Below are 225,029 nucleotides of genomic sequence, written 5' to 3'. Positions count from 1 at the left end.
TATCCTAAGAACATGCAAAAATAAAAACCTTAGTGACTAAACAACTTTTAATCTTTGTAACTCTTTAATTTCACGATTATTTATAATTCAATATAACCTATTAAAGTGTTTATCCTCCCTTTAAATTTTACGGCAACTTTTATTTTCAGCACAATTTCTTTATTTCCGAAGTACCCTAAGAATAAAACAGAAATCGAAGTTTCAGTAGTGACTTCACAATACTGTATGATTCAAGACTCTTTTTCTAGTCTAGATTTACTCGGATAAAAATATTTCTATTCTATCAATTATTCATTTATTCTTGAATCTAACGGTTAGGAATTTAATGAATTCAGTTACTCGTTGGATAAACTTTACTTAAAATACACATTTAAAATGTGAATGCGCTATCTTCATCCAACTATTCTAATTTATCAAATGTCAATGCGTGTGTGAATGTAGGAAATTTATTCCATATAGATAAATGAAAAGAAATTACTATACTATTGTTATTGTGTACTTAGACGGAAATAAATGACTATCCGTTTAACAATTATTATTACCAGTAGCCCATCAAGTTTAACAATTATTTTATGTATTTGGTTTGAATTTTTATTTTTTATTTTTATTTTTTAAAAATTATTTTCATTTTTAAAAGATTAGAATTTTAAAAATATGTTTAATTTGATTTTTTATTTTTTGCTCTCATGAACTAGAAAAATACTAAAAATATTTTCAAACTTCTCATCACGTTTTCATTTTAACTAAAATGACATTTTTGATTTTGACTGAAAATAAAATTTTATTATTTTCAACTTTTAATTTATTTTAAAAAAATATTTTCATCAAAAATAAAAATAAAAATTTAATCTGAAACATTTTTATCGTCATTTTCTATTTCAAATGAATATAAAAATAAAAAATAAATCAAATCAAACATCATGTTAATTACTACTTAATTTTCTAAGTCCTCATCCACAGAAAAGATGTATCAGTGTATCCTCTGATTCTGACTCCTCGTACCTGTTGCTATTCCAACCTTCTCTGTGTTACAAATTTACAATTATAACCAGTTAAACAAAGAAAATAGCCTTCAAAATATAAAACTTCTCTTTGGAAATAAGATAAAGACATAAAATAAAACAAACCATACAAAGACCAACGGATAACAAACGAAAAAAATAAAAAGTTCCTAAGAAATATCAAGCTGTCTTACAATTATTCTATTGTTAATCTGTGTGTACGTAGGAGAGAATTGGCCACTTGGCACGGTTGGTCTATGAAGCATGGAACCAAGTCTGTGACACTTGTGACTTGTTTTCACTTTTTTTTTTTCAATCTTTATAAGCCCCAATGAACCCTGACTTTTGTTGTCATGCACTGATGCACATCACATTCATTGATTCATATACCACCATAATGCAGATGCTTCAAATGTTTTTCTTTTCACACTTTGGAAGGGTATGTACACTTTTAAAGAAAAAGATAATATAATAAATAAGCATCCCATTTTTATGTAAAAAACATTATCAATTAAAAACAATTCTTTGTATGATTTTTAGGATAAATATTAGAATGTAATGACTATTTATTTTTAATATAAATTTTTATATTATCAGTCAATTTTAAGAATTATTATTTATTAATATAATTTTTAAATTAATTATTATAAAATAATAATTTATTATATATAATAATTTATGACAAAATAATAATATAAAATTACTTCACATAACTTTATTTTCTTCTCCTAGATATTACAAAAGTCAATAATATCTTATAGAGTACAAATTATTTGTGATTGCATCATAATATAATATAATATATAGCATATTATTTACTCAATAAAATAAAATAAATTAGATTTTTAATATAGGTTTATGAAAAGCCATCAATTAAGAAATATCGGTCTTTTAAATAGATTTTAATATATTAAGAAATTAGTATTTTACTTTCGATCAAATTTATGTAAAAAAGTAAAATATATAAAATTTAAAATAGAAACAAATGAAAATTATTTATATATATTTTTTTACCAAGTAGAAGATAACTTAAAGGAAAGTGAACCACTAGCAGTGGCACCTTCATATACCAATTACCAAGTGGAGTTTATTGTAAATTCCTTTTGGGCTCACCGTCTTGACTTGACCCACAAAACAGGGGTCGCTTTAACCGCCAGTTTCCAAACAATCTATGGGGGCGGGAATGAAATGAAAGTGCACCAACAACACTGGTTTTGCTATTGATTTTTATTTTATTTTATTTTTCCTTTGGTCTAATAACTTACTCCACTGTTACAAACAAAACAGTAGCACAATACCATGCCACATGCCCCTAGTTTTCAAACCATGATATTTTCTCTCTCTCTCTCTCTCTCTCTCTCTTTCTATATATATATATATTAATATAACTATCATCTTTAATTTAATTTTCATCCTAGACTTCTTATCCTCATGCACTTTTGCACTCTTATTTATCGCTAAATATCAATATCAATTATCTTCCTCTTTAAGTCAAACCATAACTATTCCATTTCTTTCCACCCCCACAGTTTTTCTGAATTCTGGGTGTTGAGTTTCCTTTTCTTCATTTTTTTTCCCTCCCTTGGATGTGTTGTTATTTTCAATCCAAAAGGCCATGCAAAACTATTTGGTCTTGTGATAACTTTGTGTTGGTGTGAGGCTTGTTATTGTTCATAGAAGAGAGTTTGTTTTGTTATTGGTGTAAGTGTGTCGGTGGAAATGGAGGCAACAAGTTTGGTGGAGAGGGGTAGAGAGAGAGTTGGACATGTTAACAAGGTTAGTTATGTGAGAAGGGTCATTGCAAAGAAGAAGAAACAACTTTATCGAAGGCTTAGAAGGCCTGAGTTGAGTGTTTCAAAGACTCTTCAGCAGTTATTTGATTCATGCAGAGAAGTTTTCAAAGGCCCTGGCACTGTTCCTTCACCACAAGATGTTCAGAGATTGAGGCACATACTCAGTATGATATTACTGATACTTTTTATATTTTTTATCATCAGCATGATATATACTACTGATACTAATATTTGATGGGGTTGGATAAGAAAATTTGTAGTATCTTTTGATTCTATAAAAGGAGATATAAGAAGGTTGATCCAGTGGTTGGTTGGTTGGGAAAGAGTGAAAGGAGGAAAAGAGTTTGGTTCAAAAACATTTATAACAAAACTAACAAATAAATATTTTTCAATAAAAAAGTTTGATCTTAAAAATTTGTAATCACATGTCTCCAAGTTTTGGAGAGACAGAATTTTGCATTTGTTTTTGGATATATATTTAGGTGATTAGTTAAGAAAATTTATATTTTGACATCTAATTTCCCGAATTACATAAAATTACAAACTAGAATGCCCTCCTCAAATTTTCTTTGGGACATGGCTTCTTTGGTTTTGCACCCCATTAACGGATCAATTCATTTTCTTTTGGCTGCAATTTTTTTCTTTGTTATTATTCATTAATTCAATTTATTTATTGTCTCCTATTTTGTTCATTCCAACTTTGAAGAAATTGATGATATAATTTCAGTTCGTCAGTGCCTATATAGAGAAATAGAAATTAAGTCATTCTAGGACCATCTCGTGGGATGAGTGGTTGCAATGGTTTGAGCGTTTTCCTAAATATGTACAGTTTGAAAACTGTAATATGCATCCAATATTTTCGATGTATATTCTAGTGATGTATTGTGGATTTGCAATTTATTTTCTCTTAAGAATTTAGGCATTTATTTATTAATTCATGGTTGTATTATTGTATATTTAATTTATTTTCTCTTCAGTTAAATCTTTTAATGTCTGACTTCGATTTGATAAAAAAATAGTGGTCTGATTCTTTAATATCTTCAGATAACATGAAGCCAGAAGATGTGGGACTAAGTAGAGATTTGCAGTTCTTCAAGTCTGGGAATATGGTGAAAGAGAAACAAAGGGTCACTTATACAACCGTGTACAAGTGTAACAATTTCTCAGTAAGTGTTTCATTCTCATTGCTCCCTAATCACCAACACTCACCATTATCAAGGGGGTCTAGCTGGTTGAGTAGGTTGTGTGAGTGTTATAAATCCCTCTGATACTGTGTTCAATTTCAACCGATAAGAAAAACCAACACTCACCACTGCAATTGGTCATGGTACTTGCTAGTGTTCCTAGCTAATTAATTTATGGGAACATTTTCTCTATGTGCAGCTCTGCATCTTTTTCATACCTGAAGGAGGAGTCATTCCTCTCCACAACCACCCAGACATGACTGTTTTCAGCAAACTTCTATTAGGACTAATGCACATTAAGTCCTATGATTGGGTTGTCCATGAGGCCTCTGATGACAACTTGTTGCAACCACAATCTCAATGTGGGTTCTCTCTCTCTCTCTCTCTTTTCAATTTTAAATGACCATGAATTAATGGGGTTTGTAATTAGTTCTTGAAAGCTGACCCACACACATGTTTTTTTTTTTTTTTTGCAGTGAGATTGGCAAAGTTAAAAGCTGATAAGGTGTTCACATCTTCATGTGACACTTCTGTGCTGTATCCAACAACTGGAGGCAACATCCATGAATTCACAGCCATAACCCCATGTGCTGTGCTTGATGTCATTGGCCCTCCTTATTCCAAAGAAGATGGCAGGGACTGTTCCTACTACAGGGATCACCCTTATGCTTCTTTTCCTAGTAAGTAACTCACTCTCTCATTGTCCACAATCATTGTATGTGGAACTTTTAGCAAAACATATTTATATTGTTTGCAAGTATGCTATTTTTTTAAAAAAGAAATTGTATGGCACCTTCAGAAATTTGAGTATTTTGGTACTGTTATTGAGAAACTAACTCTGTCTCTCGTGTTTCCAAACTCATTCAACTATTGACTATTTGACTTAAAAACAATTGTATCAAAATTCTTGGATTTCTCTTGGAACCATAATAACTCAATGCTAACCTCATTTACATAACAATTTTTTGCTTTGAGGACAAAACTCATGTAGTTTTTTTTTTTGTTATTTTCCAATTCTAATTGGAGTTCATCTTGCATTAGATATAAACATAGGCTAACTAGGTGAAACTCTAATTGTAATTAGAGATCAACATGCATCTAATTTTTATCCTTCTCTTAAAAAAAAATTTAAGCATGGGATTCAAATGTTTGATGTTTCCATTGGTCATTTTTTCTCCTTATTTTGTCAAACTTTCACCTATGGAGATTCTTACCAACACATTGATTCAATTTTAATATCGAATTTGAAAAAGATAAAAAAAAGGGTAGCAATATATATGCACAAACATTAAACAGTGCTAGATAGTGTTAGCATCAGATCTATGCTTTTTTTGGTGCATCACTATTCCCTACTTGACGAGGTGGCACCTCCACTTGTACACTTCTATTGCACTAGTGTCTGAGGATGCACAATTGTACATTATTGCCATGTCTCTGACCATTTATGATTTTACCCTGCAGACGAAAGGATTATTGGTGAGGCAAAAGAGGAAAATGATAGTTACGCGTGGTTGGAAGAAATTGAGATGCCAGAGAACTCTGAAATGGATGGCATTGAGTACCTGGGTCCAACACCCTTTTAGGTTTTTTCAACAACACAACACATCTTCTTAGTTTGTGTTTGTGAATCAGTTGAATTCAACGCCAACGGACTTTTAGATGAAAGCTACAATATAGTTGCTTTAAAATTTTCGCATTGGAACGTGTAATTTATACGTTCAACGCTAATCCAAAGACAATTAGTAGTAGCATCTTAATACCATGCATTACTAATGATACGGAGCATATAGACAGAATCTCCCTGTGTCAATATTCAAGGAATGAGTGTTGCACGTGTTGGCTTTTGTTCTTTTACGTTGAAAATGTACCTATGATTCGCTCATTTTTGCTATAGTTGGTACATGTATATATAACATTATGGGACCTATTGTCATGTGTAGGAAAACCATGGGCTTGAGGTGGTTCAGATGTCAGTCAGTCTAGGAGTTTATGATTCATCGTTTTTGGCTTTGTTACTTTCAGTTTTTCCCAAAGGGTCCACAGAGGTAACTATGTTGAGAAGGTGGTGAATATGGTTGACTGACTTGTTATGGAAAGAAAGAAAAGCCATGCATGACAGGCAACACTTTTCTGGAGATAGGGTCAAATTTATGCTTTTCGTCTTGAGATATTTGTGGGAAGATAATAAACATAAGCGTAAATTTCAAGGGTAATTCTCGAGATTTTTGTAGATTGCACACACCCTTTCATTTCCAATCTCTAGAATGGCCTCTCGTATAAGTAATAAGTAATTTAATTTATGTCATCTTAATCTTAATTAATTTAATTGTTTTTTCTCCAATATGCTTAAGTAACAAATATTTAATTAATTTTCTCTTCAATTTGGTTAAGTAACAAATATTTTTTCTTTTTTATATTAATTCATGAACAATATTTATTTATAAGTAACTGTTTTTAATTTAGAAAAACTTAAAATTATATGTGGCACATTAAAATAATATTTTAATTTCTTTATAAGCATTCTATCAAGCAATTTTCATTGTAATGCGGTTTGAAAAATATTAGTACACTAAGTTTTCTTATGTATTATATATTAATTTCTTTAATTTTTTTACAGAAATTTCTTTAATTATTTAAAAAATATTATACTTACATAGTGTATTATTACAAAAGAGATACTTACATTGTGCATTATTACAAGAGAGGTTGTTGTAAAAGTTAAAGAAAAAAACAAAGTTATGTACAATCTAAGGATATCATTTTAATTTACTTAAACTATTATTATAACTAAAAGTTAACATATTGGAGTAGAATTGAGGTTAAATTTTTTTGTAAGGTTTTGAATTTGAATTTTGAATTTTGTGAATGAAAGGTAGTTAGTCAGTATTTTTTTATTTTTAAGAAACTTAGTTATAGACAAAGTTAATGATATTTCTATGCACGTAATTCCATATTTTGTAAACATGGACTTTCAGTTTAAAATGGAAGTGCTGTAAATAATTGCCAAGGTTCATATATGATGTTGTTTGAAATGTTGTGCATGCAAATAAGTTTAATTAACTACTTCTGGTCCTTATATAGATTCATATTAGAAGCGTGATTTGATCTTTATTGTAAATTTTAATTTAAAATATTTTCTGGGTGTAAGTTTAAACACACACACCAAATTTCATCTGTTGAGATGAATGAATCTAACGGACAGAACTATTATACAGTTGAAAAAAAATAAAAATATTGAATAAGTGAGGCACGGTCGTTGGTTTGTTCTTTCCCATTGTTGTCTCTCTCTGCTGGTTGTTCAGTTGAAGCCAATCAATGCTTTCCTCACCAGTAACCACTATCGTTGCACGAATAATGAAATCAATTTCCCAGAAATAAAAACATAAACAAACATGGGCACAAGGTTGAAGCCTGAAGGATTGACCCTGATCTATCCTTCTCAAATGACCACCAATTAGCACGAAGGAGGTAGCCTTTGAGGAGGTGGTATATAAAGGGCGATGAGGGTGAGACAAACTGGCCGGCTTCAATAAAAAAAAATACGTAAAAGTGGAAGAGTAATTATTCTAAACACTAATTCTTGAACCCTAGAAACATTTATAAGTTTACCTTAATCAAATTAATTAAGCCTTGCTTCCCTAACTCTTTAAAAACGATGATGCTAACCAATTTTTCAATTGATTTGAGGTGTACGTAACTCAATTGAATAAGAGGAGATGGCAATACTTAAGCCAATTTTTTTACACCAATTCATTTGATTTGAAATGTAATTGAATTGAATCAGCCCAGAGACTAGATAGCTGCAATACTAAGCCAATTTTGGGGTTTTAAGTTAGGTGAGTTTTTTTATTTATTTATTTATCTTAAAGGATTTAGAATCATTGGATTATTTTAATTCAATGGTTAAGATTTGGGGCAAGTCATTGGACTTATAGCTGGTGTCAACAGATCCTATCTCATTTTTTACTATAAAAGTGTTCTTAATTAAAGTTAGTTTCAGAATTGACATATAGAAGTGGAGAGAGTTTTCGAGAACAACCCACCCCCGTAAGATCCACCGGACGGTGGGGGTGGCGGTGGGATTCAACCAATGAGGATGTCCTTTCAGGATAAGGTGTGGGATCAACAAGTACCCTTTCCAAGGAAGGAAAGGGTGAATCTGTTGGTTGAAGAAAAAAATCAAAATTAAGTTAGAGGAGGACGATAGGTTGAGAAGAAGTATGGACTTCTTCACCATGTGAGATAGGCTGAAGGGGTTATGGAGGATTATAGGAGGATACAATGTCATAGACATAGGACACGGTTTCTTCATGGTAAAATTTGAGTTGGCTCAAGATAGGGAGAAGGTGATTCTTGGAGGTCCTTGCATGTTATTGTTAGAATAAAATTTTTAACGCGATGTTACAAAGTACAGAAAGAAACACAGTTTATTAACAAAATACGAAAAAACAAAAATCAAATTATACCTCTAGTTGTCATGAAATAGTTGTCCTTCCAAACTCTCACTTTCTTTTTAAATGGTGTATCAAATTAATTTAAAGAGATAAATTCATGTGCTATATAGACATTTTATTATCAAGAATACATTTAGTAGTCATTAGTGAACATTATTACCCATTAGTGATTATTACCACCCATTCAATTTTGGCTTCTCAATTTCAAAATTGATGGAGCCTTTCATTTTCTGTTCAGACCAAAATTATTACAATTATTTGACCACTACCTGGAAGTGCGACCATGGACGCCAAATTTCATAGCTTGGAAGGTTAAAATTGATAGTATGCTAGTATGGATTAGGTTTCCAACACTGGGCATGGAATATTATGATGAGAATCTGCTTTTGGCTATGGTGGCAGTAGTAAGGACTCCGATAAAGGTGGATATTCGTACAATAGACACAACTAAAGGAAGATTAATTTGTCAGGGTATGTGTAGAGATTGACTTGAGCAAACCAGTGGTGAGGAAGGTCTGGTTCAAAAATCATTGGTTCCATGTTGAGTATGAGGGGTTACATTTGTTATGCAAGACCTGTGGACTATATGGCCACTTGCATAAGGACTGGCCGAAGTTGAAGAAGGGAGACATGCTAGTTGTTGGTCAGCCTATATGACTAGAGGATGAGGGAGGAGAGAATGTTGTTGCAACAAGTGATAATCAAACCCTAACCCTAATTCACAAAATCAGGGAAGTCAAAATGTGGGGGAGATAGAGAGAATCTTTATGGGGATTGGCTAGTAGTTACGAACGGCAGAAGAAATAAGGGAAGCAAATCTTTTGGGACCGAAGTTAAAGGAGGCAATGATAAGAAATAAGTTGGGAAAGGGATTTGGCAGAATAATTGCTTTAATGCATTATATAATGTGAAGGAGGGGCAATAGGGTGTGGGGCACGTGACTATTAACAAAGAGATTATATATTGCTCCTTTAATCACTCAGGTGCATGTGCAGAGTAACAAGAGGAAGAAGGGAGATATTCTCATGGGCGTGCAAGTGTGATAGTGTCTGAACATCACATGGAGTCACAATGGCAGGAAAATGAAGGTCAAGGGAAGATGCACATGGTAGAGGTGACGTCCAACCAGGATGGTAGGTTGAAAAAGGAAAAGCCACTAGATATAACTCAGAATGAAATGATGGTAGAGGGAGTGATTGGGGGTATTGTGAAAATATAAAAGGAGTGATTCATAACATACATTTAAGTATGGTCCGAGACTTATAAAAATTGCTTAACAAATCTAAAATGAGATCTACTAGAATAAAGAATAAGAAATTTTTTTATATTTTATGTGATATAATGTGACTTCAAAAAGTAATTTAAGAATTTAAAATGAATTCTATCACTTAAAATGCTTTAAGATCCTTCTTTTAGTGTTAATTTTTTACCTCAGATCGATTACATGTTAAGGTTATGGCATCAAAGATATTATTCTCTTTAACACTAATCTAAGTCTCATGACTTTGTCCTTAAGAGGTGCCTTAGTGGCAAGGTCAACCTTGAGATTTTTGTGTCTTGAATAAATCAAGAAAATTATGTCTTTATGTTCATTTAAATAATAAATATTATCATTCTTGCAATTTTTTATTTATTGGTAGTGGAGTGTAAATAACACAAGCAATCCAATCTTTCTATTTCAAGGCAGAGGAGCCCAATTGCAAGCAAGAGAAATAAAAAAAGCAACGTTTTTACTGCTGCTGCTTCTTCTCTGTTCGTCCGGTAAGTGCAGCCCCTAAGACGCCACACTACTAAGCCGTGGAAGTGGCGACGACGATGAAGGTGGTGGCACTCGTTAGTGGCGGTTTCACTGAATACGATGGAATGGGATTTCACTCATTTAGGTCCTGTCAATGGCTTGGTGTATAAAAAAAGAGTTGGGAAATTATGTTGATCAGCTGTATGAAAGGTTTTAAGAATTACATAAATTTTAGAGCCACCCTTTTAATTTTAAGAATTACATATTGTACTCTGCATGTATGGAAGGTTTTATGAAGGAAATTTTATCAAACTATAGAGATGTCAATATATCTTAAACAAAGTGTAATTTTGGTTGTTAGCAATTGCTATCTTATTTAACTATTTATTTGTTAATCTTATAATAGATAATGTTATTTATTCACTTTTTCCCCTGCACTTCTGCCCTTTATCCTTTTGTTTGACGGAAAAAGCTTATATCTCACTATCTTTCCCCGTCACTTCTTTCTTTTTCCAATAAATAAAGTATCAAAGTTATGGTATGCCGCTATTTTGTTTGGCTTGGAAGCCTAAATTTAATCGACTCAAATGAGACTTTTTTTAGACACACTTTGGATCAGTCTTGGGTTTAGGTACATTGCATAACAGAAATGAGAACACTTAAATGGTGTAGTTTGTGAGGCTTAAAAAAAATTAAGTAAAGAAGTTTGTGAGAACACTTAAATGGTGTGGTTTGTGAGGCTTAAAAAAAATTAAGTAAAGAAGTTTAACAAACCCCAAATGACAGGTTATGAGTAAATTCTCTAAAATAGTTGTTTATTTGATCTTGAAAAGGGCTGCATTGAAATATTTAAAAAAAAAATAAGGGACTAAGTTGAACATTTAATAAAAAAAAGATACAAATTGAATAAAACAAATAAACAGAGGATCGAATTAGTAATTTAGTCTACATCTAGCTAAAATCAAATAATGTATATATTTTAATCCTTTTTGCTTCAGTGTGAAACCCTGCTTTTCTTATTTATTAATATTTAGGACCCACCTCAACTTATTACGAATGTTCTCAGATTTATGACTCTATCCATCTTTTGGGTCCATAAGATAGTATCAAAATATCTATTTATTCAATTTCCTTCAAAATCACATTGCACCGACTTCCCAATCATGAAAGGTTTGAATTGAACTTTGATCCTCTTAAAATTCCTGAGAAAATGACCCTCTATCTTTTTTGAAAGCAAAAGGTAAAAGGAAGAAAAAGGAAGACAATGGGAAAATGATGTGGGAACAAGTGGGTGTGCAAAATATTCCCACCCTTTTGCATAACCCTCCCTCTTATGCTATACGATAAAGCTCTCAATTACACGGCGAGTTGCCTCTTTGTTGCTTGATTCTGCCGCTTCTATTGGTGGGTCATAACATGGTGAACCATTGAAACCACACTTGCCTATTACAATTTCTAAGCATTCTTTTACCTAAAATGCTTTTTTCTGTTGAACCTCTATTCTGATTGTTGGTACCATATATGTTTGTGTACTGTGACACATTGTTTTGCAACCAACAACACCGACAAAATAATTCGAACATTTTTAATTTAAAAGATGTCATGTATTTTTCTTTCTTTCTGCCTTGTTTTTTGGTAGCTGTTACCGCGAAGTAGTTACTTTGGTCAATTTTAGTTCCACAATAATAATTAGTCTATGAACAATAGTTTATAATAAGGAGTCAAGCTATTATGAGTAAACCCCTTCTTAAAATATAAGTGTAATTATTTGGGTCCTCTAAAAAATTTAATAACAAACACAATCTTTCATGAAATATAATATTAAAAATGTCCTTATGTGTACTTTTTTTTTCTTCTGAAATGTCTTTGTGTGTATTGTGATTATGATTACACAATTTAAGAGTTAAATTGATATTTTTTAATGAATTAAATTGTCATTATTTTTATATGAAAGATGGATTGAAATAATTACAATTATTATTTAATCAAAACAATGTTGCTCTCTATAATGAAAATTTTAATTGGTGTTAATATCATTTGAAGACTGGAGGGAAATAAATAATAGGAAAGTAAAACAATTTTTTTACAATTTATTGACGAAGCACTTTTTGCTGAGTGCTAGAAAGCTGTATTCATTATGCCATCCTTTCCTGACAAATATCCAACTCAAACTTCCAACATGGAAATAAGTAATTCTTTTACGAGGATAACGGAAACTAAAAAAAATTAAATATGCAATTTGGGCATACATGTGTATGGGTGTTGCAATAACAAAATAATACCTTGTTTAATGCATGTGTTAATATTATTTTGTTACAAAATTTTCATCCTTCCTTCTCAATTTTTTTAAACTTTACAATAGACAAACTTTTTTGTTTCTTGAAAAGGATTGTATATAAATAATCCCAACAGAAATATTTTTAATACTCGATCAAGCTGTAACCACTAAAGCCTCTGATACATAACTCAACACAAGTACAATGCAAATGCCAACTCCAGGTAATTGGCAGAAGTATCTCTTGATTTTTAAACTTGGCATCTTTAATTATGAGTTGGGTGGTATTGCATACATGTGATATGTTTACATGTGCAAATTGGCAAATTAAAGTACAACTTTTTGCACTTGATATATAAGCATTATTTGGCTAAATGATGTCAGATTTTGTTTCTTACTCCCACATAAATATCATAGCTATAGATGCATGTGGATCCAATGTCGTACTGAGCCTGGCACCACATTGACCCCTGAGTCAAAGTACATCACCACCTAGATACACACATCAATAATTAATACTATGTTATACACTACGTATTTACCATATGCAATAGCTACCAAATTGGAGACGCTAGCTGGCGACCTAGGTCACCCTTTCAAGTCTTGTTCAATTATGGGTTTGGCAGAGTTTCATTCCTTAAGTAAAATCCTGCACAAGGTACAAAACATTGTGTGTGATGCGATGTCATACGTACCCCCTTATCAAGTTGTAGTGTTGATCTTCATCCACAAATATAAGTCTATATGTCACCAATTATTGTAAAGGTGGGGGGCATGTCTTGCATTCATCAACCCTACTCTCACTTAAAAGTCAAAATTCAAAAACTAATTTCTTGATTGGAATTTATTTAAAAAGTTGACTTTTTCAAACATTCAGTTTTTACTTTATGTTGTGCAATTTAATATATTTTTTTCTTTAAATTTTTTTACAACAAAGTACATTTTAAGTCAAATCATACATAAAAATAAATATTAATAACCTTAATCAAATGTGTCTTGCTATTTAGATTTGTGTTTTTAATTTTCCTTTAAACAAAAGTCCAATTCTTTCTCTTATCAACAAATATTATTTGTTACTTATTAATATTTTATTAACATGAGAATCAAGTCCATAACTTCTTCCTTTTTTTCATTCTCCTTTTATTATCAACTCAATCTTATAACTCTTAAATAGTTGAATTTCACTCTCAAACAAATTCTCATGTTTCATTGAATAATATATCTGAAGCTAGCTCCCAAGCTTGCCGTTTTCTTTGCCATTTAATTTTTTGGGGAATAATTATGTTAATTTAATTTACTTGTACTTTTCTTTTTCATGCTTTAAATATTTTTTTTCAATTCATCACAAATAAAACAATGTTGTTTGAAAATTTTCAAATACACTATTCTATATATCTATTTCTTCTTAATATTAATAAAGTCAAATAGACCCATTAATTCTTAAACATATCTGGTCTATCGTGTGGTTGATTTGAGTAACATAAAGTAAAATTTTAAATTTAAATTGTGTATGGAAAAAATTATATCGAGAGTTAATCCCATTTTATTAGGTGCGTTTAAAAACATCCATTTTAATTATTAGGTATGTTCCTTACTCAAGCTGAATTAGTTTGCATACCTGATGCCTGTGATCCTTAAAAATAATTAAAAAAAAATGCATGACCGATCTGACATACTACCTGTTGCCTGAATCATTGTAAGTATCTACTTAACCTCACACCCAACTAACATATCAACACTGAGAATAGATCTTGTCTTGAACACGTACATAATTATTTGAAATAAAGTCTTTTTCTGATACACAACATTGATTGATGAATATTTGGGAAGTAATTAGGATGATCATTCCAATATTAGACCGAAGACAATTTATCGTAGTTGAGGACTGAATTATATTGGCGAAGATGACATAAATTTACTTTGATTGAGTTTTTTTATTTTTTAAAAGAACTTTGATTGAGTTATTATGCACGAGTAAAACAGTTTTTCTATATTTTGTAAAAGACATTATTATACTTGTAGCATTTCTAAATTGTAAAGCTGCATGTATTTTTTTGTTTTAAAAAAAGCAGCACGGATTTTGCTCATACAAAAATAATTTAATATATAAAAAATATATGAATAAAATGACTGAAAAAGATATATATTGGCTTTCATTTACCAACTCTTTTGCAGGAAAAATAATGAAGGACATACAGTAACAGAATGCTTATTAATGATCTTTAAATAATTGTTTTTAATCACTAAAAAAATAAGTTAATTCAAAACTGTACTATGAATTATCATAACATGTCCATGACAAGAAACTAACTGGGATATATCATTAATGCTTATAATATATGTAGCATGGTTAATTGGGTGAAGTGGAAGGCACAAGAAAATGACATACATATTCTAAAATGTTTAAGTAGGTTGAATTTCACTCTCAAGCAAATTCTCATGTTCTCGTTGGATTAGGAAGTAATTACAATCTAAGATAATCCATTGGCAGTTTATTAGCCAGAAACATGCATGTAGGCCCCAAGGGACTCAAAATAGCTGAAATTTCTACATTTTTTTTTATAAATATTGGTATCGTTAATTTCTTCATAAGTACTGTTAACGAGAAAAAAAAAGAGAACAAATTCTCACAAAGCCAAAATTTATCATCTAAATGTATATTTAATATCCAATAATTTTTTATTGGACTAAATTGCCTTGGTTTCTCATGAGAGATTTTTTTTATACCTAAGAATCAAAGACATGTATCAAAGAATTTATAATAATTTACACATTTAAATTAAGTTTAATCGATTTCTCATGAAAAATATTTAAAATATACATTCATTTATCCTTAAATATGAGTGTCAATTATATTTTAATTTTTTTAATATAAACAAATCTCTTAACAACGATGAATATTTATGAATGCGTCTCTTGACAATATTTTTTTTTTATTATTTACAACTATTGACGGCATCACCAACTAATTTTAAAGATTATTGATTTAATTTTGTAGTTTAGAAGATATTATGGAGTTTTACATACTTTCAAAATTAAGTGTTAATCATATTAAGAATTATAGCGATATTTTTTTAAAAAAACCATTTATATTAAAATGGACTCAAGAAACATATATATTTTAATATAAAAGAAAAGAGGGTGTAATGTATGCACATCTTTTAAGAAAATAAAATATAACTTTTTTTATTAATGACTATTAACTCTATTTTAATATTTAGGTTAAGTTGTGATTTTGATCTTATTTTTTTTAATTAAAAAAAATTATACATTAAATTTTTTTTTATTTATAAATTTTAATAATTTAAAAAATAATAATAACTCTTAACTAATGATATATAAAAAATAATTTTAAGTTAACTAAACAAAATAAATGTATTATTATTTTATTATCTTGTCTATAAATAAATAATCATAAGTTTAATTCCTATTGAAATATATTTTTTTTAATCTTTTCTTTATTTTTCATTTTTTTTTCACATAAATATTATATCAACACTCTATCTAAGTTTCATGTCATCGTTAATATGTCATATCAAAATCAATATTTAACTTTGAATGATTAACTAATAAAAAAATTAAAATTATTTATTTTAAAAAAATAAAAAACTAAATATCTTGATTTACAAATAAAAAAATCAAAATCATAAATTTAAAATTATACTGATATTTATTATCATGCATATATATATATATATATATATATATAAAATACATTTTTTACCCGAGCTATCTTTTTTTAAGTACCAAAAAGAGCTAGCATATCTTTTTACAAAACATTCTTAACAATAAAGTGGTTTGTTAACAAATGACAATCACATACAACATTTAGGTAGAACATTTGTTTAGAACACATCCAACCTAAAATAATGTGTGTGTGGTTCCTTCCTTTTCCTTCAAGATCTTGCATCCTTTGCTGACGTGGATCTGTCAACTTTTCAGATGAAACTCTTCTTTGGAAGGTTCATTGATCCTACCATTGATACATAAATGGAAGATATAGAAGTAGGTAAGAGAGAGAGAGAGACTGGAACCAAAAGGCAAAAGCAACAACAAAGAGAGATATAAATTTGGGGGGACCATGTCATAAAGTTGGAGTGAGAGAAAGCAAAGGCTTACCCCTCCATGAAAGTAACAGCTTATGTTACTGAACTCTGAGCCAAAGCCAATTTCCCACTCATAATTATAAGAAAAGTACAAAACTAGCTCCTTCAACCAAATCCGATGGACACCACATGCTGAGGTTAAAGGTTAAAAGAATCATATCATAGTGAAGAATAAAGGGTTCCCTTATATGCAAGAATCTTTCTTTTGCTTTGGGCCCCATGATCAAAATAGAAGGAGAAAAGAAAAAAAAATCATTTTCCCATGATCAAAATAAGTAGAGGGAAAAAAAAATTGTCAATTCATTTATGACTGAGAAACGATGAAATGCCACCTTGTGAGAGAGCCCTGTGTGAGTTTTGGTCTTTTTGATTTGTTTTCAAGCCTCAATCCTTATCACTTGTACCTTGTCTTGGTTTGAGCAGAGAAAAAAGCTGACCCCCTTGGAAAATGGTTTCCAGGCTTCACTAGGATTTGGAGACTCAATTCTGAAATGTATGGTTGAAAAAGTTTTGGATTTTGTTCAATTAGGTGGCCTGTGCAACTTCTGAAGGCATCAAATTTTTTTTTTCTTCCCATTTTTTTATTTATTTGAAATTTGTTTTATCCTCTCTCCCTCACTTTTCTTCTCTCTCTCACTCATTTTCAAGTATTTTGGTTTTGGTTAGCACTCATTGATTTGTACTATGTCCTATAGCTGGGGAAGCTTTTTCTGTATGTTGAGTTATGGCAAAACTTTTCTCAAGTGGTTATATTTTGTTGAGTTTGCGTGAAACAATGATTTTCGTTGGGAATTTGGCTTTGGATTAACTTCAAATTTAGAGTTCATGCACCCAATAGATAGTAATGTTTGATTATTTTAATTCAGTAGAATCTTGCATTTTTTTTTATTAATTTTTTTTATGTCTGTTTAAATTAACACGCCTTCTTGTAATTGCAGGGCTTCTGCTTGTACTCCCCAAGCTTCAATTTTGAGAGAATTTCAATCCTTTTGAGAATATAACCAAAACTCTCTCATTCACTGCATGAGTTGGTGTCAATGGCATATAAACACCACCCCTCAGTGTTTCTTGTGTTTGTTACTGTTTTACTTTCTATCCATTGCTCAGAGCAATTGCAATCCTCTCACTCTCAGACTCTTCTCAGAATTCAGCAGCTATTGAACTTTCCTGTTTCTTTAAGCAACTGGAACAACAACACAGACTTTTGCAACACAGACTCAAACTCTTCCTCCCTCAATGTAGTGTGCTATGGAGACACCATAACACAGCTTCACATAATAGGTGAAAGAAGAGATACACCACTCCCTCGAAATTTCTCAATAGATTCCTTTGTCACCACACTAGTGAGGCTTCCCAGTTTGAAAGTCCTCACATTGGTTTCTCTTGGTATTTGGGGTCCTCTACCTGGTAAGATAGCTCGTTTGTCATCCCTGGAAATATTTAACATGAGTTCAAATTTTCTCTATGGTTCCATTCCTCAGGAACTTACATTACTGTCAAGTCTTCAAACACTCATTTTTGACAACAACATGTTGGCTGATACGTTTCCTCGATGGATTGATTCACTTCAAGCCTTAACGGTGTTAAGTTTGAAGAATAACAAGTTCAATGGATCTCTGCCGAATTCACTTGGTAATGTGGAAAATTTGAGAACTCTTTCACTTTCTCATAATCACTTTTATGGTGTGGTGCCGGATTTAAGCGGTTTGACAAATCTTCAAGTGATTGAATTGGATGATAATGCTTTCGGACCACAGTTTCCTCAGCTCGGTCACAAGTTGGTTACACTAGTGCTAAGAAACAATAGGTTCAGGTCTGGTATTCCTGCTGAATTGAGTTCATACTATCAGCTCGAACGATTTGATATTTCATTGAATTCATTTGTGGGGCCTTTTCAGCCGGGATTGTTGTCACTTCCTTCCATTACTTATCTGAATATTTCATGGAACAAATTAACCGGGATGCTTTTTGAGAATCTGTCTTGCAATTCTGAGCTTGATGTAGTGGATTTGTCCTCAAATCTTTTGACTGGGAGCTTACCTAGATGTTTAGTGTCAAATTCCAGTGATAGCACTGTCCTGTATGCTAGAAATTGTCTAGACACCGTGAATCAAAATCAGCAGCCGCAGCCCTTTTGCCACACTGAAGCTTTAGCTGTGGGAATATTACCTGAGAGAAAGAAGCACAAACAAGTATCTACGGTAGTTCTTTCCCTTGGCATAGTAGGGGGGACTCTTGGAGGAGTAGCACTTGTTTTGCTAATTTTCTTTATTGTTAGAAGAGGAAATGACAGAAGCAAAACCAAGAATCCTCCAACAAGATTAATATCAGAAAATGCTGCTTCTGGTTACACATCTAAGTTGCTTTCTGATGCAAGTAATTCTCTCTCTCTCCCTCTCTCTCTATCTCTCTCTCTGTCTCTCAAACACACACAGACACACACAGGTGTGTGCATGATCAAACTACCTTGTCCAATTTTATACATTTCTTCATCCACAACATGCAGAACATTCAGAAAATTCTCAGATATCTGCAAGTCTAATTAATATGTAGCCAGTATTATCACTATTAAGAATGAGATTTTTTTTTTGTAGCCAAAGAAAAATTAAATACTGAAGTTAATGATCACTAAAACAAGAAAAGTATTGGTGTTAGCAGTAGGAACTTACCTTCTTGGAATTATAAGTTTGCACTCTATCTCTAGCTTGCTGCAGCAGTTCTGTACCTAATTGATCGACAAAAGTTGCTTTAATATATTAAAATTTAATACCTGAATGGAAACAGTTTCCCATTTCTAAACTGTAGATACAAGGGCATCATATTTGTTTAAATTTGATAAAAGAAACATAAGTTTATTTGCAGCTAAACAATTTATTAGAATCTTTCTTTATTAATGAAGTTCAAAAATGATTGGAAAATATTTCTGGAGAGGATGATATGGAAAGAATAATAAGTCATTCATATATTTCTCTGTATAATTCCGTATTAAATATAGATTGACAAACATGTCTTTTTCCTGTACATAAAAGGGTATATATCTCAAACAAAGAAGTTGGGAGCAGTTGGCCTGCCAACTTATCGAAGTTTCTCATTGGAAGAGATTGAATCAGCTACAAACTATTTTGACAGAGCTTCTTTAATGGGTGAAGATTCTTATGGGAAGGTATGCTACAATGTCTCATATTATCTTGCATATAGAGGAATATTGCTTTAGAACTAAGTTCATACAAAATCAGTGGTTTTATTTCCTCTCATTGACTGGTATAATAGACTGCATCACAAAACTAATTTGATCATGCAGTCACGATTCAATTAGTTCACTATTGAGCATGAAGTTGTTACATTAACTAGCAACTTTTATCTTTTTAGCATTTATGTGATGAGAGTTTCATTTTAAAATAGTGTTTTTTTATGTCTTAGATGTACAGAGGTCAGCTGAAGAATGGCTCACTTGTTGCTATTCGGTGTGTAGAAATGAAAAAGAGATACAGCACTCAAAACTTTGTGCAACACATAGAGCTGATATCAAAACTTAGGCATCGTCATCTAGTCAGCGCTGTTGGACACTGTTTTGAATGTTCTTTAGATGATTCAAGTGTCAGCAAAGTATTTCTTGTCTTCGAATATGTACCAAATGGCACGCTCAGGAATTGGATCTCTGGTAAGTAATTTATAAAAAAAACAGCTTCTTTCTCAGGTTGGAGGTTGTAAAAATGGTATTATTATTCTAACAATAAAAAGAATGGGGAAAGTTCACTAGAGGGAAATCCATTAGTAGTAGTTACAAATTCATTTATCTCCTTCTACCTTAGCGATCGGAAACTTGCATGAAGAAGTTCTAAATTTGAACTTGAGGAGGTGGAAAGATCAATTGAGCTTAACTTAAATGCATTGTCAGGGTAAATATTTACACTGTCAACCAATAAAAATATGGTATGCATGTTTTAATGTCATTATTGTAGAAGTTTACAAACTTACCATATATGACAATCTGTGATTGGATGGCAGTGTAAAAACATTTTACACTGACAATGCATAGACTATTTACACATATCAATAATATTTTCTCCTAAATTAGTCACTTCAGTATTATGTTGTAATGGAATATTGAGACAGTAATGCCATTTTTGTTATCTTCAACCCTGATTATTTATTTTCTGCCCTTCACAATTATGGTATTGATGCCTCATAATTTTGGCAGATGAGCATGCTAGAAAATCCTTGAGTTGGACTCAACACATAGGAGCTGCAATTGGAGTGGCAAAAGGAATCCAGTTTTTGCATACAGGGATTGTCCCTGGTGTATATTCCAATGATCTGAAGATAGAAGATGTTTTATTGGATCAGAATCTTGTTGCAAAAATCAGCAGTTACCACCTGCCTTTGTTATCTAACATGGGAAAGGTATGAAGAAAACATTTGTCATATTAAATTTTCCATAAGGAAAAAATCAATGAGTAAGTTTGTTCTTTTATTTTCCTTCAAGAAAAAAAAAGACCTCAGTTGGTACTGATTGACCTTAGCTTTTCCTTCCAGGTTCGGTGTGGAAATTCTTCCAGTGGATTAAGAAATTCTAGCAATAGTAAAAGGTGAGTGATAGAAAGTTAATCAGGTTGAGTAACACGTACGCATGAAAAATAGAACTCATCTTACTGAAATTTTGCATACCATATGATATAAATGGAAATGTCTCATTTAGAAAAATATTTTGGATCCTGTTTACACACTTTTGTATGTACGTAACTAAGAAAGCTTGGTTTTTAATCATTTTTGCTGTTTTGTAGTGTAAAGCATGAAGATAAGGCTGATATATACGACTTTGGAGTGATACTACTCGAACTCATTCTAGGAAGACAAATAAAAACAGCAAATGATGCAGATGCTTTTAGGGATCTGGTAATAACAGGAACCCTGTTTCATTTCCTATGTGCTATTTTCTTTCCTTGCCATTTTTAAGTCTTTTCAAGTTTGTTCTTTGTTAAATTAATAGAGAATTTTTGTATGATCCACAGCTAGGATATACTTAATGATTCAATCAGAGTGTAACTCTTTCGTTACTAATTTGCTTGAAAATGAAAGTTCATATGAACTGTTATTCTGTTTAGGTTATAAATCTAAAGGCCACCAATGTCCAGATAATGATCTTAGTATTTAAGAAGTGAAACATCAAAGACTCAGTGATCCATTTTATTTGATTAATTATAATAGAAATTATAGTCTCATTTTCTGGTAAGTATAATTAACAAGTAGTAGACTATAGAAACTAGTAGATTTCCTCTTTTTTACCTTTGCTAGCTAGGATTAACAAATCTATACATGCATATTGCATAGATTTTGGTTTTAATTTATTATATATGTACATATTATCACCAAAGAGATTAGTTAACTAATTAAATGTCAAAAAACTTTTCCACACACTCCAAGCAGGAAAATATAAGATAGAATTACAGGAGATATGAATGGATAAGGATATTGGATTAAGCAATCTTCGTATCCATATTTGCATGCTCATGGTATCGAAGTAAATGCCTAAATGATCAAGAAATTATTAGATAGTCTGAGACCATATCTTAGAATTTTGATTTGGGCTTAACTTAACACAACAGAAAAAAGTTGCCCTCAACTTACATACTTTAATTTGACATTATCATAAGTTGATGTAGGATCTCCAACACCATAAATTAATGTTCGTATTGTAAGATAATGTTAGTTTTCATTATCCATATTCAATATAAACCATGTAAAATTTTATGACCCTGCTTCTGTTAATTGCATAATGAGGCAGTTGCAAGCAAGCTTAGGAGCTGATGAAGAGGGTAGGAGGAGCGTTGTTGATCCAGCATTTCGCAAGGCATGCTTGGATCAATCATTGAAGACAATGATGGAGATTTGTGTGAGGTGCCTGGTTAAAGAGCCAGCAGATAGGCCATCTATAGAAGATGTTTTGTGGAACTTGCAGTTTGCATCTCAAGTACAAGATGCATGGAGAGGGGATTCTCAAAGTAGTGAAGGGTCACCAGGCTCAGAATCTCGAGGGCTACCCTTCCATTAGTGTCAAACCACAGGTTTTCACTTTTTCTATTTTGTATATTTCACTATAAGCCTAAAAGATTAAATGGTTGCGGATACTGCAGCCTCAGAATAGTACTAGTTCTTTATGTTGTAACTCCTTTGCTAAAAAAATCTGTGGAGCTTCTAATGAAAAACTATGTTGTCCGAGCTTGCACTATGCAGATTTTGTTTTGTTTTGTCTTTTTGATTTTAAGTACATGCACACGAGCACATACTATGTGAGATTGCTTATATGAATCATACCATGTCATTCAACTCAATTAAAGGTCAAAACTTTTAGAGATGTTTTATATCATAAAATTGGGTATAACTTTGACTAACTATTACACCATATTTAATAACTTTTAATTAAATAATATTTTCTTAAAATTCTCTTAAAACACACACACACACAATCAATGTTATTAGACTTGAACTAATCATTGTACTAGGTCACTAGGTTAGGGTCAATCCATTGAGTCAATAGTTGACTCGCATGACTCAATCCATAGTAAAAGAATTATAAATAATTTATAATCGGTAAACTTCTATACTTAAAAAAAGTCATAATTAAAAAAATAAAGTATACCTTAAAAAATCTAAAAAAAATTGACAACTCATTTTATACTAATCCACTAGGGCATTTGCAAGACATAACTCATAATTCAAGAAATAATAAGGTCTTCATACATAAGAAAGTCACAAATAAAATTTGAAACATAATAAATTCCAAACAACTACAATAGCAAATAATGTATATAAGTCACAAATAAAGTTTCAAACATAATAAATTCCAAACAACTACAATAGCAAATAATGTATATACGTCCAAGGAGTTTAAGTGGCATCGTCAAATTCAGGCCCTCTTATATGCTCTCCATCCATGAAATCAGAACTTTCCCTAACATTGCTTTCATTTTGGTTCACATCCTCCATAGCATTCTCTTGTGCATCACCATGTTCATCATCATCCAAATGTAATCCATCTAAGACAATATTAATGTAAATATAAGTTAGCAACTAACATCTAGTGGTGTCAATTAAAAAAATAATAGTTATAAACCAAAACATACCAATATTGTTTGAAATAGGCTGGATAGACATATTTACAAGGTCATTAGGTAATGCATTGATCTCCTCATTAGTTAAAAATGGTTGTTACTCCTCTAATACTCAATTAGCATGGTCATGGTCATCAACAACTTCAAAATTGATTGGATCATAATTTTGCTTCTTCAACTGATTCCTAAGTTTATTAATTTGGTCATAACCAAGTAATGAACATAAAAAAAATTCAAACATTACATATAAGCAATCAATATAGAATAAAGTAACAAACATAATTATACCTTCTTTACAACCTTAAGTTGTAACGAGCAAACACAAGAAGATAGAGCTTTTGATGCTTCAATCCATAGTAATCAGAGGGGTCGACCCTTTGGCCCGGGACTAGGGTACCCCACCATTGAAGGCACATGTTGAAACGGGTGTGCACATGACCTGGTCAGACTCAATGAGTCTAGCTATTGAACTGCATTTTTTTAAAACGAAAAAAAACATTGTTTCATGCCTTCAGAGGCTGAAATTCAAAATTTTCCCAAATATTAAGGCCATCGTTTCGTTCTACTGACCTCAAAAGTCAGAATCCTCACGAAACCCTTACACAACCGCACGCCACTTCTCACCGCAACCTCCATTGTCGGTGCAATCACCCTTGCCTTTCGTTCTCCTTCGACTCTTGGAGAACCAGAACCCTTCTTTTTCCTTAACTCAAGTTTCCGTCACAAAACCCATACACAACCACCTCTCCTCAACGCAACTTCCATCGTTTGGCAGCCTCACTTCTCTGCCTCTGAAAACTGCAAGACCACAACTCATACAGGTTTGAACTTCTCTGTCTTCTCAAACTCTTTATTATGTTGTTGTTTTATTTTGATTTGCATTATATTTTTGTTACTAAGCCACAGAAAGTTGAAATTATGAATTGTTATGATTGGGTGCAGATTTGTCCTTTTCATCTCACAATAGCATGCACTCTTCTGTTGACTTTTAATTTTTTTGCTAATTGGTCTTTGCCTTTATTTTCTATTGATGTGTGATGTTGAATTGTTGTCAAATTGACTATTCTGCATATTTTTTTCCGACACTTTTCTCGAGAATTTTCTTTTAGATGTTAATAACGATTGATAATGAAGCACTAAAATTTTTAGGGTGTCATACGATAAGAAAAGTTTTATTACCCTAATACTTCGTTATCAATCGTCACCAACATCTAAAAGAAAATTCCTGAGAAAAGTGCATGGGAAAAAATCATGCAAAATTGTCAATTTGTCTACAATTCAACCTTACACATCAACAAATAATAAAGGCAAAAACCAATTAGCAAACAAATTATAAGTCAACAGAAAAGTGAATGTTATCATGAGATGAAAAGGAAGCTAGTTGTTATGCCAAGGCATCAACAACACAAAACTACACCTAATCATAACAATTCATAATTAAGAGGCATACACAGTCACAAATTATAACGATTCATAATTCTAACTTTAAGTGGCTTAATCACAAAAATATAATGGCAAATCAAAACAAAACAACAACATAATAAGAGTTTGAGAAGACATAGAAGTTCAAACAAGAATGAGTTGCGGACCTATATAACTGAAAAAGAGGAGTGTGTATATTAGCGAATGGTCAAGAATATATAAAACTGGAATGTTAAAATACAAATGGTCAAGAATTGGCCAAAGCAGTGAACATGACTCAAATCAGTTTATAAAATCAATTGGTCACTGGTTAGAATGACTTCACAAAATTAAGCACAACGATAGTGTTGTTGAGTGAAAAAATTTCAAAAAATGTTTGGTGTCTCAAGTTCAAAGTTGGAGTACATGATCTAGACAAAGTCTCTTACTACTTACAATAACCTGGAGGCTGGAAACCACTTGGTGGTGTGAAATAACTCCGCACACTTCTCATTTTCTCTGTGTGGATGTTGATCCTCTCTTGGTGTTAGGGTTAAAGTTTCATCTTGGAAGTGGCTTCTGAAGAGATCTAATGGGAAGTTTTGTTTGTTTTCTGACCCATGTATTATGGAATTCATCGTAAAACTATAATTATTAAAAAAAATACCAAAAACACATACAGAACTTCATCATGATAAAAATGTTAAATATATGAAAGCACAACACCAAGTGAATGATGTTCTTCTAACCAAGCTAACCTGTTGATGCAAAGCATAATGGTGGAGACACAACCATGCATAAACAGGATCAGCCAGCCTTGCTTGAACCTCGTACTATATATGGCAATCATAACTTGATGATGGTCCACTATAGAAGAACACAAAGTGAATTGGAAGAGCAACAAGATAATCGTCTATGCACAATGGTTTTCTGGAATGGGAGTGGAGATAAAAGTCGAATTAAATACATATAATTATGTAAGTTTTTAATATTATATATATAAACATTAAATAGTATTGATTACATATATTAATTATTATAGGTGTACATTAAATATTATTAATGTAATATTTATATAAACATTAAATAGTATTTATTTTACTTATTAATTACAATATAGAACTAATATTAAAATTTAATTAAATATACGACTTAATTAAATGCCATTAATTTTGCATCTATATAAATATTAATAATTACACATTATTTATTATATATTAAAAAATATACTTTATTTAAATATTAATAAGTTTCCGAGTAACAATTATTTAATTTAATTAATGTAGTAATTTCAGCATAGAATAAATAAATTTGTATGGTTTTGCTTTTCATTTTGTTACTCAAATAGACAACATGACTAAATGATGTTAAATGCTATCTCACCATTTAAACATCATGGCATCATGCGATTGGAGACATGAACAGTCATGTCAGTGTATAAATGATAGAAATAGAGCACTAAATGTATAGGTGAAAATAAGTTTAAGAAGCTTAACCAATTAATGGAAAAGTTTAATGACAAAAATAAAAATCTTAAAAATTTTAAGGATTAAAAAATATAATAAATCCAAAATTAATGTTTGGGACGTGTATGGTGATCAAGTATATTTTTATCTTTTAATTTAATCATTTTACAATATGTTTTATTAACAATTAACAATTAAAATAAAAATAAAGATTATTTTAATATAATTAAATTTAAAATAATTTCTTATTCAAAGTAATAATTAAGAATAAAAATTAATAGATAAATTTATTTATTACTCCATCCTTTCCTTTTTTTTTAGAGAATTGTTGCTTTTATTTATCTGTCATTTCAAAGTTCAAAAGATTATATTAATTATTTTTTTTATCAATTATACCCTTAGTTATTTTTTTATCTTTAATCAATTCTTACATGTAAATGATGTAATTACCATGGAGTAGAAAGAGAGAGGAATAAAATAAGAAACTCTACAACTATTTTAATTAAAATCAAGAAAATGTATTATACAAAGTTCGAGCAATGTTGTTGTTCTTAATTATGGTTGTGTCTCCACCATTCTTACTTTGTAACAAGAAGTTTGCTTGGTTAGAAGAATTTCTTCACTTGGTATTGTACTTCACTTTGGTATATGTATCAAAAGTACCGGATTTGATACACAAAAAACCCTAATTGCAAATTGCAAATTGTAAAATCATTAGAAACAGAAAAGAAAAATAGGAATTGGGTTCAAAAAAAGAGATAGTACCTTCGACGAGAATGGTGTTTTTGAGATTTCTTGACCGCCCTTCATATCATTTACGTAAGTTGCTTTCCTTTTTAATGTCAACCAAATAAAGTTTACATTTCACCATTGATAATATTGGGAAAGTATTTGGTAGAGGGTGGAAAACGAAACAACTTATGTTAATAATATGAAGGGCAATCAAACAATCTCAAAAACAACATCCTCCTCTAATATACCATCTCTTTTCTAAATCTAATTCTTGTTTTTCTTTTCTGTTATTAATAATTCTGCAATTAGCCTTTTCAGGCATAAATGATTCTTCTGTTGCTCTTCTCTCTTAGGCATTATTTTGTCACTATGAGTGTTTTTTATGTGTTTTCTAGAGAATTGAGTTATAATTTCGTCATGGTTGTCTCAACTTCTTTGTAGCGTATTCAATTTTTTTTCCAATCCACTTTGTTGTCTTCTTCTTTAGTGGACCATCACCAAGCTATGGTTCCCATATCATCCGAGGTTCGAGCAAGGTTGTTGTTCCGGTTTATGGTTGTGTCTCCACCATTGTATCAACAGGCTTGCTTGGTTAGAAGAATATCCTCACTTGGTATTATACTTCACTTTGGTTTATGTATCAACAGTAAGTGATCTGGTGCACAGAAAATCCTAAATGCAAATTGCAAAATCATTAGAAGCAGAAAAGAAAAACAAGAATTGGGTTCAAATTAAAATAGACGGTACGTTAGAGGAGAATGGTGTATTTGAAATTTCTTGACGGCACTTCATATCATTCACATAAGTTGTTCCCCATTCTACTCTACCAAATAAAATTTATATTTCACCATTCATGATATTGGAAGAGAATGAATGGTGAAATGGAAATTTTATTTGGTAAAAAGGGGAGCAACTTAATTATGTGAATGCTATGAATGACAGTCAAGCAATCTCAAAAACACCATTCTCCTCTAATGTACCATCTCTTTTTCTGATTGTTTTTCTCATTCGGTTTTAATAATTTTGCAAGTAGCGTTTTCGAGCATAGGCAATTCTCCTGTTGCTCTTTTCACTCAGGCATTATTTTGTCACTCTGAGTGTTTTTTATGCGCTTTATAGAGAATTGGGATTTTATTTCATCATCGACATCTCAGTTTCTTTGTAGCATATTTAATTTTTCTTCCCATCCACTTTGTTTTCTTCTTCTTTAGTGGACCATCACCAAGCTATGATTCCCATATCATACGAGGTTCAAGCAAGGTTGTTGTTCCTGTTCGTGGTTGTGTCTCCACCATTCTTGCTTTGTAGAAACAGGTTTTCTAGGTTAGAAGAATATCTTCACTTGGTATTATACTTCACTTTGGTATATCTATCAACAGTAAGTGATCTAGTGCACAGAAAATCCTAAATGCAAATTGCAAAATCATTAGAAACAGAAAAGAAAAACAAGAATTGGGTTCAAAAAGAGATGGTACCTTAGAGGAGAATGGTGTGTTTGAGATTTCTTAATTGTCTTTCATATCATCCACATAAGTTGTTTCCCTTTCTACTCTACTAAATAAAGTTTGTATTTCACCATTCATAATATTGACAGAGTATGGATGGTGAAATAGAAATTTTATTTGATAGAGGAGAGAAAGAGGAGCAAGTTTTGTGAATGATACGAAAGGCAGTCAAGCAATCTCAAAAACATTGTCCTCCTCTAATCTACCATCTATTTTTTTAACCCAATTCTTGTTTTTCTTTTATACTTTTAATAATTTTGCAATTAGCGTTTTTTGGGCATAGAAGATTCCCTTGTTGCTCTTCTCACCCAAACATTATTTTGTCACTCTGAGTGTTTTTTTATGCGCATCGTCATCTCAGCTTCTTTGTCGCGTATTCAATTTTCTTCCAGTCCACTTTGTTTTCTTCCTTAGTGGATCACCCCCAAGCTATGGTTCTCATATCACACAAGGTTCAAGCAAGGCTATTGTTTCCGTTTATGGTTGTGTGTCCACCATTCTTTCTTTTTTAGTAACAGAGGTGCTTGGTCAAAAGAATATCTTCCCTTGGACTGTACTTTCCTTTTTATAGTTATAAAGGAGTGTTTCTAACACTTGCAGCAAAATAATAAAATCTATTTTGCATTTAAAATATATTACAACAACAATAAATACAGAAATTTAGAATTTTGTACTCATGTTTTCTTGAAACAACAAAATTTTATTTCAATTGTGTGAAGACTTTACACTATTCACACCGTGACCAATCTATTGTTAAGCTAGCTTTTCTAATTTATGTCTAGTATGATTTCCACTTGAGCAGAGGCTTCTATTTACACTAGTAAAGAGATACGAATCTGAACATTTTCAAAAAAGAGATTTAATTTAAAATAGTCTCATATCCCGTTATTCAGAGAGTTAACGTTTTCCTTGGCTCTTTGCACTCGGATTTAATAGTGTCACTGATATTTAGGATTTTGCTTTTTAAGAAAGTGAAAAAATAACCTTGAATGACAACTTTCCACATTACGAATCAGTTCTTAATTGGAACGCAATCAGTTTAACTAAAGTAGTACGAGAATACTTGTAAATAAATGGGTAGCAAAGGACAGGAGCATAGCCGTAGAAGCTTTGGCATTCAGAGACAGTTCCATTTGCTTATGCTCTACAGACTCAGTAATTATAAATTAGGATAAAATGTCTAACAGCACATCAAAATTCTTATCCAAATAGTGCAGTAGATAATTTCTTTATTTTGGAGAACAATCATGATACGTAAATGGAATCTTGTAAGCGGAATGAAAGACTCCAAAAATATGACCAGTGACACGATTTTAAAATCCACCGAGAGCACATTAACAGTTTGAGCAGAACAGATCAGGAAAAAGTTTGTGACTTCCTAGTTATTACATTTTTGGATTTGGGACAACATGAGTGCACCAGAAATTACCTACCTAATAATTACAATTCATTAACTGTATTTGGGGTAAGTGCGAAGATTTCATAAGCAAAACCTCCAACCAAAATCCCCTACAACAGAAACAAAAGTCCCATCAGTTGTAAGGCTTAATCATAATAAAAAGATGAGGTAGAATATACAAATAATTTTACAACATTCAAAGAAAATTAAAAGTGAATTTCATACCATATCAATGATTATCAGCGAAACTCATTGGGGTTTTCTTTGCTTTGTATGAGAGGAACACCATCTTTCCTCCAAACCACACGCTCTTCACATAAAGCCTCCACCACCTCCACATATAATTGGTGCTCCTAAATTTGGAAATAAAAATAAACAGTGATCAATTCAGTCCATCTTGGCAGTCAGTGAAATTGCTAGCCTTTTGATTGCAAAAAATGTCAAGGTTCATGAATGCTTCATATCACAAATATATTTTTTGAATTTCATTCAGGATTAAAACTATTCAATAGTTTAAAATGCCACCATTTTTTGGAGCTGATAAATGATATAGTCTGTCATTACCTCTTTGAGAACCCTTGCAGCCAACTCTTCAGCAGTATCATTGGCAAGCACAGGGACAACACGCTGTGCAAGGATACGCCCTGTATCATAGTGTTCATCAACAAAATGAATCGTAGGACCTGAAAACCTAACCAACACGGAAAAAAAAAAAGCACAGATAACTAATCAAGAACCAACTACAACAGTGTTTCACTGAAGAAACATGCTCCAGATATTTCAAGAGAAGTAAACCTTGCTCCAGAAGCAATTACTGCTTTATGCACTTTCATGCCATAAAAGCCCTTGCCTCCAAAAGCTGGAAGAAGTGATGGATGAATGTTGAATATAGATCTTTCGTAAGCTCGGATCAATTCCACTGGTATAAGTTTGAGGTATCCAGCTAAAAGAATAAAATCAACCTTGAATTTCCTGATTAAAAAATGTATTCTATGTTAATAATTTAACCACATAAAGTTAAATACGATTGCAGAATATGAAGTAAAGAAGCATCTGACCTTAGTGTCTCAACAAGGTCACTTGGATTGGATTCATCCTTTGCTTTAGGGTACAATATAACTGGGATACCGTTATTTCTTGCATACCCCGCACCTCCACAATCTGGTGTTAAAATAAAAGAAAGAAAGAACAAAGAAGGAATTTTTAGTCAACCAAGGCTCAAAATAAAAAGGTAAATCAAAACATAGACCAAACATCTCATGTCACACAAAGAAGCTTGCTTCTTCTAGCCACGGGAGTAATAAATATTATCCTTGAAGGCATGCAAATCTTAATCAAGTGAGTAATATCAACTAAGCAAGAATTTAGCTAAGCAAAATGATGACACAAAAGGGCAAATATGAAAGTAAAGGGGTAGTAAGACAGAGCATTACCACTTTTATTTGTGACCAACACAAGAACATCTCCATGAAGTGATCCCCTTTTGGAGGCCTCGTGAATGGCTCTGAAGTTGGATCCTCCACCAGACACGAAAACTGCTAGCTTTTTCCTTCCCACCGTGACCTGAGCCGTTACCTCATGGCCCTCCTTTGGTTCTGCAGCACTACTACTACTACTACTACTACTACTACTACTACTACACCATATCCTCCTCCAAGAACTAGAACACACTTCTTTGTGCACAATGCTGATAGGATGGACAGCTCTGCTAGGAACATCGAGATTCTGAGATTGACTAGAAAGATGCGACGATGAAGAAGGTAAAAGAGGGAACTTTAGAGAGTATTGCTGCTTCACAATTGGAATAGATGACACTGAAGATGATTTTGGACAGAATCTGGAAAGAATCTGTCGACCTTCCATGGAGATTTTAATTTGAACAAAAAATCACAAATCTTATTTAATTAGTACAGTTTCGTTGAAGGGGGGGCAAAAGGAACAACACAGCAAGCTCTTCAAGATGTTGATTATATGGTGCGCTTGTGTCAAGTTTGTCTAAAATTCCAAAGCATCACAAAGAAACGAGGATCAATTAGTAAATATTGAAAGGAGAAAAATAGACAAAAGAAACATAAAACTAAAGAAGCAAACCGAAAAAAATAATTCTTCTGAGGCTAAACGCAAAATATTCCCAAACAACAGAATCATAATTCCAAAATCGACAGCAACAATTTGTCAAAAACTGAACAGCAGAAGCACAAACCTTAACAACTGTGCGTGCATATGAAGCGAGTGGTGAATTGGAGAATGAAAAGTTAGCGACTCAAGTGTTGTGAACGAAGAAGAACACTCTGGGGCGGGGTCATAATGTGGGCAATTTTAACGAGAAAAAAGGTTCGAAAGGAGTTATATCTTTTGAGAAAATGATACCGTTAAGTCGTTCGCAGTGTACCAAATTGTCACAGAGACTTTGTATTTAGATTAACAAATTCAATTTAAAAGCAACACATAAAAATTTAAAATAAAAGATAAAGAAAGATAGAAGATAAGGTAAAGAAAAATAAGATATTTAAAAATAAAATTAAAAGAGAAAAGAAAAAACAAGATATTTAAAGATAAAATTAGAAGATAAAAGATAAATTCTAGATAAAATGATATTAGGAACCGATTTGCCTTATCTGCCTAGAACGTTACCCTCTGGACTAACTCTTAAAACTAATGCATGTATAGGCCACCGTTGAAGGGCTTTAGATGGGTGAAAGAAAGGGAGTGAATGAAACCCAAGGAGAGGGGTCTCTTAATGGTGTGACTCTCTATTTATAGCTACATATTGGGTTGGGCCTACTTCAGATTTTCTTATTTTCTTCAATTTTCCTGACTTTTTTGCTTGTTACGCCTCCGGCTTTTATATTTGCAGCCAAAATTCAACAAAACATCATTTTTTTAATATTTAAGCGCAAATAACTGCCAAATAATTATTTTTAAAGACAATTTTGCCTTATTTTCTATTATCAAAATACAATTATTTAACAATTATCAGATACTTAAATTTGCTTACTAAATCAGGAATACTAACCCAAAGCACATTTTTTCTGCTCCCCAGCTTTCTAGTAAAACAAAAAATTTCATCAATTTTATATAATTTAAAAATGTTTGATATTTCGTGAATTAACTTGATTTTAACATATAATTTATTTTTTAAAATATAAACAATATTATATATATTTTTTAAATATATAGTATTTAATATAAAATATTTAATTTTTAGGGTCCATAAGTCCCATGTTATTTTATTGTTAATTTTTCTTTCATTTATACTCTTTTTTCAGTAAAGGACACACACCCTTAATGTAGTAGTTTGTTTGTTTTACTATAAATATTTTCTTTTCCTATACATTTTAGTAGTAGGGAATTTTTTAAAATTTGATAATTATTTTTTTTATTCCTTCAAAAAATAGTTTTTTTATTAGTTCTACAAACTTTTTAAAAGTTATTTTGAGTTTTTCTTATTCTTTGTGTTAATAGTATCATAATTTATTTGAAGTGATTTCTCATCATTAAAAATAATTTTATATAGATTTTTTTGTGTAAATGACATCACAATTTATTTGAAGTGATTTCTCATCATTAAAAATAATTTTATATAAATTTTTTGTGTTAATGGTATCAAAATTTATTTTAAGTGATTTTTCATCATTAAAAATATTTTTTATAATTTAATTTATATAGTAAATATATAAAAGAGTAGGCTAACAAAAACAGCAGTTTAAAAGAGTATATAAATATACAAAAGAATATAGTAGTTTGATGAGATTCAAATATCACCAGACTTTCTAATACTCCTTAAATATAGATAGATCAGTTTTAGTAGTATGAGAAATTTTATATGAAAGTTAATCAAACATTAAAAAAATTTAAATTTAACTTATAACCTTCAAAAAATAATTTGTTTTTATTAGTCCTACAAATTTTTTAAAATATATTTTTAGTTTATGTTATTTTTTGTGTTAATGGTATCACAATTTATTTGAAGTGATTTCTCATCATTAAAAATATTTTTTTATAATTTAATCTATATAGTAAATATATAAAAGTAGGTTAGCAAAAACACCAATTTAAAAGAGTATATAAATATATAAAAGAGTATAGTTTGATAAGACGGTCTAATATCACGGAATAACCTCCTTATTCAAATTCAGAGATATAATAATAGATACAACAATTTTAGTAGTATAAGAAATTTTATATGAAAATTAATTCAAAAGTTTGATTTTTGTAAAAGTTTTTGTATCATTAATCAATCATAATTATAACTTATAAAATAATTATTATATAAATTAATAAATTTATCATATACAATAATTTTATGATTAAATAAAAATATAATTTGTGTACCTATTATTTATTTATTAAATTATAATTAGAGAGAGTAAAACTATCAAAATTTATAAGTTATTTTTATTCATTTTTTAATAAATAAATTGTTGATCCAATTATATGGCTTCAATTATCTTATATTGTTGACAATTTGCTTACACAGGAATAAAGATGAGAATTTTGGAAAACTGAAAAAGAGAAAGAGAACAACACAATAAATAATAAATACATGGGATATGACAGCACCGCCTAAGAGTAACATCCATGTGTTATGTGAAGGAAAATAAAAATAGAGATATCTATATTTTTTAGTAATAGATAGGATCAAACTCTTTTTGTTCATCAAAAAGTAGTTTGAAAAAAAAAATCAAATTATTTTTTATACTTTTTATTACAATCTTTATACTTTTTGGCATATCATTTTTTTTCAAAAACATTTCATTCTAACTTTAATTTAAATATATATATATATATATATATATATATTAAAAATATTACTAATTAATAACAACAATATATCACAATATTAAAAATGGCCGCATTGACGACATGCATTTTAATTTTGTTTCTTATTTGAATTTTAAGGAGACTCAAGAAGCAATTAGGTTTTTAAAAAAACAATGTGTTTAGAAATTGTTCTAGAAAAAAATTTTAGAGAATTAATTTTGCTTGCATAAAAAAGGAAAAATACTTTTAAAGGGGACAATGTAAATTTAATTAGAATTACTTATAATATAAAAAATTACATTTTAATTCAATTATTCAATCATAAATTATCGTTATAATAAAATATTTTTTATTATAATTATTTTAAAAATCATGTCAAAAATATTTTCTAAAAGTTGATAATATAACCATCTTTTTATATTTTTTAATAAGCATAAAAATCTTTATATTAACTATGTATAATTGAATTTTATCCTTAAAATCACTTCATTATTTTAGAGGTTATTTGTCAAATCCTCTTAATGATATGTCATAAGTTTACATCAGGTGCTACAACAATTTCATGATAATATCTTAAACAAGCCAAAATAGGCACATCAACTAATCATGCAAAAATTTAGCCAAACATGAGAAAAAATAGTATCGATGATCATATGTGAAGACAGTGTTACATGTGTTTATCCAGTCGAAAGAAGAGTACATTAAAAGAGATAGAACAAAACATATTTTACCAAACTTCTTTTTTTATTTATGATCTTCAAAAGAATGGTGATATAAATGTTCAATAAGTTTGTTCACATGAGAATCTAGAAGGTTTCTTTACAAAGTCATTATCAAGGAAGCTTTTGAGCAATTGACTCACAAAATTGGATTTTTTCATCTTAATGATGATTATTTGCATGAGGAGAAGAAATAAACATGTTCTTCATTTTTTTCCTTTATCATGATTTTGTCTCATTGGATTTTTTTGATAAAATTTTTAATGAGTCAGGTGATAACATATTGAAGGATGATGTATTCTTTTTTCTTCACTAGGTTTCTATCCCATAGGGTTTTCCTAATAAGGTTTTAATGGGGGACATTCTTAGATACTAAACATCCAAGGGGAAGTGTTATGAATAATAATCTATTTGTGGTTGTTCACTTGTTCATATATTTCTTTATCTTTTATGATTTATCCTTATTTTTATTTATCTCTTGTAACTTCCTAAATATCTTTTGTATCTATAAATAAACTACTCTTCTTGGAAAAAATACACATAACTATCATTGTCTCTTGTCTCTAAACTTTATTTTTCTCTACTTCTCTCTCTATATTATCCCCTTTGAGTTATATTATATTTAACAGAAAGGATATTACTGGATGTTAAGAATGCCTTGTATTAGCTATTGGGTGAGGGAAGGATTGTTCCTTATGATAGGGTTGTATAGGGTTGTATGATTCTAGTCACGGGCAAACCTAGGAGCAGAGATAGTAGGGACAAACTACTTTAAAAATAAATATAATAATAATTATCATATGCAAAGATAAAGACATGAATGCTAAATTTTAATTAAGCTAATCTAATAAATCACATAGCTCACAATTGTCTTCTATTTGATTTCATATTTTGGTATCATTAAAAGATCAATTCATTATCAACGTTATTGAACATATCTCTTAATATAAGTGACGAGATAATTATTCAACAATACATCTCCCATATAACATATCTCTTAAATATAAGTGAGCAGACAATTATTCATCAATACATCTCTCATTCGATTATGCAACCTATTCTTCATAATTTTCATATCAGAAAAGACTATTTCTACTATTGTTGTTACAACAAGTAAAATCAATGCTATCTTCAAAAGATGATAAACTAATGAATAACCTATATATTCCAGCTAAAAGAAACATCTTTTTTTCAAAATTATATTTACTCTTTGAAAGATTACCTTTTAAACTCCAAAGATTATCCAAAACATGAGAAGTAAATATAATGCCAAATGGTACTCTTTTTCGGACACTCCAAGGGTATCGAAACATGCTAGTACTCTACAGCAAGAAGGCCACCATAAAACGACCTTATGCAAACTAAACTACAATTTCCCTAATAAGAATAGACATGGTAATTTTCGATATTTTTTTTTTTTGGGAAAAAGATAATTTTCAATCTTCTTTTCAAAGCAAAGGAGAAAATTGGATGTTTTACGTTTTTCTCCCAAAAATTATTTCTTTTGCCTAATAAAGTAAAGGAAGGTTTTATTACGAGGGATCGCATATATATTGTAATTGAATTGGGCTTCTTTGGTAACGATATTACCTATATATATATATATTTCACTACTCAATTTTAATTAAAAATGGCCTTAGTGTACACATAAATAAACATCAAAATGCAGTTACAAGACCTATACCCAGTTCCTCTGCAAGCTCATCCCCAACAGGAACAAGAGTCAAGACAACAAGAAAAATAGCAATTGCCACAAGTGCCTTTCTCCATGTTCCAACCTCTGTCACATCATTTAAGCATGGTTTCTCCGGTGCCCTCTGAGAAAAGAAGAAGAAGAAGAAGAAGAAAAAAAAAAAACACTCTTCAGAAATAATTGCAAAAACAATTAACTTCATCATTTCCTTTCAAATTCAAGACAAGTATTTGCATACCTGACATAACAAAACATAAAGTCCCCAAGGAAGTGAAAGAGGTCCACCAAGCTGTTGAAAAGAGTAAAAGAAAAAAAAATGCAACTTTAATAATAATAAAAAGAATGGAAAACAATAAATTATAAATTACTGTAATAAATCAAGAAAATGACTAAACAATGAGGAACTAGGGACTCCAACTTTTTTATTAGTGCACGCATGCCCTATTTCCTTTTAGGAAGGGCCTAGAGAGAGTGTTAGTAAATTGGAATATAAACAAAAGACTGGTGATAAATACCCATGATGACTCTGAAACTAAATTATATAATGGTTGAGCTTTAACAATGTTATTGAACAACTATATATATGCTTTGTTTAATCTAAGCAAAGATCAGACATTACCACTCCTAATCCAAGCAATGTATATGTTGTTAAACCAAAGCCCACTAGCGCATTTTTTCCAAAAGCACCCTGCAAAAACATGTAACAGAGTTAGCATTTTCTTTTTACAGCACTAAGGACCTTAATTATAACGCTCACCCCATCAAATTAGATAATTTAGAAAAATTAGAAAAGGGTGATGTTTTTTGCATGCTAGCAATATTAAGATGCCTAATCATATGAATGAGAATATTCATGTGTGCAAATTCAATATATTCACATCTTGTAATAAAAAATTGTATATATCTCCATGTCATAGGTTGTAAATTTTATACCTATGCTCAATATAATATTACATTTTAACATCAAATCATTATCACTAGTCATAAAAAATACATACGAAATATGAATTAAAGCTGGTTTGAATTTTGAACTTGTGTGACCCCTGGGGACACATAGAAGGAGAACCAAAGAGTACAAATTCACATCCTCCAACAAAAACTTATACATGTCCATGTCATACGTTGTAAATTTTATACGTAAGCTCAATATAATATCACCTCATAACATCAAATCATTATTATAATTCATGTCATAAAAAGTATATATGAAATATGAATTAAAGCTGGTTTGAGTTTTGAACTTAGGCAACCCCTGTGGACAGAGGAGGTAAACCAAAATGTACGAAACAGTCATCAATCATCATTAATAACCTAGAAATCATGGCATGAATCTTACATAGAGAGTTTTATTCTTCAAAGTCTTCCCTTTACCTCCTATACCAAACTACCATAACAATGTATATATGTTATTATTCAAGTGCATGTAAAAGGGTCCCTGGATCCCTACTTTACTCATTACAATCTGAAATGGGGAAAGCCATGTCATAATAATGTCCTTCCCTTTTAATATTAAGCATGTTTAAAGGGACAAATACAAATAATTAGGTCCCTTCTATATCCCCAATTTAAAAAAGGTGCCCCACAGTTAGCCTTGAAATAGTTACCTATCAAAAATCAGCTCAGTGGAGCTTTAACTCCTAAGAATGGCATCTACTACAATTTCAAAAATTCTCAAAACATTGTCGTTGAATGAAGCTAAGGCCCTAAATGATCATTGCATTATGTTGCTTTCCTATTACCATAATTGGGATTGATGAATGCTGAGAAGATTTTAGTTTAAAATTGAATATAGACAGACAATATTTTTCCTGTAACTTAAATATTGTCCCAAATAACTTTAAGGGATGAAAAATATAGTAAGCAATGTATATTTCACCACTTAAAGCTTAACAGGTGAAACAAGATACCTGCACTGCTCTTCCACCATCAAGGCACCCCACTGGAAGCATGTTAAAAGCTTGTATGGTTAAGCCACACCTGAAAATTCATAATAATTAAATAAAAAAGGCAGGCATATGTTACGGAAAATGACTGATCAAGAAGAGTCTGTTTGTTGTCAATGAAAGTAAATTAGATTACAGGAGGAAGAGTTGAATTACCAGCCTGCAATCACAAGAGGGTGAATTGGAACTGTTGCAGCATGCATTGCTCTGCACATTGACATTAGGAAATAGCAATCAGAATAAAAAACATACATACATAAGCATCAATTCCAAGTTACATACTAAGTAACTAAGGTAGTGTTTGGCCCAACTTATTTTGAGTTTCTCTTCTGAAAAGGAAAAGTTGGACTGAACAAAGTTTTCAGAAAAAAGAGCTTCTAAAAAAGTAGCTTCTTTAATAAAGAAAAGTTTGAAAAAAAGAGTTTTTATTAAAAAAGCTCGTTTTCGGAGCTTTTGGCTTCTACTTCTCCTTTTCCTTCTTTGGGTTTATTTGGATAAAATTTCTCAAGAAACATTTATAGAAGAAGAAAACCAAAAAGTAAAATGAATTAAGCTTCTGCCATAAGTTAAAATTAACTTTCATACAAGTTAAAAACTTAAAATCAACTTTTGTAGAAGCTAAGAAAGGTTCTATAAAATAGATTATGAGCTAATTTTAACTTATGGGAGAAGTTTAATTCTACTAGATTTCATCTTAAAATCAATTGGTGCTAAGTGAAGTTGTCCAATAGATATATAAACTACACCCTAAGAGTTGAGACAAACGATTGAGACTTCCTAACACCTCCCCCCCTCCACGAATGTCTGCCAAAATAGACGAGCCTACTAGAATAGATGAGAACCAAGATGGCTACAGGCTCTGATACCATGTTTATTGGAAATTTATCCAAACAGGGCATTTATTTCAAATCTCAAGATCCAAGGAAGCACTACCCAACAATTTTCAACTTAAAAGTAACTTTTATAAAATTACCAATCAATTTTATATTAAAATTTAAAGCTCTTATTAAAACTTTAACATTAAATAGCTTTTAAGCTCTAAAAATAGTACCAGGCCAAACACTACCTAAAACCATGGGCTACAATAAGTCATGTCAAACACTTAGAAACAGCTTAGTTTGGAAAATCCCCTAAATGTAATGATCCATTTTTTTCATCCAAGTATTGTATATTAACTAAATTAATGACAGAAAATCACAAGCACTGGACTTATGTTTAGCTAATTATATTCTTAATCATTAAAAAATTGTGGAAGGAAGGGGACATACGCATAACCAAGGGTTGCTCTACTGATCAATCCAAGAAGCAAGGAACCTTGAAACAACAAGCTAGGTACTTGCACCAAATCTCCTGTTGTATCTGGATTTGATGAGAGAAGAAGACCAACAGCAAACATCGAAAATGATAATACAGCACCAGCAAAGGGACCTGCAAGTGATATGTCTACTTGTGTACTTCTATCTGGAAGGATGGATTTAAACTACAATGTCATAGCATTTGTCATATTTAGTAGCAATAGAATAGAATAGATACACAGTTAAAAGATACTATTGATGACTATTTGAATGGTAAATGGATGCATTATATTTACATGATCTGAATAAATGAGTTACTTGTAAATCTATGCAAAAGATCAACAACAACAACAACAACAACAACAACGCCTTATCCCACTAGGTGGGGTCGGCTACATGGATCAACTTCCGCCATAATGTTCTATCAAGTACCATACTTCTATCCAAACCATTAATACTATAAGCATGTTATTATAATAGCTTCAGCCAATAGTCGCAAATTCAATACAGAAGTGACTGGTAAGAAAAAATTGATAATCTCACCTGTGTAATAGCACCAAAGCTGCCAAGTGTGATGTTTGGAATGAAGAAAGGTATGCTTAATTTTACTTGTTTAGGAAATGCTGCTAGAAAGTGTCCAACCTCCTGCATATAGTCATATCCATCAGGTAGAATATATACAAAGAAGCAATAAGGGAAATTTATGGAATTTAGTACAAATACATAGAGAGAAAATTAAACAAATAATGCATCGGGCCATTGGGCATAGTCGCATAGAAAATAAATAAATAAGTGACCTTCAACACAGCACATGTTGCAGGTATTCCTACTTGTACAACATTTGACAGCAAATATATGTATAAAAGTGGATTATATGAATCTGCAAACTAACAGAAACTTCTGACTGCTGTCATACATTGCCAAAAGTGAGTCAATCAACATAGTTGGCAACAATACTAGATAGATAGATAGATTCTTATGGCAGATTGCATAACAGTATTGTGTAAATTATAGAGTTTAGGTAAAAGAAGAGAAAAGGAGAGAATAGAGACTAAAAATTATAGGGTATTAATTTGCTTATAATCCATTATCATAGGTGTCATCTTCATCACAGCACCTCTGCACAAATTACTTTGCACCAAGCCACCAACATAAAGTTTACTTGATGAAGCCAATAGTTTAAACAGTAGTAAGTTTATTAGATCATTCAAATCCCACATTTCTATATTGAAGAAACTAAGTCTAATAAAAGCAAAAGACGAGAATCCCAGACTATTCTTCGAATGAAACTCACTCCAATTTGTTGTAATGCAGAAGATAAATTCAATTTTATTACAATTATATTAAAAAAATGCCAAAAAAAAAATGAAATGCTTACATGAAACAGAAGAACCCCCAAGACACCATATGCTAAAGGTAAAGCCGAGTCAACAAATGGAAATAGAAGCTCCATATCTGGAGCTTCAACAGCATCTGGATCTGTGAAATATTTCACAACTTCTGGAGGAAGTCTGTTGATCTGATTAACCAAAAAGCATGGCATCAACAAAATATCGAGAAATGACAGAAGACAGCAATGCAATTATTGACATTTAGAGAGAGAGACTATAGAAACAGTGTTGCTCACAAACATTTATCAATCATCGTCTGATGTGCAAAGGCTATCAATCACTAGCCTACCTGAGATGCAATTCCTAGCTCCACTGAGGAACCAATAGTTAGGAGAAACAACAGCAATGCAATGACATATTGCCAAAGTGTCGTCGGCCCTGGCTCAGAAACCTCCTTCCGCAGCAAACCAAAGCTAACACGTGGCCCACCACGTGGATCAGGACTGTCCGCATTGGGTTCCTCCACCATAAAAAGGTTGTACTTATCACCCGTGACCTCAACTAGCTGATTCTGGAGTTTGGCAAAAACATCTTCTCTCTTCCCCCTTAAATTCCCAATGAAAAGAATGCCTTCTCCCAAGTCTCCAAAAGGCTCCTCTTTCGTCACCCAGAAGGTCGAATACCCAAAAAGCTTATCCTTGATCAGCTTTACATCAGCAGGATCAACCTTCTCAGGCCCAAGGAGCTCAATAAGTTTGAAAGAATCAACTTGAAAAGTGTTGTATGCTGGTCCAAGCGACGACAAAGACGACTGAAGAAGTAAAATGATGCCAAACATGACAATCAATAATCACAACCGACAATTCACATGCATAAAATGCAACAGAATATGTGTTACTAAATAGAAATTATAGCACTCAAACTCTGCTGTCAACTTCCAATTAGTCCATGCATAGTGCTTTTGGTTTTATTGTCTAATCAAAATTGGAGTCTTCCCTCAATAATCTATGTTGACCTTTAATGCAAACCTTTGTTACGCAAATTACCAAGATGAAATTCCAATTCTCATCGGAGAACAACACCAAAATCACTTAAAGAAGTGCATCAAAGTATTGCCCTTTAAAAAAACTCCCCTCAAAAGTCCTCAAGGAAAGGACTGTGAATTGTGAAGTAAAGTGGCTACTTACTCCACATTTGTCATTAGGTTTTGTCCACATATGATTATTAAATCTCAATTTTCAAACAAACTACAGGAGTTCCATAATTCTACAGTAAATAAATTAAATTAAATTGAGGTTGAGCAGCAGAATGTGAGTAGTTCTAAACTTCTCGGAGTTCAACTCCTTCATATGAATAAAAAAACAACAAATTGAATTGAAGCTACGTAAACATAAATAAACGAATCCTAGCAATGAATTCAAAAATCATTTTTTTTGTTTTTGCAAATAATGACTCACCCTGTGAGAAGTGGAAGGAGGCGTCGATTTCTCCGAAGTGAACCCTCTCTCTTCTTCGGCCATCGTCGTCGTAACATTTGATTTAGAATCGTCGCCGCCACTTTCCTCTCCGGCGGCTCCAACGTGGTTGCTGTTGTCCTTGTCGCCGTCGCTGTTGTCGTTCTTAGTAGCAAAACTCCTAAGGCTATCGAAATTGGGGAGCTTCGACTTGCCCCATTTGGGTACTCGCGCGCGTGAGAAGAAGCAGGAGGTGCCCCTCAAGCGCGTGAGCTTGTGGCACTGAATCCTCTCCCTGAAGGCGCGGCGAAACTCCGAGTTCAGAGGCATGAAACTGCAACTCGTTAGAGTCCCCATTTCGGAACGAAACGACGGTCGTTCAAGCAAAAGAAGAAGCGTTTCAGAATGGCATGGATTGTGTTGTGTGTGACCGTCGTTTGAAGGTTTGAGATTGAACGCTGTAATGTCGTTGGAGGTTTTTTTGGTTTGGATGTGGTTGCTTGCGGCCTTTGGATAAAAATAATATTAAGTATATAAAAATTGTACAAAAAATAAAATTTGATTAAATATCTTTTCCCTTGTCTTGTGTTTATGGTTGCTGTATGAACTATGAAGTATCTTCTTTTTTTTTTTTTTTTTCTTGTATCATACTCATCCATTAACGAACTTGCAGTAACAACTTACCAATTTCTTTTATTTAACTACTAATTAACTAAATAAACTAATAACTATGCCATGGAATGGAAGGGGTAGTTTAATTTTAAAAATAAAATTATAAAAAATACCTTTATTTATTTTAATGAATATCCACTCAAAAAAACTAATAATAGATATGTAAAAATCAATAATATGGATTTAGGTGATAAAGAATAAAGAAAGATAAATATTTGTTTTTAAAAAGAGGATAGTGAATATATTTTTTAAAAATTGAAAAATAATTTAGAAATGTATACACAAAAGATTTCATTGAATCATAATTAATTAATATGAATGTTAAAGTATTTATAATAAGATTCAACAAACTTAATATACATTGTTGGTTATAATAGGATGATATCATGAATTTTTTTAAAAAAATATATGATTTGTTTCAGTTTTTAAACTAGATTTGGAAATCAAACCAAATAAAAAAATATCTAATTTTTTAGATTTTTTGTTTTATGATTTTCAATTTTATTGGGTCGATTTTACAGTTTAGAGATGATTTGATTCAATTTTAAATTCCACTAATTTAATTTTTGTTAATTTGAAAAAACTTTGGATGATTTTAAAGAGTTAGAAGTAAAAAAATAAAAAATAAATAAATATATAAAGACTAAAAATGAAATATTTTAAATAATAAGTATTGAAAGAGGAGATTATTTGGTCAAAAGAGAGAAGAGATTATTGCTCCTATAGAAATTAAATGAAAAATTAAAATTTAATTTAATTTTATCGTCTCAAATATCAGAAAAAAAATATGACACATTCGTTAAGAAAGTTACTTAATCATATTAAATTATATTAATTTTAATTAATTATTTTTAATTTATCTTTCATTAAAACTCATTATCAAATATAAGAAAAAATTATTGAAACTAATATTTTAATAAAATGAAAGAAATTTTAAAAATAATAATATTAAATATAAAATAAAATAAATTAAAATTTCCTTATATTTAAGAAAAGAATGTATTTTTTTATATTTGAGATGGGAAGTAATTACTAATTACTGTAATAATTATCGGCAATAATCTAGCAAGGAGTGAAAAGGGCACGGGCTGTATTTGTAGTTGTACTGGCATTTCCAAAACCAAATTCCCCGCGTAAGAGAAAAACACTGTCGCAACGCACCCAAACCCAAATCAAATGAGATCCTTCTCTTCTTCTTCCCTCTTTCTCCTTTTCTTCTTCTTCTTCTCTTCTTCACTCTCCAATCCCCATAATACCCCTCTCACACTCAAAGGTAAGAACCACACCCTTCTTCTCATCATCACTTATTAATCATTCCTAGGGTTCCTTCCTTCTCCCCTTTTCAAAATGCGTTTTCACTGCATTTATTTATTTTTATTCCTAGGTGTTGATATTCAAAAGCCGGTTTTGGAGTTCTCCCCTTCCGGTGTTTCTTCGGGTTCTCAAGGTGTCAGGGACGCTCTGCGGTGCGAGCGTGTTCTAGTTTCGGGCACCTCGAGACTGAAACTTGGGAGCTACGCTAATTCGTACCGTGTTACTTTGGCTCCCTCCGTTTCGATCCCGGAGAAGTTGCATAGCAAAATTCAGGTTTGTTTCCACAGGTAAGCACGCAACTTGGACTTTGGGGACATTGTTTTTTCTTTATTTATTGGCTGCTTGATTGCACTTTTGATCCCATGGTTTATCAATTTTGCGGATTTATAGCTTGCATTTGATCCCACTGTTTTAATGGTTTAATTTTGGTACATCCATTATGCAATGTTTAATGGAAATACTGACATGACAGTTCATTAGATTAGAGTATCATGCCGGTGTTTCTGCTAACTATTATTATAAGCTAATAGGTATTAGATGAACTAAAATTGCATAATTGTAAATTGTTGAGAGGATCAAATTTGTGAAAAGAAGTTTGGAGTTAAAATTGAGCAAGTGGGGGACCAAAACTGCAATTAAGCCTTATTTGCTGTCATTGCATGTACTTCTTGTGAATTTGAAATTGCCATTTCTTATATGCGACGTTATGTGCAGGAATGATACACTTGGATGGTGTCAGTGTGAGAAGGATGAATGGAGGGGTGTGCAGAAGGGGGTCTGGAATGCTGTTATGTCACCTTATGAAACTAGATATGTTGATGTGAGGATCAATGGAGAAATATCGGGTTCTGTTATAGTTGCTATTGAAGAAGGTTAGTTTCTTCCACTCTTTTGTTGTCTCTTATCTGTGATTTTTTTTTTTTTGTATACTTTTTGGTGCTAATTTTTGTATGTTATAAAAAATGTTGCAGATTTTCAGCAATGGCGCCTTGTTTGTCTTGCAGTAGGATTGATACTGCTGTTGTTGGCTCCAACTGTTAGCAGATGGGTTCCGTTTTATTATAGCACTTCAATGGCCATAGGGATCTTTCTTGTCATCATAATCCTTCTTTTTCAGGTATATAAATTACTCTCATTTCATATATGGGTTTCATTTTTGTTTCCAAGTCTCCCTTGATTGGTTGACAATTGCCATGTTTTCTGACTAATTTCTTCTATATGATGTAGGGCATGAAATTAATGCCGACTGGAAGAAAAAATATCTTCTACCTTACCTTGTATACTTCAGTGGTGAGTTTGATTTAATTTTTGCTATTGTTTGCTTCAGATTTTCATGTTTCATGCATAGATTATTGCTCTTAATATTATTACTTGTGTTGTTTCAGGTTGGAGTTGGGTCATTCCTTTTGCACCAATTTTCTTTGATCTTAAATTCAATTTTTCAGAGTCTTGGGATGAGTGAAGAGATGCACAATCCAGTAAGTATACCAGTCCCTTTCTACTTTAGATAACTCAGTGCATATACATTGCATGATGAATGGCTAACAGCTATTTACACGTCTGGATCTCTAATCCTTTTTGTTAGCTTTTTCTTCAGACCTACATATTTTTTATGTATGATAATTGATAAGCTAACATTTTGGAACTCATTTTATACATTTTGTTTTTGCAGTCAGTGAGTCATTCTTTTAATTTCTTCCTCTTGTTTCCGATCTTCAAAACCTATTGTGCTTGCTTTTTTTTTCATTTATAATAACTTTTGGTACACAATATTTTATTACTCTTTGGGTTGGCAAAAACTATTTTTGGTCAACAGAAATTAGCTGCTATAGAGGTGGAAATCACTTCCTCTTTTCCAGTATAATAATTAAATTTTCTGGAACAATCTCACCCTTTCTATACATACTTGTTACCTTGATGCTTGCTCCATCCATCACTCACCAATGGTTAGTCCCTGATCCATGGTTACCCACTTACCCTCTATCTATCACTTTACACCTCTCTCTTCCCCTTTCTGGGGTCCTCTGTTTAATGCTGCATAATTCTTGAGGATTGCTGGAACCCTGGCCATTTTTGCTTGTCTGTGGGACATATATTATCATCAACTGAGAATTTTTCATCCTATGGGATTTGGCTTGTGTATCAGACATCTTCAATTCTCTCATAAAATAATTTTGCCTGATGCTTTTCAGGTTGCTGTTTTTGTAATACTGGGCATCATCTTGGCTGGAGCTGCTTTAGGCTACTGGATTGTTAGGAGGTTTGTTATTTCTAAAGAAGATGGTTGTGTGGATGCTGGAGTTGCTCAGTTTGTGAAATGGGCAATGCGCATCATTGGAACCACTTTCATTTTGCAGGTTTGTAACAACTATCAATTATTCTAATCTTTGTTTTTAACTGTTGAAAATATATCTTAACTTTAAGGTCATTGTGTCAGTTTGTTATATTAAATTTACGACATAAATTAAACTTGATAAATCAATAAAAAATACAATATTTGGATTTTAGAATTGGAAACATTTGATATAGTCATTCAGGTAAAAAACAATAAAGCTACAGAATATTTTAAACATAAACAGATAAAATATAAAATATAGCTAAAAAAGATGATTGAAAATATGATATACACTGTAAAATGGGTTTGTTCCTTTTGATTTAGAAATGAATGAAATATAGCATAATAGTGAAATGAGTATTTTGAAAACCTAAACGAGTGAAAATGATGTTTATAAATAAGAAAAAATTGTTATAATTTTTTAAAATGTCTAAACGGATAAATTTTAAAAATAAAATAGTTTAGATTGTTAAATTTTGTGAAATTGGTATAGCTTGGTAATTTTATAAGTGGCATGGTTTGGAAATAATGTCATTGCTTTTTTTTTTTTTTCCCTCTCAACCGGATTTTCACGGTGAAGTTTGTTGGATCCTCGAATAGTTGAGTTGGTGCTGAGATGGATATGTTTATCTGTATTTAAAATTAACTCTTTATGTTTATTAAAACCCTTCTGTAGTGATGCCTGATCATTTTGGTCTGTTACATACTACTATTTTTAAGGATACCGCTCACTTCCTTATTTATTCTGATTTTCATTTTTCTGTCAGAGCACTCTTGATCCTCTTCTAGCAATTGGAGCTTTGATCTCTTGTGGTGCTGCATGCAAACTTATTTCTGCCATAAAATGGCTTTGTGGATGGTAAGTATGACTTCTCTTTGTGCTTTATTTTATTTTTTCATGCAGAATCATTTCTATTGGACATGTTTGTCATATTTGCCTGTTTTCATTCAATTTATTCTTCCAGCTAACCTGAATATTTTTTCACCTTTCACTTTTAAGCCAGGCTATATTGGTAGTTTTGTCTGAGGACAATAGATTGGATGATTGTCATGATGCTGACAATTTGTTAATAAGGCATTTTGGATGTTTTCATGCATTGTTATATTTTACTTTTGTAGAATTTAAATGCACAGAATCATATTGTAGGAAATGGTCACTGATTAGATGGTTGAACATTGTAAACAATTTTGTCCAATTTACATTGTACAAGAATCAAGAGAAACCCACTAGGCAAAATCTAGTGGTGGGGAATTTGGGTAGTTTGCACAAGGTCTTTTTTTGTTTCTTCATGTCATTGTCTGTCAGAGAAAATGCATTCATACCTTCAAGATTTTCACATCTAAATATGCCATTATGATTTAATGTAGGTATGAAACTTCAAATGATTACTATTCACCGCAATGGATGAGAGGAAGGCACGGTCGTGCAGAATTCCTTAGCAAGTCAAACCCTAAAGGTAAACATTGGAGTAGCCCTAAAGGAAAATCGTGGAATAGCCCTAGAAGATCGGCATGGTCTGACTCTCCTGTCCGAGGTATTGTTTCATGTTCCGATTTTTTGATATATATGATTACTACATTTGTCCAAGAAAGATTTCATATTTTTTCTGCAAATTGAACAAGATCCTTAAATCTTCCGAATTTTGCTGTCTGCTTCTGAAGTTTTTGGAAATTCTTTGTACTTAGTTGCTTCTACATATATGATGACCTATTGTGAGTCATCATATGCTTGTGTTTTCCAATAGGCCCTCAGTCCAAAGTCCAAACAGCCTTTTTTTGGTGCAATTTTTTTTTTTTTAAATAATGAACTTGGGTGAAGTGTTATAAAATGTTTATTTTCTTCATAGATTAACACATATTCAAACAAATGAAGCTTCTGGAGAAATGTTTTTCTTGCAAAACAAACTATTTTATCTGATTCATTTATCTGTTGCAGGTGTTGTATCACCATTTTCCGGGATTTCGTCACAATCTTCTGGGACTCAAGCAGGGCTGGATTATTATTCAACCTTCCACAAGACCCGGAACAGAAAGAAGTTCACAAAGCAAGAGTGGGATGAGTTCACAAGAGAATCCACTAAGCAGGCTCTAGCAGAATGGGCAGCTTCTCCAGAATTTACTGATTGGATCGTTGAGCATGCAGACCGGATACAAGTCCTTCCAAGTGAGAGTTCGGATGAGACAATGGGAAGTGAATCGGATTCCACAGATCGAGGAAGCAGAAGTGGATTTCGGCTTTTTAATTGGCAGTGACTTGAGTATGAGAATTAGAATGTACTAAACCAGTGGAAATAGTGAGTTAGGGAGCAATGACAATAGTGTTTTAGCCTTTTAGGTAGGAATTTAGGTTTGCATGCTGTAACAAACTCTGTAGATAGTTTTACTAGTTTGCCTGGATTTTTCAAACTGCAAGCCTGGGCAATCTTGCGAAATTTATTGTTATTGGTTAGTTATTTTTTGCCATGTTTTTGTTGCTCTTCTTGTGTTACTTTTAGTTTGTAGTAGTGTGTAATTCTTCTTGCACTCTAAAATCTTTATTAGTTGGATTTCAGATGCCTTTATGAAAGTGTCTTTGGATAGAAATGTTGACATGTTATACCTTGAACCTTTTTTTTTCCCTTAGTCTGTAGTAGTGTAGTGCCTTCGCAAGGGTTGTTATATACTTTTGTATATTATTTAATTATTAATTTATATAAATGTTTTCTTTATAAAGATTTGATAATTTTATACTCCGTGAAAATAATTTAGCAAGTGATATTTTTTCAACCAAGATTAACAATTAATATAAGTTTTAGCTCTTATTAAAAACATAGTGATTTTTAGTTCTCACAAAATCAAAAAGATTGTTCGTTACAACCATACTTAAAAGAGTAAGTTGTACTTTCCTGCATTTATCTCTGTTCTCGGTTCTGTTTGAATCCGACTGTAACCGCTTGGTGCAAGCTTGGAAGGATTGCATTTATCTTGATAGGGACAATCATTTTGTTGGTCTGGTCAAGGATTGCAAAGACCTGATTGGAAATCAGGATGTTAATACTCTTGGTTTTATTCCTAGAACTGTTAATAGAGCTGCAAGATACTCTGCCTAGGCTAGCTTTTGATGTTCAGGAGATTCCTTCGAAGATTATGTCCATTGTGACTGACGATGTAAGGCCTGTGGCCCTTGTTTTGCGAATGGAAATAGTTATTATCAAAAATAAGATTGTAGGTTCCTCCTAAATAGTCATGAGAATAAGAATCCAATATGTACATACACCTTAAATTCTTAAAAATAAATCAATTTAGTTTTTAATTTTTTAAGAATTTGAAAATTAAATTAAATTATTTAAAATAAGTTTTTGGACCAAATTGATTCACTTTTTTAAAATTTAAGGATCAAATTGAATTTTTTAAAAAATTTGAGGACTAAATTAATTCATTTTTTAGAACTTGAAAACTAAATTGAACCTTTTAAAATTTTGGGGATCAAATTGAATAATTTAAAATAATTTGAGGACCAAATTGATAAGTAAGTCAATATTTAAAATTAAATAATTAAATTCATATTTACTAACTTTGATTTTTTTTTACAAAATAATTTTCATTGTTTAAAAATTATTAAAAATGTTTTTCTTGAAAATTGTTTAATCAGATAATGGAGATGATATCTAATCAAATTTAACACAAATTAACATGAATATAAGATTGTGCTGACTTTTAATCGTTTAAATGTGTTATTAAATTTACATTTTTCCATTTATTTGCTTACTTTGGTTTTCAATATTTTTTTACAAGATGTTAAATTAATGATCTCTATAAAACTGATTATAACATAATAATGTATGAGTTATTTCTTATAAAAATATTTTTTTTTTATTATTTTCATTTGGAATTTGTTAGATAGCTTCGTTTGTTTATACAACTTTTTTTTACTTAAAAAAATATTTTTAAAATTAATTTTATAATTGCACCAAAAATTAATCATATTCAATATATATATATATATATATATATATATATATATTTATTGCTCTTATATTATTTTTTATTAATAAATAATTTTTATATTATGGACATTTGTATTAATTTTAATTTTTTCAATATAATTTTTATATAATAAAATTTTTATCCTCCAAATTTACCCATACATCACACGACTATTACTTAATACTATAATATATCATGTTTTGTCATATTATGATTTTTTTAAAAAAATTTATCAGATAACGGGTTCGGGTTCTTTTTGTGATAAAAATGGAAAGGTGATACAAAATAAATATAATAATTTGACCCCATTTTCTGCAAATGCACGAGAAAGAACATGTTGATGTTAGAAGTTCATCTTTTTTCAGTCATATTGCATATACAAGATATTTGTCTTCTAATGTAGGTGTTATACACAATAATTTATGGAAGAACTATTTGATGCTTATTTATAAAGAGTAAATGTTAGAATAATGCTAATATCTGAAAACTCAAATTTAAATTTTCATTTTATTGTGATAACAACCTTTCCTTTTTAGTTGAAAATAGTTTCTTTCCAATGTAACAACTTCTTCTTTTTAATTGAATATTTTATTGTCTTTATATTTCATTTTCAAAATCAGCAAGTACAAGATTGTTGGATTTTGATTCACATTTTATTTCATGACAGACAACTAAATGTAATTCAATTGTTTAAGTATATGTTGTTAAATTTGAACAAAGCATTTATGATACTATAAATAATTAAAATGAGTTTTATTATTTTGGATATTTTAATTGATTTTAATTTTTCTTAATAATATAACAAATTAACAAAATGTTATTTTGATTAACTTTTTATTTATGATATAAGAAACAACTACTTTCTTCGGTATGACATATGATTTAAAACTATGGGCTTGTTTGGATAAATTTTGTTAGTAGAACTTCTAGGCGAAGAGGTTATCCAGAAGCTCTATTATAAAAAATTCTTGTTGGATTAGTTAATTAGGTGTTTGGGTGATACTTATTTAAGTGCTTTCTTAGAAGAACTTATAAAAGTAGTGTTTGGATAATTTATAAAAGTGCTTTTATATTCTTACTAAAAAGGTCATGGAAATTAAATGAAATATTTAAATTAAATATAATTAAAAATAAAAAATATCTTTTATCAATGAAAATATTTTTATTTTAAATTTTTATTTATTTCCTTATATATTTTCTTTATTTTTATTGCAAAAATATTATAATTAAAATGTTTAATTAGATTTCATAATTTTTAAAAATATTTCAATTATGTCCATTACTCTTAAAAGGTTCAAATATACAGCTTTCTATATCAATGATTTGAAAAATAAAAATGTAATTCTTACATTTTCTTATATAACAATAGTTACCTTCCTAATAATAATTTGCTCATTATGTATGCAATTATAGTGTATAACAAAAAAAAAAAAGTCATCCAATATAAAATTGTCCAAATATATCTATTTCACGAATATGTAACCTTCTCTCTTCCAATAAAAATAAAAGATATATAAGTATTGTAGTTAATAAAAAAAATTAAATATGCATTGAAAACATACTTTTAATGGAGTCTTTGTTCTATTTGTAAAGCACTTTGAAGATAAGCTCTTCCCATATATTGTACTAGGACCAACTTCATTTTCTTCTTCACCATTCTCTTCTGCATTATTATCTTCATCTTCGGAGTCTTCATCAAGTGGATCAAAATCCCAATCATTCCTGTGATTTCTTATCAAAGAGAGTTTTTCACTGTTTTGAGATAAACAGGTTGCCCATTAACTTCCGCCCTTTATTAAAGCACTCGGCCAATGTTATAAAAAATAGAAACTTATGGCACAAACAATTCCTATTAAAGGAACTAACTATAAAAAGGTTAAAGAAAGTGTGGCAGAATACTTTTCTAAGATAAAACACGTATTGACTATTGGATGAATAATTAGTTACTAGATTTTAGCATCTAATACATAGAGCTGGAATATTGCCTTTGTTCAAAGTAAAAATTGGGTTTTTAAGTTACACACCAAATTAAATTTTCACTAAACATGAATTTAAAGACTAATATCAACAAGATGTATTTATTTTTCAACAATATATCATTTAAGAACTTGATAGTTAAGTGTGTTTTACTTGGGATAATTATAAGATGAATGATCTCATGAGAAATTTCTTAAAAAATGTGAGTGGAGATAAAACATGTTAAAAAATTTTGTATTATTTTGTGGAGACAATTTATTGATCCTAGAAGCAGCTAGAGCTAATTGTCGAGATCTTGAAAAAAATAAAACTATCTACAGATTTTAACTGGTGGAAAGTTTTGACCAACAAAAAAGTTATATAAAGTATCATTATATAAAATGTTGTAGTATATGAGCTGTCAAGAAATTAACAATTAAAAATGTTACAAACATCAACCTAACTAATTATTCTTGCATCACTACTGCCTGCCCGTGAAACCACTATTTCAACACTCAAGCTATACATAACTTTGCTGAGATTTAACTTTCCAAGTAGAAAACAAAGTATTCCATGCCATGCTAATCAACACTAAACCTCTTAAATGTTGAAAACTAAGACTATGTCCATTTGGATTACTAGCCCCCTGCATATAAGTTTAAGTCCCTGTCCATATATCAACCGTTCAGACAAGCATTTGGATTACTTGCCCATTGACCATAAGAAAAATTAAAACCAGAATGCTTGCTAGATAGCCATGACCAAACCCCAAAGGTAATATCTTGTAATATTCCTTTATGTCTTGGTAAACAAGTCATATATCAGATTTTGAAAAAGAAGAAAGAAACCTTAGTTTTGGTAGCTATTTTAATACTAAAAAATAACACTGAACAGCAAATAAGACAACAATAAGCTATGAAAAAGAATTCTCCAACCAGTGGATGAAGATATTTCTATTCTGGTTTGTACCATTGGGTGGTACAGCTAAGACATGAGAAGGAGAACCCACCCTTATTCCTAGAAACATTCACTATTTCGCAGTGGTGTTCACACTCTTTGTTGTAACTACATGCTTCAAGAACGTAATGAAGAAAGGATATCCTATAATGCAGATAAAATGTGGCAGGTATCCAAAAAGGTATAGGAACAATGAAGACACTCCAAAAGATAGTGTGTTGAAGATTTAAATGTAGCTAATAGAATTGGTTGGCCAACTTTTTCTACATTCTAATTCTAATGCTAGTAAATCAAGCACCACCTGTTACAATTTCCAACAGGTTATGAACTAAAGAATATGAAAGTTATCCTAAATTCCCTATAAAACATTCATAGATCATAATATCAGTTTAGGAAAGCACAAATTATGGAAGGATAAGCATTTAACTATAACCAACCCGAAAACAAAAATGATAGTTGATTGATCCTTTGCATAATTCTAATCAAATTAAGTTGTTCTGGTACTGAAATTATTGTGTTAAACTAAGTTATATGAAACAATGAAAATATGTGAGAGAACAATATTCACATGATAAGATGATTGAATAAGAATGATCTTATACGCATTGAAGAAATATTTACTAATGTCACCATTGGGTAACGAAAAACCCTGCAAAACACATTAATCTGACACAAAGTCAAATTTGGGGCTCAAATTCAATTAATTATACACAATTTTACACTAATTAACCTTAACCATCAACATATATAATTAATTTTACACTTATCAATTACAATAATATACATAAGAAGTTTTCTTCATTCATGTTTTATTTTATTAAAATTGTTAGGCTTAAATATTTGTTAGGTTCTTATAATTTTTTTTCATTTTTGTCCTTATATTTGATTTTTTTCTTATTCTTGTAAGCTTTATACAGTGCTTTGAACAAAAAAAAACACACTTTTTGAATAATGTAAAAAAAAATATTAAATTGCATGGACGAAAACAAATATTTAAACTACCAAATTATTATTACTAGTATGTGTATTGGACTGGAGATCATGCGCATGTCACGTGAAGAACTCCATTTGGCTTAGTTTAGGTGCTAGTGAAGTGAGTGAGCGAGCAAGTGAGGCTCCGCAGCCACTTTCCCAACCCAAAACCTCTCTTCAGCCCATAACCATCATGTATCTCCCCCGCCACCACATCCTCACCAGACTCTCCCCTTACCGCCGTCACTTCTCCCACTCCGCCGCCGCCGTCCTCCGCCCCCCGGAGCCGGAGCCCCTCACCTACCTCGACGGCTTCCCTCGCCCCGATCCCAAGCACGACGAGACCATCCTCGCCGTCCCCCGCGCCGACTCCGGCAAGAACATCTCCGCGAAGGAGCGCCGCGCAGGGCGCCTGCCGAGCATCGTGTTCGAGCAGGAAGACGGCCAGCACGGCGGCAACAAGCGCCTAATCTCCGTTCGCACCGACCAGATCAGAAAACTCGTCAACCACCTCGGCCGCTCCTTCTTCCTCTCCCGCCTCTTCCTCCTCGAAGTTCGCTCCGGCTTCGACTCCGAAAACGACGTCGTCGAGACCGTTCGCGTCTTACCCCGCGCGGTTCGCTCTCTCTCTCTCTCTCTCTCTCTCTCTCTCTCTCTCTCATTACTTATATACTTATATTATATCGGTTGCGGTTTAGTTGCATTTGTTGATATCGCGGACAAATGCGGCCTATGCGGTCCCAATTGCGATTGCGGACAGTTAAAAAACCTTGATGTTGCTGCCCAAATCGCGGACCGTTTTTTAAAACCTTAATTATATGTATCATTTTGGTTTGATAACTGATCCTGTGCCTGTGAATTTGATGATTGTTGTGATGCAATGCACGTGTCGAAATTGATGATTATGGTTAGTAACTTAGTATTGAAGTTTTGAGGATCCTCTCTAATTTCGCAGATTCATTTGAAAGCTGGGACGGATGCGCCGTTGAATGTGACTTTTATTAGGGCTCCGTCGGATGCTTTGTTGAAAGTTGATGTTCCTCTTGTCTTCAGAGGAGAAGATGTATCGCCTGGACTCAAGAAAGGTTAGCACTATTGGAGTCTCACTTTAATTTTCTATGTAATGTAATGTTAAGGCATGTTTGGAGAAAAATGAATTGTGCTCCTTCTATGAGTTAGGACTTGTTTGGATAAATAACTCCATAAGTGCACTTCTAGGAGAAGAAAATAAGAAGGAAAAAGATGAATTGAGTTTCTCCTGCGAGTTAAAATCAGCTCATGCTCTTAATTTTTTATGAGAGTTTTCTCATTTAATTTCTCCAAAAGTTAAGGTGCTTAAGTCAGTTGATTTTTAGCTTATGAAAAAAGTTTGATGCATTTTACATTCTTATTTTCTTCTCTTGAAAGTGATTGTGTAGAAGTTTATCCAAATAGGACCAAAATCAACTTATGCGCTAAGCTTTTATAGAAACTTTCTTATCTAACTTCTTCCTCAAAAGCTGAGATGAATAAGTTGATTTTAACTTATGGGAGAAACTCAGTACATTTGACCTTGTTTTCTTCTATTATAAGTGTTTATGGAGAAGTGCATCCAAACATGGCCTAAATTTATGATATTCACTTACTGCATGATGCCACCTCTTCCTCATTTCTATCAACTTTTTTTGGTGTGAAAATGTATATATAATTGTAAATATTCTGTTTGAATTGCACATATTGTTTTCTATAAATTTTGGAGGCAAGGAGAGAAGTTTAAGCTTAAAGTTTCATAACTCAAATCAATTATCATTGGCAAGGTCTATCCACTTGGCCAGGGAAGTCTTCGGGTCATAGGTTGAACTTGATGCTTGTAGGTTTCATGTGAAGTGGTGAGTGCAATTGCTTTTTTTTTTTGGTGAGAATTTCGAGTTCTGATTTCTGTTTCATTTGGGTGATTACACATACCAAATTGTGGCTCAGTGCTATGGAATATGGATAATCTTTTTGATGATGATAATTGGTAGATAAATAGGTCTAAGGCTTTGGCTTTTGTTAACTGAGTGAAAAGGCTCTATGGAAAGAGGGATGTTCAAGCGCATGAGGCTCCCACCATTGTAAGGTCTGAGTGGAGAGGCCGTGTTTGTGACTGAAACCCATTACCCATGACTACCAGGTTGCTAGGTATCGAGTGACCTTACTATTATTGATGTAATATTGTTTAAGAATGATCTCCTATTAATAAGCTAGTTTCTGAAGTTTATCCCATATAATGTTTATATAAGGTAAAATGGATGATCTTTAAGTCATTTAGTTCTTTGTACTTTGTAGTATGTGCTACTGTTAATCTGATGGCAAATTGTTTACAGTAAAGATATTGTCATTTGGTATTTTAAAATATGTAATTTTTATTTCCTAATAGTTTCAACTAGGGTCAAGTTTGTTTTGAGTAGCACTAGTAGACATCTCCAATATTTCCTTTTTAATAATTTGAGTGATTTGTTTTCTTACTAAATATCTATTAATTATCTGTTGTTTCTAAAGCAAAACTGATCTTCTGTTGTTCTGTTATGTATACTCAGATTAAGAACTATTTGAATCCTCTGGGCAATTACAAGCATTTATTCTAAATTTTAGAAGGCTGATCTACATTTAAAAGACTATGGTTGAGAATATGATTTGGCAACTCACAAGATGCTTGTGTAACTAGTAGATTTATAAAACAAATTAGTGTGTTGTCTTATTTAGGTGCCTGATGCAGGATAGTTACTATTACAAGGATAGAAGACTAGTTCTATAAAATAATTGGAATTTAAGATTACGTTAAAGCTAATATGCAGTGGAGTTATTTTGCTGCAGGCAATATGCTTAATGTTTGGACATGCAAAGTGAATGGCTGTTAACTCATTATTGAACATTTCTCTCTGTTCTGCTTGACACCTACTTCTCTAACTGATTACATCCGTGCTACCTGGATGTATGGATATTAATGCCTTTAACATTATTAAAATAACTTTATGACAAAACATTTTGTTTAGCTCATTGTTTTATGTGTATAATGTTATACTTTGTTGAGTATTATTCAACACTCTACAAATTTGGCAGGTGCTTCTTTGAATACCATCAAAAGGACTGTCAAGTACTTATGCCCTGCTGACATTATTCCTCCATATATTGACGTTGATCTAAGTGAGTTGGATGTGGGCCAGAAGTTGGTCATGGGAGATCTCAAAGTTCATCCTGCTTTAAAACTTCTTCAGCCAAGAGATGAAGCCGTTGTTAAAATTATGGGCCAAAGAGTTTCTGAACTACAAAAGAAAAAGTAACTGCTTTTTGTATCTTTGGGGGTTATTGCTGCTGCACTGAAGCATTTTACAGCTAACATGTATCGTTAATGGTCATTTTATTAGTTGATTCATGGCAGCAGTGAGGGACACAGTTGTAGAATTCCAATGTTAGTCTTTTTGTTAGCTTCCTTTTCTGTGCCTATTCAGTTCCTTCTCATATTTCAATTCTTTGATTCTGCCGTTTCTTTTGGCAAAAATGAATACCTAGGGGATGAGAATAGGAAGTTGATGAGTTGAGTTTATGTATGCAATATCGATTGTTCTGTTTTGGGTCATTGGGTACAAGCAGAGAGGGTTACTACCACTGATGTCCTCATGTCCTTGATAAATAAATACTTCACTCCGCCTTTCTAGGACTCCAGTTTGAATTTAAAGTATCTGACATTTAATTTATGAAGTTATAAATTTATTTACATTTAGTCAATGCTTGCCCTAATATTAGTTTTAGTTTTTTTGTCCATGTAGATAAATAGTTCACAATGATCTGAAATTCAATTGCTGCAAAGTGTCTTGTAGTTTACAAAATTAGTTCTCTTGCATTAAAGTTTGACCTTGGCGTGGAAGTAATTTACCAAGGTAACTCTAGAGGCGCAGAAGCAAATGCAAATGTGTGCTAAAATAGGGGAATGAATCCGCTGCAGTGACATTTTCACTGCAAAGAATTTTTTATCTTTCATAAAATTTTATTAATACAATATTTTTTTATTATAAAATGAAAGTTTTAAAAAATCAATGGTGAAATTTTAACACTGCGATCATGTTTATCATGTTTTGTTTTCCCCATTGCAGAGGATCTACTCCCACTAAACTAGCTATTGGTCCTAAGTATACAAAATCTATGTTTGGTACGGGTTTTATGCTTGCCTTGGATCGTGTTATGGGTATCCTTGTGTGTGCTCATTTAAGGTTGTTGCTTTGGGCACCTAGTGTTTTTGCTAGGACACCCAACAACGAAGGTGAAAGAGTTAAAATGTCCTTCACCTTTTGCTTATAAAAAATAAAAGTGACTCGTCCGTACGAGTCACTATTCATTTGTCGCTTTCGTTTTTCTTCTTTTCTTTGTATTCTTCCTCTTCCTGTGCCGCTTTCGTTCTTCTTCTTCCTTTTGGCTGCGTCGTTTCCCTCCGTTGGTGCTTCTTCTTCTTCCTTCGTGGGTGGTGGTCCTCCGTTCGTGGGTGGTGGTTCTCCGTTCGTGTTTCTTCTTCTTCCTTTCGTCTTCTTCGTTCTCCTTTGAGGTAAGAATTCTTTGTTTCGTCTTCTTCTTATTTGTGCATTGCATTGCTGCTCTGTTTGTGTTGTTCGTGCTAGTATTCATGGTGATTTTATGTTAAAAAGCTATACGGATTACCAATCCATATGACCCATACGGATTGTCAATCCGTATGACTATATGGATTGATGATCCGTATGAGTCATATGGATTAACAATTCGTATGTTTCTAATTTTTTTTTATGTACCTGTTCTTTTTTGGCAACGAATTATCATCTAACTTTACCTTATCCTCGTCAACAACACACGTACACCACCAGAGACAAAAAAACACTTAGAAAAGGAGGCTAACAAAAGCTAACAAAAATAACTGACACTAAAGGTGTGAGATTTTGCAAAAAAAGAAAGGTGCAGCAGAAATGAAAAACAAAATTTCTTATTTATAACTGAAAATATTCATACGACATTTTTAAAAACTGCTGGGTGTCCCAGCAAAAATGTTGGGTGCCCCAAGCAGTTGCCCTTATTTAATAGGCCTTCTGTTAGATTAGTCCAACCCTACACGACAAAGACATGCATATGGTGATTAAGGTAGAGGAAAAAGAAGTGACAACCAAAATTTGGGTAAGTTCAAACAATGTAGTTAAAAGGACTAATAAGGTTGTAAGCATAAAAATCAAAGAATATCAAATTCTCATGTTATGCATAAAAATTTAGGCATGTAGACAAATGGGAGGTACAAGAAGCAATAGCCATAAATTTATTTTTGTAAAAATATGCTCAAAGGCCTTTGTATCCAACAAAATACTGTCAGTGCGAGATAGCTTAATGAATGAGGTAAGAAATATGTTGGTATGAATATATGATTTGAAATTATGATTTCGTTGAATCTAAAATTAGAAAAAAGTTTTTTTCGTGAGTTGTAGGAAAATGAGGGGAAGTCAACAATGTCTTTTGCCTATGTTTGAAAAAGATGCAGGTGGGAAGAGTAAAAAATGCAGTTTGAATAACAACACCTATGAGGTAAGCATGTTGGCGCACAATAACATGTATTGGCCGAGGACATGATTGGTCATTTGCTCGGGCTAGGCTTAGCATATATTTTGGGCCTGATAATACAATCAATGCAGTTAAGCCAATAAATAATTTCTCCCTCTAATCACTTGCAAATTACGACAGAAGATCAAATATTGATAGATCAATGATTGTCAAATCTCCTTAAAAAGGAAAACAAGATCAACCCATTGTATGAGATTTAAATAGCAATTATAGTGACAACATACAATATATAAAGGGATACATTTTCCAGAGGTAAACCTACTTGTAGTTGAGACTCTTTAACCCTAATGTTCTTTCTTAACTTGAGTGCTAGAGAGTTTTTGCAGGTACCACCCTTGTTGTTCCCATGGATGTTGGACGTTCAAAGCAAGGACATCATTACATATCGTCACATCTCTGTGGAGAGTGCCAAATTTTTTTGAAGTTATAACCTTGAATCACACTACTACACGAATCTACATCAGTTGTTGAAAGATCAAGATCAATGTATAAAGTGGCGTAGTCACATTTTTGTAATCCTATGCAAATCTGTTACATCAGTTTCATATGAACCGATGTTAGATTTAAGTTTTAAATATTTATTCTTTAGGAACCGATGTTAGATTTGAGTGTTAAATATTTATTCTTGAACCGATGTTAGATGAGTTTTCTCCATCAGTTCAATGAATAACGGATGTAGAATTTTCCTCTAAAACATTAAACACACATCGCGTTTTACCATATTCACATTTGTTGTTGATTGCTCCCTTTGAAACCCTAACACTGCCACCACTTCGCGTCACCACCTCGTGCCACAACATCGCATCACCACCTCATGCCACCACTTCCCACTCTCTTGAAACCTCTCAATTAGTCTCAAAATCATAACAATGCTACCTCTTTGTACCAGATCGCACCACCGCCATGACGTACCATATCCCATTTCCACATCTTCAACATTGTGCCACCACAACCACGTCAGTACATTTCCCTTCTATCTATTTGCTTGGTTCATTGTTTTCCTGCCACTGTTAGCAAGATTACCTCATGAGAAATTCTTGTTGAATTTTTAATATGTTGATTTTGGTTTCTTGGTTGGCTTCTTGTTATTGTTAGCATGATTAAAGCAGTATATTGCAAATGGAAATGTATGACAGATGTTGTGTTTATTGTAATTGGTCATACCCTTGTTGTGGTAAGTGGGATAGTGCCAAACATAGAGAATATACTCTCTCAAATATTCATGTGGGATTAGGATTTCTTTTTGGGTCTTGCCTGTGGGGTTTGTAAGATTCAATGGTTAATTTGCTTGTTTTTTTTGTCTTGTTTGATGTTGAAACATGTGGGCTTAGTTTCTTTTGAGTCGCGTTAATTTGTATTAAGAAAAATAATGAACTTATTATAAAGTATTTGGAAGAGAGTAAGACACTAAACAATATGCAACAAAAGAAATTTACTGATGAGGAGAAATGACTAAGTTTCTTTTGAATAATCTTTTATTGTTGCATGTTGTATAATGCCTTGCTTTCTTCCACTTATGATAAGCTTGTTGAAGAAAATTGATCATCCTTTAGAAGCTTAAGAAGAGCTAGGAGGAACCATAAAAACAACATTGTAATGCAAGAAATTGCAAAAATGACGCACTAAAAAAACAGCCAATTTTAGCTCTAAAAAGAGTCTAAAAACAATTTTATGGCTTATCATGTTTTACATGTTCACTACATGCCATTTAGTCATCCTGAGTTGCCTTTTATCTAATTGTCAAAGAGGATGGTAATGAAATTAAGATTAAGAACTCGTTTAAGTGATAGAAATCAATGATGTTAGTGACATAAAGGTGGTATGCCTGTCTGCACTTTGACCAGGCGCCTTCATGTACTGGATCTTTTATGGTCACTAATCCCATTTCTACCACTTAATGGATTCACAATGTTGATATCATTCCCATTGTGTTGATCAATTTTTGTGTGCCTTGTGAGTTTTTGTTTTATAATTTTATTGATTAATTTATAATATATGTGATGACATATATATATATATATATATATATATATATATATGAACCTAAAATTTACAACAAGTATATAGGTCAGTGTATAAAAAAAATTAGAAACAGACTTACAATATATAGTTGGGACGATGAACATAAAACGGACTGTGTCACTTTTAAAAAAGAACTACATTCTACATTGGTTCTAATTAAGTGGGATTTGTGGTGGTAGAGAAATTGGATAAGAAAAAGGAACAATTCTAATTGTAAGATATCTAATGAAATTATCGTTGGAATTGAGATCTCGTTCAAAGAAAAAAATATCAAATAATTAGAGTTTCTTTTTGTATAATATATGGATGATTCGATCCGTAAGGACTATGATTGGGAATTTTTTTACAATAATATGGTATTCACTTTAAATCCTTTAGTTTAATTAATATGTTTTTAATTCAAATTGTTTTTTTTTGTTAATGACATAAATTTAAGACATGATTGAGGTATCATTCAACTAAATTTTCTTAATATCTTGCGTCTAATGTAATTAAATCTTGATAAATGTGTTAAACAAATATGCATATTCTTGGTAATTATGATATGATGAAATTTTATTTTCTAGGATTATTATTATTATTATTTTCCTCCAAAAACTACTCTATTATATTTAATTATTATCGACATTGATGAATATAATTTATTTTCTTACTATATTTCGTAAGGGTGAACCATCTAATAGGTGGTGCACTCATTAACTAATAACTACCGTATTATACCATCAGAAATAGGGTGAGTTTGTTTATGTTTATTTTTTATAAAAAAAAGTGTTTGTTTTAATAAAATAAGTAATTTATGTTTTTCTTATATGTTTTTCTAAATTACTTTTACTTAAAATAAGTAGTTTTCTTTATTTACTTTTTTTAAGAAGCAAATCACATTTACTTATTAAAAAACTTTTTTAAAAACGTTTATTTTAAAATTATTTTTTTAAAAAGTTTAAACAAACTCACCCATAATATATTATAATAAATGATTTTGATCTTTAACTTGCAACTGGTTGAGAGATACATAACCAAGTTGATATAAATTGCAATTTCATCCTGGAGTTTCTAATATGCATGCTTCTTACACCTTCCCTCCTTCACATCCTTGCCTCCCTCTCCTCTTCAACATACACTGTTGCCCCTTGATGCCCCCCGTTGCCATATGTACTTCTCCCATGGAAATATTGACACCTATTTCTCCTTCTCTTCACTGCTCAAAAAACTAAAAGAATCCTCTCCACACATTTGTTGAAATCCGCATTTTCATGTCCTCGTATTCCCTGTTGCTTTCAAGTTCAGAATTGGCATTGCCTCGTTGATTGTATTATTTGTGATTGTAGAGGTATCTAATCGATGTTGCCGATTCAAATAACTTGATTTTGCGAATGGAAAGAAGGATGGAGAGGAATAGTCATGCTTAAGCGGGACACTAGTGGGAGAAATACGGTTGGTTAAATGTACCACTTATATATGACCACTGTTTACAATTATTTGTTTACCATGATAAGGAATTGGACCGTTTTTTTTTTCCATTAATTTTTTTAGAATAAGCTTAGGATAATCTTGAAGCATTGAGTTCAATGCACTATGAATGAAGATGTTCAAGATTTTACCTTGTTTCAATATATACCATGTCTTATTTTAAGTTTCATGCTTACAAGGATCTGCCAATGAAAGTTTGAATTGACGTGTTTTGACAGGTATCTTAATTTCTTTTACGAGCAATACTTAAAGGTTTACAAATAGGTGAAAAAGAGCAATTGCCAACTTACCTTAATGGCCAGAACAAATGCCAGCAAAAAGTTTTTGTTTCAGTGGCCAATATATAAAAGGGTATATACCAGCTTTCGGTATATGTGCCATTAATACCTTTACCGACCTATCATTATTTGCTGGCAAAAGATTTAGGGGCTATTTTTATTGCCAGTAAAGGAAATATTAAAGCCACCAAAAGACTTAAACGTACCCCTTATCACTGCCATACATGTGATCTATAATAATATTTTTTGGCTTAACATTTAGAAAACAAATGTTGCTGAAAGCTTTTGGTAACATTAGCAACATTAAAATTTGTTATCAAATATGAATAAATGTTACTAATATATTTTTACGACATTTTATTAAATGTTGTGCATAACTCATATTTTTAAAACCTTTAGCGGCACAAGTTATACATAATATTTAATAAAATGTTGCGAAAACATATTAATATTTATTCATATTTGGGTGACATTCTTTAAATCTTGCAAAAAACCTTTTAGCAACATTTTTACTAAATGTTAGGAAAAAATAATGTTGCTAAATGTCTAATGTGTAGTAGTGTATGACCCTTATCACACGAGACTTGAATTCAAAATGTATCTTATGGTCCTTATCACAAGAGACTTAAATGAGCATTGTTATGTTATACATTTCATAATATATTGAGATGAAAAGCGTCATGTCAAAAAGTATTGCTAAAATGTATTATTTAAATTAGACTTAACAGAAAACTCAAGAGTTATCTCCATAAATTTGATATATATAACTCCTCCATGCTTGCATAGAAGTAAAATTATCTCCAGATTAACCAAATATTTTCAACATGTCTCATCAATTGACGTGATATATATACTGTAGATCTAACTAGAAAGGATTTCTTATATTAGGAGTTGCAAAAATCACTAAACAATTCAGAGTAGCAAAAAGTGAAGCACATTATAATAGCAAAAAACAGAGTAACTTACAACAATGAACACGAATCTTCTTGAACTCAAAGATACAAACACGAAAAGTTAGATGAAATGTGTTAGTTTCTAGATCAAAAAACAAATCAGAACCACAAATCGAAAATTAGATTCAAATTATATTCAAATGAACCACAAAAGAAAAAACTTGATGTGCAAACCTTAGTGAAAATTGATTCAGACCTAAGAGAGATAACCAGTGAAAAGAGATGTGAGATTCAGATCTGAGATCAACAAAGCTTTGGTGACTGAGATGTGAGATTCAGGTCTGAACCACTGAAGAGACAGTAATAAGTTGATTTAGGTCTAAAAATGAATTGGTGAAGAGATTCAGAGATTTGAATTGGTGAGGGAAATGAAAATAAAAAAATGAAAGTGTACAAAGAAAAGTACACACCATTGATTCAGGTCTTGTGAGAAGCTAACAAGAGAGAATTGAGAAGTTCCGATTACAGAGCTAACGAGAGAAATGATGAGAGGGCTAACAAGCAAGAGAATTGAGAAGTTTTGATTACGGAGCTAACAAGAGAGAGAACTGAGAAATGTCGATTACAGACCTAACGAGAGAGAGAACTGAGTAATAGTGGGTTGAAATTAACAATTAGAAGTCATTGCCAATTAAGAACAATGGTGAGTATAAATTTGTTTTTAGTGGCTATAATATATTGGCCATGAATGACCTAAATTAGAAAGTGAATTATCGGTAATAAGTTTATATATGGCCTGTAAATGTGTGTCGGTAAAGATCACTTTTGTGGTAGTGGTTGGCAGTTACGAAAGAAGGAAGTGGGCGAAAGGTCGTGGGTTTGATCCCCCAACTAAGAAAAACTAATAAATTAACAATTAATATTTGTTAATAAAAAAAAAGTGAAATACTAGTGTAGATGGTGCTCACTGAAGCCATCGTTATGGATCTTGACGACCTTGATCAGTTGAATGGATGATTGTGCTTTGTGGTTTTTTATGTTGTTTTCCTTTTTGTCGATTATGGTTTTTCTTTGGTTTGAGTTGTAGCTTTTTAATTACCTTTCTTATTGTTGCTTGCCTTCTGGAAAATGTATAAACTTGAATCTGAACTATAACTTCACTTTTATGAAATGTGTTGCTGTTGCTATTGGATTACTCTTTAGTTTGGTGGGCGGTGGAGTAATATTTTCGGTTGTATGTTGTACTGCACTTGGTGGCGCTACAATGACAGTACTTGGTAATGGGTTCACTTTGGCATGTAATGAATTAAGTCTTGGTGCGAAGTTGATTGGAGGAAAGGACCAGTATACTAATACTTGGTATTTTACTTTTTTCCAAAGCAAGGGGAAGTGGCATTAAATCATAATTGGTTCCGTTTGTGAGGCAGGATCTAAAGCTTCTTATGGGGGAGTGTGGTTCGGGACGAGTATGGAGTGTTCTTGGTTTGTTTTGTAGTAAATTGGGAATAATAAATATGAAATGTATACTACTCTGATGAGGCTTTAGCTACTGTAAAAGTGATTACAGACTAAATAATAAATATGAGATTACATATAACAAGTCAAAACGATCTACTATAACATGTCTTCTAAGGTGGTTCACCATGAACTATTTAGTAGGTGGTTCATCCTCATTAACTTGAACCATATATTTCATAAAATATTTTGCAGCATTCTTCTCAAATTTCATTGCACCATAATATGTTGTGTGGAATAGATTTGTTCCACAAAATAAAATCTATTTATTCACTCTTGTTGTAGCTCTTATTTTCACAAAATGAAAGTAAGATAAGAAATTTAAAAATATTTGAATGGGCCAGATAAAATTCTAATGCATTCCCTATTGATATACTTGAAAGTTGAAATACAAACCCATCATTTAAGATTTAGGATTGACTATTCCCTTTAACTTGCGTAGAATTTTGTCTTGAAATCAATTGACTTTTTCTTGACTATTCAGCATATTTAAAGTAATCCTCAATATATTATTGTTGTTTAACACCATCAGAATAAGTAACCTTTAAGCTTTGACTTCCCTGGTCTCCATTTTCCTGGGTTTGTTGTCTTACACTCCTATAATTGGTGTCATCACCATTAGAAGATTGGGACCTCACAGTTTCATATTTTCGTTTTCCTCTAAATTCCTCCTTGCATCCTACCACAGTCCTTACAAGTTCAAATTGCAACAATGGATAATTTTGCCTAAGATACTTCAAACCATCAGATTGCATCACGGCTGCAATAGACAGAATAATCAAATAAATGATATGAGAATCAAGTCTTATGCATCTTAATTAAGTGAGTTTTTCAAACAACAAATGATGCAGACACCAAAATGATGGGAACATATATTACTTGCCATAATGGGCGAGTTAAGCTAGAAAATTAAACTAACCGCGGAGGTTTTGAACAGAAAACTTTTGACACATGGACTTCAATTCAGCAGCACGATAACAATCAACAATAGGCAAAATATAGGCAACAGAATCTATAGATATGTCTTTGCAAAGTACAAATTCGAGTACATTAATCAAATGATACGGCACACTGAAACTGATTTTTTTTAGCACATATGTTGGTTTTAAATTACGGTTGTGGTTGCGATTGGGCTGTGTCAAAAAATCTTTATGCTGCGGGCTATTGCAGGGAAATGCGGCTGCAAAAACTGTTGCAATGCGGTTACAATGATTCAAAATATCATTATGTTATGGCCACATGCAATTGCAGTTGCGGACTACAATTTAAAACCACTTGCATGTAAATAAAATTACTGCATAATGATAGAGAAAACATGACATGTTTAAGGAATGTGTTACCTTGAAAACCTTAGATTCCATGTCATTAACAATTATGTTACCGTGGTCATCCTTCTCCATCCCATTGAAAAATTCAGTTTGGAACATTGTTGACCGAGCAGCCAAAACAAGGTTATTTGCATGAAACCTTTCTCCACCGACCAAGAAAGTAACATAAAAAAATTCCTCATTCTCTAATAGGATTCCAAACTGTGCCCTAGTATCAGACTCTGGAACCTGTATTGTGTTTAACTTATTAGAATCAATGGACGACACCAGAACACCAACAGTGCAGTTAATCTTCAAGCAATCATCCTTGAGGAAAGTTGACGCCTCAAGTTGTCTCCGTTTGTAAAACCGTTTATACCCCCTAACAAACACAATAAAAGTTGTGCATCATTGATTACTACATAATGCGCACCACAAAAACTAATAAAACAATTAATAACTAAGGATGACATCCTAAGCATACCAGTATATCAAAAAAATCCCAAGGTTTAATTGTACTTTTACCCCCAATTAAAAGTACAACCATATCACTGTTATTTTTAGAACACATGCTTTAGCTCCTGACAACATTGGCATGGATTAAAAGTACAACCATATCACTGTTATTTTTAGATTTAATTGTACTTTTACACCCGATTTATTCTTTTTAGCGAATTTTTATTCCAAAAAATTTTACCTTCAACTTTTAAAAACTTACAAATTTTACCTTCTCTCATTTGTCTGTTAATTGTCCGCAAAAGTTGTGTCAAAGGTAAAAAAAAAAATTATGAGTAAAATTCGCCAAAAGTAAAAAGTTGGAAGGATAAAAAATGTATTTATGTAAGTTCTTTGTTAGCCAATTAAGGGACACATGACTGAAGGTAAAATTCACAAATTTTTTAAAAGTAGGGAATCAAATGTACCAAAATAATTTGTTGGGATAAAATTTGTAAGAAGTAAAAAGTTAGAGTAAAAAATATAATCAAGCCTTATTTTAAATATTTCGAAACTCTCTATCTATATATATAAAATAAATTTTTAGTAAAAATGAAACCAAATTTTAAAATATTAAAAAACTTAATATATGTTTAAGTCTTTATTTTTTAAAATGGGAGAAATGAACTATTGAACAAAAATGAAATGTTGACACTAACCAGTAACCACATGCTGCCACAGCTTTTGAGAGTGTAAGGCCCATTCTCGAGGGAGGGAGTTCAAACAAAGTGGCTATGCACCTTGTGCTTCACTTTCCCACTTTGGTCGAGCAATGTGAGTTCAAACAAAGCGCGAACATCGGTGCCCTATGACAGGAGTGTGATGAAGATGGAGACATAAGAGCCCACTCGTACCCTTCTACGGTGAATGTCTCACTTGCGATGTATTTTCCAACGCCTATTCTCTTTGTCAGAGAGTAACCCTTTATATCAAAATTGTGCCACCGCTCACTGTCCTCGTCATCGATCGCAAACTCGTCGAGATGCCAGAATGCTCCGACTCGCCATCGCTAGGTTGTGCATTGTTATTTTCTCCGAAAATGGAATTTCGGTAAATTTAAACATTCATAAACATAAATAAGAATTATAACAAAGGCCAAAGTTTAATACAATCAACAAAAAATGAAATGCATTAAAATAATTATAGCATATTTAATGCATTTAATGTACCTAAAAAATATTTAATGCGTTTAATTATTTGTTGAATGCATTCAACTTTGGTTATTATTATAATTCTAGTTTATGTTTACGAATGTTTAAATTTTAGGTGATATATACTACAATAATGGTGATGAAGTTTGAATACAATAACTCATGCAAATTGGTTAATTGAGTTTAAATTTGTCAATAATTTGTAATGTTCTTTTAAAATTACTCTTTCTTTTTTTTAAAAAAATAATCATCTTTCTCTTTCCATTTAATTGGTTATCACCTAATTTTTAGTCATATTCTCCAATACTAATAAGAAAGAAAAATAGTTTGTCTCATTAATTTTAGAATTTATTATTTTTTGGATGAAAAATTTAATTAATTAAGGGTACTTTACAAAAAATCATTAATGCAACAGACAATAAAAAAAAGGGTCTCATAACAAGAGAAACAATTTTTTGAAAAGAGTTTTTATAAAAAGAGATGAGGGGAGTACAAGAAAAATTATATGTTGTGTAACTCTTTAATGATATTGAAGATGAAAATCCAGTTGTCTCATGCACACGAAAGAGCCGAGAAGAAAGATAAGATCAGAGTAAAAAACAAAGCCAAAACACAGAAAATCTTCAAATCATTAATTTTTTTTTCTAATTTTGTTTCTTTTCTTTTATTATTTATTTCAGGTCTTGTGCAGATCCTTTTGCCTTCAATTTTCTGGGAAAAATTCAATTTTCTGAGAAAATAACGATGCACAACCTGATGGCGTCAAGTAGGAGCATTCTAGCATTTTTAAGTAAAATCTCAGGTTCGAGTAATACAAAAAAGTATGATTAGATAATAAATGTTTCTCACAAAAAAAATTACAGGTAAATCTTCTATTTTTTTATTCAATAGAAAATGTAGATATAAAAGTCGTAAAAGTTAAACAAAGTAAGAAGTCTTCATAATAAACTTGAAAATATATTAATATCATAAAAATAAATAATATTTAAATAATATCACAAAATGCTTAAAATTTCATTAAAAATTATATTAAGTAAATGATTATATTTAATTTAAACATTTCAATTTTAATAATTTTGGACATCAATTTTTTTCTCATGTTTCATCACTATGAAAGTAGTATGACTTTGAGGGTGCTATAGTATAAAGTGGAGTGCTAAGGATTTGTTACCTGCCCCCTCGATCATTTGTACACATGCTTGCTCGATAAGCCGATCTCCTTATGCAAGGGGATACCTGCAATAATACTCTGATGTTCAAGTTAATTTTGGCTAAGATACACCATTATGTTCTAGTTACTTGCTCAAGTTAGAGTTTAACTTGAGCAAATGGATGGATCAGATCAATCATAATCCGTATCCTAATGGATTGGATCAAAATTATACATAAATCCATTTTGATTCATAAAAAATTATTTAATGGATCCGATCCATTTGAAAAAAAATCCATTGGATCCATCTATTAAACTTTTTTCATGGATGAATATCCATCCAATCCATTCACATAAAAAATATATTTTAAAACTTAATTATTTTTAGTTTAAAACTAGTATATTTTAAAAAAATTCACAATAATTTTTAAAGTAATAATAGTTCCAACAAAAGTCGATTGAGGTTGTGTTCGATGACCTCAATCGAGGCTAATTTTTTACTGATATATACTGAGACTATTTTTAGGCCAATGACTGATGATTTTTTTGCCAACATCAACTAAATTTTTATTAGTTAACGTCGGCCTGGGTTATTTTTCAACTACTGCTTGTCAGGATAATTTTTTAGGTCAAGGTTGGCTAGGTTTTCTAGTCAATGTTGGTTGTGATGTTTTTTAGCCGACATCAACTTGAGATTTTTTAAGTCAACATCGGCCGATACTATTTTTTGGTCGACAACAACTAGATTTTTTGGCCGACATCAACCAAGACTTTTTTTTTTGTTGAAGTCGGCTAGGTTTTTTTTGCCAATACTGATTAGGACTTTTTTCCATGTGTCGGTCGACTAGGGATTTTTAGCCGACGTCAATTGAGGTGATTTCTTGGTTGACGTCAGCCGATGATAGTTTTTGGCTAACATTGATATGACTATTTTTTTTTGCTGATGTCGATTAGATTTTTTTTTTGTTGGTGTTGGTTGAGAAATTTTTTTGTTAGTGTCAACTAGGGTTTTCCAGTCGACACGAGTTGAGGCTTTTTTGTTTGCCGACATTGATTATGGTTTTTTGGTCGACTTCGACAGCTAATATTTTTGACAGACATTGACCATGGTTATTTTTTTGTTGACATTAGTTAGGATTTTTTCGGTTAATATTGACCAAGACTCAGTTTTTCAATGGGATGGAGATAGTTGTTAGTGACATTAAGCCTAAGGTTTTCAAGGTAGCACGTGCTAATTAATTCAGTTCCATTGTGGCATATCAAATCATTAATTTGGTTGGTTATCTAATTTCATGAGTCCTATTGTTGAGCAGGCTTTGCTTCATTTTATTTATAGAGACACTCTTATGGATATTGAAGAGCTCTCTGTGCCGTGTTTGTCATTGTTACCTTTGCTGTCTGAATCACTTCCAACAACGTTGTTAGCTGCTGCAGAAAATTATGGTTTGCCAAGACTTAAACTGTTGGGCAAAGTTGTACTTTATTTGTAAGATATTCTCATGATTTTGTTGTCTGCATGATTCTCATATCATTTCTTTCACTTCTAATTTTGTTTATTGCAGCTGTGATGAAATCTGATAGTTTCGAGTATCTACAGGAAAAATGACAATTGCTATAACCAGAACCGCTGAAGACTACGACAGGATGCGAGGAGAATTATAGGGAAGATGGAAAATAACATTGCATTTAATTTTTCATAGATAAAATCTATTACATTTATTTTTACTTAGATCGCATAGTTCATACTCATAGCATTTACTCCAGTTAAATACAACATTTTTATATTACCTTTTTTCAGTCACATAAGTAAAAAACAGAAAAGCTTCATAATTTATTGCTCAATATTAGTTTTGCCCACATGACTACTTGTAGAACTATAAAGGGATTTCGGATTACCTACAGCTATGCTTGTTGTTGCATTCCCTTTACTCAGTGGTAGTTTATTAGGTCATGACTTCATATTGTCAATGTGGTTTCCTTTTAATTTTTGGAGTTTGTCACACTTAAAAGATATGCTTGTTAATCTTGGGCTAAATGTCCTTAACGCATCTACATCTTGGCAAAGTGATGGAGTCTAACTTTGGGTGCACAAATAAATCCATTTATACACTATCCATCCACAATAAATCCTTCCAATCCATCCATTACAAAAGAAATAAAACAAATTGATGGATTCAAATCTATCCATTTAATTTTAAGGATGGTTAATGATCCACCCACTAATTTTCAAAATCCACTGGATTCTCTATTCAATACTTAATGTTCAAAATAGATCCAACATAATAATAAAAGAATTTGTGGGCAATTTTTGACCAACAATGGCTAGGATTTTTCTAGGATTTTTCTAGTCATCGTCATTATTTTTTGGTCAACATCAGTTTGAGTTTTTTGGCCGACATTGCCAAAGCTATTTTTTGGCCAATGCCAATTGGGTTATTTTTGACAAACGTCAGCTATGATGTTTTTCAAATGACTTCGGCCGATGTTATTTTTTGGAGAATGTCAGCTAAGTTTTTTCGACCGACTTTTAGGGCTATTTTTAGGTCGGTGCCATCTAGAGTATTTTCGGCCGACGACAATTGATGATGTTTTTCAGTTGACATCAACTAGGTTTCAAACGACTTTGGTCAGAGTTATTTTTTACTAATGTTGTCTAGAGTTTTTTTAGCCAATGTCGATAGATGTTATTTTTTGGACGATATTAGTTAGATTTTTTTTCGGTTGACTTTGGTCCGGGGACATATTTTTTATGTGTGACAAAGACAGAGACAAAAGTGGTGTTATCTCCAAGGAGATTGTCACTCGGGTAGAAGTATATGGCCCATTGGTGCCCTTCCACCAAAAAGTAACCCTTTATCACAAACTTGTGCGATTTGTTCACCGTTTCTGTTACCGACCATGAACTTGCCTGTCCTGCCAAAATGCTCCTGCTCGCTGCTGTCGGGTGGTACATCACCATTTTATTTGGAAACGGACTTTTTTCTAAAAAGTGAAACATCAAGTATCTGTGCAAGATAGATAGATAAATGTTGTGTTGTTGGTTAGAATGAAGTCCCCAGTTTAGCTTTCATTCAACTTCTTGAAATAAGTAATAAAGGGGAAAGGAATAAAAGAAGAAAATTTTTAATGAGTTGCAAAACAAATTCAATGAATTGAAGAAAAAAAATAATGTGTTGAAGAAACTTTTGTGTGCATGAGACAATTGGGTTTTCCTCCCGAATATCATTACCAACATACACATCATATAAAAAGAAAAGGAAAATAAAATCTACATACAGAAGAAAAAAAATGTAACATGTAAATTGGTGATGATATACGGGACGAAAATCCAGTTGTATCATGTGCACATAAAATGGGATAAAACAGCTAATAATTGAGCATCACATCAAATAATATAACAAGAACCAGAAGTCTCTCATTAATTAGTGTGTTAGAATAAGCAAACCATCAGTTTGCAACTCAGTTTTTCAATGGAATTGAGGAGCTAGGGGATCGTGGTGACATAGTTATTACTGAATTGGAACTTATGGTTTTCAAGATATACATTCCTTAAAATTCCTGCTTCTTTTACTGTTTCCTTTTACTATAATTTTTTGTTCCATGATGCAACACACATGCTATTTAATGCATTTCAGTGTGGCATATTTTTAGTGTTGTTGATGACCCAAAATCTCGTATCTGTAACTGTCGCGGCAGGCACATCAATGTCCCTTCTGAAACGAGAATGGCCTTTCTCGGGACTGGTGATATGATGTTGTTTGCCAATCTAAGTTTTGACTTCATTTGCTAGCTGTGTAACAGAAACCAAAGCGAAAGTCGAGATGTCAACGGAACATGAACACAGATGAATTGCGAATGCGAGAATCGGAATTGAGAGAAAGAGAAAGCGGAGAATGCGAGAGAGAACATGAGCGTGCGAATGAAATTGTCGTCTGTAAAGTTTACAATTGAAAATGCCCCTTTGGTATAAAGTTATTTACTAAAATAAATAACATAATTTTAAACAGGAAAATAATATTAGTAGCTAATAGATAGTTAATTAGCTTTAAAATAACTACTAAACTTATTAGTAACTAAAATTTCAAAGCAAATCTTAAGAATTCTGGTGGTGAGTTTCTAATTTGCATGTGAAATTTTTATTTAATTCCTAAATATGTGTCTTATTTGAAATGCCTTTTTGCAGTGCATAATACATGTGATGCTCATCATCATTTAATATTTAGGATTGACTATCCCCTATATCTTGAGTATAATTTTGTCTTGAAATCAATTGAGTTTACTTCACCATTTGGCATGTAATCCTCGATATATTATTGTTGGTGAACACTCTCAGAATGGGTATCCTCCCTTAAGCTTGGACTTCCTTCAGTTTTGTTTACACTCCTAGCACCGGTGTCATCACCACCAGAAGATTGGCCCCTCATAGTTGCATATTTTCTTTTTCCACTAAATTTCTCCTCGCACCCTCCCACAGTCTTTAGCAGTTCTACTAGTAGCCATGGACAATTTTGCTTAAGATACTTGAAACCATCAGATTGCATCACAGCTGCAATAGACAAAATAATGAAAAAAATGAAATGAGAATCAACTGTCAAATAACAAATAATGCAGACACAAAAAAGATGAGAATACATTACAAGCTTAAAAAGTAGGTGACTATGAACTGAAATGTAGACTTGGATGGGAGAGACTAATAAGAGTAGTTAAGCAGGAAATTTAAAATTCACCACGAAGGTTTTGAGCAGAGAATTTCAGACAGATGGACTTCAATTCAGTAGCACGATAACGATCAGCCAGAGGGAGAATATAGGCAACAGAATCTATCGATATGTCTTTGCAAAGTACAGATTCGCACATCAGCTTAAGTCTTGGTAACTCATACTTCTCTGCAGCAGCTAACAACTTGGCTGGAAATGATTCAGACAGCGAAGGCAATAATGACGAATGCAGCATAAAGAGCTCTTCATCTTCTATAAGAGTGTCCCTATAAATATAATGAAGCAAAGCCTGCGCAACAATAGGACACAAGAAACATTAGATAACCAAGCAAATGAAAGGCACACTGAAACTGAATTATTTAGTACATATGCTGAATGGAACAAAAAATAACTGCAAAATGATAGAGAGAAAATGGGCATGTTTAAGGAATGTGTTACCTTGAAAACCTTGGGTTCCATATCATTAACAACTATGTCACCACGGTCATCCTTCTCCATCCCTTTGAAAAATTCAGTTTGGAACACTGTTGACCGAGCAACCAAAACAAGTTTATTTGCATGAAACCTTTCTCCACTGACCGTGAAAGTCACATCAGAAAATTGCTCATTCTCTAATAAGATTGCAAAATCTGCCCCCAAATCAGACTCAGGAACTTGGATTGGGTTTAACTTAGTAGAATCAATGGACGACACCAGAACACCGACAGTGCAGTTAATCTTCAAGCAATCATCCTTGAGGAAAGTTGACGCCTCAAGTTTTCTCCGTCTATAAAATCGTTTATACCCCCTAACAAACACAATAAAACTTGTGCATCATTGGTTACTACATAATGCGCACCACAGAATTAAAACTAATAAAACCATTAATAACTTAGGATGCATCCCTAGCATACCAATATATCGAAAAAATCCCAAGGTTCTCATTAGCGTGTTAAAACACATGCTTTTAGCTCCTGACAACCGTCAACCATGACAGGGATTAAAAGTAAAATCATATCACTATTTTTTTAGGTGTAATTGCACTTTTTATTTCCAAATTTTTTCTTTTAAGCAAATTTTGTTCCAAATGAATTAGTTTGGTGCTTTTAACCTTCAACTTTTTAAAACTTGCAAATTTTATGTGTCTGCAAAAGTTGGGGTAAAATTCAAAAAAAAAAGTTTGAGATAATATCACCCAAAAAGTAAAAAAGGTTATAAGTAAAATTCGTCAAAAAAAATAGAAAATTGGGAATAAAAAGTGCATTTATATCATCTCTCCCTAAATCAATTAACAGATAAATGACAAGGTAAAATTCAGAACAAAATAAAGTGGGAAATAAGATACACCAAATTAATTTGTTAGGGATAAAATTCAAAAAAATAGAGTAGAAATGCAACTAAGCCATATTTTAAATATTTAAAAATTCTATAAAGTTGGGCATATATGTACGATAATTTTTTATGATAAATGAAACGGAATTTTAAAATATTAAAAAACTTAATATATGTTTTAGACTTGATTTTTGAAATGGGAAAATGAACTAGAAAAAAAAATAGGAAATGCTGGCACTAACCACATGCTGCCACAACTTTTGAGAGTGTAAGGAGCATTGTGGAGGGAGGGACTAAAGTGAACCTTGTGGTTCCCTTGGCCACTCTGGTCGAGCAACATGAGGTCAAATAGAGCGCGGACATTGGTGCCCTTGGAAAGGAGTGCGATGAAAATGGAGACATAAGTGAATTTATATTCTGGGTATTTTCCGTCAGGGTAGAAGTATATGGCCCACTGGTACCCTCCTACGGTGAATGTCTCACTTCTGATGTATTTCCCAACGCCCATTCCCTTTGTCAGAGAGTAGCCCTTTATCTCAAAATTGTGTGACCCGTTCACTATCTCCATAATTGATGGCAAACTAGTCTGAGATGCCAGAACGCTCCTACTGGCCGCCGCCAGGTTAATTTTCTCAGAAAATGGAATTTTTCCTAGAAAACTCAAGGCAAAAGGCTAGGGTTTGTGCAAGACAGAAACATGTTGTGTTGTTTGTTCTAATCTAGTACTGCTTGTGGCTTTCATTCAGCCTCTTGACATGAAATATATAATAAAGGAAAAAGTACAAAAGTAGAAAAAAATTAAATGATTTAAAGAAAAATTTAATGACTTGAAGACTTTTTTGTTTTGAGCTTTTTTTAAAAAAAACTTTGATCTTATCTTTATTCTTGGATCTTTCGTGTACATGATACAACCGGATTTTCATCTTGAATATCATCAACCAGTTATACAACATATAATTTATTTTCTTGCACTCCTTCCCTCCTTTTTTATTATAAGATTTTTTTTCTGCATGTTACATTAATTATTTTTTTCCTAAAGTACTCTTAATTAATTAGATTTTTTATTCAAAAATAATAATAGCTAAAAAGTAATGAGACAAATTTTTCTCTCTCTCTTATTAAGATAGGAGAAAATGACTAACAATTAGGTGACAACCAATAAGTGGAAAGAAAGATATGATCATTTTCAAAAAATTTAAGGATAATTTTGAAAAAACATTACAAATTATTGATAAATTTAATAAAAAAATTAAATGTTTTATATAAACATATTCAATAAAATATTTAATACATTTAAATTTAAGTTTAATTAATGAATTTAATAATATATTTAATTATTAAAACCTTGAATGCATTTAAATAAAAAAATTAATAATTCATTTAATTGTTTGTTGACTGTATTAAACATTTTTGACAGAAAATAAAAGTTTAATACAATCAACAATTAATTAAATGCATTAACTTTGAGCACTAATATAATTATTAAAACTTTTACGAATGTTAAATTTCTTTGTCGGATGATCATTTTTACTTTTTTAGTCTACAATAATGGTAATGAATTCTGAATATAAGAACTCATGCAAATTATCCAAATTCTTATGACTACTATAGTGAGTTTAGGGAAACTTGAAATAGTACATATTTTAATTGTTGCCATTCTAAAATACGAAAAACCAGGCAATTTATTTTAAAGATTACATATTATATTATTTCATTAAAAATAATGATTACTTATACCAACAAGGTCCAACAGTAGATGGTTGTATAGGAGTTTGTTTCTCTGACCGTGCTTATGGAAAAAAATTTGTTGGAAAATGTAAAATTCACTTTCATCATACTCCTAGAAGGTTAATCCCATAATTTTTGGTTGTGGGGATACCTTGCTTCCAATAAAACAAGCTATGATTTATTTGTTGATTGCATTAAACTTTTTTCTTTAAATATTTTAATTACTAAATATTATTTTTACATTAAATTCATTATTAAACTTTTAATAAACTGCATTAAATATTTTTATTAAATGTTATACATAAATATTTAATGCTTTTAGTTATTTGCTGACTATATTTATTTTGTTTGTATCTAAAAAAGTTTAATGCATTCAACAAATAATTAAATGATTTTTTTTACATTAAATGCATTAAATGTTATTGAGGATTTAATATTAAATAAAATGTACTTCCTTTGCCTCTAAGTGTTTTCTTAAATTATTTTCCATAGACCATAAAAGATGATAAATAAATAAAAGAGAGTGATAATTTTTCAAACTAACCATATTATTAATTTTATATTGAAAAACTAAAGTGGCATTTATTTTCAATATTAATGAATAAAAATAATTAATATTACATTGAAAAATTATATATAATACTTATTTTAATTAGGATATTTTTTTAAATGTGATACTTATTTTGAGACGAAAGAGGGAGTATAATAAAAAAAAAATTGATTTAGATGAAAAAATATATGATGTGTACGTCCGTGATGATATTCAAGATGAAAACACAATTGTTGCATGCAGAAAAAAGAGTCAAGAATAAAGATCAAATCAAAGTAAAAAAGACAAGTAAAAACAAAAGTTACATCTTTAAATCATTATTTTTCCTTCAAATATATTTTATTCAGAATTTTAAATCAGAATAAATATATAATTACCTTAACTGCTAAATTTATGCAATTTTAGGAATTAAAAAATATGGAGGGATCAAGTACACCAAAAAAAGTTACTCTTCATTATTCATTTTTTTAAAATTAGATTCATAAGAAAAGAAAAGATAAATCCAAATGTCACTAATTAATATATTCATAAATTAATGCTTTAAATATGATAATGATATATATGATATCTTTATTAAAAAGGAAAAACATAATATATTAATTTCCTAATTTTCCTACTAAATCTCAAAATAAAACCAATATTAAAAAAATTGAATTTTCAAAAAATCATTTTTAAAAGTTACTTTCCACAATGATTTTTCTCAAAATTATCTTCAAAAATACATATATAATAATGATTTTGGAGAAAATTGTTATGAAAAATCGACTTTCAAATAGTTGTTTTTGAAAACTTTTTTTTTAAAGATTTTTCTAATATATTTTTTAAGATGGTTTTTGAAAATCCTGGTTTCATGCTAGTTTTAAAGCTTTGTTAAAAGCCTTTGACTTTTAATAATAATTGTTTCAATTATGACTAAAACTCATTGTTGAAATCCTTTCAAAATCATCTTAAAAGACTCTAGTGTAGTGAAATATGATATATATATTAAAAAGGAAAAAATACAATAATATTCCTAAATTTCCCACTAAATCTCTATTAATTCTAGAAGGATACCTTCAAGTAATTTTTTTCCTTTTGAACATTATATCGATCTCTTGAGACGTTGGATTTCGATACTCAAGCCCTAACATTCTCTTTCACACATTGGTCTCTTTCACACGTTGCCCCAAACTTCTACATCACATTACCATTAAAAACTTTTATTGAAATCAATTCAAGAACAAAGAGAGAAAGTTTCAGATTTGCATGTGAAACTTTTGTTTAATTCCTAAATATGGTCTTATTTGAAATGTATTTATGTAGTGCATAATACATGTGGTGCTCATCATTTTGGATTGATTATCCCCTATATCTTTATTAGCATATGTTAAACTAGAAATCAATTGAGTTTCCCTTCACCATTCGACATATTTAAAGTAATTCTCAATATATTACATATTGTTGGTTAACATCATCAGCATGGGGGACTCATAAGCTTTAATTGACTTCATTAAGTTCCCTGGACTCCATTTCTCCAGGTTTCTTTACACTCCTATCACCAGTGTCGTCAGCATCATAAGATTGTCCCCACCCAGCTGCATATTTTTGTTTTCTACTAAGTTTCTCTTAGGGTCCATCAGTCTAATGTTAAAGCAACTAAAGTCTATTCTTTAAGCCAAGCTACAACAAGAAAATCTTTGTTATTAGTCTTTATCACATCCTGCCAATCCTGATTAACTTATGCAACAAAAAAATCTCTTAAAATTTGCTTTAGGCCTCCCTCACTGTTAGGCCAACCCTGATTTATCTTCACATCCTGCTACAGTCTTTATTAATTCTCATTGCAGCAATGGACAATTTTGCTTAAGATACTCAAAACCATCAGATTGCATCACAACTGCAAAAGAAAAAGAATGAAACAAATGATACAAGAATCAACTGTCAATAACAAAAATGAAGAAACCAAAATGATGAAAATATATTACAATTAAGCTAAAAAGTAGGCGACTATAAACTGAATCGTAGACTTGGTTGGGAGAGTTAAGCAGGAAACTTTACCACGGAGGTTTTGAGCAGAAAAGTTTAGACAGATGGAAATTCGATTCAACAGCATGATAACGATCAGCCAGAACTAGAATATAGGCAACAGAATCTATTGATATGTCTTTGCAAAGTACAGATTCACACATTAGCTCAAGTCTTGGCAACTCATACATTTCTGCAGGTTCTAACAACTTCACTGGAAATGATTCAGATAGTGAAGGCAAGAATGGTGTACACGGCATAAAGAGCCCTTCATCTTCTATAAGAGTGTCTCTATAAATAAAATGAAGCAAAGCCTGCACAACAATAAGACACAATAAACATTAGATAACCGAGCAAATGATATGATATGACACAGTAGGGCATTTTTAATGAATGTGCTACCTTGAAAACCTTAGGTTCCATGTCATATTAACAACTATGTCACCACGATCATCCTTCTCCATCTTATTGATAAATTCAGTTCCAAACACAGTTGACCGAGCAGCCAAAACAAGCTTATGTGCATGAAACCTTTCTCCACCAACGGAGAAAGTAACATCAGTGAATTCCTCATTCTCTAACAACAATCCAAAATGTGCCCCCATATCAGATTCAGGAACTTGTATTGTGTTTAACTTAGAGGAATCAATGGACGAAACAAGAACAACAACAGTGAAGTTAAACTTCAAGTTGTCATCCTTGAGGAAATTTGACACCTCGAGGTGTCTCCATTTGTAAGGCTGCCTAAACCCCCTAACACACGACAAAACCAGTGCATCATTGATCACCCCATAACATACATCACAAAAAGTATAAAACAGCTAGTAACTTAGGTTGACAACCAAAGCATATCACAAAAATCACAAGGTTCTTATTAGTCTCTTAAAACAAGCAAATCATCAACTAAAAGCATTAAACTCATTATTGCAGTGTAATTTTTTTTATGCTCCTTGAATATATTTCTAAATTCGAATTTAGTCTCTCTGAAAAAAGTGTTTTCCCTACTGTCTTGAAAAAAATGTGTTTTTAATCCCCGACCGACAATGACAAGTGATTAAAAGCAAAACCACATCACTTTCTTAATTTATTTTTTATCTCAAAAACCTAACAAGTTTGGTAAATGTTTGGCATACATATATAATAACTTTTTATAAAAACTAACACATAATTTTGAGATATTTAAAGACTAAAAGTACATTGTAATCTATTTTTTAAAGGAAAAATAGACAATTAAACAAAGAAAACATTGATGCACCAAAAGAAAAATAGAAGAAGAAAACGTAAACACTAACCACATGCTGCCTATTTTTTTGAGAGTGTAAGGCCCATTGTTGAGGTAGCGACCAAAGTGGCTATGAAGCTTGTGTGGTTACAGACTGGAGTGTGACGAAGATGGAAACAAAGAAGGAGTTATCTTGGGGGTCTATTCCGTCGAGGAAGAAGTATATTGCCCACTTGTACCCTCTCACAGTGAAAGTACTTGCTTGCAATGAATTTTCCAACGCCCATTCCCTTTGTCAGAGAGTAACCCTCTATCTCGAACTTGTGTGATCCTTTCACCATTTGGGTCACCAACCTCGAACTCGCCTGAGCCGCTAGAACGCTTCTGCTCGCGGCCACTGGGCTGTACATTGCCATTTTCTCTATAAACAATTTTTTTTCACGAAAACTGAAAGAGAATGGGTCTCCGCTGGATGTTGTATTGTGTTGTTAATTGGTTTGAATCTAGTCACTTTTGGTTTTCATTCAACTTTGCTTGAAATAAATAATAAATGGAAAACAAAGAAAAGAAAGAAAGGAATTAATGAGTTGAAGAAAAAATTTAATAATTTCAAGAAAAAAATTAATGATTTAAAGAAAAGCTTAATGAATTTTGAAGATTTTGTGCGCATGAGATTTTCCATCCTGAATATTATCGCTGACATTATATAAATTTTTCTCCTATAGTAGATGTTAGTTTTCCTTTTTTATGTTTGACGTTTCTCAACAAAAAATTTCTTGTAAATTTTTGGTCCTGAGTAGCATGGCAAATTATACATATGAAAGCTAACATTTTTCGACATAAAATAGCCATCTTTGAGTTTTCTAAACCACACTTTGCTACTGTATTTAAACAATTTTTGCATATACAATAAAAAAATGCCAGAGTATCAAAAACTTCATTTTTAGGTCACCAAAGACCCTAGAAAATACACCAAACATATAAACATATTAGAGCTACCATTTCTACATGTAAAGGATCCATTTTTAAGTGCTTAAACATGAGATAATTCACTTTTTTGTCCAGCACTTATAAACATCAATTTCCACACAAAGTTCAATTCTTTACAACATAGAACAAGCAAAAAAGTAGTCTCAATGACCCATCCTAAGTAGAGTCAAGCAAAGCCTGCGCAACAATAGGACACCAGAAACATTAGATAACCATACAAATGATATGATATGCCACTCTGAAAATGAATTAAATAGCATTTATGTTGCATGGAACAAAAAATAACTGCAAAAGGATAAAGAAAATAGGGGGATTTATAATGAATGTGCTACCTAAAAACCTTAGGTTCCATGTCATTAACAACTATGTCACCAGGATCATCCTTCTCCGTTCCATTGAAAAATTCAGTTTCAAACATATGCAGTTGACCAAGCACCCAAAACAAGCATATGTGCATGGAGCCTTTCTTCACCAACTGAGAAAGTAACATCAGATACTCTTCATTCTCTAACAGCAGTCCAAAATGTGCCCCGATATCAGACTCAGGAACTTTTATGGTGTCTTCGTTTGAAAAACTGCTTAAACCCCCTAAGACAACAAAACCAGTGCATCATTGATCACCTCATAACACACGCAAAAAAGGATAAAAAAGCTAGTAACTCAGCATGACATCCAAAGCATGTTACAAAAATCACGAAGCTTTCATTAGCATGTTAAAACAAGCAAACCATCAACTAATAGCATTAAACTCATTATTCTAGGGTTAATTTTTCTCTGTTCATTCAATATATTTCTTAACTCAATTCTAGTCTCTCTCAAAATTTTTAGTCCGTACATTCTTGCAAGAACGCCTGTTTTTAATACCTGGTGATAGTGACGAGTGATTAAAAGTAAAAGCATATCACTTTTTTTAATTTCTTTGCTATTTCAAACACCTATCCGGTTTGGTAAATTTTGGACAGGTAAATATAACAAGTTTTTATAAAAGGCTTAATTACAAATTTTACCAAAATTTTATTAATTTGTGAATTTTACTACTCAAGTTTTATTTTCAAGAATTTTACCATCCAATTTTCATAATTTTGCGCATTTTACCACTCAATTTTTTTTCTCAAATTTTATCATTCAACTTTCAACATTTCAAAAATTTTACCATCCAATTTTTTTTATTTTTGTGCATTTTACTATCACGTTGATAGTAAAATGATGTAAAAAGTCAATTTTTTTATATTTGTGTATATCAGTTATAATTACAACTAATGTTAAAAGTTAAAACTATCCTTCTTTGTGAGCGATAGTAAAATGCACAAAAATTATAAACTTGAGTGTGGTAAAATTTGCAAAAATAAAACTTGGATGGCAAAATTTGTAAAATAATAAAAGTTGAGTGGTAACATTTACAATTAAACCTTTGTAAAAAGTGAAATCAAATTTTGAAATATTAAAAGACTAAAAGTACATTTTATTCTCTTTTTAAATGGAAAATAAACAATTAAACAAATAAAACATTGTTCAGAAAAAAAGTGAATTCTAACCACATGCTTGTTAGAACTAGACGATCTACTTATCTCTAGGTTTTGATGAAAATAAAGATTAAATTTATGTTGAGTAATGTTTTATACATAAGTGAAGCCGAACTTATCAATTGAAGTAAACATTGTAAGATCTTTCTAATCTTAAAACAATCTTTATGACTGTCCATTCTCACGGTGGAGCTTGTTCATATTAAGTCATACATGGCATCTAATAAACATCAATCACTTAAAATGAACTCGTCATATTATTAAGTGTGATCCAATCATTATGTTTCTAATAAGATCTTGATTATAAGGAGAATATTCTATTAAACGATATCATCTTTCCTTTTACCTATGACTCATGCTTGAAATTAGGATGAGAAGAACAATTTTTGAAATAATAGATTTAGGATCATCCTTGCTGAGGAGAACGCATTGCATAAGCCAATGACTGCACCAATCTCGCTTCTCTTTAGTTGAAACATGAAGACCAGATTGACCATAATCAGAATTTGAATGCACAAGATCTTACAATGATTCGATCATCTATCAGGAATAAAAACCACATCAAAGCTTCACTTTGGATTTACTAACATATACATTTATTGAGAAGAAACGAGAAAGAATTCAAGAGAAATACTACTGAGTGAAACACAATGCTTATTGAGTCTATTCTTTGCTTAGCAAAGATTTTGTTCCGAGTCTTACATCATTGTAAACACATTCCTTGAGTGTTAGGATCTGTAATTCTTTGAACTGGTGGTTTATGAAAATTAGGAGTGTCGTAGTAACAAAACAATATTTGGGTGTTCTTAAATTCAGGGGGAATCTAAGAATTAGGCTAATGGTGGCCTAGAGAGTACTTGTAAAATCAAGAATGTCAGATTAAAATACTAGTTAGAATATTAATTAATAGAACCCTTTACAATTTGAGTGAACTAGTATAAATTAAGTGTTTCTACTATTCTCCTTAAGTTTGTCTAAGTATTTCTTAAAGACATATTATTGACACATTAATTTGTACACAAATTTTACATTAAACTATCCATCAAATCATTGGACGATAATCCATAGTCTTTTGTGAAAGCCTAAGACCTATCACTTGATGACAACTCTCTAAGAACTCATTTTGTTTGTCAAATCCCCTTGCAAAAAAGATTTCTAGGTTTATCTAACACATTATTCAACTCTCTTTTTAGTGTGCTTTATTGTATTTCAATGTTGCCTATGTTCAGTGTCGATTCCTTCGGGGAAGAAGTATATGGCCCATCATACCCTCTCATTGTGAAAGTCTCGCTCATGATGAATTTTCTAATGCCCATTCCCTTCATCAGAGAGTAACCCTCTTTTTCGAACTTGTTCGACCCTTCCACCATCTCCATCACCGACCACTCGAACTCATCTGAGCCGCTAGAATGCTCTTGGTCACTGTCACCGAATTGTACATTGCCATTTTCCATGGAAACAAACTTTCCACGGAAAGTGAAAGAGAATGGGTATACCTGGATGTTGTTTTGTGTTGTTGGTTTGAATCCAATCTAGTTTTGGTTTCTAGTCAACTTCTATGCTTGAAGTAAATAATAAAGGGATCAGAAGAAAAAAAGGCAAAAAAAGTAAATAAGTTTAATAATTTAAAGAAAAATTTAATGATTTAAAGAAAAAAATTAATGATTCAAAGAAATTTTTTAATGATTTAAAGATAAATTTTAATGATTTGAATTTTTTTTATCTAATCTTGAGGTTCTCTCCACATGGGACTTTTCGTCCTGAATATCATCATTGACTTGCATGTTATATGATTTTTCTCCTACTGTAGATTTTATTTTCTTTTTTATGTTTGATTTTCTCAAAACTACTCCTGTACATTTTTATTAAATATTAAAATTTGAATAACACATTAAATGCATTTCATGATTTTTTATTCATAATTAAAATATGTTTTAGATATTGTTTTCGTCCCTCCAATTTAGTGTTTTTTCATTTTTGTCCTTGTAATTTTTTATTTTAGTCTTTACAAAATGTGTTTATTTTATTTTTCATCCTTAAAGCACTTTAAATCTGAAAAAAGTGTTTTAAACAATGTAGAAGCACAATCTAAAGCTTTTAAGGATGAAAAAGAAAACAAACACATATTGAAAGGACTAAAATAAATTATATTTTTGTAATGACGAAAATAAAAAAAATGTTAAATTATAGAAAAATATATATATTTAAACCTTAAAATGTTATGAAGTGTGAACATAAAAACTCATGCAAATGGTATAAATTCTAATTATTAGAATGACCCTACTGAGTTTAGGGAAAATGATAATTAATTTTTATTCATCTAAGAATTATATAATTAAGATAATTCAATAAATAATAGTTATAAGTAATGTAATATTTGTTACAATATGTACTTCTAAAATAAAATGTCTTGTTTTTTGTATTTTAGAATGATATTGTTTTAAATATTGTTAATTTCAGCTTTCTTAATTACTCATTTCTTTTCTATCCTTAATTTATACTCTTGCGAACAGATGCTATGCACTTTATTTTTCATTCTAATTGATCATTACACTTTACTACTTTCGTAGAATGACAACATTGAATTTCATTTCATTCTAATCATTAAAATTTATCTTTTTTACAAATATTATTTGTATCAAATTAGTGTACTTTAAATTATATATCTTAAATATCAATCAGTTAATCATTCATTAATCTTTTTCAATTATGTTCCTATCAAATTTAACCCTGGTATGCTCCTAGGGTTTCTATACCATGTGTAATTTATGGGGGTTTTAAAGCCAAATACAAACCTTGTTAAATCCATTTTTTTCTTGTAGTGATTGTAACGCCTTACAGTTTTATATGTGTGTGTGATAGTGATTCTTATATGCTTTATTTTATTTTATTTGGTTATTAAATAATTTTGGAGAAGGCTTTGGAGCTTCAGAAATATAAAAAAGAGGATTTTCATAATTAAAATGTTTTATATAAAATCCTTAAGAGTTTGTGGCCGGACCCATATGTTGGACTTTTGTCTTCTAAAGCCCAACTTATCTTAGGGTTTCGTTAGGTGTTTTAACCTAAACCTTTCTGCCTCTTTTTCATGTTTTTCTTCATTTAAGATAGTCATGTTGTCAGAGTTGTGGCAGTTGAGGATTGAAGAATAGTACGAACTAAGCCACACCACCTTTCATCTTTCTTGCCATGTAAAAAAGCTTCTTTAGAGGTAAGAGAGAATGATATTATCTTTGTCATTGGTATGACTTTGGTCATGGGTAAAAGGGTTGGCCCACCCTAATTGTTTGTAATTGGTGTTAATTTGTATGAAGTGAAAGGGAGTGCAACCACACCCCTGTGTTACCCTTAGTTACATAATAGACTTCCACTTTTTGCTTGTGTTCTTTAAATTGAGATTTTAATTATTATTGGTGTGAACGATTGCAATTCATGATTGCAGTCAGTTTGTTTTATTCCATGATGATCTAACCAACTTTTGGATCATTCATCTTCTTCAGATAGATGTTGTTGCTGGTTTGAATTTAACTCAAGCTTCTTTGCTGCTCTGGTCGAGCAGCGTGAGTTCAAAGAGCACGCGAACATCAGTGCCATTGAAACAGAATGCAAGCTGAGTTATCTTCTGGCTCCTTGTTATTGGGGTAGATGCATACAGTCCATTGGTGCCTTCCCAGCATGAACATCTCACTTTTGATGTATTTCCCGATGTCCATTCCCTTTATCTCAAAATGTGCAATCCGTTCATTGTTTTCAACACGGATCTTGAACTTCTTGCTGCCACCGGGTTGTACATCTTGCATGTTATTCTCTTTGAAAAGTGAAGGAAAATAGATCTGCAGACGCTAGATAGACAGATGTTGTTGTTGGTTTGAATCTAACCCACTTTTTGATTTCTTTTAGCTTCTTCACTTGAAATAAATAATAAAGGGGAAGGAACAATAAAAGAAAAAAAAATTAATGATTTGATTTTTTTCACTTTGACACTAGATTATAGTAGGATTTTTTTTTAATTTTTTATTTTCTCAACAAATTTTTTCTTGTGCATTTTATTAAGTAATATTTAATGCATTTAATTATTTGTTCCTTTCCCAGTATTATGTTTCAAGTAAAGAAGTTGAATGAAATCCCAAAGTGGGTTACATTTAAACCAACAACAACATCATCTATCTATCTAGTTCCTGCAGATCCATTTTCTTTGATTTTTCCGAGAAAATGGCATGTGAGTTCTACAACCAGCTGGCAGCGGTAGCCACAAATTCATGGTCGGTGATGAAGACAATGAACGAATCTCAAAGTTTTGAGATAAAGGTAATGGGTGTCAGGAAATACATTGCAAGCGAGGTGTTCACGGTGGGAGGGCACCAGTGGCCTATATACATCTTCGTCGATGGAAAGGAGTAGAAAGATAACTTGTCTCATCTTCATTGCACTCATTTTCAACGGCACCGATGTTCGTGTGCTCTTCGAAGTCATGTTGCTCGACCAAATTGTTAAAGAAGTTCAAACCAACAACATCTATCTATCTAGCACCTGAAGATCCATTTTCCTTCACTTTTACGAGAAAATGGCATGTGAGATGTACAATCTGGTGGCAGCGGTGGCCACAACGATCGGTGATGAAGACAACAAATGGATCACACAATTTTGAGATAAAGGGAATGGGCGTTGAGAAATAGATGAGAAGGGAGATATTCATTTTATACTATTCAAAAGATGATTTTGATCATCTTCATTTTATATTATTGAAGGTCTATTTGGTGAAAACTATCTTTAAAATATTTAGCGTATTTATAAAATTTTTATCATACTTCAAATAACATGATTTTTTTTTACAACTGACTTTAAATACGCGTGGTAAAAAAATATTTTTTTTAGTAATGTTTGTAGTATGATTATATTTGAATGATTAAAGAATAATTTTTCAATTTAGTTGTAGCGCACAATTTATTTAATTTGTATTTTTTATATTGATTTAGTACTTAAGTAAAACATGGGTAATGACTAATGAGTTCATGTATGCATATATAGGTATTTACTGTTTGGAGGATGAGAGTTAAAGTTGTTATATGTGCATGTAGAGCTTTGAATGAATTGAAACATATATTTGAGACTCAATTGATTCATTACACAATATAATTTATGAACCAAATGAAATGAACTACTACTTAGCTTGTAAATTGAGCTTGTTAAATATTTTTTTTTGTGAAGTGAGCTTATTAAATAAGCATGTTCTACTTGAATCATGTATAGTTTGTCCCGATGGGTTCATAAACCAACTAAATTATACATGCATACATACAAATAACAATAGATAAAAAGGAATATTATTTCTGATAATCGCTTTTTAGTCTCTCTTTTTACAAGACAATTATGCCCTTAATAAATAAAAACAAATATATAAGTCCAACAATTACTATTATTGTTTTCCACTTTTTTTCTAGGAAACCTTTTCCCTCACTTCTACTGACTCTCACACAAATGGAAGTTATAAAAAAAAACTTTGTACCCCATTGTCCAAAGGCTCTTTGCTATGCAAAGGTATGTGGGAGAGATATTGTACGCAGCCTTACCCTTGTATATGCAAAGAGACTGTTTCCGGATTCGAACCCATGACCAACAAGTCACCAAGGCACAACTTTACCGCTGCACCAAGGCTCGCCCTCACAAATGGAAGTTATGTAAAAAAAAAAAAAAATGAACCTCTACTCCCACAATGCCTCAACCCCTTTCACAGTTTTTTCTTCCTTTGCATTCCAGAAATGAAATGCTTTCAAATATAAGTTGGTGAACCAGCCCTCTACAGCGAGTGATCACTCGTTGAAAGAAACAGTGATTTATTATTTTGCGCTTAATCTATTTCTCTCTCTCATTTGCTGAAAGAAACAGTGATTTTTTATAATAAAAAAAAGTCATTTGTCATTTACAGATTAAAAAAATGTCACATACACGTAAAATGATGTAAGTTGTACGTGAGAATTATTGGATAAGTTAATTTTTTTCACGTAATAAGATGATGTAAGTATTACGCTATTTGTATTTATAGTAAGTTCTGATATATAAATTAGTATGCTTTCAATAAATTTTAGTTCTTACAAAATATTGAATCTGTTAATATTTATTGATAATAGAGTTTAATATTGTTTATTTGTGATAGTTTATTTGAATTTTATTGTATAAAATTTCTCATCTTTTTTCTCGTCTTTCGATCTGTTGCCATCTTATGTCTTCATGCTGCGGAGGTTTCCCTCTTCTTTTAGTTTCTGCTATTCTTCCTTCTCATTTCTAAAGTGATAAATCTAAAATTGGTATACACTATATACGAGCCAGTTGTTTTTTTAATCTTTTCTGGTATTTATGCAGAAGATGGAGTGGGATGGGAACTGTCATAGCATGCTTTCCAGCTTAATAGGATTGTCAAAGTTTTGGGCTAATTGTGTTTTAATTTATTAGAAAATACTCAAGTCACACGTCGTATACAAATAAAGTCAAATTAAAATATAAATAAGGAGCAATTCTCGTCTCTTGAACTAGATTTTAGAATTGATTAGACTTTTTACATGATTCATTCTAAGATGATATCCTCACCATTCATTGTTCACGCATCAAACTCAAGAAGTAATGAGCGTGTCGGAGGTGTATTGGAAAATAGGGAAATATACACTTATTCATTGCCTCATAGAAATCAAAATGTTCACAATATTAAGTTCTGCCAAACAGAAGTGAAATTTTAACTAGCTGATCAACTCTAACTCTGGCTGGATTTTATTGTTACATTATCAGAATTCGAAAATGGATATTAGTGAGTACAAGCTATTTTGATTTGGATACACATCAATGATGCTCCAAAAGCCACACTTGCAGTTTCTGGATCTATTTGTTGATTTTAATTCGGCTATAACATCATTTACAAATATCTATATGAAGAACAATAAGGGAAGGATCATTGACAAAGAAAGTGATAAGAACAATATGTACGTGAAGAACAATAATTTCTGCAGTAGGTAGAGTAAACCTTGGTCAGAGAGCAAAACACCACTAACGCCATCGGGAAGGGAGTTGACGGGAAAAGCACGCCCACGGCGGCGGAGGGGGGGCGTGGGAGAGCAAGAGAAAGAGGTGTGGCGTCGGATGATTGCACACGTGTCGGAGTTCTGAGTGGACAATCATTAGACACATAAATTCGGATATAACCAAATGTATATATGCTCAAGTCAAAATTTTACATGTTATAAATTTATAATGGTATCATGAAAAAAAACAGATTTAAAATATTACCCAGACAAAATTCAAGTTTTACAAATTTTACAAATACAAAATATATTTAAATTCAAAATTTACAATATAATGCATAAGCATAGCCTAAATTTTGATTTTATTCTCTGTAAAAAAATGTCTTTAATTCCTTTAATTTTTTATTTTTAATTCCTTAAAATAATAGGTCCTATAAATTTTTTTGTTTGTAATTCCTGTAGTTTTTTTCAGTCCCTGATGACGTGGCCTTTTGACATGACATTTTTTGTTAATTGCACTTGCTGAATTATTAGCTAAGATGACACTTGTAGACATCACCAACCGTACGAAAATTTCAACAAGAACTAACCACAAAAGAAAACGAATTTCAAAGATCTTTTAAAAAAATTATAGGGAATAAAATAAAAGATGAATAAATTATAAGAAATAAAAGTACATTTAAACCTAAATAAACATTATTTATCATTTTACTTAATAATAAAATAATTTCCATGAGTTTTTATTCAAATTTCATTACCTTACTTTATATTAAAACTTATCATCTCACGTTAAATTTAAGCATTTCAAAAATATAAACGGGAACCATGAGAATGGTCAAAGTTCAAATCAGTCAACAAATAATTAAAAGCATTAAATATGTTATTCAACATTTACTATTTAATAAAATTAACAAGAAATTTTTTGTCTAGAGAAATAAAATCGATTACAAGAGAAAAAATTATATAACATGTAAGTCGTTGATGATTTCAGGACGAAAACCTAGTTATATTATGCACATGGAACCTTCAATATTAATTCAAAGTAAAAAAGAAGAATCTTCAACTCATTAATTTTTTTCTTCAAACCATTAAATTTATTCTTCACGATCAACTCATTAATTTTGTTCTTCTTTTGTTCGTTTTTCCTTTATTATTTATTTTATGCAAAGAAGTTGAACATAAGCAAGAAGTGGACTAGATTTTGGAACCAATAACACAAAATCTATCTCTAGCACCTCTAAATCCATTTTCCTTCAGTTTCCCAAGCAAATGGCATGTGAGATATACAACTCAGCTGTGGCAACGAGTTTGAGGTAAAGGGTTACTCTTTGGTTAAAGGATTAATGGGCATCGCAAGCGAGACGTTCAGAGTGGGAAGGCACCAGTGCGCTCTATACTTCTACCCTTACGGCAAGGACCTCGAAGATAACTCCATTTATGTCTCTGTCTTCATTGCACTTGTTTCTGACGGCACCAATGTCTGTGCTCTGATCAAATTCACATTGCTCGACCTAAGAGAGCAACGAAAACATTTTGTTGCTGTCGAAAACCACTACGGTCTCTACCTCAAGGATGGGCCCCACACTTTCAAAAATCACAACAACATTAGTTTAGTTTCAATGTTTTCATTGTTTAATGTTCATTTCCAATGTTTTAACATTCAAATCAGTAATCGACTCACAAGGACATTAGACCACTGGTCAGACTGATGATTCATCTCAATTGAACGGTACAAACTAGTATAAAATAATATATATATATATATATATATATATATATATATATATTATCAATATATCAACTGGTTAACTTGGCTTAGTGGTGAAACTTGCTTGTGTCTTGTGTAGGGTGAGTTTGACTCCCACGTAGTTTTTTTTTTTTTTTTTTTGTATCTTCATGAGTTATGTGCAGCAATGTGTATGATTTAAAAAAAAAAAATGTGAACTAGGCTGAGACATCGGTTTATCTGAAAAAATCGGTCGTTTAGTACCGGGTCATGCTGAGTCGATGGCATATCTTATCTAACAAGAGGCTTGAAACGATCAAACCACTAGTTTCTAGTATGACTAATCGGTTTGAGCCAATTTTTAAAACTTCGTTCATTTCTCCTTTTAAAGAAATTAAGACTAAAATGTATTGTTATATTTATATCTTAAAATGAATGTGAGAGACTTAATCAAGTCCAAAAATTAACGGAGGGTTGCTCTTCTAATTTGGCTTTATTTAGACGATATGGGACTCGACATTTCTTAGACTTGATGCATGATCAATAAATGGTGGGTGACATTTTTTTTTTATTATTAATATTGAATATGAGACTTAAATATTGAATAGAATTTATTCTTGTATCATCTTAGAATGAATACGAAAGATCTAATTCAATCCTAAAAGTTATCTCAAGAGATAAAGACTGTCCTTCATTTATATATTTTAATTTGATTTTATTTTTAGAGGATATATAATTTGAATTTTTCCCAATATTATATGTCCACAGTTTACAAAAAGAGGTATGGTTTCTGAAATAAAATTAAATAAAATTGATATGATTTTACTTTTATCTCTTGTCACTAAGTTGTCAGGGGTTAAAGTCATGTGTTTTATTGAAATACAGGGATTAAAAAATATTAAACTTTTTAAGGGACTAAAGAACTTTGTGATTTTTGTGATATGATTTGGACATCATCATCATTAGTTGTTTTATCTGATTTTGGTGGTGCCCGTTATGGAGTGATTAGTGATATGGCACTGATTTTGTTGTGTGTGTTAATTATTGGGTATTAACGGTTTTACGTACAAAAGGGGACACCTTGAGAGATTGTCTTACCTCAAGGATGACTGCTTGAAGATTAACTGCACTGTTAGTGTTTTGGTGTCGCCCATTGATTCTTCTATGTTAAACACAATACATGTTCTTGAGTCTGACATAGGAGCAAATTTTGTGATGTTGCTAGAAGATGAAGAGTTATCTGACATTACTTTCTCCTTTGTCTGAGAAAGGTTTCATGCAGATAAGCTTGTTTTGGCAGCTCAGTCAACTGTGTTTGAAACTCGATTTTTCGATGGGATGGAGAAGAATGATCGAGAGATAATAGTTGTTACTGACATGGAGCCTAAGGTTTTCAAGGTAGCATATGTACTAATAATAAATTCGGCCGGTTTCAATGTGGCATATCATATCATTTGATAGGTTATCTAATTGGTTTGTGTCCTATTGTTATGCATCAGGCACTCCTATTGAAGATGAAGAGCTCTATATGTCGCGTTCGTCATTATTGCCTTTGTTGTCTGAATCATTTCCAGCAAAGTTGTTAGCTGCTGCAGAAAATATGATTAGCCAAGACTTAAGCTGATGTGTGAATCTGTACTTTGCAAACACATTTATAGATTCCGTTGCCTATATTCTGGCTCTTGCTGATCGATATCGTGCCACCGAATTGAAGTCTATCTGTCCAATTTTTTCTGCTGAAAACCTTGATGGTGAGTTTTCCAGCTTAACTCTCACCCCCCAATTCTACATTTGAGTTCATACTTTATGATTATATATGATATAAGATTGATTGATTGGATGATTAAGAAAGAAAAAAAGAAATTACAGATTCAACTTCTTCTGTTAACAAAAATTAATAATTAATATTTACTAATAAAAAAAAATACTTCATGGTCATCACATATTTTTTAGCTTGCAATAGATTCACTTCATCTTTGGTGTCTGCATTTGTTTTTATTTGTTGACAATTTATTTTCATATCATTTCTTTCTTCTTTTTTTGTCTATTGTCGCTGTCATGCAATCTGGTAGTTTCGAGTATCTTAAGAACAATTGTCCGTTATTACACTCAGAACTGCAAAAGACTATGACAAGATGGGAGAAAAAATTAATGGAGAAGTAAAATAGGAAAATTGTCCATTTTTTTGTGTGAGCACAATAACAAACCTGGGAAATGGTATTAAATGAACACAATAACCTCAAGTGTTCACCTTTTCTATAGTGTTGACACTAGACAACAACCATATATATATATAAAAGTTATATTCGATAAGATATTTTTATTAATTTTTAATTTGTTTATTAATTAAAAAGTTTGTTTTACAGTTGCATAAATATTTTTTTTTTAATAATTTTTTATTAATTTTTAATATTTTCTGAGACTTGAAATAATATTTTTTTTAAAATTAATTTTTATCTTCTAATTTTTTTTATCCTCCATATATTTATTTATTTATTTTATTATTTTTTTAAAATAAATCATGATTTATTATTTTTTTTATCATTTTACACTTTCAGTTACTAACTACCAATTTTTAATTATTAATTAACTTTTCAATTTTTAGTTAACTTTTTAATTTTGAACTAATTTTTCACCTAATTTTATCAACCATAATCCTAAATCTATATAATGATGATCATCATGTAATGTAATAGTATGTAGTGGTTGGCTCGTGATGTCATTAATGTTTTTTAGATCTCATACTCGTACTGATTACATTTACTTTTTAATCAAGATTAGTTACGATAATAATAGTATTTTGATTTTTCAGACATACGAGAGGAAAATCTTCAATTTGAACAAAAAATTAAATATATATTTAATGTGTTTAATTAAAATTCAAATACTAATAATTTTTTGGTTGATACACACAAAACAAGTGGAGGATCGAGGTATTAATAACCTGTTTTTTCCTTCCTAATATCTTTGTGAACACCTAATTTCGTCTATAACTATAAATAGAATATAAAATAGAAAAGAAACATCAGAGAGAGAGAAACTAACAAATAAGATCAAACCAAAAAAAAAGTCCAATTCTCTCTGCAGGGTTTTAAATTTAGTTTGTTTACCACCCAACTCTTTTTTTTTTCCTTGACGAAAGCAAATTCAAGGCATTTCATTATTAATTAAATGAGCAATGAAATAGGGAGTTTGATAGAAAACTTGAAGACTAGTGAAGGATGGAGATGTCTTAGCCAAAGCATGAGCAACTCCATACTATGTCTCCTCAAAAAACCAACAGCATAAGTTGGATTCAAAGACAAAAGCCTCTTATCTGCCACTTCTTTGTTATCTGTTTCAAAATCCACATTTTGCAATCCCAATAATGATATCGCAAACTTGACAGCCAAGCTAAGACCAAAAGCTTCTCCTTCCATGACAGGCAAACACGTTCTTGAAACAATCACCTGGCCAAGGTTGTCTATAACACACGAACCATAGCCTGTGTAGTTCATCTCATTGAAGAATGCAGCATCCACATTGCTTTTCAGCCTGCTTTGAACCGGTGGAATCCATGAAACCCTCGAATGATGTTGCTGCAGAAATTCATTAGGCTTAGTGTCTTGTAATGCTCGAGCCCAGTCTTGATAATAATTAATAAGCATCTCCTCTTCTAACAACACTTGAATCATATCTACTATCATTCCAAACTGCATCAAATATCTTCTGTTGCTGATGATCGATCTGTTGCATTAATAAGAAAAATAATTCCGAGAATGTTTCAACTAGCAAACATAACTCCTCCAACTTTTGTCTCAACCCCAGCTGCTGCCAACATTCTTGGCTACTTAGACAAGTCACAAAAACGTGAAAAGCATTCTCAATATCAGTATCACAAAGAGAACAAGTTAGGGGACAATGAACACCTTTTTTTTGCAAATGGCTCTAGTTGGAATACAGTCTCTACAAACTTTCCGGCACAACAACTTCACTGTCGGTGGCACTTTCATCGACCAAATAAGAGGCCAGTTACTGCCAAGCATGAGGGGAGTGTGACGTTATGTTTACCACCCAACTTTTAAAAAATGTACTGAAATTAAAATTAAAAACTTATAATAAAATGAATTGCTATAAGACAAAAAGAATTTGTATGAAAGCGTGAAAATATGCCCTTGGAATTTACTCAAGAATAAGCCATCTTTCAAGGGAAATTTTTTTTTTTACCGGCATATATATATATATATAGAAGTCTTCAAAGAAAAAAGCAGATGTGACACGCGAACTTAAACAATTTTTTGAACTTGATCTTCTAAGCTTTTGACTTTAATGTTCGTTGTTAACAAAGTTTTTTTTTAACTACACTTAATATAAGTTTCATATCCTCGTAAATTTGAATTATTGTGCAAACCTAGCTTCGTTTTTTGTGAAACCCTAATAACAAAGAATATTTGGTTGTATAACCTTGTGTTAAGCCTGAAGAGGCATTAATTAAAGATAATTGTGAGTGATTGAAGTTGTTAGTGGAAAAATCTGTTGTTCTCAATGTCCAAAATCATGATTCCTAATCAATTATGAACTCACCAACTAAGAATGATCACTAATCACACGATCAATGACAAGCCCACGAGTATGTATATGTCAGGAACAAGATAGACCTAAAATGTATAAAATTACAATGTCTTCAAGAATTTTTCTATGTAATATGCACAAGTCCCTCGGTATATAATAGGTTATTTCCAATAATAAATTGAGTCAACATAACTAACAAGTATTTTGTGACATAACCCCAAAAATGTGTTGAGAAAAGAAAAACGAAAAGGTACTCAAAATTGTAGGAGAGAGCACTCATTTTATAATTTATAAATACTAGCAAAAACACATACAAACATTATCACGTCTGTGTGTCTTTATTTTTTATTATACTAACTAACTTTAATTATATAATAATATATAAAGAAGATCATTAAAATCAAAATGAAAATTATTCATGAATCATGTATTTCATACAAATACACACACAGAGAATTGAATGTTAAATATGATAAATAATATGATATAATTAATTAAAAAAATAGAAATGTAAAGAAATAAATAATGTGTATATATGGCATGTATTTAAAAATCACACCTCAATCAAAATATAGTACTCTCCCTTCATTTATGTATTCCAAGATTTAATATTGATAACCTTTTGGGAAATTTGTTTTCTTTCTTTGAGCCATGTTTATTGAAGACGAAAAGCTTTGGCTTTCTCTATAAATCAGTCATTTCATTTGAAAATGCATTAAGGAGAACCAACGTAGTGCAACTGATCAAGTACACACTGTATACAAAAGATAAACAACTGGGTATAAAAAATATACTATTATGGCCATGTATAAAAATACATACACTGTATAAAAATCATATACATACAATAAAGAAAAAAATACTAAGAAATATTAGAATAAAAATGGGTGTTGTAGTCTAAATAGTAAGAAACAATTGATTGATAACAAAGCTCGGTCTCTAACAACTCTACCTTGAATTGCATCAAATAACTCGGCAGATAGACTCATGGATGGATGCACAACCACCACGCAATATTTTGTCCTGAAATGTTCAGAAATAACAGCCCAATGTGCCAGTAAAAAAAAAAAACAGCCGAATGTGCAGTTATGAATTTGACCTATCCTTCTCGAAGCTATTAGGCCTCCTATTTATCTCAGATTTCAAAATTCAACCTTTCATGCTGCATGAGTAAAATTGTAAAAAAATGTTTCAGAAACTTAGAATACAAAGTTTAAAGAAACAAATACATTTAGTTCATTTGTAAGAGGATTAGCTATATGAATAGGAAGAGGGGGAAAGACATCTAGATTTAGAGTTTGTTTGGATACAAATCATAATTATTTTTGATATTTTTTTTATTAAAAATATAGATTATTTTTCAGTAAATAAACTCTTAAAAACACTTATAATCTTAGATCCAAACAAACTCTTAATCTTTCTAGTATCCTATTTGTCTTTCTAGTGTTATCTACAGTGTGAAAGAGGATAGATAACTAAAGTTATATTTGATATCATCCAATAGTTGATAGAATATATATATATATATATATATATATATATATATATATATATATATATATATATATATATATATATATCCTCGTAAGAAAAACATCATATGATCAATTTATGAAACAATCTCATAAAAAGTTCACAACAATAACAAAAAATTAATGATTACAATGGTGGTGCATTCGGATTTGGAGTCGTGGCTTTGGTGCTGCTCTACCTTCGTTGTTTATAGTCGAACAACAAACAAGTTCCATGTTGAACAAGAATAGAGACACTGCCACCAACTCGAGACAGAACTTTATCCCAGTGATGAATCATAAATTAGGAAGGAAGGAAGGAAAGAAAAACAAAAAAAAAGTAAAAAGTAAAAAGTAAAAAAAAAAACATCAGTCATTAATTAAAATTTTAAAAAACCTAACGATCTTACTTATTTTCGTATTGTGCCCCCACTCGTATATGTATGCGAGACCTATCAAACTAATAATTGGAAAAAAAAATAGAAAAAAAAAACTTCAAAATTTCAAATCATTACGTGGATTATATAGTTATACTATTATACAGCAGATCCATTTCTCTTCACTTTCCCGAAAAAGAAGAAAAAAAAAGCAAAGAAAATCCTGTTTCCCGATAAAAACCCCGTCCGTACATGGTCTGGTCACGCGGATCGGGTTGATTGAGATGCACACCGCGAGCAGGAGCAACGGCGGCGGCGGCGGCGTGCTGGCGTCGCGGACGAGTTCGCGGTCGGTGACGGAGACGGTGAACGGGTCGCACAAGTTCGTGATAAAGGGATACTCGCTGGCGAAGGGGATCGGAGTCGGAAAACACATCGCGAGCGAGACGTTCACGGTAGGAGGGTACCAGTGGGCGATATACTTCTACCCTGACGGCAAGAACCCAGAGGACAACTCCGCCTACGTCTCCGTCTTCATCGCGCTCGCCTCCGAGGGCACCGACGTCCGCGCCCTGTTTGAGCTCACGCTGCTCGACCAGAGCGGGAATGGGAAGCACAAGGTGCATAGCCACTTCGATCGCTCGCTCGAGAGCGGCCCCTACACTCTCAAATACCGCGGCAGCATGTGGTTAGTTAGTTTCTTTTGTTTCTGGTTTAGGGTTAGGGTTCAATTTAGATGGTAGTGTTTTCAAGGGATGGTGAAATTGAGTGTTGTTGTTGTTGTTGTATGGATTGTTACTCTTTGATTTTAATATTGATGTCTCTGGGGGAGATATAAGTTAAGGGAGAAGGGAAGAGGGGAATGGTCCCAGATTCAATCCACTCTGGGGAGATATAAGGTGGGTTGGATGGTTAAGGAGGAGAAGAGAAGCGAGGAAAGGTTGCGGGTTCGGTCTCATATGCTAACAAAACTAACATTCTAATAAACTAACATTTGTCAATGATAAAAAAAAAAAAAATTGATGTCTCTGGGTAGTTCCTGCATGAGGAAAAATTGGTGCATAAGGAAAGAAAGCAAAAGAGTGTGGTTAAGCTGCACAACTCAACTGCAATTCCAGAATGTCTTGGATAGTTTTAATGATTCCTGCATATTGGTGCTATTGGCTTGGGTGGAGTTTATTGATGGTTTAGCGTAAGCAGAATTGGAAAGAACAACAATCTTTTGATACCCCAACTCCCAAACAGCTGAAAGACTTTTGTAAATTCCCATTAACTCCTTTGTGTATGTAATATCATACTGTCCAATGTGGCCAGCAAAGCCATAAATCCTCTGACCCATATTATCCGAGATAATACGACCAAAGCCAGCGCACTTGGGAGAATACGACAAGTTACCATCAACATTCAGCGTCTGAAAGTCAGAAGAATCTAGATATATGTTCTTTTTTGATAGTTTCTCCTTTTAAAAAAATAAACGGTACAATATGCTTTTGGTCTTTCAAAATATCTCTAAGTTTGGTTCTAGTCCTTATAAAATTTTAACTACATGTTTCGAAAAAGTGATATGGCTGTGTTGTTAAAATATAGGGACTAAAAATGTATAGACTTTTATAAAGGACTAAAGCCAAAATTTGAGATATTTTCACATACCTAAAACGTATTTTACCTTAAAATAATGACTTTAATGCTATTAGTTGATGGTATGCTTTTTCTAACATGTCATTGAGAGCCCTCTGATTTTTTATATGCTTAGGAATTAGGATGTCATCCTGAGTTATTTGCTGTTTTATCTGCTTTTGTGTTGTGTTATGGTTATCATGATGCATTGGTTGTGTATGTTAGGGGGTATAAGAGATTTTTCAAACGGGCTCAACTCGAGGCGTCAACTTTCCTCAAGGATGACTGCTTGAAGATAAACTGCACTGTTGGTGTTGTGGTGTCTTCCATTGATTGTTCCAAGTTAAACACAATACAGGTTCCCGAATCCGATATTGGGGCACATTTCGGGATGCTGTTAGAGAATGAGGAGGGATCAGATGTTACTTTCTCTGTCGGTGGAGAAAGGTTTCATGCACATAAGCTTGTTTTGGCTGCTCGATCAACTGCATTTGAAACCGAGTTTTTTAATGGGATGGAGGAGGATGATCATGATGTAGTTGTTACTGACATGGAACCAAAAGTTTTCAAGGTAAGACATTCATTAAAAATGCCTTTCTTTCTATTCTTTTGCAGTTATTTTTTTGTTTCATGCAACATACTTGCTAAATAATTCAGTTTCAGCGTGGCATATCATTTGCTTGGTTGTCTAATGTTTCTTGTGTCCTATTGTTGAGCAGGCTTTGCTTCATTTTATTTATAGAGACACTCTAATAGATGATGAAGAGCTCTTTATGTCACGTTCATCATTCTTGCCTTCGGTATCTGAATCATTTGCTGCAAAGTTGTTAGCTGCTGCAGAAAAGTATGGTTTGCCAAGACTTAAACTGATGTGCGAGTCTGTACTTTGCAAAGACATCTCCATAGATTCTGTTGCCTATATTCTGGCTCTTGCTGATCGTTATCGTGCTACAGAATTGAAGTCTGTCTGTCTACAATTTTCTGCTGAAAACCTTGTCGGTGAGTTTTTCTGTTCAACTCTCCCACCCAAGTCTACACTCAAATTCATAGTCAGGCACTTTTTAGCTTGTAATATATTCTCATCATTTTGATGACTGCATTACTTGTTATTTGGCAAAACCACTGGATCATACATGCTATACATGAACAAACTCATTTGTTCTGTTGTTGCTGGAAATTCTTACGGCTGGCAGACTTGGTGGTATGGAAATAAGCTTTAATTCTCAGTATTATGAACATGTGAAGCAGTACCCTTTATTTTTAATCTTGATTAAGTCTCTTCCATAAATAAGGATTGTACCCATTGTCTACACGAAAATAAAGACTATCTATCTTCCAAAAATGTAAATGCTTTTACTTTATAGTGTAAAAAAGGAACAACAAAAAAGAAACACACCCTCATCTTTTCCACCTATCCTACATCTTATGTTATCTATTTTACTAATATTTGATAGACAACTGTGATTGAAGTTTTTTTCTTTTTGTTTCTTGCTCTTTTTCTTGTGATGATTGAGGAAGTACCCTTTTTCTGGAAAAGTAAGTTCTACATTGATTAATTGTATTATTCCCATATTTTTTTTTAGCTGAATGAACAGACATATTTTGACCCATTTAGTAGTGAAAAGATTGCAGAGGCACCAAAATTTAGTTTCTATCATCTATGTCTTGCATTTCCTACTTTTCAATGCTCTTCCTTGGGAAGTTTCTGTTGAAAAGGCTATATATAGATTTCTTTGTTATACTTCTCATACTTTTTATTCTGTAGTCCGTAGTTTCTAGTACTATGTACTTCCCTAGTTTGTAATTGCATGCATAATTGCATATCAATTTGTTCTCCCTACATTTTTCAATCACATATTGGCATCTCATCCTGTACACAGTTCTGTTTGTCTTCTAGAACTTTCATTTTCAGTGATAGCCTAGACATCATTAAATGATCAAGCCAAGACCTCAGATGTATAACAGTTGACTCTCATATCATTTCTTACTTTATTCTGGCTTGCAGCTGTGATGCAATCTGATGGTTTTGAGTATCTTAAGGAAAATTGTCCCTTGCTGCAATCAGAACTGCTAAAGACTGTGGCAGGATGCGAGGAGGAATTTAGTGGAGAAGGAAAGTGTCGAAGTGTGTGGGCCCAATTTTCTGATGGTGGTGACACCAATGATAGGAGTGTAAGACAACAAACCTGGGAAAATGGTGTTGAAAGAAGTCAAAGCTTATGGGTTCACCTTTCTGATGGTGTTAACAACAATGATAGGAGTCCAGGGCAAGAAACCTGACAAGGTAAGGTACACCATCATTTGTCTGTTAGGCTTAAATGGTAGATTAAAAGCTACTGCAGGGATAAGATTAACCAATTGTGCGGACTGGCAAAAGGTTAGAAATGCAAACAATGTAAAGAACGAAGGCTGAGATACTGCCTCCATTGTAATAATATTATGTCTTATAAATACTGTTTTTTCTTTGATAATATGATTACAAGGATGCAGTGGTAGCAATAAGTAATTACATTGATCATTGTATGAAAGTTTGTTGAGAACATTTTCATTAAGAACTGGTCTTGTTTACTTGGCGGTTGTATTTCATGAAGAAATTTGTTTTCGAGCTATAAAAATAGCCGTATTTTCTGGTCTTGTCTTGTTTCATCAAAGTTCTATTCAATTCAAAAATGATGAGAACCATAAATCATTCCATGCAGGGATTCTGCTGGGACAAGTTAAACGTGTCATTGGTACAAGACCAACCTGCAGGGATTAATCCATTGCATGCAGTGTTGTTTTTCTTTTCTTTTAACGGGGGATAGTGGTTAACTGGTTGAGAATAGTATATTCATCTTGTAACGTTAGTGATGTATCTATTAACATCAATGAATGCTAGCAAGTTAACAAATGAGATGAAGTGCAAAACAAGTTCTAGTTTGCCTTTGGTTGTGTATCTTTTTCTCTTCATGTATGATTGCTGTAGCTTTACACCGTGGGAATCTTCATCCTTCTGAATCGTGAAACCTATGGATCAAATTAGACTAGTATAGCCGTTATACCATCAATAATTTTATATGTAATGTGGTTTTTATCAACCTAATACTAGTTAAATTATAATTGTATAAGTTTAGTTATTTGTATTAAATTTTATCAAAATTGAAAAATTGTAGGTATATATGATTGATTAGGGGATGTTTGTTTTCCAGAATCTTTTTTCATTCTTGAGAGTGCTATTCCCAGTAATATAACATGGGAATATCATACTTGGGTATTTTTAAAAAAATATTGTTGGTTATATTTTTAATATTTCTAGGAATATGTTTTAAAATTCAAAATGATTTAAATAAAAAAATAAATCAATGGTATTTTAGGAAATAATTTCCTTCATTCCCATGATAATATCTCATTCCCACCTCCTCGTGGAAATACAAATATAAGTGTGGGAAAGTATGATAAACGCGAAAGTTATTAGTTTTTTAAATTTTGTAATAAATATGAGTATATAATATATCTTGAGAATGAATTTTTAATCCGTCAAACAAATTTATTTTAAGTGTTTTTATTTTAAAATATATAATGTGGTTTTTATGAACCTAATAGTTAACTTATAATTGTATTTTAAAAATATATTAACGATAATTTTAAGATATATTAATGAAGTGGTGAACAATTATAGATTAATAAAATTTTGTAAATATCAAAATGCTTCTATTACCTATTAAGTTTCCATCATTTGTTGAGGGTAAAGTAAATGTCCAAGAGTTGTTTTGTAACAATTTAATTATTATTTTTTTAAAACTACTCTTGGAATAGTTATTCATCATTATAAATAGTTAACATGTAATGATTCTAACAAAATTATATGATTGATCGGGATTATTTTGTTGATTTTTCTTACCATAGGTCTCTCGTGAAGACTAATTGTATAAACAACAATTTTAAAACAAATGATATTAATGTGTTGGGAAAAATTAGCTTATAGTCCGTCGTTTCTAAGATAAATTATGTATGTGTTTTATAATACCTTCAATCCTAATATATATATTTATATAATGACAATACAAATGTAAAATTGCATAAAATAGATTTTATTTTTTAAGTATAAAAGAGTTTACATAGATAAAAAGATTCACAATCATCAAAATAAAAACTTACTAAATAAGAGTATGAAAACCTCTCTAGTCCAAAATAAGATTATTCAATTATTTGTTTTACAAAAGGAAAATAAGTTAAACAATGAAACAACATAAAGTAACATGTTTAAAATATTATGCAAATAATATAGAAACTCATGCCCTAATATCACATCTTATTAGTGCGTTGTGTCTCGGTGTCCTCTAGCACGAGATTCTTTAAAGACATCCACCTAATCATCGGGTCTCACGAACACAAGGTTTAAGATCATTACAGGATCCAAATACAAATAATACACAAGAAGTGAGTTATCACATTTTTAAACAGATAGAGATAAACAAAAGCACATATGTATAGTATAAGTATAACAATCTCAACTTAGCACAATTCGCATCATTTTATCACTCATTGGGTAACATCACTTGTCCCAAGGATTTAATCACAAAATCACATTTCACACCTTCACATTAATCACATGTTTAGAACAACATATCACAAGTACAACACAACATCTCACACTCACACAATTCGTTACCCACCATCATGTAACAAGTCATAGTGATCATTACACAAACGTTATGCAACAGATACACTAAGACTCAATCTTATATGCAATGTGGTATCATGTCAATGAAAAACCTCGTTGGATGTCTAGAAGTACATGACAAGACAGATCATACACTGGTAAGTCAGGTCACTCTCACTAGGTAAAATCATAGTAAGATTAGTCAGGGTCACATTATTTTTCAAGAATGATCCAATCATGTGGGATCGACACTAATAATTGATGTACATAACCATATTGTGTAATTAAGACATATAAGAATTATCAATTTTCTCCTTTTTTATCGTTTTTTTGTGTGAATCATTGGAATTTTGGCATCCTTTGAGTTTTTGCGTAGTTGATGCTTAAATTGTTAGATTTATACTATTTTGGTGGTATTTGTTTTGTAGAAACAAAGATGAGGGATTGGAAGAGAAGCTGAGGTATGAAGACTCTCGCTTAGCGCATTAGTCTCGCTCAGCGCGTTGAAGCCGCTTAGCGGATAGATCCCGTTTAGCGTGAAGAAGTTGTTTAGAGAACCTGAAGTCACGTGAAGGTGTGCTTAGCGCGCATCGTGTGCTTTGTGTCTAGTCACTAACTCGCGCTTAGCGTTCAAGATCGCGAAAACTTATAGCAGAGTTGCATTTAAGTGAGAAAGAAAAGGGGGGGAGGGGAAAGAGGCATGAGTTCTGATAAAGGAAAAGAAAACCTAGAGCTAGAGCAAGGAGAAGATAATGCCCATTAGGAGCCATTGCCTACCTCCACACCCATCTTCCTTCCATTCCTCCATACACTTTCATTCCTTTTTGTACAGTTAAGCCTCTCATGACAATGAGAAGCTAAATCACCTCATTGTTGGGAGCTTTCCACCAAACTCTCTTGATGTAATGACTCTTAATATCTATTTAATGTTATTTCTAGATTCATTGTATCTTTCTATGCTTATTTTCATGTAGTTGGCTTGATCACCCACATATATGCCATGTGTAGGGTTTAGACAATGGAAAATGTTTGCAGTCCTTAGAACCGAAAAGAACATCTAAATGCTTCATCGCTAGGGATAGCATGAGGTTATTTAGCATGTGTATGCATCTCCATTAGTAATGCGATTTAACTAATTTAGTTCTTAAGGTATTAAGAAAGAAATTAGTGAAATTAGACTCTTTCATGTGAGAAATCACAATTAGAGTAAATGAATAGGTGGAGGTGGTAACTGGAGTAATGTTAAATAGGGAAAAACCAATCATATTGCATCAAAAGTAGTTTGGTAAGAAAGCTTCAACATATTTGAATTATGCGTTCACGTTCAATCGACATTCCAGTGTTTGTGTTTCTTACCTGATAGTAGTTTAGAATAGTGTAGTTTGCTTCAATTTCCTTTAATGACTTAAATTGCAATTATTAAACCAATTCATTAATTGTACAAAAATTGGATATACATCATTTTAAGTACAAACGAAATCCCTATGGAATCAATATTTGGTCTTACTGTTTTAAAATACTACTTGGATGAATTGGTGCACTTACCAATGAGTTAACAGACAAAAACTTAAAGGAGTACTCAAACGAGGTGTATTTATCCCAAGGCCTAAACTTTGGAGAGTCCGTCAGAGCCTATCCCTCCTCATTCAGGTCCAACCCAAAAAATATTTTAACATGCAGACTCTATCTATGAACTATACAAAACACACAACTCTTTAATTGTTCTCAAAATTATTTTAACTCGTCGCGCCTCAAAGTGATTCAACTTATTGGGTTCCCAAAGTGGATCTCATCAAAATACTCATCGCCCTTAAAGGGTCTTACAGTTGTGTGATTGTACAATTCATAGCTCACAACTCAATGCGTACAAAATCTCAATACACATATATCTTACAATTCAACACATACTCAATTTATCACATATATTTAATCTCGATTATAATGTTATAATCTCAACGCAACATGTTATCACACCTCATGGATTATATAAACATCACACATTATTAATACATGGCACAAAACATGTATAAATTAAATCAAACTATATTATTTTCAATTAAAAAAGTTAATAAATAACTAAACTAAAAATGTATTGAAAGTATTTATCGTTGAATCTTAATATATTAATTTCCTTCAATTTAATTATTTGAACTATTAACTCCTAATTTATTTTAACAATTCATATACATATGTGTGTGTGTTATAATCATCAACAGGTAATAAGCTTATGAGACCAAAACATGACAAAGAACGTTTTCAACAATCTAATTATCATGCTAATCTAGTAAATCTTGTCCAAAACACAAACAAATTATATAGAAATGCTTCTCACAACATGGGGAGTAAAATCCCTCAAACAATTTCACATAATCATATCAAAATCAAATGAATCAAAATCATAAGTTCAAAACACGAAAACACCAAAAGCACTCAATTTTATCAACTAATTCGCATCAGAGTATCAATTGGTCTGTCAAACATAACAATCTTGTGATTATAATAGTGAAGACATAATTGCAATAAAGTAAACATCCCAAAATAAAACCTCAATTTAATCCTGTAAGGATCCTTACACATGTCTATTTTAACCTCAATTGTGATAAACTCATCACTTACCTCTAAACAAGCTCACATGTGTAATCCGACAGCGATAGCGAGACATCTCTAGTGGTTCCTTAATTTTCTTTAAGTTTTTCCTCTGGTTGCTCTGTTAGGGTTTCCAAACGTTAAAAAGAAGGAGAATGGATTGAAGTCTCAATTTTACTCTCTCTGTGCGAGGGACATTTCTCTCTCTACAGACATTATTTTACAAATACAAACGATGGGTATGTGCGAAAAGGGGTTCCGAAGGTGGTGTTCAAATTTTAAGATGATCCAACGGTTCACAAGTCTGGTATCATAATTTTATTGGGATATGTTTGAGTATATACAAAAAAAAAAAAAGAGGATTCTGAGAGAGGAAGAAGAGAAAACAAATTTGGATGGAAGAAAGAACCTAGAAACATATCATAAATGTAAAAAATGATCTAATATGTCTCTATTTGAAGCTAGGGTATTTTGAATCTATTATTTACTTTATTTTTTATTTTATTATTTTATAAAAATGAACTTTATTTTACATCCTATTAAATAAATAAATAAATAAATTCTTTTTATTTTCTAAAAACACATATTTATTTTATTTACTTTAAAATTATTATTTTAATTAGTAAAAATATTTTTTTTATTTATTTAATTACAAAAACCTTATTATTTTTTTTAAATAAAATATTTTTTAATTTATTTTACGAATTAGATACTCAAGATTTAGGATTTTAGATAACCGCTAATCATCGCCATGGAACTGCCCTCTTACTTATTTTATGTTGCCTTTCCTTCTAGATAACCTCTAATCATGGTTGATTAGTCAAAATTTTCAAACTAACAGAGATTTTCTATGATGCATTTTTTCCCACTTTTAATAACATGTAAGTTTAAGGATATTAAATATTTTTGAAAAATAAAATTATTCAGTATTTTTTTCTTTTTTTTATTAAGTTAATTGAATTTAATTATGTTGTATAATCAAAGTAACATAACTTTAATTTTAAACGAAGTCAATATTTGTAATTCTCTTTTTTTTAATTACTATTTATTGATTGGGTATATATTTTGATTTATTATTTTTATATTAAAACACCCTTGAAAAAAATCAAAAACATATGTTTAATAATGTTTTGTTTTCTTTCCCTATTCTGTTTGACATGATTTTTATTTACTTGATATTGATTGAGTGTGATATCATATATGTATTTTGGTTTTAATTTATCTACTTATTGATTTTAATGTAAAATAATTTTACATTATTATTTAATTATAATTTATTATTAATATAATTTTTAAAATAATTATCATAAAAATTAATAATTATATATGATAAATTATAATTAAATGATTATATAAAAAAAATTGTTAGCATAATTCTTTAACATTGTATTATTTATTCATATCTTAGCGTCAACAATCTTTAACTATCTTATCATCAATTTGCATAGTTATCCGAAACAGAATTTAAATGGGACAAAAAATCTATTGCAGCAGTGTTTATTTTATCAATAAGATCAGCAGCCAGCCACAGACAATCATTTATATACTATACAATATTTCGCCGTTCGCACCATTGCAACACGCAAGTGTTGTTGCTGATTCATTTCGCTCCAGTCTTGTCTCTTTCTCTCTGCAGAACCAAACCAAAAGGTTGTTTTTTCCGGGCACAATTTTTTGTGGGGTTCATCAAAGTTCGCTCCTTTTCTGCAAAAGAAATTTCGCCCAAAACTGTAATCAATACAGTACTTTGTATTCCATTTTGGATAATGATTGTGGAGGACGAAAATTGTGGTGTTGGTTCTGGGGAAGGAGGAAGATGGTTGCGGGGTTTCGGAAGCTTGATTAGGAGGAAGCAAGTTGATTCTGTTCATGTCAGGAGACATGGCCAATTGGCTAGGAAGTTGTCTGCTGTTGATCTCGTTGGAATTGGTAACTACTGTTCTATACCACAGCCTCCAAGAAAGAAGGAAAAAAATTATACTAATGATTGTCATTGAATGAATTAAGTAGATGTTTGGTATATATGATGTTGTAGTGTGTGCTTTCTGTCTGTTATGACTTATGAACTAGTGATTTTTGCTTTTATCTTTTATTCTTTGCTATTCTTTGAAGTTAATGTAGCAAGCTCCTATCAAAATTTAATTTTGCCCTTCATGATGATTTTGGTGAATAAACCATCAATTTCATCCTTGAAGTATTATTACTCTCTTATTAATAGCCCATAAGTAATAATAGTATTTAAGAGAAAAAGGGTTATACATTGACAGTGTAAATCCAATCACAACTCATCATGTATGTTAAGTGTGAAATTGATGAATTTTATTAGGGACAAATTTGAAAGGTTTTTTTTTTTATTATTTTGAGGATTTCTTAACATGATTTGTAATTCTTTTCGGACTACTTGAGTATTTTTTTTTTTTAAAAAAAAAATTAGGGACCATTCAGGAGAGAGGGTAGGATAATTAAGGATAAAATTGATGGTTTACTTGATTTTTGTTTATTATCAAGAAACATTGTGCAATTGCCAACTTTTAATTTATGCAGAATGGCATGTATGATCCATGTGACTGACCTTACCTAGTGGGATAAGGCTTTGTTTTTGTAGTGTGTGTTTATTGGCTTTAGCTTCTTTTTGCCAAACATTTCCTTTCCTAAAGGTAATTGACCATTCTTGAAAATCAGGGGTTGGAGCTACCATAGGAGCTGGAGTGTATATTCTCATTGGAACAGTTGCTAGAGAGCAAGCAGGACCAGCACTTGTGATATCTCTTCTCATTGCTGGAATAGCTGCTGGACTGTCAGCTTTTTGCTATGCTGAGCTTGCATGTCGGTGTCCGTCTGCAGGGAGTGCTTATCATTATACATACATATGCATTGGAGAAGGGTAAGATACAATTTTGTCTATTTTGGAACAAAAATTAATGTATAATAATAGTTAATTGAATTGTACTACTCATGAGTGTTGAAGAAATATTTTGTCAAGTTATCAACATTAACAGAACAACTATGTAATGCTTATTCTGCAGCCAACTGATACTGTGAATGGTTATGTTTTGTTTATCTGTTTCTCATCCTTGTTAGTGAATTCATGATTTAAACATTGCTATTGATCTCAGGGTTGCTTGGTTGGTTGGTTGGTCTCTGATTTTAGAATATACTATTGGTGCTTCGGCTGTTGCTCGTGGCATAACCCCAAATCTGGTGTGTTGTACTGTTTTTGCCTTTTTTTTTAACTCTAAACTTTGTATTCTTTTTCATGTTCATTGTTCCTTTGTAATTTGGAATGCATGATAGGAGTAATTAAAAGTTCTGGGTATTGGTTGACACGGGTGTCCTGAATGTATTTTCATTTGGTCTACCTGATTTGCAAACTTAATGTGTGATCTGCTTGGAGTTTTCACCCATGATCTTAGTAACAAGGTAGAATAGGAAATTCTGAGAAAGAACCAACATGGTGCCTACCTCTGTAAATCTCTTGGTTACTCCATTTTTTCTAATTGGTGACATATATACTTTATCCAACAAGCACAACATACTTAATAATTAGGTTTTCTATTAATTCTGTTCTTGATTATTGCAGGCCTTGTTTTTTGGTGGAGAGGACAACCTACCTTCTTTTTTGGCTCGACATACCTTACCAGGTCTTGAAATTGTGGTTGATCCATGTGCAGCTGCATTAATTCTTCTTGTGACCCTACTTCTGTGCCTTGGAATCAAGGAGGTAAGACTTCTCAAATAAAATACAGACTCAAACACCACTTTTTTTTTACTTACCTATTTTGCCTAACATTAATGTTTCAGAGTTCAACGGCCCAATCCATTGTGACAACAGTAAATGTCTGTGTCATGCTTTTCATCATTTTAGGTGGTGGATATCTAGGTTTCAAGTCTGGATGGGTTGGATATGAACTCTCCACCAGGTGATGGGTGTGTTTGTGTCTCTGCATTGTTGAGCTCATGATCTATAGCATATCTTTTGTGATATTGCTGAAATTTCTCTTTTATCTCAGGTATTTTCCTTATGGAGTAAATGGGATGTTTACTGGGTCTGCGATAGTTTTCTTTTCATACATTGGTTTTGATTCAGTGACCAGCACTGCTGAGGAGGTAAATATTCCCTGGGAGAACTGACCTTTTAAGTTATGTCTTATTTCTGTTAGCTGAAACTAAATGCAAAGCATATCAAATAAGAACACATGAATTGTTATTTGCTGAATAATGCATTTAGTATTTTGAATAAAAACCTGACTCTTACTGTGAAACCTTTTTGTTACTCTAGTCAGTGTTAGACTGGAGTATTCCTTTGAAGCTGTTACATTCTAATAACTGGCATTGCTTTCTTTTTTTTGCTCCTTTGCTTCTAAAAGTTATATATATATATATATATATATATATATATATATATATGAGGAGGGATCAAATTACACCAGTGTAATTCTAAAACAGTTACACCAATCTTGAACCGTTAATTTTATTATAATCTGATGGCTCAAATACACTCACTTTAATGAAGCATGTGACTCACTTTTCCGATTTTCCCTCACCTCCTTTGTTGCTCGCTCTAATTCGCTGGGATACAACCTCAGAGGTTAACTGCAGCATAGACGCATATCATCTCGAAGGGTGAATCAACTTTTACTTGCATCCATACATAAAGCACATCGACAAAAAGAGAAAAAATCAGGGGATTCTTTGGGAATAAAATGTCTTTGCATTGAATGTTAATTTTAGCTTAGGTGAGTAATTTTCACCCACGAGAAGGACCAAACCTGTCTTCTCCATTAGAGCAGAGGTAGAGAGAATGCTTAATCAATATTCAACAGTTCCAATATTTGAGTTGGTGGGCAATGACAAACCAATTATGATCTTATAAACCTTCAAATTCGAGATTCGAGAAGACCCTTATCTATTTGTTTGTGAAATTGAATCAACAACATTAGACCCAATATTGAAGCAACGTTGAAGGCCACATAATATATATTTAAATTCTGGGAAATTCTAGCAGTACGATCCTATAATAATTGATTAATTTTAATTAAATGATGTTAGGATACAATCAGGCATTAGAGTTGTTTCACATGAAAGGAAAACCATGAAAGTGAAATATTAAGAATTTGGAGACATGAGTACATGACCGCAGCATTGTAAAGTGAGGTTCTGCTCATAATTAAAAAAAGAAAAAACTGGGGTTTTGTGAGTATTCGTAGGTTAAGTGGCAAGTTTCCGAGAGATAGGTGAACAAAGGTAAGCGCAAAAGGATATTTATCAGTTACGTGCTTCATTAAAGTGAATAATATATTTGAATAAAATTAATGGTTAAGGATTGGTGTAACTGTTTTAGAATTACACTGGTGTAATTTGATCTCTCCTCTCTCTATATATATGTGTGTGTGTGTGTGTGTGTAAACTTGTGAATGGCTACTTGTTGATCTTTCTTTGGAACACAAACTAAATGAGAATAAAATTATTTGTAGAAGATTTTTAGCTAATTCTTTTCATGTGTTATGGATATATCAATATTTCTCTGTCTGGTAGTTTGAGTATCTCAAAGGCGTCGTGGCCTTGAAATTTTTTTATTGTGAATAACATTATTCGCTTGAAGAATCTTTTGCAAAGGTTTTTGTTTTGTCATCATGCAGGTAAAAAATCCTCAACGAGACTTGCCAATTGGCATATCAATAGCGTTAACTATATGTTGCATTCTGTATATGCTTGTAGCAGCAGTTATTGTTGGCTTAGTACCATATTATGAGTTGAACTCTGATACCCCAATCTCCTCAGCATTTTCTAGCTATGGGATGCAATGGGCAGTGTAAGGTTTGCTGTGGCACTTTATTTAATTGTTTAGGCTAAAAATAGATGGATGTCTCTTGAATATTATGCTTCAAGCTCCATTTTACCTGACAGGTATATAATAACAACTGGAGCTGTTACTGCTCTTTTTGCCAGTTTGCTGGGTTCTATTCTTCCTCAGGTACATAAACAAGTGCTTAAGATTTTATTTATTTATTTAGCATCTGTGTTGATCATTTTGCTTAGTTATGGTTGTTACTTGTTAGATTTTGGTTTTGAATTTTCATGACCTCAATAATTACTTTTCAACTTCATTTAAGCCTTGATTTTTTACTCATTTATTTTATTCCATTTTGTTAGTACAATAATGGAAAGCTTCCTATGCCTCTTTTAATCCTCGTGGAGTAATTTTATTCACTTGTTTAGCAATTTGATTTACCTGTTGCCTTTTTTCACATGTTAAAAATATCGGAAATAACTTTTAAAATCATCACTTTGCTATATATAAAACACTGATTATCCATTTACTCTTTTCATTTTTTTCAAAACAATTTTCTGACACTATCTACGTATTGGAAAACAAATTAATCCTCAATAGAGTAATTCAAGGAAGTTGTTTTTACTTTATATCATACTATTCTTTTCATTTTCTCAAAACAAATTTCTCATGCAAATTGCTATTCAAGGATTGGTATAGATGATTTTTTGACTTGCAAAAACATGATTCAATGCATTTCGTCTACCTTGCTGGTAGTTGAAATGTATCTGCCAGTCTTTTTGTGTTGTTTCTCAGATTTAGTCTGTTACAAATTGTATGACTTCCATATGCTTAGTGTGTGCTCCAAAAGTTTAGGAATGACATGGAATCAGTTTATTTTGAAACTCCAAAAGCCACGTCTTCATTTTTATATATAGTTTTTTTTTTCTGCTTTTACTAGAATATGTGTAATTTTGCAATCCTATAGTGTCTGCATGTATAGCAACTAATAGATGTATCTTTTAGTTGACTATTGAATATCATGTATAAATCTGTATATACATGTGTCTGTGAATTAGATATGCTAGATATATAATAGTTATTATAAGTTGTTTCTTGCACATGATAAATATATCTTTCCATTGGATGTGTGTTTTGCAGCCACGTGTCTTTATGGCAATGGCTAGGGATGGTTTATTGCCTCATTTCTTCTCAGACATCCATAAAGGCACACAGATTCCTTTGAAAAGCACTATTGTCACTGGTGTCTTTGCAGCTACTCTTGCATTCTTTATGGATGTTTCCCAATTAGCAGGGATGGTGAGTTAAGTTGTAAAATAATTTGAGACAATAACTAGGGAGATGCATCTTAGAATATTATAAATATAAATTTGTTGTTATATTCATTTCTTTGGGAATACAGGTTAGCGTGGGAACATTGCTTGCATTTACCACTGTTGCAGTTTCAGTTTTGATAATCAGATATGTTCCACCTGACGAGGTACCCGTTCTGTCTTCACTTCTAACATCTGTTGATCCATTATTGAGGCATTCTGGTGGTGATATTGGGGAAGATGGGGCCATAAGTCATGTAGATCCTTCTAGTTATTGTGAGAATAGTCACCTACATGACAAGTCAGAGGCTCTGATTGGGCATCCTTTAATCATAAAAGAAGTGACCAAAGGTAATTATTGTTTGAATCTTCTGCCATTCTTTTGGAATGAATTTTAAAGAAAATGTACAGGGTAGATGTATCTGCATTTCTTTTGTATGTAGATAAAAGACACCCTTTATTGGTTTATGATTTCTGTAAGATATGATTGCCTATCTAGATTAGTTAGACTGACTAGAACATTGACAGAAATAATCTACCGATGCTCCTGAATCATTTGAAACAATGGTGTGGACCACCGAACTTGATGGTCTGGTCCCTTTTGGGATTTTCTCATTGGCTCAAAAGAGTATCTTGAAAAGTCAATGAGGAACAGCCTAATGCTAAATTTTGTCGAAGTTTTTTTCTAACTATCTTCTCTCTCTTTAAACATGTAAATTTTAAAATTTTATTTCACATAGAACATGCCTAGTTTCAGTCTAGGTAATAAATTTTCTGCAAAAAAATTTTGGTATATATTTGGTTTCTTTGTATCAACCTTTGCCTCCATTTTCTATGACGTGTTAATTTAATTAACAAACTTGGGTTTGGAGTTGTTTGAACAGATGAAGAGAATGAGAAAGCTAGGCGGAAACTTGCTTCATGGACCATAGCCCTATTATGTATTGGGATTCTCATAGTTACCAGTGCGGCTTCAGCTGACTGGTGTCCCAGGTCTGTCTACTTTGACAACCCTCACTAGTTTTGATGAAGTTGTGTGGATCGTCAATGGTGTTGTTTTCAGGAATGCTTTTCAACTGAATATGGATCAGCAATTGTTGTTTTAGGTTGATTTCTATACAATAAGTATAAAATCACACTATACATTTTGGAAAAAAAATGGTTCGAGTTGGCAATTTGATTGTGTTTTCAAATTCATCAGTTGTGCTTTATCCTTACTTCAGTTCTCTTTTGGTGATGGTGCATATGCAGGATTTTGCGCTTAACATTGTGTGGAATGGGTGGTATTCTTCTTTTGTGCAGTATAATTGTACTGGCCTGCATAAAGCAAGATGATAATAGGCACAGCTTTGGACACTCGGGAGGTATATGCAGTAGATAAAAATCTAGGGCCTGTTTCGATAAACTTCACCATAAACACTTATAAGAGAAGAAAATAAGAAGGTAAAATGAATTGAGCTTCTCTCATAAATTAAAATTAACTTGTGCACTTTAGCTTTTTGGAGAAGATGAGAGAACTTCTATGAAAGTTAAGTGCATAAGTTTATTTTAACTTATAGGAGAAACTAAATTCATTTTACCTTATTTTCTTCTCCATGTAAGCGCTTATGAAAAAATTTATCCTGGCAAAGCCTAAATATCTAAGCCTGTCACACTTTGATGGATTGGTTAAACTCCTTTTAGAATGAACCACAAATTATGTAGCTAGCTCTTATTTAGAAGTTTCCTCTCTCTGACAGCTTATAATTACCAAAGGTGCAAGGATCAACAAAAGAATGATTAAATTATTTTATTAAGTTTATCATCATTACAAACTTTCTATCCAGTGTATTTGGAATACTAATTCATTGCGTTTCTTCTCTTAATTTCATGCAAGATTTGGTAAACATCTTACACAATGGTTTTGATACCTTGGGTTTCAGGTTTTGCTTGCCCATTTGTTCCATTCTTACCTGCTGCCTGTATTCTTATAAACACCTACTTATTAATTGATCTTGGGTGAGAAATCTCTTGACAACCATGCCTCCTTTTTTGTGTCATGCATGACACATGAGTACCAACACCTAATCACTCATATCATGGTGTTTCAGAGTTGGAACATGGCTGCGAGTTTCGGTATGGATGTTGATAGGAGTACTTGTATACTTGTTCTATGGCCGCAGTCACAGCTCACTGTTGCATGCAATCTATGTTCCTTCAGCATATGCTGATGAAATCCATCGTTCTCAAGCAATTCATCTTGCCTAGTATTTGAATGGCAGCTACTAAAGTTACCACACTTCAGGTCTCTATCCATTTTTTACATAATTGTCACCTTACATTACATTACATGACTTGCACCAATTTGTAAATATCCTAGTCTAAATCGATACTTTGTTTCCGCTATCAGACGGATGATTACTATGATTATTTATTTTTTTATTTAAACAAGTGTTGTCATATATTTCACACAATAAGGTACTAGACTACTAGGTGCATGTTTGGTTTTTCGTTGTAAAATTATGTTTGAGGCAAAAGTCATTTTACTACCAGATAAGGATCCATGCTTTTGCGTTCATTTTGTTTTTATCCGTTGGATTTACATTAGAACGTGCGTTATAACAATTCCAACCGTAAACCAAACATGCACCGGGTAAGTTCATGTAACACATCAAAAGTGCTTTTTTTTTCTTTTTGCCAAAATTGAACACTGGACTGGCTCTTTTTGAAAACGTGTATCTAGAAATTTTTGTATTTTATAGAAAAAGAAATAAGTAAAAGAATCAAATTTATCCAGGATGACAGAGAAATCTATCTGTTCATAATCCATCTATCATCTATGTAAAATACTAAAATTCAATCTAATTTATCTAATTGTTAAAGGAAAATAAAGTATTTGGATCGAATTGAATGGTTTATAACTATATAATTAAGTGGACGGATAATAATTCATCATATTTTCAAACTTATTGAATCATCTAATTAACATTTTATAAATTAAAATCAGTCTAATGTTAATGTTATTTTCATATTTGGATTTCTTTTAAATTTATTAAAAATTATAATATTTTCTTATATATTAATTTGAGAGTATGTTTAGCAAGTCACTTTAAAAGCTTATAAGTTAGTTTTATTAGCCGGTTTGATCAAAATAGTAGTATTTTAGATAATTTATAGTTTGCAGTTTTTTTGTTGACGTAACATTCTTTAAAATGCTAGCTTTTAATTATATCTTTTTATATTTTCTTTTTGTCCTTAAAATAGTTGTTATTTTATTAGAAATCATTTAAGTGTATTTTTTAACTTTATTTTAAACTTGATTAAAAATATTTAAAATATAAGATTAATAGTAGAATTCATAATATAAAAAATATGATAATTGAAACTAAAAATATAATAAAATAATTTATCTGTAAATAAAAAATTATAAGAGTTTAAAATTAATTAAAAAACTAGAAGAAAAAAAATACTTCATTTTTGTGTGTATCTCTCTCCTATTGGAATTGTCAAACACTGGAGAGGATAAAAATTCGTTAATAATATCTTGTTATATCGAGTTCTACTACAGTTGCACTAGCTTAATTTTATGAGCTCCAAAGTCCCTATTACCAAGTTTTCATTAGACTGAAAAAATATTAGCAGATGATAGCAATTAGCATTCATAACAGGGATTCAGAAAGCAACAAGTAACGTCAGGTTACATTCCTGGTAGTTAAGCCGTACACACATGGTGGACTAACTGGATTTCTTTACCATGTTTATCGATCTAGACATCACAAAACAAATTGTATTCATCATTAGGATTGACTCTAAACATCATTGATCCCATGCAAATTACTCTTTGACCCCTATTAAGAGGCTGAAATTTTTTTATTCCAGAATTATCTTTCACATAATCATGATTTTCTTGAATAAAATGTATTATACAATTTTTGCATTTCTCTTACTATAATAAAATAATGATAATGTTCTATATATATACAACAAAATTACAATTTCGTTATATATATTTTTGTCCGGCATAGACATCACAACAGAACATGTTTTATTGTACAAAGACGGTGTGGGAAAATGTTTCCTCATACAAAATCTCAAAAACAAGATTCCATTATGTAATTTTTCTCATACTCCCTCTTTATAACAGAATTTCCATTGGATAACAATTATTGTAAAATTAAATTATCTTTTATTTGAATTAATTTTGATGCAAATTATATTAATTACAAAACACATTATCTTTTCTTTAACAGTGATGAAATTAAATGTTACCTAAATTACCATTTTTAGTTAAAATTAAATTAATGATGACATAATTTATTCTTTTTAATTATAATCAAAATAATATCTTAAATAATCAAAATAGTATCTTAAATTAATTTGATTATGATTAATAAAGGTAATTATTATAATAATTATTTCAATTATCTTTATAAAAATAACTTATATCCAATTAATTTAATTTAATTTAAATAATAAATTATATCAATTAATTTGATTACTTTAAAAAATAACTTACATTTATAATTATTAAAAAAAATCATAACAAAAATTTAATTCTGTTGGATATTTTAAAAAACAAAAAAAAACACTATAAAAATACAAGTCTATTGTATATTTCTACAAAGATTATAATGAAATCATATTTTTATTATATATTTTTTATTATATATTTTTTATTTTAAAAATATAATATAAAAATATGATTTGATCATGTATCTCAACAAAAACCACAATAAAATCATATATGTTTTCAATGTGTATTTAAAAGGAGATGAAGAAAAAGAGCGGGTGAGGAAAGAGAAGTGGAATGTTTGAACAAAGGGATAAAGTAATATTTTTCAAAGAATTTTAATCTTTTTATTTTATCAACAAATATTAATTATTAATTTTTTGATTGAGGAAAATCGAACAAACACTCCTTCCCTCCCTTTACCTTTTACCACCCACCCAACCTTATAACTCCCAATTTTGTTCTTCAAATATATTCAGATAATATCACTATCACATTCCACCATTCCACCTAGTAAAAGAATTTCATCCATGACAAAATATATTGAGAATTCAAGGATTCAAGCCCCACAGCACACCATGCCCGTCCCTTTCTTCTCCACCCCGCTCCCTTCCAATGCCTAATGGAATTCAATAAGTAAATGAAGACTGTAAAGATAAATACACACTAAAACTCTACTATAACAAGAACATGTAGCAATGTTTCTCTCGGTAATAAATTGGTTTCTTGAAAAATCAGATATTGCACCTAGGATCATCCAACGAACATAGTAATCATCAAAATTTTGATACTACAAAAGCCACTAATTCATTTTATTGATCAGTTCGTTGATGAGATCCTCACGGTTCCCTGTGTCTCCATCTTCTTTGAATGAGGTTTTTGATCCTTTCAATCCTTCAGCTGGCTTGTTGAGCTCAAAGGGCCACATAAATCTAACAACTTCCTTAAAGTGTGGACCAGCATTATAAATCTGATGAACCATGTCTTCTATGCATACAATACCGAACTTTCCTAATTCCTGCACATAGCAAAAAGTGGAACCATCATAATGCAATAAAGGGAAATAATCAAGGGAAAACAAGAAATCCAGCGACACCATATTAGCACCTGCTCAATAATGTTATTATCAGTCAAGGGAACTTTTCGCTGTTCCATCCTTGCATGTCCTTTTTTGTAAATTAGCTCCTTTATGCTTTTAAGATTAGGATATCTACAAAAGAAATATATATTCACAAAATTAAGAACAATCCCTAGCAAGTGACATGATCTCTATTTCTTTTGTAAGAAACACTATATACTGCTTTTCCACCGAATGCATTGAAAGCATTCAACACTGGGTGAAACACAGTTGATGTGTGTGAGCAGCAAATAAACAGTGTTATTTATTGGGATGGTACACATAATCAGCGTGCTTAGCATTTTCCTTTCCTAAATAACTTGCAGGCATGAACTATAAGCTCCTTTAACTTCAAGTAGAAAAAGTTCCGTTTGGGTAAACAACTTAATTAAAGGCAAATAAGAAGGTAAAGTGAATTAAGATTCTAGCATAAGCTAAAATCAACTTATGCGCTCCATTCTTTTTATAGAAAACCTTTTCATTTAACTATTGCAAAAGCTAGCATGCACAAGTTAATTTTAACTTACAAAAAAAGCTCAATGCATTTTACCATTTATTTTCTTCCCCTACCATAAGTGCTTTTGAATTAGTTAAAGTTGTTTCTATAATTAAAGGGGAAATTGGGTTAATAAAGCGGTTTTCATAAGTTATCCTGGAAAACCTATTGAAATAAACTGAAATACGCTTATGGCATATCATAAGCTATTTTCATAAGCTCTTTCAAATACTTGCTCAAGTGTTTATATGATAAGACGAATGCAAATAAGCTATAAATAATAAGCTCTTCCAAACCGACCCCAAATGCCAATGAACTTTCCCATTCCCATTCCCAATCAAAATAAATAGAAGAACTCTTCAGCCTGAAAAGTTCTACAAACCCACTTAGTCCCTCACTAACACCAAACAGATAAAGCACAAAATGAAGAACGACATAATTTAATAACAACATACATACCCATAGGTGACATATGGTTCCACCCTCTGCAGCTTGGCCATTATTCCCTCACTTGGCTTCACAAACACAGCACTGAATCTTCTCCTCAACCCCAAGCTGTACAACACCTTCCTCGTCCTCGGATGCATGTCCTTTTTCCTAATCCAACATAAAGAGCCACGTCATCACTTATCAAATTCACAATCCCAATTAATCAAATCACAATAAAGATTACTTTACACACCCCTGAATCCGAATGATTATTAGAGTGTTGGAGTTAGCTTCAGGCACTTTCCTCTTCACCCTCCGCTTCATTCTTATAAGGTCCACTTCCTATAAACACACATCAAACGCATTATTAGGTTTTCGCAATTCACATATCAAACACTGTATATGCATCCAACGCCTTTTAGGGTTTAGTGATATATTGTAAACAATTAGTTAGTTAGTTAGTTACCTTGTTGCGATACTCGTGGATGAAATCCTCCGGCTTCTTGATGGATTGGTATTTCTTTTGCTGGAACTGTTCTTTTTTCCTTAAAGCCCATGCTTCGGTGTTCTTCCTCTTCTTGAGAATGACCTCGGAGATGTAGTTCAGAGGCTTTGAATCCTCTTCTGCCATCTCTGCACACACACACACGATGAGTGGGGTAGGTTTCAAGTTTAGGGTTTCGTAGAGAGAGAGAGAGTTGGAAAGACTGGTTGCGGAGTGAGAGAGAACCTGGCGGAGACGGCGGGGAAGACGGTGGCAGTGTAGCGGCGGCGGGAAAGCACGAAACTGCAGCCCTAAAGTATGTATTGATGTTCGATTTGATGATATACACTGCTACCTTTTTATATTCTCCTGTTTTTTTTTTTTAATTGTGGTTGTGTTTTTCGTTGGGCTTGTCTTTTAGATTCATTGGGCCAATCAGTGTTCTTAAACTTGGCTATTGTTAATTACAGTCAACTTGTTTGCTAAGTACACTACCTTTCCTTTTCTTAAAAAAATCAACTTACTTAAATAACCTTTCCTTTTAAAATATTTTCCTCTCCCTTGTAGATTCCCTCTTTCATGGAAACAACACATTCCTCTCTTTTTTCATTTCAACACATTCCTTGCTCCAGTCTCCCTTTATTCTTCTCTTGCTTAGTCTATTGATCCAGCATTAAGATTTTTCCATCCTTCAAACTTCAATGTTGTATGTTTACACTTTCAAATACTTTTCTTCTTTGTTTTATTTTTTTCACCCACACAAGACCATTAATGTCTCTCATTTTATATATGTATCAATGTATGGTTAGATCTTAAATTTGCTCAAGTTGTTGGAGCGAAGAACCTCTTAGAGCCATTTAGATTCAAGGATTGATATCAATTATATGTTTTCTCTACTTCAATTGTTTCACTATTCTACGCATTTTCCTTTATATAGGTTTTTTTTAATGGTTCTAGTGTTCTACTTGAATTTGTTATTAAAAAATTTAATAAAATTTCTTCCCTCTCCAAATATACAAGAGAACAACTATATTAAATTAGAATATTTTTTTAATAAGAACATTTAGAAAAATATTTAACAAAAATATTTTTGGATATTCTTTGTTAATTTTTTTGTTATATAAATAAGGATTTATCTTGTGCATGACACATGCTAATATATTATAAAAATTAATAATTTTTAATTAAATATGGGTTGACACCCGTGCTCGTGTGAATGTGTGTAAATTTAAGTTTTAGTGAGCATCAATTTAATATTAATATTAGTAGTATAGACATTTTTTTTCTAAATTAAAGTTAGTAAAATAATCAATAACAAAAAGAATTAGTGTTTATTGTTACTTCTTGTAATTATTGTAAATGATTGTTGAAAAGATTTTTTTAAGATTACATTTTTTAAGATTTAATTTGAGATAAAGTATGTTATAAAATAGTGATCAAATAAGTTATTAAAGAATGAAATGTTAAAATTGTTTCATTATTAAATTTTAGTTAGCAAATGTAATTCACAGAATTAGAAGAATAAAATAAAAATTGCTGAGATGTATTAAAGTGGAATTCAAATAAAAGATTTGCCTAAGGTTTCAAAACTTGTAGACATGATTCTCATACTTTCTAAAACACAAAATAGCATTTCAGAAAGTATTTTTCAGAACATTTTTATTTTTAGCATTAAAATAAAAATGTTCTAAAATGTTAAAAACAAAAAAAAATGTTCTAAAAAATCACATTCTGAAATAATGATCATGTATTAAGACTATGGATATAAAAGGATATATATGAATAAAAAATAGAAAGAAAAAAAGAAGGAGTGTACTTAGCGAAAAAAGAGTGAATATTGCAAAAGCCTTTTAATCTTATCTCTATCTAGACTAAAATCAATTGTTTTTTATTTTATTAAAATCAATTATTATGTGTTAAAAAACGACTTCTACACTACTAGTAAATTACTAATTTCTACTATGAAGTAATCTTTTGTGTAGTATTTTCTTTTTTAAAAACAAAAGTTGGTAAAAAAAAAAAGGAGACATCCATATATAGTTAAATAGTCTATTAAAAAAGAAATTAGAAATTTCCCAAGTATTGAAAAATAGCTTAAATTCATCCTTGAATTTTATACAAATACATTAACTTAGGAATTAAAGTGATCAGTATTCAAAGTTCATACCTAATTTTAGTGATCTTGTAGTATAACATAATTTATAATAAAAAAAATTAGTAAGTCAAATGCGAAATCAAATTTGTTGTATTTAGAATTTAAAATACATCTTGAAGAATTGAAATTACAGAAGAAAAAAAAAGCATTTTTTTCTTTCTAAAATTTTAGACTAAACATGCCTTAAGTATGGCATATAATCTGACAGCCTATTAAGGATGAAAAGAAAGAACTACATTTCTAGTTCAAAGTCGTATACTAATCTTAGAAGGTATCAAATGTCACGATATAACAGTAGTATTAGCAACTAGCGAGTCTAATGACCAATGAGGTTACACAACAAAACTTGCAATTTGGAGTATCGAAAATATCATAATTTTAACTGTTAAAAAAGACAACAAATTACAATGCGAAGTATACAAGATTCACGCCTCTCCCATGTACTGTTGTACTAAGATTTACACTTGATACCTCCAAAATAGGAGCTCCACAAAAGGGAAGCATCTCAGAAAATAATAGTAGAAAAAAACTATGAAATAAATAACAACAGATTGAAGATATAGAGGTGCCATCGGGAGAACAAGCACACAAAATTCCCATGATGTATTCATCATCACAAACATCCGAAGCATTACAGTGAGATGTACGGACTATACAAAGATTCTCTTTTTTCACCTTTCCAGCTTAAGCAAGGTTATCTGCCTAAGGAATAAGCTAGAGTCACAGGGGTTCTTATATTCCAGTTTAGGCACCAGCATGTTCCAAAAAATTTCACTGCAATGATCAGTATCATCAATGGGAAAGTAAAATAACTCCGTAATAGAAAACATGCCACCAAAACCTGAATCATGCTTATAGAAAACAAAAACTTTGGATCAGATACTTATAATCATACTAGTTAGTCATTAGTTCTTAGAGAAACATAAAGTTCAACTGTCATCCAGGTTTAGAAATCATCATTGTAAATAACCTCAGTTCTAAGAAAGGAGTGAGGCATGGAAAGAATAGATGTACACAGCCTTATCCCCATAAGCATAGAGACTGTTTCTAGGATTTGAACTCATGACCTCTCAGTATCATGGAAAGAATAGATGTTCTAAGAAAGGCTGCAACCTTATCGTTGCGCCAGCCAACAACTTGCCCACTAAATAGCCTCTATTTTGTGGCTCCTGAATTAAAAGTGGGGGACAACCCTCACTCTATGAGCTAGCTTTGGGGGTTGAATTAGGCCAAAATCCATATATTAAAATGGTATTAAAGTCTATCCTAAATCCATTAAAAGAGTCAACCACTATGTCATCCACGCACCAAGCCCAAAAGTGTTGGGCATGAGGTGTATAGGGAAAAGTCCAAGTCTCAAATCGGCTAGAGATACGGCCAGGATAGAGTATATAAGTGGGGAGCAACCCTTACCCTATGCGGTAACTTTTAGGGTTGAATTATGACCAAACCCACATTCTAAGAGCTAGTCACCGAACAGGGCTGAGCAGTTTGAGTTTTGACAATTTTCTCTTATTTACTATTTATAGTGTTACCAATATAGAATTTCCTTATGGCAAGATTTGAGAGTTTGGGTATTTGTAGATAGGTACATGAATACAACAAATCAGGCAGAAAATAGATATAGGTTGCTCATACCATTCATATGTTAGTTTGTAAGAGCTTGCAACCTCAGCCTTCTTGTGCATATGAAACCAATTTTTTTCTAGCAAGCATCATTTGTCTCTGCTTTATTTGCAAATATATTGGTCGTCAGTTTTAGGCTTCTCCACTAACCAAACTGCTTTCATCTTCGCCAGACACACTACCAACTGCTTTGTTGCTACTCTTCTTTCTCTTGTCTTTGTTAGTGAAAGGCTTATCCTGGGAAGAGCTTACCAATCTCCTGACAAACTTTTTAGAAGGAAGTACAGAATCATCCTCTGAACTTCTTTTAGAAGAGGCTGTGACATTGGGAGTGCTAGACTTATCCTTAGACTGTTCAGTCTTTTCTTCCACTAAACCATCTTTTGGTGAAGCTTCTGTATCAGGAAGCAGTGCTCGGTGACTAAGGCGCAGCTGCCCCTTTTCATTTACCTGCAGTGCATCATTAAAATCATAAGACTGAATGCCTACCACACAATATCATAAAATTGGATATTTTGAAACAACAAAAACAAGAATCATATCCTTCATATATAATAAAATTTTACATTGTTCATACTTCATAACATGAGTCGGGAACTAATGAAAATAAGGTGGCTGACTTGACCGTGAGTACAATTTCACCAATTTCAGAAAGAAAGAAAAAGTTCAAATTATAAAAAGAAGAATCTCGAAAAATAAAAATATAAGAAATTTCAGTTAGAGAAAATTTCTCTCACGTGTAATAGCTGAATTAGGCCCAGTCCATTTCTAATGGGTATGATGAAGGCTAAACATGTATTGCTGGATAAATATTTTTGGGATAAAAACCCATGTTCTGGTACTGGGGTTAAAAATCCCAAGTTCTGATCATTCATATAAAGAAAATAACATAAAATATAGTGAAATTAATCACTGCTCTAAGCTCAACAGAAGCAACCCCCTTTCTCTCCCAGGTCCTCCCTTCACCCTCTAGTCATGGGGGCAGATCGAGCAATAGAAGACAGCAGAGCAGAAAAGACAGACAATTGGTACTCATTACACTCAAATGGTATATAATTTAATCTGGTAATTATTGTAATTAAGATAGATTTACGGTTACCTATTATTTATTGTATTTTAGGAAAGCAATCGTGCAGCCTTGTATACACTGTAAAACCTTGTACAGTTTGATTATCAACAATAATATTCAGAAATTTCAACATTTTCCTTTCAAGTCCCTAATTATCCAATTATACTACCACAATTACATGAAGATAATAATACTGTTACCTTATGTTCCTTTAAGCAAATAAAACACAAATCATGTAGTCAACAGTCTATAGAATATTGAGTTCTTGCTTACAAACACCTTCAAGTGAGAACAAGTGAGTTATGTAACTCACTAAAATAACCCAGCAAATAGGACAAACATCGAATAAAGGAATAGCTTGGCTATGTTGAATCGCCATTAAGAAAAAAACACGAGTTACTACAACATTGTGTATAGAGCCAATGGTAAAGCATAACATGCTTCAAAGATTGAGTAAAATGACATGCCTCTATAAGCTTTACATCAATGCGATCTCCCACTTTAAAAACCTGGAGGAATGCAAGTCAAAGATTATCCCGGCATTATTTGCATATGCTGTTAATTTACTTCGGAATATAGAATCAAAAGAAAATGCTTACATCTTCTGCCTTGGGTAGCCAACCTGAACTCAGTTCACTGATATGACATAGTCCCTACATAAAATGAGAAGTGTTGGATATCAAATTGGGCCACTGATTCAGTCAATTAATTAATGATTAGAGAATCAGTCAATTTAATGCCTGGCTATTGAGTATGGACTGATAACTGACTGCAATGTAACTTTAACTGTAGTAATTTATATTTACTGAAACTATAGATATCCTACAGCTATAATCATGGGATATTCTATAGTAGTACAGATTTGTTCCTTTTTAGTATATTATTTTATTTTTCTTTCCTTTATTAGGATTCTGATTGACGTAAATATTTCTCTCTAGTTTAAACCTGCTTTGTATCCATTCTGATTCAAGGAATGAAGTCACTAACAAGTGATAGTGTATTTTACACTATCACTTGTTTCTTATAAAAAGGATTGGAGGTAGTATCTCACAAGAAGAAATATCCAAATAGTGGTTATAAAGTTCGGAATTTCCGTCATTCTATGGAACCATGCTCCTTTTTCTTTTAAATTTTCAGGGTTTACTATCTTTTTAGTCCCTAAGCTTTCTAGGTTTTGTTTTTAGCCCCTGAACTTTTTTTACTGGTCAACATCCCTTAACTTTTTTTTTCATCTTTACTTTTAGTCCCTTAACTTTTTTCTGTTCTTACTTTTACTCCCTAGAAAGGACTAAAAGTAATGACAAAAAAATTTTAGGGACTAAAAAGATAGTAAACCCATTTTTTTTAACACATTCTCAAGTGAAATGCAAACCTTAAAAGAAAAATACATATTTATAATCATCTGATAATTATAAACATGATGTATTCGCTCTAAATCATTTATAAGATATAAGAAATAGAACATGCAAAGATACAACTTCATTAGAAATCCCAAAATTCAACTTTAAGAAATAATCTGATGGTATTTATTTCTAATTATCTATATTTATGCCTTTGGCAACTAGGTGGAAGTACATACCTCTCGTCCAGGTGCTATCTCTACAAAAACTCCATATGAGGCTATTGATTTGATTTCACAGTTCCTGAAGTATAGAAGGCAGCAAAATTATATATATAACTCCTCATTTATCAATAGGACTCTTTTGCAAACACATTAGAAAATTATTAAAGAAAAACAAGAGGAATATTTTTTTGGCTAAATTATGTTAATGTGACTTTTTATTTGGTCCATCATTTTAAAAAAGTTGTAATTTAGTCCTCATATTTTCTTTTTCATTTCCCATATAGTCCCTTTGTTAATCTTTCTTTAGTTCTGTCCATTAAGTATTTTTTTTGCTTATTTTCTAGTCTCTCTAAACATCACTCTTTTCCGTTTGGTCCAATTTTTTTGTCACATAGGCACTTTTTTTTTATCAGCAAAAATAGTGTGTGTGTGTGTGTGTGTATTATAAATAAAATATATCAGTACAAGAGGTACTGTGGTATGTACATCCCAAGATAGCCCTACTATGAGTTATGGTAACCTAATATTAGCAATTGAAGACAGATATTAGGTAACCATAGATCTATAACTAAGCTGGGGTACCCTTCTACAGAGAAGAATTCTAAAGACCAAACCCCCCTATACAAAAAGAGCAACTCTGATGTTGCTGGACCATAAAAAGAAAGGAACATCAAATCCTTTTTCCAGATTTTTGAGCCATGACCAGCAGAAAAGGAGAGCATCATCCATCAGTTTTTGACCATCAAAGCTGTCACCTGAAAAAAAATCCTGTTCCTATGATTCCAAGTGCACCAAGCCAGAGAGATCCACCAAATCTGCCATCTATGTTCAGAAAAACCATTCAGAAAGCATTGAGAATGTTGGAGAAAATGTTCTTTTGGCCTTTCTGAAAATACAGAGAGCGTATTTATCCATGACAGGGTCTCCCACCACAATGGCATGATTTTGGTGCATCCAAAAAACAAATGCCCTGCATCCTCGTTGTGGTTTAGGCAAAACGGGCAGCAGACTTCATCCAAAACTACGTTTCGGTTTCTAAGATTCTTCCTTGTTGGCAATCTATCCCGGATCAATCTCCAAGCAAAAAGAGACACCTTGCTGGGAATTTTTAGTTTCCAAAGGATAGAAAATGCCCTCTCATCATCTTCTTCAATTGCATATTCATTAAGTGCCCGATATGCACTTCCCACTGAGTACTCCCCTCCCGGATCTCCCTCCCATGACCCGCTATCTTGATGTTGGACCTGAACTGCCATCCCGTCAATATCCTCCAGGAAATGTGCTGCCACATCCATCTCTCCCTCCATTAGCAGTCTCCTCCACTTGAGCTGCCATTCCCACACCCCACTTGACACCAATCCCATCTGCTGAATATAATGCTGTTGCTGCTTTGAGATACAGTACAGTCTAGGATATTTTTCCAGCAATGGGACCCCATCTTCTTTCCAGCCATCTTCCCACTTAACAGACAAAACAAATAGAAGCCTAACAAAGGGACTATATGGGAACAAAAAAAGGAAAAAATGAGGAGTAATGGGAGACCAAATGGGAGAATCATAATATTTTGAGGGACTTAATTTAAACTTCTTGTATAAAGAGGAAACTTGTTAAGGCAGAAAAGAAGAAAAACAAGAGGAAAATATATCATTCATGTAATTAAAGTTGGAAAGATTAGCACCTCCTTTCTACTACTGAGATTAAGATAAGATTGTATTGAGATTTTGTGCGATATAGACTGAGATTTGATATTTGATTGATTTCATTGATATTTGTGTTAGGTGCAGCAGTTGCATCACACGAGTCTCTTGCAGATGTTTCACTCTTTTGGATCACTTAATTTTTCACATATTTTATCTAAGAATCTTTTAACTTCTACTATTTTCATTGAATCAATGCAAGCAACAAACCAATATAATCAGAAAAAGAAGTGATAAATACCTATATATATCACCAATAGTTGGAACCATCGTCAAACTATTAATAATAGCTTTAGACTTCTCTAAACTAGGTAAATCTTTTGCAAATATTTTCACCTGCATAAGCCGCAGAAGAGTTATTCATTATATATCAATAGAAGAGTAACTGTAATAATCATATAAAAGCATGTAGATAAGCTGATTGTTCTCGTACAGTGCCATCATCTTCTGTATCAATAGTGTCTACTCCAGATTCCTCAATAATGCTCTTCACTTTTTTCCCACCAGAACCAATTATAAGATTTATTCTATCCGGTCTTACCTATAAAAAAATATGTGTACATGATAACCGATGGATGATTGAATGATAACCAATGAAGGAGAAAAAAAAAGGAGTGCTAGGAACACATTCTCTAACACTCTCTCTAATTGATTAAAATATATTGGAAACTACAAAATCAGGAGAGAATCATTAAATGCGATGTGGGACCCACAAAATTGTCATTTTCAATAAATTTCCACCAATAAGACAGTTTTCCTAGCACTTCTCAAAAGGAAAGCAGCAAACACACCTTCATAACATGAATCAGAGGAGCATACTTGGAAAGCATTTTTGCTGGAGGAGGTGAGGAATTCATCATTGCTCCTTGATTAGGTGATAGAAGGGAGAACAAAAGACAAAGATATTAAGACGTCAACAACAATATAAGAAAAAAAATTTAAAAATACAAAAATATAAAAAAGAATTTTTGAATTTTACAGAATTAACAAATGCTCTCCAAAGCACATGTAGATTATGTTTATTTCAACAAGAGTTAAGTATATGCAGACTGAAAATTAGAAATGTTGTGAACAGGAAGATGAAGAATGGTGTCTGTTTCACAACTGTAAAGACAATAAATGGAAAATATTGAAAGTTTCTAAGACTTATAGGTTATGATCACTAACGTTACAAAAAAAGGAAAGTCCAGGAAATGGACTTGTCACGTGGACTTTATACTCCATTAATCCTCTAGGGTATATTATTGTAAATGAGCAATTCCTTATTCCAGATCCTCACTCATCCTCCATACATTTATCAGTTTCTACATGCTAAATGCATCTGGATGTCTAAGGCACCCTCTGAGTTGAATAATTACATGGGATTAATATATATAGAATGAAATGCAGCAGATTAACATACAACAAAAAACTTTTTCGTCTAGTGCTCTGTGTGATGTGTTTCTCTGATTCTGAGATTAGCACCCACTCCACATTTTAGCCACATTCATACTTGATATTTGCTACCATAGAATGATGGAAACACAGTATTCGTTTTTTTTGTTTTACCACTACTTTCAAGAAACAAACACAAGATCTACTTCTGACACAGTAAAGTCAGATCTAGTACAAAAAATTGTTTAGCACTATCCAGTTTTGGCTGTATATTTCAAGGAAAGACTATGAAATGTACAAATTCATTAACTGCAACATACTTTGTAACTTGTAAGTCATACCACCATGAAGTAAGTTAGTGTTTTAACTTTACCAAGTATATGCTTCCTGCCATCTCTTGCTTGTAGAAGTGCCTTTCTCATGATGGGCAAAGTAATTCCACCCACCTGCAACATGATATATTTATAGCCATTAGCAAACCCTATATTATAAAATATAGATATCAAATAAAATAACTTACTTAAAAGAAGAAATGAATAAAAATAACAAGTAGAAGTTAGTTAATACATAATATATGTACTCCCTTAAAAAAAATAAGCTGTTTTTCAAAATCCAAACAAATTAGAAAAGAAGAAATAAGCATATTAAAATATTGCATTTAAACGTTCATAATATTTCACCTTAATGTCCATTTGAAATGCAGTTATGCCATCTCCATTTCCAGCAACCTGCATTTTATCATTGTCAAAACATCTTTTTAGCATTATGATATCAAACAATGTTGATCAAATATAAATTAACTAAAAATGAAAATATAGAACAAACCAAACTGAATTCCCCAAATTACTGATCATCCAAATAATTACGTGAAGAAATAAGTATCAGAAGTTCAACTATGTAAATTATAACCTTGAAATCCATATCTCCAGACGCATCTTCAGATCCAGTTATGTCAGACAGAATAAGTGGAGTTCCATCTCCACCAAATTCCTTGGTGTCCAGTACCATACCCATTGCAATTCCAGCAATAGAACACTTAATAGGAACCCCAGCATCTTGCAATGCTAAGCAACCTCCACAAACAGAAGCCATGCTAAAAAGAAAATTAAATGTGGAAACTTCAAAAGCTATGTAAGAAAAAAGAACAACAGTATAGTGTGCAAAAATATAAAACAGTGAATCAGAGGTGGGAGAATATGGCATCTTCCTGAAATAGTAAAAATATTACATCAACTGCAAAATAGCCATGAGCCCATGAGCTTTAGATCTGCGTTTTATCAATAAATGCTAAACACTAGCAAAAAGTGCATAGCTTCAGAAAGTCTTCTGCTCCTTAGTTCTTACCCATCACAAAACCATGATTATGTGTTGAGAATATTCTGTATTTATCCAGAATATTTATTGTATAACGGAAAAAAAAATATGATTTATAGGAACAAAATCTCCTATAATCAATTGTATTTATGATTATAAACCTACATAATAAAATCACTGGTGTGTAGCTAAAACATGGTTTCAACAAACCTGTCCTTTGCTTACTTTCTTTTCAATATGGTATCTAAAGCTTAAAACAGAGGCAGCCCCAGAGTCGTGCCTACCTGCAAAACTCTCCTTTTGTTTCAGTTCATTTAGATATTTAGGGTCCTAGTAGTGTCACCGCCACTTTAGCATTTCAATATTTTGTTACTACTATTGACAATGATATTTCATTCTATTTGGTTCTTCCTATCCAGAAATTATTCAAAACACTGTTCCCTGCTTCCAATGTTTTTACTCTGAGATTGATATCTACACAAATATGTGACCTATTTTAAGGTGATACCTTTTCTATTGGTTTGGTTACTCATATCAGTCAAATGTTTATTGGCCAGGATCCCCATCATATAAGAGTTCAAGCAGAGGGTATTTTGTGTTTGCTGGAGCTTAATTCATGGAATGTTAAGAAACATAATGAAGCAGCTAGATGCATGCAGAGGCTGGACATCTAGAGTAACTAGGGATGGCAACGGGGCAGGTAGTAGCTACCTTCTATCCACCAGATAAATATCCACCCCGTACACACACAAGTGCCCATTAAGCGGATATTGGCAGCTTTTTTCAATATCCGTGGATATCCATGAATTTTACTGGGAAAAAATAGTTTAAAATTATAATACAATTTAACTCATTTTTATTTATTTTACAATTTCTTCAAAAAAATAGTTTAAAGGTAAAAATTAAAATTATTCAAATATTTTACACAATTATCCTAATCAAGATTATTCAATTTAGAAACTAGATTTAAATTTAAAATGCTTCAATCTCATAAGTCCAAACAAAAGTCAATAAACTAAAATAATTCAATCTCATAAGTCCAAACAAAATTTAAAAAGGTACAATACTTCAATCTCACAAGTCCAAACAAAATTACTTAAACAATGATATTTAAGTAATTTTAATATAACGAGTATTTAACAGGCACCCATGGATATATCCATTTAAATTATCTAAGGGTACCCATTTAGGTATCCATCTTCTATAGTTCTATTTGTTACAGGTTTTCTTCGCGAATATCCATGGGTACGGCTATTTTTTGCCATCCCTAGGTAACAGCAGTATGTAAACTGACATGGTTAAAAAGTAATTAGTAAAGTCTTCAGTGATGAAATTGGGGGAGGTCAAACCAATGAAGTTAATGAGTGACAACCAAGCTGTCCTACATTTTGCATACAACCCTGTTTTTCATTATTACCATTTTGTTAGAGAAAAGGTCCTCTCGAGATATTACTATAGGCTTTGTTATCTCCAACCAGATTTGCCAAAATATTTACTAAGTTCCTAAGTTAGCGGTCCTCAGGTTGACCTTACTTGTAATAAACTTGATGTGTGTGATATGTGTGAGAAGAGAGAAACAGATTTTATTTTCTCAAATTGCTTGAGTTTACCACTCAGCAGAGTGATCTATTTATTATAATAATAACAATGGTTACAAAGATAATAAATAACTACTACTATTTCAAGAAAACTACTTCCTAAGATACAATGAACTTAGCTAAACACAATAACTAAGCTACTGGGAAAAGTAATAATCATTAAATGCTCCTAAGATACAATGAACTTAGCTAAACACAATAACTAAGCTACTGGGAAAAGTAATAATCATTAAATGCTCCTATTTCCAAATAATATGTATGCTCGATCTTGCAGAGAAGTATTAGACTTAAGCTTTAGAACATCTGTAAATATACAATCAACTGTATTCATTCTGATTACTTAGATTAGATCAATCAATAATTATTACTTTGTTAGGCCAGAGATTAGTTTGTGATTAGCAAAATTAGTCCTTTAATTACTCTGGTTGCAAATTAAACTATAATACCAGAACCAGAACAACTGTGTAGCTGAGCACACATTTTCATTCAATCTTCATTTTTTTTCCAAGAATAATGATGACAATTGACAAACAAATAAATAAAATTGGAACCTGAAAATGGAAAGGAAAAAACTCACCTTGAAGAGCCATTGCTTTCAGTGATAGTACTCTCAACACGTATAGTGTAAGGGAAATCATCTTCAGAAGGCAAAATTGGTGCAAGGGATCTCTCAGCAAGCATCCCATGACCAATTTCTCTTCTACTTGGGGCACCAATCCGGCCAGCTTCCCCAACACATGAAGGAGGAAATGAATACTGCAAGTTTTATTTTAGTTAGTCAACAATTTTCATTCTGAAATTTTAAGGAAAAAAGTATAAAAAAAACATATAGATCCTAAAAGATTTCTCAGTAAACACACAAGCACAAAAATATATATATAAAAAAAAAGAGAATAAGTAACAGATGTACAATGTAAGTTAAACCAATCACCAATATAAAATTTTACTAAAAGATTATGGATATATAATGCAGTTAGGTTTTCATACTGTTTGGAGAAAAATCATGATTAGGTGGTTGGTTTTATACATAAATAAGAAAGAAAAGTGAAGAAAAAAATATGAAAATGAAAAAAAAGTGTTCCTAAAGAACTGATTTCCTAAATTATGGAAAACAACTCCTTCAAAATGATAGCCTTAATGAAATTAATTAAATTATATTAAATTTCAAAAATAAAATGTTTATTTTAAAATTTTCATACTTTCTTTAGAATTATTTAGTCGGAAAAATTAATGTCAAACAAAATGTTTTGTAATGATGATAATAATAAATTAATAATGTAAATAGGCTAAACATATATTGCAATTGCTTCAATTATAACATTATGCCTATATAATGAAGCCACTATTTTGTAATTTTGACATTTGGATTTCATCATGTCTATGGTTTCCTCTTCATCTCAACATGGTATCTAAAGCTAGACTAGAGATAATCCTACTTGGTGTATGCCTGGTGGGCCCCCACTGCCATGAGTGAAAGTTATTTTTTCTGGTAACCATATTTCAACTGCAATTATTAGTTTCCAAAGCCATATCATCCCTCTGACAGACTCCCACCCCTTCCTGACCGTCTTTCACCATCATTCAAAACGCAACATACAAAGGGGCTGACCAGAAAGGCTGTGATAAGTGTTGTAGAGTGCAGCCACCGAGATGCGACTCTTAGACGGTTGAGATCGCAAATCAACTAGAGATATGGCCTAAGTTGAGCTCATAAGGCTTGGGCAATCCACACCATACAAACTAGTTTTGTGGGGTTAAGTTAGGCCTTAAACCCACCCAAATTCTAAGAATAATTAATATAAATAAGGGTTAGACTATGTTTTATGAATATATCAAATATATCAATACAATGTAATAAATCTTAGTTAATACCTAACATCAATTCAGTGTTTCATTTTCTTTTATCTCTTCTCCTTCCCCAATATCTAAAAGACTAAAACCATATAATTTCAATAATATAGACATAACTTTGCAAAACTGAGTATAAAAGAAAAATAAAGCACTGCTCTAATAACCCCAGCAGAACCAAATGAATTAGCAGTTGCCACTTGCCACCTTGTCCACTTAACTAAAGGAAACAAGATTTGATTCCTCCTCACTTAGGCATTTATTTTGATGGTGACATGGAGCATTTGATGCAGCCAGTGCCAAGTCATCAACTGAGAACTGTTTGGACCTGCTGAATGGAAGCTCAGTGTGTTTATCTTGGCTTTTGGCATCTGCAACTCTAATAATGAACTAAACTTGACAAACAACTGGTTCACAAGTCAAGCCAGCAAGTCCAGTCGGATTTTTCAAACATCACTCAGATTTCTCAAAATAGGTAACATCCAAACAAATATAAGTGAACATTAAAGTAAAGTTCTAAAGAGACCTGCAGATAGAACCTCTTGAATTCATCAACACCATCAAGGGTGTCAATTCTTTGCGCCATTTGTTTATCTCCAAGTGTAACAACTGCTAGTGCCTGCCAACCAGATAAAGCCGATTAATCACTCAAGATGCAGATATAATATCACTAAGGTAATGAGTCAAACTCTGAATAAAGTAACAAAAGTAGAAAATTATTGATTTTTAGTAATCATGAGATGCTCATAGTACACCAAATTCCAAAAATTGGGGTAACATGGAAGACTTGTGAGTTGTGACCAGACCCAAAATTGATAGTGGAGAAACATACAGTTATAATTTTGCGTTCAGGCAGAATGAAAACACAAGTTTCTACTGGTAGAGACTTCGTAAAACAACATCACAACTGGAGCGTCTAGCACCCTTGTAGAGCAATTTGGACAACAAACATTTCTAAGGTGGATTTTTTTTTTCGGACAGCAATCAAGAGTGGCAGTTTAAACATGGAACACCTCAGAAATATAAGTATAAATTATTGCATGTACCCTAAAAAGAAGTATAAAGTATTACCAATCTAGTGCTTTATGCAAAAATTTACACAAGAGTCAACAGATAATATATATTTGGAGGCTCAGAAATGATATCATTTTTCAGAATCAAACTTTTGATATCACTAGGCTGACAGATAGCACTCTGTTCCTTTCATGGACCTGGTTGAGGGGTTGGGAAAGGAACTTCCAGATTCCTTTTTATAGCTGGTCTTCAAATATGTCTACAGCTTTTAGTTAAAGTTTTTGTTAGTAGGGTTTTCATTTGTGTAGGGTGTTGTATCTCCTGAATTGTCAGGACCCCCTGTTATGTAATATGTAGTACCTCTGGTACTTGTTATTCTATAATATATTATATCTTTGCCTTCCAAAAAAAAAAGCCTGAGAAACTATAGAATTCCATCCTTCTAAAGCTTGTAATAACCTGAGTAATCAAAATACTGACTTCCAATCACTAGTTTCTAGATTATATCCAAGTTGATTACAATTGGAGACTTTAAATGAGAAGTGTGTTAAAGGTCCAAGGAGTCAGCATTATTAGTTTTGTTCCTCCTTTGTGTTTGATCATTCTATCTCCCTTCTAATAAAACTAACAAACACAGAAAAGAGATAATGTGACTTGCATAAGCATATATAGACACCAACAGATATCATCAAAAGCATAAACTGGAAAACAAATAAAGTTGGCTCAGACCTGTGTCTCGCCTCTTGTAAAAAGAGTACTTCCATGTGCTCTAGGTAATAGGCCACATCTCGAGTTAATTGGACGTATTCCGTCAGGTGTTCGCCCATCACTCCTTTTCCCCCCCTGTCACATACACAGAAAAGAAATCAATAAGCATGGATCCATCCATTTTGGCAATTCATCATGCAGAGAAGCTTCTAAGGATTGCAGCATCTTTGTTACAATTACATTTACTTTAACTTAAAAAAGTTATACCAAAAAAAAGTTACATCCTTTTGACAAGGTCAAACTTATAAGAGTAGTATTTTACTCTCTAAGTGTTTTTTACTTAGTTTACTGTTAGACAGTTGCAAGGTTAGTTTTCTGTTAGACTTACAGCTGTCAACAGCTTTATCATTCTGTTATGCAACTGCCTATATGTACTGCTTCATTCCCCAACCTATAGTTGGATTGAATCCTCATCAATACAGAAACACTTTCCTCCCTCTCTCTCTCTTTCTCTCTTCTCCCTAAATCCCTTTATGGTATCAAAGAGCTAGGTTAGATCCTTGCTTCTACAAATGGCTTCCACAAACAACAATTCTTCTCCCCCACCACCTCAGCCGCCGGTTCCAACGCCGGCGCCGCACTCCCTGTCTCGTTCTGACATGCTGTAACAGCGAAACTCACGGATTCCAATTACCTTCTATGGCGTTCTCAAGTTCAACCTGTAATCATCGGGCATGATCTTCTCAATTACATCCTCACTCCGCAGATTCCGTAGAAACTTCTCACCGTTGAAGATCACGACAACAACATCATTAGCGCTGCCTATCATTTCTGGGAGCAACAGGATCAATTGATCCTCTTTTGGTTCCAATCAACTATTTCATAAGCAGTTCTTCCTCGCATCATCAATTGCGCAACCTTGTGGCATCTGTGGGATCGATTGCATGAGCACTTCAATCCATTGCATGTGCGAAGAAGAAGCAATTACATAGTGAGCTTCATTCTTCTTCTCTTGAGAATCATTCAATTACTGCTTTTTTGTTGCACATTCACTCCCTAATTGATTCACTTGCATCAATTGGAGACTCGTTTTCAACTAGCACTCACATCGACCTGATTCTCGATGGTTTGCCTGATGATTATCGCACAATTTGTACTATTCTAAACAATTCGTGTGATCCTCTAAGTCTAGACGATGTCACTTCTATGCTACAGGCTAAGGAATCTAGCATTGAAAAGTCTCACGTATATTATATATGAAAGAAAAAGACAGGTTATCCACCTATGCAGTACGCATTGTCATTAAAGTTCCTTAAATGAAGCAATTGAAATTTATCAATTTTCATTAAAGGGATAAATGAACCAATGCTCACTTCAAGTGCAAGTCTATTAATTAAAAGTATAAAGGTAAATTCACTTGATAATGCTTTTTTTGTTAGAACCAACTCAAACTAAAAGCTTAATAAGTTAGGTGCATAACTTGGAATAGTTTTACATCAAACATGCCACATCATGTTTGGGCTAAACAAACACAGGCATTGAGGATCATTTCAGTCTAATATCATGTCACCAATTGTTTCAGCTGTTTAACATGTAAGCCCAAAAATAATTTAATATCAAATGGACTTGTGTTTGCTTTAGCAAATTCATGATAAATAGTTAGGCATTTCCTACCTCATTGCCCATTGAAATGATTAATTCATTTTGATAGCATGGAATGAATAATCTAACAAGTTTAAATTTTGACAGTTGAGAACAGTAACACCTTTAAAGCTCTTTTGAAAAAACACATGTTCCATATCTGCTTCCAAAAAGACTAACATGGATGTGTTTGCCACAGTTATCAGATTAGTATCTGGCTCATAACTAAAACTTTCAACTCTAGTGAAAGAGCCTTTCTATTATGAAGAAAACAGAAATTCACAGACTATTTGACATAAATCTTCCCAAGACCGCGAAAGAATCCCACTTATATAATTAGGTTGGATAGCGATCTTAATTATTTTATCACAAGTACTCATACCTCTACTATGCGCTTCCTCCAATATTTCGAAGTAATTTCCTTAAATACCAACTTCACATCCACCTCAGAAAACTGTACGAAGTGGAAAAAAATAGATATATGTTAAAATGTAAAACCAAATGAATTAAGAACAACGGAGATACAAGAGGGCCCCACATCATCTCTACATGAATCAAGGAACAAAGAATAAAATTAAACAATTCAAATACACAAAAATAAATTATAAAGAACATAATGTCTATTGCCGGAAAAAATTGACCCATAGTAGGATACTATATACTCAAAACAAGGGAATTAAAACATGAGCAGTATCCTTTTTTGTCCCAGTTCTTGGGTCACGGGTGGGTATAAATAAAGACATTATTAGAGAGAGAAATTTAATGAAAACAAAACCCAAGAGGCAAAGAATGTAGCAAAGCTGGCCAATATCTCTGCACGGATAATGGTTGTTCCCCTAAAACAATCACAAGCAGAGCACCAAAGAGAGGAAATCTATATATTGGTAGCACAAGCCAAAATTAAGTTTGGCATGCTTCTCTGAGAAAATTGCAACAAGAGCATTATATAATGCTTCTATCAAGTCTATCACCTCTATGCATAACCTCTTTTTACAAAAGAATTCATTAAGAAAAAGAAATGAGAAGAATGGGATTAAACCTCCTAAAGCTACACTGCTACAGAGAAACGAAACAAAAGAGGACAAGAAAAATAAACTCATTTGAGCAACCCAGTCTGTTTGCGTGACTTGCCTAGAAACACCCATAAAAAGTAACCATGAACAGAGAGCACTGAGCCTAAGATACCATATATGCACCACTTTATAATCCATTTAAAAAAAGAAAAGAAAAAAAAAAACTTGGAAATAAGCATTGTACTTACTAAAAGGGCTGGTTTACGTGGAGTTGGCTTTATATGAACATCACCTTCGTCAACTTCACCATCAACAATTACTTCCTCGTCTTCATCCTCAACCTCAAGAATCTCCGCAATGGTCTCAGAATTACTCCTCAGTGTTGAATCATTTGAGACAAACCCATTTTCTGTGAGTATCTTCAGAACCTTTTCTTCTAATGATGAAAGGGCTTTCCTTCTGGGTATTTTGTTTCTAATTTGAAGAACTTTTACTAACTCATCACCAGCAATTGCCTGCACATTCCCACTCGCTTCAGTTTCTATCCAAACCACCATATTCAACAAAACTAATTAATGAAGTATTCAATCATCTTGTCTGAGAAAATATTTAATCAAGTAAAAGCACGTTTCTCTCACACATGGACATGCAACAAACTATCAAGAGAAATGATAGAAACACACTATCTGACACACTTTTTTTATTGGTTGAAATTTATTGAAAATAACAATTTTGTGGGTACCACATCATATTTAATAATTCTCCTGATTTTGTAGTTTTCAATCAATTTTAACCAATTAGAGAGTGTGTTCCTAGCACCCCTCAACTATCAATAGCAATAGGTGACCAAAAATGATTTCATAAATGTTTCAAAAAAACACAAGAACACTTCACACCAAATAACAGTATCACAGTATGTTAGAGTTTTAGAAGAACAGTTTTTGGGTTATTTCGCCCACACACACAGGGAAGAGCAGGGGGGGTGAAGACTTTTTTTTTTGGACAGCAAAAATCAATATTGTATATTATGTATAATGCAGTACTAGATGTACTGCAGATAGGATAAAAAGTACAAGGCAAAATTGCCTAACCCATCTGAAAATTACAAAATAACAATAGCTAAAGCCAGATAGAATCAACCCCTAAGACAACTCCTCCCTCAAAGTAGTGGACCATTGATTAAAATGAATATGGAAGTCTTTGTCCATACATTTTAACCATGCCCATGTGTGGAATAAAGCTTCATCCATGACTTTTCCGGAAGAAGACTGAAGTGAAATGCAGAGCACAATTGCATAATCAGTGGTCTCAATGACATCATGAAAGTGATAAATCTGGCCAGAGTCCAGAGATGTATAAGAGGCACTGCATCGATGCATCCTTCCAAACTCCTCCCAGAGTCTCAGCTCAAGTTTCGCCAGCAAGTTTTCAGTAGAATGCAGGTGTAGGAATTGTCTCCTGAATGAGGTCTAATAGAGAAACTCTAGTGGGCTTAACCAGCATCATTTGAGGACCCAACTTAAGTCAAGGCATAGTAATCAATCTGGAATAGCATCGCGGAGCAGCTGACCACAACAACCCCATAGCTAGATCTTAGGCTATCCCAACAAAAAGGTTTGAAAACTCAAATCAAGGGCAAATTATGGTTTTTGGCCCCTGTTCATCATAGTGAGCACAACCGCCTCATTTTTCCACTATAAGTGACCCCAGCCCATAAACGCAATGCAATTAAGTACCTGTAGCAGCCACCTGCCACAACTTGACGGCACTATACTACTGCCCACCATTGATAACTCTGATTCAAGGACAGTCATCTTTGGGCCCAGTCAGGAGTGGCACTAGCCCAACAAATTAAAAAATATATATATTTTGACTTTCACAGCACAATGGCAACAGAATGCAGAGTTGTAAGAGTAGAAAATAGACATGCATATATGGGTTAGCAAAATATTTGATTATTATTAGCACTTATCTTCAATGAGGGGTGTGCCTTTTGGTTCCCTCCCTCTCACCTAAAGGTGTTAAAAGCCATCACCCTCTTAAGGATGCCTTATGCCTTTGACGACCTTGCTACATTAGTAGTGGACATCAATTTTTATTAGTATAGATAAGATAGGTGTTAGTGCTTTCTAAGAATATTGAGAGCCTCCTTTCTTTCTAACCCTTCTACCATACCTAAACTCTAAGCCCTATAATTTCGACAGACTCATTCTACTTGTTGGAACCCCCTAATTTGGCTGAGATATTGCTGTTTAGTCTCAGCATTCTTGCTGTTTGCCTCTATATAATTAACTTTCTATGTTACACGATTTTTCCTCTGCTTGGCTGCTGTTCCTTCCACATGGAATGGAATACTGTGTTATAGTTGCTGTTTGGTCCTACTTTGATCTGTTTAGCTGGATTTTCTCAGCCGGGTCCTTGATAAAGTCAATAGCATTAATCCTGTGAAGTACTATTGTCCAAACAAACAACAAACTGTACTATACAAATTGTTGACGAACTGTCAAGTAATGTAGGAATTGTTAAGGGGAGAATAACATCTCCCTAGACATTCACAAATCATAAATAATTCAAAAAAATCGGACTAAACAAATAGCAGAAAATGATAAAAGGTAGCAAAGAGCATACTTCAACATGTTCATAAAGTTCGGGAGGAGGCAACTTAATGGCATCCAACATCTTTGGCTTCCCACACTTCTTAACCAAGGCTTCTACCTCATTACAGATTGCTCGCACTGCATCCTGACAGTAAACAACAGGCAAAAGATGATGCATTGGCAATTAAGCACAGAGCTGTTCATAAACTATCAAAGAAAACATGACACAAAAATGGGAACGTCTATAAAGTAAAGCATGTCAATCCCACTATAACTAAAACAAAACCTGTTAGGGAGGCAAGTGGCTTACTCTTTTACCATATAATATTTTATAGTGAGAATTTCAAATGCTCAATGCAATAATAGCCAAGGAAAAATGAACTGAAGATAGAGGCACACAGGAAAAAGGTTGTTTTGAAACATTTTAACATTGTTACATTTTCAAGGAGTTGAGGACGAGGATATTTCTAGAGATCAAAATCTACCGTGATGACTCTTTGCTTTCAGTGCTCTCTATATTAACCAGCCATAAATAAATGTGTCTTGCATGATGCAGTGCAAATAATATTTCAAATAACACATGCAAATGATTTTCGGGGAGGAAAAGAAAATTCATTGAATGTACTAATGCTTGGTAAGCTTATCTAAACAGTACTGTAAGGCAACAACCTGACCAACTTCTACAGCTTTAAGTAACTTCTCTTCTGGGAGAAAACTGCTATAGCCCTGCAACAAAAATTTAAGCCAGTATGAAAGTACAACCATAAGACTTTCAAGAATCATGATTTACAGATTTTAGAATCTGGAATGATATGATTTCATCAGCATTTTTCTATAACAACCAATGCAGATTCCTGAAATTTGACTCTAACACAGCTGAAAGTGGTGACAGTTCTTTGCTTTCAAAATACTGAAAATTATAAAAGTGGAAAATTTTGGTGTTCTCTGCTGACAGACAGGTGCCAGTGCCGGTTCAATTAAATTCCGCTATAGTTGAGATTGCAAACATGTTAATTAGGGGTTTCAAATTTCAATTATTTGATTTATGACAGAACTTCATCTTACAATTGTTTTCACGAATAAATTTGCTTCAAAATTAATGTCCTATTCCACATGTAAATCTTCAGTTAAATACCAAGGCATATTCATTCTGAATATTAATTGCTATTGTGGAGGCATTCAGCAGAGTAACTAGCCCGGCTCCAAAAGGTCACTTAGCTGGCCTTCATGGAAACCTCTAAATTTTGCAATTAATAATTGGTCTTAATTTGTGATAACCTATTTTTATGTCAAGTTGAAACTGAATGAGAATGTTGAGGGGAGATAAATTTTATAACTCTGAATTACTTCCAACCCATTTCCAGGCTAAGTAAATAATTAATATCAAAAACTGTCAAGCTGGTTGAAACAGCAGGAACGAGGATAATTGGCATTCTCGTTTATGTATTCTGGCATGATGCCAAGCCTATTTATTATCTCATTTGATTCTAGGCTCTTAGGATGACATCAAAGTAACTAAGAAAAAACACTACAGCAAAGAATATACAGAACAAAAATTATTTTGCATGAAGGAAAAGCTAATATTTATTACCATCACAAAATCTTCTATTTTCTATTTCTCAAAAATCAGGATAGTTATACATGCATGATTTTATTTTGAAAGCAAGTTACAAACAATTATTGAACATGTTCTATCAGTCTATTGGCATATTTCTAACATGCTAATGTTCACAAGAAAGAATAATGTTTTACCTCTATCATCAATATTGCACTATCTGTGCCAGCCAGCAAGAGGTCCAACTCAGAGTGTTCCATCTCCTCAGTCGTAGGATTTACTATATACTTATCACCAACAAGACCAACACGAACTCCAGCAACTGCTTTTGACATTGGTACTTCTGAAAGTGCACTGGAAGTTAAATGATTAAGATTAATAGTTATGCACAGAGTGCTTATGGGCAAGTGTAGCATAATGCATGTGCGAAAATACCTCAGACCTAACTTAAGTGTCTATGTGTTTGTTTCATAAACTCACAATGCATATGCACCTTATTTTTGTATCTTCTAAAGGATATCCCATCCACCTTTCTGATTGTATTTCTTTCCCCTTTTTATTGAATTATCATCAGTTTTATGTTTTGGCAAACAATGTTTAGAGTAAGAGAGGTTTTTTTAATACATTCTACATGGAATCTAAATGTCCTACGGTTGGCAGCAAAATAGAATGAGCAACTTACACTGCTATACCAGCTGCAGTGATAGCCAAAGAATCAGGGGAGTGCAATCCATCATAGCTCAAAACCTAAAAGCATCAATTTGCAGCAGACAACAGAATGTGAAATTTCCACAAGGTACAGTCATTTTAAATTTTTAATACACCAAAGTAATAATGAACAAAAGCAGGATGTATAAATCATTTCAGTACAGCAGAGTAATGAAATCATTTAAGTTGTTAACTGACAAGGTAAACGGTGATGGTCCTGCTTATCTCTATTATTGCCTAGGACAGTTACAGCTATGACATTTTCAACATATGGTATTTCCTAAAATCTACTTTGAAGGTCAACAAGAAAATAATAACTAGAAAATCAATGTTTTTCCACAAAGGGATGAGTGTCTTAACTTAAGTGTTATCTATGACAAATGGTACTTCTCAAGCTCAAGAGAAAATTTTACAAAACAACTATAAGGCATGTGATGTTGTATGGAAATGAGTGTTGAAGAAATAATTAAGCTTGAAGCTAAACTTGAAGATTTCAAGAATCAATCCAAGTTTTTAGTAGTGTAGTAGCCTGGTCGGAGTTAATACCAAAAACCCAAAATGGATGTTGTATATTCCAATCCAAGGTAGGATCTCAATTTTGACAAATTTGTTTATGATACTTTTAAAATTATTGAGAATTTATTTAAATATATAAAAAGTTAAGTCAATTTGAATTATAAAATAAACTTCTCAATCCAATATTTTTTCTTGGAATTTAGTATTTCAGTTCAATGGATGTTATATATTTCAAATATTTTGTCATGTAATTGTTGGACATTTTTCACAGCAGTCCTATCCCAATTCAATAAATTTGAACCATCAATGCACAAAGCAAAGTTAGTAAACTTAAAAAACCAAGGAGACAGACCAATAGAAGTAGACACTAACAGCAAAATTTTAAAAAGTGAAATTTTAAGGACTAATGGACTATACCCAAGATAATATTTGAGTTTCATGATAGAAACCCTTTGGCATTGTAGGACGTAGAGGCCTATCAATCAATCTACAAATAAGAACCTGCGAGCAACATATGACAATAAAAGATTAAGGACAAGAGAGTTAAAAACAAAACCTTTCACAGATAGCAACATTTATAAAATAAGATCTCTTCTTTTCTCCAAAAGTATATTGTGGAAGCAAGTTCATCCAAATTGCAAATAATATGAAGAAGCAAATACTAAGTAAAATTGAATTGATCAAATATGCTTAGAAACTTCCCAACCACAAAATCCTAGTATAACTTCTTCAACTGGCTTTTTCAGACTCATTATGTCAAGCCAAAAAGAAATTCAACCATGTATTCCAGCTTCGACACATGAAATACATGTTTCACAGGGGTGTTTATTTGGACTCTGAGAGGCCTTTTAAATAAATTACAAGATTTGTCTTCCATCAGCAGTTTGGCTTCTTACATTTGAACTTTAAATCCGCAGTCAAACTCTTGAAAAATAACAACCAAGAATATTCAAATTTTTCTTATTAACTGGAATTGGAGCTTTTCATTATTGAGAAAAACCCAAGTCCCACATCAACTAGAGAAAGTGCCAAGATAAAGTATATAAGTGGGAGGTAACCCTCACCCTATGAGCTAGTTTTTAGGATTGAGTTAGGCTCAAATCCACATTCTAAGATGGTATCAGAGCCTATCTTAGATCCACTCAAAGAGTCACCCACCATGTTATCCACGCACCAAGTCCAAAAGTGTGGTATGTATTGAGAAAAACCCAAGTCCCACCACATTGGATGGAGATAAGGCATAAGTGTAGGGCAACCTTCACCCTATGATTTAGCTTTGGGAGTTGAGTTAGGCCTAAACCCACATTCTAAGATGGTATCAAAGTCTATCCTAGATCCACTCGGAGAGTCACCCACCATGTTATCCACGCACCAAGTCCAAAAGTATTGGACGTGAGGGGGTGTATTGAGAAAAACCAAAGTCCCACCACATTGGATAGAGATAAGGCATAAGTGTGGGGCAACCCTCACCCTATGAGTTAACTTTTGGAATTGAGTTAGGCCCAAACCCACATTCTAAGATGGTATCAGAGTCTATCTTAGATCCACTCAAAGAGTCACCCACCATGTTATCCACGCACCAAGTCCAAAAGTGTTAGACGTGAGGGGATATATTGAGAAAAACCCAAGTCCCACCACATTGGTAGAGATAAGGCATAAGTGTGGGACAACCCTCACCTTATGCGTTAGCTTTTGGAGTTGAGTTAGGCCCAAACCCACATTTTAAGATGGTATCAAAGTCTATCCTAGATCCACTCGGAGAGACACCCACCATGTTATCCACGCACCAAGTCCAAAAGTATTGGGCATGAGGGGGTGTATTGGAAAAAATCCAAGTCCCACATTGACAAGGGATAAGGAATAAGTGGGGGGCAACCCTCACCCAATGAGCTAGCTTTTGGGGTTGAGTAAGGCCCAAACCCACATTCTAAGATCCATCATGTCTCTCAGCTACAAAGGGTGACAACACCAACATTGCAGAGTTCTACCAAGACTAGTCAAAGGATTAGTGCACAACCAGCACGTGTGGGCACCAGGGCTGCAGAGCATGGTAGGATATTAGGATCCAATTACAAGGTATGGAGCTTGATCCCAAATTGGAAGTATGGGATTCTAGTGTAAGGTTTATGTTGAGAATTAGGAATAAATATGTCATCTATTGTAAATTGATTTGATAGGATCTTTTTTTTTTGCTCAGCAAAAGTAGATATATTATATATATAGAATAGTACCAGTGGTACTAAATTTACATATGTATAGAGATGGATCCAGCTGATTCAGTGTTTTAACTTAGCCAAGCTAGATACACTCTAAGGTGTTACATAAATCCAGCATCACCTATCCTCATCTAATTACAAAAAACATCCTTCAGGTTAGAAGACCATTGGTTAAAATGTAGTGTAAAATCCTTCTCCATGGATTTGATAGGATCTAATTTAGGGAAACTTAATCTCCTCTAATTATGTGTAATTATTACTACCAGTCTATCTAAACGAGCATCTGTTGTGTACTTTGACACATGATTTTCACTCAACTTCCCTCTTTTTTCTCCAACTACAATGGCTGGCTAGTTTTTGTGGTGCGGTTCTCCCAAGGTTCTTATCACAAAGCACCAAATTTTTATTTCTGCTCTTAAATTTCTATAAAATAGGCAGATAAGTCCAACATTTTGCAGACAACCCAAACAAAAGAAGAATACAGAGGAAAAGGTGGATACAAAATCCTTAAGTAAAAGTGAATCTCGAGCAAATGGGAAAGCAAATTGCCAATATAAGTCACAAACTGTCAAAATTTAAGATGGGTGTCCGGGATCAAGATTAATCGTCAATTGACATTATTGTAAAGCCAAAGTTAATTAATAGAAAAATAGTACCTCATGATCTTTTATCTTTCCTTCTCGCTTAAAAAAACCTCCACTGAAGCAATGGTAAATTGAAGTATTAAACTCCAAACCAAAAAAAAACATGCAATAAGTAAAATGGAATCTGGAAATAGAAATGGGTGTATCTCATACTCATACCTAGTGCGACCAGCTGCTGAAAAACGCTCTTGATAAATAACAGAAAGAGGGAAAAAGTCAGATGGTTCACAAGGAACATCATCCAAGCAAACAGTTGTGTACACAATCTGCAATAAGAAAAACAACAGCTTGAATTTTCAAATGAATAAAAGCAGAATTCTTCGTGCATAAATTAATAATTAATAATTGTTTACATCCTAAAACAATGTAAGCTAAAATAGAATTTTGGTCCCTCAGCTACATTTTTGGTTTCAGTTTGGTCCCTTAAGTTTAAAAAGTTTCACTTTGGTCCTTTAAGTGTCTCTTTTAGAACAGATTAGTCCTTCCGTTAGTATGGGAAAATATGATGCTCAAGCTTGACTCAATTATTTAAACAAGCCAAATTTAAAGCTTGGACTTGACTTGTTGGAAAAATATGAAGCTTAAGCTTGTTATTTAGCTTATTTATAGTTTGATTATTTTTTCTTATATATCAAATATATTCTTGAAGTGTTTTTGAAGTTTATTAATTCAGTAATTAATAGACATTTTCATGTTAGTAAATGAGATAAATGTAAGAGACAGAGAATAAAATAATGTTTGAACATAAATTATGTAATTATAATTTTTAATACAAGTACAATTTACCAAGTATATGTCTTTTTTATATAAAATTAACATTTTTCTACCATTACATATATACACTTGAGTTTTCATGGGCTTTTAATATCAAACCTATCAAGGTTGAGCTTAACTCATTCATATAATTGAGCTTAAAGTTAAGCTTGAGCTTGATTAAGAACTTAATGAGTCGAGCTCAAATAGTTCATGAACTACTCAGCTTATTTACACCCCTAGGTATGATTCCTAGTTAGCAATCAATTTTATTTTCTTTTTAACATAATTTTGATCCATTTGACAATGTTAACATAATTTTCAAGGATAAACTAATCAATAGAAGAAATATGGAAACTTACAGTTTCTCCATCTGTAACTGTAACAGAGCCACTTGCTTGTCTTCCTATAGAACCGGTTTCAACCAAAATCTGTAGAATGCCACAAAACCTAATATGTAAATCAAACTAGTAATGGATGCACCTTTTCACTTTATAAAGATATTTTAGCAAATTGCAATGCAACAACTCCACCCCTCATACAACCATAATATAACATAAAAATATTATGATGATTTGTCATTTGGCACAAAAAACCCTCTTACCAAGGGCATAAAATCTTGCAAAGAACTAAAAACAAACTTTACTACAGCAATAGAAAGATAAAAATTAAACTGTTCCATTTACACATTTACTTAGCAAGAAAGCTTTTAAGAACATATATTGTTGTAAAATCACAAAATGGATTCTAAGTCAACACATTCTTTCATAAGTTTCTGAAGAAAAGGAAGTTCAAAGAAAAAATAATAAAGCTAATCAAAAACTTCAATGAAGGGGGGAAACCCCATCCAAATAAACTCCAAAAATATAATGAGGAAATATTGCCCGGCTTCAGAAAATTAGAGCCTCAAAAAGGCATAGTCACTTCCATAGACCCAAGTGTGCTGTATTGCAACAGTTACCTGGTTGGTAACCAAAAATTAGGGGTGATCACATGTTAATAACTAAACGATCCACACCAATTAAATGTAATGAGATTGGGTTCAAAAAAAATTATTTCATTGGCCCAAACTTATAGTAACAGAAAATTAGGATAGAAAATAAAGAGACCAAGGTCCTGACAAGTAGTGGTCAAAACTAAAATGCAAAAGAAAACAAGAGGATAAGAATGGAGATTCTGCAACAGAACAGAATATCCCAGACCATCCAAACCTTTCTACCTCACTCAACTCTGACCTGCCTCCCCCCATTCCTTACTCTAAGTATGCCATAGGGAACAAGGTTCCAAGAGAAAACTGTCACAACCATTAAACTTAAAAGGGCAATTTTTTACGCAACATGCTACCAAACCCAAGACTACTTCTCCTTCCCATGGTTACAACAAGAAACAGCAAGCAATCCTTCTTATACTTTTCACTGTCAACCTCGAATATCATAGTCATTAGAATCTTACTATCCATGATTTGATGCGATTCAGCTTGCTATTGATTCATAATCATATCATAAGATGAATCTCAAATGACTTTGAATCTTACCATGCACAAATGAATCGCTGCAATTCCGTATCATCAATACAAATAAAATAACTCAACTATTCATATAGTTTTTTATCTTTTTCTTTTAATTTTCTTTCACTAATCCTCGTGAAAGAAATCAAAATCAGATAAGCTTAAATCCTTAAGTGAAAAGGAATTGAAGGAGCAGTTCTTAAACTTATGTCATTTGATCATTTCACTACTTTATTTGTCCCTTACTCATTCAACGCATGCACTCTACTCTATTTTGCTGTTCCATTGCTTCATTTCCAATCTTCCAAAAATAAAGGCTTCACTACTTTATTCTAATACTTGGATACTTACATATACTATTTTTACTTCAAGGACTATTTAGAAGAGAGAGTAATACTTTTAAGGATGAAATAGACGTTTATTTATTCAAAACAAAATGCTTCAACCCAGAAACAAAAAAGAAACTCACGTACTCAAACTTACATGTCTATCACCAACGGGAATCTTCACGGAATACGGTTGCAAGCCTCCACCGTCGGCACCGACGACGGACTCCGACACCTCCGGCGAGTCCGCGGAGGCTCTGACGGCGGAGCGGCGACGGTTGTTGCCGGAAAGGAGAGAGCGGAAGTTGCATTTGCGGGAAGCGTGGAAGCGAGGGAAGAAGAGAGGCTTGGAGAGGAGGAAGTGAGATGGTTGGGAATGGCGTTGGAGCGTGGCGAGGCCATGGAGGGAGCTGCTAGGACATGCTAGCATCTTCTTCTTCTTCTTCTTCTCTCGCTGTAATTTGTGGAGCGAGTTGAAGTTGTTGCTTCTCAGTTTCAGGGAGTGGTGAGTGTGAGGAAGAGAGTGGGACACAGAGGACAATGGAGAGAAGGAGAAAGTGCTGCCGTTATCCGCTTTGCTATTTGGTTCAGACGCGCGCTTAGCTTTTGGGCTATTGGGCTTTTCTCATTCGGTTTTCGGACCTAAGCCCATTCTGCTTTAGTATCATTTTATTTTATTATAGGGATTTAATTTAAATCCTGCACCTCCCATATGTATCCGGCACCTCCAAGAAATGTTTGAAAAGACTAAGATATCATGTTGGTGTTTTGAGATGACAAGTATCTGGCTCGATTCTACGTGGGGCAATGACCACCATTTGATGAAATCTATGAAAATGTCATGGATACCCTATAGGCCTTAAGCATCACATGTGTTATGCTTTTCAAAGAATGTTGTTACTTTAATTGGGAAGACCATGAATGAGTTGAAGTATAACTTTGACCTTAAGGTAATTATTTGATTTAGAATCTTTGTATGGCTCATGTTAATCCAATGGATCAGAGTATCCTTGTAAGGCTAGGTAACCTTGACGCTCCATCGACAGTCCCATCTCAGTTGAAAGTATGGTGTCAGATCTTGTGAATTCGTTGGCTGCATGTGCTACCAAACTTCTCTTGCAAGTGCTTTACTAGTACCACATGCATGTGAGAAAGATGAAGGCAAAACATTGCATCGTACATTTTTTTTAGAGTGTTCAATATATGTGGTCTATGATATGGATGCCACGAGTGTATAGTATGGCACTTATGCAAATTGTGTGAGTGTGATCCCTATTATTCCATTTTTTTAGAGCAAAATAAAATTTCATTAACAAGTATCAATGGTACCGATCGCAAGTACAAGGATCCATGAATCTGGACTAGAAATCCTACACTATAAGGATCTCCTTACCCAAAGGAAACCAACTAAAGTAACAAACTAATCACCACCATTTCTACAGTTATTATTCCAAAAGCACTCTTTTTAATCCTAACCATGTGTTTGGTTGCTTCACATTTGTTGACACCATCATTGGGACCCACCTTATCCTGGATCACATTTTCTCCCAACTTATGATTCCATTAATGAGTGTGATTGTGCTTTATATGCATGATAATTGTGCAAGTGATTGTGATGCAAATTGTTGAGATTCATGTCTTGTACTAGGAATCACATGTAAAATATGTTTGTACAATAATTAAAAATGTCTTGTGTCACCTTAAGGATACGAGAGATGTTATATCTAGAGTAATTTCATGTGAGTCCTAGTTGGAGTCAGTACAAATGAAAAAATGCTTCTAGCATAATCTAATGGTAGGGTCTTATAAGAAGATTGGAACAACTTTAGTTAAAGTGAATGTTTAAACCATCTTAAAATAATAGCAACCCAAAACTTAATTTTGGTAAACAAATACAACTCTAAGTATCAAAGAAAAGAAAGGCAGAGTCTAAGTGATGAATATTGATATTAACTAGATATGATTATGGCATAGAAATATTATCAATGAGACAATTCTAAAAGTAGTCATGGTAGTGAAATAGTTTAACAATTATGAGGATAAAAGAAAAGACAAAAAAAGTTAATAACATATATCCAATCTTAGATAAACTTACCATCCATTACATTATTGTATGTAATTGGATTAAATTCTAAAACAACTTAATAAACAAGTGTCTTAGATTAAAGGTAAAGGGTCTTATTAACAAGTGTTTTAAGCTTAAAGAATTTATTAGTGGAAATTTTTTAACATTGCATTAGAAATCACGTTAGAATGTACGGTTACTCAATAAAATCTTTCCACTTTTGAATCTTTCACTAGTGTACCTATGCATTGGTTAAAAGAGAGTATTCGTAGAAGATTAAAAAAAAATATATGTATAGGTATTATTATTTTTGCGAATTAGGAATCCTTGTAATCATAATTCCTTGATTGGCCATAAATATTATTTTAAATGTTTACCCATGTTTCTTGAGAATCCAAAAAATTATTTATCAATTTAATAATAAATCAGTATTTCATAATTTTATATAATTATATTAAATGAGTAACATGATAGTTTTACAAGAAAAAAAAGAGTAAAATGATATTTTTACAACATTGAAACTTTTCTTCTAATACAGAGAAGTTAGATTTCCACTTTTCCTTATAACAATTTTGTGAGAAACAGTAGTAAAAGATTTTCGGAATACAACATTTTGTGGGGATGTTATTTTTTAAATAACAAACTGAAAATGAGAACTAATTATTCCAATCTGTAGATTTCTGAAAAACTAAAATTTATTTTCGTACTGAATGCCTCCTAAAATATAACAACATTTTGTAGGAATGTTATTATTACCTTCTTTTTTTTGTAACAAAAAAAACGGGTCCTAAGATATAACATTTATTTCAGGAGAAGTTTTTTTTTTTTTTTTAATAAAAGAGAAATGAAATCGTTTAAGCATTTCTCACATGGCATGCTTAAATTCTTTTTTCAAATGTGGAGATGGAAACAATATGGCATATGAGGTTCATGTTGAGGCTTTATCTGAAATTCTAGGTAAATATTGTTACTTTTGACGTTTGGTATAGGTAGAATATCACTATCTGTATATGGGGGTGTAGCTTGGCATATGTGGATCCATAGGAATCAAGCTATATTTGCTGACAAAGCTTTCAGACCAACATAAGTCCTTTGACACAGAGCCTTGAGATTCTTCATGACATCCTTAACATCCTCACTAGTTTCACTGTCAAATTTTAAAATTACAAATTTAAAAATGAGAGATAAGAGTTAACTAAAACTGTAATGAAACAAATATGTTATGAGAAACACTATGGCTTTTCCTAACAAGCATATGAACAGGAAATGAAATTATTCTCTTTGAAAGTATATATTGCAGGGATAGAGTACCTGGATCGTGTTTAGGATGTCTTGCATGGATTTTGTATACTCAAAATACATTAAAAAGGTGTAGTTTAAAAGAAAAATAATAATAAAGAAGCCAATTATATTCAAAGTTATAAGAAGTTGCATATAATTAATTAATTTAAGTATAATTTAAAAAAGAAATTAATAAAAGAGAAAGTAGGAATGACATTTAAAAAAAATAAAAGAATACTTCATTCTCAACAAAATGTTTTTATTTTAAGGCAAATCATTCTAAAAAAAAGTGTACTTTAATTTAATACTACATTAAAATTCAAATTTAAGATCTTATGTAAGCTAATCCACACTACTGGACCAAGTGACCAACTCTAGTAGGTTTTTTTTGGGTGAACACTAGTGTCTTATTTAAGGATGTACTTGGTTATGCCGTTAATATATTAGCTTGTGAATTAGAAGGATTAAAATAGAGGGATGCTTTAATTTATTCTTTAAAGTGCTATAAATGGAGAAATCCTGACAGTCAAAGACTAAATCAAGAACAAGTGCATCATTGCTTATTTTCTGATTGTATCTAAAATAAATAAATAAAATGATTAATGAACATTAAAATAGGCAATAAAAAAATATTTTTCTTTAATTTCATGATGTATTTCTAATATGCGTGTATATGAAAAAAAATTATACAAGATATTAATTATTAGATATGGTGTTAATTTTTTATGTTGAAATAACGAAACTGTAAGAAAAGAGATTCTAGTAATGAGTAGAAGTTATAACTATTGCACGAAAAATAAAAACGTGTATATATAAAAGTACAATGATCCACTTCCTCCCACGTGCAACCTTAGTTGAATTATTTACAGGTAGACAAGCTAGCTAAGATGATAAAAATTGTGTGGCTATGTGATGAAAAGAGTGTAGAAAACAATAAATATTAAAATATCATCCAATTCCAATGTATGCCCAAATTTTGTGGTTTACGTAGAAGACAACGTTCTCTCCTTACACTTAGGTCGCTTGTGTATGTAACCGGAAAAAGCAACTAACGCCACATAAAACGTTTGATGATGATGATGATGATTCAAAACAAGAGTATGAGGTATATAAATAAAATCCAATGTTGACATTGTTGTACAATCTTAGGAAATTTCCTTGACTTATTAAAAGGCACTCCTAGACGGGGAAGCTTGAGAACAAGCTAACATATTACCAGTATGTTGTTCTCTTCGATCTTCTTGTTCTTGGGAAGTTTCCTTGATTAAACTTATTAGAGGTTCTCCATGATGGGAAAAACTTTAGCTGAGTGCATATGCATATAGGGTGCGGGTGACAATGGGATTTACCCTTCTTTTTCCCTCCTTTTCTTATCCTCAATTCTACCTACTACATCAAATAATATATCATTTTTGTCTTTTACTCTCGATCATTTTTTTTCTTAATTATGTGTATTTAATTGGAGTATACGATTGGATGTGGAAAATAGGCAAAAGATTCAAGTAGTGATGATGATACTTATCAATTAATTAGGATAAGAATATCCTAAGTAACTTTGTGATCATAAAGTTTGAGAAGTGAGAGCCACTGGTTCTTGTACACATATTATTTTGTCTACAGTTCTCTCTCTCTTTGTCTACTGCTGTTAACAATTCTCTTTATAATCTTTGGATTTTTTTTTTTACATATGATATCCTATTTAGACGAAAAATAAGCTAATCTGTTGAGAAATGAAGATCTTTTTAAGGGACTCATTTCTTAACAGATGATCCTTTTTATATATATAATATAATATAATAGTTGTCATATAGATTTGATGATAGGACTTCTAACACATGATTAAAAGATATAATTATTTGTTAAATGTTGGTATATTACTTTTATTTTTTATTTCTTAATTCTTACACTTAGGAGTATCACTAAGGAATTAAAGTAAAATTTATTACACTTTTTTATTTTAAAAGATTAAAATTTTTATTTTTATTTTTGAGAGATAAATTTATCAGCACTTTATAAAAATAACTATTTTATCTTAAATAAATTAAGTTTGGCGAGAATGGTGATCGTGGACCTCAATTGTGTGATTGATTGCAACTTTTAATTTGCATGCCATGAGTGGCTTGCGTGTCCTTCAATATCCAAAGGATATGACATTATTATGCGTCGAATGAAGACAACAAAAATCCAACCAAATTAACCTGTTTTTATAACGGACACTGGAAGCTTCATTTCTTCGCCATATTCGCAATGAGGTCCTTGGAACTTGATTGACAAATTTCCCTTTTCCCACACTAAATGCTTCTCATTCAAGCAAGTAAAAATATTTGTCGCCCTTCATGCGCACAAGCATAGGCTTTAAACAAAAAATCAGGTTCAATTTTGAACATGATTTTTTGGTGAATAAAAAGAGATAAAAACAACATTTTGTCTTGCGTCTGATTTCACCAATTTTTATTGGTCCCACTAATTGAGTTTACACTTATATATTTAACTCGTAATGCTTACAAAAAAGTAAAATAAGTATGAGTATAGGTAAATTAAAGTGTAAGAGCAACATGTGATTTAATTAAGTGGGACTGAATTTAAATTTCTTAAGTGATGTCTCAATTTAAATTTTGTAAATAATAAAAAGAAACATACACACACGGTCTAATACACATTACTTACAAAAAAGAAAATTGAATCTTAATGACAAAATACAAGAAAATAAAAATATCTTTAGATAGAAAAATGAATTAAAAAATAACTAATTGTACCAGCAACATTTAAGCATTCACGCCTTTTAAGTTAAGTATTTTAAGGAGTTTTAGATGGTTTGATAAACTCAATCCTATAAAGGATCTACTTGCACATATTTACTTAAATATTTATCCCATAAACTTCATGTTTGATGGTTATGAACGATCTAATCGACTCAGTTCTATGAAAAGTCGACTCATACATATTCACTTAAGATTGTGTGATTAAGAATCATGAAACAATCACAATAAAACAGTTTGGACTTCTAATATTACACTTTATAAATTTTTTCCAATCACATTCTATAAATAAATCTGACCCTCTTTTTATCGCCTCATGTTCACACATTCTAGGATTTCTGTTGATAGTTTTAGAGCTTTTATCTCTGAAACCTTCGGGATCAAGACACAAACATAACTTAATATTTTGTTCCAAAATTTCCCTAGTATTACCATCATCTTAAAAAGTATTATATGGTTAACTAATGGAATTATCCCATAAGGCACTGGTTTTAATGGATTAGCTTGCATCATGCATTGAATTAATTAGAACCATATACAACATGTAGCATCCCACATTTCCACTTGATTGTTGTCCACATCTAAGAAAAATACTAAAAGGAAATGATGACAAGTCGACGTACGCTTGAATTGATCTTCACTCTCTCTTCCACCAATCACCGGAGACACTGTCCAAACTCCAAACCCAAATATGCCCCACTTCACTACCTAATTAGTATCAGATTATCAAATTTATTTTGCTGCTTTGGATCCATACTAAGTACTAACTAGCTAGCTATAATATTTGGGGGTTGCAAAATTTTATAAATATAAAAAAGTATAGTTTAAAATATAAAAAGTACATTAATAAAATATTTTTTTATTAATTTATAATTTATTGTAGGTAATACTTTTAATATATTAGTTATGTCCAGCAAGGCATTTTTGTTTGTAATACATTAATAAAATTATTTTGTATAAATTAAAATCAACTTTTTTGGAAAGACTAATATAAAAGAGTTTCTACATATTTATTTTGTTTTTTATTATTATTTTTATTCCTCATAAGTACTTAAGAATATATTTTTTTTATCTAAATGACCAAAGTTTATTTGAGCCTCCAATTTGATCACTTCCACAATGCCATTAATTATTGTTGCAGTTTTTTTGTTTTGGGTATGCTTTGGTTTAATACATACTGTTACTACTATAATTTTCAAAACTTTGGTAAGTGAAATTTGGCTTCATCCTATGTAGTATGTACGTCCCCATGCCATCCACACAAACACAAATGAGCATTACCTAACTCCAATCCCACACACACACGGACATGGCAACAAAGCCATGCCATCACGCACACTCCCATTTGTTTTCTTTGCTATGGACTCTCTGTAAAATTATTGTTTCTTCTATCTCCCCTTCCACACTCTCTCTGCTGCGAGAACCTCTTGAAACTACTTTAGAGTGTTAAATTTCCTATTTGTGTCTTCTTCCTCAAACCCCTCTCCTTTTTAATTAGTACTGCATGTCCTCGGAACAAGTCCATCATATACCATATGGAAACCAATTCTAGTTTTTTCTTCTCACTACTTCTTCATACACTCACAAAACAATAATAAATTAATATCCTAATATCATATTCATATTCCTGAGAAAGTGTTTGTTTCTCTCTATCTATATGGCAGCCTTCATCCTCATCTCCAAGTCCAAGCTTCAATCCACAGTACTTGTTCTTGTCCTAAACCTATCTTTCTTCTTCCTCTTCTGTCTCCTTCTAAAGGCTTATTATCTCCACCCTCCTAACTCAAATTCTCAATCTAATGGCCCCCTCAAAACCTTCAACCATGAAAGATTGTTCAGAGATGTTAGTGTTGAAGGCTGCACTGACCTCCACAAGTACTCAGATTATGAGTCCAAATGTTTGTATGTGAAGAGCCATCTTGACTGCAGGTCAAAAGGGTACATAAACTATCTCCAAATCTTCTATTGCAGCTTTGGGAAATTCCAAATTTTGGGACAAACCATCCTTGCCTTGTGGCTTGTGGTTTTGTTCTATCTTTTGGGAGACACAGCTTCAAACTACTTCTGCAACTCATTGGAAGGTTTGTCCAACATCTTGAGACTCTCCCCAACCATTGCAGGAGTGACGCTTCTCTCATTAGGAAATGGTGCTCCTGATTTCTTTGCCAGTGTTGTGTCTTTCACAGGATCATCCTCAAATGGTGCCGTTGGACTCAACAGCATCCTTGGAGGGTCTTTCTTTGTGTCATGTGCTGTCTTGGGGATCATAAGCATTCTTGTTGGCCCAAACCAGGTTCAAGTTGATAAGGCCAGTTTCATTAGGGATGTTCTTTTCTTCCTTTTCTCTCTTCTCATCCTTCTCATCATCCTTTACATTGGTAAAATCACTTTGTTGGCTTCAATCTGCTATGTTTCCATCTACTTTCTCTATGTCTGTGCTGTCTCAGCCACACATCTCATCTATGGAGGGGACAAAATGATTAATGAAAGGCAATACCAATACTCTGATGATGAGTCATCATCATCATCACTAGAAGCTAGCATACCTTTGTTAGGCTACGTTGATGAAGAGAAACAAAGTTTGGCAGAGATAGTGGTGGTGGTTGAAGAGAAGGACCAAAACCAAAACCAAAAGCAAGATAGTCATAGTAGTAGTACTTTTTTTGGGGGTAACAATTCATTGTTTGATTGTATTTACTTGGGAAAGATCCTACAAGTGCTAGAACTACCACTTGGCTTACCAAGAAGGCTTACAATCCCAGTGGTGAGTGAGGAGAAATGGTCAAAGCCATATGCAGTAATATCTGTCACACTAGCACCTGTTTTGTTGGCAATTCTTTTCAACACACAAAGTGAAAACGTGGGTTCAAGGAGTGGTATTGTCACATACATAGTAGCTGCATTGATTGGGATAGTTTTGGGCAACATGGCATGTGTGACAACTGAAAGGTGCAACCCACCCAGAAAGTCCTTGTTCCCTTGGCTTGCTGGTGGCTTTGCAATGAGTGTAACATGGACTTACATAATTGCTGAGGAGCTTGTTTCTCTCTTGGTATCAATTGGGAGCATCATAGGGGTTAGCCCTTCAATTCTAGGACTAACTGTCCTAGCTTGGGGTAACTCACTTGGTGACTTGATAGCCAATGGTGCCATGGCAATGAATGGTGGGCCTGATGGGGTCCAAATGGCAATTTCTGGCTGCTATGCTGGCCCAATGTTTAACACCTTGATGGGCTTGGGCTTGCCACTTGTTCTCTCAGCTTGGTCCGAGCATCCAGAACCTTATGTCACTCCTAAGGACACTTCACTCTATGAGACACTTTTGTTCTTGATGGGAGGGGTGCTTTGGGCACTTGTGATTTTGCCTAAGAAGAATATGAGGCTTGATAAATCCTTGGGAGCAGGGCTATTGAGTGTGTACATGTGTTTTTTGGTCATAAGGATAGCTATGGCAGTTGGAATTGTGAAATTTTAGCTAGAGATATGTTAGTTTTCTAAAGGGTACTTCATCATCATCAAAAGAGGGTCCATTGTGGTCCCTTCTTGTGGAACAAGCTCGTGTTAAATCATACATTTCATGATCAACACGTCTACTTTGTACATTTTGCGTGTAGTTTTTATTTTCTTCTTCTTAGAAAAGTAGCAGTGTTCTTATTTAGAAATTCTCTTGGAAAATTAAAAATAGCGTTTATTTATCCCAAATAACATCAACAAATATACATTTTATTTTTGCTTTATTACTAGTTACTGTAAACATTATAATTACAGTTTACAAGTAGCTACTTTCCTAATAATATATTGGATAAGATTTTTTTTATTGAACCTAAAGTATGGGATCAGCTAATAGCTAAAGGATAATTCCATCAAATATTAAGATCTATTTAAAAAAGTTAACATTTTTTAACATATGTTATTCTATACATAATGGTTTAGAAATCATATGTTTACAAAACATATTTATTTACCAATAGCACACCATATTAAGAAAACAAAATCTTATCGTTTGTTTTTTGAAAAACAAAATCTTATCTACTGGAAGAGTACTAAAATATAATAAGATATTAATGTATCGTTGAATAAATTGCCCTCATAATAGTAGGAAATTTGTCGAATTCGAATTTTCTGTACATGCACTCAGATGATAAAAGTTGTATGATCTTTATCAAACGATGCATATATTATTTTAGTAAAATCAGCTTAAAAAATATCTTTAAACTATTAATCATTTGATATTCATCGAACCACCCAGATTCATGACTGGGGTGATTACATGAAAGTTGAGAATCCAAATCCAAATTTGTCTTACCAATGTTGGTCGCATGTGCCAAGTGGGTGAGGACCCGGGAATTTTTTTCAGCCGTCTGATGCACACATGTCAAAATACTTTTTGTTATTTTCATTTTTCTTGTCAATTTGTGGCACATGTTTTTTTTTTAAAGGTTAATTAAATGATATCATTTAGCAGTATTGGCCAAAACTTGTACATCAAAAGCAATAATAATATCCAATTGATGAGGATATTCCTCCATTCAATACATTTCATGTTGATAATTTGTCATACATTTTTAAGAGCTACTAATTCGTAATTTAGGGATACTGGATACGAGGATGTGATCATGGAACATGCGTCGGTATGATGTCTTGTCGCATGTCCTTTACTAAGGCCAATAAAGGAGAATCTTTGGTGAATACCAATTACATTATGAGACACTTTGGGAAAGAAAAAAGTATATTATTTGAGAAGTCCTTATCAAATTAAATAAACCTGTATTTTTTGTAATTCAAAATCATGTATGCTTCTCAGGACTTCCTTGTCAATTTCTCAATGATATATTACTTAATTAACACAAAGGGATTTAGTTTAATTTATTGAATAAAATGTTTAAGTATTATAAATTTTTTAGTATTTTTTTATTCCCGCGGATAAGAAAAATATATGTCTCAATTAACAAAATTCTCCTGTTGCTGTGAATCTCGAAAGTTCTTATATTTACCGTCTGTTTTTAGCATTCAACATTAATGGTGTTGGGTAGAAGAGAAAATGAGAGGAAAGAAAATAAAGAGAGAAAAAAAGATAACAAAACAATTTTTTTGTTTGATTGGATAAAAAGTGGAAGAAAAAAGAGAAAAAAGTTGTCTTATTAAAACAAAAAATTAATTTTTTTCCTTCAATCGATTTTTTTTTCAATCTATATTTTAATCTTTTTTTTCCTCTTTCATTTTCCTTCCTTCCAACCAAATAGACCATAAAATCATGTCAAATCCAAATCACACATAAGTTACAATAGCATTTTTTTCTTAAATATCTTTTTATTTTTTATTTTTTGTAATTTAGTATTTTTTTATCCTTGTATTTTTGTTTTATTTTAATATTTTTAGTTCTTATAAATTATTTTTATTTTATTTTTTATTCTTAAAATATTTTAGATAGTGTTTTGAATAACAAAATTTCATTTAAAGCATTTTAAAGATGAAAAATAAAACATATCTAATTTGCAAAGACTAAAAATAGTATTTTTTACAAGGATGAAAATTATAAAAAAATCTAAACTGTAAGAACTAAAAATATATTTAAATCTTTTTTACAACAATCTATATACTATGTTCAAACAACTAAAATATTATTACCAATTAAGGAAATATTGTTCAATTAATTGAATAAGGTGTGTGAATGTTATAAAGTATTATATTTAACTCATACAAATAAAAAAACTAAAATACTATTACCTTTGTTCCTTTTAATTGTCAGATATTTTTTTTATAATTTTTGTTTCTATTTATCTAACATTTACAAATTTTAAGATCACATTAATTACTCTTCTATCTATCCTACTCTTACTTCTCTCCTAATATTAATTAATTTACATATACATTTATTGTGAAATAAAAAGAGGGGGTAAAATAGGAAATCCAACAATTAAAATCAATAAAATTTAATGTACTTTGTGGTTTATGCAAGACAACCTTAAGAATGTGTATAATAGAAGGGGAGAGAAAAAATATGATAAATCTCACACATTCTACACTCTATTTTAATTTAAATACTTTTCATCTATTTTCATCTTCTCCATTTATTAAGATTTTGATGTAAAAATTAAAAGAAACATATATTCAAAACGTCTCCACAGTCACACACTAAAGGATGTGGATCCCACATCTACCTCATGCTAATATGTTGTCACAATCATTATCCTATCTTTTTGCTTGAATGAGCTCTTATATAGTTATTAAATTTCTTTTACTTTCTTTGGCTTAGCCAGGCAAGGTCATGTTTCTGTCTTTTTTGGAACTTATTATCTTGTCATCAATCATCAGTCAAAAGCATAACATCATATTCACCATTACTTCCATTAAAGGTGTTTTTAGAACATGCAAGCGTGCCTGTTTGGAAGAGAAATGAAGACACAAATTTTGGTAAAAGAGTAAATAAGAGATGCTATCTTAATTACTTGTGCACCATTTTATGCAAATCACTTTCACAAAATAAACTGTTCAGGCGTGTGTTGGGATTGACATTAGTTACTTTCATTTCACCTAAAATTTATTTTTTTAATATAAATTTTACATTATCCTTGATAGAAGACATTCATAAAAGATAATCTTATTTGAAGTGAATACATCAATTTAGACGAATTTTTTTTTCTTTTGAATATATAACACAATAACATGTTAGATTACTATTTAAGCTAGAAGGTATTACTTATTACGAGTTGATCTAAAATTTACATTAAATCACTTTTTATGCTGAAAGTGAGTACGTCTAACTTAATTTACTCTGATGCCGAAAAAAAAAACTTGATTCACTATGATATTTCTTGACCTCATAAATTCGGCTTGATTTCAAAACATACCAAATGAAACGTATACGTATTAGATACTTTTAGCATCACTTGACAAAAATTATTATTTTTATTAAATAAATTAATTATGGCGAAGTTGACTGAAGAACTAACTATTTTTCTAGCTAGTGAACAAAATTGATCGTGGAGGGGTGAAATGCAGGGTCAGCACCATGCAAATTTGAAAGCGACATAATTGATTCAAACTAAGCTTTAAATCAAATATGACCACATTAATTTATTTTTAAGCATTTTTTCTTACTTTAATCCAAGAAAATCAAGCATAAACATTTTGGTTCACATTTTTTCGTACAGTACAAAAAATATTTCATTTTATTAAAAGAGTAAAATAATATATATTTTTTGTTTATAGTTAGGTGCAGCGCTCAACTAAAACAATCAAACACAGAGTGAGGTACAAATAGCAGTTTCACACACACACACAAAGTTCAAACGCTATTCTTTTGGCTAAAATATATTTCTAGTACTCAAAAATATAAAAATGTTTTATTTTTGTTTCGTGTGAAAATTTTGGTTTATTTTTATCTTCATATTATGGCTTGAAGCCAAATTCGGTTATATCTTATCCTAAGTGACATTATTTTTAATTTTAAAATTTAAAATATGAATTGTGGGGTTTAAAGCCCCACAAATTGTATAAAAAATAAAAAATGCAATGGTATAGTTTGTGGCATTTTTTAACCGCCACAAATTGTAAATAAATATATATATAAAAAACGAGCCACCATATGAACCATCACCACGACACTTGAACCACCATCACCACCACACCGGCACCAAACAGCCAACAAAAGTCCACCATCTCTAAGTAGCCAAGCCAAATCCTAACTCCCGAATCAGAAAATCCCCACCCCCAAATCAGAAATCTCCAATCATGGTGACGTTGAATCGGCGAGGGAGATCAGAGTGAGGAGCGCGCCTCTGCCATCCTCGACCTCGAGCTTGGAGCCACCGCCATGGTTCTCGACCTCGCTCTGATCTTGACTTCCATGAGCGCGTGGAGAGCATTGGTGTCAGCGTCTGGGGGAGTGAGCGGGGCGGCGAGGGAGTGGAATGATAGAAGAGAAGAAGAAGAAGGAAAGGCTTCGGGAGGGAGAAAGGAGTTTCCGGCAAAGAAGAGGGAAGAAAAGGGATTTGACTTTTCTGTTATTTTGTTATCTCTTGAAGCTGTCTCTGTATCGATTCGAAGTCCCATTACATAATAACATAATTGTGTTGATAAACATAATTGTGGTAATATTTAAGATTGTGATTCAATTTAAAAAATCATAAAAATAGTATTCTTTTAGATGATCTCCATAGGAATAACTTAAGAAGAAAGATAAAAAAAAGTCAAGTATGAAGAAAAGGAAAAAAAAAATTTCAACACGCCTCTTTGGATAATAGGTTAGCTTACCTGCACAGTCTACACGTAGGCTTGCAATTAATAGAACCTGACTCTCCCAACTAAAAAATGTCACATTTATAAGATAGGAGGATAAAAAATAGATCAGAAATTTATTTAGAATGAAAATTGAACATTTTCATATTTTCAAACACTACTAATATATTTTTAGCCTATTTTTACTAGTAGATTCTTAAGAAGTAACATATTATAAAACTTTTTGTAAGATTTGTGGGATGACTTTGTTTAAAAATGAAAATGCTCTCTTTAAACTTCTTATGATGGAAAAAAAATCCATATTATAGTTGGACACGTTCAACTTGGGGCAATAGTGACAAAATGGGATATAGGTTGGCTGTACCAAGTGAATTAATCAATAATCATTATCCAAGGAGAGGCTTCTTAGTCCTACCAAGTGGGAGGGTGGATCCTATCGATATGTCCACTGTGTTTCTTACATGTCCAAATCATCGTGGTCCATTTCTGACCCGTTGATTCTCTCTTGGGACAATGCTGGATCATTATATAATGAGAAAAAAATGATGATATAAATGATGATATAAAATTATTTTACGTTATTAAAGTATAAATATTAAACTCTTATATAAATAAGTAATTAATAGAAAAGTATTAGAAGAAAGCAGTTTATTTATTTAGCACAAATATTAGATCGTTTTGTTGTTTGTAACAAAAAAACAACAACTATATATATACTTTAAAAACGAAAAACGATCGTATATGCAGGATGATAGTTTTTTTTTAAATTTTTGTTGTTGCCACGCACCAGCTTAATCTGGTGCACTCGACTATATATAGATAGATTTTGTTAATTGTTATATTAAAAATCAATTATAATGAAAGACTTCATTACAAATACTTCTGACATATTTATAAATTTCATTTCGATCTGAGATAACTTATTCTGCATGAAGGAAGGTGATTTCATTCGAGATAGAATTATGGATTAATTGACGGATACAGCATTTTGCAGTTGACGGATATCTTTTCGTAGAGAGTGATAAATGATAATATATATGCTTGATGAATGTAGACATATGTTTTAAATGTAAAAAATGTATAGGTGTTTTTAATAAATTAAAATAACTTAAATTGACTTATTAGCTATAGTTAATTAAGTTAATAACGAATTGGGTTCATTACAACTTACAAAGCATCATCGATGGCGCGATCATTCCTAGCTTGGGACGCATTTTATTTGGCAATTTTCTGGACTTATAGAAAACATAGCAAACACATAACACACTTGGTTGGATGAATTGACCTCTGGAATACCACTAAATATGATATCCTTTTTCCCAAAACATTTGTTTTAATATAAAAAATAGAAAAGACTACTACAATGAAACCTTTTACATTGGTTATGGAATGCATACTACATTGATTCCCAAATATGAAAGACTAAGAAAAGGTTACAATTTTTGCTCCCTTGACCTCTAGAAGGTTTAGAAGACATTGACCAATTGCTCGTCACTATAGAATAAAAATATGATGATAACAACTTTGACATCCTTGGCTTTGTGAAGAGGTACTTGGATCCGGTGGAAAAGAAAATTGTGAAGTACGTACGAGACAAGTGAAGTCATATAATAAGGAGAGGTGGAGGAGGAAGACTCTTGATTGGTGGAAATGGAGGATCACATTATTGAATGAGATCGTGGTTTTGGATTGCGGTTTGGCTTGAGCCAGATTAGGTTATGAGTTGACTTCATTAGTGTAGTGGCTTTTGTGGATGGATGGTAGAAGAAGACACATGCTGGAAGGAGAAAATAGAGGATTTGCAACGATAATGGTAAATGAAGGTTTTAGTTTTCTGTTTTCCTTATTTTAATTTAGATTAAATATCATTTTAGTATCTCTAATTTGAGTATTTTGTTTTTCTAGTTCCATAAAATTAGTTTCTTCATTTTAGTTCTTATAATTTAGATATTTTATTTTTCTTTTAGTCCTTATAAAATTATTTTGGTCATTTCAATTTCTATAAAACATGATACTCTATTTCACATGACATATTTAAAGAAATTTTTCTTCGTAAAGACTAAAAAAGTTCATAAATAAATATTTTAAGGACTAAAATGATTGAAATAATTTTATAAAAAGTAAAAACTCTAATTATAGAGATTAAAATGATATTTAAGTTTTTTGCTTTCCTATCTCTTGTGTTTTAATTTCAGTGATTTAAGATAAACTCTTGAAAGGTCCCGATTATTAATATTTAAATTTAAGTAGTAGTGTAATAAACGGTGTCTTGAACGGTCTTAGGTTTATAATTTAAAAATTTTTATATTCTTCTATTTTTAATATATTTGTAATGTTTTTTATTTTAAATATATATTTATAAATGTCTCTGTGTCCCTGCATGTTTACGTATGCTTGAAACTATATTCATAAATTTTTGTTAAAAGATTAAAACAAAAAATAAATTAAATTAAAAACAAATAAATTTGAACCATATTATAATACTAAAACAAAAATCTTTTAAAACATATATTTATACTAAAAATAAATAATTTTAAGTTATATTATTATTTTTAAGTTATATTATTAACTAAACAGTACTCAATTTTCTTTTCTTCTTTGATTCAAATTAATTTTAAATCAAAATCGTACCAAACTAGGCTTCAAACAGTGTTTTATTCCTTAAAAAATATTTGTAAATTATTATAATTATAATATTATAGTAATAAGGAAAAGAAACCCCAAATTTTCGATGTTCGTGCAAATGAGCATTACCTAAGGGGCTGGACCAATCAAAGAAACAGAGACTAATGCACAACCCATTATCATTTTTGAAAATTTGAAAATTTTGGAGTAAACTGTGTAAAATCGATAAAAGAATTTTATCACTCAGAAAGTATAAAATCGATAGAAAACTAAAAGAATTGCAGGTTATGTAACAGACTAATTTGCTGAATCATGGTATTTCTTAATCCAGTATTTAGTTATCTATTTTTTATTCTAATAAATTACTATTTGCATATAAAAAAAATCACAGAAAACAGCGTCATATACTTCCGAAGGAGAAAAGCAGCCTCGATCGAGCAGAAGTAGAAGATCAGCTTAGAACATTGGACTCGAGATATATGTGACATAGAAACATAAAAAACTAAACAAAATATTGGGTAAGACTTAGACCCACACCCGCTAGTTCCAATTAATGAGCTAGATTCATCAGTTCCAATAATCAAAATCGAACTAGAATTAAGAAAACAATTCTCTTTTTTGTTTATAGTAAATAAGAAAACGACGGGCGAATTGATCTGAAAGTTATCATGTTCGGCACATAAAAAATATGACAACCAAAACTACGTGGGTTTGATGGGAAACGAACCAAAATTGTGTACGATATGATTCCTTATGCATTAGTGAACATGCTTTTTTTATATAAAAAAAAATAATAAGTGTGACAAACAATAATATACATTAAAAAAAAACAGTTAGAAATCTTATTCTACAAATAAAATTTGTAGTATGTTTTTAATTCTTATAAAATTAAAATATATATATTTTTTTTATCTAGAGTCTGACTTAACTGAGTAAGTGATGTGTGTCAATTAAAAATTGAAGACCCTCTCTAGAATCACATCACCACATTCTCTCCTCACCCAAGCGACGAGGATTTCTCCACTGCGCTCTTCTCCCTTCGCCTCTCCTTATCTAAGCGCCTCATCCTTCGCCATGGCATCAACCCCACTTCCACCACACCTACGCCACCTTCATCGCCATCTTCCAAATCCTCGCTGCGACGACCTCAACTCCCTGTGCTGCCACCTTCATCACCGTGAGGTCAACAACCCGCACCTAAACATCACCACCTCACCATTCACGCATGCCATCACCACTACAACTCCGACCATCGCACGAACAACCAGGCAACCACCATACCCATCTCCTCCGCATCGTGCCGCCACCTGCACCACCTCCTCCAACACGTACCACCACTACCTACATCAGCAAGCACCATCATAACGCGCACAAGCCACCCTCTGCGCCACCGACCTCAATGCCATTGGATTTAATGGTGGTGTTTGGTGTTTGGAGGCATACAAGGACTATTTGGTTTGATGGTGGTGTTTGTTGTTTGATGATGGAGGTGGTATGTTGTTATGGGTGAGGACACTAGGGGGGTGGTTGTTATGGGTTTTGGAAAAAGTAGTATTTTGAAGGTAAAATTGTAAATTTGGTCTCCTAGTTGATTGGTCCCGCAGTGATTTAATTCACAAATTTGATCTCTGATTTTGTATGGTTCCCCAAGATCACAATTGTGCGTTGACTATTAACGAGTGATGTTGACTGCCACGTGTCACGTTCTTATTGGATGATGAGTGTCATTGGATGTCAACTCCATGAAAGATGAAATGAAATGTGAGAATCATCATCCAATGACATGTAACAGTCAACATCACTCGTTAAGGGTCAACATCCACTTATAACTTGGGGATCAATATTGCACGATTTTATAAAATAAGGAGACCAAATTTGTGAATTAAATTATTAGGGGACCAAATCTAAAATTGAAAATAAACTGGGGGACCAAAAATGTAATTTTACCTATTTTAAAAAAAAGAAAAAAGAATCCTACCATTGGTGGCAGTTTCGCCACAAATTGTGGTTTTTATTTTTTTATTTTTCTATAATTTTTGACAGTTTTAAACTCTCAAAAATTTCATTTATTTATTTTTTTATTTAAAGAAGGAGTGAAATTATTTAATTGTAATAGAATTCCGTGTCTTGTTATTTTAATACATTTATTATGGTTTGCACGTATGTTTAATCACATAGTTTCAACATTTTTAAATATATCACAATTAATAAAAAAATATTTTATTTATTATTTTGATCACTTAACAATTAGTTATCGTAATTATAAAAACTATTCCAGAATAATTAATTAATTAAGATATTATACAAAATAAAAATTATATGAAATTTAACGATTTGATTAAACCAATATATACTCATGGAAATAAAAAAAAGGAATTAAAACTGAAAAATAAAAAGGAAGAAAAATCACAAGTAGAATGATAAAAAAATTGTTTGATTTAATCAACCAAAAAATGGTAAATTTCTTTTGTAATTTTTTTTTGAAATTAAATATATTTAATAAATCAATTAATTAATTATGATTTCAATTAATTGTCCTTTTATATTTGTTTAAAATATTTAAATACATTTTGATGAATTTAAAACTTTTTAAATTATAAATAAATATATAATATATATAATATTCAGAAAATATTTAGAATAAATTATTGTTGATTTAGATTATTTTATGACGTAATCAATTAAAATTATGCACATGTATGTTTCATAATAGTGAAATATACATAGCTGGATTAATTTAAATTTTACTATGAAAATTTCAACTGTGTAAATATTTTTTTTAGTTATTATCACTAAATAGAATCGTTTAAATTTCATACGTGTACGTTTTCTAATAGAATAAATTTCTATATTTTAAAATATATTTGTAATCATATATTTTTCTCGTTTCTACTTTGATCAATTTAAAATATATCATGTCAATTTATACCGTTCTTATATAAAAAATAAAATAAGTATAAAATCTAAATATTCTAATTTATATTATTCTTGTATATTATAATTGATTTAAGGTTTTATAAGAAATTCTTAAAAAAAAGATTCTACTACTGGAAATATAATAAAATAGAATAAACATAAAATTTGTATTAATTGAATTATTTAAAGGAAATAAATATGGAAATATCATGTGACATTATCCCATAAAATAAATTTTTCTTTTATAATTTATATATATATATATATATATATATATATATATATATATATATATATATTAGATAGAAAATTTGTTAACAATTAAAATAAATTTTAAAATAATCATCAATCATATCATATTATATAAAACAAAATTGTGTATTGTATTTGTTAGCTCACTTGACACGTTCTGATAAAAACGTGTTTCACATTTTTCCAACACACAACATTGTTTAAATTATTCAAATTAAACTCACATTAATTATGTACTTAATTTACTAATATATAATAATTTTGTTCATGAAAATGGTTTAAGATCAAAGGTTAAAAATATTAATAGTTACCGTCAATTACAAAAATCAAGTGATTTATGCCTTACATTCAAATCGTGATCTTTTTAATTTTGAACTTTATAGACAACTTTAAATAAGACATTTTTAAAAATTAATAATTTTTAAATATGTACACGTAGCGATAGAACTTTCTTGTGTATCTCACTTTATAATGTCTTTCAATTGGATTCCACTGTAGACAAAAATTTCTAGATGATGGAAATGTCTGAAAACTATGAATTCTTTTACTTTTTCATTATATTTTTTGTTTTACTCAGTTTATTCTTTTGTCATATACATTCCACGTTCTTATTCAATTCATTTATCTTGGTTATTCAATAGTTTTGTTGGTTCTTTTTTTAGCTTCTTTCTTTAAGGTAATTTTTATTTAAAATAGTAAAATAATATCATCAGAAAAATTACACATAATATTAAATGTATTCTAATATTAACAAAAGTAAAATAAAATTATAAAAATAGATTAAAAAAATATTAAAATAAACCCGATCTAAATTTTCTTATATCTATATTAGACTGAAAAACATGCTATAAATCATTTGGGTACATGATCGCTTTCCATATTTCTTATCATATTTGTCTTTTACCAACGAGACCGTGACAGCTCCTTCCATGCGCCATGGCCAACCTTTGTAACATATGTTTGGTTCTTTTTTTATTTATCATTTTTCCATTATCATCTATTATAATTAGTATTTTTGCATCATCATACATCACAAGATGCAAAGAGCTACACGAGATGTAGTATGTTCTAGGTTCACCAATTAAAAAAGAAAATGCGTGATCTACTATGTGACATTTATTGCTTTATTCTCACTTCCATGGTATTACTACTGAGTGAGTATTAACTTATTGGTAACGTACGTGATTGGAAATTGGTTTTAAAATGTATGAATCAAGCAATAACTATTAGTTTCTAAAAATCATATCTGAAATCTAAAATATGAAAAAATTACATCCAAAATATGAAACTAAAGACGCTATAAGGTAGACCGGTTGCAAATGTAGGGATGATTGTTAATCGTGATATTTATATACTGAAATACAACATACTAAAAGTCAAAGTATATCATCAAATAAAAGTATCACACGTACATGTTCAGATGTAAAATCACACACAAATATATTATAATTTAACGTACTTTTTTTTTAAGTATTGAAATAATTTATACTATTATATTATATAATAATATGAGAAAACTTTAGCAAGCTTTTAATAAAATTTTATTGGCTTGTAAAAAAAATAACGAGAAAACCGAAAAGAAATGGCTGGGCCGAAATTTATGATATACCGTTTAATTTTTATATCAAATTTAGATAATTGTTTTTTAAAAAAATTATCATCCAAATCCATAAATGATTAAAAGAAACTCACTAGTACTTGTAGTTCCATGAAAAGTGAATTCAGCTTATTCACGTCAAGCACCATTACCTCACAAGATAAGGGTCTATTTGGAAGTTTCCAAAAGAGAAATATGATTCTCTTGTGTATGTGGGTTCTTGAACAAGTCCCAGGGAACCTTCAACTCAAAGCGAGGTGCTTAATATTTAAAGAAGCTAGAACTTTTAGTGATGAAAATAAGTGAAAATTTGATATATTAATTGACTAAAATAAACGTATATTGGTATAGAGAATAACAAGAGAAACGAGAAAGAAAAACAGAAAAAGAAACAGAAATACATTAATTTGGAGGAGATAAATTTTATTAAGGGGTTTATAAATTTTAAAATAAAATGAAAATAGTTGCGATTTTAGAAGTTATTATTTTAAATTAATTATTTTAAAATTTAAATATTAATAAAACACTAATGTTATGAATGAAAAATTAAAGAAAAGATCAAAATAATACATTTTAAAAACATAAATGATCATAATATTAAAAGTTAAAAATTTAATGTAGCAAAGGGAACAACACAAAATCACAAAAGAAGTAACATTAGGCCCTAAAAATACAATTAAACATAACTTTGCATTATTAAAATATTAGTGGTAAGGGATTATTTAATTGTATCTATTTGTTGAAAAATGTTGGGAGCGATGCAGTCATATTGGATGAAGGGTAAGTGGTGGTTACGAGAATGAATTAAGAGAGCCCAACAAAAAAGGCAAGAGAACACGTTAGAAAAGCGTAGCAAGAATATCTTGTAGTAAATAAATGCAAAAAATGACTCTTTCTTCGTTGTATGAACAACTTGGAATTGAAATATCGTATTCTCGTGCAGCTTCTTTCTATTTCCACTTTACTTGAGCCTTCTGTCTTTGAAATCAAATTCTCTTTTGCCGTTTGTTGAAAGAAAAAGTCATTTGAAGACAATTTAAATGATCTGTTTGAACGAATATAATTATAATGGATGATTAAATTTTTTCTTTAAATATTTAATATATTTATAAGACTAAAACTAAAGAATTAAAATAATCTCACATTGATCTATTTTGTTTGATGGTATCATTCGTAATCCTATTGCAACGCAACGTGTGAGTTCGACAAGTTACTAAAACTTGGTCGAAGCTGATGTGGGCGAGTGCAATATGGTAGGAGAATTTTCACTGAATTTCAACGAGTGCTTGTGTAATGTGTTAGTTACACAGATTGAGTATGAACTATGAAGAGTGTCTTCCGCAAGGGCATGTTGTCCCAAAGAGGGGGACATTCATATCAATAAAATACAAGATTAGTTAGAGTGATTAAAAAAGAATAAAAGATCACATATTTGATTTTTAATTGATAAAAGTTAATAAATTAATTATTAATATTTTTTGATAAAAAATTAACATTGGAATAATTGGTGAGGACCATTATACACCAAATAAATTAAAAATCAATTAAAAAATAAAAAAAATAATTATTTACTAAATTGAATCAAAATTTAAAATTAGTTAACATCATTACTTGATAATAATAAAGACAAAAAAAGAATATAAAGATTATAAATGTTAAAAAAATTTATTTAGAGACTAAAAATAAAATTTAAGATTAAAAATATAGTTAGCTCCAAAAGAAAAATATCATTTCATACTTTTCTTGGTGATTGGGCTCCCAAGCCCAATAGTACTAATGGGTCTCGTTAAGTCAAAAAAAAACCCGAATTGGAATTCGGACATAGAATTCGGGTGATCCGGGACCCATGGACCCGCGTCGTGAAGTACGAGAACGAGAACCCAGTAGGTGAATTGAAACGAGCGATTTGTACGAGGAAGTGGTGCTGTTGCATTGCGTGAACAAATTGAGGTGTGGTGTGCATGTTCAACATTGGGCACCGATGATGGGTTCAGCTACTGTGCAAATAGCGACGTCAAAATTTGTTCTTTGCCCGAATGCTTCAGCGGCGAAGGTTGCGAGTCCCAAGAAGAATGCCGTCATCAATTTCTCTTCCAACTTCAAAGGAAGTGTTACCAAAATCCATGCCATTCCCCCTAATGGCTCTGTCTCTATCTGCTCTTCGCGTGTGGTTAGTTCATCTTTTTCTTCTTCTTTTTTATTTTGTTTTTTTTTTATTCTTATCATTTTCTTCTTGTATAAGTGTTTGTTTAGAAATTTATCCACACTGAGCTGAAAGTTGTTTCTTCTTCTTTCAGACAATATCTTAGATTCTCTAAAGTACATTGGACTGTGAGGATGCAACAATTGCAAATATATTGTGCAAAATTTATTTCTAAATATTGGTAAAATTAGAAAAATAGAAGGTTTTGTTGAAATAGAGTTCGTTTGTCCAAGTTAGTTACAATTTTTTTTTTATCAGTCAATGTTATTGTTTGTTTTGTTAGAATGTTAGTGGGAGGGATTCGAAGAACTCACGATCTCTCCCTCCCTCCCCCCCTTCTCCTTTCAAATTAGTTAGAATTGAATGCTAGATCATAGGATTGCATACTTCCACAAGACCATGATTTTTGCTGTGAGAGTTTGAGACTGCTGTGATTGATCAGGGGATTGTTGGGGTAGAAGATCCCATTATGGCGGTCTAGTCGCCCAATTCTGAAAAATAAACCTCAATCCCACCTGCATCTTAAGACCCTGATGCCTACAACTCTTTTTGCATTCCTTCAACCCTTCCCTATTACCTGTTTGCACTCCTTGGCTGCTACCAATTGTGACTTGTGGGTAACAGTTGAGAAAGAGAGGGTGGGCGGTGGTTTGACATCTTCCTTGCTTTTGTTTCTGCTTTGATGGGGTTCTGCTTCTGGTGTGCTTTGCTGCTTGCTTGTTTGTTATTTGCTGTTGCTCATGCGATGTTTTGTTCAATGGTCAAATGATTTTTAGGCTCTATTTTGTGTCTCCAATTTTAGTGGTAATATCCAATAGTGTTAACTGTTATAAAAATATTGTCTATTATATTATGAATTGTACTTGAGTTTTCGTCTTCTTATGTATTATAGTAAGTAGGATATTAGGATCCTTGTTACAATCTCACATATTTGTTTCACTCACTCTTCCAATCTTAGGTAGGATGTCAATCTTGACTTCCTTGTATTTGTCGTAGATGGTGAGAAAATTAAATGGCATGATATATCAATTTTGCTTATTGAGGTGTATCTTTCAATAGTTTAGATACCACAAGGCTGATAAACTTTCGTATGCAATATGTATGGTAACTTGGAGTTTTGTTGAATTGAAATTGAACACTTGGTATTGACTATTGAGTATGTTACATATTACTGATTAGTTGGTGGATACATATTTTGATTGCTCAAATGTTTTATGAATGGGCTCCTAATATTCTGTTTTCCCTTGAGGACAACTGTAGTATTCAAATTGTTTTGGGATTATTTTCAATGTTTCTAGGAAAATGCAGACATCATATAATTTTTTCAGGTTGTTATAGGGGAAGTGGAGGATCTTTTCGCAAAATATTTTGCTCTTTTTGTTTTAGTGAGATCTGTCCATCCTTGTATATAGACATGTAGGACTTTTCCCCCTCAATTTTTGACAATTTGGTTATACACTCAATATATATATTGTGTGTAACTTTACTGACAAGCTGGACTTATCTCCTACAGTTTTTGTTAATTTGTTGCCTACTAAACAAAAGCCTAAATGTCTTAAGGTATTGTATATAGATAAAATTGTCTCACATCACATGCGTTTATATAAAAGCTCAGGAAGGAGTAATATAAGGGCTGGATAAATTTTCTGATGGGGGATTAAAAGGGGCTGTGTTTGTTTGATGGATATTCAACATGATTAGAGAGCTTTTTTCATACTTCCTATGCAGAAGTTTGGTCTTTGTTGAACGGGTGTCTCAGCTAACTGTTTCCTAATCTTTCAGTCTGTGTCAAGTTTAAAGGCAGATGAGAACAAGCGCAGAAGTAATCTTGAATCCCTGTTTTGTTATGATAAGGCTATTCCAGAAGAAATAATTGAGAAACCTGTTGGGTTATCTTTGGAAGAGAAAGCTATTGGTAACAATACCCGATGCACTGATTGCCAGGCCAAAGGTGCTGTGCTTTGTGCCACTTGTGCTGGTTCTGGTCTATATGTTGACTCCATAATGGAAAGCCAGGGCATAATTGTTAAAGTTCGTTGCTTAGGTATATTCTTTTTCCTGTTCTAACAACCTTTTGATATGTGCTGGCTGCAAGATCTCCTACGCCTTACTTGTGTTTAAACTGTATTTGCTGCATCTTTTTGTTATTTGGTAATGTTATTGTTGCCAATAGCTTTTTTTTGTGATTGTCACTTATGTGTAGAAGCTATTCTCTCGTGGAACTTCCTTGATTTTTTGGATGACTAATTTTAGCTTGAACTTTTTTTTATGGTTTACTTAGATGAACAACTTGAGCTTGGGCTTTTGTGAGGACTTTGAATGAAACAATTTTGAAAAATTTTAAACCTTTTTGACATGTAGAGAATTGGTATAACTTGAACTAAAACAAGATTGTATGATATGCGGTGCAAACTTGATGTAACATTCCACTAATTGCTAGATTAAAAAGGATGCATATGCACAATCATCATCATCTAACTGCATGATGCTGTGCATCTTTATTGGTGCAAACAGGGTCTGCTGCAGTTGGCTTTCTGCACCCTTTGCAGCTTTGATCCTACAGCTGCAGATTGCGGAATCATGTTTATAATGTATAAATATAGAAAATTTCATTTGCTTGTGCAGTTGTATTTTCAGCTGTAGATGACTGGGATCCTTATTGATGAATTTGCTTTTATTTGACAACTGTGCTCATGTAGGTTGCGGCGGAACAGGAAATATAATGTGTGCAGAATGTGGTGGACGAGGTCATCTGGGACCCAAATGATCAAGTCTGACTTTTTTGAAATTTGTTGTATTTGTACCTCCAGTATGTAATATTTTCGTTGATATTGATTGTAACCGTTATTATTATTATTATTATTATTTTTGTAAATCAAGGAGTCGTTATGACTGAAACCTAAGATATTTACCAAATTCTCTGCTATTCCTAATGCATGAGCTAAAGCTCACATAGCTGTCATATTTATTCTTAATTATTTCTCAAAGTATTTTCTTTGCTCACAGTGATGATAACCTGTAATACTTTTACATGAAAGTAGTTACACACAGTTGATTTATTTCTTTAAGGAAAACTTTTCATGAACTAATGTCCCTTTGATTTATAGAATAGTGTGGAGCTATTTTATGAAAGCTATTAATCTTGTGGTCATGGTTTATATATATATATATATAACATATGGTTTTGTTGTTTCAGTTGTACACTATCAGCTATGACTATCAGTCCTAACTAAATGGAGCTGTTCATTGCATGTTGCTGTCTATATTCATGTACAAAAATAGAGAACCGGCATTATAAAGATTTAACATAATTCAAGACTACATCAAAAACTAAATCATTATATACAATGCAAAAATTGTCCTTCCAAATCCCGGGGGATAATGAAGCTAACTTGAATTACTGTTCCTTCATTATTTAGACTCAGCTCAAATTATTAGCTCTGAATATTTGCAAAGCTTGAGATCTATTAAGCTGCTCCAAGCGTATTGGAATAGTGGAATCAAACTGAGTGCTCTGTGGATTTTCTGCGTAGGCAACATAGTAAGCTGAAACACAAGCTTGTACCCATGCAATAGCCAATCGACACTGCAAAGACATTAGCACTATTGTAAGGGTCGTTTATCATAGGTAGATAAGTTAGGCAAAAAAAAGGAGAGAAATGCTAACAATACATTTTCTTTACACTTCCATCACTTGTTAAAAATTATTAGAAATTATAAAATTTTGAGAATCACTTCTATTTAACAAGTCGTGCCCATGATTTTATAGTTTCTAATAAAATTGAACTAACAGTTTGTAGTATGATAAAAGGAGTATTGCTAGCATTCCTCCAAAAGATATATAGATGAGAAATAAAGCACTTAAATTGTCAAATGCAACCAATTATTAGTAATTACCATGAAATATCCAATGAGGAAAGCATAAATGGACACTTCTGTGGCATAGCTCTTGTGCATTACAATACTCCAAATTCCACTCACCAGACTACATATTGCACCTGTTCCAACACCACTAAGGAAACAGAATGCCCCTGTGAGATCCAAGTCTATGAGTTGCTCCAATCCAACTCTAATGAACATCTCCCAAGTATCACAAGATGCCTGCACAAACCCTTTGTTATAAACTCCAACATGCACAAAACCCCACCGGTTCCCACGGACCACAAGAAGAGATGCTACCCCCATATAGCAGCTAACACAGGAAAACATGAATTCATCTGTGTCTCCTCCAACCAGACTCGTGGTTCGTGCAAAACCCCGGAAGAGCACAATGACGGGAACGAGGATGGAGCCCATGGAAACACTTCCAGTTAAGTGCTTGATTGTGTCACAAACTGCCACTCTAGTGTCCATGTCAACTCCTCCTGCAAAATGCATGTACTTGACCCTTGAAATAGTGACATACATTGCATTCTTCAGAAACTGCATAGTCCACCCTAGGCTCAGCAAGATCAAGAAGATGAAAAATTCTGCTAGTTGGGTTCTGTTTTCAATTGCTCTAGCCCCTCCAATCCCAGCCAACAGAAAACAGCAATAAAGGATTCCAATGAGGATTGAGTAAAGGGTTAGCCCCTGGGTTCTGTTTGGAGGAAAAGCTACTGAAACTGACAAGATTTTTGTGGCATATTCAAATCTAGGATTGACCCAACAAAAATAGAGGGATTGAACTAATGCACAAACCAAAGCAATTACACCAACTGCCAGACTCACTGCAGTGCCAATGCACACAAACATAATTCCCATTGCACATGTTAGAAGGGGACTAAGCCAAAATACCAACCTAACCACCCTTGTGGAGTGGCTTGCAGTGATCCATTGCCATGTGAAACCAACAATTCCAGCACATGCTGTTGATGCAAGAAGTGGAGGGTACCATTTCTTGGGGTGGAAATGGTGGGTGTGAGAATCAGAGACAAGACCATATATGGTAAGGAAAGTCACCAAGGCTGCAACTAGGAACAAATGCAAGTAGAAGAGAATCTTGAAGACCCTTCTTGCTGTTTGAGCCGCCACTGTTGTTGTGTTAGGAAAGCTTGAAACTTGTGCCTGCACAAGAAATTAACCAAGTTGGCCCTTATGTTTTTTTCAACCAAAAGCTATGTAACAAATCCAGTGCCTATAAGCTGTAAGAGAGAAAGGTTTCTATATCACAATTGATCAAACAAGCAACAAGGCAGACTCAACAGTAGTATAAGAAAATGGATGTGTCTGCAGCAGATAAGCTTGTAGGGGAAGGAACATTGAAAGAAGAAGAATGAAGCAAAAGGAAGTTAAGAGTTAAATATAACATAATGAACAGAGGAACAAAGGAGTTATAAGGTTGGTTGAGTGGTTGAGAAATGAGAGAATGAGGAAAAGGTCACAGGTTTGATCCCTCTAACTAACAAAAACTAACAAACTAACAATTAACATTTGCCGATAAAAAAAACCAAAGGAACAAAGAAGAGAGAGAGAGAGAGAGAGAGAGAGAGAGAGAGAAAACCTTGATGGGGACCGAGAATGAAAGCCTTTGCTGTGGAACTTGTGGTGGGATTTGGATGATCTGTGGAGGTGGTGTGGTGGTATCAGAGTTGTTCAACATGGCCAATGACTATGCTATTGATCTATTTGAGATGCATTCACAATTTTCAATCTCCTCACAAAGAGTTTCTTATGATTTTCTTTCACTTTCTTGGCCCAGATGGAAAACTCTTCAAATCTTGTCTAAGAAACCATACAATATTAATATTACTCAAGTCTTGTTGCTCTCTAATCGAAGTCAATATTCACAATTTCACACCACACTTGCTACACAAGCAACTGACTCAGTCCTCGTTTTTCTCTCAATTCATTTTTTTTCTTCTTTCTTTTTAGTGCAGCATGTTCAAATACTTCTGAATGGAGTAGTAGTGGGGTAGTGCAGATTTTGTGTTTCGGTTGGTCACTGGTGTGTGATTGATGACGTGGCATGGTGATGTGGACTCCAGGTACATGGTGACGTGCTGAAATACAATAGGGTTTTTTTTTTTTTTCTTTCTGGAATCAATATATTCTCAAAGTCATAAGACTAATATTTGAAGTATAGAGATTACATAAGTCAAATTTTTCTCTCCCAATAAATTCTTCTCTCTTGCGGTTATGATCCACGTTACCATGTGGTAACTCATAAGAAAAAAAGAAGAATATGAAGAAAATGACTTTTTTTTTAAAGGTGTTCGTTTGTTCAGTTCAACTACTAGTCCAACCAATTTTCACTTCTTCTCCCATGTCTATATATATATATATTTGAGAAATGGTCGATATATAGAATTTAATAATGAGTTATGAGTGGTCAAAATATCAATGAATATTAATTTCTTGTTCAAACGAAAGTAGTGTGATACTTCTCATTGAGAAGAAAAAAAGTTATAAAATATCAAAGCGATCTTATCCAAAAATATACATTTCAAAGCTTGCATTTGGTTTGTTTGACTTTGAATTGTACAGTTTTTAAGTTTTGCCAAATTGAATCGAGGTTGCTTTAAAATCTAGTCAAAAGCTTTGCTTTGTTGTTCAATGCGCAAATATATTGGAATACATTTTATTTATTCTCCACTAAATAATGGACCATCCTTTTTTCCTGTCGATAAATTTGATTTAAGCATTCCATGAATAAGGAAAAATAGGCGAAGGAACTTGATTATGCAGATAGTTTTAGGTATGTATATTTTATTATATCATTTTTTTCTCTAGTGGGGGTAGGAGGTGAAAATTAGATACTTGTGTGGGGATGATGACAAATAATATTACTTTCTAATCATGATTATTGTCCAACCATGTGAGATTTGGCAGAGAACCTAGAAGGGATAAACTATTCTAATAAATTATAGGGTTATGTCTAGAAGTTGAGGTAATAGGCAAATCTTATATTCGAGTTATACTTTAATCTAACTCATCATTATATTTCATTCTTCTAATTTTTTAACTACAAAAATGATAATTGGAGTTTTATAATGAAGTAATTTTAATATCTCACTCTAAAATAATACATTCAATCTCCATGGCAATAATTTTTTTTTAAATTCTTTTGACAATAAAAAAGATTGCATTCTCTTTTAAAAGTTTCAATTATTGAGATTCAAATAAAAAAGTAAAAAATGATTTCATATTTTAAAATTTGTTCAAATAAGCTATGAATGAAAGAAAATAAATTAATTTGATATGTATGCATAACTGAATTACTTTTTTATTTTAAAAAAACAGATAAGCTTTTGTTTTCATTTTCATGAAAAGATTCTCAATTTCTCACTGCTTTATTTTTTTGTCCCCACGCATTCTTTACGTATGAAAAATCAAAGGGAACGGAATTTAGATAATTTTTCAAAAGAGTGAGATAAAAAAAATGAGAAATGTTAATGAGATATATTCTTTTAAAAAAATAATCTTAAAATCATTACTCAATTGAAATTTGGGAACTAGGATATGGTATTGGTATTGATTTTGGAGTTGAAATTATGATAAAGAAGTTAAAGATCTTTCGTGTGAATAATCAGGAAAGTTTATTGAACAATCATTGGATTGGATTAAGCAAATTGTAAAGAAAGAGTCTGAGAAGGGGAAAACTTATGACAATATTTTGACTTTCTTTTGAAGTGATGTGGAAATTCTGTCATACTCGCCTTTTATTGAACAATATCGCAAAAAACAAACTGTAAGCAAATCCATAACTATCACCAATTGAGCTGAGAGCGAATCATCATCAATTCAAATTTGAGAGAACAATGAAATCAATCTAAGACAAAAGCCAGTTGTTTTAATATATTTCCCCTTTATTCTCTTTTATTTGCTATGACTTGTTTTGTTACCAAGAACGATTAGATTCCCGTTGAATAAAGCTTACGTTTCTTCTCTGGTTTGGTTTTCCAATAAAGAATTGTCCTTTTCCTTTTGAAAGAGACAGAGACATTAAAACTAACTCAAATCTGCCTAAATATACAGCACCCTTGTTTATTCACCTAGAGAAACCAAAAAAGACTTGAAAGATAATCAAATAGGCATTTTACTTTTTCCAGGAGTTATTGCATAGTTGTTCAGTCTGATTATAATTATAAAAAAAAATTATTCTTAAAGAATTGTCATTTTAATTTTTCAATATAACAATAATTACTTTTTTTTACTTATACGTCTTGTAATATTAATGGTAGAAAGCAAAATCTATAAATGATTTAATGATGATATAACCTCAATTTTGTAAAACTACTACTTTTTTTTATCTATTTATTATTTTTCTTTGTCCGTATAAAATAAGCTAGAACAATAATTATTTTGAAATGGAAGGAGTAACTTTTTACAAAGTGGGTTATTAGATGGCTAATAGATTTTTTTGCGTAAACCCAGTGTACTAATAATATATGAATAATCACTTACCGTTTACAAATTTTGAATTAAATTGATTTTGAAGTAATTTGATTTATATTTGGATGTTTTGTTATAAAAACAAGTTAATAGTAAAAATCACTATAAAGGCTCAGTAATTTTAACCTCCTGCCAACTGAATCCAACTACTACCAGGTTGCTTAGCAACACTCCCTTCTACCATTTTGTTTCTCAACTCTATGCAATTAATCCACATTGATTGTGATGCATAAATGTTAGATAGTAGAACATAGGTTGAGGGTTCATTCAGTTCTATATCAGCAAGGATGTTTGATATTCTGTCTTGCATTTCAGCATTCTCATGTTTAGAGCAAGCACCTAGGAAGGTCTTCCACAGAAGAGATTTTGACTGAAATGGAGCTTCCTTTATCAAAGCCTCTGCTTCCTCCAATTTTGCTGCTCGACCTAGAAGATCGACCATGCAGGCGTAATGGTTTATAGTTACTTCACTGTTGTATTTACTTCTCATGTACCGAAAATATTCGCAACCTTCCTCCACCAGTCCAGCATGGCTACATGCAGCTAAAACCCCAGTGAAGGTGACACCATCAGGTTCCAATCCAGCTTCTTTAGCTTTGTTGAACAGGTCAATAGCTTCTCTACCAAGCCCATGATAAGCATATCCATATATCATAGCCGTCCACGTTACTAAATTATGGTCACTGATAGTATTGAAAAACTTGCAGGCATCTTTAATGTTTCCACATTTACAATACATGTCTGTGATGGAAGAAGCCACGTGAAGATCAACCTCAAGGCCAACTTTGATAACCCAGGAATGGAAACATTTGCCTATGTCCAATGCTGCTAAGCCAGAAGCAGCTGAAATACAGCTGGATAAAATAGACTCATCAACCTGAAAAATGTGAGCCGTTTGGAACTCTGCAAAATGCTTAAGTGCTTCTTCATGATAACCATTTTGGACCCATGCTGTTAACATGACACTCCAAGAGACAAGATCTTTCTCTTTCATGGACAAGAAGACCTGTAAAGCATTCAAAGTTTCGTGTTTAAATACTGCATACATGTTAATCAGGGCACTTCCAACAAACGGATGATGTTCAAATCCTACTTTGATGATGTAAGATTGGGCTTGTTTTCCTACATCAAGTGCCTTTATTTCTGCACAAGCCTGGATAACACTAATTAATGTGAACTGACTGGGTTTTGAATATCGAAGCATATCACGGAAGATCCCCAGTGCTTCTACGAAGTGCCCTGATTCACCATATCCAGATATGATAGTAGTCCAGGAAAACTCATTTTGTATCGGCATCCTTTCTAAAATTAATTTTGCATCATCAATAGCTCTACATCTAACATACATTTCAAGAAGAGCATTTTCTACGCCCAATCTACAGTCATCTTCCAAAGGATTTTTAATCATGTAAGAATGAAATGATCTTCCTTCTTTAAGCATAAAAAGGTTCCCACAAGCCCGCAGAGCATAACTGATTGAAGAACTTCTTTGTGCAATACCAACTTCCCTCATCCCACAAAACAGCTCTAAAGCTTTCAAATCATCTGAATTGAAAATTAAACTGTTGATCATGACATTTACGCATATTTCATTCTTATTGCAAATGTCAAGAAAACATTTATAAGCATCAGATATCATCCCCAAATTTCCATACATGTTGATAAAGGCACTGCCAAGATATGAATCCATCTTAAAGCCAAGTTTGATCACACCACAGTGAATTTGAATACCAGAAAGCTCTGTCTCCATATTTGAGCACAAACTGACAACAGTAGCGAAAGTAAATGGATCCGGTTTATTACCTTCACCAAGAAAATCAACATATAATGCAAGTCCTTCCTTAGATTTTCCAATATGATTAAACCCGGCAAGTAAAGCACATATTGCCACATTATCCTTCTCATCAAGAATTTGAAAAACTTTTCGAGCATCATCTAAAAATTGCAGTTTAACATAGCAGTCAATAAGAGCCCCACCCACAACAACATCATTTTCAATCCCAATCTTCACAGTCTGGCCATGAACAGACCTTCCAAGTTCAACATCCAACACATCAGCACAGAGTTTAACAATGATTGTATAAGTAAAGTGATTCCGCGACACAACCGAGTGCCCCATCTCACGAAACAACTTGAGAGAACCCTTCACATCAGACTCCTCCACGTAAGCATTCAGCAAAGTATTCCACAATGCCTCACACCTTTCACCAAAACAAACCCCATCAAAAACCTTCCTCGAATTCTCAATATCCCCACAATCAGCATACATGTGAAGAATCGAAGCACTGCAAAAGCTATGTGAATCAAAACCACTTTTGAGTATCAACCCATGAATGACCTTTCCCATCACAGGATCACACATGACCCTGCAAGACTTGAGTACCACAGAGAAACCAAACTCGTTGGGGCACATCCCGGACCGACACAAGCCACGAAACAAACTCAGACCCATTTCATGTTTCCCGACGTGGACATAACAAGAGATCAAGCTGGTCCAAGAGACCAAACTCGGTTGAGGAATTTCATCAAACAGTTTATGTGCATTCTGAACTTGTCCAATGTCCCCATAAAATCTAATCATATTGTTTTGTACAAAGACATCCTTGTCAAGGGCAGTTTTAACGAAAAGAGAGTGAAGAGCTGTGCCAAAGTTGAGGTCTTTGTGGTCCCTCAGGTGCTGCAAGAGGGAGACACAGTCTTGGAAGCAAAACCCTCTATTGTTTTGGAGTTGTGGTGATGCTTTTGAATGGAATTGTTGTGTTCTTGTCAGCATTGGTTTGTTGAGCAATTGGGTTCTGAAAAATAAAGAGAGCCTGGTGGGGACACGTTTGGTTTGGAGAAACATTTTTTGAGAATTTGTTCAGTTATCTATCTTTCCAAATTGCACATTTTTGTGAACAAATTTTGATTTTGTGAACTGACTCAACTGTGATGTGAAAACATGAAGACAAGGTGGTTGACACTATTTTTTTTTTACTACATTCGTTCCATTCCATGTCTTAAACCAATTCTTGCAAAAGGGAAACTTGTCATGGAAAAATTTCTGTGAGTGTTTGAAGATTTGGTTGCGAGGAATCCACATTCTAGTTATGAAAAATGGCGGGTTTCACAATGTTCTATTTAATTTTTCCATCTTATAATTGTATTTTCAGTTTCCACACTATAATTTACCTTCAACTTTAATTGTGAGATTCATGTGCTTAACTATAATTTTTAAAATTATTTAGTATCTGATAAAATGTAATTATGTCGGATAAATTAATTAAATCAAGCTATTAACTTTTACTTCAACCTTAAGCAATTTACACTGCCAAAACAAGTGCATAACCGACTAAGTAGAAGATTGGAGAAGGTTTGAAAAGTTGATTTCAAAGATTGCGGCACATCTCTTTACTGCACTATCATTGACTGTTTTTTACTTCTTAGGCACTAAGTTAGTTATATTTTGATGTTTTATTTTGCTATAAAAGGATATAATTGTAACAGCTTTCAAGGTGAATTAGTGTGTACGTGAATGAATTAGTGAAACGAGTGAATAAAAAAGCTAAGTTATCTCTTCCTCCGATACCTGTGTGCGTGAGTTTGTGTGATTTATTTCTCTAGCTCTCTCTAAATTCTCCCGCTGTGTGAGTGAGTTGTGAGTTTTGTGGATTTAATATAAAATATTTATTTAATTACAATAAAATAGATAATTATATCCCAACAAAACATATTTCCATACATGCACTCATGATTTACATAGATTTTTAATTTAACATAATATTTAAAGTTACATAACTATACGTTGAACAATATGTAGATATAGTCTTTAAATGTTGTTCTTTGACTAAAATTAGAGTTTTATTTAGTAATTTGTTAATAAAAATTGAGAAAATAGCTATATATTTACAATGAAAATTAATTTTATATTATTATTTAATTATAATTTATCATGTATAATAAATTTATTAATTTTTATGATAATTATTTTAAATTATATCAATAATTATTTATAATTGAATAACGTTATAAAAAATACATAATCATTAAACTCAAAGATTTATATTAAAAATAAAATAGAATAACAAAGTACAACTAACAATACTAAATCACTTAATGAATGAAATGCATTAAGGAGCCATTCAGAAAAACAACTTATAAAGTCTTTATTAAATAGATTTTTATTATATAAAAACTTATGTTATAAGTAATTAAAATTTAATAAGTTATTTGCATTTGGATATACACGATGTTAAGCAATTACAAAATTTTAAAGTTTGTGGATGTATTGCTACATAAGTACTTATAAAATATTGTCATTTTAATTAAAAATAATTACAAAAATAATTAAATCATGATTAAAAATGAATTTAAAATTTAAAAACTAAAAAATTGATATAGAAGAAAACATATATACACTTACTAGCAACCTATAGAGGAGATTACTAATAACATTTTATATTTTTTAGTACACAAGGAAACATACAAAAACTACAAAAATAAATACAAACAAGGAATAATTATAATTTTTGTGTAGAAGATAATAGTTATATTAATTTGAGTGAAGAAATGAAAAATATAAAATATTTCCCGTAAGTTACCTTGGAAAGCTTATGAAAATAAACTAAAAATAACTTACAGACTAATCATAATATATAAGATATTTTTGTAAGGTCTCTCATATACTCTTATAAGAACTCATAACATAAAATAAATCTAAGCAAGTTGTTTAGAACTAAATATAACCAAAACATAAAAATGGAAAATACTGGACTCTAAACTTTTACATTCTATAAGCCAAATACTATTTTTGAATAGTTTTTATTTGTTGCATTATACATAGGATTTCTAAATTTGCTTATGCCAGAGATGGTTGGGTATAACATATGTCATCACGTTAAAATGACAACGTACCAAATGTTTTTTAAAAAATTAATAATTTTAAGGTGAGGGGTGCTTTCAATACTGTTGTGGCAATGATTAATAGAGATGAATTGAGATTTGGGAACTAGGATATATGATGAAGAAAGTTCAAGATCTTTCGTGTGAATAACTAGGAAAGTTTATTGTACAATCATTAAAGTGGATTAAGCAAATTGTAAACAAATTGATTGAGAAGGGGATAACTTGTGTCAATATTTTGACTTTCTTTTGAAGTAATTTGGAAACTCTATCATACACGCCTTTTAATAGACAATATCCCAAAAACAAATTGTATCAAACTCATTTGCAATCCAACGATTTTGCATATTAGTTATTTCTTTTTATTTAATTATTATTGTTTTATATAATACTTGTCAATATATAAAGAGACACTGAATTTATAAATATATCGCAACACTAAAAGAAATATAAATAACTATTTTATAGATGAAACGATGATTTTTCTCACTAATTTTCTCTTTTCTTCATAATAACTATCACCAATTGAGCAAGCTGACAAAAAAAATTGAGCAAAGAGCGAATCACCATCAAATTTGATAGTACAAGGAAATCAATCTAAAATAAAGGCCATTTTTTTTTAATATTTTTCCTTTATCCTCTTTTTATTTGCTGTGACTTGTCATCAAGAAAGATTGGATTCCCGTTAAATAAAGCTTACGTTTCTTCTTAGTTTAGTTTCCAATAAAGAAAGTTAGAATATAACTACTCAATTGTCTTTTCCTTTTGAAAGAGATAGAGACATTAAAACTAAAACTCAAATCCTGCCTAAATATAAAGCACCCTTGTTGATTGAAAAAAAAACATGAAAAAAAAAAAACTTTGAAACATAATCAAATAGACACAGTATTGGATTTGGATGGAAATAGACATGGTATTGGAGTCAATGAAAAAATTCAGTATGGGCCATTGAATGGATTAACGAAAGCAAAGGTTGATCTACAAATAAAAAAGGAAAGGAGATGTTTGAATAAAAGTAATTTCCCTTCAAGTTCTTATTTTTTGATCGGACAAAATGTTTTATTATGCTCTATCAACACATTAAAAAGATTATATGATATATTTGTTGTGGAAGTAGGTCAACATTTCTATTGGCAAATGGAGAGTTTTCAAGTACATGCCCAAGTACTTATTACTTCTTGGGTTGTAATTGCTTTCCATTTCAGCCATTCTAATTATTCAAAATCTGCAAACTATTCCCGCTTTCGGTCATAATTTCTTTGAATATGTTATTGAATTCATTTGAGACGTGAGCAAAACTCAGATTGGAGAGAATATGGTCCGTGGGTTCCTTTTATTAGAACTTTGTTTCTATTTATGTTTGTTTCTAATTGATCTGAGGCTCTTTTACCTTGAAAAATCATATAATTACCTCACGGGGAATTAACTACACCCACAAATGATATAAATACTAATATTGCTTAAACTGGTCAACAACTTAATATATGTAAAAAAATTATAAAAAAATTATCACCTTTGTATTTTTGTTCATTCGTCTTAAATTATGATTGTCTTCCAATCCAGTAAATCAGAAATTACAACCATAATATATGAACACAATAAAATCATATAATATTATGTCAATCATTCTATCTTCATATAAAATGATCTTGTTACAAACACAATTTAATATTGATAGACTCTTACATCCTAATTAGTTATATTGTAAGATATTAATTCATTCTACTGTACCCAACTTTTGTTGGTTATCATATGTTAAAGCCTAAAGGCATACTACATGGTAATTAACCATTTCATGCACGGAGTGAAAAAAAGGACACTATAGGTAATCTCAACCTTCTTCATCATCATTCTTATTATTAACATGTTCAATAAGTCATGATGAGTTGTAATTCACTTTTTATTTCCCTTTTCTATAATGGATGACCAGCTATAAATTACTGAGGCAGTTGAACAAGGTAAGCTTTTTTAACTCCCAAACACCTTTTTACTTTATATGACACCAAAATTAGTGTTTATAAGGACCCCTTCTCTTGTTTGGGCCAACAAAGACAATTCGCCATTTCGATTGGAACAATAATGTATTCAGATATATTATTTCATGTTATGTTCAACACTAAAATGTTGGGAGTACCCATGGAATGTTCCCTGTTTTTTAGTAAAAGTTTTATAAAATAAAAACATGATAACAAGTATAATATATATATATCATATAATCATGATCCGAAGCCATTTTTTTTAGGATGATATCAATAAAAAGTGTTTACACTAATTTAGGTTGTGAATACACACAATCTGAATATTTTTTTTCAATATAATTTATTTTATATTTGATATCAAGATTTAAATCTTGAATAATTTGATTAAAAAATACAAATTATCACTATTTGTGTCAATCATTATTGATATTTAAAATAAAATTTTAAAATATTATAATATATATATATATAACTATTAATAAAGACAATTATCTCATTTGTTGTATATATTTCTTATGTCTAAATTATCATTTAATATATATAACTGTTTTTATTTTTTTTCACAAAATTTTAGGATGTAACGGTTGTCACATTCCCTAAAAATTAATTACTGTTGCCACTACTTTTTTTATTTTTTTAAAATAAAGATAAAAATACAAACTACCTGTTCTTCAACTAGTTTTGATAATAATTAAACAATATGTTAAGCAAAGAATTTGACAACAGAACATATATGTATTTTTCGTTTAGTTAACACAAGACAAAGTTTCGCAATGTAGATTAGGCAATAATGACATTATAAATTTGAACATATATGTCTCCCACTAACACGTGTAGTTCATGGAAAAGGATATTTTTGTCTTTTACATTAACAGTGTTTCACTGTAAAATATTCCATAAAAAAATGTTTGGTTTGTGCTGTGTTCTTTTCACCCCTACAAAAGCATATAATTTAGGAAAACTTCTCACTCACTCTAGCAGTTCTTATATAGCTTTTTACAAAGTCAGGTGTTAGAGGGCTAATAGATTTTTTTTACAAAAACTTAGTGTATTAGTGATAAATATCATGTTCACTTGTACATTAATAATGTGAATAAACACAAATTTATAAAATTAATTTTAAAGTAATCTGATCATGTTTAGATATTTTTATTTTCAAAATAAGTTAATAGTAAAATCAAATATATATATATATATATATATATATATATATATATATATATTTAATACAAAAATTAATTAATGCATATTTAGTTCTGTGTCATGCAAAACTAAAATCACGGCAAATTCAAAATTAAAGTAAAAACTAATGTTTGTTCCTATTTCAAAATCAAGCTTAAAGTTATTTCAATTCAAAATTCATTTAAAATTTAGAATTATTTTTTCAACCTGAAATAAGACTAGTATATATATACATATAGGAAATCATGTTAAACTTTAATATAATTTTAGAGTATCTAGCATAATCGAAACAAGTTGGAGTGACACAGGCTGATGAGTCATTTTCATTTTTGCACCATGTACAAGCCTACAACTAAACCAAAGTGGGCTAAAGTAAGAAGTGTTTCATTCAGGAATATATCCACTTTACACATGAAGTAGCACACGATACGAGTCTCTACCTCTTCTTTTTGACATAGCAACTAGCTCAGCAGTAATAATAATATAATATTGATGTTATGCATAAAGTGCTTTCACTGGAATCCACTTTTTTCTATCTCAACGGACAGTTCACTGACAAATAGAGGCCTTGAGTTCAAAGAAAGGAACCCCCGAATATTTGATGTGAACCACATTTGTTGCATAGATTATTTTTTTAATCTTAGAAATATTTTTTTCCTGAAAATATAACATCGAAATGTTATTTTTGATTATCTTAATATATATATATATATATATATATAATATTTAACAACAATTATTTTATAACAAACATAAAAAAAAAATTCAATCTTATAGAAATAAAAGAATAACTCGTGAAACAAAGTTCCCTAGTTTCCAAATTCCACCCACATTATAATATCATCTTTTGTTTTTTGAAAGGAAAATTATAATATCATCTTAACACTCCAAACATAGGTCCCAACAACATTAACCATTGAACAACCTTCCTTCCGTTAAATACTTACTAGTTAGCCTTTTCTACCACCTTCCCTTCTCAGTTTCTCTCACAAAATTATCATTCTTTTATGTTCTCTTTGCACTTTTCTCCCATATGGGGCTCAAAATCTTCATGGCCTCCTTCTTGGTGACCTCAATCTTGTTCTTTCTCCTCTTCATCCCCACAAGATTGACCATGCAATTCTCCACCCTGAGGCCACCTGTGAACTACTTCAGTGTACCCCCCAATAGCAGCAGGGCCTATCCAGTTAGTTTTGCATACCTAATCTCTGCTTCAAAAGGAGATGTTGTGAAGCTCAAGAGGCTGATGAGGGTGCTGTATCATCCAGGGAACTACTATCTGATCCATGTGGATTATGGTGCTCCACAGGCTGAACATAAGGCTGTGGCAGAATTTGTAGCTAGTGATCCTGTTTTTGGTCAAGTTGGGAATGTTTGGGTTGTGGGGAAGCCTAATTTGGTCACATATAGAGGACCAACCATGCTTGCTACCACTCTCCATGCTATGGCTATGCTTCTCAGGACTTGCCAATGGGATTGGTTTATTAATCTTAGTGCTTCTGATTATCCCTTGGTTACACAAGATGGTATGGTGAGTGGCCTTAAATGATATGATATGCCATTAGGATTATCCAATTGGATTGTTGCTTCTTCTTATTTCTCTCTCTCTCTCTCGGCATTGGTTTTATCCTCAAATCAAAATTGGAGTTTGATATTTAATACAAACCTTTACTATACAGATTACCATTGTGAAACTCCTATTCTAATTTGATGACAAACATCAAAATTGTTTTTTTCTTTCTTTCTTCTGTCACTTACGCTTTCTTTAACTGTGAATTAATCTTACTAGTGTTGATTGCATATGCTAATGATTGACTCAAATTGGTGTGTGTGAACACCTCTTTCAACTACCAGATCTAACCCAGGCGTTTTCTGGGTTGCCAAGGAGTACCAATTTCATACAGCATAGCAGTCAATTGGGTTGGAAATTGTAAGTGGTATTATTGGTTAATTAGATTTTTCTCTTTAATGCCTCATGATTTGCCCAAAATCCTGACTTTAGTTTTTTAATAAATACCCATTTTTAGCAATAAGAGAGGGAAGCCAATAATCATAGATCCGGGGCTTTATAGCCTTAATAAATCAGAAATTTGGTGGGTTATTAAGCAAAGGAGTCTTCCAACATCTTTTAAGCTCTACACAGGTTTTCTTTCTCCCTAATCTCTTTTTTATTTGTTCTAGATTGTGCTGTTATGTGTGTGCACAAGTGCATCCAGAATCCTCTGATTCCTTTCATTACACGCATATATATGTATTTTTGTTTGACCTTTTTCGCTTAGTAATCAAATGGCATATATGTGGACCATGTGATACTCTGAAATCTGAGTACAGTGACCATGAGTTGTCCCATAATATATGGTGCATATATCAATGTCATAATTTATTGTTGTCGGTTAGTGCCCAGATTTCAACTTTATATTAGATCTTATCTCAATTTGATATTTCCCTTCTTGTAATTACTCATTGGTGTATATTAGTTTAAGTGTTTAACATGTGTATTGATCAGCTACTAATAGCATTTTGGATTAGAACATTCAAGAAAAAAGTATTCTCTTAATATGATGAAGTCAAGCTAATGAAGTAACCTAAACCACACATCTGAACCTATAAGCCATCGGAACTTATATTTTTTTGGTTGAATCTAGAGATTTAGGGTTAAACTATCATTGTTCTGGAACTAACAAAATGTCCCTTTCAATTATTGCCCGTGTGTCACGGAAGGTAATTAAATGGTTGGTGGTAGTTACGCATTGATGTGCATAATGTGGCTTCAAGAACTTTATCTACCCATGTCAGTTGAGTGAAACTCCACAACCTCTTCTTTAGCCATTAGCCTAGTACAATTAATTAGCCCTTAACCCTGAATTTTCGTGAACATGACAAAAAAAAGAAACAAGTACCCAAGTTTAGATATGAACAGATGATAGTTTCTAAGTTATCAAATTGAAATAGAATCAGAAAAGAAAAAAAAGGAGTGTGTATTGTCATTCTAATGAGCCTATTACTACTTTTATTGTGTAATTAGATTTTATAAAAAAATTCAAACTTATTAGTTTGATTAACAAAAAAAGAAGGGTATTTTTTATAAAACATTTTTGAACAAGAGAAACAATAGACCCGGAAGTGGCAATAAATATTGCCCAGGAAAATTTATATAACTGAACCTAACAATATAAACTTTTCTCATTTTAGTTACACAAATGGAAGGATTATTATACTGTATAGGTTTGGCGTTTTACATAGAGAGATCAGTGAAATTTTGGAAAATAGCAAGGCAAAGAAAATGCTTCATGTGAATGGCAGTGGTTAGCTCTGCATTGAATTTGGAAAAATACAAATGTCACTTCCTAGAAGTCATGCATTTAGTTTGTGGTGTTATGCCGTGTGCAGTGTGCAGTGTCCACTTCTAGTAGGTGCACATGTACAAGTACAATGCCTTAGTTTTAGATAAGTTGTTGATTCTATCAATGCTTGATTTCTTGCTTGTAGAGAATCACTGTGCAATAAATAAGTATTTGGACGGTGAATATATGTATTCATTAATGACACCTATTTTCACTTTTGTTATGTTTTGCTTATCTTTTTCAATACTGTCTTGTGTCAGTTTCAATTTCAGACACACACAAGGACAGTTGGCTAATCTTTTTCTGGTAGTCTTTTAAAGTGGTAATCCTTTTTCTTTTTGTTAAATCGTAGACCCGAAAAGGAATCTGTTCAATATTGTTAACTTTTCTATGTATAGTTTGCTAGTCTTACTGAAGATTTTGAAAATTTCCTGAAAACAATATCTAACGGTTTGATAAATAAGGTTAACTTTCCCGCACTTGAGGATTCAAATCCTTTTTAAGTGAAGATGCTCATAATTTTTTTAAGATTTGACTCCTTGAGAATGAGAGGTACATTTTAGAGGAGAAAGTAAGGGGTCATACATTAATTGAAAAATCAAAGAAGTAGATTTTAATAACTATAATACCTGTGTATGTATTTATTACGATCTCATTCTTTGATTTTCTAATCAAAGATTATATTTCTGCATTTTTCCTCTGAAATTAACTTTTTTTACTTTAGATGTACCAAATTCATTTTGATAAATGATCTGTTTTTCCATGCCTGACATATAGTAGTTCGATATGTAGCAAAAAAACAAATGTTTAGTTAGGGTATATTAATTTAACTCAACTCATTATTTCTGTTAAAACTTCATGCAAGTTCTATATGCAGAAGGATAAAAGCTTTAATAGGCTAAGGGTTATTTTTTGAGATATTCTTTTGTGCCAATGAATCAACCAAGTAACATCTTGCTAGTTAGCTGTAACTGTAAGTATTACCCCATTAGAGACAAACTGGCGTGCAAAATGTGACTTTTGTGCCATAACAGTAGTGAACAAATTATGATGTGGGGAACCAAAAAAAGGTTGGGCAAAGAGTAGGTAGCATTGAGCTCCTTGCCAATTTGTGTAAACAGTAAAAGTATAGCTATCTATATTTAAGAATGTTTATATACAACTGCTTGGATACATTTTTATGTGTTTGGTTTCATGTAGGATAAGAGTTTAGAATTGATTTTAGGTCTATAAGTGATTTTGAGTTGAAACAACTTTGAGTAATTTCTACATTAAATTCAGAATTTTGTATTGCATTATACTCCTAACTTTATTATATAATAAAACATCCAAACATAAATCACATTAATTCAAAATCAATTTTAATCAAAATCAATTACATTCAAAATTAAATTTGTCAATGCTCATCCAAATACACACTCAATGTGATTTTGAATGATCAATCTAATGTGAATTCAATTATGCACTTACATCGTTGGATTGTGTTAATCATTAGACCTCTAAACATGCATGACACAATCTACGTTGGTAACATTTTGCATCATCTAATAACATGATAACATTCTGAATGTCCCCCCAAATCCACAGGTTCAGCTTGGACAATACTATCAAGATCTTTTGCAGAATATTGCATAGTGGGGTGGGAAAATTTGCCAAGGACCCTCCTCCTCTACTACACCAACTTTGTGTCATCCCCAGAAGGATATTTCCAAACAGTTATATGCAACTCTGAAGACTACAAGAACACAACTGTTAACCATGATCTTCACTACATTACTTGGGACAACCCTCCAAAACAACACCCTAGGTCTCTAGGGCTTAAGGATTATAGGAGAATGGTTCTTACTAGCCGCCCGTTTGCCAGAAAATTCAAGAGAAATGATCCAGTTCTTGATAAAATTGATAGAGAACTTCTGAAGAGGTATCATGGGAAATTTTCCTATGGAGGATGGTGCTCTCAGGGTGGAAAACACAAAGCATGCTCAGGTTTGCGAACTGAGAATTATGGTGTGCTTAAGCCTGGTCCATCCTCAAGAAGACTGAAAAATCTGCTAACAAAACTTCTCTCTGATAAATTTTTTCGCAAACAACAGTGCAGGTAATAACCATTTGCATTTCTCCATATTGAATTGGTCACTCGTAAAGACTCTACTGAAATTTTGGTTATAATACAATAAACGATCTTTTTTTTTTCTTCTTCTTTTCAACTTGGAGTTTTATGTGGTTAGGCTAACTTATTTTCCCATTATTATCGGAATTGCACCGAAGCACGAATAATGCATAATAATAGTGAAAATAATCATGGCATGGAAGATTAATAAGATTGGACACTTTCAACTTTGAGAGAATTTGCATCACGTTTATAACATGCATGAGAGTTGTTTTGATGTTGCACTTGTAACAATCATAGCCAAGCTGTTTAGGCATGGTTGATTAGCTTCTTTATAAATATTTATAAGAAAAGAAAATAAGAAAATAAAATAAAAATAAGTTTCTTTATAAGTTGAAATTAATTTATGTGCATAAATTAACTGTTAGAAACTCTTTCATGCATATAAGTTTTTCCGAAAAAAAAAACTAATTTTAACTTATGCATAAATTAATTTGTTTATAAGCAAAAGTTTTTTTTTTCTTTTTTATAAGTAGCTATAGATAAATTTATTTAAAAAAAGTATTAAATTATAATAGTGATATATGTATGGTAATTTTATAAATAGCTAGATTAGATTTGAGTTTTCATTCCTATTTTTTTTCTTTAAAAGAAAATTTCTATTTTTTTTAACTAGGCACGAATTTCACTTCGATTTTGTTAAAATAATAGCTATCGCTAAATTTTTATAATAACCCATCTAAATTAGAATAGCATCAAATTGTGTCGGTTGCAAAATTAGAAAAACTATTGAATTCACTTTTACCTTTATGAAGTAAGTAGTTCAAGAACACAATTGAAACTAATTGATTCTCAAAGTAACTAAATTTCTATAACTTTTTTTATGAAAGATAGCTGTGCAAATGCATCAAAATTAGGGGTGGAAATTGAGTTGGGGTTGGTCGGGTTTACTTAATTTTGACGTAAGTTTGGATTTATTTTTAGGCTTGACTTCGACCTTTATATAAGTTATTTTATTCGCTAACTTATTTAAAGGTATATATGTGATAGGCAACTAAAATCTTTTAAGTCTCACAAGAAGAAAATAGTTCTTTTTCTAATACTCATTTATACTTATAGAAATTAACTTATTTTAAATATTAAAATGATTTAATCCTCAAATCATTAAAATAATTTTATAATTTCATTAAAATAATTATAATATTAATTATATGTTTATTAAAATATATTGTTGCTAAATAGATTGATCTGACTTATTTAACTGAAAAGATTTTTTTAAAAGTTTGAATCTTGCATGTTTGTTAAATGAATTAAACCAAATGAGACCTTAAACGAAATAAGTCATAGGTCTCTCACGAGCAAATCAACCTACTTTTTTCTCTAATCATAAAAATTCTTATAATCTCAATTAGGTTGACACCATAATTTTTAATAATCACGGCACTAAAACGTTAATAAATAAATAGAAGATTACAAAAACTAGGGAGGAGATAAATTAAACCAGCAAAGACAATCATCCATAACTTAGGCTTTCCATGAACATTATATTTAATTGTCCAACGGCCATTCATTGACTTTGCTTCATTATTTGTGCCTTGTTCCTCATGGTGCTTTGATGATACTTCTCTTGGCTTTATTGACCAAAAAAAATGATGACAAAGAAGATGGATTAATTTTGATTACTAGTGTGATTTGTAAATAATCTTATTAACATTTTGTAGCAAATCAGATCTATATCATGTTAGCTGATGAAAAATGTTAATTTACTAACTCGTGATCCAAATGAAATTGAATTTAATTTTCTTGAATTTGATATCGGATTTGAATCTTGTATGAAAAAAATATGTTGCGAGAAGACTTACTAAAGAGATCAATCAAGCTTTCTAGTATCGATTATTCATTTACTGAGTCAATAAATATTTTATACCAATAACATAATTAAAATTAATTTAGACACATTTTAATTATTAGATGAGAAACCAACAAGTCCATAAAAGATATGAACAAATAAGTTTTATCTAACATTTGATCAGATCATAAATTAAACTTAGACTTTTATCCTTGATATTTTTCAAATAATCATTGGATTGTGATACACATTTTTAATACTTAATACATTTACGAGGCTTAATTCTTAAATATGTTTTTAGAACTTTAAATTTGGATAATTATTCTTTTCAGTCCTTAAAAAATGTTTTTATTCGCTCAAATTTTCAAAAAGTTATTTTTAGTCTTTTTTTGTTTATTATGTTCATGGTTTCACAATTTGTAATAGTTTTTAACAGCTGAAATTTAATTTATTAATTTAATTTAAAAACAATTATTTTTGACAATTTCAAATTGTCAAAATATTGTCTGGTATGGTTTAACCTTTTTTTTTTTTTTTACATATTTTGACGATTTTAAAGAAGAAAAACAAAAACATGAATGATGGAATTGTGATAATTTTTTCCATATTTTAATGATTCTAGATTGACACATATCACTCTTAAAGAAATTAAAATTAAAAAAGTATTTTTATCGATAAAAAATCACCACAAATTATGACACCATTAACTAGGGGTGTAATAAAGTTGAGCCAAGTCCTTAAAGCTTGAGCTTGGCTTGTGAAAAAAAAAAATGATTCCTCAAGCTTGACTACTTGACTCATTTATTTAATGTATGCTAACTAAAAATTAGACATGACAACGGGATCTACATCTGTCCAAATCCACCCCAATTTTGATGGGGGAAAACTGAGTTGACTAGGTTCAAATTTTCTCTAGTTCTTAAATTTGGGGGTAGGGATAGTTTTGGTAATGTTGATATCTGTCCTGCCCCTGCCTCCGCTCCTATTTTATATATATATATATATATATATATATAAAAGTGTATATACTATGATTGTTATTTATATATAAATTTTTTATGTGTATTTTGGGGGTGAGGAAAATCAACCCCCATCAGGTGCGAGGAGGGGGGGTGGGGCAGAATTTCTAGCTCTGTTGGCTTTCGAGAGTGGGATAAGCAAAAACTGTCTCCGTTGCCATGCCTACTAAAAAATTATACTTGGGTTATAAAAAAATATTAAGCTTGAGCTTTGCTTGTTTAGCTCATTTATAAATTCATCATTTTTGCTTTTACAAAATTAGTCTTTAACTTTATGAATATAGCATTTAATAATGAGAATAAGGGACATACACTCACAGCGTAAGAAATTTTATACAGTCATTTAATCACAATCCATGATGTATGATAAGTTTGTTGATTTTTAAAATAATTACCTTAAAATAATTCAAATAGTGAATTGCGATTTGATGATAATGTAAAACTATTTAAGATTCTTATATACACATGACATAAACGACATTCAACTCATCAATTATCATCACTGCCTTAAAGGTAAAAATTCTAAGTATATCAAATTTAAAATCTTACAACTATTTTGTCGCCGTATACAAGTGAGAGACATATACATCAAAGTTATTATCACATAAATAAAAATTGAATGTTTAAGAAAAATTATAAAGAAAAAACACATTTTTTTATTTTTTTAAAATAATATTATTAATAAAGTGCTTAAATATTTTAAAAAATATTGAACACTATAATCCTAATAAAATTTATTTAATATAGTTTTACTTTAAAAAAAATATTTTATCATTTTTTATAATACAAAAATTTAGAAATCATCATCCTACTTTTTAAGATGATAGATAAGTTATTAGAAATAAAATTTAAATATTAGAAATATTTTTTTTCTTTTTTTCATTTGAAATTTATCAATTAGTTTGATCAAATACTTTAAATTAAATCAACTAGTTTCTAGCTTTTTAGTTCCTAACTTGTAGCTTATGAACTTCCAGCTAACTTATAAAAGCATATTTAATGAGATTATTGAACTCAAGAACCTTTATCCATCAAATCTACTACTATTCTTGCTCAATAAATCTCATCTCTACATTGGAGGGGTTGGATTTTAAGGAAAGATCTCTCAAAACCTCATTTTTTAAAAAAATATTATTTTTAAATGTCTCTTTCTAACTAATTTAAGAGGGAACTAACATGAAAAATATAAGAGGAAAAGAAGGAAATGTGATCCAATGTGAGACTCAAAAAAGTGATTCCATAATTTAAAATGATTTTTTTTATTAAAGATATTCTTAAGTAGATTTAGCTCGCTTATCAATTAATTTTATCAAACATGACATAAAACTAAGAAAAGAAAAAGTTAAGGAATTAAAAATATAAATGAAAAATTCATTGAAAACAAAAATATTAAAGTTTTTTAAAGAATAAAAAAATAGAAAATCTTTTTTTTTACCACGAAATCACATTGTTATCGGTGTAATTACGGTAAGAAATTAAGATATTAGATTTTTTTATCAGTAATTAAGATTTTTTTATCTCAGTATCAGCCATCAGTAATTAAGATATTAGATAGAGTAGTCATTAAAAAAAAAAAAAAAAAAAGAGTAGCGTAATTGGTTTTAAATTTTCCTCATAAAATAAAATATATATACTTTTTTTTATAACTTTTATAAAACAGGTGCGCGCGGCGCCCTTCCCTCCCTCCCTCCCTCCCTCCCTCAGCCACTCTCTCGGCGTCTAACTTTTCATCCCTTCTTTCTCGAGTCCCTTCTCTGTTGTTGCCTTTCTTTCACGTTTTTCGTTTCGCCTGCGTTCCAATCTCAGATACCACTGCCGCCGCCACCGTAAACCACCGCCGCCGCCAGGTCCTCTCTCTCTCTCTCCCCTCCTTGCATGTTTAGTCATTTATTGGATCAATGAAATTCCAAATCTGCTTACTAACTCCTAAGGTTATTAAAAAATAAACTGTCCACGACTGCGATTTTGACCGCAATTTCAAAGTCTTTGAAGTGTTTGCGACTGCAACACGACCTCAATTGTGGCTGCATCAGCTTTATTTGTCACTAATTTCCCCCAATTTCAAGGAACACGACGAAACCGCATCGTACCACTGCTTAGTTAGTGTGAGGAACCCTCACTCACTCACTCACTCACTTAATTTTCCCCCCAAATTTTTTAACCGCTAGAATTTCAAGTGAAAGGAGATTCAGTTTAGTGGCAAGTCTCTCTCCTTAGAATTCGTTGTTCTACTTTCACTGTGCTTCCGTTTATGTGCTCTGTGTAATGACGCAATTCGCTCCACACAAATGGAACTGTCCAAGTTGACCGTTACGGATAATAAATTGGACTTGGAACAGAGAGTGCTTGAAAAATGAAAAACTGTTGGTTTATTATTTACATCGTGTTGAATTGAGAAGCAAAGCAGTTTTTTTTTTACAGGCAAATGTTAGTTGTTAGGATTGTTAATTTTTGTTAGTGGAGATTCAAACTTTCGACCTCTCCCCTCTTCTCCTCTCTCTTCACCACTAGACCAATCTTATATCTCCAAAAGTAAAGTAGTTGAGCGTAGTGTTGTTTTTGTGATTGCGTTCCTTGGAATATGTACTGTAATCTTTGCCAATTTTATGACAAGGTTAAACTTTGAAGATTTCAATCAACACGAGGGGGGAAAGTGAAGTTTTGTGTTTTGTGTGCTGATCAAAATTTCTTCATTAGTTATTTTATCCTGATTATTTAATGTTAGATTGATACTGGTGATGTCAGTCAAATAAATAAATAAAAATCCTTCAAGAATTTAATAGTAGCTGGTCTCAGAAAATAAATGTACCTGTACCCTTCCCATTCTTGAATTTGTGATTCTCTCAAGTTTTTGCCAGAGCCAACCATAGTCAATATCAATGAACATTAGCAAAAAAGGACATGAATTTAGACACCTACAAAACTACTTAACAATTTGAAGGTTTTTATTACTGTCTAAATAGAAGCAGAAACCTATTGGCAACTGTCTTTCCTCTCGAAGATAAATACTTCAATTGCTAGACAGATCCATGAAAAAAAAAGACTTGTAAGGGTACAAACATCGTGGGCTTTAGTAGCTGAAACCAAAGTTGTTTAGCTCAATTAGGAATGCCTTAGTTATCAATACTGGAAGCACAATGTTGAAGGAAATAACACAAATGAAAAGAGAGATATGCACATTCCAAGTCTTTGATTTTAAATTATTGGCATTTTGGTTTTTTTTTTTTTTTGATCAGCAAAGATAATAATATATATATTAATGAGAAAGAAGTACCAGAGGTACTATGTACATAGGTAGGTTACCATACACATGGTTCCATGGCATTTTGGTTATTGGTAATTGTAGATAGAACCTGAATAGGGTTATCGGGAGTTAGAAAAGTATTAAAGTTAGTCTTTTGATTTGTTTCTATCATTCAATTCTAACTCTTTTTGGTTGAATTTGTCCTATTAGCGTGATGTATAAATCACTAGGAAACAGCTTCTTGTATATGTTAGGGCTAGTGAATTAATGTAGTAGTTTGTTTGCCCAAAAGAATAGAAAAAAGTTGAAGATGAAAAACTGGGTCTGATGGATATTGAGTGCTACTTTTCTTCTGATGGTGTAATCTAATATTGACAGATTGGGACTCATGCCAATGCTTCTGCTTCTGATCTAAAGTCACAAGATTCATGTGGTTTAGCCTCTGTTGTAGTCTGTGAAGATAAAGGTGATAACTGATGTTACAATTCAGTTATTCAAGGGAGCTTTAGTTTTTTGATGAACAGTTGTAAACATGTCCCATGAAGAGTGACCCACGGTGTCTGGATTGATGCACCAGTCACCATAATTTTATCAATTTGTCATTGAATAAAAATTGGCTTGAAAGCATTGCAAGCTTAGGCTATGGTTGGTTGGAATTAAATTGGGCTGGTGAAAAATGATTGTGTATTAGGGCATAAGAAAGCTAAAACACTTTCTTTCTTCCTTTTGGTGAATTAATGGAGTGATCATGCTGTATACTATGCTCTCCAAGACTGGTACTCAATTTTTATGAAATTAAAATAGTTTGCATCAGTTGTTCAGAATCTCTGATTAAGATAGTATAGTTTCTATCAACTGATTTATGAGTGCAGTAATTTATTTTTTATTATTTTAATTCTATAAATTTTAATTACTAATTTACCTCTCCCCTAAATGATAAAACCTGACCCTGTTCAACTTTTATCCCAATTCCCTAAAAAAATTCAATTCCATCTTATTTCACTGGTGTTCTGCAATCATTTTCAATGCCTCCATCTCACTGACTCTGCAGATTTGTATCGATCACAATGGTGTACTGCAGTCACTGTGCCAAAAATGTCGCTGGCGAGCGACTAGATGATGGTTTCTTGTGAGTATCTTTAGTGCTTCGACATTAATTCAGGAATGACACTTTTTCTTTTCTTAGTTTCATTTTAATTTCTAATGAGTGAGATATTGTACAAATTGAATTTGGAACTGTTTATTATATTTAATCAGGTTCTAGGAATGTTTAGAGGAAACTTCCGATGTTATTTAATGTATATTTTTGTATTTTTGTTTCTCAGATGTTGTGGAAGCTGTGGGAGGGTGTTGGAAGATTACTTTTTTGCCGAGGAGCCTTCATTTGTTAAGAATGCAGCGGGGCAGGTAATGGAAGCTTGACAAGCTAAGGTGGTTTTCTGGGAGATTGAAACTTTATTTTCTTTTTCTTAAATTAACAACATCATGTCACGGGAGAAAGAGGCTTGAGCTACTTCTATGAAGGACTGATGGGGATTTGGATTACTTGAGGTTTAAGTTTGATTGTGGGTATGGTTTGAGAGAGAAAGGAAGAATACATGGATCCCACCATGAGGTCCTATATTTGAGACCTGCATGGTATCTTTTCTCCTGCAGAATTTGACAATGTCGTTCTCTTAGGGGAAAGTAGAGGATCCAAATTCTCCTAAGGTCATATATAGCACTCTTCTAACATGCGCCAAAGATATTATTGTGGCTCATTATTTGCTTCTTCTGTCAATGGAGAACATTATAAAGGCATTAATAGGTCTGGTGCTTGAACCAAAGTTTCTGGGATATTGGTGACTTATGAGGAAGACAAGTTTAATTGTTTTCTCCATGAGCATTTCTTTTGCTTTTCATTCTACACTCTTGTTTTTCATGTTTTTTTGTTTCTCATATATGGTTTCCTTGTGTCTCATAGAGTAAATTATCAGGCAATTATGTAAGAACAGTTCAAAGTGAGTACTCTGAATCACGTCAAAGGACTTTAGATAGAGGTATGTCTTTCTTAAGTCTCATGACTGATTTCACACTCGGGATGTAATTGAAATGATGGTTTCCAAAATATTTTTTTTTTGTTTAATACTAATTGATTTTCTCATTTGGTATAGAATACCTCATCGTATATTTGAGAATTATTGAACGTGTTATTGTGTTAGTCTTAAATCTGTCAAGTTCTGCTATTTTCTTCTGGTTGTTCCTAGTTCATTTCAAAGTCGTGGTCCAATAATAACTTCAATATTTCATATTTATCCCAAGATAGGGAAAATGTAATATTTTTAATCTTCAGAACAGCCAATGCTCTCAATTTATACTGTGCAGGAGGATGACCTTATCATTATAGGGAAAACATGTATAGAAGAGAAATTTGGATCATTTTTTTTAGCACTTCACCATAATATAATGATCAGTTTGATTGCTGTAAATAATTTCATACATGTAGTTATTTATGTTCTTATGTGCCTATTTTCTTTGAATTCACAGCTTATGATGAAATTAAATATTTAAGTTTCGGCCTTGGAGTTAATGATGAACATATGGCTGAACAAGCTTTGACCTTTTATAAAGTATGGACCAGTTTTTACTTACTCATTTTAAACTTGCTTTCTATTTATTTGTACATGTTTTGAAAATGGTTTGTTATTTGATTTAACTAATCCTTGAATTTGCCTGTTGAAGATAGCGCTTGAGCGAAATTTCACCCGTGGACGTAAATCAGAACAAGTACATGCTGCTTGTCTCTACATTGCATTCCGGTATGTGAGTTCTCTTTGGCATGGGTGTTGCATGATACTTCTCACAATTATCATTTTTTTGTTCCCATTAGTAACCATGTGATGTGAAGATTTTGAAGATCTCTTGTTTAAATCTGTTCAAATAATAATCTTAATATAAACCTCAAACCATTTTTTTATCATTTCTTAAATTGATATTACTCTGTTTGTATCATTTTCTTACTTTAAATATTAAGAATGCATGTCTGTTACTAATGATTGGCTAGCATGTAGGTTCATAGTTGTTATTTTTGTGGAATTGTTGTATAAGTCTCTTTTTCGTGGTGGACTTAATTCATATATTATATCGTGTTTACATATTTTATTTTCTTGATTCATTAGATTAGATATAAAATTAGGGTGTGTGCACATATAGCCTGTGTAGAAGTTGAAACAAGAGGACACACTGACATAGCTTAGTTCTTAAGTTGATCTGTGATGAATGCTTGAGTTTCTGATTTCAATTTATGAATGCATTTCCAATTGATGTAGGGAAACTGCTTCAAATTTCTAAACCATTACTTTGGATGGGAGGGCATATAGACAAAGTTAGGGAAGACTTTATTGATTTTGGGGGAATTTGGAAGAGTATACCAAGTTTCTTGGGACTTTTGATTCACACACACACACACACACACACACTGATGTCCTATATTTTTTACATTAGTCATGTTGGAGTGTCTGTCTTGCGTTTGGTGTTTGTGTTGGAGTCCATGATTCATAGCTTATTAAAAGCTGCAATAAATAAGGTAGATATGATGGAAGGTGATAGGAATTGAGATTTGAGAGGAAGACTTGGGTTAGCTGATACAAAATGTGGAAAACAGGCCGAAGGTTTGGCAAATTTACCATATGAGACGTAAGCAACAAAATAGGGGGCTGAGCTAGCAAGAAAGGGAGAGAATGACATGTACTGAGTCAGTTATAAAGAATAAGGGAAGGGGAGAGAGAATAATGAGGGTTTTTCAGTTATAGAGATAGAGTGAGATCACCAGGAGTCTTCTCTATCAGATTTTCTTTTTTCATCAATACAATTTACAAAATAATTAATTCATTTTCAGTTTTGAATCCATCATAAGTTCACTCAGTTATTAGGGGTAGAGGGAGACTGAGAAAAACTATAGGTGAGACGATTAAGAATGATTTTGAAGTTAATAATTTGTCTAGGCATGATTTATAACAAAACATTATGCTATTGTTTTATCCTTGTAGTTGTCTACCCCATCTGGTAGTAATTGACAGTGAATAATGTTGTACGACTGTGGTTGAAGAGCAATGAGTCTGGTTGACTGGTTGTATTGTATCTATATTCTTTTCAGCACTTTATTTTTTATGCTGAAATTATATTTTTCTTGCAGGCACAACAATAAACCATACCTTCTTATTGATTTTTCAAATTATTTAAGGACAGATGTGTGAGTATGCTTTTCTTTTGTTACTGGAGTCTGACATTGGTTATATTCCCCCCATATTTTAGTTCATTTAATCTCAATGTATCCCTGTTTTTTTTTTTTTTGTGTTTCTGAATGTTGCTTTGTTCCTGTTCATGAATTTGTTGTGCAGTTATGTGCTAGGAGCAGTTTTCTTGCAGCTTTGTCAAGTGTTAAGGCTTGGAGAGCACCCAATTGTTCAAAAGCCTGTTGATCCAAGTCTTTTTATTCATAGATATACCAAGAGTGAGTGTTTTCTTTTTACAGCTCAGTTTGTGTAAGAGGATAACTAAAATGTTTGGTGTATAGGATAATCTCATTGTATTGCAGGATATATAGGTTATTTGCAGTAGACTCGAATGAATTTTTCACTCTGCAAAAATAAGATAGACATTTTTATGTTAGAGCCACAAATGATGTGCTGTGTGCATGCCATGATTAAGAACTCACTATTAAGTGATTAATGTTTATTTGAAAATGAATCTAAATTACTGTGATTTTAGTTCAGACAATTTCCCTTCATATTTTATATATTTTTTCTTTTGATAAAAGAATAAATAAATAAGACGACCTAACTTGTATGTTTTTAGCATGAAAAGATATTCAATCCAGGTTAGGTTTAAGAATTTTTTTTATTTAAAATTTCTATCCATTGTTTTTCTTTAAGCAAGGAGAAATAATTAGACTGATGCCATGTCATGTAGATTTGTTAAAGCGAGGGAGTAAGGCTGTTTCGGATACTGCACTGGCCATTGTTGCAAGCATGAAACGTGACTGGATGCAGGTTTCTTAACATGTTCTGGCATTTTCTTAGTTATTTTTTTAGTTTGGACAAAAAGAAAGCATTAATTTGGGACGTAAAGTATGAACTCTTTTTATTATTCCTATTGTATTGCTAATGTTAAAAACAGACAGGGAGGAAACCTAGCGGACTATGCGGTGCAGCATTATACATATCTGCTCTTGCTCATGGTATTAAGTGCTCTAAGCCGGATATTGTAAGTTATGCTAAAGTTTTGCATCTTTTGATTGATTTTATTATTGCTTGTAATGTATTTTCTATAACCTATACAGGGCCTCATAATTGTTGAAGATAATCATTACTGAATCGATAATCTGGAAAATACTCAATGCTTTATCCATAGTTTATTTAAAAATTTTGTTTAGACTATTCCGGCAACTTCATCCTGTTGGTGTGTGAGCAGCTGTTTGATGAACAGTACCCTGTGAGGTATAAAAAGACAGAAACTGGGAAGACAAATATTGACTAGCATTATGAGTGCAAAATTTTAATACAATTGATTTTCAATTTCAGTTGAGAAACTTTGAAATATAGTAAAAACATCATTTTACCTATTTGTTTTACCTATTTTACCCTTTAACTGCTATAGATATAACTATACATTCTCTCATTTTCTATTCAACTTCCTTCCTCTCTCCTATTTTATGTCTTATTCCCTATAACAATAGTGTACACATTTGTTTACCCTATTTTATCCTTTTACTGCTATAAATATAACTGTACATTATTTCGTTTTGTATTCAACCTCCTCCCTCTCTCCTATTTTATGTCTTTCTTCAAAAAATGTGGATAGACAGGCACGGCAATGCCCATCTTTCCTTTAGTTATTATTATTATTTGCACCAAGGGTGATTTATGCTTGTGTATATATGTGCCTGTTATAATTGTAAATGACATACAAATTTTCCTTTGTATTTTTATATTGTTTCTGTCATTCTGTTTCCATTTAAGCATTTTTGTTCTTGAAGAGAGAGAATGCTCATATTAGCAGTAACATATGGCATGATCTTATGCATAGACTAGTTACACATTTGTTTCTTCACTCAATGATTGATCTAAATTTCAAGTATATTAGTTGAGCCTTAATATCTTTCTTTTATTATGTGTCCCTTGATTTTCTAATTTTCAACGCAGCTTAAAATTGTCCATGTATGTGAAGCAACATTAACCAAACGATTGGTAGAATTTGAGGATACAGAGTCTTCTAGCTTGACAGTATGTTTCCACCTCCTTTTAACGCCATGGTGTCTTTTGATATGTGATTATCAAAGCTCTACACTGAATTTTGAACTTTTATGTTCACTGAGTGTGTTTTAGACTTGTAGTTAATTTCACTATCTAAGATTTGACAGTAAGTTGACAATTTTCATCAACCTTTATGGTTACAGGTTGAGGAGTTGAATACAATGGCAAAAGAGCATGAAAAAAATCCAACGATAATGCCAGAAGGTGGATTAAAAGGATGTATTTCAAAAGATCTACTGTGTGAGCACAAGGAGGATAGTGGGGTGACCCATTTTGCACTTGGATTATGTGAAGCATGCTATAAGGATGTGAGTACTTTCTTTCTTGTCAAGTTGCTTAGTTTTTTAGCCACACTGCTTTTTGACATTTACTGTTGTGCTGATTGATACACTCACAGTTTGATAAGCTCTCTGGTGGACTTGGTGGTGGTTTGGATCCTCCTGCGTTCCAGCGTGCTGAGAGGGAAAGACTTAAAAAAACACTTCCAGAGGAGAGTGTCGATGAAGCATGTGCTGTAAGTATTCCTTCATTAGGTCTTGTGTGTGGTAGTTTGCATTTCCTTTTGCAAGTATCCATGTTTTTGTGCAATAAAAGATTCGCAATATTCACTAGGGCTTGTCTTGTACACAAAGAAGCGAAAATATTTTTGTTGACTTTATAGTTAAATTGCTAAATAAAGTTGATATAATTGGAAACACTAAACAAACAATTCAATAACTAAGTAGGGGCTATAAAACCCTCTTTAATTCCATTAAATTTTGAGTTTCATCTTGGAAGAGAAGAGAATCTATGGTCACAAATTCCAGAGACAAACATACTGGTGCCCAATATCATACTTGAACACCATGCCCATACTTTAATGTCTTTTTATAATACTGATCAGATCCAATTAATATTCTACTTTTAACTGAATGAATCCAGCAAAAGTGTAAGAGACGCCTTAGAAATGAGCCATTTGATATAATAAGAAATACTCATTGCATGTGCATGTTCACACACTGTCTAATCACTACCATGATAATGTAACCCCTCATTAGCAAGAATACTCAGAAGAGCAGCATTTACAAAAGTGTGGCCAAGTAGAAGCTTTAACTTTAATATAGCACTTATCCTATATGAAACCCATCCCATCTTAAGGCAATGATGCCCTGTATTTGGGCATCTGAAATTAATTCCAATTTCCAGAAACTGCATCTCTTTCCAAACAACATGGTGCTGATAAGTTTTAGAAGAGCCATAAACTAACGCAACCTTCAAATCTTTATATATATATATAGATATATACTTTTTTTTTTCTGGTTCTTTTGGTTAGTTGGCGAATGCATCAAATGATCAGTTTAAGAGCCACAAAGAAGATTTGCCTGCCTATGTGCCAGAAAGTATTGGTGGGTGTTATTTCTTTCACTCTTGCTAGCTTGTTAGATTTCCTGTCTACAGTTATTCATTCCTAAATTGCTCAAAATGCATTTAGGGGCTAATGTTGAGCATGAGGCCACTAAAGATGGTAAATATGATGATTCACATAGAGAAGATGAATCAGAAACTTTATCTGATATTGATGATGAAGAAGTTGATTTGTACATTCATGATGAGGAGGGGAAGCATATCAAGAAGATACTGTGGGAAACAGCAAATAGGGAGTATCTTGAGGTACAGATAACTTTATCTACTATTTTCTTTTTAATAGTGCTAGATCAAGTTGTCTGTTAAGTTTTTTTTTTCCACTATCTATCGTGATTAGAAGTTCAAATTCAGAACTGGGTGCTTGTACTTTTGTTTGTTCCTGGTTTTCTGTTTAATTTTAGGCTTATTTGGGAGGTTAATCTGCACAGATCTCACTCAATCTTCCTTTTTTTTTCAGGAGCAGGCAGCCAAGGAAGCAGCTGCAGCAGCTAACAAGAAAGCTTTTGAGGCAAAATTTGAAAACTGTTCGGAGGATATACTAGCGGCAAGAGAGCTTGCTGCATCTTCTATTGAAGCTGTGGCAAAATCCAGAAAGGTACTTTCTGAATCTTGTGAGGTTCTTCGTGTGAAATTAGACCACAAGTAACTTAAGATAAATATTTCATTAAATCCACTGTTAGATTTTTATCTCTCATTACATAAATTATTTCAAGAAGTGTCATGTCAACTTGATTTTAATCCTTTATTAGTACATCATTTAATTAACATAAATATGATTTCCATAATTTATAAAACTGACTACTAGATTTTGGCTTATCAATAACCAATTTATTTGAAATTTGATATTCACGAACACTGTATTTCTCACAATTCAATGGTTAGATTGATGAAGATCACATAAAATAAGTTACTCAATTGTCGAAGTGTTTCAATTCTTTATAATGTCGTTCATGTTTTACTAACATGGGCATTAGTTTGGAATTAGTTGCTATGAAATAAAAAATTGGGACTTCATGGCCAGTGCAAGTAAAAAGTGCTAATTACCACTGAAAAATATATTTGTGATTGACAGAATTTTTTTTAACTGCTTTATTTTCAAATTGATTATACTCCTCGATATACTTTTCAATGGCTGTGCTTTCGTAGAGTGGATCCAATAGTTATGCACTGTTTTTTTTTTGTTTACATAGTATCATTAATGCTGCATAAACTACTGCAAGACTTCAAGCGTATAATTTTTTTGTTTGTTAAATACACTATTGCAGGAAATGAGACAGAAACGAGCCTATGAGGCAAAAAATACAAGGCCAGCTCAATCTGCTGCAGAGGCCTTTGGCCAAATGTCTAATAAAAAAAGGGTATTTATTCAACAAGAGACGTACATTTTCTTTAGATATTCTTGTAGCCCAATACATTGTATATTTGTAATATGTCCTGTATATTCTGCTTGGTTGTATGTATTTTTTAAACTCCTAGTTTCTTTTTTTAGGAGATTTTAACATTGATGTAGTTTAGTCTATATATTGACGTTATGTGCAGTCTTTTGAAATGAGGAATAAAGTTATTTTTCCCTCTATTTTGAAATAACCCTAGCTGCTTTTATTGCAGCCACAGCTGTCACGTTCATTGTGGCTGACTGGCTGCCTTTGTTGTGGTTGATTCAAATTAATTCTCAGCCATTAGAGTACTCTTTTTTTTTTTTGTGACAGAAACAGCTGCTGCTTGCTGCCCCCTATATATCTTGATTGGCAACCTCACCTAGATGCTCACCACTTCACCTAAAGAAGTATCACAGGCATTTTATATGCTTAGGATGGATCATGAAATCCAATATCTTTATGAGCTAGAATTTATGGTGTTCATGTTCGATTTATAGTTATAGACCATTTTTTGGCTAGTACCTAGTAGCATAAGATTTTAGAAGAGTTGGTCCTCGACATGGTATATCGAAGTGCTTATGGCCAATAGGTTAGAGGTTTCCTGGCTTCAAGCCTAAAGATTTTACACGTGAGGGGGAATTTGAGGTATAAATTGTTCCTGACACAATAGCACTGCACTAGCTTAAACTCTTCGGATAGTTGTTGCTTGACAGTTTGACTTAAACTTGTTCGATTGAGTCTGCAATTTTTGGGACCTGCTTTAGGAAGGAAGGAAGGAAATGTTCGTAAGCATACATGCTCCAATAAGTCATGAGTCATGTTCCTTATTTTTCTTCCTCCCTTTTCTTTTTATTGGTCCGTCATCTGTCATCTCCTTACTTCTACTTCCTATGTTATTGGGGGTTGCTAAAGCTTTCTTTCACTTCTGTTCCGTGCCAAAGGGAAAATCTTTTGTTGGCTAGAGGAAAATTTTCAATGCATTATGCATAACTCATCTTTGAATCAGTCATGCTTGTGTGTGTATACATAGTCTAAAAATCCCATGAGATTCCTTTGTAAAACCCCAGGATCAAGGGATTAGGTTAATCCAAAAATTACTAGGTTATGATACATTTATAATTATTAAGAGGATATTTGTTTTTGTATTTTCTAGTAGGATCTGATTATTAAATTTTTCTGGAGTTTGTTCTCTTTTAATGCATATTTTCCTAGTTGATAGGGGATGTTGATGTGTGATTGGCTGGATTGTTGCTGGGTGGGTGCTTGGGTGACTTGGCCTGTTAGAGCTGATGGTATGTTTGATCAGCACGGTTCAGCCCAATCCACTGTTAGGTGGGTGGTTTGTAACTGTCCAGAACAGACGAGTGGAAAAGGAACTCAAAAGTGAACTGTTGCTCCCTAGGGTCCATTTGGACGATAGAACTATCATTTGGAACTCTAATTTCAAATCCTTGAGAATTCAGGTTTAAGGCTTCTTTGTTGACATCTTTTTAGATAAAGATGATCTCTGATTTTTTGTGATTTAGGGTTTTTTTATGTGCGTGCAGCTTTGTTGGTCAAATTTTTTAGATTCATTTTAATTATTCACATAAGATCTTCTGAAATTGTTAATAAATTACTGACAATACTTGTTTGCTTGTAGAATTTGCAGGGTCTCAAATCTAAAGTCAATTTTGAACTCCTGAATGAATTGTTTGATGAAATGGTAATTCTCTCTAGAACTGTTTTTTCTTTTTAATGCTTGTAATAATATTGATACTTTTTGAGTTCCACCAACACAAGAAAATATCTCATATTAAAACCTTGTTTGGATAAACTTCTCATTAGCTACTTAAAAGAGAAGAAAATAAAAGGATAAAATGAATAAATTTCCTATAAGTTAAAAATTAGGTTATGCATATGCTAACTTATAGAAAGAAGGTTATCCCATTTAGCTTCTCCTAAACCTGATTTTAACGGATACATAAGCTAATTTTAACTTATTAGAGACCTTCAATTCATTTTATCTTTTTTTTTTCACAAGTGTTTCTTAAGTCCAAAGAGGACCTAGGTTCTTGTTTGGATAAATTCTTCTTTAAGAACTTACAGGGGATGGAAATAAGAAGTTTAAATAAGTTTTTTCTCCTACGAATATTGCTAAGGGCATTGGTTAAGAAATTAAAAAGAGAAAGTATTTATTATGAAGAATCATAGGAGAGTGCAAAAAATATCATGGGTATTGTAATTTTATGCCTCCCAATAAAAATATTTCTATTTTTAGTTCCTTAACCAATAATATCCTTAGGACACTGGCTGGCATTTGTCTTCTCCTACAGTCTAAAATTAGCTTATGGGAGAAGTTTATTTCATTTTTTCTTCTTATTTTCCTCTCTATCGAAAAACTTATGCAAATAGGCCTAAATGATTTTGCTTTACCTACCTGACATTTCATTCTTGATTTACTGGATAGTTTGACATTGCTTTATCTCAACATGTTTAAAAGACAAATTTGGAAAATAGTACCTATATTATAGTTCTTTAAATCAAGATGTTGGACTTCATTTAAATGTTCTTTCATATGCAGGATACGCAGGAAAATACCGATGGTCTCAAGATACAGAAGAAAGTACGATTTGATTCGCCCCTAGATAAACATGACAATTTACCGTCCAAGATTGAGAACAAAAATGAAGATGAGATGGGATCAGTGGATGAATTCGAAGATGAAGGTGATATGGGGGAGATGTATCAAAATACTGAAAATATGGCTGATAAATATTTCCCTGAGGATGACGGTTTCAGCTATAATGACTATAATGATTATTACTGAAATGTTGCTAGATGATCTTTCTGCTTTTATTATCTGATTTTTTTAGCAACTCATACTAAACATGGCTGGCAGCAGTGGAAACGAAGAGATTGTCAGAGAGACTCAGAAATCTTTGGAAGCTAAGTTGCAATCTGATAAGCTAGTATTCACTACATGAGCTTTTCCTCCTCTTTTTTAATGATTCCACATGCTTTATAGAGAGCTTGGGAATTATTGTACCTGGAAATTGTTAGGTAGGTATTACCAGCCATCATTCTGCTTAACACAGAATAGGGGTTAGATTATGTGTTTCATTTTAAATTATACTTTTTACTAAATATGACAAACAGTTAAATTGATTATTTATGCTGAGTTTGTGTAGAAATTCTCGCTATGATTCTTCCTAGTACTGCTTTCAGTTTGTTTTTTCCAGCTTAAATACAGAGGCATCTTCAATTCAATGAGATGTTGTAAAAGAAGGCAAGTGTCTATTCTATTTACTTCTAAACACGTCTTGGCTTCTTATTCAATCATTTTCTGGCCTTCCCGCTCACACAATTCTGAAGCAAAAACGAAAGAATTTTACCGGAGACGGTACTCGAGCCCTGGAGTTTGTTTCCTAATAGAAGACAGCTTACCAATAAACTACTGCTTGCTTTGTTATTCATAAGAGAAATATAATATAATATATTATATTCATCGGTTTATCATCTTATATCTATAACTATTTTTTTATACGTATATTTATTTATAACTATTTAAGTATTTATGTAGTTTAAGTAATGATTGATGATCCATTGACTCAATAGTTTTATCGTGTTAATCAATAATAGAACTGATTTCATGTCTCTTTCAAATTAATTTGCAGTGATTATAACATATATTTACAATAAATTATTTTAATGATTTAATTGATTGGTTTAATCAAAATATATACTTGTTATAGTCGCCTAATTATTATAATTAAATATATTAATGTGTTTTAATGATTAAAAATAAATAAAAAGTGATAAAATATAGGTAAAAAAAAATGAATACTACGTGGCATCCCGGGTCTGTCGAATTTCAACTTCGTGAAATTTGTGGAAATTGTAAAGCATGCAACAACATTTAATAATATTATTTGTATAGACAATTTTATTTAATATATCTTTTACGAAGCCTATTGTCTTAAATTTTAAAAATAAATAAAAATAATGTCAAATTAGTTTAGATTTCATTACATTTTTTTCCTTTTCTGAATGAGATTTCATTATACATTATTATACTAATACTATTACTGAATAAAGTTTTTTTTTATTAAAACATATATGCTAAGGACCTATACAATTGAGAGAATAAAGTAAAGTTAAATAACAATTAAAATAGTTATTTATAAGGAATCATTAATATAATTTTTAGTAATTTATAAGGACTATTTTAGAGTGTAAATGAAAATAATTAAGACCATTATTTCTAAAGTTGCCCGAATTTTTTAAAATAAATTTATAGATATTCCAAAATAGTTTAAATTAAAACAAATATTTTAAACGCATAGTTATTGCATATTCAATCTCCCAATATACATAGTTATTATATTTTTTCAGTTTTTTGTATACATAAATATTGTTTGTTTATTTTTTCTGTAGCTGGTATGCTTCAGCCACATATAAATATTATTGTTCTTCATATATGTTATTTTCCGTAGCCACCTGTCATATTGTTATGATGGACTTTATGCTTGCCATGAACTGCTGTGTCTTTGGTTTGTTTTATGAAGAATCATCATCATCAAGAGTGATTTGTATCTGGTCTAATTGTAAAATAACTTACCTTCTCTAAAAAAAGTTAATTTTAGCTTATGAGAAAGTTTATTTTATTTTTCTTCTCTTATAAGTGTATGAGGAAATTTATCTAAACAGTATTCCAGGTTTTAACATTGATTTACGTTTTCCTTTAAGCATTTTTGTTCTTGAAGAGAGGGAATGGTCATATTAGCATGAACACATGGCATTGATCTTCTGCATAATAGACTAGTTACACATTTGTTGATGGATTTCTGTCTTCACTCAAAGATAGATATAAATTCCAAAAATGTTACTCAGTATTCTAATTAGATGTCCCTTGATTTCTATTTTGCAATGCAGCTTAGAATAAAAAATGCTTTCGGGCGCTAATGTTGAGTATGATTTACCTATACCTATAAAAGATGAATCAGAAACTCTCTCTGATATTGATGATGCAGAGCTTGATGTGTACATTCACAATGAGGAGGAGAAGAATATGAAGAAGACACTCTGGGAAAGAGCTTACCGAGAGTATCTTGAGGTACAGAAAATTTTATCTGCTGCATATTTTATAGTTTTAATAGTGCTAGATAAAGTTGCTTGTATCTGTTAAGTTTTTTCACTTCCTATCATGATTTAAAGTTCAAATTCAGAAGTAGGTTCTCGTTGCTTGCACTTTAGTTTTTCCTGTTTGCTGTTTAATTTTAGGCTTATCTCACTCAAGCTTTATCGTTTCTTTCAGGAGCTGCTGGCAGCTGAAAAAGCAGCTGCGGCTGCAGCAGGTGAATTTGTTTAAACTTTAAAATAAGCACTTTTTATATAAGTGATTTTTTAAAAAACAGATATAATTTATTTCTTAAAATAAATAGAAAATTGTCTTTTTTAAACATAAACAGTTTAGACAAACACACTAAAAAAACAAAAAAAACTAATTATTTTATTAAAATAATCACTTTTGTTAACAAATAAATTTAAACAAAACTACTCAACAATACAACATCTACTGCAGAAACTGAGGCAAAATCCACAGCGGTACTTTCTGAATTATACCACTTTTAACTTAAGAATTAAGATAAATCCACTGTTAGATTTTCAGTTCTCATTTCTTAAATCATGTCAAGTATCACATCATTTGATTTCAATTTATGCTTTGCTAGTACAAAACTTAGTTAACTTACAATATGATTTCAATAATATATAAAACTATTATCTATTATACTATAGGTTTTGGCCTATCAATAACCAATTTATTGAAATTTGATATGCTTTATTAGTCATGCATGATTTTTGTGTCCACATAGTATCATTAATGCTGCATAAACTACTGCAAGACTTGAAGCTTAATAATTATTTGGTTTGTTAAATACACTATTGCAGGAATTGGGACAGATCGATATGGGCCTCTGGCCAAACGACTAACGAAACAAGGGTAATTTTTCAACGACAGACGTGCATTTCCTTTAGATGTTGTAGTCTCACATCATTATGTTCTGTATATATTGCTGGATTTCCTACTCCTAGTTTTCTTACTTAGGAGATTTTAACTTTAATATGGTATTGTGATTTAGTCTATATATATTGACATCAGTGTTGTTAAATGGGCAGCGTTATGGCTGTCATGGCAGTGTTTTTGCCAACAGCCATAGGCAATTTGTGAAGGAAGGTCAGCTATGATGCCGCCATATTTTGGCCGCAATTAATGGCGTGTTTATATGGTGGAATTTTGGCCTTCCCTCGTGTTGCCCCATTGATAACATTGATTGATATTATTATGCCCAGTCTTAATTTTCTTGAATTGAAGAATAGAATTATTTGTGTCCTCTATTTTGAAGCCTTTTATAAGATCTTCCAATATGGATTTCAGCCACTCGATTTAGATTATATATGTTTTTAAGTTAAGTATAAGTTAATTTTAAATTATGAGAGAAGTTTAATTTTTTCCTCCCGTGACTGTTTGTTAAGAAGTTTAACCTGATTGTCACAATCTTTTCTTTCATTTGCATAGTCATTATTTGAATATCAATTCTTAAAGATTCTTAAAGCATATAGATCACTCAATATAAATATGCATCATAACCTATGGTATGAAAGTTGGTTTTGTGGGAGAGTTTTCGCTGTTTTCAACTGGTGATGTATATGGGATTTGGTACCCTTGTACCTATATATCATATATGTTTTATAAATTACCAGTTTATTTTCTAATAAAATAAAACATATTTTCATCCTTTACGTTTTTGGATGTTTCGTTTTTCTACTTGGGGTGAAGAAGTCGATCCTTCTGTGATTTTTGTAGGCAATTAATTAAGTGATTGTTTGAGTGCTAACAATTTTCAAATTTACGTGGAACGGAGGGTTCCTCATCGATTAATTCATTCATATGATAAGTCACTCGTTGGTTTTTTCTTGACCATTATATTTCTTAGTTAATTCTTAGGATATAATAGGCGTCAAGTATAGCAATTCCCCAATTTACAGTTCACTTAGCTTTTCACAAGAAACAACATCATGCCCTCCCACATTAATTGTCACATTTTTAGGTATAATAATGAGAAACAAGTGATAATATAAGTCTATACGACCCCTCACCAAATATCAAACACTTACGTATATATACTCCCAGTTAGAACTTTAAAACACTTACGTATATATACTGAAAGATTAGAACTTTAAAGGAAATAAGAAATATAGGATTGATTTAATGATAAAGAAATTAAAAAAAAAATTGTGGGTTCAACCTGGGTAACCAAAACTAATAATAACTCCAATTAACATAAAAAAAAAAATTAATGAAAATAAACCTAAATAGCTGATCATAAATGATGACAGCATGTGTCATGTAAAGAGGCTGCCACTATAGTTTTGAGAGGGTTGGTACAATCCCATTGAACAGAACTTCGAAAAGTAGGAAAAGATGTGCACTCAAAACAATACCAAAAGTGTGAAAAAAATTAATTAATTTGACAAGGCATGCATGTATAGGTTCCTCGTGGAATATACTTGCAACTTTCGCACATCATAAACATAATAAACTTTTACCCACCTTGTAATTTTGTTTTTCTTACGGTTAAACAGAGTCATGCAAGCAGCAGGGTCAATAACAATAAATTAATCACGAGTATGATAAAATTAAATTTTTTACCATGAAATGTTTTGCCATTAAAATGTAAGTATTAAAGCAAAATATATACTATATATGTTTGAAGAAAAATATATATCTCTCTCCAACATATCCTCCAAGCTTCGGTTCCTTTGAGCTGGTCTATGAGATTAATTTTTAGTTTACAACTTATTAATTACACTTAAAAAAAATTATTTTTCTCTTTAAAGATGTATTATGTGAGAAACAAACACATGTCTCTTTCTACAAAATTAGAATGAATTATCAAGTGAGCTACATATCGATTAATTAAATAGATGGTGTGATCTCTTTGTTTACTTTATAAAGTTATGACTTATCAGTAATGTTGATCATGACTAAAGTCCACTCTCATATTCATGTTTCTCTTTTATAGTTTATAGTGGGACAGATTGTTTTTCTTCTTTTGATTGGTGTGCTAGTTCTCTTAACTGTATTAAACAATGTCATTAGACATGTGATCTACAATATTAGAGTAGTCCTTATCTTAATATACACTTATCAAAACAAAATAATGAATAAAAAATCCTGCTACAAGTACATGATTAATTACCGATTCATTAAAATAAATTTTTAAAAGTAATCAACAAACATTAGCAAACATTAGAAGTAAATAAAAAAGACTAAAAATGAACTATTTTTTTTATTAGAGGGACTAAAATTAGTCATTCAAAATTTAACAGAAATTAAAATGAACAAATTTTTTAAAAAGGACTATAAATAAAAATTTGAAATAGTTGAGAAAATAAAAATTTATTTAACCATAAATTTAAATCCATTATTTACTCATTGAAGCCAAGAATGTCCAATTATTGGAGATTTCCAATCAGTACAAAATTCAAAGTCTCTGGGATACTCATTAATTAAGAACAAATTAATAAATACCATGTATATATAATCCGTTTCGTGACAAAAGAAAAAAAAAATCTACTTGTTGGCATCCAAGGTAATTGGTGACATATATTGACATACGTGGGATTCCATTATGAAAATGATGGGTCCAATTAATAGATAATGCTATCAGTTTATTGTGGAATGAATGATGCAAAATTTTGACCAGAGATCGCCAATTCTATACTTGAGATGGCTTGCCTACTACAGTGTGAACAAACAATTATCCCACATGGAGCAGAAAATTCCAGTTTTGGAACAATGATGGTGATATTGATCATCCCTCTATATATATATATATATATATATTAATGTCAGCTATTAGAGTTGGTCTTGCATTGTTTTTCCACAGCTATCATATTCCTCTCCTTTGGTTTCAGTTTAGACTTTAGAGTAGAGAGGAGCTTCTTTCCACATCTATTAAATTTCCACTGCTACCATATATATATCTCCTACATATAACTATTATGGAAGATAATGCTCGCTGTAGGAATTAAGAAAGCCAATGTATCTCAAATCAATTTGACAATCATATATTTCTTCAATTTGGACCTGTTTAAGTAAATTGCTTAATTAAATATTATTGAATAAATACTTATCATACATATAATAGATACCATATAAGTTGTTTTCATAATCTATTTTGAAGAGTTTGATGAAATAAGTTGAAAGTAACTTTTAAGTACTAGATCAGAAGCTGTTTAATTTTAGAATTTTTTTCGCATCTATAACTATATCTCAATGTTTTCCTTCATTGAATTACGAAAATCTGTCTATTTCGAAGCAAGTATTATAGCAGGGCGTTAATCTCTACCAATAATGCATTTGAAGTAGAAATTAAGATCTCTGGCAAGGTTAAGACTTCAAAACCCTAATATTTCTGAATCAATTGAATCCAAATTCGAATTTTCATTGGGAGTTTGATTGGTTTTGATGGGCATTTTTTTTTATCAAGAAGTTGCATTATTACACAACATAAAACCATCATGACTAGGGGTGAAAATGAGCCAAGTCAAGCCAAGCTTTACTAGACTTGAGTTCGACTTGAGTTGAATACACAAAGCTTGAACTTAGTTCATTACCTATCATAGCCTTTTTTTAAAAGGCTAGGCTCGGCTTACATAAAAGCTTGGCTTGATCTACGAGCCTATTTAAAAGTCTGTTTAAAGACGTCTTTAATCAATTAATTGTTTTAAAACCTAGCAAAATACTAACTAAAAAAAGAAAATTATAAAATTTCGTATAAGTAATGTATAAATCAAAAAATAATTGATAAAAAAAATCATATTGAATTCAAGTTATTTAAACATAAAATATATCAAAAAAATGAAAAAAAGAGCATAATATTAAAAAAATATATGAATTAGAGATGATTTATACTATTATAACCAAATAAAAATATTTAAATTATCTCAAAATGTCTTTACAAAACATTTTTTTCCTTGAAAGTATTAACCCTGGTCGCATTATCCTTTTAACTTAGTCTTGTAAGTGAACTCTCTAAGCACTTTATGTCACTTCATCTTATTATTCATAATGCCATAAAGATTGTATAGATAATAGTTATTATTATTATTATTACTTAAATAAGCCGGCTTGTCAAGCTTAACAAGCTTTTTTTATAGTTTGACTTTGATCTTTTTATCTAAAAAAAACTTTTTAGTGAAACTTAGGTTTTATACTTTTATCTCCTTTAAAAACTATCATTATATTGGTATAATTATTTTAGAAATATAAAAACTTTTTGTTAATTTAGAAGTTAGAACTATAACTACATATATCTTGATTTACAATATATACTTAAAATATAAAAAAATAGTTTGTATGTAAAAAAAAAAGAGAGCAGATATTAACATAACAAAAGTGGATCAAAACCTTAGCAAAGTATAGGAAATAAATATATTACAAACAACACCAGTAGTATTTGACTGCGAATATAAATTAAATTCTTATATAAAAAAATTAACTGACTGTAAAAGTAAGAAATCCAGTTGGAAGAATTTGACAAATGAGCTATGTGCCGCCAATTGTCTTCTATATAAATTCCTTTGTTGACCTGCTGCACGTGAAATTAATCAATAAAGAATTTAAACAACATATATAATGGGACAAATAATCGTCAAGTGCTTCTTCTTCATCCTTTGTCGTGGTTTAAGCGTCGTTTTACTATCATTAATTAAACTTTTGAAATATTATTACTAATATATTATTCTGCAAAAACCTTGTCATTTATTTGAAATAACATTTCAAATTGTATTTTTAAAGATCATTTTACAGCCTTCTTAGGTGTAACTAATGTGAAGGGGAGAGAGATATAAGAAAACAAAAGAGAAAAAAGTAATAAATTAATATAATGAGTATATATATATTGAGCAATATGACAGAGAAGGAAGAGAGAAAAATATACTAGTTGT

The 225,029-nt window shown here is 31.8% G+C and overlaps 19 protein-coding genes, 1 long non-coding RNA gene and 3 pseudogenes across 32 annotated transcripts in view; 11 read left to right on the top strand and 12 right to left on the bottom strand.

Annotated features, from left to right (window-relative positions):
* Positions 1-2,405: 2,405 nt before the first annotated feature.
* LOC114389533 (plant cysteine oxidase 2-like) lies at positions 2,406-6,185 on the top strand. Its single transcript, XM_028350224.1, has 5 exons — positions 2,406-2,958; positions 3,839-3,960; positions 4,178-4,340; positions 4,455-4,658; positions 5,440-6,185. The coding sequence occupies exons 1-5, from the start codon at positions 2,721-2,723 to the stop codon at positions 5,559-5,561; spliced, it is 849 nt and encodes a 282-aa protein (XP_028206025.1). The 5' UTR covers positions 2,406-2,720; the 3' UTR covers positions 5,562-6,185.
* Positions 6,186-16,582: 10,397 nt separating this feature from the next.
* Positions 16,583-22,784, top strand: LOC114390862 (probable inactive leucine-rich repeat receptor-like protein kinase At3g03770). 3 transcript variants are annotated; one of them, XM_028351773.1, is made up of 8 exons: positions 16,583-16,901; positions 17,490-18,927; positions 19,581-19,714; positions 19,972-20,212; positions 20,753-20,955; positions 21,088-21,140; positions 21,336-21,447; positions 22,337-22,784. In XM_028351773.1, the coding sequence occupies exons 2-8, from the start codon at positions 17,589-17,591 to the stop codon at positions 22,601-22,603; spliced, it is 2,349 nt and encodes a 782-aa protein (XP_028207574.1). In that variant the 5' UTR covers positions 16,583-16,901; positions 17,490-17,588; the 3' UTR covers positions 22,604-22,784. The 3 variants fall into 3 exon arrangements, with proteins under 3 accessions (XP_028207574.1, XP_028207572.1, XP_028207573.1); XM_028351771.1 differs by having other exon boundaries at positions 16,583-17,044; XM_028351772.1 differs by lacking the exon at positions 16,583-16,901 and adding an exon at positions 17,256-17,392.
* Positions 22,785-23,243: 459 nt separating this feature from the next.
* On the bottom strand, positions 23,244-25,246 carry LOC114390503. Of its 2 annotated transcripts, XR_003661925.1 has the most exons (4): positions 24,234-25,246; positions 23,952-24,133; positions 23,676-23,848; positions 23,244-23,588 (listed from the first exon to the last, which is right to left on the bottom strand). It is a non-coding gene; the product is annotated as an uncharacterized LOC114390503 (long non-coding RNA). The 2 variants fall into 2 exon arrangements; XR_003661926.1 differs by lacking the exon at positions 23,676-23,848.
* A 4,687-nt stretch (positions 25,247-29,933) lies between these two features.
* LOC114390102 (phosphoribosylglycinamide formyltransferase, chloroplastic-like) lies at positions 29,934-32,585 on the bottom strand. Its single transcript, XM_028350787.1, has 7 exons — positions 32,370-32,585; positions 31,600-32,161; positions 31,225-31,327; positions 30,962-31,138; positions 30,731-30,857; positions 30,392-30,519; positions 29,934-30,276 (listed from the first exon to the last, which is right to left on the bottom strand). The coding sequence occupies exons 2-6, from the start codon at positions 32,027-32,029 to the stop codon at positions 30,406-30,408; spliced, it is 951 nt and encodes a 316-aa protein (XP_028206588.1). The 5' UTR covers positions 32,030-32,161; positions 32,370-32,585; the 3' UTR covers positions 29,934-30,276; positions 30,392-30,405.
* Positions 32,586-37,219: 4,634 nt separating this feature from the next.
* Positions 37,220-43,879, bottom strand: LOC114391005 (probable zinc metalloprotease EGY1, chloroplastic). The gene is made up of 10 exons (XM_028351990.1): positions 43,369-43,879; positions 42,261-42,722; positions 41,959-42,099; positions 41,124-41,225; positions 40,554-40,765; positions 39,442-39,492; positions 39,250-39,319; positions 37,962-38,030; positions 37,581-37,631; positions 37,220-37,466 (listed from the first exon to the last, which is right to left on the bottom strand). Exons 1-10 carry the CDS (start codon positions 43,720-43,722, stop codon positions 37,308-37,310), a joined length of 1,671 nt encoding a protein of 556 aa, XP_028207791.1. The 5' UTR covers positions 43,723-43,879; the 3' UTR covers positions 37,220-37,307.
* Positions 43,880-45,148: 1,269 nt separating this feature from the next.
* LOC114389617 lies at positions 45,149-50,269 on the top strand. Its single transcript, XM_028350325.1, has 10 exons — positions 45,149-45,310; positions 45,422-45,638; positions 46,066-46,223; positions 46,323-46,468; positions 46,579-46,641; positions 46,737-46,829; positions 47,544-47,708; positions 48,454-48,545; positions 49,055-49,221; positions 49,623-50,269. The coding sequence occupies exons 1-10, from the start codon at positions 45,214-45,216 to the stop codon at positions 49,937-49,939; spliced, it is 1,515 nt and encodes a 504-aa protein (XP_028206126.1). The 5' UTR covers positions 45,149-45,213; the 3' UTR covers positions 49,940-50,269.
* Positions 50,270-55,614: 5,345 nt separating this feature from the next.
* LOC114389124 (50S ribosomal protein L25-like) lies at positions 55,615-59,284 on the top strand. Its single transcript, XM_028349725.1, has 3 exons — positions 55,615-56,153; positions 56,493-56,622; positions 58,619-59,284. Exons 1-3 carry the CDS (start codon positions 55,731-55,733, stop codon positions 58,837-58,839), a joined length of 774 nt encoding a protein of 257 aa, XP_028205526.1. The 5' UTR covers positions 55,615-55,730; the 3' UTR covers positions 58,840-59,284.
* An 8,532-nt stretch (positions 59,285-67,816) lies between these two features.
* LOC114391075 lies at positions 67,817-74,363 on the bottom strand (annotated as a pseudogene).
* A 1,156-nt stretch (positions 74,364-75,519) lies between these two features.
* Positions 75,520-78,156, bottom strand: LOC114390444 (BTB/POZ and MATH domain-containing protein 4-like). Its single transcript, XM_028351185.1, has 4 exons — positions 77,682-78,156; positions 76,567-76,915; positions 76,138-76,417; positions 75,520-75,956 (listed from the first exon to the last, which is right to left on the bottom strand). Exons 1-4 carry the CDS (start codon positions 78,005-78,007, stop codon positions 75,721-75,723), a joined length of 1,191 nt encoding a protein of 396 aa, XP_028206986.1. The 5' UTR covers positions 78,008-78,156; the 3' UTR covers positions 75,520-75,720.
* Positions 78,157-81,306: 3,150 nt separating this feature from the next.
* LOC114390299 lies at positions 81,307-83,353 on the bottom strand (annotated as a pseudogene).
* Positions 83,354-84,089: 736 nt separating this feature from the next.
* On the bottom strand, positions 84,090-86,910 carry LOC114391074 (BTB/POZ and MATH domain-containing protein 4-like). Its single transcript, XM_028352068.1, has 3 exons — positions 86,676-86,910; positions 84,274-84,521; positions 84,090-84,110 (listed from the first exon to the last, which is right to left on the bottom strand). Exons 1-3 carry the CDS (start codon positions 86,908-86,910, stop codon positions 84,090-84,092), a joined length of 504 nt encoding a protein of 167 aa, XP_028207869.1.
* Positions 86,911-93,809: 6,899 nt separating this feature from the next.
* On the top strand, positions 93,810-96,355 carry LOC114391073 (annotated as a pseudogene).
* A 4,436-nt stretch (positions 96,356-100,791) lies between these two features.
* On the top strand, positions 100,792-105,218 carry LOC114390489 (BTB/POZ and MATH domain-containing protein 4-like). Of its 2 annotated transcripts, XM_028351227.1 has the most exons (5): positions 100,792-101,319; positions 102,474-102,819; positions 102,968-103,247; positions 104,254-104,532; positions 104,948-105,218. In XM_028351227.1, the coding sequence occupies exons 1-4, from the start codon at positions 100,916-100,918 to the stop codon at positions 104,526-104,528; spliced, it is 1,305 nt and encodes a 434-aa protein (XP_028207028.1). In that variant the 5' UTR covers positions 100,792-100,915; the 3' UTR covers positions 104,529-104,532; positions 104,948-105,218. The 2 variants fall into 2 exon arrangements, with proteins under 2 accessions (XP_028207028.1, XP_028207027.1); XM_028351226.1 differs by lacking the exon at positions 104,948-105,218 and having other exon boundaries at positions 104,254-104,882.
* A 5,754-nt stretch (positions 105,219-110,972) lies between these two features.
* Positions 110,973-119,111, top strand: LOC114390537 (cationic amino acid transporter 4, vacuolar-like). 2 transcript variants are annotated; one of them, XM_028351290.1, is made up of 14 exons: positions 110,976-111,405; positions 112,159-112,360; positions 112,593-112,677; positions 113,057-113,197; positions 113,278-113,396; positions 113,487-113,583; positions 115,116-115,288; positions 115,384-115,450; positions 116,408-116,566; positions 116,670-116,931; positions 117,465-117,573; positions 117,832-117,944; positions 118,503-118,578; positions 118,671-119,111. In XM_028351290.1, the coding sequence occupies exons 1-14, from the start codon at positions 111,243-111,245 to the stop codon at positions 118,825-118,827; spliced, it is 1,923 nt and encodes a 640-aa protein (XP_028207091.1). In that variant the 5' UTR covers positions 110,976-111,242; the 3' UTR covers positions 118,828-119,111. The 2 variants fall into 2 exon arrangements, 1 of the variants encoding a protein (XP_028207091.1); XR_003661974.1 differs by lacking the exons at positions 118,503-118,578; positions 118,671-119,111 and having other exon boundaries at positions 110,973-111,405; positions 117,465-117,686.
* A 2,608-nt stretch (positions 119,112-121,719) lies between these two features.
* Positions 121,720-123,958, bottom strand: LOC114388929 (60S ribosomal protein L7-1-like). Its single transcript, XM_028349471.1, has 6 exons — positions 123,842-123,958; positions 123,578-123,744; positions 123,365-123,453; positions 123,142-123,279; positions 122,177-122,279; positions 121,720-122,087 (listed from the first exon to the last, which is right to left on the bottom strand). Exons 2-6 carry the CDS (start codon positions 123,740-123,742, stop codon positions 121,872-121,874), a joined length of 711 nt encoding a protein of 236 aa, XP_028205272.1. The 5' UTR covers positions 123,743-123,744; positions 123,842-123,958; the 3' UTR covers positions 121,720-121,871.
* Positions 123,959-126,070: 2,112 nt separating this feature from the next.
* On the bottom strand, positions 126,071-153,661 carry LOC114390524 (polyribonucleotide nucleotidyltransferase 1, chloroplastic-like). Of its 3 annotated transcripts, none has more exons than XM_028351274.1 (25): positions 153,196-153,661; positions 151,568-151,636; positions 150,612-150,718; positions 150,465-150,507; positions 148,010-148,093; positions 147,051-147,115; positions 146,566-146,722; positions 145,483-145,539; positions 144,845-144,958; positions 142,465-142,731; positions 141,586-141,657; positions 139,584-139,697; positions 138,367-138,459; positions 136,570-136,748; positions 133,990-134,173; positions 133,761-133,808; positions 133,454-133,526; positions 132,498-132,571; positions 132,140-132,247; positions 131,948-132,042; positions 130,025-130,088; positions 129,045-129,098; positions 128,913-128,954; positions 127,389-127,826; positions 126,071-126,524 (listed from the first exon to the last, which is right to left on the bottom strand). In XM_028351274.1, exons 1-24 carry the CDS (start codon positions 153,466-153,468, stop codon positions 127,509-127,511), a joined length of 2,754 nt encoding a protein of 917 aa, XP_028207075.1. In that variant the 5' UTR covers positions 153,469-153,661; the 3' UTR covers positions 126,071-126,524; positions 127,389-127,508. The 3 variants fall into 3 exon arrangements, with proteins under 3 accessions (XP_028207075.1, XP_028207074.1, XP_028207073.1); XM_028351273.1 differs by having other exon boundaries at positions 126,071-126,601; positions 153,196-153,599; XM_028351272.1 differs by having other exon boundaries at positions 126,071-126,591; positions 153,196-153,599.
* A 6,738-nt stretch (positions 153,662-160,399) lies between these two features.
* LOC114389085 (cation/calcium exchanger 1-like) lies at positions 160,400-162,745 on the top strand. Its single transcript, XM_028349677.1, has one exon. It carries the CDS (start codon positions 160,801-160,803, stop codon positions 162,616-162,618), a length of 1,818 nt encoding a protein of 605 aa, XP_028205478.1. The 5' UTR covers positions 160,400-160,800; the 3' UTR covers positions 162,619-162,745.
* Positions 162,746-176,656: 13,911 nt separating this feature from the next.
* LOC114391254 lies at positions 176,657-179,952 on the top strand. 2 transcript variants are annotated; one of them, XM_028352312.1, is made up of 4 exons: positions 176,657-176,944; positions 178,760-179,021; positions 179,492-179,568; positions 179,677-179,952. In XM_028352312.1, exons 1-3 carry the CDS (start codon positions 176,756-176,758, stop codon positions 179,530-179,532), a joined length of 492 nt encoding a protein of 163 aa, XP_028208113.1. In that variant the 5' UTR covers positions 176,657-176,755; the 3' UTR covers positions 179,533-179,568; positions 179,677-179,952. The 2 variants fall into 2 exon arrangements, with proteins under 2 accessions (XP_028208113.1, XP_028208112.1); XM_028352311.1 differs by lacking the exon at positions 179,492-179,568 and having other exon boundaries at positions 176,658-176,944.
* A 167-nt stretch (positions 179,953-180,119) lies between these two features.
* Positions 180,120-183,043, bottom strand: LOC114391253 (protein PNS1-like). Its single transcript, XM_028352310.1, has 3 exons — positions 182,460-183,043; positions 180,875-182,023; positions 180,120-180,563 (listed from the first exon to the last, which is right to left on the bottom strand). The coding sequence occupies exons 1-3, from the start codon at positions 182,556-182,558 to the stop codon at positions 180,399-180,401; spliced, it is 1,413 nt and encodes a 470-aa protein (XP_028208111.1). The 5' UTR covers positions 182,559-183,043; the 3' UTR covers positions 180,120-180,398.
* Positions 183,044-185,471: 2,428 nt separating this feature from the next.
* LOC114391072 (pentatricopeptide repeat-containing protein At2g33680-like) lies at positions 185,472-188,123 on the bottom strand. Its single transcript, XM_028352067.1, has one exon. It carries the CDS (start codon positions 188,121-188,123, stop codon positions 185,472-185,474), a length of 2,652 nt encoding a protein of 883 aa, XP_028207868.1.
* Positions 188,124-194,299: 6,176 nt separating this feature from the next.
* On the top strand, positions 194,300-198,943 carry LOC114391224 (beta-glucuronosyltransferase GlcAT14A-like). The gene is made up of 4 exons (XM_028352276.1): positions 194,300-194,918; positions 195,247-195,322; positions 195,420-195,535; positions 198,324-198,943. The coding sequence occupies exons 1-4, from the start codon at positions 194,426-194,428 to the stop codon at positions 198,836-198,838; spliced, it is 1,200 nt and encodes a 399-aa protein (XP_028208077.1). The 5' UTR covers positions 194,300-194,425; the 3' UTR covers positions 198,839-198,943.
* Positions 198,944-203,385: 4,442 nt separating this feature from the next.
* On the top strand, positions 203,386-217,216 carry LOC114390939 (transcription factor IIIB 90 kDa subunit-like). 5 transcript variants are annotated; one of them, XM_028351871.1, is made up of 20 exons: positions 203,386-203,561; positions 205,337-205,424; positions 206,010-206,087; positions 206,284-206,365; positions 206,922-206,997; positions 207,485-207,567; positions 207,680-207,756; positions 209,133-209,189; positions 209,338-209,450; positions 209,909-209,988; positions 210,116-210,202; positions 211,141-211,221; positions 211,395-211,559; positions 211,649-211,765; positions 212,564-212,636; positions 212,723-212,901; positions 213,113-213,250; positions 213,921-214,013; positions 215,677-215,739; positions 216,598-217,216. In XM_028351871.1, the coding sequence occupies exons 3-20, from the start codon at positions 206,026-206,028 to the stop codon at positions 216,841-216,843; spliced, it is 1,872 nt and encodes a 623-aa protein (XP_028207672.1). In that variant the 5' UTR covers positions 203,386-203,561; positions 205,337-205,424; positions 206,010-206,025; the 3' UTR covers positions 216,844-217,216. The 5 variants fall into 5 exon arrangements, with proteins under 5 accessions (XP_028207672.1, XP_028207673.1, XP_028207671.1 ...); XM_028351872.1 differs by lacking the exon at positions 205,337-205,424 and having other exon boundaries at positions 216,607-217,216; XM_028351870.1 differs by lacking the exon at positions 205,337-205,424.
* A 7,792-nt stretch (positions 217,217-225,008) lies between these two features.
* LOC114389710 overlaps positions 225,009-225,029 on the bottom strand; it is a 1,269-nt gene continuing 1,248 nt past the window's right edge. The window contains exon 3 of the mRNA XM_028350452.1: positions 225,009-225,029. This exon is cut by the window's right edge and continues 379 nt beyond it. The gene's annotated coding sequence lies outside the window, so the exon portion shown is untranslated.

The sequence above is a fragment of the Glycine soja genome, chromosome 16 (genome assembly GCF_004193775.1).
Source record: "Glycine soja cultivar W05 chromosome 16, ASM419377v2, whole genome shotgun sequence".
Taxonomy (NCBI): domain Eukaryota; kingdom Viridiplantae; phylum Streptophyta; class Magnoliopsida; order Fabales; family Fabaceae; genus Glycine; species Glycine soja.
Note: the sequence above shows the minus strand (reverse complement) of the source record. Positions and strands in the feature narration are given on the sequence as shown.

What these genes read in the sequence shown, in the direction of transcription:
- LOC114390102 (XM_028350787.1), bottom strand. Translation starts at nt 32,029, where the DNA reads ATGGAAGGTCGACAGATTCTTTCCAGATTCTGTCCAAAATCATCTTCA. An exon ending in GACCTTGTTGAGACACTAAG is followed by an intron (nt 31,139 to 31,224) that starts GTCAGATGCTTC and finishes TTTTTTAATCAG; the next exon opens with GAAATTCAAGGTTGATTTTA. An exon ending in CTGCAAGGGTTCTCAAAGAG is followed by an intron (nt 30,520 to 30,730) that starts GTAATGACAGAC and finishes TTCCAAATTTAG; the next exon opens with GAGCACCAATTATATGTGGA.
- LOC114390939 (XM_028351870.1), top strand. Translation starts at nt 206,026, where the DNA reads ATGGTGTACTGCAGTCACTGTGCCAAAAATGTCGCTGGCGAGCGACTA. An exon ending in AAGCTTTGACCTTTTATAAA is followed by an intron (nt 207,568 to 207,679) that starts GTATGGACCAGT and finishes TGCCTGTTGAAG; the next exon opens with ATAGCGCTTGAGCGAAATTT. An exon ending in CTATGTGCCAGAAAGTATTG is followed by an intron (nt 212,637 to 212,722) that starts GTGGGTGTTATT and finishes AAATGCATTTAG; the next exon opens with GGGCTAATGTTGAGCATGAG.
- LOC114389124 (XM_028349725.1), top strand. Translation starts at nt 55,731, where the DNA reads ATGTATCTCCCCCGCCACCACATCCTCACCAGACTCTCCCCTTACCGC. An exon ending in TTCGCGTCTTACCCCGCGCG is followed by an intron (nt 56,154 to 56,492) that starts GTTCGCTCTCTC and finishes CTAATTTCGCAG; the next exon opens with ATTCATTTGAAAGCTGGGAC. An exon ending in ATCGCCTGGACTCAAGAAAG is followed by an intron (nt 56,623 to 58,618) that starts GTTAGCACTATT and finishes CAAATTTGGCAG; the next exon opens with GTGCTTCTTTGAATACCATC.
- LOC114389533 (XM_028350224.1), top strand. Translation starts at nt 2,721, where the DNA reads ATGGAGGCAACAAGTTTGGTGGAGAGGGGTAGAGAGAGAGTTGGACAT. An exon ending in ACAAGTGTAACAATTTCTCA is followed by an intron (nt 3,961 to 4,177) that starts GTAAGTGTTTCA and finishes CTCTATGTGCAG; the next exon opens with CTCTGCATCTTTTTCATACC. An exon ending in CCCTTATGCTTCTTTTCCTA is followed by an intron (nt 4,659 to 5,439) that starts GTAAGTAACTCA and finishes TTTACCCTGCAG; the next exon opens with ACGAAAGGATTATTGGTGAG.
- LOC114390444 (XM_028351185.1), bottom strand. Translation starts at nt 78,007, where the DNA reads ATGGAGATAGTGAACGGGTCACACAATTTTGAGATAAAGGGCTACTCT. An exon ending in TGGAACCCAAGGTTTTCAAG is followed by an intron (nt 76,418 to 76,566) that starts GTAACACATTCC and finishes ATTGTTGCGCAG; the next exon opens with GCTTTGCTTCATTATATTTA. An exon ending in CTCTGCTCAAAACCTTCGTG is followed by an intron (nt 75,957 to 76,137) that starts GTGAATTTTAAA and finishes TGTCTATTGCAG; the next exon opens with CTGTGATGCAATCTGATGGT.
- LOC114391253 (XM_028352310.1), bottom strand. Translation starts at nt 182,558, where the DNA reads ATGTTGAACAACTCTGATACCACCACACCACCTCCACAGATCATCCAA. An exon ending in CATTCTCGGTCCCCATCAAG is followed by an intron (nt 182,024 to 182,459) that starts GTTTTCTCTCTC and finishes TTTCTTGTGCAG; the next exon opens with GCACAAGTTTCAAGCTTTCC. An exon ending in TCCTCATTGGATATTTCATG is followed by an intron (nt 180,564 to 180,874) that starts GTAATTACTAAT and finishes ATGTCTTTGCAG; the next exon opens with TGTCGATTGGCTATTGCATG.
- LOC114391224 (XM_028352276.1), top strand. Translation starts at nt 194,426, where the DNA reads ATGGGGCTCAAAATCTTCATGGCCTCCTTCTTGGTGACCTCAATCTTG. An exon ending in TCCCTTGGTTACACAAGATG is followed by an intron (nt 194,919 to 195,246) that starts GTATGGTGAGTG and finishes TTCAACTACCAG; the next exon opens with ATCTAACCCAGGCGTTTTCT. An exon ending in AGTCAATTGGGTTGGAAATT is followed by an intron (nt 195,323 to 195,419) that starts GTAAGTGGTATT and finishes ACCCATTTTTAG; the next exon opens with CAATAAGAGAGGGAAGCCAA.
- LOC114390524 (XM_028351274.1), bottom strand. Translation starts at nt 153,468, where the DNA reads ATGCTAGCATGTCCTAGCAGCTCCCTCCATGGCCTCGCCACGCTCCAA. An exon ending in AAGCTGTAGAAGTTGGTCAG is followed by an intron (nt 144,959 to 145,482) that starts GTTGTTGCCTTA and finishes GTTTACTGTCAG; the next exon opens with GATGCAGTGCGAGCAATCTG. An exon ending in CACGTAAACCAGCCCTTTTA is followed by an intron (nt 141,658 to 142,464) that starts GTAAGTACAATG and finishes CACTTCGTACAG; the next exon opens with TTTTCTGAGGTGGATGTGAA.
- LOC114388929 (XM_028349471.1), bottom strand. Translation starts at nt 123,742, where the DNA reads ATGGCAGAAGAGGATTCAAAGCCTCTGAACTACATCTCCGAGGTCATT. An exon ending in TCCACGAGTATCGCAACAAG is followed by an intron (nt 123,454 to 123,577) that starts GTAACTAACTAA and finishes GTGTGTTTATAG; the next exon opens with GAAGTGGACCTTATAAGAAT. An exon ending in GAACCATATGTCACCTATGG is followed by an intron (nt 122,280 to 123,141) that starts GTATGTATGTTG and finishes TTTCTTTTGTAG; the next exon opens with ATATCCTAATCTTAAAAGCA.
- LOC114391005 (XM_028351990.1), bottom strand. Translation starts at nt 43,722, where the DNA reads ATGGGGACTCTAACGAGTTGCAGTTTCATGCCTCTGAACTCGGAGTTT. An exon ending in AGAGCAACCCTTGGTTATGC is followed by an intron (nt 39,493 to 40,553) that starts GTATGTCCCCTT and finishes GTCAATGTGCAG; the next exon opens with AGCAATGCATGCTGCAACAG. An exon ending in CATTGCTTGGATTAGGAGTG is followed by an intron (nt 37,632 to 37,961) that starts GTAATGTCTGAT and finishes TCTTTTCAACAG; the next exon opens with CTTGGTGGACCTCTTTCACT.
- LOC114389085 (XM_028349677.1), top strand. Translation starts at nt 160,801, where the DNA reads ATGGCAGCCTTCATCCTCATCTCCAAGTCCAAGCTTCAATCCACAGTA.
- LOC114390862 (XM_028351773.1), top strand. Translation starts at nt 17,589, where the DNA reads ATGGCATATAAACACCACCCCTCAGTGTTTCTTGTGTTTGTTACTGTT. An exon ending in TAAGTTGCTTTCTGATGCAA is followed by an intron (nt 18,928 to 19,580) that starts GTAATTCTCTCT and finishes TGTACATAAAAG; the next exon opens with GGTATATATCTCAAACAAAG. An exon ending in TGTTATCTAACATGGGAAAG is followed by an intron (nt 20,956 to 21,087) that starts GTATGAAGAAAA and finishes TTTTCCTTCCAG; the next exon opens with GTTCGGTGTGGAAATTCTTC.
- LOC114391072 (XM_028352067.1), bottom strand. Translation starts at nt 188,123, where the DNA reads ATGCTGACAAGAACACAACAATTCCATTCAAAAGCATCACCACAACTC.
- LOC114389617 (XM_028350325.1), top strand. Translation starts at nt 45,214, where the DNA reads ATGAGATCCTTCTCTTCTTCTTCCCTCTTTCTCCTTTTCTTCTTCTTC. An exon ending in TTACCTTGTATACTTCAGTG is followed by an intron (nt 46,642 to 46,736) that starts GTGAGTTTGATT and finishes GTGTTGTTTCAG; the next exon opens with GTTGGAGTTGGGTCATTCCT. An exon ending in GTGAAGAGATGCACAATCCA is followed by an intron (nt 46,830 to 47,543) that starts GTAAGTATACCA and finishes GATGCTTTTCAG; the next exon opens with GTTGCTGTTTTTGTAATACT.
- LOC114390489 (XM_028351227.1), top strand. Translation starts at nt 100,916, where the DNA reads ATGCACACCGCGAGCAGGAGCAACGGCGGCGGCGGCGGCGTGCTGGCG. An exon ending in AAATACCGCGGCAGCATGTG is followed by an intron (nt 101,320 to 102,473) that starts GTTAGTTAGTTT and finishes TGTGTATGTTAG; the next exon opens with GGGGTATAAGAGATTTTTCA. An exon ending in TGGAACCAAAAGTTTTCAAG is followed by an intron (nt 102,820 to 102,967) that starts GTAAGACATTCA and finishes ATTGTTGAGCAG; the next exon opens with GCTTTGCTTCATTTTATTTA.
- LOC114391074 (XM_028352068.1), bottom strand. Translation starts at nt 86,910, where the DNA reads ATGGAAAATGGCAATGTACAATTCGGTGACAGTGACCAAGAGCATTCT. An exon ending in GGAATCGACACTGAACATAG is followed by an intron (nt 84,522 to 86,675) that starts GCAACATTGAAA and finishes TTGTTGTCTTAG; the next exon opens with GGGGTTTAAGCAGTTTTTCA. An exon ending in TTAATGACATGGAACCTAAG is followed by an intron (nt 84,111 to 84,273) that starts GTTTTTAGGTAG and finishes ATTGTTGCGCAG; the next exon opens with GCTTTGCTTGACTCTACTTA.
- LOC114391254 (XM_028352311.1), top strand. Translation starts at nt 176,756, where the DNA reads ATGATGGGTTCAGCTACTGTGCAAATAGCGACGTCAAAATTTGTTCTT. An exon ending in CTATCTGCTCTTCGCGTGTG is followed by an intron (nt 176,945 to 178,759) that starts GTTAGTTCATCT and finishes CTAATCTTTCAG; the next exon opens with TCTGTGTCAAGTTTAAAGGC. An exon ending in TGTTAAAGTTCGTTGCTTAG is followed by an intron (nt 179,022 to 179,676) that starts GTATATTCTTTT and finishes GTGCTCATGTAG; the next exon opens with GTTGCGGCGGAACAGGAAAT.
- LOC114390537 (XM_028351290.1), top strand. Translation starts at nt 111,243, where the DNA reads ATGATTGTGGAGGACGAAAATTGTGGTGTTGGTTCTGGGGAAGGAGGA. An exon ending in CATAAAAGAAGTGACCAAAG is followed by an intron (nt 116,932 to 117,464) that starts GTAATTATTGTT and finishes TTGTTTGAACAG; the next exon opens with ATGAAGAGAATGAGAAAGCT. An exon ending in TCAGCTGACTGGTGTCCCAG is followed by an intron (nt 117,574 to 117,831) that starts GTCTGTCTACTT and finishes GTGCATATGCAG; the next exon opens with GATTTTGCGCTTAACATTGT.